The sequence below is a fragment of the Canis lupus genome, chromosome 6 (genome assembly GCF_048164855.1).
Source record: "Canis lupus baileyi chromosome 6, mCanLup2.hap1, whole genome shotgun sequence".
NCBI classification, from domain to species: Eukaryota; Metazoa; Chordata; class Mammalia; order Carnivora; family Canidae; genus Canis; species Canis lupus.
In genome coordinates, this window is record NC_132843.1 from 25,124,129 (window position 1) to 25,373,968 (window position 249,840).

Consider the following 249,840-nt stretch of genomic DNA (forward strand, 5'->3'; position numbering starts at 1 on the left):
AAAATATATGCAGAATTAACATCCATGACAATATTAAGACAAATGATGAGAGGTAGGTAAATAGATTTCAAGAGGCCTAGGATCTAGCATTATCAGGGAAATTATAAAATTAATAATGTTATTACCTTCATTACATCACATTTCTATTCTCTAAGAAAGAGATCGCTAAAAGAATAATAAAAGAATGCATAACCAGTTATGGATAGAAAAATAAAGTAAAAAAAAGAAAAATAAAGTAATTTAAAATATTTTATTAATTCAGAGAAAGATAAGTAAGAATAGAAAAGTGCACACAAAGAGATGGGTCACATGTAAAGCAAGTTGCAAGATGGTAGGTATTGTTCCATGTATACCAATAATTATATTTAAATGAAACAAGTATTTCAATGAAAGAGTAAGAATATTAGATTCCACTTTTAAAAATAACATGGTAATTATAAGGGATACATCATAGATCCTGTGACACAGAATATTTGAAAGTAAAGGAATGAGAATAACCAAAGTTACTTGGGGACATTTAATAATGATAAGAAGACAATCCAACAGACAGACATAAAAATCCTAAGTCCATATGTACACAATTGTGTATTTGAAAGTATATCAAACAAAACCTGACAAAACTAAATGGTGATGCAAACACATTCCAGTGCACGTTCTTTAATAAATAATAGAACAACATAAGGAGTCATTCCTCTCAATTTGACTTCTACCCAAAAGACAAAGCTTGAAAGTCTAATAAGAAAAATTTTCACAAATAAAAAGTGATTATTTGTGATTTTCTGGTGTTTGGAACTCTGTAATCACAGACCATATCCATTTTACTCCCTTGGAGCTTACAAAGTTTTATAACCCGGGATCTGACCTTTTTTACTCATTATCAGACAGGATAACTGATACCTCCCAGAGGAAATGTCCATACAAAATGAAACAAGATATTTGATGAGAACAACTAATGGCAAGACAAAAGAATGCACTGCACGAAAGTCTTTCAGAAATAAAAGCTTAGAACGAACAAAGCAAAAATTTAGAATAAAATAAAGTATATTAAAAGATATTTCAATGAGATACCACTCACACCACTCAGAATGGCTAAAATTAACAAGTCAGGAAATGACAGATGTTGGCAAGGATTCAGAAAAAGGGGAACCCTCTTACATAGTTGGTGGCGGGAATGCAAGCTGGTGTGGCCACTCTGGAAAAACAGTATGGAGGCTCCTCAAGAAGTTGAAAATACAATTGTACTACTGGGCATTTGTCCCAAATAAACAAATGTAGTGATCCAAATGGGGACCTGCACCCCAATGTTTATAGCAATAATGTCCACAATAGCCAAACTATGGGAAGAACCTAGATGTCCATTGACAGATGAAAGGATAAAGATGTGGTGGACTATTACTACTCAACCGAAAAAAAAAAAAAAGAAGAAAGAAAGAAGAAAGAAAGAAAGAGAAAGAAAGAAAGAAAGAAAGAAAGAAAGAAAGAAAGAAAGAAAGAAAGAAAGAAAGAAAAGAAATCTTGCCATTTGCGAACTCCATGAAGGGAACTAGAGGATATTAGTCTAAGTGATATAAGTCAATCAGAGAAAGACAATTATCATATGATCTCACTCGTATGTGGAATTTAAGAAACAGGATCATAGGGGAAGAGGAAAAAATAAAACAAGATGAAATCAGAGAGAGATGAACCATAATCATAGGAACTTGATAAGACAAACTTAATCATAGGAAACAAACTGAGGGTTGCTGGAGGGGAGAAGGGTTGGAGGGATGGGGTAACTGGGAAATGGACATTCAGGAGAGCACATGATGTCACGAGCACTGGATATTATATAAGACTGATGAATCACTGACCTCTACCTCTGAAACCAATAATACAGTATATGTTAATTAATTGAATTTAAATTAAATTTAAAAATAAGATAAAATAAAATAGACCTAGAAAACATGGAATAAGGTAATGAACCAAAATATTAGATAAAATATCTTAAGAATGAAAGTACAGTACATTTCCTAATCTCACTATTAAAGACATTTTCATATTGGATTATGAAGAAAACAAAATCAAATATATGGTGTTTATAAGAGAAAGATCTAAAGAATAAAAACATTTAGAGACAAACTTTTTAAAAAGGGAAAAGCATTCCATTGAATAACAAAACTACATCTGAAACTAATGATGTAACATATGTTGCAAATTGAATTTACATAGAAAAAAATAAATCTGGTTTAGGTAAACCTACTACTAGAAAACTGTACATAAAACCAGTATTGCGGCACCTGGGTGGCTCAGTGGTTGCGCATCTGCCTTTGGCTCAGGTCATGGTCCTGGGGTCTTGGGATTGAGTCCCGCATCAGGCTACCAACAGGGAGCCAGCTTTTCCCTCTGCCTATGTCTCTGCCTCTCTGTGTCTCTCATGAATGAATAAATAAAATCTCAAAAAAAAAATCAGTACTGTTTATACACACAAGGTATAACCTATTTTGGTAGGTAATACTATCTTTATGCCTGGAGGCATTTCCGATCTGTGAATGGACAAGGGGAATCAAAACAGTGGCAGGCAGTATTACTGAATGGAGGAGAGACAGATCAGAGTTCTAGGAGGCAAAGGCCTGTGGAAATTGCCAAGGCATAGTAACGAAGAGGAGGGAACCATGCAGAACATGGGCAACAAATATCCAGTCTGTCCACAGAATGACCCAGGTGTAGGCTGAATATTTCACAGAGCTCACCCAGAGCTAGACACATACATGTTTGAGTCAGTCAGAAAACAGAATCTGTGAACACACAAGGCATTCAGAAAGAGACTCTTGAAGGGGTATGTCTTAGTAGAGGGCTAAATTTTAGTGAAAAGGCACTATAAATGCATCATAAAACTCTTTAAAACAAGCTTCCAGTAAAAAATAAATAAAATAAAAAAGAAAAGAAAAAAAAGAAAAAATCTAAATAGCCCTATGTCTCTTTTAAAAAATTATTTTTTTAAAAGATTTTATTTATTTATTTATGAGAGACACAGAGAGAGAGGCAGAGACACAGGCAGAAGAAGCAGGCTCCATGCAAGGAGCCCAATGTGGGACTCGATCCCAGGACTCAGGGATCACACTCTGAGCCAAAGGCAGATGCTCAACTGCTAAGCCACCCAGGCATCCCGAAAAATTGAATTTATAAGTAAAAAGAAGAAAGTCACAGATGGCTTCAATAGTAAATTCTGTGAAACATTTCATAAGAACCAATACCATTCCTATACAAAAATCCTCAGACCATAGAGGAAAAGAGAAATGTGCCTACTCACTTCATGAGAAAGCCTTGCCCTGATATCAAAACCAGAAAACTATATTACAAAAAAGGAAGGAATGAAAGAAAAGAAGAAAGAAAGAAAGAAAGAAAGAAAGAAAGAAAGAAAGAAAGAAAGAAAGAAAGAAAGAAAGAAAGAAGGAAAGAAAGAAAAGAAAGGAAAGAAGAAAGAAAGAAAGAAAGAAAGAAAGAAAGAAAGAAAGAAAGAAAGAAAGAAAGAAAGAAGAAAGAAAGAAGAAAGAAAGAAAGAAAGAAAGAAAGAAAGAAAGAAAGAAAGAAAGAAAAAGAAAGAAAGTTACAGGCCAATTGCCTTGATTGATATTAAAAGGACACTTTCTAAAACGATATTATATACTGTCCTTCTGCTAAATATTCAAATTTGATGTTCTCAGGGCAATGTACCAAAGTAAGATTCTGGATGGATAAAGAGCAAGTAAGAAGGAAGAATCAATATGATATTTGGAAAGGGTTTATATGGAAGTTCATGATTAGGAAACTGATATATTTAAAATTCTTGTTACCTCTGATATATTAATTTTGTAATCAAACTGAATTGCTGGCAATATTGTACAAATATCTGCCCTGTTGCCTCAGCATGTTTTAAAGATTTCTTCAGAAAGGAGATCCAGTCTCCTACGACTCTGTCCTACTCTGCCTTTTACTTGGCTTACAATTGTGTTTTATTTACATTTCTTTCAACTATATTTTTGCTCCCCAACATAATAAGCACAGAGATCATTTTATTTAAAAATCTCTATTATAATGTTATCTTGAAATATTTATTATAGTTGTTATTGCTAGTTCATTTAGGCATGAGAATACTGTACCCAACTGACTAGATGATTATCTGCTCGTGGTGTTAGAATATTGTAGCATCTGCCTCCAATAAAAGTTTCATGCAAAGTTCTTATCATAATTCCTTAAGGAGAGAGAGGTGTACAATTTACCAAGTCGAAAAGAAGGGTTGTTGAGTATTTTTATACTTGTCTGCTAATAAATATTTAATTGTGGCAGAATTTGAGAATTGCTTTTATTATAACATACAACCTAGTAGAAAATTGTTGAGGATGCCTCTAAAGCTCTCACCTATCTAAGATTGTTGAGGAATGTCACAGTTCTAGATGGACAAACTGGTTTGGGTCAGATCAAATGACAACAATACCTCTTTTAAATCAGGAATAAAAAAATCTGATTTCTTCTTATTCCCTTTCTTTCTTCACCCTTATATTCCTTCTCCTCTCTTCCCATAGGACAAGATTCCACCATATGCATATAGATATTTCAATGTATTTAATCCTCATTGAATAGGTTCTTAATGATTTTTCCAATTCTAAACAATCTTCTAAAAAATACACTATTTTGATAATTCATAGCTAGCGCACCTCTTACTAAAATGCTACAGTGGCCTAAAAATGTACTGATAATTTTAAATAATGTAATTTAAATGTTAAAATATTTAAGGACTAGTAAAATCAATTTTTAAATGTTGATTAATTGCATTGACTTATCAGTACCTGCTGCATAGGTGATTCTACTTCAAATAGAGATCCAGAACATTTTTCTATGTAAAAACACATACCTCATCTATTTCATCTTTGAAACTGCAACCTTAGCTGCCAGCACAAGTTCCTTGGGGGTTTCAAAAACATCAATCAGTTTCACAGCTAGAGAAAAAGTACTTTTTCTCTGAGAACAACCTTAGCTAAAAAAAGAATAGGCTTCATCATTTTCAAAGACATACAATGGGTTAACTTTAAGAAATTGCAAGACACAGTTTTTTTACTGACAGCTGACTTTATTTGAGAGAAAATAAATAGAGTAGGCAAATTGACTAAATACTTTATATCCTAGTTACATCTTACAACTACAGTGAACTGTGGTGATGATCACTGGGCAGGCTGGGCATGGACCCATTGTCACTTCAATCCTACAGAAAAGCCTTGATGTAACAGTGCAAAAGACAACACCACTTCTTTGTATTTATAATTCTGTTTCTGCTTTTGTTTGTTTATTCATTTGTTTTGCTCTATAGATTCCACAGTTATAGAATGAATAAGTCATGAGAATAAAAGATACAGTATAGGGAAATATAGTCAGTGTATTATCATAAAGTGACAGATGGTAGCTATACTTGTGGTGAGCACAGCACAGCATAAGAGTTGTTGAATCACTGTGTTGAACACCTGAAACTAATGTAACATTCTGTGCTAACTATACTCAGAAAGAAAGAGAAAGAAAGAAAGAAAGAAAGAAAGAAAGAAAGAAAGAAAGAAAGAAAGAAAGAAAGAGGAAAGGCAAGAGTACTTTATGATTCCTACTTCTCCCTGAGATGAGATTTGAATCTTGACAGAAAAAGAAATCTAAAATACCAAATGAAAACATTGCCCTTTACTTAGTTTACAACTTGTGTTTTATTTACCTTTCACTTGAACTACTTTGTTTTTACTCACAAATAAACACATAAAAATAATTTCACAGAAATCTCCATTATAATTTAATCTTCCCATATTTATCATAGTACTATTAGTTCATTTAGGCAGAATGTGGTAGTGAATTCATTGTACCTTCTTGGCATTTTAAAGGAAAATATAGTTTTTTTTTTTAAAAAAAAAGGATAATTATTTGACATATCCAATAAAGCTTGGTTCAGAGTAACTATGTTTTTACCAGTATTTTAAATAGGATAATTTCCTTCTCTGTGTCATTGTCACAATATTTTGATCAATATGCAGAAGAATCAATGGGATACTTTTAGTCAATTAAGATAAATGTAAAAAGGTACTATTGAATAAAGCTTGTTCATTTTTTATTGATTCATACATATGAAAGACAACTATCATGTTATATAACAATTGAGCTATTACTCTGTTAAAAGTTTATAAATCTGTGTCAAAAATGTATTCATCTATGTGGCTAAAATATGAACTAGTCATTTGGTGATTAACATTTAATTTCACCCAAAGAATTGTTTTAAATAAACTGCAGAGATTTCCCTTAGAAAATCTATCAAACTTAGAAGCAAAGAAGAATGCTTTATTTCTTTTGTAATTTAACTAGCTTTTATGTCTGAAAGTGGAAAAAATAGCTTCAATTGTGAAGATGGATTAATGTTAATAAAATCATTTGAAATTCTCATTTTTATATTTATTATGTAAATATAAATTTATGACTAATAAGAACTCGAGTGTACTTTGAAAGAACAACTTGAGACTTTCAATTCTTTATTACAGATTTTTGCTCATATTATTTGTCTTCTGTTATTTGTTCTGACTGGCTCCGCTCTTTGAAATTATACATTTTATCTGGCACTTATTTATCAGAATTCTCTTTAAAATTCAAATATGCTATTATTGCTATCATTTATTTAAACAGTTAGCTTTTTCCATTAACAAAGAAAATATGGTCGGAGTTGGAAATGAAATAGCCTGAGGAGGAGCGGGGAATCAGTGGGGAACAGCAGGAGGAACAGTGAGCATTGTAAGGAAGGAAAAAACAGTAGTTGAGCATTTATATGGAATGATTCTGGGCACTTCATTTTTAACCCTCACAGATATGTTGTCAGGTAATTATCATTTTCCATTTTTTTACAAAGAAAGGAGGTAGGGATCAAGAAAATGAAGTAATTTGCCCCAGATCAGTTAATAAAAGTGGAGCTATGGCATGCAAAGCCAGGTCTGGCTGACTCCAAGGCCTATTAAGATGTCTAAATACAGTGTTTTGATCCTTCTGCAAAGTTCTGTAGAAGTGAGCATGGACCATGTCCAATAAAAACTATGAAGTGGACAAGACTTTGGTTTATTATTTCAAGGTTCCTTAATGCTTCATTTCCTATAACCTGCCCCAAATAAAAACAATTTTGCATTCACCCCAAGAGCCATCAGTGATGCCTTCCCAGTCCCTCCTGTTTCTTCCTGCCCTGCCTTTCACTAGTCAATCTTCTAAATGTCTGTTCATTCATGCATGGCATTCACTCATTAAATATTGTTTATCATTTGCTAGGCACTTTTTGGCACCAAGGCTACGTACATGAAAGAAATGGACCCTATCCCTGACTTCGTGGAATTACCGTATAATAGTATTTGAGAATAACCTAATGGAGGTATTCTAATTACACAAATAATAAACATTTAAATTACAATCACTTCATTCTACCTATCTCTGCCATCAACCCCAGCCAGTGTTATTCCTCAGGAACCAATCTGAAAACTCAAGTATAATGCAAATCTGTGCATTTTATCCTGCCACATTCTTTTTTTTTTTTAAGATTTTAGTTATTTATCTATGAGAGACACAGAGAGATGCAGAGTGAGAGGCAGAGACACTGTATCCTGCCACATTCTTATAAGAGTCCCAACTACTAACTGAAAAGTGCCAAGGGGAAGGGGACACATACAAAAGGAGCCTCTAGGGTAGGACAATAAAGGCAGTACTAATCAAAAAAGTAAAAAGAGATGGAAAAGGCATAAATGATTGGTCAGGGCTCAATGAAAAAGGCAGAAATAGAGATAGCCTAGAGAAAATGATTAAGGAGAGTCCTGATTGGCAAAATGAGCTGTGTACCATCTCTCTTTCTGCAAGACTCTAAGCACCTTGAGAGAGGGACTGGGCCTTACTGTTTACTTATGCATCCTTGCCATGTCACCTAGCATTCTATCTTGTACATTATATGTCTACTATAATATCCGTTGAATGAAAGAAGAAAGGAGAGGAGAAATTTAATGTATTAGCCTAATCTCACTTGTTAATATTAAATGCTAGTGATAATTGATAGGCAAGTTGTTAAATGCATACGCCATGCCTTCTGACTCCCAGAGCAATGATGACTTGAGGGATCTGCTTTTGGCTTCCAACTCTTTGGTCTGTTTTCTGTGATAATCACAAAATCTATGAATTAGCCAGTACTAAAGATTTTTTTAGCTGTGGATTTAGCAGAGGAACATGAATATCTATAGTGTGTAAATTTCCTAAAGACTGTGACTGACATGATAGTCTCTCAGCTCTTTATCCTGATACTTCAAACCTTTTGAATGTCCAGCTGGATACTGTACATTTAAATTAGGCTCACCCACCCAAACGCTCACTAGCCTTGTTGGAAGTGATGCTATGGGTATGCTGTTCTTTGTAACAGTCTCTACTTCTCTACACCAATCTGATTTCTGACCTTTTGTTTTGGTCTCTTGGATTTAGCCCCATGCTCAAGAGAGAATTCAGTTCTCATCCTTATATCTCAATACTCTCTAGGTCAGAGCTTGAGCTCACACTTTAGCTCATCCTGCTGTTTCTTAGTTACTTTAGATAATTGTAACATGTAACCTAACTCCTGTTACTCGAACGGCATTTCAGCCAGTGTGACCTGATATCTTGCTCAGGCCTTCTCCTCAGAAAGAGGAATTAAACTCTCATATGCCTAGGTCTCTTTTTGAATTTCCTGCTTATGAGGATGAACAATTTGAATCTTGAGTTTAGCTTGATATCACTCTTGGATTCTTTCACCATAGATTACATTCATCCCTGCCTGTGTACTCCTATGCGGACTTTCTTATCTTGCCTCCTTTGTCTTTTCAGGTTTTGGCTTAACTATAGGTCAGCTTGGGCACAGGCGTCCAGCTTTTCTTAGCCAGTTTTTTTATGACTGTGGCGTCCTTCTGTTTCTTAAACTCTAGGTCTTAACTTCCTATGAAAATATCTGGAAAACATGGGGGATGCCTGGGTAGCTCAGTGGTTTAGCGCCTGCCTTCAGCCCAGGGAGTGATCCTGGAGACTCGGGATTGAGTCCCACCTCAGGCTCCCTGCATAGAGCCTGCTTCTCCCTCTGCCTGTGTCTCTGCCTCTCTCTCTCTCTCTCTCTCTCTGTGTCTTTCATGAATAAATCAATAGAATCTTTAAAAAAAATAAAAAAGATAAAATATTTGGAAAACCAATTGGCTCTCAAATCGGGTAGACTATAGTTGGCCAAAAAAGATTTCCTATACCCAAGAATTTCAGATTGCCCTCATGTTTCCAGAACTTTCCAAGAAAACTCCAAACCATCCAGAGCAGTACCATCTTTAGAATATCTCTTACATCTTGACTACTCAACCTAATCCTCCCAAGAAAAATCTAGCAAAAGATATGGAGTAGGTTCTACAGTTTTAGAAGAATATGATGTGAGACTTTAGCCCTAGAAAAGTACCTGACTACTAGAGGGAATAATAGAAGCCCTATGGTGTCTCTTCTCTCAGATGGTATCCTATCATTCTCAAATTTAAAAAAGGATATAGAAGAAATACATGAAAAAATCTCTTTCATGCCTCTCAGTATTAGTGAATCAAATGTTGGCCTGAATGTCTCTATGCATCTTTGTTATCATTTTTTCTCTCTCCAGAGGTACAGGAAATAAGAAAGAATTGACTCAAAAAAAAAAAAAAAGAAAAAGAAAGAATTGACTCAGTTCAACTGCTACTTATTTCAATGAGGCTAGTAAAGATTTATCAAGTTACGAAAAGGTTTTCTAGTTCCACCTGGCACCCAAATTAAAATTTCTGAATATTTACCTAAAAGACTTTATCAATTAACACATATTTGCTTAAAAGAAAAAAAAATCATCTAAATTTACCCATGGGAATCTTCCATTTAGAATTCCAGAATATTGTGCCAAGTGCACAAATTACCATTTCTTCGATAAATTTATAAATATATGTTTCTCTTTATTGCCTAAGGGGAATGTTATGTCTCTTTTTCCATTGAATAAATGCATATTTAGTTGTGTTTATAGAAGAAGAGAAGAACATTTGGGTAGAAAAAAGGAAAGCACTCAAGGGCAAATGTGACTTTCTGACCTGAGATTTATGGTCTCTCCTTGATGTGGAGACAGTTATGCACGTAAATCTTTGTGCACTAAGAAGTGAATCTATTCCCTATGCTCTGTGTTAGGTGGGGGAAAAGAGAACTCAGCAAGAACAGATGTGGCCATTCGCTCAGTTACCCAATGAAAACAAGTAATTGCCATGGAAACTAGAGAATAATATCATGTGAGACACAAACTGACCTCTAAGACTCAGAGTGCTTTATGGCATAGAGATTGCATATGCATACTTGATTGTGATGTAGATTTCCTTCCTAAACAAGAGTACTACAATGTTGACAATTATTATTTTTTCTTTCTCTTCCCAATACCCTTCAGTTTTATTTTGATCCAAAACTGAAACAAACTGGAAAGGATGTATAATCCTTGATGTCAGAACTATGAAACATACTATTAAAAGATGTAAATAAATGGTGAACTAGCATAAAAAGATGAAAGGACTCTTACTTACAAACAGCTTGGGAAATAAAAAGCTCAGGTTATGTTTGAAAACATTTCAACTGTCCTTCAAAATGGCTTCACACCAACCCAGAGCTGCATTCTTAGTCATATTTTAATCCCTATACCAACTACAGGTTCTTTCACCTGGAGGGTAACAACAAAACTGAATGGATAAATTGATTCCTGTAATAAATGGGTGTGTGTGCATAATGTGGATACTCTAAAGGTAACGGTAAGTAGTTAAAACAGCACAGTTACATTGTAATTCTCCCTATTATGAACAATATCCCAAACTTAACTTTTGCATGTGGAAACCTGAATTGATTCAGCCTTTACTAGAGAATTTCTCTAAATGTGAAAACGGTTTTCTAGGGGCTGAATTTGGTAAAACTTTTTCAAGTTAAATTCATTTCTGTTCCTTGCCACCTGCTGAGTGGAGTAGCTGGGAAGAGCAGTGTGTATGGTAATTGTGCATACTCGCCCTTCTCTTTAAAGGGCCTAATATTAATCATGCTCTTATCTTCCCTCATTACAAAGAAAATTGGTGTTATCTAAAATCAGAATACCAAAAAATAAAAAATAAAATAAAATAAAATAATACATTAAATTAAATTAAAATAAAATCAGAGTACCAACTGTCCAATGTCACTCATTTCTCAAAGGAAAGGAAACATACTAGTTAGAAATACCATGTACTTTAATTCTGAAAAGCAAACTATATCTTTTGGCTGTTGGGGCTACTTTGGTTGTGATTTAATGAGACCTGAACTGAACTGGGAATAAATAGACATTGATTCTGCCTATACACCTCCTATGGATACTGGCTCTTTGGCCACAACATTCTCTGGACTTTAGCTCTATTATGTGCAAAGGGAGAAAGATTATCTTTAAGGGTCCTTTCAGTGCCAAAATGCAAGTTTGTGAAACTAATCTTTAAAGTTCCATATCTTTTTTTTTTTTTTTAGATTTTATTTGTTTATTTGAAAGAGAGAGAGGGCACGAGGAAGGGGGTGACAACAGGAGAGGGAGAGGGAGAAGCAGATTCTCTCTGAGCAGGGACCCCCAACAAGAGGCTCAGTCTGAGGACCCTGAGATCATGACCTAAGTCAAGGGCATATGTTTACCAAACTGAGCCACCTAGGCACCCCTAATTTCCGTATCTTTTAAGAATTCAAAGCTCACTGATGTCATTAATTATAGAAGCATAATAATTATAGTATATTCCCAATAAGGTCATTCTTTCAAATACATTTTTCTGGAAGGAAAATGTATTTGAATATTAAGTTGGAATTATGAGTTAAGAAGAAGTGGAACAAGAGTTATTGATAATTATACTTCCATGATGAATCAGAAGAGACATTATAGTCTACAGTTTTAATAATTATAAACAAGTCATGTATATTACTCAGCCCATAAAAAAGAAAGAAATCTTGCCATTTGCAACAACATGGATGGATCTAGAGAGTATAATGCTAAGTGAAATAAGTCAGAGAAAAACAAATGCCATATGATTTCACTCATATGTGCAATTTAAGAAACAAAACAAAGAAGAGACAAACTGAAAAAAAAAAAACATACTCTTAACTGAAGAGAATAATCTGACAATCACCAGAAAGGGCGGGGGTGGGGGTGGATGGGTGAAATAGTTTAAGGATTAAGAGTACTCTCATTGAGGGATGCCTGGGTGGCTCAGCAGTTAAGCATCTTCCTTTGGCTCTGGGTGTGATCCTGGAGTCCCGGAATCAAGTCCCACATTGGGCTCCCTGCGTGGAGCCTGCTTCTCCCTCTGCCTGTGTCTCTGCCTCTGTGTGTGTGTCTCTCATGAATAAATAAATAAAGTTTTTTTTTAAAGAGTACTCTTATCAAGATGAGCACTGAGTAATGTACAGAATTGTTGTATCACTATATTGTACACTTAAAACTAATATAACACTATATGTTATACTAGAATTAAACTTTTCAAAAGTCCTGTATATACAACACCATAATCAAATTTAAAAAATAAGCAACATACTAGAAGATATCTGCAACATAGTAAACAAAGATACTATATCTAGGATATATAAAGACTTCCAGTAGATAATTAAAAATATTAAAAATACAATGAAACATAAAGTATTTGAATAGAAATTCAGAAAAGAGAAAGTCTAAGTATCAGAAAAAGTGACTAATATCATAATGAAATTTCTTACTCAGTTTTGACATGTGTTAAATTTCTGACACCATTATGTATTGGCCAATAAGTAAGGAAACTGGAACTATTCACACCTGGAACAAGTATACATTGGTACTTCATTCAACACACCTTGTTAAGCTTTGTATTCTGTCTCTATATTACCATGTGGGAAGTATTTTTCCATTAGGATAGGTATCCTGAAAATTGCTCAGTCATAGAGTAATACAGATATAGAATTGTTCACTGCAAAATTGTGTATAACAGCAAAAACTTGTCTGTCAATAAGGAAATAGGTTCAAAAATGTAGATGAGTAGATGATCAGCAAAATGGAATTGTATGTAGGAATAAATTAAATGAGGTAGTTCTTTTTTTAATAGCTTTTTTTTTTTTTTTTTTTGCAAAATACCTTTATGGAAGGAGAATGTGTATAGCTATCTTCCTATTTCTAAATGAATCTATACATCACTTATAATGATGGGGTTTGATTAGAACTGAAGAAATGAGGGATTTACCTATAGCCAATAGGCTAATCTTTACCAGGTTAGGAAATAAATTTGACCACTTATAACAAATTGCAAGTTTAGTGAACAAACATAGTTTTATACCACAAACCTTTTTTGGAGTAATATTTAGTTATTGTTTGTTTGTTTGTATTTTTTCTACATTAAGCCTGCAGTTCTATTTTTTTTTTTTCCAAATTTTTACTTAAATTCTAGTTAGCTCATAGGTCAATATGGTTGCAGGAGTAGAATTCAGTGATTCATTACTTACGTACAGCATCCAGTGCTCATCATAACAAGTGCCCTCTTTAATACTCATCTAGCCCATCCCCACCCATCTCTCTCCATTAACCCTCAGTTGGCTCTCTACTGTTAAGAGTCTCTTATGGTTTGTTTCCCTCTCTTTCTCTCTTTTTTTTCTCCTTTCCATATGTTTGCATGTTTTGGTTCTTAAATTCCACATATGAATGAAATCACATGGTATTTGTCTTTCTCTATCTGAATTATTTTGCTTAGCATAAAACATTCTGGCTCCATCTATGTCATTGCAAATGGCAGGATTTCATATCACTTGTTTCTCCATTCATCAGTTGTTGGATATTTGGGTTTTCTCCATAAATTGCTGATAATGCTGCTATAAACACTGGGGTGCATGTATCCCTTTGAATCTATATTTTTGTATCTTTTGGGTAAATACCTAGTAGTGCTATTGCTGGGTAGTAGAGTACTTCTATATTTGACTTTTTGAGGGACTCCATAGTGTTCTCCAGAATGGCTGCACCAGTTTGCATTTCTACCAACAGTGTAAGAAGTGGGAATCTTTTCTCCACATCTTTACCAACACCTGTCGTTTCTTGTATTGTAAATTTTATGCATTCTGGCAGGGGTGAGGGGGGTGACTCATTGTAGTTTTGATTTATATTTCCTTGATTATGAGTGATATGGAGCATCTTTTCATATGTCTATAATCCATCTGGATGTCTTCTTTGGAAAAGTGTCTATTCATGTCTTCTGCCCATTTCTTAATATGAGGATTTTTTTGGGGGGGGGTGTTGAGTTTGATAAGTTCTTTATATATTTTGGATACTAACCCTTTATCAGACATGTCATTGCAAATATCTTCTCCCATTCTGTAGGCTGACTTTTAGTTTTGTTGATTGTTTCCTTCAAGTTTCTTTCAAAGCTGTACAGAAGCTTTCTTTCTTGATGAAGGCCCCATAATTCATTTTTGCTTTTGTTGCCTCTGGTGATGTGTCTAGTAAGAAGTTGCTATTGCCAAGGCCAAAGAGGTTGCTGCCTCTGTTCTCTAGAATTTTGATAGTTCCCTGTTTTACATTTAGGTCTTTCGTCCACTTTGAGCTTATTTTTGTCTGTGGTGGGAGAAAGTGGTCTAGTTTCCTTTTTCTGCATGTTGCTGTCCAGTTTCCCAACACCATTTGATGAAGAAACTATGTCTTTTGCATTGGATATTCTTTCCTGTTTTGTTGAAGATTAGTTGATCATAAAGTTGTGGGTCCATTTCTAGGTTTTCTATTCTGTTACATTGATCTACGTACCTGTTTTCTTGCCAGTACCTTACTGTCATTAATGACATTCAGCTTTTGTAATATAGCTTGAAGTCCGGAACTGTGGTCCCTCCAGTGTGTGTGTGTGTGTGTGTGTGTGTGTGTGTGTGCGTGTGTGTGTGTTTCTTTTCAGGATTGCTTTGGCTATTCGGGGTCTTTTGTATTTCCATACAAATTTTAGAATTCTAGCTCTGTGGAAAATTCTGGTTGTATTTTGATAGGGATTGCATTTAATGTGTAGATTACTTTGGGTAGTATAGACATTTTAACAGTATTTTTTCTTCCAATCCATGAGCATAGAATACTTTTCCATTTCTTTTTGTCTTCTTCAATTTCTTTCATAAGTGTTCTATCGGTTTCAGAATATAGATCTTTGAGGTTTATTTCTAGGTATCTTATTGGTTTTGGTTCTGTTGCAAATGGGATCAACTCCTTGATTTCTTTTTCTGCTGCATAATTATTGGTGTATAGAAATGCAACAGATTTCTGTACATTGATTTTATATCCTGCAACTTTGCTGAATTCAAGTATTAGTTTTCCCAATTTTTTGGTGGAGTCTTTCAGGTTTTCTACATAGAGTATCATGTTGTCTGCAAATAATGAAAGTTTTGATGTTTTCCTTGCTGATTTAGATGCCTTTTATTTCTTTTTGTTTGATTGCTGTGGCTAGAATTTCCAGTGCTATATTAAATATTAATGGTCAAAGTGAATATCTTTGTCTTGTTCTTGACCTAGAGGAATGTTTTTCCCAATTGAGGATATTACCTGTGAGTCTTTCATATATGGCATTTATGATGTTAAAGTATTGTTCCATCTATCCCTACTTTGGTGAGGATTTTTATCAAGATGGATGCTGAACTTTGTCAAACACGCTTTTTCTGCATCTGTTGAGAGGATCATATGGTTCTTATTCTTTCTTTTGTTAGTGTGGTGTATCACATTGATTGATTTGCAAATACTGAACAGCTTACTGTTTCCTTGTTGATTTTCTACATAGGTGATCTGTTCATCACTCTAAATGGGGTCTCCTACTATTATTATATTGTTATCAATGAATTTCTTTATGTTTGTTATTAATTGGTTTACATATTTTGATGCTCCCAAGTTGGGGGCATAAATATTTACAATTGTTAGATATTCCTGATGGATAGACTCCTTAATTATGATATAATGCCCATCTTCATCTCTTGTTACATACTTTAAAATCTAGATTGTCTAATAAATGTATGGCTACTCTGGCTTTCTTTTGATGTCCTTTAGCACAATAGATGGTTCTCCATCCCCTCAGTTTCTATCTGCAGGTGTCCTTAGGTCTAAAATGAGTGTCTTATAGGCAGCATATAGATAGATCTTGTGGAGTTTTTTTTTTCCTATTTTGATACCCTATATCTTGATTAGAACATTTAGTCCATTTACATTCAGAGTGATTATTGAAAGGCATGAATTTAGTGTCATTATGTTACCTGAAAAGTTGTTTCTGGTGATACTCTCTGTTCCTTTATAGTCTCTGTTGCTTTTGGTCTTCTTCTCCCATTCAAAGAGACCCCCTTAATAGTTATTGCAGGTCTGGTTTAGTGGTTATGAACTCCTTTAGTTTTTGTTTGCCTAGGAAACTCTTTATTTCTTCTTCTATTCTAAATGACAGCCTTACTGGATAAAGTATTCTTGGCTGCATATTTTTTCATTCAACATGTCGGATATATCCTGCCACTTTCTTCTGACCTGTCAAGTTTCTGTGGATAAGTCTATGCAAACCTGATCTGTCTTCCCTTGTAGGGTAAGATTTTTTTCCCTGTTGCTTTCAAGATTCTTTCCTTGTCTGTGTATTTTGTGAACTTGACTATGAAGTACCTTGGCAATGGCTGGCTTGTGTTGAATTTATGGGAATTCTCTGTGCTTCGTTGATTTGGATGTCTTTATCTTTCCCCAGGTTAGGGATGTTTTCAGCTATAGTTTCCTCCTATAAAGCTTCTGCCCCTTTTTCTCTCTCTTCATCTTCTGAGACTCCTATGGTATGAATGTTTTCCTGTTTTATTAAGTCACTGAGTTCCCTAATCCACCTTCATGATCCATTACCTTTGTTTCCCTCTTCTTTTAGCTTCATTATTTTCTATAATTTTATCTTCCATATCATGGATTCATTCCTCTGCTTCATTCATCCACATTGTTATCACATCCATTCAGGATTGAATTTCAGTTATAGCATTTTTAATTTCAGCCTGACCAGATTTTAGTTCATTTATCTCTGCAGCAACGGATTGTCTAGTGTCTTCTGTGCTTTTTCATGCCCAACTAGTATCCCTATTATTGTTTTAACTTCTAGTTCAGACATCTTATTTATATCTGTATTGATTAAATCCCTGGCTGTGAGTTCTACTTCCTGTTCTTTGTTTTTACTGAATTATTTCATCTTGTCATTTTGGAGGAAAGGGGGAAAAAAGGTAAATAAAATAAATATTAATTTTAAAAAGTAAATGAAGGTAGATCCTACATGTATTTTGGTCTGTTTATTAGAAGAAGCTTGATAGAAGAAAAAAGATAATTTTTAAAAGAAATTAATAATAAAATATAAAGTCAATGCTCTTTCTGTATCAAAAAAGAAAGAAAGAAAGAAAGAAAGAAAGAAAGAAAGAAAGAAAGAAAGAAAGAAAGAAAGAGGAAAGGAAAAAGGAAAGGAAAAAAAGAAAGGAAAAAGGAAAGGAAAAAGGAAAGGAAAGGAAAGGAAAGGAAAGGAAAGGAAAGGAAAGGAAAAAAAAATAAAATGAAAGGAAGCTAGATCCTGTTTGCCCAAGAGCTGAAGCTTTGCAGCACTCTATGATCAGTAGTCTTAGTGTAGGGGAGAGGTTTGTGCTGGTCTTCTAGGGGAGAGGCCTGCTGCTTTGATTCTCAGGTGGACTTACCCTAGTGGATATGTGCCTTCAGGGCTCAGGGGAGCTGGGCTTGATGTAGCGGTTTCTTCTCCACTTGGTGGTGCTGTTCAACTCACTGGGGTCCATCAATCAATGCTGGTAGGTGAGGAATGAAGATGACTGCACCCTGTTCCTGTCTCTTAGGAGCTGGAGGTTCACTCCCACCATTCTTCAGGTTGTTCTGACATACATGCAATGACCCCTCCTGTGTTACCAGTGTCTATCAGATCCCTGCCTTCACCCTGTGTCGGAAATGTCCACCCACCAAATGGCGCAGCTCTCAAATGCCTTATCTCAGGCACAGCTGTGTTTCAAAGCCGCACACTTCAGAGCACACCCCCCTCATGCCAACTGATCCTCTGGGAGAGGTTCTAGCCTGTACCAGCTTATCCCAGAAAATTATGGGACCCTGCAGCAGTTCAGAGTTTATGGTAAATTGTAACATACAGCAGGTGCCAGCTTCCCTTATCTAGTGTCTTTGTTCCTATACTGATGAGTGGGGTAGCTCAATGGTACCTGAGGGATTTCAGACCTCTGGAATTTCAGACTCTGTGCTCCGCTATTTATAAAAACAAAAATTAAAAACACAAACAAAATCTGATGGTATTCAGACCCTCTCCTTTTTTATTCCCAATCAGTGGGTTTGGGGAACAGTTTTCTTGTGCAGTATCCTGTGTGTGTTTTTACTCTTTTGTTTCCCCACACTTTCTCCATCTTGTTCTCTCTTGCTACTGTCTCACCAATAGGACTACTTCTGGCTCCACCATACCCAGGGCTCTTTTCTCCCACAAGTCAATTCTTCATAGTTCCTATATTCCATGAGTTGTTTTTTTCTGTTTGTAGACATATAGCTTTGTTTTCTTGGATGTTCAGAATGATTTCATATTTATCTGACTGTATTTGAGGGAGGAGGCAAGCTTAGGGTTGCTTCACTCCTCTTCCATCTGAACCTCTCTTCTATGCCACAAATATTCTTAATAAATGTGTTTCCCATAACAAATATTCAGAGACTTACATTTAAAAATGTATCTGCCTTAGATTTTTAAACAGATTATTTCAATATAGAGTATATTTTGGCTTATAGACCTTCACAGAAACTCAACTTCATGATGACCTCATAGAGAATAAATATACATTTTACTTCATACTTGGAGCTTTCGTGTAATTCTTTCCTGTTAGAGACCCATACAGAGTAAGTATCCTGTGAACATTAGGTGAATTTCTTTTTTTACATTTCCTATTGATTCTAAAGTTATGTTACTTTTAAGATGTTGAGGAATGCTCCCTCTATCCCTACATTCTGAAGAGTTTTGATCAGAAATGGATGCTGTATTTTGTCAAATGCTTTCTCTGCATCTATTGAGAGGATCATATGGTTCTTGTTTTTTCTCTTGCTGATATGATGAATCACATTGATTGTTTTACAAGTGTTGAACCAGCCTTGCATCCCAGGGATAAATCCCACTTGGTCATGGTGAATAATCTTCTTAATGTATTGTTGTATCCTATTGGTAGTATCTTGTTGAGAATTTTTGAATCCATGTTCATCAGGGATATTGGTCTATAATTCTCTTTTTTGGTGGAGTCTTTGTCTGGTTTTGGAATTAAGGTGATGCTGGCCTCATAGAACGAGTTTGGAAGTACTCCATCTCTTTCTATCTTTCCAAACAGCTTTAGTAGAATAGGTATGATTTCTTTTTAAACGCTTGATAGAATTCCCCAGGGAAGCCATCTGGCCCTGGACTTTTGTGTCTTGGGAGGTTTTGGATGACTGCTTCAATTTCCTCCCTGGTTATTGGCCTGTTCAGGTTTTCTATTTCTTCCTGTTCCAGTTTTGGTAGTTTGTGGTTTTCCAGAAATACGTCCATTTCTTCTAGATTTCCTAATTTATTGGCGTATAGCTGCTTATAATATGTTTTTAAAATCGTTTTTATTTCCTTGGTGTTGGTAGTGATCTCTCCTTTCTCATTCATGATTTTATTAATTTGAGTCTTTTCTCTCTTCTTTTTAATAAGGCTGGCTAATGGCTTATCTATCTTATTAATTCCATCTACGAAAAGCCCACAGCAAATATCATTCTCAATGGGGAAACACTGGGATCCTTTCCCCTAAGATCAGAAACAAGACAGGGATGTCCACTCTCACCACTGCTATTCAACATAGTACTACAAGTCCTAGCCTCAGCAATCAGACAACAAAAAGAAATAAAAGGCATTCAAATTGGCAAAGAAGAAGTCAAACTCTCCCTCTTTGCCGATGACATGATACTCTACATAGAAAACCCAAAAGCCTCCACCCCAAGATTGCTAGAACTCATACAGCAATTTGGCAGTGTGGCAGGATACAAAATCAATGCCCAGAAGTCAGTGGCATTTCTATACACTAACAATGAGACTGAAGAAAGAGAAATTAAGGAGTCAATCCCATTTACAATTTCACCCAAAAGCATAAGATACCTAGGAATAAACCTAACCAAAGGGGTAAAGGATCTATACCCTAAAAACTACAGAACACTTCTGAAAGAAATTGAGGAAGACACAAAGAGATGGAAAAATATTCCATGCTCATGGATTGGCAGAATTAATATTGTGAAAATGTCAATGTTACCCAGGGCAATTTACACGTTTAATGCAATCCCAATCAAAATACAATGGACTTTCTTCAGAGAGTTGGAACAAATTATTTTAAGATCTGTGTGGAATCAGAAAAGACCCCGAATAGCCAGGGGAATTTTAAAAAAGAAACCATAGCCGGGGGCATCACAATGCCAGATTTTAGGTTGTATTACAAAGCTGTTGTCATCAAGACAGTGTGGTACTGACACAAAAACAGACACGTAGATCAATGGAACAGAATAGAGAATCCAGAAGTGGACCCTCAAATTTATGGTCAACTAATATTCGACAAAGGAGGAAAGACTATCCACTGGAAAAAAGACAGTCTCTTCAATAAATGGTGCTGGGAAAATTGGACATCCACATGCAGAAGAATGAAACCACTCTCTTGCACCATACGCAAAGATAAACTCAAATGGATGAAAGATCTAAATGTGAGACAAGATTCCATCAAAATCCTAGAGAAGAACACAGGCAACACCCTTTTTGAACTCGGCCATAGTAACTTCTTGCAAGATACATCCACGAAGGCAAAAGAAACAAAAGCAAAAATGAACTATTTGGACTTCATCAAGATAAGAAGCTTTTGCACAGCAAAGGATGCAGTCAACAAAACTCAAAGACAACCTACAGAATGGGAGAAGATATTTGCAAATGACATATCAGATAAAGGGCTAGTTTCCAAGATCTATAAAGAACTTCTTAAACTCAACAGCAAAGAAACAAACAATCCAATCATGAAATGGGCAAAAGACATGAAGAGAAATCTCACAGAGGAAGATATAGACATGGCCAACATGCATATGAGAAAATGCTCTGCATCACTTGCCATCAGGGAAATACAAATCAAAACCACAATGAGATACCACCTCACACCAATGAGAATGGGGAAAATTAACAAGGCAGGAAACAACAAATGTTGGAGAAGATGCGGAGAAAAGGAAACCCTCATACACTGTTGGTGGGAATGTGAACTGGTGCAGCCACTCTGGAAAACTGTGTGGAGGTTCCTCAAACAGTTAAAAATATACCTGCCCTACGACCCAGCAATTGCACTGTTGGGGATTTACCCCAAAGATACAAATGCAATGAAACGCCGGGACACCTGCACCCCGATGTTTATAGCAGCAATGGCCACGATAGCCAAACTGTGGAAGGAGCCTCGGTGTCCAACGAAAGATGAATGGATAAAGAAGATGTGGTTTATGTATACAATGGAATATTACTCAGCCATTAGAAATGACAAATACCCACCATTTGCTTCAACGTGGATGGAACTGGAGGGTATTATGCGGAGTGAAGTAAGTCAGTCAGAGAAGGACAAACATTATATGTTCTCATTCATTTGGGGAATATAAATAATAGTGAAAGGGAATATAAGGGAAGGGAGAAGAAATGTGTGGGAAATATCAGAAAGGGAGACAGAACGTAAAGACTGCTAACTCTGGGAAACGAACTAGGGGTGGTAGAAGGGGAGGAGGGCGGGGGGTGGGAGTGAATGGGTGACGGGCACTGGGGGTTATTCTGTATGTTAGTAAATTGAACACCAATAAAAAATAAATTAAGAAAAAAAAATCCTAGAGGAGAACACAGGCGACACCCTTTTTGAACTCGGCCACAGTAACTTCTTGCAAGATACATCCATGAAGGCAAGTGAAAAAAAAGCAAAAATGAACTATTTGGACTTCATCAAGATAAGAAGGTTTTGCACAGCAAAAGAAACAGTCAACAAAACTAAAAGACAACCTACAGAATGGGAGAAGATATTTGCAAATGACGTATCAGATAAAGGGCTAGTTTCCAAGATCTATAAAGAACTTCTTAAACTCAACAGCAAAGAAACAAACAATCCAATCATGAAATGGGCAAAAGACATGAAGAGAAATCTCACAGAGGAAGACATAGACATGGCCAACATGCACATGAGAAAATGCTCTGCATCACTGGCCATCAGGGAAATACAAATCAAAACCACAATGAGATACCACCTCACACCAGTGAGAATGGGGCAAATTAACAAGGCAGGAAACAACAAATGTTGGAGAGGATGTGGAGAAAGGGGAACCGTCTTACACTGTTGGTGGGAATGTGAACTGGTGCAGCCACTCTGGAAAACTGTGTGGAGGTTCCTCAAAGAGTTAAAAATAGATCTGCCCTACGACCCAGCAATTACACTGCTGGGGATTTACTCCAAAGATACAGATGCAGTGAAACGCCAGGACACCTGCACCTTGATGTTTATAGCAGCAATGGCCACGATAGCCAAACTGTGGAAGGAGCTTCGGTGTCCAACGAAAGATGAATGGATAAAGAAGATGTGGTTTATGTATACAATGGAATATTACTCAGCCATTAGAAACGACAAATACCCACCATTTGCTTCGACAAGGATGAAACTGGTGGGTATTATGCTGAGTGAAATAAGTCAATCGGAGAAGGACAAACATTATATGGTCTCATTCATTTGGGGAATATAAAAAATAGTGAAAAGGAATAAAGGGGAAAGGAGAAAAAATGAGTGGGAAATATCAGAAAGGGAGACAGAACATGAGACTCCTAACTCTGGGAAACGAACTAGGGGGTAGAAAGGGAGGTGGGTAGGGGGGTGGGGGTGACTGGGTGATGGGCACTGAGGGGGGCACTTGATGGGATGAGCACTGGGTGTTATTCTATATGTTGGCAAATTGAACACCAATAAAAAATAAATTTATAAAAATAAAAACATAAAAACATAAAAAATAAAGTTATGTTACTTATAAGGAAGTTTCAGATTTTATTATCCAGGTCCTGCTTCCTGTGGGGCTGTCTGCCTAATTAGGAAAGGGAAATAAAGTAGTTCTATACATTGGCAAAGATGAAGTTTTTAAAAGCCAATTGCAGAATGACTGAATAATATGGTATATATATTTAAAAAGTTAATACCTACAAATGATACCATATTCATAGATGCACATGAACATGTGAAAATATAAAATAACTGATAGAACTTAGGTCAAATTCATAATAATGAAGAATGGAAGGGATGGGAATGGTGGACAATAGAGACTTTTTTGTTCTTGTTTTGTTTTTTGACAATAGAAATTTTAACTATATGTAAAATTTTGTTTTGTTAAAATTTGTGAAGCAAATAACACTGAATGATGTGTTTACTAATTTCAGTATATGCTCATGGTTTAGATATTTTTGTGTACTTTCCTCTATTTTTAACTTTTTCCAAAATAATTGTAGAAATATGTGATTTATGAGTATACTTTACATATGTTCTTGAAAATGACTTAAATATTTAGAAGGCTGAAACTCTTTAATTGGATCAGTCATAGAATCTATAACTAAATTCATATGTATTTGACACCATTATTTTCTGATCCCTACATATGATATTAACTAAAATTGACACACTGCTTCTTTCCTTAATGTAGGATAAAAATGACTTTATTCAACAAAATTGATAAAAATTAAGCATAATCAGGAGTTACAAAATCTGAAAGTGACAATAAAGTGTCTTAGAATTCTCAACTCCACTGATAAAGGAGGGAAGCTGTAGGAATCTTCCACATATTTGCATATTAGAAAAGCACTTGCAAACTAAAGGACTAAGGAATTAGTGGTCTGATAAATGAGTATTTCATATTTTTATAGTATCTCAAGCTTAAAGAACTAATACCTGAGGATACTGGCTTCCTTAACATAACTGAAAGACTAAATTAAGCACATCTGAAAGCATTATATATGTCACAAATGAATAAGATTGCAGATTTTATTGGTAAAGTGGAATATATATCAGTCCCGTCCTTGATTGTAGTAACTCAGCTAAATGAAGAATAAAGCTAGTTTCTATGAACTTCAGGTATAGTGCAAAAGAATCTTCAGGGATATGTAACATTTACATTGTCTAAGAAAATGCAGAGCAAAATATTATGATCTTATGTAGGATATTCAGATATTAAAACAGCAAGTTAAAATGTTTTAATTCATATATTAAAACACTGCAAATTACAGCATTTCCTGGATGCTGTGCTCCAACTAGAGGATAGTATTAAAGCTTTCCACCTTTGAGAAAACTTACCCTCAAAATGTTATAAACAAGGTTGCTTGGGTGGCTCCGTCCGTTAAGTGTCTGCCTTCAGCTCAGGTCCTGATTCCAGGACCCTGGGATCTGTAGCCCTGCATCAGGCTTCCTACTCAGCAGGAGTCTGCTTCTCCCTCTTCTCTTTACCCTGCTTGTGCTCTCTCTCTCTCTCTCTCTCTCTCAAATGAATAAATAAAATATTTTTTAAAAAGTTATAAACCATTTAAGCACACAAAGAGGAAAAAAGTTCAGCAAATCTAGTTCCCAGTAGGGCAACATTTTCCTGTCCTGTTTATCTTAAACCAGAACCAATAGTCTCATTACTTTTAAAGTCAGCATTTCTCTGAATAAGATGAGTTTAGTTACAAAAAGTGTACTTATCTGTGAAAGAGCCTGTCTTTATGGATCTCAAAAGAGTAAATATAAGGTTTCCATAATTGGAGCCAGTCAGCACATGCCAAAGAAACCAGAATAAAACCTAGACAGTGAAAAGTAGAGTCAGAACAAGAGAAAAGGAATAAATAAAAATTGAGTTGGGATTAACTAGAGAGAAGTGGTTTGGGAAAGAATCCAAGCAGGGAAGAGAGAAGCAAAAAATATCTGGGAAAAGTGGAGAAAAAGGCTTAGTATCTCTGGATTTTGTTGACTTTTTTTTTTTTTAAGATTTTATTTACTTATTCATGAGAGACAGAGAGAGAGAGGCACAGACACAGGCAGAGGGAGAAGCAGGCTCCATGCAGGGAGCCTGATGTGGGACTTGATCCCAGGTCTCCAGGATCAGGCCCTGGGTTGAAGGTGGCGCTAAACCACTGAGCCACCTGGCTGCTCCTAGATTTGGTGACTTTTTAAGTAATTTTGGAAACCGACTTCTCTCAAATACGTGCAGCTAACAATATTAGGAAGGAGCCAGATCTTCAAGTAAACACACATGGAGCAAAGCATGTTCTTCTAAAATAATTTCCAAATACCTGGAGCCAGCAAGTTAAACCACATTCTGAAGATTAGAGAAGAATTCACTGTACATTTTAGGACTCTTAAACTTAGCCTAAAGAGACCCCTCATATAAAAGTGTTAAACCAGAGACTTACGTAGAAATTTCTGGAAGGATTCCCCTCACCCCTTATTAGCTGCAAAATAAACCCGTCCCTAAAACTTGTATAATTGAAATCCACTTGTGCTTGTTTAAAGTGGTAGTAAATCTAGTTGAAGTGGTTCAGAAGTTTTAGAGGATTCAGGTAACTTTCTCTCAATAATATGAGTTTATCCTGGAAGTACTCATAGAAGTTAATAGCTAATAGGTAGATAGTGTTTGAAGATTTTCATTAATATAGGAGGGGAAAAAAAAAACAAAGAAAAAATGCATCCAGATAAGGAAAGACCATCATGAAAAAAATTACCTATATCTTTTTCTAAAATTGGACTCAATAAACCAATGGAGAAGAAAACTTATAGGCAGAAAAAGAAGACCTTCCATGTTAAAGATCATTATTCTAAGACAGTGATTTTTCAAGCCTGAGCCTACATCAGCAACACCTGGAGAATTTTTTTTAACATTTTATTTATTTATTCATGAGAGACACAGAGAAAGAGGCAGAGACATAGGCTAAGGGAGAAGCAGGCTCCCTGAAGGGAGCCCGACGTGGGACTTGATTTCAGATCCTGGGATCACGCCCTGGGCCAAAGGAAGAGCCTCAACCGCTGAGCCACCCAGGCATCCCAGTGGAGAATTTCTTATAACAGATTTCTGGATCCCACCTCTAGAATTTCTAATTCAGTAGATTTAAGATGAGGCTGAGAATCTGTTCCCCTGTGCTGTTGCTTCTGTACTGAGGCCTCCACTTTGAAAATCATATGATGCGCATAGTTAGGAATTTACAATATTATGATGGAAATCCTGAGTTTCACCTATTATAACAGAATTTTGCTTGTCTGTTTTCAGCCTCCCACTTTTTTTTGAGAATCAGGATGCCACCCAGACAAAAGAGAAGGATAATTTCTTCTTGCTGAAGGATTATTTCCCACTATTTTGACAAAGCCCTCAAAGGTCAAGACACATTTTCTTAGAGCAATTTATTCACTGGACCTTCCAAGAAGATCTTGAAAAAACCACTCAGAAAACAGCAAGATTAGTTTTTTAGGAGAATTCATTGGGTTTAAGGAAGATACTTCCAGTTCACACAGATAGAGTTATAATTTAGAAACAATGTGCCAAATTGCTCCAATGTTAATGTTAGTGTAACTTGTTGAACATATCTATCCATAGGAAAATCTAAATTAATCTGTATTCTAACCACCACAATTTATTGATCTGTATGAAGAGAAAGGACAAGAAACATGAGATCTCAAAAACTGATGTCAAGTGGGTAAGCACTTAGACATTTATTACATCAAAGATTAACTTCGAATGCCTCCTCTTAAGATATGCATTATTGTTACCTTGTGTTTGAGTCCTTCTTTCAGCTATATTGTGGACCCCGGTAGAACAGAGCATACCCAACTTGCCTAATATTTTATGACCATAACTAAGCTATGAATTTTTGAGAGGGAAATCCCATTTGTGTAATGCAAGGAAGATCTCTTTTACTCAAGCTCAGAAAGTATACATTACCTTGGAGCTCTGTGGGCTGTCATATTTTATGTGGCACAGGGCAGACTAAATTCTTAGTGGATTCGTTACTCCAGAGCTCTACCTCTGAAAGTTTTCTGGTGAAATGGGGGTAGGAAGTATTCATCTTTGTATTTTTACCTTTCTCTAGTCTTAAATTGGTTGTGGATCAAGTAAAAATATCAAGTGACCCAGGCAAGATACAAAAGCTAATCTAAATCCAAAAGGATATCCTCTACTACTTCTTCTCTAAATACTACATTCAGACCCTTTGACATTGATGGCAATTTCCAACCAGTGATGTGCCCAGATTGGATTACACTGGCCCACCAAGAGCCAATAGTTCACAACTCTTCTCAACTCTACATCCAGTAACAACCATGCTAGAAACTTGAAATTGGACAACGGTGAGAATAGTTACAGAAGGGAACTGTGAAACCCCACAAATCAGGACTTCTGATTTTCTGGAGAACCAGTGGTTAAACACACTGCTTCCAACTCAACGCAGTAGTATAGCATGTGTTTGTGACAAGTCAGCAAGCTTCTGGACTGATTGTACAGAGTATGTCACTATTTCTTGTTTATTTTAAAAAGAGTTTATAGTACTTGGTGAAAGTATATACGCACTCCAGTTAATGTATTGCTGAGGTCTACCCATGCAGACTACTTTAAGAAATATCAGGAAAATTTTCCTGTGAAGCATTTACCAATTCCAAAAACGGATAGTGGACTATCTATATTAAACAGACATGTCAGCTGTTTGTTTTTTACATGTAGAAACAATTTATCCCCAGGCCATTTAATGAATAAACTTTATTTGACACAGAAGTGCTTTATTTTATAGGAAAAGTTCACCAATACCAGCAATATGATTTTATGTCCTTTAATCTCTTAGATCCTTTGTTTTCTTATTTTTAAAACAAAACAAAACAAAAAAACCCTCTGTCTCAAGAGTTTGTTGTAAGAATAAAAAAAAAGTCATGAATGTTAAAGTGCTATGTAAACTTCAAATCAGCATGCAAATATTTAGTGTGAAAGGCATTTCTTAGAAGTAAGAAAGATAGCCATGCAATTTCTCTTATCTCTAACTCACATTTTGAAAATAACACATGTATTCCTGCAGGTAAAATAAGTTTAAGATGCAACCTTTTCTACTTTAGAATACTATTTGGAAAAAAAGAAAAAAAAAGAATACTATTTGGATGCATCTATTAAGGTTACATAGCAATATCATATACTACTCATATATGATTTAAATCATACTAGATCAAAATAGCAATAGATAAAATAAATTTGTCAGCTTAATATTTAGGGAGATAAGACATAGAAAGGAGTGATTAATGTCAGCAGTTTACATTTTCACTTGAAGGATTTCAAAATAGTTTGTAGGCAATAAAAATACTCACACCTTACAGTATTTATTGTGTTTATTCTCTTCCAATTTGCTTCATTTAATGAAAAAAGCCACTTACTTAACTTCCTAGTGCACTTCATTAAATTAACTCTAAAATGTCTTGTTAGAGGTAATTTAGCCAAGAAAAAGCTCAATATTGTTTTCATTAACATCCATTTAGTCAAAGAGACTGTGGTGGATTTACCCACAGACTAGTCCAGAATGTGTAGTAGAACTTCAAAGACAGAGCAGTAAATTGATTAGGGGATGAGGCGAAGGAATTTACTTTTAAAACCCGAGTCACCTGGCCAATTAACATAGAATCAGGCTGTGGTTATGGCTTTTGCGATCAAATGATTCTCAGTTCAATTTTCCAAAAGACAATTTTGCCTAAGGCAAGGTATTCAGAATTTACAGCTATGCCCAACTGTAATTCAAATAATGGAAGTGTATATTTTCTTTAAAATTACCACATGGATGATTCTGTATGAAAAACATAATTAATACAAGGAGGCTTCAGAAATGCAGTGATAATTACTCTAACACTTCTTGATTAATACAGTCACTATGAAGCCATTCACAGTTCCTCATATATTAGGAATACTAGCCCTTTGGCAGTGCTGGAAGTTATAAATTTTTCTCCAGTTTGTCACTTGTCTTTAAAGTTGCCTTATTGTGTTTTCATCATGCAAAGATTTTCTTTAAAACAGAAAAATTTACCAATTTTTCAACATTACATCTGGATTTTGAGTCATATTTAGAATGCCTTTTCAACACCAAGGTTAATGAGGAACTTACACACATTTCCTTTAACTACTCAGATGTATGTGTGTTCTGTATTTAGGCTCCCCAATCCATTAGGAGTTTTTTTTTCTTATATATGGTCTGTGACATGTATCTTCATCTTTTTCAAAATGGCTACCCAGTTGTCTCAGAACCATTTATTGAAAATCCTATCTATGCCCAGTGATTTGTGATCCCATCTTTATTATGTGCTTAATTTCCATATGTACTCTGGTCTGTTTCTGAAATTTCTATTATCCACTAGTCTATTTATTGACCAATACTCTACTACTTTCATTATAGAAGCTATCTCGTATGTTTTAATATCTTGTGAGGCGAGTTCCTTATAGTTTCTCTCTTTCATTGTTTTTCTAGCTATTCGGCCATGATTATTTTTCCACATGAAATTTAGTATCAAGTTTTCTAGCCATATAAAACTAGTTTAGTGGTACTTTATTGAACAGTATAAAATTTATAAATTACTTTTGGGAGAACTGACATCTTTATGATGTTGACTGGTTTGGTTGTGTTTCCTTTGTACAAACCTATATTTGTGAATTTGCTCATTTCCTATTAAATTTATTTTTAAGTATTTAATTTTCTTTGATGACTAAAAATGGGGTTTTCACTAATATTTTATCTTCTGGCTGATTATTTATATATATATGAAGATTATTGATCTTTGCATATTATTTATGCATCCTGCTACCTTACTCATTTCTCTTGTTTGACAATATGATAACTGATCTCAGGTTTTCTAGGTATACTATTGTATCTTTTGCTACCAGAGAATTTTTCACTTCTTTTCTAATTTGTAGTTCTTTATTTGATTGCTCCCTTGGGCAATACCTCCAGTGCAGTGATAAATAATAGAAGGGAGAATGGGAGTATTCCCTTTTCCTGATCATGAATGCAGATTACATGAGATATGTATAACCATCCTTGCATTCTCTTTTTTTAAGATTTTATTCATTTATTCATGAGAGAGAGAGAATGGCAGAGGCACAGGCAGAGGGAGAAGCCGGCTCCATGCAGGGAGCCTGATGTGGGACTCAATCCCGGGTCTCCAGGATCACACCCCGGGCTGAAGGCGGCGCTAAATCGCTGAGCCACCCGGGCTGCCCCCAACCTTGAATTCTTGAAATAAATGCCACTCAATTGTCATTACATAGTGAGTTTATCTTCATGAATTTGTTATTCATTTGTTTATAATTTTCTTTTCTGTGCTAATTTTATTTGGTTTAATTATCAATTTTAAACTAGCTTTAAAAAAATGGAGGGCATTCTTCTTTGTTTATTCTACCTAATATGTTATGTGTAGCATTTCAATGATCTGTTCTTTAGATGCTTGGGACATTTCTCCTGGGATGCTAACTGGACCTGGTGCTTTTGTAGAGTAATTCCTTAAGAATTTTTTTTTAATTTCTATAGAAATTCTTGTTTTTTAACATTCTATCTCTAGCAACGTTGATTGTCATGTTATTTTCCTATATTTAACATTCTATCTCTAGCAACACCAATTGTCATGCTATTTTCCTATATTTATTAATTTAAACTAGGTTTTCAAATTTGTTTGCACAGACGTTTTCCTAAAACCACCTCCAATATTTTTTAAAACAGTTCTTCTGTTTCAATCATTTATCTTTGTGTCATTTCTCACTTTGTATGTCAATACTCTTCACTTACTAAATTAGCTGGAAATTTGAATGTTTTGTCTTTTTTCAAAGAATAACAGTATATTTATTTGTTAGAGCTATCACTTTTACCGCTTTACTTCTTTAATTTCTTCTTTTAAAACTGTTTTATTGAATTATGATTGACATGCTACTTTATGAATTTGGGGATATAAATGAACCATAAAACGATCATAATCTGAGCCATAAGCATATCTGTCTTTTGTGAAAGTTTCTTCCCATCATCTTTATTATTGTTATTATTTTGTGATAAGACATTTAACATAAGATTTATCTTCTTAGCAAATTTTTAAGTATAACAATATAGTATTATTAACTATGGGCACTATGCTGTACATGGATCTCTAGGACTTTTCATCTTGCATAACTGAAACTTTATATACTTTGACTAATCCATCACTGCTCCCCATTCACCTAGTCTCTGGCAAACACTATATTTATATTGCATGATGACAGGGTTATTTATAACATTTCTCTATGAAAATCAATGATACTTTTTTGTGACCTAACATGATTGATTTTTATAAAATTTTATGTTGAAGATGTTTTAACACAGAAAAACTGAGGAGCTATTACAGACTGGAAAAGACTAATGAGATGCAGCAACTAAATGCAATGTGGGATCCTTAATTGGATACTGGTACAGAAATTATATGATTTATTTTCAAAGTTAAGGATTTTATGATGCATGCCATTCTGTGTCTCTGATGTATAAAATATATTCTTAGCTTTAGTCTTTGTTTGCAGTGCTACAACTGTATCACATTCTAAATCAACTATATATATATGTATATATATAGTTGTTGAAACTAATTCTATTTTATTTCATTATATTTCTAATTTTCTTTTCTCAAGTCTTTATAGTGTGATACTAGAAACAGTGAGACCTTTAAGGTTCGATCTAAATAAATGGATAGATATCTAGAAATTTTTTAAATTTTTTAAAATCCATTTACGTAATCTCTACACTCAACATGGGCCTCAAACTCACAACTCTTGAGATCAAGAGTTGCATACTCTTCTGGGTGAGCCAGCTACACACCCCTAGATATCTTGAATATTTGAAAAAGACATGTAAACACACTGTAAACATCATTACTCCATATCATGATAATTATTTTTATCTTCTTTTGTTTAATCAAACATCCTCTCAGAACTGATCCAAAAAAAGTTTTCATCTCTATTCTCACGGTGTAAAATTTGATGTTTAGATCTCTGTACACTGAGTTATATTTTGTTCTTCTATCAAAAATAGTGTTAAATATCTTTTATTATTAGCATTTGTATCTATTCCTCTTTCCATCTTCAGCTCTTTAAAGGTGGATACTGTGTTATTTGAAGCATAAATATTCATAAAAGCTATATCTATATTGTAAAATGTGGCTTTCAGACTTATAATGTGTCCTTCCTTATCATGGTGTAATGCTTTTTTACTTGAAGTCTACTCTGTTTTATATCAGAATTACAAACCGTTTTTATTTTTATTGTTTCACTCCTGTTCCTGCCTTTGTATTAGTGTTAGATCTAGAACTGTCTACATTAAATGCTCACCACTAGTGTTTTCCTGTCTTACCAGTCAATTCTTAGAAAACTTCAAAAAAGGGCACCTAAGTGGCTCTGTCAGTTGAGTCTGACTCTTGATCTCAGGTCAGATCTTGATCTCAGGATTGTGAGTTCAAGCCCTGCACTGGGCTCCACACCTAAATATTCTACTTAAAAAAAATCATAAAAGATATGAGTTTTAAGTTGAGGATCATTTATCTGCCTATGAATTTCCAATTGCTCCAGCACCATCTGTTGAAAGGTCTATTCTCCTTTCATTAAGTTATATCTTTTATCAATATTTGGAATATTTTCTGGCCCTCTATTCTATTCCATCTATCTATCTATCTATCTATCTATCTATCTATCTATCTATCCCTTTGCCAATACCACCCAGACTTAATTAGGGTAGCTATATAATTTGCAAGATAGAGTAAACTGATTCCTCATAGCTTATTCTCTTTTTATATAGAATTTATTACATTAATGATTCTAATTCCTTTGCCTTTGCATTATAAATGTTTTCCTTTTTAAAATTAATTAATTAATTAATTAATAATTATTTTCTTCATAACAAACACAAAGAGAGAAACAGAGACATAGGCAGAGGGAGAAGTAGGCTACCTGTGAGGTGCCTGATGAGGGACTCAATCCCAGGACCCCCAGGATCACGACCTGAGCCGAAGGCAGATGCTCAACCAGTGAGCCACCAAGGTGCCCCTCCATTATAAATTTTAGAATAATCTTGTATATGACTACAAAAAGACTTATGTTTTTCCTGCCTTCCTGGGGATATTTGAACATTTTTTAGAGTTCCATTTTCATTTATCCATAGTGTTTTTAGTGTCTCTGTATGGTTTTTTTTCAGTGGCTGCCCTGAGTATCACATTACTGTTTTCATCTATATTTTTGCTTACTGTGTTCTTTCTTCCTTCCTAATATTCCAGGATTCCATCTTTTATACTCCTTTCTCTTTAGAGAGCTCCCTTTAGCCAATCATTTTTCTTAGGTCTGTTGGCAACAAATTATTTTAGTTTTTCTTTATCTGAAAATTTCTCCCTTTCTCTTCTTTCTTTCTTTCTTTCTTTCTTTCTTTCTTTCTTTCTTTCTTTCTTTCTTTCAAGCAGAAGGACAGTCAGAGAGAGAGGAAGAGAGAGGATCTTAAGCAGGCTCCACACTGAACCCCCCCCCCCAATGAGGGGCTCAATTTGATGACCTTGAGATCATGACCTGAGCCAAAATCAATAGTCAGATGCTTAACTGACTGAGCCACCCAGGCACTCCTGAGAATGTATTCCTATGTAGTTTTGCAAGATACTGGATTCTGGATTAAGTATTCTTTTCTTTTAGCACTTTGAAAGTATGTCACTTCCCTTTGGCCTCCATGGTTCTTGATGAGAAATGTGTTGTTCGTTCAAAGTGGTGTTCCCTTATAAGTAAAGCATCAGTTCTCTAGCTGCTGTCAAGATTTGTTTTTCTTTTTGTCTTTAATTTTCAGAAGTTTGATTATGATGTACTTTAGCATGCATTTCTTTGGGTGTGGTGTTCATAGAGGTTGAATCTATAGATTTTTTTTTCTTTTGACAAGTTTGAGAAGTTTTCAGCCATTATTTCTTTGACCTTTCCTTTCCTTTCCTTCCCTTTCTCTTTCCTTTTCTTCTTTCTTTCTTTTCTTTCTTTCTTTCTTTCTTTCTTTCTTTCTTTCTTTCTTTCTTTCTTTCTTTTTCTTTCTTTCTCCTTTTCCCAGCTCTACCCTATTTCTTCCCTCCTGAAATACCAAATACTAAATGTTAGATGTTTTGTTAAAGTTTCATATGGCTAGTCTCTGTTCATCTCATTTTAGTTGATTTTCTCTCTGTTGTTTTGATTGTGTAATTTCTTTTTTTTTTTGATTGTGTAATTTCTATTGTTCTATCTTCACCTTCACTGTTTCTTTCTTCTGTCCTTTCCATTCTGTTGTTGAATCCACCCCCTAATTTTTAAATTACAGTTATTATATATTTTTGATTTAACTTTTTCATTTTATTCTTATTTATATTTCCTATTTCTTGCTGAGACTATTTTTCCATTTGTTCCAAGGGTGTATTGTTCATTGAAGCATTTTTATGATTACTGATTTAAATTCTTTGCAAGATAATCCTGACATCTGTCATCTCAGCATTGGTATATATTAATGTTTTCTTATTCAAGTTGAGATGTCTTATGTCTTGATATGAGTGACTTTTGATGGATATCTGAACATTTTGATTATTATAAGACTGAAAAATTATTTGAATCTTGTGTTTTATCAGTTCTCTTGTGACACTGGTCCCATCATGTAAGGGAAGACTAGCCTCTAACTGCCAAATGTTAGTGGAAGGTCTAGATTATTTACCCAGCCTCCTTTAACACCTGGGTGAAGAGAAGGGGTTCCTTGTTACTCTTGGACACAGTGGAAGTTCAGGCTCTCCATATTGCCTCCCAATGAGGGTGTTGCTATTAACTCTGAGCCCTGGTGAAAGTCCTGTCTGTCCCTTATGCCTCTCAGACAATACCCCAGCAGGGAAAGGAAAGAGTAACTTGTTACCACCAGGTTGAGGTGAAGGTCCAGGCTCACTATATGGTTTTTACTAATACTGCAGAAGTAGAGAAACTCCTTAATACCTGGAATGGATAAAAATCCCAGACCCCACTCAGCTTTCTGTCTTGAGGCAGGGGAGATAGGTGAGGGGTTTGGAGCACTTCATTATAATTAGGTCTAGACTCTCTATGTGGCCTTTGCTAGCATCGGTGGAAATGCAGCCACAGTTTTTACCTTGGGGTAGTTGGTTGGAATAGCACAATGATTCTCTTGAAGATTTCTGTTTTACCAGACTGTCCCTTCCTGACCTAGATTGGCCCTCTCTGGGCCTTGGTGGTTTTGTTTTATTTTTATTTGTTTTATTTTTTGTTTCTCTTTTCCTTGTACCCTTTGGTACTACTGGGTAGTTTACTTCTCCAATACCCTGTTTGGGATACATGAGGCAAAAACAAAACTGAAGGAATTAATTGCTTTGGGATTTGGATACCCAAATTTCTAGCCAGTCTTGCTGCTTTTCTCTACCTTTCAGAGTCTTCTTATGTATGTTTATATGTAATACACAGGATTTTTAGCTATACTTGGCAGGAGGAATGGGGGAAAGTATATATATATCTTACCTATTCAAACTTCCCTGAATCTGCAGGCTCCAGAACTACCCTCTTTATTTTGTAAATCAGTTCAGTGTAAGCCTAGATAATTTTACAAATATGAACATTTGTAATTAGACATACTTCCTCTTTTGTTTATCAAACATTGAGATAATAAAAGTAATAATAATGAGAACTCCCAGTTATTAAGCACTTAGTGTACGTCAAAAACTGTATTAGAACTTCAAAAATAATGTATTTAATCTTTAGAAGAAACCGATGAGGTAGGGATTAAGGTAACTAATACTCACCATTGCTATTTAAATTCCTTAGTTCATACAGGTATATATGGTGGGATTTGATTTCAAACCCAGGTCAGAATCTGAAATACTTTTTATTCAGTAGACCCCATGACTACCTTTAGGAAATCGTAGTCCAATAGATCAAGATAAGCATAAAAAGTAACTTGACAATTACACTGAATATGAAGCTTGGCCGAATTTTACCATACTGCCTGTTGGTGGCTTCAAAAATATTTTAAATAATATCTTTGAAATATTAGTGCATTTATCTTCCATATAGTAATCAATATCTTTCTTGGCTTTCTCTCAAGTGCTACAGGCACATCTTCAAATTTAGAGCCAGTCCTGACTGATGATAAAAGTATATAGCCTTTATTACAACACCCAATCAGTCTTGGAACAGTCAAACCACATGTGGGATCTAATGGCCCACCATGGCTACTACATTCCTTCATTTCTTCCCACTCCTTTCCCATCAGACTTCCATTATGAGCTAAAGCTCAGTTAGGTATGCCATGGCAAGACCCACAGGTACACTTGGCTCTGGTTTCTGTATGCTCTGATTGCTATCATCTTGATTTTTAATCTGTGAGCTGCATGTTGCAATATTGTGTAATAGCATAAATGACAGTTTATTTGAATGATTATCTTGCTCTTTCTTGCCACCTCTCTTTCCAAAGGACTGGATCTACTGGGTTAACCCTGGAAGATCTCCTGGAAAGATGCCTTCCTAAACCCTGATCCAAGGTAAGACTTCATAAAATAGATGTTCCCTAAGCCATATTATACCTCCTGCGACTAAAGATTGCCTGAATCAAACCCAAGTTTGAAATATCATTTATACTTGTGTTCTGTACAAAAGGATGCACAGGCTCCAGGGAACCTGTAGATCATGTATTAAGGAGCTGGAAACAAATATTAGGTTGTCCTTATTTATAACTTTTTTTCTGAAAAAAGAAAGGAAATTGGAAAAAATACATACTTTCCTACTTTTTAATACATAGAATGATGCTGGGGTATGTCATGAAGATAATGAAGGAAAAGAAGAATAATAGTTATATGACAAAAAGGGTCTAAGAGGGGCCTTCTAAATTATTGATTTAGTTTAAAGTTGTTTAGTGTCTTGTGAAGTAATGGACCAATGGAATATATGATCTTAAATAGTAGAACCGTTAGAATGCTTTATAAAGATAACAGGACTGACCTTCAGAACTTTTTGCGTGATTCAGGAGTTTGAAAATTATCCAATAGCAAACTAGTTAAAAGAGTCACTGAGCTTAAAGATGAGTTACGTATTTCTTTCTTCAACAAAAATATATTTGTTCCAGTTTTGCAGATCTTTCATATGATAATACATGGCTGTCAACAACATGTATCTACAGAAATTTAAAAAATAAAAAAAAATATGTATACTTAGTTATTGCTTTAAATAAGGGATACTATTTTTTTGAGATTTTATTTATTTGAGAAAGAAAGCATAAAGGGAGAGGAAGAGGAAGAAGCAGACTCTCTGTTGAGCAGAGAGCCCAATGCAGGGTTCAATCCCAGGACCCTGGGATCATGACCTGAGCTGAAGGCGGACCCATAACCAACTGAGCTCACCAGGTGCCCCAAGAGATACTATTTTAATAATAATTGAGAAAATAGCTGTGTTTTAAGAGAATCTTATAGAATAAAATAGAATGTTGGAAATAGATGTTTGAAAATGTTACTATCATTAAGTGAAATTTGTTGCTAAAATAGTATTAAATATTTCAATTCTAAAGAAAATATGCTCATATCTGGTCAAATTAAAAACAAAACAAAACTTGAAAACAGAATTTTCTAACTTGTTAATCTTCCAAATGAAGAATTTTAGGAATTTATTTTTAACCAATTTGTTAAAATGATTAAAATCCAACATCTTCCAACTAGTTTGCTAAAACAACTAATTGGCATGGAGAAAATGGAAATATATTTGGTGAACTTCAGGAAAGCCCTTTCATTATTGGTAAATGTAGTTGAAAAATGTATATCATAATTTAGTAATTGCAGCCAATGAAATCTTTCTTCCCTTACTTTTATGCATTTTTGTAAAGTACATTTCTCATTCTATAGTCATTATAAACAGGACTTGAAATTAACCCAATTTAGAACTAAACTAGCTTTATTTCTATTTAAATTAGTTAATTAATGTGTTAGTTTAGGATTAAACTATCTTGTTAAAAATAATAAAATGTTTTTAAAAAAATAATAATAATAATAATAAAATGTTTTTAATTATGGTGCTCTTATTAAAAACCAATGTTGATTTATTTGAATTTCAATGACAGCAAAAGTATTTAGTATCATTAATGAATTAAATGAAAAATAAAAGTATTATTTAATCTTTAGAATTTTCTTTTAATTTAATAATTTATGTATGTTTAGTAATATATAAATTTGCTATTGTGTTAACATTGCATATAGTAGTATAATGGATTTTGAGATTTTTTTAACTCTTTAGGGTGTATGCGTAGCAAAATATATTGTAAGACTACTGCATTTGACCCTATTAAGTGCCCAGTGGGTCTTCCCTGAGGCTAATTGTACCCTCGGACTCAAAACGGATGTGAATAAGAGACAAAAAAGGAGCTCCTCATCACAAACTCACAGACTCATAGCTAAAGTTATTTACACATAAAGACACAAATACATATGCACAAAGGAGGTACAAAAGTAACAATATATTTAATATATTACCTTTAATTGTTGACTCTAAGTGGATAGTATACATGTATTCATTCTTTTAGCTTTTAGTTATGTTTACACATTTTTAAGGTAAAAAAATGTGAAGACTAAAGCTCTTTATGCATACATCCAGTATGAAAAATTAATTTTTAATATCAATTAATCTCCTAAATATCACTTTTATTGCATAAATACTTACTGGACTCCTACTATATGAAGACATGTATTTGAAAGGAAATTTCTCTAATATTTTCCTTAATTTCCCACTTTAATCTGTATTTCTCTGTATATAAAGACAATCCTATATTGGAACTACAGCTAGAATGGAATGTCATAAGAAATATTTTTTTCCCTATAAAACAGTTCTAATACATTAGCAATTCTAACACAGGATTTATTCTTGGCAGAATACATTCTACAGCTGCTATTTATATTCATTTCATTTTAATATTTTCTTTATCAATTTGTAAACAGGAGGCCAGATAAAAAAGATGAAAAACTCAAGAGGCTTGACATTGCCTGAAAAAGGTGCTGAATACCCTTCGCCATGGGAACCATCCAGAAGACAGAAATGTACACAGATTTCCAGAACAGCCTTCCAAACCTTCAATTGCATTAAAGTTGAGTTTTATAGGTTTTCTCACTCTGCATATGTATAAACTGAGAATAGAAACTATTCCCTATAAGGAGGCTTCTATACATATATCAAAGGATTTTGATGACATTATAATAACCAATAGAGTGGAGCTGGGGCAATTTGTGATGATTCTGGAATCTCAAGACATTTACTTTCTGTTATAAAATATTAATGAAACAGCTGACAAGCCAACAAAATTCTAAAGGAGCACATCTCACAGGAGAGAAATTTGTTGACATTGACTTGGACTCCGAAGTGGGTTTTATGAACTCACGGTTATAGATGTACCTATTACCTTTGTGTTAATTGTGTATTCAAGGAAGAGATGCAGCACTTTCAGAGATAGACATCATCATAACCTCTTTTATTATTCGATGTATTTCAAAGCTGTGGGGCAGGACAGAATTTGGACTGGTGCTATTTTTATTTGCTTTTAGATAGAAGTGACTTATCTTGCAAAATGAATGTGGATAGGCTTTTTTTGTTGTTCTGTGTAGACATTTGTGGTTTAAATTTTTTTATTGCTGCAAGAATTCCAAGGCATGGTGTTTTTTATTAGGAGGAAAAAAATACCTGATGATGATCAGAAACATTTTCATCCACTGGTGGAGTGCAGAGGTATAAGTTGCTATAGCCATAAAGTTTAGGGCAAGACACTGACTCCTAACTGCTGGGAGCTGAAAACCACTGGGATAATAATACATATATATACTATACTTTCCTTCCGTTCTTCATGGCACCCTTCTCCCGTAGCTCCAGGAGCCAGGATGATGAGCTTTAGTATCACAGTAGCCTGCAATTCTACCGCATACTGGGAAAGAACGACAGACTTCCAGAGTATTCAACACTTATTTGGCTACTAATCCAACATATGCTTGCCTATCCCCTGGGTATTTTTGTTTTGTTTTGTTTTGATTCATCCCAGCAAGGCAATAAAAATCTACCACTTTCACTATATATATATATAGTGGTGCTGGGTTTTACCTGAGTAAACTATTTATATTTTCTCTCTTTATAAACAAGAATGTGCATCAGCAAGCAGAGTTAGAAGACTAGAAAACACCCAGCATACAGAGGCACATGTATTCAAAACAGTTTGTTTATTTGAATCCAAATTGCTAATCTAAGACTTAACTTCAACATTGACCTCGCTAGTGCCATCTTTTAAACAACCAAGTTAACTACAAACACATATTAAATAATTGTGTTTCATATGATCTTCCACAAAGTTTCAAGATATTTTAATGGAAAATAGTCTTCAACAAATGATGCTAGAACAACTGGACATCCATGTGCAAAAAAAAAAAAAAAATTTGAACCTAGCCATAAACTACATCTTTTGAACTGGATCATACCTCTAAATGTAAAATGTAACTGTAAAACTTTAGAATAGAAGAAAGAGAAAATGTATGTAACCTTAGGTTTGGTGGTGAATTTTTAGCTACAACACACGCAAAAGAAACCAATGTTTGAAAGAAAAAAATTGATAAATTAGACTTAGTTGAAAATGTAAAACTTCTTCCCTGAGAAAGACTCTATTAAGAGAATGGAGAAACAAGCCACAGACTAGGAGAACCTATCTGTATAATCATATCTGATAAAGGATTTGTGTTCAAAATATGCAATGAACCCTTAAAACTCAACAGTAAAAAAATTGACAAAAATTGGGCAAAAGATATGTATAGACAGTTCACCAAAGAAGGTACATAAAAGGCAAATAAACATATGAAAAGAAGTTCAATATTATTTGTCATTAGATGAATGCAAATTTAAAACAACTGTGAGATACCACTACACACCTATTAGAATGCCTAAAACCCATAAACAAAACTGCTGAGGATTCAGAACAAGGAACTTTTACTCATTGCTGAAGAGAATGTAAAATCTTACAGCCACTTTGGAAGACAAGTTTGGCAGTTTCTTGCAAAGTGAAATATAGCCTCGCTTATGATTTATCAATAGCATTCCTGGTATTTTACCCAAATGTGTTGAAAACTTACATCTACACAAAAATCAAGTATTTATAGCGGCAGTATTCATAATTGCCCAAAACTAGAAGGAAACAAGTTGCCCTTTGCTGGATGACTGGACAAACAAACGGTAGTACATCCATATAATGGAATATTATTCAGCAATAAAAAGGAATCGGTAATAAGCCAATTAAAGATATGGATGAAGGGTAGCCCCAGTGGCTCAGGGTTTAGCGCTGCCTTCAGTCCAGGGTGTGATCCTGGAGACCCGTGATCAAGTCCCATGTCTGGCTCCCTGCATGGAGCCTGCTTCTCCCTCTGCCTGTGTCTCTGCCTCTCTCTCTCTCTCTCTCTCTCTTTCTCTCTGTGTCTCTCATAAATAAATAAATAAAATCTTAAAAAATATGGATGAACCATAAATCATATTGTTATATAAAATAAACCAGTCTAAATAGGCCATATGCTATATGATTCCCATTGTATGACATTCTAGAAAGGGCAAAACTATAGAGAAAGTAAACTGATTAGTTTTTGCCAGGGATTTGGGGAATGGGTGGGTGGTTTGAATACCTGAAGCGCAGAGAATTCTTTTAAGGATTTTACAATATGATGCTGTAATGGTGGACACATGACATAATAGAATGACAAAGTGGAATACAGAATATGACAAAGGAATCTAGCTTTATTACAAATATATTAAACAATGTCATTGAAGAGGTGGAGGAAAACATAATTAAGTTTTGTTGAAGTTTCTTTTCCCCCATGACAGTGCTGGGTAATTGTTCTAATATAGTTATGCATGTATACTGGAATTGAACAATTAAATAGATGGTAGATGGTGGGAGCCAGGTTTCTCACTGTTGTAGTGGAAGGTTATAACTAGCCAAGGCTATAATGATCCATGTGGTAATTAATTTGTTGAAGAGTAATCATATGAACTCATGTTTAACTTAATATACATACAGATGGTTACATTTAGAAATATAGATACATGTATGTACATAGGTTAGTTTTCACACATATTTCCTTGCTCTATCAGCTGAGAAGTGCTAGAAAAAACACCTCAGGAGCAACAAGCACACTTAGCATTCAGATCTTGGTTTCTAATACCATTCTCCAATAAAAGAATAAGGGCTTCTTGGAGAAATGGCTGATTCTGTAACTGGAGTAGGAGATACACAAGAGGAGCCAGAAGCATCTTGTAGTGCCAGAAGGTAGGGATATGATTTAAAACAGCAACAACAATAAAAAAGCAAAAAATACAGTAATGGAGGTGTATCAAAAGGACATAAGGGCCATCTCAGAGAACTCCCAGTGTCCAAACTAGAACAATTTGAGTACAAAAATAAATAATGTTGTATTCGCTTATAACCCATAGTGATATTAATAATGATCAAATAAATAAAATGTGGAAAATATAAAAATTTGTCATGCAGAAAAATCCAATAATGTACCCCACCTGTCCCTAGGGTTGCATATACTAACAACCTTCCAAAAAAGTATAGTAAGGAAAGAAGGGAAAAGGAAACTTCATGGTGCAGAAATTTGACAAACACTATCTAAGCCAGATGATCAAAGCCAACATCAACTGTGATATATCATGTTGATAGTACGTACTCTTGTTAAGGATTTGATGAAAATGGCAGTTTACCACTGCAATCTTCCTCACAAAAACCTGTAACTCCAGTCTAATCATAAGAAAAATATCAAACAAATTCCAATAAGGGGGCATCCTGCAAAGTACCTGAAAATATATCTGACTATAAGTCCACAAAACTATCCAGCTTATCAAAAACAAGTCTGAGAAACTCACAGCCAAAGGGGCCAAAAGAATCTTGATGGCTATATGTAAGATGACATCGTTGTTGAAATCCCAGAACAGAAAAAAGGATGTTAGGTAAAAACTATGGAAATATGAAAAGTATGGACTTTAGTTAGTAACAATATATAGATATTAATTCATCAATTGTGACACAAATGCACATAATAATAATACTATGGGAAACTGGATATGGTTTGTGGGGAAACTCTTTTTCTGTATATCTATTTTTCTATAAATCTAAAACTAAACTAAAATACAATGTTATTTAAAAAGTAATTGTCTCAAAGTTCCTAAGTTAAATACATGTTGGGTATTTTTTTATGTAGTTTTACTTATTTAATTTTTTTCCTTGAATACATTTTTATCGTGTGTGATTATTATTCATAATAATTATTACACATCTAAGGAAAATATTGTTCTTTCAAGTTTTCAAAGCTCTTTCACATATCACCTAATCGGATCCTTTATTACAAGTAACAAATTATTAGTCTCATTTTATATCCAGGGAAATTGGGACTCAGAAAGGGGAAGAGAATTGCCTGAGATCACACAGCTAGTAGTGGCAAAGCTGTCAATTATCTATGCCAATGCAGCAAAGCCCACATATATTAAAGGATTTTTATGTGTGCAAACACTTATATAATACAATCTTATTAAGAATTGTATTTAAAAAAAAAAGAATTGTATTTTTTCAGCAATTAACCTAATTTTACTTATTAGTATCTATTTATATCTTGCTGCGATGCTGGAAAGTAATACTACTATAATTTCCTTGCATTATGGAATGCATGCTTTTCATTAAGTTACACATATGTTTTTTTAAATAAACGTACATACACACAGGCATGGAGAAAACAGGAAAGCGCATGCTTCTTTTACAAATATATGTGGATAAATTATGTAAATAATTTAACTGACTCAATATCTTTCTTTGTGGTGTATATATAGCAGCAGAATCCTTAGTATAATAAAAATGTGTAGCCTTATTTTCACTTGTTAACAAAAGAGTAAAACATTTTTTTAAAGATTTTATTTTTATTTATTCATAAGCAACAGAGGAAGGGGAGAAATAGAGAGGCAGAGGGAGAAGCAAACTCTGTGGGACAGGGAGCCCAATGTAGGAATTGATCCTAGGACCCTGGGATCATGACTTGAGCCGAAGGTAGATGCTTAACTGACTGACCCACCCAGGTGACCAAGAGCAAAATATTTTATAGCAGGAAAATGCACACTGTTGTGTTGTGGTGTGCTTAATTGGAGTAGGTGAAAGTAAATTTTGACTTATTCCATAAAGTTTCATCTCTACTCTGTCACTTGCAAGTAGTATGAACTTTTGCAGGACTTACTTAATCTCCCTACAACCTAACTCCCTCATTTTTAAAAGAGATATAATAATTGTAAATAGCTCATAATGTTATTGCAAATAACAAGGCCTTATAATAAGCTGTCACAACATAAGTGCTCTAAAAATGATGGCTATAGTTACAATTGGCATAACCCTAAGAACCAGACATTTCCACATTTATAATGTCTTTAACATAGACGTTGTTTGACTATACTGATCCCTAAAAATAAGTCAATTAAAGTCCTCTAACTGTAGCTTTGTAGATGTGAAGATCAGAAAATTCCTTATTGATCATTAAGATATTGAAAAGGGGAGTCCAAGTTCATTTCCTTTCTTCTCTTCCGTCTCCACTCCTTTCTCTTTCACTTTTCCTTTTTCTTTTTCTTGCTCCTCTCAAGTTGAGAATGACAGCTTTTACCAAAGGAAAAAAAAAATTACCAGAGAAAATGGAGAGATCATATTAGAGTGTCTTGGTCTGATGGTTGGACTTAACCCTAGATCCAACTGATATTATATAATCCATCCACCACTAATGTGGTGATGTTCAAAAACATACTACTTCATCAAAATAAATGAGTAGAATGAATGCTATCTTTGTTGCTTAGCAGTTCATGCATTAGTTCATTCAGATATTGCTTAACAAGTGATACATACTAAACCCTGGGATAATCACAGTGCTACAATGCTGGCAATAAAGACATAATTTCTTTCTTTAGAAAGCATCCAGTTAGTGGGAAGGGGGTGTGGGTTTAACACTAAATAGAAAAACCATTTGAAGATATAATGGCTGAAACATTTCCAAATTTAGTGAAAACAATGAATTCAAATGCAAGAAGCTCAATGAATTTCATGCCAAGAAATATGAAGAGAACTGCACCAAAAACTCTGTAATAAAATTGTTCAAAAGCACTAATAGTTTTTTTAAAATTCTTGAAGCAGCCGGGGGTAGGAGGAAGATTTAGTAAGAGCAGAGGAACAAAGATGAGGAGTATTAAAGATTTATCATAAAAAATAACACAAGGGAGGGTGCCAGAGTGGCTCAGTTGGTTAAGCGTCTGCTCCGGCTCAGGTCATGATCCCAGGCTCCTGGGATTGAGTCCTGTGTCAGGCTCCCTGCTTATTGAGGAGTCTGCTTCTCCCTCTCCCGTCCCTTTTCCTTGCTCATGTTCTCTCTCTCCCTCTCAAATACGCAAATAAATAAAAATCTATTTTAAAAAATAATGCAAGGGAGAAAACAGTGGAAGGTTTTGATAGGGACTACATATCAGCAGCCTCCTTCCATCCCTATTTTGTCAGAAATTGATGAGCTGATTCTAACATTTAGGTGGAATTTGAGGAATTTTGAATAGGTTAAGCAACTTCAAAAAAAAAAGGAACCAAAGTTGAAGATTTTACACAGCCTGATTTTAAAATTTTTAACACGACAATAACCAAAACAGTATGATATTGGTATAAGAATACATAGATCGAACACATATAGAATATCTAGATCTAGATCTATCTATATATAAAGAATATATGTATAGATAAATATATATGTATACATAGATAAAGTACATATATGTATACACATGTGTGTACATACATTATACATACAGATAAGTGCGACCTAATATCCCAGAAAATTGTATATAATTATGGTCAATTGATTTCCAACAAATATGCCAAGACACTTCAATGGAGGAAAGGTAATTCTTTCCAACAAATGGTACTGAAATAATTGGATATCTATATGCCACAACCAATAAACTGATACCACAAAATCCATGCCCTTACTCATAATCAATCATATACAAATATTTACAAACTGAAATAGAAAATTTCTAGATAAAAACATAAGAAAAATATTTATGATCTTAGGTTAGGCAAAGATTTCTTAGATATGATATCATAAGGCTATCATATATAAGAAAAACTTGATTATTTGGGTTTCAACCAGAATCAAAATCTTTTGCTCTTCAAAAGATACCATGAAGAAAAAAAGAAAAGTCATAGACTGGGAGAAAATATCTGTAAATCACATAATTGATAAAGAACTCATGAAGAATATATGAAGAACTCTTAAAACTCAATAATAATGTGACAATAAAAAATGGGGAAATATTTGAATATGCATTTCATCAAAGAAAATAGTCCCACTTTGGAAACCAGTTTGTCAGTTTCTTAAAAAGGTAAACATATTTAAAATAAGATGCCCCAATTTAAAAGCTTATATACTCATGATAAGGTACAGTAATTCCAATTGTTGGTGTTTATAAAGAAAAATGAAAAAAATATATCCACATAAAGATGTGTACACAAATATAGGAGTATTATTTATAATAGTCAAAAATGGAAACATCCCAGATGTCCTTTAACTGGTGAATTCATAAACAAAATGTTGTATATTCATACAGTGAAATACCATGTAGGTATAAAAAGAAACAAAGTATTGATACATGCAACAAAGTGGACACTTGTAAAATAGATCATGCTAGGTGAAAGGAGCCAGACATAAAAGACTACACATTGTGTGATTATATGCCCTGGAGGTAGGAGCAGGGTTTGAGTTCATTAGGGCATGAGGGCACATTCTGGTGTGACCAGAAGTTTCTAAAATTAGATTAAGGTTATGGATGCACAGCCATATAAATTCAAAAATAAAAACATCAATCTATGAATTACATTGAGTAAATTTGTGGTATATAAATTATACCTCAATAAAATTGATAAAACTCTAGCAAAATAAAATTCAGAAAAACTGAATTAAAAGTGTTGCATAATTACAGAAAGCAAGAAAAAGAAAATGCATTAAATCAGAAAAACACTGTAACTTCTGTTACGTGTAAGCAACATAATTATAAACATAGAAACTGTCCTTGAATCTGTAACACCGATAAGTGAATTTAGCAAAGTGACAGTATATGAGATCAATATTCAAAAGCCAATTTTATTTCTATGTATCATCAGCAAAAAACTCTAAAATAAAATTGAAATACTATTTCTAAAAGTATGGAAAATATAAAAACTTGGAAATAAAAATATAAGAATATCTTCTTGAAGCCAGGGTAAACGAAGATTTCTTGGGCAATATTCAAAGTACGAATCATAAAAAAAAAAAAATCAGGAATTGGATCTCATTAAATGCCTGACACTATTACAAAAATGAATAGACAAACTGCAGGCAGGGGAAAATATTAAAAGTCCATTAACAGGCCAAACTCATCTATGGTGATTGAAATCTGAGAGTGATTATTTCTCTGAGGTGTGGGGAATGATTGGGAATAGCATAAGGAAACATTCTGGAGGTGATGGAAATGTTCTGCATTTGCTGTGAATGATAGTTACTGAGGTGTATACAATTATCAAAAGTCATTGAACAAAACACTTGAGAGCCATGCATTTTATTACATGTTTATTATACTTCAAGTAAAAAAAAAAAAAAGAAATAAAAAGACTTTTAAAAAATTTTTACCAGAGCCCAAACATTCCTTGCCCGGTTAAAGAATTCAGCAATAAGCCCACAAACAGAAGGGAAGAAGGAATTAGTTTTATGAAATGGAAATTAAATGATTATGCGTTAGGCAGAAGAGTTGTGATCTAGACATTTTGGATCTTTACTACAGAGTTAATCGCCTCTTGGTCTAAAAAGAAAGAGAGTCTCCAGAGTAAAGAATTTTCTGCTAAAAAATGCGCATTGATCAAAGTTCTTACCAGCAACTCAATCCAGATATTGTTCAAATGCATGATTCATTATTTTGACATCTACATGTCATAACTATCTTTGATCCTTTTCCTCGGGGACACCTTGCCTAAATGTGATAGAGTGGTAGAAAGTCAGGGGGAGAGGGTGAACAAGAATCTCTTTTTCTGGATTTCTCTATTCTCACACAAAAGGCAAATATGTTTAGCTCCACCCCCACCCCAAGCCTCACTCGGGCAATGAAAATCCTGGACTGATTTCAGACACGGCAGGGTTATTGTTCTTTCTTCTGAAATAACGTCCTGCTGCCTTTCCTCACTGCTAGGTGAGACTCTGAGTGAGACTCTGAGTGAAGGTGGCAATTTCAGCGTTCATGTCCCCCCACCCAACTTCTTTTCTCTACCACATAAACCAGTAGACAATTGGATGGCATTTCTTTGGCTACAATGGGTTCCTAAGAGATCTTCTAGTTATTCCCGCTATTTAACCAATCAATCATGTCACCCCATGGTTACTGGAAGTGTGCTGGCTAAGATGATCAGCCATGTCCTCTGCAATAAAACTCAACGGGAAAGCAATAAGAATTCTTCAGTTACAAAAGGAGCCCTATCTCCCCACCACTTCAATTCATCCTTGTAAAAGTTGTAGAATGGCCTTATATCTTCCTTTGGGTTTGGTGCTAGCACGAAATGAAGAGGAAGTTCCACTCCTAGATTAATATCTACAGTGCATACTTTTTATATCTTACTGTATAACCTACAATAGCAGGTAGGTGAAAATTACTGCAATCAATTGCTTGTTAGTGATTCCCCCAAAGTTTTGGGGGGTCTCAATCATAAACATTACCCTTTGGTAAACATAGAAACCAGGGCAAGCCAGACTATCAGTAACATGGCCAAGATTCCTTTGAATTACAGAGCCTGAGACAGTAGTTGTAATCAAAATTCTAGTCTTTTCCTTTGTGAACTAAGAACATTCTTTCCACACAAAGATGAATTTAGCAGCATGTAATTTTCCTTCTTATCCACTAAATGTGGGATTGAATTAGAGTTTACCTAGAGAGATCTAATTTGTAGTTTTGAAAATAAGCAAAAAGCTGTTAGACCGTAATGTTGATATTCTGATCACGTTACATATGCATAAGAAGATAGTATCAAGCAAAGCTTTATTTACATTTCCTAAGTGTTTTTTCATTTTGTATAAACTAATGAGTGGTGCTGTTAGGGAATATGTGTATCCCTCTTTGTGTAATGGATTAAGCATGAGTCCTGTTAAACACCAGGCCATAAATCAGACTGTGTTCTCTATGCCTAATTAAGGGTTTAAAGGGGGAAAAGGTAAATTCTTGAATGAAGGGCTCTACTCAGAAGCAGTGTGTTATTTCACAAAGGAAGTAGATAAAACAGAAAAAAAAAAAGAATAATTTAAGAAAATGTAAAAGAGGAAAACTGTGAAAATATTTTTGCCACTTTATTGTATTTTTCTTCAGATTTAAGAATGCCTAAGTGTCCAGATATATGTGAAAATAAAGCACTGAAATGTAGTAATAATACAGATTGGAGAATTTAAAATGAGTGTCAAGGTAGCTCTACTCAACTAAAAAAGAAAATTATATGAATTGACAGTGCAAATAAAATCAGCTACAAAAAAGTTTTGAAGAAAATTCAAAAGCATTTTTTTTTAGCTGAATGTATCTCTATAATTAGAGCACACTAAAATCTCACCATATTAAACTGTTGTAGATTTTGAGTCAAAACCAAAATAATCACAGTTAATCCCCTCATTTCCTAGTAGAAGAATTGTCATGAGTTTTAATAAAATTAGTCTCAGATAATAATATTAAAACATTTCTGTATGTTTCTGGAGTGAGGCTAATGTTTATATTCATAGTATAAACTGACTTTAAATGAATATATTGAAAGACTTGAAAAGTGCATTACATAGCATATATAGGATTAGAGCAAGAGAGACAAGGTCATAATTCATTAGCCCTTAGGAGCTCTACTCAGTAATATTTGACTATACATAATTAATAATGCTGATATTTGGCTTTATTTCACCTCGCTTTGTATTACTCCTGAACTGTACAGTGAAATATAGGAGAGGAATAGGAAAAAAGAAAACATTTTGCTCTTATGAGAAAAAGAAACAGACCCTGGACTTGTATTTACAGTAAAAGGGATCAATTTACTAAATTTCCAATTATTTATTTTTTATTCAGTAAATATTTATTGGGGCCTAGTTATGACAAGTAATTTGCTTCATGCCGGACATTCAGTGAATTGGGTAGGGGATAAGCAGACAAGGTGACCACATTCGTGAAATTCCCAGAGAAGTGAGATCCTAATTGGTCACAGACAAAAGATATTTAGGAAAAATAAGATTATTAAACGTTCCTATCTGTAGAATTCAGAGATTCTCAGCTTATAAAGAATAAATATTTTTCAGAAATAAAACTCATGTTATATGGTCATCAAGACCCCCCCCCCCCCGAAGACCTCTTCCATCCCCCTGGCAACTTTTGCCTCTTTTTCTCCTCCCAACTTTTATTATTCCTTCCCCACCCCACCTTCTGCTCTGTGTTTTGCCTGCTGGCAGGCATGTGTGGGGGAAGGGGGGAAGGGATTTCCATTAATTCTAGACTTCCACATGCCATGGGTATGTGGGATGGCAATGAAAGCATTCCCTGTCCCTTATTCCTGACGGCAGGCAACACTCAAACTTGCCCATACTGGGTCAACACTTTGATGAGGCTTCATGGTGAAACCTTGTATTTCCTGAGACACCAGTCATGACACTTCTGTCCTCACATTCTTAAGTCTCTCTTCTCTTAGTATCTTCTCTTAGCGTTCATATGAACGCTAATCCTTGGCCAACACACCATCACCTCTATTTTGTCTTATAAAATTGATATTTATTACTGTTTGGATTTGTTTTGTATTGAGTGTTTATCAATTGTTAAACACCTTGTAAAATAAAATAACATTGCTGGAAATGAAAAGTTCTGCTGGAATTGATGAAGGTAGACACATACAACAGGAGTTTGAATTGTCGAATTTTGAACTTAAAAGCAGGAATGGAAAGAAAGAAGGCAGGGTAATGCAGAGAAGGTGCTGTCACGTGCCAAATGAGCTTTGGAGTCATCCCTATTCTGTCTAATTGAATGGGGATCTCAGAAAAGGAAGAATTTATAGGGCACTTCTAACTGGAACCTCTGCTCTTTGAGTTGTTCTCATTTAAAGGAAAGATTCTTGAAATACATGTGGTCATATATGAAATTTAAATGAATGCCAGCAGCACTTGGTAGATGTCATCTATCCATTTGAGTATTTTTCCAGTTCTAAATTGTCCTTTTACGGCACTTTGCTCTCCATTCTCACAAATTTGAATGTTCAGATCCTTCCCATCCTTCAACTCCCATTGAAAGGACATCTCTTTCTTAAAGCCTTCTTTAACCTCCACAGGAGAAAGTTATTTTTCTTACTAATTTTCACATAATTTTACTTGTACATTTATGCCATTCATTACTATCTGCCTCTGCTTAAAAGATGCTCGTATAGTTTACCAAACTATGAAAGAACTACAATTGATTCATACATATACTCCTTCCTTCCACCACATTTATTGGGAGACTGAGTCGTAAGGGAAAGTATGGCTGAATGTACATAGGCAAATGCGGAGGAAACGAATATAATGGCAGCCACAGCTTCTCTGCAGGGGTGGCCCACCTCTCTTCTGGTGCCTGTGAAATCTGTTATGTTGGCATAAAGCACCTTTAACTAGACTCACCTACTACAGAATATTTATCCTCAAATATCCAAAAGTAGAGATAGAATCTAAGAGTCTTCATACTATTGATTATTTATACTTGGCTCACTCTCAAAGAACGAGTGCACAAATAACTGCATTTAGTTTTAGGTGTTCTTTTGTTTTTAATGTACAATCAATTTACATCTGCTTAAGAGGGATGATATATTTTCTCTTCTGTAATAACCAGAATTGTTTATTAAAGAATAATAAGTTACTGCAAAGCAACCACATAAGTATGTTTTCCTTTAGCTGACTCCAAAACTTCTTATTAAGCACTATTTCACAGAAAATAACAAATTATATGTTGTGGTCTGATTACTTGCAATAGGTACTTCTGAATAGAAGAGAACACATTAGAATGAGAATGCTTTGAAATATATCAATTGCTTTAGTTATAAAGAGAATTGCTGAAAATAAAAGCAGATGTGAATGTGATTCAAATTTAATATATTTGAAATGTAAAGTAAAAATATAATACACCTGGATAGAGTTATGCAAATTGCATGGATAAATTTTCCCCCTAGGGATAACTTCAGCATGTTCTCTAAATCCATTTAAAAAAAGAAAAGTAGGAAGCTGGAGATAATTTTTAGATATTTCCTTAAACCGATGCATAGCTCTTTTCTTATTTTATTGAATTAATAAAGTAAATATTTTTAAAGAATTAATGTAATCAGCTCTTTATGATTGTGAACTGCCTCTACTTAATTTTAGGTAATCAAGCATTTTTATTACTTCAGTCATTTGACACTATTCTCAAAGGAATCCCCTTACTAGTATTGTTCTCATTCTTAGGCGTATATGTATTTTCATTAGATGTAGATGTTCATTTCTATGTAGGAGTGTTTTTATTATTTGTTTGTTTTTAGTATTGCAGTTTAGAATAATAGAAACAACATGGGGGTAGGGCCAAAAGACTCGGGTTCGGTTCCCGAAACTGATTTAGCAAGAGATCTTGAATGCAGTGTAATGTTTTTAAGTTTCATTTCCTCATTTGTGCAGCAGACATAAAAATCTATGTTTGAGTGCCTTGTTTTGAAAGGGTCAAATGAGATAATGTATATGAAAAAACTCCAAGTACTATTTACATACCATTATTATTACATTTAGGAAATAACCTTACATAAATAATCCAGTATGAGTGCCCCTTTTTGTTTTTTTAGATAGTCAAATACACACATAATTAATGTGTGGGTCACAAAGCCACTTCTTTCTTTGCTTAACCGTAACTTTCTTGACCTAAACAATTTACCAGCGATCTAAGAAGTTGGAAGGGCTACAATAAACTTTCAAGCCTTCACATATCACTTTGTAGCTCGCTAACAAGGTTAACAATCCAACTTTTCATGTATCCCCAACCCGGCAATTATAAATAATTTTTTAAGACACCCAAGTGTTCGCTGGGCAGTCGTTCGCAGACGCATCACGTTTCTACGCTATGGAAATGATGACCCTACGATGTTTAAAAATAATGAGTCACTGCTCCACGGCCACAGCTCTCTGGACTTGCATTGTTTAAGATGATGTAGGTGGCTCAGTGTTGTTGTCACGTTGCACGTTCAGTAGTAGTTGTGTTGAGGGGCTGGGTTTGTACCCTTCCAGCAGGGCTCTGGGAATCCACCCAGCCGAGCAGAAAAGGGTTAAAGGAGTCCAGCAGAGGGAAGTAGTGCGGAGTGAGTGTGTGTGTGTGTGTGTGAGAGAGAGCGAGAGAGCGAGCGAGCGAGAGAGCGAGCGAGCGCACAGGACAGAGCCTCGAGTTGCGGAGCGGACCCGTGCACAAGTTGCAAAGGCCACCGCGTCCGCGGCTCACGGCCCTCGCGGGCCCCGGGGGCACGGCCTGCGCCCGCGAGCAGCGCCCGGCGGGGGAGGGGGCTGGGCTGCGGAGAGGGGTCTCGCGAGGGTTTCAGGGCGTGGCCGGAGTGGGGGGCGCGCGGCGAGTGTGCGCGGGTGTGCGCGCGCGAGAGGGCGAGTGTGAGCGCGGCGAGTGTGAGCGCGGCGAGCGTGCGGCCGCGTCGCCATTCCCCGTGACGTCAGAGTGTATTGTTGTGAGCGGGGCCGAGCGGAGCATCCCCGGAGCTGTCACCGCGGCGGCCGCGGCGGCGGCGGCGCAGCGCGAGCCCCGCACGAGCGAGCGAGCCCGGCCGGCGCCGCCCCGCCCCCGCCCCCGCCCCCGCCCCCGGCCCCGGCCCCGGCCCCGCCGCCGCCGCCGCCGCCGCCGCCGCCGCCGCCCCAGCCCCAGCCCCAGCCCCAGCCCCAGCCCCCGCCCCCGGCCCGCCCGCCGCGCGCCGCCGCCGCCCGCGCGCCCCCACCCACCCCACCCCACCCCCTCGCTCCATCCCTCCCACCCGCCGCCGCCGCCGCCGCCGCCGCCGCCGCCCGCGCGCCTCCCCCCGCGGAGCGAGTGCGGGTCACCGGGTCACTGGGTCATTGTCTCCGCGCCCGAACCCCGAGCACCCCGTGGAATCCCCCACGTCATCATCAGAACCATCAATGAGATGCAAACATGAAAGACAAGAGGAAGAAGAAGGACCGCACCTGGGCCGAGGCTGCCCGCCTGGTACGTACCGCCCCCCGCCCGCCGCCCGCCGCCCGCCGCCCGCCCGCGCGTCCCGCCGGCCCCGCCGCTCGCCCCGCCGCTCGCCCCGCCGCTCGCCCCGCCGCTCGCCCCGCGCCGGCGGAGACGGCCACTTCCAGCCGAGCCGCCGCCCGCTCGCCGGGCTCCTGCTCTTTGTTATTCTGCGGGAGTGGGCTCGCCCGGGGGCCCCTGTGTGTGTGCGTGCGCGCGCGGAGGGGCGCAGCCAGCATCCCGGGGAGCCCCGCGCCCGCCGCGCCCGGGACCGCCCGGGACCGCCCGGGACACTCCTCCCGGTACTTCGCGCTCGGGGCTCGGCTGTGCCTTCGCCACCGGCGAATTTCCGAGCGCTCGGCCCCGCTCGACTTCCCTCTCTGCCGCTCCGGAGACCTTTGTGTGGCAATTACCACTCCCTCCCGGGCCCTCCACCTCCCGGAATTTCATCAATAACTCTGTGCACGGTCTGTGTGTGTACGTTCGGCGTTCGTGAGTTCATACATTTCACACGTGCATGCACGGCGTGTGTCCGACACGGACTTGCGGGGCGTGTGCATGTGGGCTAGGGCGTGCGTGTCTGTGTGCCGTGTCGTGTGCATTATGTATGCACACTGGTACGTGCATGTTTTGTGCGGATCAAGTTCGTTCGTGTTTTGTAGGTATTGTGTGCTGCTCGATGTTTGTGTGTACATTCTGTGCACGTGTGTGCAATTTTTTTGAGTGTGTGTCGGGGCGTGTGTCTGTTTGGTGAAGTTGGGTCAGTGTCATTTGTAGTGGGAGGTTATTAAGAGTGTACAGCTAGGTGTGTTTTAACGCTGGCTTCCTGGGCGGTGTTACTTGGCTGCTTTTCTTTAACCTTTCGGAGCTTACGTTTTAATCATCGAAAGAATGTCTCTATAGAAATGCTGGTTGGCAGAGGGGCGTCGGCGTCTTTGGTTTGATGCATGTGTATGTGTGGGTTTTTTTTTTTTCTTCTTCTTCTTCTTCTTTTTCTTCTTTTAAAGGAGAGCTGTAAACGGATTTTTTTAAAAAAGGATATTTCTGTACAGTGTGCCTCACGGGAATGCAAGGCATTACATTTGAAGCTCAGCCTTTCAGGATTTCGGCTGCATAAATTAAATATTTATTTAGCAACTTACTGTCTTTTATAATTGGCCAAAAGAAAGCAGACTGCATGCCATAGAGGGTGGGGTGGGGGGTGGGGGTGGAGGAAGACCACAGAACATGTTATTGGGTTGACTTTGTAAAGATTGTTCTACCATAACTGTGGGATTCCTTTTTTTTTTTTTTTTTTTTTTAAGCTTTTGAGTAACTACATCATGCTCAAGGAGAACATTTGTCAAAAGTAATTATCTGAGTTTGGTTGAAGGGCCTTGCTGGTATGTTTCTGGATTGGAGCAAAGGGTTTTAAATAATTGACCCTATTGCCCTGTCGAAGAAGTGACAAAAGTCCCTTTTAATTGTGATCTAGTTATTGGATGTTGAAGTGGCTAGGCCCCTTTACTTCATCTCTTATTTTGTAGTAGTGTATATTACGATTTCTCCTCTTATCTGTGATTGTGTTAATTGCTAAATCACTCACTGTCTGGATGAATGGGCAGGTGATAGTCATTCTCTAATGAACTGCATCTGGGGGAGGAAACTTATCTGTGAGGAATATGCGAAAAGTAAGCAGTAAGTGTTAAGTAGATGCCAGATTGATGTTATCACTGAATTTTTCTAGAGCATAGTACATTACTTATTGTTTGCTCAGCCATTAATTCAGAATTGTGTGGGGGTGTGCAAGGCTTCTGAAAATGCATTATTCAGGTTCCTTGGAGTGGCAATCAAGTATTGTAGAGCTTCAGTGTGTTTTCTAAACAAGCGAATGAGTTGACTTATAAATATTTTAAAATAATGATTCATGAATTACCTCTATCTGCCTGCAGAGAATTACTTAATAAACAACCTTTTTTTTTTCTGATGGAATTTAAAGCTTGCCATTTGTCTTCAACCAGTATTTGTTACTATTCTTAAAATACTGTGCTCTATTTGATCTAAGCATGATAGATTTGTATTGATAAATCCTGAAATAGATTTCTGAGTCATAGCTTTTTGTTAAAAGTTGCCTTTTCCTCTTACAAAGTTCATTGATGGGAAAAGACACACTAGGAGTCATCAACACAAAAGAATTAATGATAGACCAGATGTCTCTATTTTAACCAGACATATTGAACTAGTAGTTATGGTAATTTTTCAATTTGGTTCAAGTTATTTTTCCCCTGGTAGTTGTACAAATGTGTATGTATTCAAAATGTGACAGTTGAAATAAAATACTGAACAAAATAGCAAGTAATTGCACTGGAAATATCTTTCTTAGAAATTTGTGTTTGTAATTGTGACTTATGATCCTTCTTAACTTTGTGAATAAAAGAAAAGGATCCATTTGGGTAAGAGGGTTTTTTTTTTTTTCCATGTTTCTTTATGATTACATGAATACATATAGACAAACTGTCTTACAAACTTGCATGAAAAGTTTTTATTCTTATAATTGTATTTACACGCCATTAAAAAGCAATGCTGTTTTAGGGGCATTTCTGTGCTAGAAATACTATCATTACATATTTTATTTTACACTACCCCTGCTGATTTTGCTATGGTTGTTGTTGTTAAGGACTTTTAGCCTTTTCTCCATCAAATGTTAAGCTAGGTGTCTGATTTTAAAAGTAAAGACTATGGGTAGACAGAAAATATGCACGTAGTTCTTGCAACATATGAACTAAAGAGAGTATCCAAATCAACATTAAGAATAACTTTCCAATTATACAGCATATAATATATATCTTCTACTGGAGAGAGTGGGTAAGTGAGATTATCTTGGAGGAGGGGAATCAGGGGAGAGGAAATGCAAAATATGTTTTTTGAACTGTGACCAAAAGCTTAGGTTTAAATGTAGCCTTTCCATTCATTTTTAAGAAAAATATATATGGAAGAAGAACAGTTCTTTGTAGAGTAAGAACTTCCAGTCAACAACATAATTTTTGCTTTCTTTCTTTGTGAGAAAAGTATATGGTCTGTAAATCTGCAAACTCTGAGTGGGAACTCCAGGGATTTTGCTTTAGATAGAGATGCAGCTATCAAGCCCTACCAATTTTCTCTTAGAAGTATATCATGTTTGTATATGGTGAGCTTGCTTAGCTTAGGAAACAGGGAATGGTAGTATAATTTTTTTTTTGTATTTTCAAGAATATCATGATTATTAACAGGCTGCCATTTTAAAACAGCAATACCATATATTTTTCTTTTCTCTTCTCTCTCTCTCTCTCTCTTTCTCCTTTCTGCCCTGCATCAGTTGGAGAAATTTCAGCCTTCAGCCTCCTTTACTCCCCCTCAGCCTTCTGCAGTTGTGGTTGTTACTTTGCGCATTGCCATTTAATATGGAGGCTGCTCCTAAACCAGATGCATTTTCATCTGTTTTATCTGCTCTTCTAAGGTTATAGAGTCTCAGAGGATCCCACAATCACATGGAAGTATCTTCTGTCTTAATATTTGTAGACCACAATAAGAATAAAAATCAAAACCATAACTCATGTCGAGCTAGGGCTTTGACTTTAATCCTTTTGACTTTTATCTCAAGTCTTCACTCTGTTACTATAAATACAGTTTAAACCATTGTGAAAGGATCTTCATGCTTCTTTGTAGAAAAAAAAAATGGGGATTTGACAGGACTTTGTTTTACTGCACTAAGGGGTTTCTTTGTTACTGGCTTAACACAGAACATACTGTTATTTATAAAATTATTCTAGGTTAATTCTTTTTTTTTTCACATGCAAAAATGTTGTTGCTTTGAGAAGTGCCTTTTGATAGTTTCATCATTTTGTTCTATAGGGAATGCTGCTGGTAAGATAATGATTCAGTGTATTAATTTGTTTCCCGAGTTTGTTCTGTTTGTTTCATTCCCTACAATCTTTGTTTAGTCTCACTGGCACCTGAAAATAAATCTTAACAATCTTCAATAGCTTTGTGCTTGGTAACATGGCTGATTTATTTGCTTGTAGTTTAGGTACATTCACATAGATGACTATTAGTAGGGGTTTTTGTATTTTTTTTATTTGTTTTGTTTTTTGGTAGTTCAAGGTGACCTTTGGGGGAAAAATTAATGGTAAATTTGCCTCGTTGGGAGAAAACAGACATCAATCTCTTCATGCCATAGCAGAGAATTACTGAAGGTTTTAAGTAAATTGAAATTTTGTAAATCACATTCTATTAAAAATTAAGTGGGGGTATAGGAATTAAAGGAAATCTCTGCAAATCTTTTGCACTGAGAAGATTCTTTTGCATAATGCATTATATGCTAAATAAACTCTTAGAGTTCTCATGAAATAAAGCCAAATGGTGTTGGTGGCTGTTAAAATAGAAAGCAATTCATAATTGTCAGTTTACTGGTTGCCTTGTCTTTTGTCTTTGTATTTTAGAAATACATCTAGTTTTTCTAGAATGATGATATGTAGATGGAGAGGAGAGCATTGGTACTGCTTTTGTCATTCTTTCACTGTGCTAGTGGTGCTTAGATTTCAGGTTATGACCAGGCCTTGACAGTTTGACAACATTTCGACTTGTGATTTGGGGTGAGCCCCCGAGGTGCGTATGGGCATAATTGTGACCGTGCTTATTGGCTTACGAGCCTGGTTAACGTATATGGCAAATGGAGTTTTATTTTCAATCACTTACATTTCAGTTGGTTTGATTCAGCTGTTTTCTGTGATCTACACGTAACATAATCTCTTTATGTTTGTATCTCATCATCTCTTCTTTCAGATGGGGAACCTAAATTTTCATTGCAATTTGAAAGATGGAAAAGAGTTTAGCAATTTCTCTGCCTCTTTGAATTTAAAGTTGGGAAAAACGTGTTTGAAATAAATGAGAAGTGTGAACTTAGGCCTAGTGTTTAGGTTGTTAATTTTTTATTTCCTGCTGACATGAAAGGGAATTTTAAGAGTTGATTCTTCCTTAAGGTTTTCTCTTCTTGGAGCAAGCCTTTGGTAGCAGATGATTCCTTGGATGTCAGGGACTCTTGGTGTGCTTTGGCTTTTAGACTTGTAGAGTTGTACCTGTAAAGGAATTTCACCACAGAGAAGTGAACTAATAGAGTAAAGAAATTTAATATTTAATAATGTAATAGTTTCAGCCTTTGCTGAAGTGCACTGAAAATGTGAAGTATGGTCCCTAACCATTTTAAGGGTTCCTACTTATACAGCTCAAACCCTGGGGAGGATACAAAGATACATCCTCAAGGAGTGTTGAGTTCAGTAGAGGAGAAAAAAGAAAACTGGGGGAAGACCGAGCAGACACCATCTGCAGGTGTCACATGAATGATCAAGCGGGTGCTATTTTATAGGTTTACAGAAGGGAGAAGCTGCATGGTATGTGGAGATTGCAGAAGGCTTAATGGATTAGGTGGAACTTGGTTTGTCCTTGAAATATGAGTAAGATTGAACAGGTGATGAGAGGAGAACATTCTAAGAAGAGATCCCTGCATGAGCAAAGGTGTCGTGTCAGGCAAGAAGATGGGGCCATGAGCAGACAAGTCTAGAAATATCCAAAGACTTGAGGGGATTGGCACCGCAATAAAGTTGAAAATTACATTGTGACCAGATTGAAGAGGGATTTGCAAGTTATTTCAAGACAGTTGGACCTTGTAAATTGTGGCGTGGGGCTAGTGGGGTAACTGGTAACAGAAATAGGATTTTTAAAACACACACACAAAACAAAATGACTCTCTCTCATAAAGAGAGGGAACACCAGTGGTCTGGGGATGTCTCTGAATGCTTCCGTTATTTGGTAATAGAGCCTGAAAACAAAATTGATTTTAGAAATATTTTAAATAACACAGCTTTCTTCTGACCTATAGCCTTTGCCAAATGAGGCAAAGTAAACATCAGTGAGTAATATACATTACATTTGTAGAAAATGTACACAGGGCACTTTGTTGCCTGAAATAGTCTCTTGAGATCAGTAGGTAGCTAGTGTTATTTCAGTACCTCAGTCTTCAAATGTGTGGTTTAATGATATGCCCAGTATCATCACCCTGTCTGTAAAGAGCAAAGCTGGCACAGGAATTTTTTTTTTTTTTTCTAAATCTGCGTCATGTCTTTCTGATTTTTAAAAACCAACACAGGCATTTTAACTGATGTGAAATTAACTCATTTGTTGCACGGAGGCATAGGCAGGATCCAAGCCTACAGCAGACTTATTTCCAGCTTTTCAGATTCCCTGCTTGCTTTTCATTCCTCTTTCCCTTTTTCATCAAAAGTCTGCATAAAATTATTATTATCATTAATTTATCATTTAAAAGCTTCCCCACACCCCTGCTGCAAAGGTTGTCACTAGCAGATCCCAGCTCCTTCCTGACCCGGCTGGGAGGAGGGGCGTCTGTATAGAACCACTTTCAGCTATTTGCCAGCACTGAGTGCCTTGATTGTTCTGCTTTTGTCCGTGCACAGTTGGTAGCTGTGGAAATCTAGCCGGGATTGAAACTTTCCCTGAAGAGCCCTTGGGGAACAAATGGAAACATTATATGATTAGCCACATTGTTTTCATTATTAAACAAATCTACATAAAAGGGTAGCAATTAACAGCTTTATCAGCCTGAACTTAGACATCTACCTCTCCTCACCCCTCAAAATTCCCACTTGAAGTGAGAACAATTAACTGTTGCTGGTTTTAATGTCAGCAACTGACAACATTAAATTGGGAAAAGGCACTTCTGGTTGATTGACATGTAGCCCTCTGACACATTCTTATGTGTTTTAAGGCAAATTCATGCCCTGGGGTTAGAGCCAAAGGGCTTGTCAGAACATTGGCTTTAATAGCCGAAATGTATAACTTAAATGACATCCAAGACCTTAAAGGCCTTTGGTGGAACTTTGAGAACCTGAGGAATCCTCTATGGCAGTGCAAAACTATACTTAGTGGCCACACTTAGAAATTGTGTGAGTTTCCCCCCTAAATATATAGGTGTATAATTTATTTTACAATAGTTATTTACCATGGATTTATTTTGCATATATTTAGCATAAATTAGCCCATGAAAAACCTCATAGTGGTGTTTAAAATTCCAAAATTGCTATTTTTTTTTTTTTTTTGGTGAGCTGTTCTTCAGTTACGCAGTTGTTGATTTCTGAATATATTATTTATGACTTAGAGGAGGAATAGTATGGACCCTCTTCACCTTATCAGAAGACAGATGGCATTTCTGAGATTTTGTTAACTATAAGGTATTAGAACCTATTTGAATAATTTCAAGGAGTTAGAAATTGAGATAGTATATCTGGACTTATTTTCTAGATCAGTAGATAGAGAACACATGATACAATGAAGCTGTTGGTTATTCTTGGTTTTATTTTTTACTGTCAAAAATAAATGACTGTATATATAATTTGTGTATATCAAAACCTTGTTGACAAGACAAAAGAACTGAGTTGCTGTCTGGACCATCAGGATTCTGTATAATGGTCTTTTAGTGTTCTGAGACTCCATTTCCATGTGGGGGAAGGGGTTCTCGCATACACAACAAGCAATTCTCTGACAACAGCAGGGTATCCAAGTATTCAACTCTGTTCTGGCACTATCTACCCAGAGACAGCATCAGATTCAACAGATTAAAGCTTTAGTCCTACAAGAGTTGTCCCCCATTCCCTTCAGAAGCCAATAGCAAGTCCAAGTGGTTGTTACTCGTGCTTGTGACTGACCTACCAGCTCTAGATTGGAAGTTCCAATGGCCTTTCATGAACTTCAGAAGCTAGTTGCAAGTCTAAGAAGTTACCTGTATTTCTGACTGGCTATAAATCAGAGCATCCCAAGATCTCTTCCTCAGATTCAATTAATTTGCTACACAGTTCATGAGACTCTGAGAAATATATCACTTACTAGATTATTACTAGTATGCATTACTTACTAGATCACTAGCTTATTATAAAGGATATAACTTAAGAACAGCCCCATGAAAGAAATGCATAGGGAAAGATGGGGGGATAGGGCATGGAGCTTCCATGTTTCTCCAGGTGAGCCACTCTCCCAAAGCCTCCATGTGTTCACCAACCCAGATGTGATCTGAATTCTGTCCCTTTGGGTTTTCATGGAGACTTCATTATATAGTCATGATTAATCAAATCATTGACCATTAGCACTTGATTCACCTCCAGCTCCTCTTCCTCCCCCAAGGTGAGGGAATGGGACTAAAAGGTCAAACCTAATCACATGGTTGGCTCTATTGTCAAGAAGCCCCCATCCCTAGGTGCTTTCCAGAAGTCATCTTATTAACATAATGAAAGACAGTTTTATCATTCTCAACACCTAGGAAATTCCCAGGTTTGGGGAGGTTTATGCAAGAAAAAGGACAAAGATGGAATATATATCATTATAAATCACCGTATCACCCCCTCTAACTGCCCTTCCCCCCACCATGCACGCACAACCTATACTCTCTTATTTTAAAAAGTATTTATAAGAAAATCCTTGAAAATATGTCATAATGTCTTCAGATTCTTGCAAGCAGAAGTTGTCTTTCCTAAATCCTTTAAAGCAATCCAAGAAATTAAGTATGATATTCTCCTTGATCCCTTTCCATCACTATTTTTGCTCTTTCTTGCTTGTTGGAGGGTACTCTTCTCTGTTTCTTTAGTATCAGTGTATCTCAGAATGCTGCATACTCCCTCCATTTTATTCTCCTTTTCCTCCTGTCCTTTGACCATGTCTCATGCCTCAGTGGCCATTCTAACATAATTAGGACTCCAGCCTTGATCCTTTCCCTAAATTTCAGACTGCTATCAGTAATTCCTTTGTGTATCTCTACATACTCTGGTATTTCAAATGAAATTTATCCAGTTCAGTTAAATATTTATTGGGTACCTTCCACAAAAGTATATTGTACATTGAGTACAAAAAGAGAAATGTGATAGCATTCTTGTCTGGGTAGGGTACTAATCAATGTGTACCTAAACACCTAATATCTGTGAACCGTAGTAAATTCCATCTTAAATATAGTTCACATCTAGCTCCTCCTCTTTTCATTCACTATATTTTACGAAGTTCTGACCTTCCAACTAATTTTGACTCTAATCTCTCTTTTAAAATCTTACAAAAGCTGTATATCTCTTTCTAGAGTAGATCTGATCTTACTGAATCTTTTCTCTGCTTAAAAACTCTTGTGATTATCTTCAAGTTAAAACCCAAGAGGTCATGGGAAGCCCTTTTCAATATTGACAACACTTTTTAAAGTGGTATGTGATGATTGTTTTACCTATAATGTGCAGAATTTTACATTTTCATATCAGTGATATGTCATATCAGTGTTCCAATTTCTACAGCTCCTGCAGGTTTATTTTATATTCTTTTAAAACACAATGAAGATAGTTAATTAAATTTACCAGTAAGTAGTTAAACTTATCAACATTTTTATCACCTGTGTTCAACTCTGTTTCTTGTATCATACTCCACCTTCTTTGTAAATTACCTCCTTTAATAGTTTTTTTGTTTTTTCTTTTTCGTTTTTAATGAGAGGCTCTGGGTCCATTAATAGTCTTCATATATCTAAAATGTATTTGTTTTGCCTACCCTTAAAAAAAATCTTTTTCTTTAAACTTTAATAGTTTGAAATACTTTTAGACTCATGAAGTTCTAAGAATCAAAAAAGAGACTGTGAGCAAACAGCCACATCCTCAAACTATTATCCATACTCTCTCCCTAAATCCTTCCTATCTTCATAAATTTCATCTGAACATAATCCAGGTTGTATGTACAAAAGTGTCCAAGAGAAGCCTTTATGAAGATTATCTCCCAAATATGTAGATTATAATTCAAAAAGCGATATCTTCACAAAGCTTAGCACATCTTTCAGTGGAAAAAAAAAAAAAAGGTGGAGAAACTTGATGGGGAAAAACTAAAAGATACAATGTTGTTCTCACCTGTGAGTGATAATTTAGCTAGTAATAAAAGTTTAATTGACATTTTTTTACTCTTAATATTTTGGAAACGTTTCTTCATTATATTCTTGTATCAGTGGTTGTGACACTGTGTCTGAGTTGAGTTTATTACTTTTTAAGAAGTATCTGAGAGTTGTTACTTCTTCTTTTTACCCTTGAAATTCTGCAGTTTTAATACTCTTTTATATGTTTATAGGTCGATTTGTCTTTATTCTGCTTGGTATTTGGAGTGTATGTGTGTGTGTGTTTGTATGTATGTGTATGTATTTTAGAGTATACAAAATTCTTGCCTTTGTTATGCTTTTAATCATGTTTTAATATAGAACTTACTTTTGGTATTGTATCCCCACCAGATGATGAATTCTTTGAAATCTTCTAAGAGTTCCCTCAATATCTAGTAGTTTAGCATAATCAGTTTAGGGTTTGGAAATGATTTAAGAATAATGCAGAAAGGGCGCCCCCCCCCCCCCCAATACTGAACAAAATACAGCAATGAATGTGTTAGCTTCATTGGTCAGGATTCTGGATTGCAAGCAACAGAAAGCAAGTCTTGATAACTTAAATAGAAAAGGATTTTTTGGAGTCCATGAGGTAGTTCATATAATCCTCAGGAAGGATCCAAAAAACCAGGCTGGAAAAATAGACAAGGATCAATAGAAGCTGAGCAGCACACACACACTGGAAGTCATGCTGCAAAAATAATTGGGATATTGCTGTGGGCACCACTAATGGTCACCACTGTGACTTAGTGTTGGCATAGGTCACTGCCATTGCTGCCAATGTATCACATGAATGTATCACGATCTGCTCGATCTTTGCATCCCAGGTTCAAATTTCAAATTCACAGGCAGATGCATTTAATTGTCAGACTCCAATGCTTGTATCTATACCTTAATTGTTAGGCACTAATGAAAAGGTGTGTGTGGTCTCTTCAGTACCATAGTGGAAACCTCTCCATCTGCATTTTCATAGCACTGATAAAGTCAGCAGATTAAAACTGAAGGTCTCGGGATCCCTGGGTGGCGCAGTGGTTTGGCGCCTGCCTTTGGCCCAGGGCGCGATCCTGGAGACCCGGGATCGAATCCCACGTTGGGCTCCCGGTGCATGGAGCCTGCTTCTCCCTCTGCCTGTGTCTCTGCCCCTCTCTCTCTCTCTGTGTGACTATCATAAATAAATGAAAAAAAAATTAAAAAAAAAAATAAATAAAACTGAAGGTCTCATTTCTTCCCCACCTCCTGCTCCTAGCAAGTCCGCTCTCCCTCTCTTTCATCTCTCAGTGAAAGCCACCACTGCTTTCACAGTTGTTCAAGCCAGTAACCTTCTTGTCATCATTAATGTCTTTTTGTATTTTTCCCTTTTATCCAGTAATCACTGAGTTCCACTAGTTTTATATCCTTTTCTTCAAATCATTATCCTTACATCCTACACTTATTTCCATTTCCACTGTAATTTACTTTGACACATGCAGTATATAGGTTAGGAAAAGAATATAGAGTAAAGACAAGCAGTCTTTAAAAGTCAGGCAGATAATGTTTGAGTCTCAATTCTTCCACTTACTATGTATTTGACCTTGGGCAAATTATATAACATTCCTCAATTATAGTTCCATTGTGTATTAACAGGGAATAACATAAAAGAGTGGCTGGAATATTTAAATAAGGTAATGTGTATAATGTACTTAGTACAACATCTGACATGAGAAGATGCTGGTTAATGTTCATGTCTGCTACTTTTCCTTTTCTCCTTAAGTTGCTGCAGCAACCTTGTAACTGATTTCACTGACTATAGACTTAACTCCACTCAGAATGATTCTTCTTATTACATCCATAACTGCATCTTTAAAGGTAAAACTGGTTTATGGTACCCCTTGAGGCTGACTTAGTTTCTGTAGGAAGCAGATGGCAATATCTTAAAGGACACCACAAAAGAAAAGAACAAGTGTTAGTGAGGCAAATCAGGGGTGTAACCATCATGAAACTGTCACTCCCCTTAGACTGGAGAGGGGGCCAAGAGGAGTAGGGAGTTGTTACCACAATCATGTGGGCTGTGCCTACAGGAGAAGGGTGACTGACATAGACTGTGACCATATGCAGTGGAATATAGCCACTGCCAGTCCTCAGCCCTGCTGGGGGGGGGGGGCTCATCACATCAATACACTGACCCCCTCCTCCACTTCAATTTACTCATCTTCCCTTTGCTTCCTGTTGGCTGATCCATCCAGAAGCTAGAGGACAGGAGGTCTCTGTTGAGAAAATTCATAGATGTCAGCCTACCGGGTCACAGAGCTGTGTGGGAGAGGGCAGAGAGTGAATCTCAAGTTGCTAACAGAGAATATACAAAATGCTACTTTTTCAAAAACCCTTTATTAAAGCTTTGCATTTTTCTAAAAGTACAGTTTATTTGTTTCAAAATCTTTTAGGTTTATCTTATTCATACTTCTCCAGTTTCATCACTTGATTCTCTTCTCCAGTTATATAAAATTTGTGTTAGATCTCTGAATTTATCATACTTTCCCATAGTTTGCTTTAATTTTATACATGTTATTTCTTCTCCTTGTAACATCCTCCTTGTCCCTTTTCTTTTTATCTGGCAATTTCCTATGCTTTCTTCAGATTTTAGTCTCCCTTGAGCAGCTTTTATATGTTCTCAAAGCACTATGTCATTGTGACAATATATTATAATTAGTTGTTTAATTTCTTATTTATAATTGTTCCCTAAGTACCTAATGCACTACCTCATCTTTGGTTGTTGCTGATTGCAGTTAAATAAAATGAAGGAGTCAAAGAGGATTTTTCAGGGGAGCTATTAGCTAAGTCTAAAAGTTTTCAACATTTTTATAGAACTATAAAAGTTAGGTCTCCTTGATTCATTTCTGTGCCATGCTGAATTGTCACTGTACAATCTAGAGAAAGGATCAGATTTCTCAAGAATCAACTGGACAACTGATGGATTTTGAAAGCCTGTGTCTACTTTCTGCTCACTAGCACCTTTTATTACTTTGGGATAATAATTTGATAGTCATCATGCTTAATGGCACTGGAAAATATTCAGTTCCTGCCATTAATATGTTAGCTGCCTTGGGAATGTAATAAGATATGGACCTTGACCTTTAGGAAATTAACTTAAAAAAAAAAAAAACTTCTTAGGGCATAAGAGATATTTTGCTGTAAATTTAAGCTTGTGTAGCATACTAGGAATTCAATAGCCTAAAACTAATCTTCTTCTGTATTTGATTTTAATAAGGCACAGTGATGATCTATAAAGGCTTGCTAGAACTTCCAAACCAAGTGAATTACCTAGTACATTGACTACAATGCAGACTGGAAATGTTTGCAGAGTAAATAATCTCCTTTCTACATATAAGTAAAAATATTTATAAGCTTGGTGTCCTAGCCATAGAATATAAGAATCTTATATAACAATGGAATAGTCTTCACATGTATATTATCATAAAATACTACTTTTACTACGGAACACTAATTAATAATAATGGCTAATAAGAGCTAACACTTATTGGGTACTTTTATGCCTGATACTGCATTAACTTGTTATGTGTATTATATTGTTTAATCCTGAGAGCAAACCCAGAAGACACATTGTAATATTATCCACATTTTTTAAGTGAAGAAATTTAGATTTAGAATATCTCCCAGTTGAATTTCTCCCAGTTCAAAGTGAAATAAATTTAACTTAAACTAGTTGAAGCAAAAGGGGTAACTGAGAACACCAAGGGTAGACTTTAGTTCTAAGTAGATGTTGAGATTCAGAGAACGCTTTCAAGGTATTTGCTTTCTCTACACTTTTGTCTTTGTTTTTGCTTGCCTTCACACTGTAGGGAGGGTTCAAATGGAGTTTTGGGCAAGAAGAAGTAGTCACTGGCATCCCAGACCTGTGTCTTTTAAACTTAACACACCAGTATAAAAAGAATCAATCTTTCTCTATTTATTATTATTTATTATTATTATATTATTATTATTATTATACTATTATTATTATTTTATTATTTTAAAGCTAATTCCAAGGAAGTCTTCACTCTCCTCTACTTGGCTGATACACTTATTCCTCACAGCAATGGCCAGGATCAGATAACATGATTGATTGCCACACAAGGATTGCATAGAGCAGAGGGAAATTACACAAAAGCACCAATAAAGAGCAGATGGAAAGTATGTTGGAAAAACAAATTATGAATGCCCTTGCCTTTACTACAGAGAGGGTGATTTAACTTGCTGTGCTAGTAAGTAGTAGAATGATGATTGAAATCCATGTCTGTCCAACTTTTGGGCTCTAGTCTTTGAGCATGTTAATATAGATATTTCCTCATTCATTTTTTTCTGGTATTATTCTTATGATCTTCATTTTATATTTAAAAAATGTTAAAGCCAAGGCAGCTATTGCAAAGGTTCTAAAGATTTCTTTGGTCTGTTTCCTCTGAAATTAACTTCCCTGATTTAGAGGCTAAAAGTTACAATGGATGGCTTCTGTTCTCTATCTTCCCTCACAGAGCAGTTTTAGAGTTCTAGGTGAATAGTCTACATATCACATTTACAACATAGTTTAACACAATTTAGGGTATAAATTCACAAAATACATAATCCTAGATAAAATTTCCAGCTACTTTCAGGATACAGGTAAATATTTTTATTCACCAACTAGATGCCAAGTTTTCTTTACAGTGTTGACCATGACCCTTAGAGAATCTGAGCTTAGCAAAAAAGATCAAACTTTCCTGTAGTGTAAATCTTCATTTATTCCTCTGAATATTGAGATAAGATCCACATAATGACTCCTTCCTTCATTATAGAATTGTATGGGCAATCTTATTGCTGTCAGTTCTTGTTTATTCATCTAACAAGATTTCTCTTCTTTTAGTGCTTAAATGAAATAATGCTTTGGGGGGCATTTCTTCTCCTTTGCCTCCATCCTGCCCTGCACCCCAGTTTTAGGAAAATTTGACCACACTTTCTCAGTTTGGATGAAGGTACATGGTACTGAGAGGTCATGTTCATGTGTGGTCTGCTCTAGGCAGAGATGCTACTGTGTATAAAGAGAAGAATGCTTTTAATCCACTGGGATCTTTGATGAGGGAATGAGAAAAAGAAAGACACTCAAACATACACAAAAATGTTCTCTTATTCTTATCCTTTTTCCAATTTTTATATGTCCGTCTTGTCACTCTTTGACTAATGCTATCTTTGCAAGCCAACTTCCAGTAACTAAATAAGAAAGACTGTCAGTAGGGGGAAAAACAGTCAACAAATACAGATAATTGCATTTTTAAAAATTTTCTGATGACTTGTCTCCCCTCCTTTTTATCTCAGAATTCACTATGTACTGAGCTCAGCTTCATATTAGGAAATGCAAGATGCATTAAAGTTAACCATTTTCCCCCATTGTTAAAAGCTATAGTATAGAATGAGTTTTTTTCTTAATTAGTCCAGTTTTCCCCCTCCATCTTTTCATGATATTTTGTCTCATTCTCTTGACACTAGATGATAGTGGGAGGTAGCTTTAGGGAGAAAAAGCAATTCTAAGCACGTGAAAGGTGTCATCCAGAAAAATGGATGATGAAGAAACAAACAGTAGGACTTTAATAAACTTTAGTGTTTTGTTACAATTTTTTCCATGTGTTTGTTCATATATCTTTAATTGTCTTAGATAGAGTCTACAGGGAGAAAAATATTGTCTTCTGAGTTATTTAAGAAAATTCTTTCTCTGTCTTTAACGAATGGTTGACTGGATATTTTGTTAGTCAGTAGGCTGGTGCACAGTTCTTTCATTTTCCCTCCTTAGGGACAAATGGTGGGGCTGGACTTCTTTGCTCCCTTGAAGTTAGGCATTAACCATGTGAGTTGTTTTGTTCCCTGTAGCCAGTGTTTGATGCCCCTTATTTCTTTCTCAGTTGTGTTGATCACAGAAGCTGGTGACAAGATGGAATTTCAGTCATCCTGCTTCTAGAGATGTGGACATAGCGATGTGAGTGAGAAAAAGCATTTGTTTTAATCCACTGAGATTTCAAGTGGTGGGTTTATTTTTTTGTTCTGTTTTGGTTTTTTGTTTTACTATTTTGTATCTCCACCTTTATAGCAAAACAGGTGTTTTTGTTCTATGGCGCCTTCTATCTTTGTTTATGAGACACTAAATGCATAATTACATGCTTGAGAGGTAAGGGAGGCAGACAAGGTTAGGTCCCTTTTTTCTTCTCCATTACATTAAACTGCTTTGTAAAATCAGCCTCTCATATTTATTCTTTGTTTTTTTTTTTTAAGATTTTATTTATTCATCACACACACACACACACACACACACACACACGGAGGGGGGTGTGTGCAGAGACACAGTCAGAGGGAGAAGCAGGCTCCATGCAGGGAGCCCGACATGGGACTCGATCCTGGGTCCTCAGGATCAGGCCCTGGGCTGAAGGCGGTGCTAAACCACTGAGCCACCTGGGCTGACCAGTAAACAGGGAATTTTCATCACAAGGAATATTCTTTTATATTCCATCTTACGATAATTCTGTTTGTATTTTTGCTTTGTAAAATGCTTGTTTTTCATTCTGTCAACTGGGGAGGAAAGCTCTCTCACCAGGAGTAGAACAATTATGGTTAATAGGGAATTGAATTCCAAGATAGTTGAAGAGATAGAAAGGGGCACCTGGACATTTTAAATGAGTTCAAGTTCCCAAGTCCAGACAAATTGTGCTTCATTGAAAAGGTATGGCCAGATTTCCACACCATTGAGAAGAGGAAAGCAGACACTGTAATAACACCTCTTTCTTTCTCTTTTTCTCTCTCTTTTGGCCTAGGGGAATGTGGGTAGAGGGAGCACTCCCACTAAGGGATTAGATTTCCCAGTCTGTCTCAGAGATTCCTGTCTACATTTCCCTTTCATTGAGGGCTCAGTCACCCTCCGGCTGTTTCCCACCAGTGTCCACTCTCCTCTAGATATAGCATAGAGAAACTCTTGACAGCCGACAGACTCCCCATTGAGTCTTACCCCTTCATGTAGTAAAAGGGGGGGGGGTGGGAAGGAAGAAAACTTGTCTTGAAAGCTTGCAGACTTTCACACCACAAGGAATGTGTTGACCATATGCATCTTAAAACCAGATGAACAATGTTTGTCCAGCCCTTCACCTCACCAGTGTGTAGCCATATCTGTTCTATGCTCTAAAGCAAAACCTCTAAACCAGATTTCCCATCAACTTTCTACCAATCTTTTGCTCAAATAAAGATGGAGTTGTAATACACAGTCTGATACATGTTAAATTATATTGTTCATTATGACATAATTTATCAGTAGGGGACATTGATTTTCACAGAGAATCCCTTCAAAATTTTTGGCCTTTATATGGGGACATATTAATTATAATTACCATAGGCAAGGCCACCTCTGAATTGCTAGGGTCACAAAGCAGACTTTCATTTTCCTGTTTTAATTTCCAGTAATATGGAGATAATGTGTTTTATATTTATTTCCCCTTGCGCTAGGATACCTACAGAATATTCCGATGTTTGTTCTCCTATATGTCCTTTATACCTGATGGCAGATGCAATTATCTCTTAAACCCTGAATGTCAGGGTAGTTAGCAGAACTCTCAGAGCTTTTCCTATAGATAGCCTCTATAGGGAGGATTTGATTCCTTGTCGGCCCGCTGCCTACTGCCTGTAGTTGAGTGGATCTAAGAGAAAAACATCTGGCCTAATTTATCTTCAGGCATAATTTAATAATGCTGAATAGCAACCTCTGGGAAAAATCTAAGTAAGACTTTATGTAACCACTAATTTAGAGTTGGTTAATAGGTAATTCTTATTTGTATTTCTTTTGAAGGAATAGATATTTTGATCACATCAGAGCTAATCATTTTTCTTCATCCTGACATCTAAATGTGGTATTATAGTATAATGAGCTCCCAGCCTGGTTGTATGCAGAACTCAACTGGCAAAATCAGAACTGAGGAAGGCTACAAAGCAATAGGGACTATCTGATTTCATAAAGAATCTTTTGTTGGCAAAGGTAAGTTTTAATGCTCCATTGCCTCCTTAAAGAGACTCAGTCCATATTTCATATCAACAAATATTGGCTGATTGAAACCAGTTCTGTTTGCTTTGTGCCCTGGTAAATATGGCCTTTATTCTTCTATTACGTAGTTTAAGAAACAAGACAGAAAGGGGTGTAGGATGGAGAGGGTTGGAAAACTTGGCTAATATTAAGGTCAGTGGTACATTAAGTAGAATATAAAAGTAATTGCCCCAAGAATGTATGTAGCATAAATCTAGATGCAGAAACTTAAATTAGATCTTAGTTACTTGAGTATAGTAAATCTGGGGAGAGATCTTTGACTTGGTTTTTAGTATAAACAGTTATGCTAGATTTTTACTTTATGGGTCCAATTAGAAACAGGGATGGACATATCACATAAGCCTTTTGGCCCTCAGAAGGATATATCACAAAAATATTAGGATACCTGCTTCATATTTTAAAAATTTTGGCCCTTTTCTGAAGCCTGGGATTCAGAAATTCTTTTAGCTATTGCTCATCAAAGTTGTGTTCTAGGTAAAGACCTCTTACTGCTAGAATTATTTATAGCTTTACCTGCTGAGTTCTCAATTTTATACAGTTGTTTAATTTTTTAACTATGTGTCTGGATGAATCAAAGTGCATATTTGACAAAGGGCTAATATTCTGCATTCCCAAGTTTTATCTTATTAAGAATTTGGGTTGCCAGTGATGAAGAAGTGTTAGCAATAGCTACTCTTTTATTTATCTTCTGAAGGAATAAAACATTAACATCAGGCTTAGAAACATGTCTTTTGTACTTTTAAAAAATATCCTGTGAAAAGAACCAACTAAGAGCTTAGTAATTAGTATAATGCACACATTGGTCATGAACATATGGTCATGGACAGTGACTAAAATCCAACTCTAATCGAGTTAGTAAGAAGTTGAATTTATTGGATGACTTGTATAAACCTGAACCAGCATAGGAGAAAAAAGGTCCTTAGCAACACCTGGGAAGAAGGAGTGAATATGTCCAGGACTCCCTCATCTATGTTTCTCTCAATACAGAAGCCTTTTTTTCTGAGCCTGGCTTCTTCCACATGGCTAGAAACTTGGCTTCCAGCAAACCTCAGGCTCTCTTCACATGGGGTTATTATCAGAAAGCACCTGAGATTTACTTTCTTCAGATTTAGGCTAATGTGTCCTGAGGAAGATTGATAATTGGCCCTCCTTGTGTACCCAACCCCTACCATCCCACCACCCACCCCATCATTAGTAGATAAGTCTTAAGTATCTACAGGAATATGATAGCTCCTATTTAAATCAAAGTAAGAAAGGGCATTTTTCAGAAGAGAATAAGGAGTGTGTACACAGCACAATAAATTCAGTACATCAGTTCTTCCTTGTCATTTGTTCATCTTGTTTTCATTCATTAGGCAAGTTTTTATTAAGTGCCCACCATGTGCCAGGTACTAGAAATGAACCAGTGACCAAAAAGAAAAAAAAATACCGTGATGATTTTATCACTGTGTCCATAGAATCTGAATTATAATACCACCCTTGGAAATGGGGTATGCAAGGATCATTTCTGTGTAGACTAAATTAGCATTTTAAATAAATATGAAAGAAAGCATAGGGTCTGGTCTCCTTCCTTTTAATTTAAATCCATTTCTAAGTAAAGTAGCGGTTTGCCACCCTCCCCTCCCTAACTATAGTAAACCAGAGGATAAGTGTCTCCAGAGATGGTGATGACATGTTTTATTGTATTTCATTTTGGTGTATGTGTGTGCTTGGTAAATATTTGTTAAATCAATGAATTATTGAGGAAGTGATGTTGTTGTCTAACTATAGTCAGGAGAAAAGGATGACTATTAACTGTGACAAAGTAAGCATCATTGTCTTTGTCATTCTTCAACATTTAAGTGGTCAGAATCAAATAATTCTATATAACAAAGTCATTTTCTACAATTATCTCAAGATATATTTTGCAACTAATTCCTTCTGGCAGCTACATCTGGATGCTGTGTCATTTCAGACGAGTCTGTGAGAATAACACTGAAGAATTTTCCTGACTCAGATTGAATGATGAGTAATATTTGCTTTGGAAAAAATTCAATATACTTGTATTTTATTTTCTCCACTGTGCTTTACAGTATAAGGTATATAACTGCTTTTGTTGCTGTTTGAGTATTCAGTTTTATTTTGTTCAAAACTGATTTTAAAATTATTTAAGTATTATATAATTTATATAAGCATAAATTATATAAATGACATAATATAGAGATTAATAAACAATTTAAAGATTATGAAAGTCATTTGTGCTTATAAATATACAGATATAAAATAAGTATGACATTTCATCCTTTAACTTTTGGCTTTTTATCACTCTCCAGGGTAACAATTGTTAACTGCTAGAATAGTTTTATATGGTGTGAATGTGTGTTGGTTTGTGTGTATGGACAACACATACACTTGAATACATGCTTTCTTTACATACTGTTCTTCAGCCTGATTATTTTTACTCATCACCTTCTCATGGATATCTTTCTATGTCAGTGCATACTTTCTTTGCAATGATAGTGTATTATTTTATGGTATGTATGTGCCTTTCTTTATCCTTTATTTAACTATCGCCCTCTTAGATTATGTCTTTAAAAAAATTTTTTTTTGAATAATCCTTCATTGAACCTACAGAATGGGCTGTAGATTTCTGTAAGGAAAATTCCTAAAGGTGAACAAATAAGTTGGCACTATTTACTACAAGATAGTATATTGTGATGGTGAATCACCTGAGTCTGAGGGCATGGATTTGAATCCCCATTGGCTTCTTACTTGGGAATAGCCTGACATAAGTGAATTAATATATCTGTGTCTCAGTTCTCCTATCTACAGCATTAATACCTACCTTGATGAGTGGTTGTAAAAATTAAATATGTTAACATAATTAAAGTTCTTGCAAAATTACCCGGTGCATTTCTATTACAGAATGCTTTCTAGCATTCTTTTGTACTACCTTCTATTATTAACACAAGCACCTTGTAACAATTCCCAAGATATGGAAATTTAGGGTCTCAACTGATTGCTGCTTCAGAATGTTATTTTGAGGAGAATGCTGGCTTTGTCCATAGGTTTCCATGTAGACAGCTATTTAGTTTCCCATGTGTGGACAAAAAATGCACATTAAGATCCTTAATTTTCATAATAATGTATTTTGCCACCTGCAAGCCTGGTTTTTAGAGTTATTATATCCATAGTAATAAAATATAAATAAACTCCAGGTTATTGGTAGAGTATATAATCCTAATTTAATTATATTGGACCTTGGGAAGACTATCTACTTGGATTATTTTATTATTCTCAATTTTTATGAGAAGTTCTGTGACAAAATTTATAACTCTCATGCTTGCTTTGGTGAAACTCTCATTGAAGATCTTGTTCATAACCACCCAGTGCCACTTATATGAATTTCTATTGAAGACAATTCTCTTAGTTTAGAAATAAGAAAACCTTTATCATTTCTGACAAGCTAATATTTCCTTTGTTCAGCTAATAGGAGTTAACTGTTTCCTTCAGCATTTTAGCTGCCATGAAATTAGTATGATATTCCAGATCAGAGTGGTAGCATGATTTCTCAGTTTTGAAATATTTGATTACATATTTTTTCCTTTAAAATAGTGCAGAAAAAAATAAGTACTGCATATTTTTTAAAAAGATGTCATAAAGTAACATAGAAGTTATATTCACTGTATTTTAGATGGGACATGAAATGATGAAATGTGAGCTCAATGACAAGACATTGAAAGAATCTGCAGATATGATGAAAAGTGCTGCTGATAATCATGGAGAAAATCACAGAGACAGGAGAATAATTGTCTAAGAATTGAACCACTGGGGTTCAAATTTTGGCTTTACTACCTTGTAGCTGTGGGACTTTGGGAAAGTTAAATAAGCTCTTTGCACTTTAGTTACCTCATCCTGTCAAAATGAGGATGATAAGTGTCCCTACATGATAAGGGGGTTGCTATGAGGATTAAGCAAGTTTATATATATGTTAGAATAATACCTGATGCAGAGTCACTGCTGAGTGTTTGCTATTATTATTATAAAAAGAGATATAAGAAGTGTTTGAAATCAGATTATTGAGCTTTATTTCAACTCTCAGTGAAATTCTAGAGTGTATTATTAAACAGATGACTGTAAGGATTTAGAAATGGAAGTAGTGATCCCTGGAAGGCATTATGGATTCTCTAAGTTAATTCATGTCAAACTAAATTAATTTATTTTGATAGGATTATTAGACTTACATATCAGGAGGATGTTCCTGTTGGAGCTAAATTTCAGCCAGTCATTTGAAGTATAATTAAATGAATTTTTAGAAGATTGAACATTTATAACCAAGTATATTGATTGACTAATTAGGATCAGTCTAAAAGAAGATTCCAGCAGCAGCCACATGGTTGTGGCTTTGTTTTCCATTGCTTTGTTCAGCCCTATCACAAGTAACTTGAAGAATTCATCACAGTCATACTCGTCAGATGTGAGGGTATCACAAAATAGAAAGGGAAACTGGACAGTTGAACAAGAGAATGATGATTCCAAAAGAACCTTATAAGGTAGGAAAAACAACCTTCACCTAAAAAGATGAAGTTTGGGTGCCTGAGTCAGGCACCCAAAGGTAGTCAGTTAAGAGCCTGCCTTTAGCTCAGATCATGATCCTGGAGTACTTGGGATCCAGTCCTGCATTGGATTCCCTACTTGGCAGGGAGTCTGCTTCTCCTTTTCCCCCTCCCCTCTGCTTATGCACTCTCTCTCTCTCAAATAAATAAAATCTTAAAAAAAAAATAAATAAAAAGATGAAATTTGACTGAAATAACTATTTTTTCAAATTTGTAGATACCACAAGTTTAGTTGATACCTGGAGTAAAAGGATATTTGGGAATGATAAGATTTCAGAGCCCATAAAAATGGTTTGAAGCAAATACTAGTGCATCAAACAAACATGCATTAACATCCAGTAGGTTGGGAAATATACCACAGAATTATGCATGTGATTTCAGAAACAAATGTTGAAAGATCTGGAAATTTTTGTTGGTTGATGGTATGAGGACTACGAGAAAGAGCAAGTATCATACTAGGTTGTATTAATATATTTATATGTTAGAGAAATGGAACTAATAGTTTCACTATATTGTATTATGTTTATATATTTTTGTATTATGTTTATATGTTATATAAGCTACATTTAGAGTATTAATGGTATTTAGCTAATTTATTTCAATTAGTATAATTTTTAAAGCATTATTTTACAAGTGACATTGGCAAACTCAATGTTCAAAGGGTGTTTTTCAAGACAATGTCTGCAAACTATTTTATGTGAGAAAAAACAGAATTCATTAGCCTAGAGATAAAAGAAGACTGGGCCCTTAATAGTGTATTCAAACAGGTGGCAGTATATCATATGAATAAATGAGTGGGATCTATTTTGTAAATTTATATAACATAGTCACTTTAAGCTTTCATGTCAGCAAAGTGCTTGTAATTTAATATTAAATAATTGTCACATTGAAAGGCGAAAACTAGGACTACATAGAAGTTATAGGAAAGCAGAATTTTTACTTGATGCACAGAAAAAGCTTTTCAGTAATTAGTGGGTTTGGAATAAAGCGCACTGCCTGCAGATTTCTGTGGGAGAAGCATTTCTTTCATTAAAGAGATGTTTTACTACTTAAAACAGGTCTCATATGTATCATAATTTAAGTAGTTATTAATATTTCTCTTTTACCTTTTTTAGAACATTGTAGAAATTCTAGGTGTCTCTTACTCTGTTTTCTTTTTGTGTTATAAGTAATGGCAACTGTTACAAAAGATTAGAAACTTAATGAGGGAACAGAGTTGCCGAAATCCCACAGGAAATTAGAATTCACCTCTCAGTTGTATAGAACTTTATCTACAGACTCAGGTAATGATCACTCTTTGAACTGTTCTAGGCCTCACAAAGCCATTTTTCTACTCTCAGCTGTGATTAGTTTTATGAGGCTGAGCAACTGAAGTAATCTTACAGATAGAATTTTTTTTTCTGATGGATATTCAATGATACTCTATTATAGTTGCTTGAAAGTTTGTCTTTAAGTGTATATAGTTGGAAATAAGTTTTTATTGTAGTTCTGTATTTTTACTTGAATTGTAATACAAGTATAACAGGATAATTTGTCCCTGTAGTGTGCTTTTCTTTCTGGGTGACACAGCAGTGTCTAAAAGAGTGCCATATTGTATAGCCCATCTTGTTAAACACGGATAAGACTGTTGGATGATGAAACTAGGCACAGCGTGTGCACATTTACCTGCGAACCTGTATTAGAATAAGTATGGCAGTCGTAAGGCATGAGGGATGGCAGTACATGGCTAGCCTTATTTGTAGAAGCTCGAGTGCAGTTTACACAGGAAATCTCAAAAAGAGACAACATCTAATGTCCTTTTAAAAAAATATTGTTGTCCTCATGTTTCTAGGATGTGCTCAGAGGGGTTCCCCCCGCCCCAAGTCAGCAGTATTAACTAATGTTTATTAGCACATGTTGCTGTAGGCAGTCATTTGGCGTATTGGAATAGTAAGTGCTTTACATTCATTATTTTGTCCTCACAGCATTTTTACAAATGAGGGAATGAAGAAACTTAGATTCAGGGAAGTTAAATGTCTAAGACAGCTAGTGAATAGGGGCTCTTGCTCCAACTGACTCCAGATGCCATAGCCTTCTTGATTATGCCATAAACATCTCTAAGATAGAGTGACCGAAAGCATCTCCCCATATTAACTTGGTCTCTTTATAAGTGGACTTGGTCCTCCTGCCATCTGGGGATGTGGACAATAATGGAGACGAAAACTTGCAGTGTAGCAAGAATAGCGTTAAACAGTTACTATGAATTAATGACTGTTTGACAAGTGTACCTACCAATGGAAGGTACAGTTTAAACCATTATCTGCGAGTTCAAAGAAATATTCGATTGTTCTTAAGTGATAGACTGCTGAGGTGGGGATTATGAGGTAGGTACTGTGTATAATATCTGAATTATAAAGCATCAGTTTCTTCACAACCCCCATGCCCTTAAGGAGAAGCAATTTAACTCAGTAGGAGAAGCAGACTTCAGTGTCAGGAGCCCTGGACTCATCACCTAGTAGCTGCCCGATGTTGGGGCACTTGATCTTCCGGGAGGTTGCTTTATTCTGGGTGAAGTAGGCCTGATTCTTAAGGATATTACAACAAAATTTCCACATCTTTTAAGTCACATTCATAAATACTACTCCCACATATAACTTCCCCCATAAAAGTCATGCAAGTAGAAAAATTGCATCGTCTTTAAACCCTTAACTAGCAGCTGCATGTGTTAGGATTAGAGCACAACCTAACTGAGCTGCAGATATTGGGCAGTTGGCAAGTGCTGTCACTTCTTGCGTGATTGATTTCCTCATCTGAATACTGTCAGTGATCCAAATTCATGTTTCATCAGAATGACATGGACTTTTGGGGCTTCTTAAGAATAGCAGAAGTAGGGAATATTAAAAATAGGAATCCCGGAGTCTATTATAATATAAGGAAAGCTCCTACACACTTAGGACAGAATTGTCTAAAAAATATTAATTATTATTCTTATTACATTTAAACATGGTTGCCAGCAGTATTATCACATATACAAGTCCTGTCTTCCACTTTTACCAGCTTATGATCTTGAACCAATTACTTCAACTTTGTGCATCTCTGAGAAAGCTAATCCTGCCTCCTCTATGCATCTCACCAAGTTGTTATAAGGGTCAAATAAAATAATATATGTTGTATGAAAGCAAATAAACTGTATTATGTGAAAGCACTCTTTAACCATAGAGAGCTATATAATGGTTTATTGTTATGACCTTAAATCGTTTACCTATGACATGAGACTTCAAACAGTGAAACATTTGAATGAACTGCCAGCCTGAATTAAGGGGAGGACATATTGTGTTAGAAAAGGGAAGCGAGCTAGATGCTGGATGCTCACTGAGGATTCCACAAATCTAATCGTGTATCATTGACATGCTTTCAAATTATGGAAATCATCTTATTTTGCCATCTAATAAGTAGGCTCAGAAAATTTTATATAGGGCCTGAAGGACCAAGATTTTAACCACTAGATGAACATTGGTCTGGAGTGTTTATCTTAGGAATGCTTGAGAGGAATTTTGTGTTCGAGAGACACCAAGGAAATCTTGAGCAAACTTTAAGATGTTTAAAACCTTTTACTTATTAGAGTAAAATGTTTAAACCTAAAATATAGAAAAATACATTCTTAGGTTGGCCTGTAGCCTTAATCATATGGCAAACTCTCTCTCTCCTTCTCTTAACTAGATTACTATCCTTTCTTTGCAGGTTTTTTTTTTTTTTTTTTTTTTTTTTCTCCTACTGGGACATGTAGAAGTCTGGAGGAGGAGTTTTCTGGGATGAGTCTGTCTGGTCTCAAAGTAGTAGGAGTCTAGACATTTTTTGAGATAGGCTCTGAGATGGTTACATCAATAGAGAAGGTGAAATCCAGTGGTGTATTTGGCAATTCTATATGTCTATTCAGGGCCTTGAAAAATACTAGGGGATTCATTGGTAGTAAGGTAGCAGATTGTATACAAACTTTGTATCCTTCACCATGGAAATCCCCCTTTATAGAGAGTGATGCTAAATTTGAAACCTACTGTGGAGTATTGCTGCAGAAGAAAGGAGGACTGAAAGGACTTTAGTGCATCAGGCGGAAGCATGAGACGTATAAGACACAGCTCCTAGAGAGTAAGAGTAAAGTGGACTCACAAATATGGCTTGAACACAGGAGGGCAATTTGTTTTTACAAAGAAAGGAAAGGCATTTTATGTAAAGATTAAGCACTGTGACAGACCAATTTGTATAGAAGAGACTTGATATCTGGCCAGTAGTTTCTAATTACAGTCTTCCCTTGGCAGGGCAGCTGATAGTTGTAGCTATGGATATTCTTTGGGAAACTCAGCAGTTTGGGGGGGCCTGTATTTGAGGAAATAAATGACAAAGCAGCTCAATTTTCAGCAGAATTTTTTGAAAGGGACTAGAAAAGATCAGTTTTTATCCAAAGTAAATAATGTAGGAAAGAGAAAACATGAAAGTGTTGGAAAGGAGACCCAATTCACATTATTTGTAGAAAATATGATTCTGTACTTCTATACAGTTAGGACTATTAAGAATTCAATTAGATGTTCGTATAGATAGTAATTATCACAATTCAATGGCTTTTGTGTGTCTTCCCAATAAAACGTGAGAATATTATATGAAAAAGTGTATTCATAGTTGCAACTGAAAATATAAACAATAAAATGCTTATTGCAGTTTATAAAACAAAACTTAAACACATGGAACACTGTGTAAATTGCTTAAAAATTTAATTAGATGTCTCATTTAATTCCAATCTAAATTTCATCTGGAAATATAAAGAAGTGAACAATTAAAAATTTAAGAAGGAATAATGAGAGCAGTGGCTGAACCAGATAGTGAAATGTATTATAATATTAGAGCAATTCAGAATGGTGTAGTGCTGGCACTGCAGTTGACTGAAAGTTCAGGGGATCTCTGGATCCTGGATGAGCCCCAGGGACAATGAATGGTTTGCAGTCTATTTTTTAGACACCCTGAAGATTACCAGAAGTGCCTTTGGCCATTAGAGGGAATAATATGGGGGCTCTGAGCACTTTCATCTCCACCTTAACAAGAATAGCTTGCTTTTGTGCATTTTATATATCGGGTTCCCACATTTATTTGGTTTCCCATCCAAAAGAGTTTTCACTTCTGTAGTATTAATATATGGTAGAGGATGACTCAGGAACCATGACTAGCTTAGGAAACAAATTGTAGTGGGGGGATCTTGACTTACTTATAGGTGGTGGGCTTACGTTGGTGTTTCACCTTGCTACAAAATGATAAATTCCAGATGAATTAAAAAGTAAAACTATAAATATACCTTAAAAATATTTGTAGATATTTGCATGTTCTCTGGTTATAAGGAATTTCTAGACATAAGACAGAAGTCACAATGGAATAAACTGATGGAGTTGTTGATGTGAAAATAGAAAACTTTGCAAATCTCCCTAAAATATCCAAAAAAGAAGTAACAAAAAGAATAAATATTATTAATATGCAAAGTAATAAATACTATTTTACTATATGAAGAGCTTTTTATACATCAATAAGGAAAACAAATATCCTGTCGTATTGCATTTGATATTAATTTGGGGGAAAAAAAAACTTTGTCCTCATTAGTATTTGCAGAAGTATGATTAGAATAACAATGAGCCATTGCATTTTGACCTAGTAAGTTGACAAATACTACTAAAAGATTATACTGAATATTGGCAAAGTTGTGGTAAGAGAGGCAGTTTTAGTTCTGCTTGGTGGTAGTATAAATTGTTAAAATCTTTTTGGAAGCAGTTGGCTGTGTATTGAGACATGACCAAGCTCACATCATTTGATTCAATAATACTCTAAGAAAGTTATATTCAATATATTATGTATTAATTTAATTTTTAAAACGATACAAATGCCTGTCTTCAGTGAAGTGTTAATTATGATGCCATTTTGAAGAATTCATATTACACGGAGAAAATTAAATAGCTAACAATATGTGCACATGCTGTATATAAGTATATTAGATTGATATATGTGGATGGGGAAAAACTAAAAGGAAGACACAAATATTAGCAGTGGTTAATATTCTTGCCTGTAGGCTTATGGGTACATTTTGTTTTCTATAATACAGGTATGAGTTTGCTTTTTTTTTTTTTTTTTCCAATTTTGACTACCCCAAAATAAGGTCATTTTAAAGGATTATCACTGGTGGAAAATGGGAATTGTATTTTCTATTTTGCTGTGTTTGAGTATGGCTGCCTGTGAGTCTGATTCATGTCTCCACCATGTGTCTCATTATTTTGACAGTCTCAATGTTCTTTTCTGTGAAGGTGATTTCTCTTTCTCTCTCTCTCTCTCTCATCCTGTTCATGTCCACATGGCTAGTTCAGTGACACTTGTTCACGACCAGGAACCTCTCCTTCTCTGTCTCCTTTCTCTGTCTTGCAGGAACTCAGGGTGGCTTCTGGTGTTCTGTGTGGCTTCATCATTTCCTTCCCGCCTCTCATCCACTCCACAATGTAATTCTTGGCACTTTTACTTCCTTTGTAGAGTAGGATGTGATGTCATAGAGAAGGGGACAGGGCTATCCAAATTCTCTCAATTGCGGGGAGGAGCTGCCCAGGTGTGCTGAGGGGCCTGTACTCAGGAAGAGAAACAGGGAGTCCTCCACAGTGAGTAACCCCACTTTTGAGTGCACCCAAATTTCCCTCAAAATGTTGCCCGGTACACTGGAGTTTCCTCTTTGGCCCTTTCTGGATTTAATCAGTTTGCTTTTTGGCCATTCCCAGTTCAGCTCAATTTTCCTCCTTTCTCTACCTAGTTCCCTCTTCTCCTCTTTCTGCAACCTGCGCCTCTTCCTGATGGTTTCCCTCTTCCTTGCTTGCCAACGTGTGTGTCTGTTAACCTTCTGCCCATCTCTCTCAGGAGAGACCATGTGTGTCCCCAGCATTGCTTGTCATTTGGGGTGATACCCGCCGTATATATAGTCCATGTGCCCATAGCATCCCCTTTCAACTATTCATAAGTATGCACCGTTCTGTGTATGGTTCTCGTTTTACAAATTCTGTCAGCCTTTTTGTTTCCATGTCTCTTTCTTTCCCACCTTTCCCCATGATCTAATCTTCACCCCTTTGCAGCTCTATGATGCAGTTTCCTTCTTGCCTTTTTTTTAAACCAGTATTTTTACACATTAGTCCTCTTCCCTATACAGCTATGCCTATGTTTCTTTGTCCCCCTTCCCAGGCTTCAGTTTGGCTCTCCAGTGGCCTCCTGTGAAGACAGGTTTCCTTCTTTCCTGTTGATGTACTTGTTGTCATACCCTCTTTCTAGCGTAGATCATGTTGCTGTGTTCTTTAAAGGACTTACCCACCACTATGGCTAAGGGATGGATCTGGGCTGGGAAAAATGGGGACGTTTCCTGGGAACCAGAGAAGGGAGTACAGGAGAGAGGCACTACTGGTGAGGCAGGGCAGGCTGGATGTGAGGCCTTGATGAATAGAACCTTTGCTAGTGCTAGTTGAAATTTGGCCATGATAGTAGGAGAGATCACAGAACTATTTGGAGCAGATTCAGAGCCTTTTCAATTGTTAGTTTTCAAAGTAACCCTGTTGATAATTATGATCGTCCTAGTAAATAATCATAAATTAGAATTCTGGAATGTGCAGACCCTTCTGTACAGCATCTTTAAGTAGGTGTTGTCTACCCTTGGAGGAAGTCATTGTGAGGATATGTGTAGACTTGTTTCTTATTCCCAGAGGTGGCCCCTGAGTCCGTGCTGGTGAACAGTGTTTATTGCTTTCTTTACAGGTAGTTAAATCCCTGGATAAATACAGGAATTTGATTTCCAGGTCTGATGGTCTAATGCCTATGGAAACAGTGAGCTATGTCCCATGTATTCCCCACACTTTAAAAGAACTCCCTTCCACTAAAAAATAAGGAGGCCAGAAGGGGAGAGAAAGAAAAATGGGACTCAGTTCATAAAACTGAGATGGGCTGAATGGGAAGAGGAAGGGGTTTACTTGAAATTAATCGAAAAAGGCAGAAGAAAGGAAACTGAGCTGAACTGGAACACACAGTGTAATGACTTACTTGGGTTTCTGTATGTATGCTTTTTTTCCATTTTGGCCATGAAGGATTTTTTTTTCCTCATTTTTTTTTTTAATACAAAAGAAGTTGATCAAACTAATCCAGTGAGGTTATTTCTAACCAGCACTTTGTTTTCTGCTATTGGTAGTGTCCAGGCTCCATGTTTCCAAAGTCCTGGAAATTTAGAAAACATTTTAGTAGCCTGAAAGTCTGTCTTTAACCATAAAATATTAGCAATTTCAAATAAAATTATATACATTTATTAACTTGTTTTTTTCAGGTTTCATATTTCTTTCTTTCTTTCTTTTTTTTTTTTTTTTTTTTTTTTTTGGTGTGTATGCCTTTGTGACATTTTTTTTTAAATAATGATCCCCAACCCCTATTGAAGAAATTTCCATTAATTACCAGAAAAGAATTACATTCTCACTTTGGATACCTGAACTGTGTGATGGGATCTTATTTTGACATATCAGCCCCTCCCCCTTTAAAATGTTAAGGAACGATTGCATGATTCACACATATTTTTTTTGTATGCTTCCATACAATAATCTAGGAATTTTATGTTTATTTTTATTTTTTAGGCATTAGAAAAACACCCCAACTCACCAATGACAGCGAAGCAGATATTGGAAGTTATTCAGAAGGAAGGGTTAAAAGAAACAAGGTCAGTATTCATATTTACATTTTCTGTTTTCATTGCCACTACTTGCAAAGCAATAGATGTATCTAGATTTGATACTGTAGTTGATTGTGAAGTAATTACCTGAAAATTCTTTTGTGATTGCCAAATATTTGGATGACCCAATATTTCCTTAGGGCTGCCTGTTGGCTTAATAAATTACATTAGACAGGTTAATATAGAAGGTACTTTGTTAACAAAGAGCTCTGCTATATGAATAAGTCCTTCACTGAAGTTACTACTCTTTCTCTGTGTCTTGTAAAAGGAGATTTTGTTTCTGAAAGTAAAGAGGAACACTTTTATAGGCTTAATAGATAGATCCCAGGATATAAAGATTAGGTCACTGTGATAAAACTCGACAGTGCTGTCGTTGAAAATTTAGTCCTCTTATATTTAGAATTCCTCTACTTGGAGGGGCATTAATCAGTCTTTAAAAAAAAATAACAATTTTATTGAGATATTCACATACCATAAAATTCACCCTTTTAAAATGTTTAATTCAGCAGTTTTTAATATATTCACAAAGTTGTGCAGTCAACACCACTATCTCATTTTAGGACATTTTCATCATCCTACATGAAACTCCATCCCCATTCCCTACTCCCTTCTGCCCCTGGTAACCACGATTCGACTTTTTCTGTCTATGGATTTGAGTATTCTGGACATTTCAAATAAATGGAATTATACAGTATGTAGCCTTTTGTATCTGGCTTCTTTCACTTAGCAAAATGTTTTCAAGGTCCATCCATATTGTAGCATGAATCAGTATTTCATTCCTTTTTGTTGCCAAATAATATTCCATTGTACACACACGCACTGCGTTTTGTTTATCTATGATGATCCTTTATTTAGTAATTAATTTTAGTTTTGGCTTTTGCAGTCAGTTTAGGGCCAAATTGATGGTACTACTCAAGGAGAAAAAATAAGTTTGTTACAAAAGAATCATAGAGTTGTCAAATGACCGTGTAATCATCCATGTTACATAGAGTCAATTATTTTTGCATGAAGTTGTCTACCTACAAGCCATTGAGCATACAATAGTTGCAACTTAGTGAAAATTAAAGCTGATATCCTCCTGGGGTCAACTTTACAAAAAAAAAAATCAGTATTACCTGTAAAGTCTTTTACTATAAAGGGTGGGTAACATCAGCTTCTAGTTCTTTAAAATACATACTTTGCAAGTTTGATCCGTGAACATCACAATTTAGAGGAGTGTAGGACATCTGGCCTCAAATTTTCATCTCTCTGTTGAGGCTTTTTCTGTCCATTCTGAAGACACAGCCTAAGATAACATTAACTCCACCATTTGGAAGAGTTGCATCTTTAACAAACTGAAGGCTACAGTGGGGAGAGAAGTTGCTGACAGAGCCTAGCAGCTCTGGTAGGGGTGATCCTGTTCTTTGAAGCCAGATGTCAGTGGATGGCGTTAGGGAACAAAATGGAGACACTTGGAAATTAATTTTCTCTTTGCTGCCTGTCAAAAACCCTGAAAATATTTATGCCATTTAGAAAGCACTGAAAATGTTTGTGCAGCAGCCAAAAAAAAGGAGGTAAAAATCTAAGGATATGAACTCCTGTTGAATGTGGGCCATGTGCCAGTGGAATCTGCCAACGCAGACATAAAAAGCATCTCCTAGAAGCAGACATTGGAAATTTGTTCATTACAATACTCTCCTCAACAGGAGTGACTATGCTGCCATCAGTTGCTATGTACCTTGAGATATAGAAGTCCTGTACCATGCCTCTGAACAGCATTTTAATTACACTTATTGCCAGAGCATTATTTCATATTTTTCAAAATGCTGGTCTTCCCAGAATGGTATATTATAAAGGGCTTTATGCACATGAAGTTAACAAAACAAAACAAAACACAAAACAGCTTCTTTAGACTAAAGAATTCTGAAATGGGGGAAAAAAAAAAGTAACCTGCTATTTCCCTGAATATAACCCTCCTTCTCTACCCCCTCCACCCAATTGTGTCCTTCCATAAAGAAAAAAAAAAATGTTGTTACAAATACTGATGAACCAGTATGGTAATGTTGAATGTGCCTGCAAGAATTTACAAGTTGAATAGGAAAGGGAACGGGCAAAGAAAGAGACCATAGTTATATTTAAGTTCTATTCTGTAAAATCTGCTCTGCACTGAAGGTCTTCAAGCTACACATTTTACGTTATTTCTTTCTGCTTTCTTTGAATCTTCTCTCTCTTGCCAGCTGAGACCTGTTATTTTATGGCCAGTGTGTCTGTGACCACTCTTAAGACCCTTGTTTCCTGGTTTGCTTATTAGAATCGTCTCTAAAATAAAAGTACATGTTTTGAGTGAGTTTTGGGCTTTGGTTCCTGTTATGTAATGTCGTTTTAGGGAGCAGATTCTGACATTTATTTTGCCTACTTAATGTACTCTTTTGCTACCTTCCAAGTTCTTAAATGTTCTCCAAATATTTATGGTAGCTCAGTAAACGAAGTGTAACTGCATCTATTTTTCTCAAGTTACATTTAGAAATTCCGTCATCATAAGGCCATACATAGCTGTTTAATTTCTAGGTATGTATTTATGATGTGTTTTCCAAGAAATGCGAGTTTAGTATACGCCTGATTAAATGGAAGGGAGTGTTTGTGACAGTTACTTAAGGTGACTGTGACCTACTAGTGGTTTCTGAGGATGAGAGGTCATGATAGTGGACCTCCCCCAGACAGTCCATCACTGTACCTTTTCTAGAAAACAGAACATTGGTCTTTATCCATCGTCATTCTGAACCTGGATTTAAAGTAATGCCATTTGTTTCAAGTTCCATGGGGCTCCTTCATTCCATGTGCCAGACAGCTCTCCTGTAGTGTTGACCTCATTTTCCTGTAATTTTATCCTTATTTGTCTACCTGTGCCCACCTGTGGGCTCCTTAAGGGCATCTAACACTCCTGACACTCAGCAGATAGTCAATCAATATTTGTTGAGTAAATAATCTTCTTTTTCAAGATGTTAATTTTCCCATGCTTAGTGATGACTTTAGCTTCCATTTAGGGTTAGAAGCTTCTTTTTAATGTTATATGTTATATTTTTCATCCTATTTAATACTTTGTGTGTTTTAATAAAAAAGAACCTAACAGTTTTGTGGGAGCCCTGTTAAATTCATGCATGCTGATAATCTCTGGCAGATTATACGTGAGCAAGTAAGGTTATTGTGCTGTTGCCTGTTTTAAGACACTGTAAGTGCCTCTGGTTTGAGCTTATAATTTGTAATAAAAAACACACCAATAATTTTGGCAAAGCTGATATGAGTATTTGAATGAGTTCAGTATATGTGATATTGTTAATTTATTTGTGATGAAATTCTTGACATATTATGTTATCTTTTCTTCTTTTCAAGTGACATTTTAAATTGCATACTTTTCATGTAGACATGATAAAAAGAGGACAGCTTTTCTATATCATGTTCTATGTATCTTTTTCATGTTATTGATGAAATGTGTAGTGTGTGATTAAATTCTGTTTGGAAAAGACAGACTGAAATAAATACTTTCCATGTGGTTTACAAAAAGGTCAGAAGGACATATGATTTTTGTTGAAAAAAATAGCATGGCATGGTTTTCTAGAATTCTTAATGAAAATATATTTCGGAGGTCTTAGTTCCTTCTGTATAACATAGAACATTTTTATCAGTATAATTTTATTCTGGTCCACCTATATATTTGCTTTACTGAGTATTTCCAAGCTTTTGTTACTTTGTGTTTATGAGTTGTGAACAATTAATAACACATAGATGTTTGGAATGCTTTTCAGATGATCAGAACCTTACTATCAATGAAATAGCCATATTGCTTGTATAGAGGGGGAAAATGTGCATATTCCTGTCTGCTGCTTTTGTGGATGGATATTTGATATGCCTGATTGGACTGCTTGACTAAACATTCCCACTTCCTCAGGGAGTTAGGGTGCTACTGTAGAATATGATCTTGTCTGCAGTAATTTTAGTATATGTACTGCCAAAGAGAGCACTTGTCTCCAGTAATTGGAAATATGTTCATAGAAAAAGAGGAGTAACTCAGGTTACCATGTTGGTTTGGATGGCATTTGGGGTTGTCCTAATTCTGCTTTTCTGTTTTTGGTTTGCTTATTCAGAGGTTCTAATTCCTTTACAAAGAGGACTGAGGGATTTTTGATGCCTTAGGATATGTTTTTCTCTGCTCACGTAATTTTTAAAGTGATGCTTCCAAAGAAGTATGTGCTCCCATATAGCGACGCGTCCAGGGGCAGCAAGGTTAAGGAGTGAGGCTCGCAGCACTTACCTAGTGAGAACAGAACAGCTATTCGTCAGAGAGGGATAATTTCTTATGTGCTGGGCATTATCATTACAAGATACCTGTCATTAATGTAGCATGAACCTTGATTTAGTTTTCATATTATTTACGCATAGGCAAATAGTTTGCGAATGGAGGTAAAGCAGTCATAAAATAAAGGCAAAATAAAAATCCAACACACCACACACGAAACAATAAAAAAAAAAAACCTCTGTTTTGGGGGTAGGGCAATATTTATGAGGTACATTTTACAAGATTATAGATGCCTTACTTAAAAAAAATCTGTTAGATTTCATCAACCATTTGCAGAGCAACAGCCTATAATTACATACCACAGTAGGGATATTTGAAAAACTTTATAAACAGTCTCTGTTGTGTTTAGTGTTACTTGAAATATGGACATATTTTTGATTTTGCAATGTGGAACATGCAATTGACAACCCAAGATTTTGCAATTATTCTGGTATCAATGAGAAGTTTTTATTCACACTCATAATTCTTGGAATAAATTTGTTTTTAGCTACTTGCCTTAGGTTTTGCATGTCTTCTGTTTTGCAGTCTGTGTTGTAATGTGCTGAAATTAGGATCTCTACTTCGTACTGTGGTTTATTAAAGATGTTGCATTTTTCTAGGGGGATAAATGTCAGAAAATTCTATTACCATGTATAGTGACAAACAATAAAATTTCTTGGCATTTCTCTTGGTGAGATTTACGTTTCTAATTAGTACTATAGGAGATGATTCTTTCTAGCTGCTGAAATGTTTTGTCTAGAGATAAGAAAGAAACACAAATAATTTCTACTGCAAAATCAATTCTTATCTCTAGACTCCATGTTGGCATCCGTCCTTTCACACTGAAATGGTGGTCTGGTTTGTGCTGAGGCATTTTAGAATTACAGTGTTAACTCACAGTGTCACCCCTGCCATTTGCTAACATCTAATCCTCTCATTGTGTAAATGGTGTGCACAGTCAGCTACTTAGAAGGGGCAAATCGGACAATGGTGTTATTAAACAGAAACATAGGACAATCTACATTTATTTTTGCATGCGTATAGTTGTGTGAATGTAAGTGTGTCAGTGAGCCTTGAGAATAACTTACCTCTTCTCTGATATGAAATTTTACTTGTCATCATTACTCAGATTAGAGTTCCCAAACATTCATTCTCAGCTCCTTTCTTCGATGCTCCCTTGGCCAGTCTGTTCTTGGGTAGTGTTAGTTCTACTTCCTAAATACGTCTTTCTTTCTTTGTATCCCTACTCCTTGCCATTCAGTCTTTGCACTTATAATATTTTAATGAGATTAATACAGTATCTTCTTATCTTGTCTCTTTAAACCCAGTCTCCCCCATTTTAAATAATTTTTTTCTCAAACACTACCATTTACAGTAGAATTTCTTAACTGATCATCCACAATATTCCAGAGAATATACTGCACCTAGCAAACTGTGAATCAAAAGATGCTGTCCGTTGTATGATTGGTGATAATTAGATGAAATTGGGTACGGTACGATTTTCCTAGTCACATGATACCTAAATAAATATGCATGATATTCTGATAATGTAGGGTTTATGATATAAATAATGAAAACAGACATTATATCTTATAAGGTATTTTGAATTGGCAATCTGATCATTTATATATATTTAGTCCTTCTGAAGAAAACATCACTTAAAATGTCATTCATTGGGACACAGAGGTGGCTCAGCGGTTCAGTGTCTGCCTTTGGCTCAGGGCATGATCCCAGGGTCCAGGATCCAGTCCCACATCGGGGTCCTTGCATGGAGCCTGCTTCTCCCTCTGCCTAGGTCTCTGCCTCTCTCTCTTTCTGTGTTTCTCATGAATAAATAAATAAAATCTTTAAAATAAAATGTCATTCATTGGCATTGTGTGTAATTAACTTGCTTTAGATTAAATGGTATAAAACTGGTTAAATAAGAATTCAAAATGTATACATGGATATCACTAATTGTTTAAAAATTACTTCACAGTCTGTCACAAATTAAATTTATTTATTTATTTAGTTAGTTAGTTAGTTTCAGGTGTACAACATAGCGGTTTGACAGTCTTCTACATTACTCAATGCTCACCATAAATGCAATCACCATCTGTCACCAAACGTTATTACAATATTATTGACTGTATTCCCTATGCTATACTTGTAATTGATCTCCATGACTTCATTATTTTAAAATAAGAAACTTGTACCTCTTAATCCCATTCTCCTAGTTCATCTAAAAAAATTTTTTTTTTAACTTTAAGTTACTTTTCTTATTGTGAAAAAGTGATTCAGGGGAATAAGATTATATATTCCCTTGGAAGCATTTCCTGAGTTAAAAAGTAATTATGTGAAACATTACCTTACAAGGTAGAGTTCCAACTCCTAGCTCTACCTAAATCAGATGGGACATCTGCAGCTTTAAAGCTTAAGTAGCCAAGCATCTGTTATTGTAGCCACAGGTAATTACTTGTCTTCCAATGCCACATTTCCCATATTATCTCTTTGTGATTTGGGAAGGTAGAAGTAGAGCCCCATGAGGAGTTCCTGAACCATGTCACCCTGTCATGTGCTTGCATGTGCATAGTCACATGCGCTTCCAGCAGTCATCACACTGTTCCATAAAAGACTGTAAGATGGGGCTTCCGAAAGGAGAGGTAGCACTTTTCAGAGAGAAAACGCCTCACGCCAAGATAGTACATTTGGAACAGACCTCTTCTTTGTTCCCTGACTGAAGTCATATTAATAGTGATTGGCTTAGTCTGCTCAGGCTGCCACAACAAAACGCTACAGACTGGGTGGCTTAAACAAGAGAAATGTATTTTTCACAGTTCTATAGGCTTAAAGTCTCAAGTCAAGGTCCAGCAGGGTAGGTTTCTGGTGTTTCTTGGTTTGCAGATGGTCCCCTTTCCACTATGTGCTCACTTGTCCTCTCTGGGTGTGTGTGTGTGTGTGTGTGCGTGTGTGTGTGTGCAGGGAGAGGGAGGGAGCTCTTCTCCATTTTTTCTTATAAGGACACTACTACTATCGCATCAAGGCCCCATCCTTACTAGACTTCATTCAACATTCATCATTTCCTCAGAGGCCTCATCTCCAACTATAGCCACATTGGGGGCTAGGGCTACACCATATGAATTTTGGGAGCGCAAAAATTCAGTTCATCATAGTGATTGAATATGAAACTTTAGAGTGCCAGAACTCACACACAACATAAGATTTCTAGAATTTTGAATATCTGATTAATCTTGGAGTGTATTCATAACATTATGCTTAACACTGTATTGTGCTTCTGTTTTTATATACTCCTAATATGTGTTTTCATATGTTATTTTTCACATAAACCAGTAGAATACTTGGCTTAAGTTTTGTGTTCAAATATAATGTGTATATTCATACAATATAAATTGATTTGGCTTTTATTTGAAGCCTTTGGTAAAAGTAGCTGTGCTGACTGCATATAGCCCTCAAGGCATCAATATTCACTAAGGAATGCAATTATAGCTATGAAATGGCCATTTCTTAATACATCTTTTTATTCTGTCAAGCTTTCTTTCTCCATTCTTCCAAATAATTGTACAAAAAAAGGTAATTTAGGTGATTTCAGCTTTATCAAGATCTAGGTATAATTTACTCCAGAAATACTGAGCACTCTATAAATATTTCAGTGCAGAAATAGAAGCAGAAATGGATATAAAATTACATTGTATGTGATTCTAAGTATCCTATGCAGATGAAAACCTTTGGGAAGGAATAGGCATTAAACTGGGATGATTTTATTTAATTTTTTTCTAACTGGTATTTTTCTCTTTATCTTTTAATTTCGTTGCTTGTGCTCTTAATTGCCATATGCCTATGATTTTAGTTTTGCCTCGTTGTTTTGAACTTGACAACATAATTCAAATGCAAAACAGTTAATATGCTGACATGGGGACTTCTTTTTATAGTTGATTTGTTTTCAGGAGAATAAAAATTACGATGCTTTGTTAAGCCAGGTTTTCCAAAAGCTACCTTGTGTAATTCCTAAGAACAAGTCTTAGTTCTTTCAGGACAATTAAGGATTATTTATCCTGCAACTCCTGAGATGCCTAAATGCAGAATCAAATTGATAATCATGGACTGGGATTCTGCCTCAAGTTCAGGTGATGTCTATCAATATTAAAAAAAAAATTAAAATCTGTTCTAGATGCTGTGCAAGGCTTGTACTCAGGCTCTGCCCAGTTCTCAGTCTGACCACGTGAGTAGGTGCAGAGCTTTGTCTCGTGATTGGTGGTCAAATTAGAGGACATCAGAGAAAAGAAAAAGTTGTGGAGATGAAGGTTTCAGAACATAATGGTAATCAATTAAATACCTACTAAGTTCCTACTCACTGTGCTCACAGTGTTAGATCCTGAGGTTCTGTGAAAGCTTTAAGGCATGTATTCATTCCATTATTAAGCACATGCTATGTTATTGAGAGGATAGAGGTTGCTAGATTAATGAATGAATAAAATGTAGTCCCGGTTTCTGAGGATTTAACAACACAGTTCTGGACCATTTTTCTGTGTCATTTAATTAGGTCTTTTCATCTCTTCTCTGTGAAGCATGTCTTCAGCCTAGTGCATAATTTTATTTATTTATATACATATAAATATATATATTATATATATTATATATTATATATATATTAGTTTTTAAATTTAGGAATTTCTAATTCTCCCTTGAATTCTTGATAAGATATTTGATATTCCAACATATCAAGAAATATTGTCTTTCCATCACAAATATAAGGCCATTACTGTAAAGAATTTACATATCTATTCATTAATTTGTTTGGCAGAGAGCTGAGATACTATGCTTTATGGACTATGTCAAGCAAGTTAATGAGTAAGGGCTTGATGGTTAAAAGGATTCCTAATTTTTAAGTCATTTGCTTATATTATATTGCTAAGGACTGTACATGAATTATATTTTTAGAAACATTAAGGTGGGTCGATGATATTTTATTTTCCATTTTACTGATAGGGAAATTGAAGCAGGTGGGGTTAAGTAAGTTGAGACAGCTAACAAGTGGCAAATCATGGATTTGATGTCTGATACGGAACCACTTGCACTGAACCTTTTTAAATATTTGTAGCCTAATAAAATTTTGATTAAGGAAGGTATGGGTTATGTGATTCTATTAAGTAAATCACCCCCACCCTCCACCTCAAACATATCCCCTTTAGCAGCTTTTTAGGCTATGTCCAAAGTGAGTATGACTTTGAAGATTTGGGCTTACAGACAACAGCAAGGCATATTTGAATGTACCTTCTTACTGTTTGCTTTAGAAGGTCTCCTACCTGAGGTTAGGAAACATGCCTCAGGTAATGGGAGGACCAAAGACTCCATAGGATTCTCCCCATTTTATTGTTGATATTGGACCTACAGATTGAAGCTTGTTTCTGGGGAGCTTGCAAATTGTGACTAGCCAAAACATAGTTGCTGACAAGTTGTAGATAATCTGAAAGGGAATTTTAGAGGGTGGCATTGACTCCATTGGTGCAACAACCGAATGAAAATAGATTGGGTTGACTAAACCATCCTTAGATGGGGGTAGGCTAAGTTATTAACATTGTTCTCCTTTTAAGAAGTACATCTAGGGGATGGAAAAGAGGCCCAAGTGAATAAGTGAGTCTGGTTTCAGAAGCAGCATTAGGCCTTTTTTGGAGAAATTATCTTACGCAAAGAGTGACAGATGAATTTTACTATCCTTAGTAATCTATATCATGACCATTTATCCATCCTTCCTCATCTCATCCATCCATTGTGTTTCTAGTGGAAGATATAAAAATAATATTCTTTCCTTTTTACTTTTATTTTTCATTTTTCAGAATAAAATGAATGTACAGGAATGTAAAATTTCAAAGCAGAGAACATTCTCCTTCAGGCCACTACAGCTAACCTGAATTCATTATTTAGTTCTTTTCTAGCATGTCTGCATGAAATACAGCAATTTGTACAATGATTATTTTTCAATTTCTTGCTTAATTTGTGTTTATTGAAGGTGACCTGCTGGTACTAGATACAGAAAGCTGTCATTCATGAAGATGTGTTGGAAGAAGCTATTGCTAGTGGGAAAGTCTAAATGGCTCCAATCTTAAATTCTGAAGTGTTAACGATAAACAGGGATCACTTTGGAATCCCCTTACACCTCCACACCAAGAAGGAAAGTACTGAATCAGGAATACAGAAAGTACTATTTGGAATTACTTAGAACAGTTTTCACTGCTCAATTATTTTATCCAGCCTTAATATTAGAAATGTTAACTTGATTTTTTAAATTAGGATTTATGTAATATACTATTTTTAGATACTACCTTTTGAGCAGCCACCCATAACTTAGTTTTCAAAGTTTTATAAATTAGTTTGGATATTAGATACAATGGTATATTCTTACTTGTTTTCTCATAAAAAAGAGTGATGAGGAATTGTGAACTAGTATCTGTAGAAACTTGAATAGGAGTAGATAATTATTTTAAATCTAGTCCTTTCCTTACCCAATTTTCGACCACCTGGTCACCCAAGTAATTTCCAGTCTGTCTTAGAAGATTTTTTTGGGATAGAAGAATAATGGGCTGAACAATTCCTAACAGCTGAAGAATTAGACCCTTTGTTAACATCAGGACTGTTTTACAGAAGAGGCTGTTTGCTGTTGTCATTACTACCCCAACTTTAAGCAATGCTTTTGAGAATTTATTTGAAAGCACATTTCCTTAAAAACAGTGCATTTAGAGCAGCCTCTATTATATCAGGTTGCACTCTGAGGTGAAGTTTAACTCAGTGCTATAATATTCTGTTTCTGGGGTAAGGACTTTGCAGATCATATAGTCTTAAACCTTTATTTTACAGATCAATAAACTAAGGTGTAGAGGTGAGTGGTCCACTATAATAGAACTGGTAAATATTTGACTTATCTTAAAACTTAGATGAGGCTGATCAGTTTTGAATTTAAGAATGTTCAAAAGCCTAGTAGTAAGTGAAGGCAAGACTGTATAAAGAAAAGAAGATAAATCTTCTATTCTAAGGTACTATTAGAAGGAACATGTCTTTCATTCAATTTTCCTGAAGTGATGGGTTTTCATTGATCCAGTCACCCCTCTGTTACCTGATTTTATTTGCTTCCAGTAGTACATATTTGTAACACTGTTGGCAGAAGTTAGGGGTGTGAGAGAGATTGTACTGTAATTTATACTTCAACCAGAAATTTAATACTCTCAGATTTGGCCTCAGCAGCTCCTTGTTGCCATCAAGACCTTGCCCAAAGAACTTTGGGAAGAACAGGGGGAGCAGTTGACATCACCTTATGTCCCTTCCTTCGTGGGCTGATGTAGATAGCCAGTAAGCTCAGTAAAGTATGATGCCTTAGATCATTTTATTAAATATTCTTATTCCAGTTATTCTTTGAAATGCCTGTAATATGAAGTAATATGTGAAGAAAGGGTGAATAGATTTGCCCAGAGACAGGTTGATGCAAACAGGTCATCTGGCAGCCATTCTCCTCTGTTCATCTCTCCCCTCTGGGCTCTTACAGCTTGCTCTGTTTCTTCATTCACACTGTGATGATGTATTTTTGTTTAGTTATTAAATTTTCCTCTGTTCTCTGTAAAAAATGGATAGCAATTAAATATTTAGATGTAATCACAATAACATTGAATGGACCAAGAAGTCCAATGGGTAAATTGTCAACTAATGTGCACTTAGAGCAAAAATCTACTTTTCACCTATTGATTATTTTTTCTGGCATTGATAATTTGTTTGACTTATAAATGAATCTCTAGTATATCAGTGTAGTATGGAATATATATAATAATTATTTTATGGATTAAGTGAGGTTAAGCTCAGTATAACTTGGAGGTATCAAATTCTTATGAATTCATGATATGTTGTTTTATTCCTCACTTACAATATGATAATATTGATTTCTGACTATAATTTTGCTACATCAGGATATTCAGGGAATTGGGTCCTTCTGTTTTATTGCTTCATTATCCTTAGGATTTTGTCCTCCTCCTGATGGTCTAACATGGCTTGCCACTGAAACAATGTTCTAAGAAGCAGCGGAAGGGACACATGCAGTCCCTTTATTGAAACCTTCTGAAAGTTAAGTGTATCAGTTTTCCTCTTGTCATTGGCCAGATACCGAGCTGCACTTAGCTGATTGAGAAGCTGGAGAACATATTCTGCTGCAGGAAATGTATTCCCAGCTAAAATGAAAGAGTCTTAAGTGTAGGGAAAGGTAGTTATTGAGAGAAAACTACCAGCCTCTGCTATGTTTGTTTTTAAATTAAATCTCATTCTTGGACTTGAATAGGTTAAATATGTATTATCATTTTTGACATTTGAAAACATAATTACCTATATACTTGACTTTGTGTAAACATTCTGTGTATGTTCAAGTCTTTCTGACTCTGCTCAGCCTGTAATGACCTTCACCGTTTCTTGTCCTCCAGAGTTCAATTCCAATGTCTAATACCACTTCCTCAGTAAAGAATTCTTTAATTCTAGCTCTAATTAATTATTTTATCCTTCCTATTCCATTATAACATAATATGTGTGTTCCTTTGTTGTAGCATCTCATAAACTCTCTCAGATTTTCTCTTGTTATAATAGGACTGCAATTTCCTTAATGGTAGAGTTCATGTCTCATTGATTCGTCTCTTCCCCATGGTGCCCTTCATGTAATAGGCTCATGATATTTTCTGATTGAGTGGATGGGAATTTTAATTCTCTCTTTCTGCTTCTAAAATAATGTGTTATCCTGGATAAGTCACTCAGTCTTTTTTTATCTTTCCAGTAAAATGGGGGGAAATTGCATCTCTTTATCTGCATCATAAGACTGCTATGGAAATAATATAATTTGGGAAATGTGCTGTCAATTGGAAGATACTTGACTAATGAGATTTCACTGCTTTCTGCCTTATTAGGAATTTGGGGAAATTAATCAAGATTAAATGGGTTTCAAGTCAAATTTGTATTCTAAGGTATTTTTCAGTGGTGTTTGGAACACTGGTGCCAAAAGATGATTTCAATAAGTATGTAATGTTATTTAATACCTAAACTTTTATCTAAAATTTCATAAGGGATTTGAATTTGTTTTTTTTTTTTTTTTAAGATTTTATTTATTTGAGAAAGAGAGCATGAGCGGGGGGAGGGAGAGCAGTGGGAGAAGCAGACTCCCCACTGAGCAGGGAACCTGACATGGGCTTGATCCCAGGATGCTGGGATCATGATCTGAAGGCAGACACTTAACTGACTGAGCCACCCAGGAGCCCTAGTTTATGTTATTAATTCAGATGCAGTGATAAGATTGAAAGCCATTGTAACCTAATTAAGCAGATTCTGAGTTTTAGGGATTTTTAAAAGATTTTATTTGTTTATTTGACAGAGAAAGAGCACAAACAGGGGGAGTGTCACGTAGAGGGAGAGTGAGAAGCAGGCTCCTCACTGAGCAGGGAGCCCAGTGAGGGGCTCATGACCTGATACCCTGGGATTGTGACCTGAGCTGAAGGCAGACACTTAACTGACTGAGCCACCCAGGTGCCCCTGAGTTGTTTTTGTTTAAGGTTTATTTATTTAGTTTTAGAGAGTGTGTAGGCATGCAAGTGGGGGGGAGGGGCAGAAGGAGAGAATCTCAAGCAGATTCCCTGCTGAGTGCAGAGCCAGACTGATCTAAAGACTCTGAGATCATGATCTGAGCAAAAATCAAGAGTTGGATGTTTAACTGACCCGTCCTGGAGCTCTGATCCTGAGTTGTTTTTTATGTCTGCCAATGACCAGTGTTGGAACTCTGGTATCAGGGATTTTCCTAATTTACAATATACCAACAAGTTAATAATTTTTCATTAAATGAGATGCCTTTTTGGGGGTCCTATTTGTAACTGAGAAACTATTTCCCTAGCTAGCTTTCACATTTGGGCCACTTCAGCCTTTTAAAAAAAAGATTGTTAAGATTTATTAGAGAGAGCACATGTGAGTGTGTGCCGGGGGGGGAAGGGCAGAGGTGAGGAGAGAGAGAGACTCAAGCTAACTTCTGGGCTGAGCTTGACAGGAGACTCAATCTCAAGACCCCGAGATCACTACCTGAGCTGAAATCAATAGTTGATGCTTAACTGACTGAGCCACCCAGGCACCCCTGGTTCACTTTAGCCTTTTGAATGAATGATATCAATATGATATTTCCTGCTTTTGCACCCTCCAGACTTCTATGTGTTAACATGTAGTGCCCTAACAGTACCTCCTGCTAATTATATAATTAGTATTTTAGGGGGGGCGGGGAAATGTGTCTCAGAGTCCTGTGTATTTGTATTATCATCCAAATTCTGTTTGATACTTGATTATGAAGCTTCAAGGACAAAATGAAATTTTGAAGAATAGACTTTAATGAAAAAAACACTTTACTATTTCTGAGGAGGTCTTCATTTAGACATGTAGGAAATGATTAATTATTTGGAAAATCTATGTCATTATTTGTGTGCTTCTGTCATTAAGGTTCTCACAGTTTTGGCTTGTTTAATATGTATTAAATGTTCGTAGTATACTGAGAGTTTTCCATTATACTAAAATGGAAATGCTGTCTATTACACTAAATATAGGACAGAATGTATTTTACTTTTGAGTAGTGATCTGATTTCCAAGATTCTACTAAATTACATATATGCTAATGCTTAGCTTCTGTTGATTATTACCATTACTGCTATCCTGCTACCTGTTTATCATTTAAGATGCAAATTGTCATCTCCCCTGGGCAACTTTCCCTGTGATTCCCAGGCAGAAATATGGTTCCTTTTTTTGTATTTCAAGGGAGGTTTTAAATGAATCTTTATCACAGTTCTTTTTGTTTATATGTCTTTTTTCCATCTAAACTATGAATTGCAAGATAGCTAGCGGCCCATCTGACTCATGTTTGTATATCCTGTATAGTCCCTAGATCATAGTAGGTATCTCAGCAAATGTTTATTTCATTGAACATATATCACTTACAGACATCTTTAGCCGACATCTATATAAGGGATGGTTTGAGAAGACTCTTACACTTACTGTAATTGACCCTCAGGTTGTGCAACAGAGGGTCAATATGTCAAACAAGAGGACTTAACATTTTAGGAGAAAAAGCATTATATATTGCTAAGCACCAAATGGACAGTAAGTTTTAGCTATCAACCATGTGGTCTGTCTCTTTTGGTATAGTGTTTTTTAAGTCCTTTGCCTAGGTGACCCATTTAGTTTTTGCATTTTCCTTATGAGAGCAATGTCACTTTTTATGAGATGCAGTGAAGTTAGTGGAAAGTGTCCAGAAAAAAACCGTAATGAGTATTATGTTTGATACAAATCTCAGGTCCTAACCTGATAGATTTCTGCGTATTTAATATCAGAATAGTTGACTTGGGAACCAAAGTATATATTCAGTAGGTAGAGGAGGCAGTATACTGGATGGACATTGCTGAGATTTTTCATTTTAATACAGACTGTAGCTAACAAGGATGAGATGAATCTGGCCAGTAGAGCAACTGAAATGGAGATTAAAAGACAGAATTTTATTAATTTTAAATGGAAGTATATATGACAAGCAGTCAGACAGCCATTTGCTTAATGCAAATAATAATTTAGGGTAAGTACATAGAAAATAATGCTCCAATGCTTTAACCCATTTACTTTTATTTTAGGCATTCTGGAAATAGAGAAACAGTTAAATTTTGTGCGGGGATTGGAAGTTTTAGTTTTCAATATTAGTTTCCGAGAAGGGGCAGCAAAAAAGGAAATATGTAGTCTTTAACATTATAATAAAGGTTTCAAGAAGATAAAAATAGTACATTTGCTGGTTTAGCTTTGAAAACTACATAATGTCTGTCTCTTTGTTTCTTAAAAGCCTATCCATTAAGCAGTGAGAGGGAAAAATTAACATTTTAAATAAGTTGGTTTGTTCTTGTTCTTTAACATATAATAGCTCTTGGGGCTCCATTGATCTCCGCCCCCCCCCCCCCCATTTGAAGTTGATATCCATTCAAAGGTTTCTGGTCCTGTCTGTATGATGAGCAAGTAGAGGGTTCCTTGATCTGTAGAGATTCTGATAATGCAGTCAAGGCAATGGTAGCCAGGATTATCAAAGTGGCATCCACATAGTGGGATTCAGGAGGAAGAAGGCACATGTTTGGTAATATGAAACAGAGCTTCAAGAGTTAATCTGGCATTGCTTCCTCATCTCCTGAAAAAGCCAAGGTGTTGTGTTGTGTTTTGTTGTTTTTTAAACACCAGAATAGTTTGATCCTGTGTATCAAGTTTAGAAGATTAGCCTTGGAAACCAATATTGTGTTTTCTCTCTTCCCTTCAGGACAGAGTATATTCCATTTGGGACCACCTCAACTACCTTACCAGGCAGCACCAGGTCTTCATATGCTTTCAGTTTACCTTCTACTATGAAAAGCATCTTTCCTTGAATGTTCATATTTCACCTTGAGAAGGCAATATATCTATATCTATATCTATATATCTATATCTATAGGATGGATTAAGCAGCTGTAAATAAATATAACATAGTAGAAGAGTGGTTTGTGGGAGTTTTACTATATATACACATATATAATATTTTCCAGTCTGGTTTCAGACCCCGGCATGGCTTGGAGACAGCGTTGGTGTGTATGAAGGATCTTCCTCGAATGAAGGATTTGGGACAACTTTCCATGATGATTATATTAGAGCCTCAGCTGCTTTCGTGTTGGTCATGAGGTGATGCTGAACCGAATGCTTGAACTAGCAGGAGTGGCTGGGATTGCATTGGAGTGGTTCCGTTCATTCCTTCCGGGTAGGTACCAGCTAGGGACGGGTGAAAATGGACATTGAGGGTCTTCCTGTGTGGAACCGTGTAGTTGTCACTCATTCCCCTGTTCACGTTTGGTGGGTTTGAGAAGACAACTGGACACCTGGAGGCCAGGCAGTGTGATTTGAATGACTGTGTAGAAGGATATGAGGGTGATTCCCAGATGGATGTCGCTCACATACGTTATTTCTGTTTTGTCAGTGTGACAGTGCAGACTAGAATTGAAACTGAGAAGTGTGACTTGTTGGAAAGGGAAAATTCGGGAGGCCCTGGTGTGCTTTCTAATTCCTCTGAGTTACAGTTTGTGTAAACTGTGGCCATATTTTGACTACCAATTTATCTATACATGCAAATCCTACTGCAATGTTAGAAATGTTTTATTTTCCTTTTTGTTATATATCTGAGCCTTCTTCCCTGTGAACATTGACTGCATCTCAATGATCTTTCTTGTTAAAGCTGTAGTCTGCTTGTTCACCCTTTTGCTTGGGGCTCTTTTAAGTGAAGTACCCTGACCACGTTAATAAATATTCTTGAGGATGATGGCTGATTTTTCCCAGTAAATGTTTTGCTTTATCTTCACTGAGAGCACTTCATTTTTCTAACCCTGTTTTACTAAGAATCAAATTGGGTTGTACTTTGAAGGAGTTTTGCAGCATAAATACTGTCTCTCTCTCTCTCTCCTTAAACTCCTTAGGCATTTTAAGTTTTTACAGAGAATATGCTAGTTTCTTTAATTTTGAACATGTTCTTTAGAAAGTTGGTGCCTTTTCTTGCCTATTATTTATTTATGAAATGTTATTTCAGTTATTTTCCTTCAGAGTAATGAAAAGCTTGCTGAGTGTTGAACATGGAGGAAGTTTATTAGGCCTAATATTAGAATACAGGTAAAGAACTGCAAAGAAGAAACACAGATGTATGTATCTGTAAATATCATTAGAACTGTCTGTTGAATGTCATTTTGGCAAAAGGGCAGGAAACTAACATTTATGCAGTAACTGATCAGTGTCAGGCACTGAGCCAAGCAGTTTCTATTTTTTAGTTCATTTAATCCACACAGTAACATTGAGAAATAGGTGCTGTTTCTTCATTTTACAGATGAGGAATTGATTCTGAGAGAAGTTCGGTATTTTGCCTTACTTCAGTTATAGGTGGAAGATCTGGCATTTGAGTGTGAGTTTGCTGATTCCAAAGCTCAGTCTTTCCATCACAGTCAAATGTTAAGCCACAGGCAAATGTTAGACTTGAAGTGGGGGTCGCAAAGAGGAGAAAAAAAAAAAGAAGAAAAAGAATGCCTATCAGAAGGCATGAGCAAACCAAGGAGGAAATGAAAGACAGGAATGTACTAGCATAGTGATTGTTTTGAAAATTTCTAGAATTTTCTTAAAACTCAGTTTAATAAGCCAGGTGACAAGATGAGCAATATTATGATTATCAAATGTTTGTCACTTATGGGATAAATAGGTTTAGAGTTTTGCATTTTATCTTTTCAGACATTTGTCCAGAATTCTCTCTTGTGAAAATGAAGTAGCAATACCCACATTGGATCCTAGAAAACCATAAGAATCAAGTGCATGGAGGTCAATCAGATAGTGATTATCTGAGAAAAGACAGCATTTGAAGACCAATTCTAGGTGTTTTCTGTTTATAAATGCTTTTTGTTTGTTTTTTTTTAATGTATCTACAAAACTTTATACGAAACCTCAGCTTACCATTGCCTTTCATGTATAATATGGTGCTTATGACTGAAGATGTGAATTTTTGTTTCCTGCTTAAATAGTAATATATCTGGATTTCAGTAAATACTTGTTTTCATCTTTAAATGAAGTTTGAATCAATATTATCAGTGTTTCTTTTCATATTGATGGGCAGCTTACTCCTATCACACAATAGATTTATTTTAGGCATAGCCAGAGAGAACATTGTTTTTGTGTTTATAAACTGACATTTGGCAATAGAAAAATACAGTCATATATTAAAGTTGTTATTCTTACTCTAACATGATAAACTGTTATTAATTATGTTAATGGTACCTTATGAAACACCCCCCCCAAAGGAGGTAAAGCTCTTTAAATGTGATGATTTTCAATTTCAGTGATATGTTTTATCTACTAACAGCTCATGAAGTAACAGTCATAATTGAATTCACCACCTTAAGATTTCCTGACTTAGCTTAAGTGAAATATTGATTTCATGGAATTAGGTGGCAGGTGCATCGAGGAACTATTTCCTGAAAGCTTTACGTGGCTATATAAAACCTCAAGAATATTAATTCAGGTTAAATGAGTGGGTTGGAGTCGTGCTTACTTCATATGTTTGCCAAATGGCCAGAAGCCATATCTCGAGTTTTGTTTTTTGAAACATAGAAAAATGAAGGAAGGCACAAGGATATTTCCCTTATTGTTACATAAACATAGATAGTTCTCTATAATTCTAGCAATTGCTTAATCAGTTACCCTTTAGTTAGTTGATTAAGTAGAGGTCCAGGTTGAAAATAATTGTACTTGAATTATTATCGTGGCTCATCAATTCTCTTCCTTTCCACTCCGATTACATTTACATATTTTTCTCCCTTTTTGTTACTGGAGTTGTTGTCTGGAGGGTCTCTGTGTGCCTGGCTGGAACATTGATATAGCTGTAAAATAATGTACAGGAAATCTTTTGTCTAAAGATACATTTCTCCCCATGGGTCATCAAAATGCGCATTTTTTTCCTAAGGAAGATGTTTATTTCTATAAAACAGAAGTAACACATATATAACATATTAGTAACATTACTTTTGGAATTTATTAATATGTATGTGTGTATAATTTTGTAGTTTTCCAAAACCATTAGCCTAAAACAGTATTGTTTTTTCTCTTTTTACATTTGCATTGATCCTGGGCATTCTTATCTTTATCTTACTGGATTTTTTTCTGTATGGAAGAGTATTAATATGGCTTACTGTAGGAGACATAGCATTTCTGTAATCCCTTCTCCTAACTTATGCCTCTCATGAATTATATTTTCCTGAGGGTGAAATTAAAACAAGAACTAGATGTATTAAATTTCTTTTAGGCCTACTGCCAGATTCTTAGATGTATTTTTAAGTGTCAAATACTAAGTTTGGGGAAGAGAAGGATTCTTTAATTCACTAGTCTTTGTATTTACTCTTCCTTTCTCAAAGCATATTGTTTCCATAATAGATCTTGCTTAGAAGTTAGGCCCTTTGTAAAGTTTGTTTTTACTCTGTAATTCAATCTGAATTTTGTAGATGTATTTCATGCCGTCCCAAAAAACAATGACGTTTGTGTTTCATAAAACTTCTGATTTAAAGCAGAAAGCTATGTTTACTAAATATATTTCTACTGTAATACTTCTAATTAAGTAGATGACTACCACTGAACAAATTACCTTAAAAATATAAGTGGATAAAGAAAGAGGAAGAGGAGGAGGAAGGAGGAGAAAACACAACTAAGTTAAATTGACATTTGTTCTTTTTGTGTGAATGCCAATCTTAACAGGAGTGGTTGGTGCAGTTAAATTTAGACATTTCCTTTATCAAACATTTAAAGGTAAAAATTTCCCTGTCGCCAGCAAAACTCTGAATTCTTTTGACATTCTGCTGATCAAGGAATTTCTGATGAGCAGTACCAGATTCTTCTGCAGAGAAGTAGGGGCATGAATCAGAAATGGACAAGGAAACTATTCTTTCTGAACCATAGAAAACCATTGAAAAGGATAAATGTTTATTGAACATGTAATGTGTTAGTTGTGTTTTATATTGAGAAAGATATGTACATGATTGAAAATTTATATTTGAAAAGTCATACCATTGGGAAAAAATGAGAAAAATTCAAACCCAACATTTGAATCTACCCTTGATAGGGAAGTAACTTTTAACTGTTAAAAGCTATAAAACAAAGTTCAGAGGAAATAATTGACATAATTAACTACTGAAATTTTTATGTGTCTCCATATCAAAATATATTAAGTAAGTAAACATTTTTAGTTAATATGCTGGAGGTATTATATAAAAAGATTATAAAAACAAATAATAAGGGGATCCCTGGGTGGCGCAGCGGTTTGGCGCCTGCCTTTGGCCCAGGGCGCAATCCTGAAGACCCGGGATCGAATCCCACATCGGGCTCCCGGTGCATGGAGCCTGCTTCTCCCTCTGCCTGTATCTCTGCCTCTCTCTCTCTCTCTCTCTCTCTCTCTCTATCATAAATAAAATAAAATAAAATAAAAATAAAATAAAACAATTAATAAAATAAGTAATGACCTTAGAGCATCATGGTCAAAGGACATGAACAGAAGAGCTCCAATGTATAAAACTAAGGAATAAGTAAGTACGTGGGTAAGCATTTGATCTTATTAATAATCATAGAAATGCAAGGTAAAGTAACCATTGGAGATAGTTTCTTAGTTTTCCTAACAAATTAAATCAATCCATGCACTTCACTCTGACTCCAAATGACACTTCCTGCTATATAATTATCAGTGAGAATATAAACCAAAATAACTTATTTGAAAAGCCAATTGGCATTATTTGTGAAAAGTCATTACATAATTTATATATCCTGAGTTAATAATGCCACTTTTCAAGTTTATCTTAAAATATTCCTAAATATAAGAAAAATACTGTATGTGCTAAGGTATTCATATTAATGCTATTTCAATTATAAAGGACATAATTTAAATGCTTACCAGTGAGTGGTATGGTGCTTCTCAAAGTTGGCTGCAAATTAGAATTATTTGGAAAGATGCAAGAAAATGCATGCTCTTCAGGCCCCATCTGGAGATTTGGAGTTGCCTAAAGATTTACATTTTAAAAATTCTCCTGAAAATTCTAATATATAGACAGATTGAAAACCATGGACTTGAAATAAGTTGATAGAATATTTTTAACCATTTGATATCTTTCTCATGGCTTTATAATATGGAGAGGGTATAACATAAAATGAAATATTGTAATTCAACATTTAGGTAAATTATAACTTTAGAAACACACCAAAAAAATAGGCTAGAAGAAAATTTATAAAATACTTAGAGTTGTTTTAAGGGGTTCAGATTTTGAGTGATTTTTCTCATCTTTTCATCCATTGACAGATACTTAGTAATGGTTCTTATATTACTTCTTAAAAGAAAACTATATTTAAAAGAAAGATTCCTGCTGGCAAGATACTCTAGGTAATTTCCCATTTATAGGTTATTTCTTCCTATAAATACAGAGATTTATTCTGACTTCTAAAATAATCGTATCCTGAGGTTAGAGTTACACTTCATTATTGTAATGAAATCCTTTGCAGGATTCTTTTTTCCTTTTTTTGTGATCTCAGAAATATTTTCTAGTGTAGTTTTCTGACTATTGGAATATAATAAGCCCAAGTCAGTCATTTTTCTCTTCTTTTATTACTCTACATCTGTGCCTTATCAGTTTTCACCTTTCTAAATACCATCTATATGCCGATGGTTCCCCAGTGTTTTTCTCTAACTCCAGCATTAATTTTGTGATGCATGTATGCATCAGAATTCTGGATGTATACCTTTAAATTAGTAAGTCCAGAACTAAATTTATATTTTGTTTTTCCAGATTGACCTCTTCTCTATTAACTGTCTTACCTAATTATACCACCATTTACCCCCAGACCCTAAAGTAATCCTAAATTCTTTCTCCTCCCATCTGACACATCTAGTTGGTTTTTATGTCTTACTGATCCTCCCCCCACACTATTTCTTCTCATGCATTTCTTTTTAAGATTTTATTTATTTATTCATGAGGGACACGCAGAGGAGAGAGAGAGAGAAAGGCAGAGACACAGGCAGAGGGAGAAGCAGGCTCCACGCAGGGAGCCTGACGTGGGACTCGATCCCGGGTCTCCAGGATCATGCCCTGGGCTGATGAAGGCAGGCACTAAACCACTGAACCACCCAGGCGTCCCTTCACATGTGTTTTTTGACTCTTCCTCCATATCTCTGACCTACCATCATTGCTCTGTTGAGGTTCTTGTCATCTTCCCTACAGTCCAGTACTGCAGGCTCCTAATCTGTCTTCTAGGAATGTCTTGTTCTAGATCTATCCTCATGCTAACAGAGGGACAAGGGCATTTTCTTCTTTAAAATCCTCTGGTGCTCTTTATTATCTCTTTCATGAAGTCTAAGCTCCTGGCCATGGGATTTAGACATTTGCATGGCAGGGTACATATCTTCCCTCTGGAAACTGATCCCAACCACCCTTCCCTCCCCTGGAAATGCCAAATAAATAATCATGTTTCTGTCTACCACATTCAGTTTTGTCCATTTGTGCCTTGTTCTTTCTGTTCCCTCTACTTGTAATGACCTCTTTCCATTTTGGACAGATTAACAAAAATTTAAAGATTAATACTATGTTGACTAGGGTAGGGAAAATAGTTACTCTCAAGAAAGCGTAATTTGGAAGTAACTATCAAAATTTTAAAATAACCCTTTTATTTTTTATTTTTTTAAAGAATTTTATTTATTCATGAGGAACACAGAGAGGCAGAGATCTAGGCAAAGGGAGAAGTAGGATCTCTGAGAGAAGCTGGAAGTGGGACTCGATCCCAGGACCCCAGGATCATGACCTTAGCTGAAAGCAAATATTCAACCACTGAACCACCCAGGCATCCCTTAAAATAACTCTTTTACGCTAATAATTTCTTTCAGAAATCTATTCTCAAGAAGTAGCCATACATATTTTCCTAGTCTGTTTGAGCTGCTATAACAGAATACCACAGATTATGTGGTTTATAAACAAGAGAATTTGATTCTCACAGTTCAGGAGGCTGCAAAGTCTAAGATCATGGTGCCTGCAGGTTTAGAGTCAGGTGAGGGCCGACTTTCTGGGTTATAAATGTTCCACCTTGCATTGAGTCCTTATGTAGGAAGGGGACAAAGCTCTCCAGGGTCTCTTTTATAAGAATGCAAATCCCATTCATGAAGGCTCCATCCACGGGACCTAATCACCTCCAAGAGGCCCTCACCTCTATATACCATCACACTGAAGACTAGGTTTCAACATGAATTTGGGGATTAGGGACACAAGCATTAAATCTATAGCTCCTATATAGAGAGAAGTACATACCAGATTATTTATTACAGCACTATTTTAGTGGATAAAATTAGATACAAACTAAATGTTAAATAAGGAAATGCTTTAAAAATTATATTTCTACTCTATAGGATGTGGAAAATATTATGAATATTAATATCCAGTCTGTACAATATTAAGAACAAACACTAATTCTGTGGGAAAATCTGGTTGTGTAATTAAGCAAAGAAGCATGTACCTACCAGTGTGCGCTAACTGCTGTCTTCTATTTGAAAATAAATTTAAAATACCAAACTGTAGAGTTGAATACAGGCATCTATGCATACAAACAGAGGAAAAGCTCTGGAAAAAAACATGGTAGATCCTTAGTAGTCATTACTTCTAAAGTAATAGGTAGAGTTAGGGGAAATTGAGAAGGACTCATTACTTTTAATTTTGTGTAATGATATAACTTTATACTTTCCATATAAGTTCCATGTATTGATTTGCTTGCACAAGAATCTTTAAACAATGACACCATGGACACAAGGGAAGCATCTGATAGAATTGGAGAGAAGCCAAATTGTGGGTAAAAGAACAAAAATGAGTGATTTTCTGTTTTGAAAATTTTGGAAAATACAGTAAAATACCGTAGACCACAACCAGTGGCTGAAATTCACAGTTGTGGATATGTCATAGTTGCTATGGATTTTTTAAAAATTAAGTCTAGCAGGTAAAACGAACTTCTTTGATTTCCTCTTTTTCTCAGAGGCAATCTGGGTCATAAATTTGCTGTGTTTTATACAACAGAATTTATATATGCAGAATTTCAGTCTTGTTATGAATATATAGGTAAAAGTATGTTTTTGTCTATAGCTATCATCTACTGGTGAATATTTAGTTTATTGACAGTTCTTTTTTCTTAAAACAAATAATGTCTCTTTGTGAATGTGCATGAGGTTTTCTGGGGTCTATACCAAAAAGTGGAATGCTGATCTGCAGAGCATGCATACTTCTGTTTTGTTTTGTTTTGTTTTTCCCTAGATATTGCCAGATGTCTTTCCAAATTGGTTGTGTCAATTTATATTCTCACTAGAGTATTTCTTAGTTTCTATTTCTGGACATTCTCAGCCAGTACTTGGTATTGCCAACCTTCAAATTTCGTTCTACTCTGTAAATTGTAAAATGTTACTTTATCAACAGCCCTTGAATGTTTCATGAGTGTCCAAGTCTGTCAGGCCCCTGAGGGGACCACCAGGAACTCTAAGGAAGCTGCAGTCCTAATTTGCTAGATGCCATCAAGCAATGTGGTGTTAGATGCACAGAATTAAATGCTACACTTGTGGTAATGACTATAAAGCTTCTGGAATTTCAGAGATGATCATGGACTGGAGAGGTCATTGGAAGTTTTTAGGAAGTGAAGGTAAGGGGATCTTGACACATGAATAGGAAGAGAGGAAAACAGAAGACATTGAAGGTGAAGGGAGTAGGAAGACAGGTAGCATGGCTGGAGTGAAGAGTAAGCCAATAGTCAAACCATTATTAATTGTATTTAAAATCTTAGCCAGAAAGGGATTAGCAGAGCTTTAAAGCACACCTATTTTAAACTCATCATTTTACAGATGAGAAGAATGAGGCCTGGAAAAAGGAGGCCAGCCTTTATAAATCATTTAGCCTATTTGATAAGTGTCAAAAAAAAAAAAGTGCAGAGGATTTATTGGCTTATTTAATTGGGACATCCGATGGATTGACCTTCAACATGACTAGATAATGCAGGAGTTCAAGTGATATCATCTTCCCCACACCCCCTCTTTTCTTTCCATGTTGTGCTCTCCTTTACTCTGGTTAACTTTATTCTTGGCAGGCTCTCTTTGTGGAGGCAGCGGTAGGCACCAGCTAATTGTTTTTGTACCTTTACAGCTTATGTTTCCACTGAAAATAATGTGTGCTCTTTCTCTTTATTTTTATATCAGTTCCCCAAACTCCCACCATTTGACCATTTTGTTTAATCTAGCTAGCCTTCCTGGTGGGGAAATAGGGACCATTTCACTGGTAACTAACCTGGAATCACATTACTGAGGACGGAAAAGTCTATAAGAGACAGGAATGCACAGCATGCATATATAAGATGGCCAGTGTGGCCTGAGTGGTATGTATGGTGTTTGACACACAGGATTATAATCATAAATTGCAACAGAATATAGATAGTAGTCATTGCAGGTGCTTTATGTATAGAAATGCATGATTGTAACAGCTTTCATGGCAGTGATCAAGTTCATCTCAACAGACATGTTTTGAGTGGATTGAGATTGCTTGTCAGATAATACAAAAATGAATATGTGACAATCCTCTATGGAGTCCCCAAACTTGTACTTGGTAGGGACAGGAAAGTTAGAAGTATAAAAATTTTGATGAAACCATGAGGGATGTGCAAAGTGTCAAGATTGTAATCCAGGAATGCCCTGCGATCACAAAAGGTGTCACCATACAGGCCGTAGTTAAAAGTTTTATTTTTAGTGGTAAATGGAGCAAGGAGTGGGATGCATTTTCAGGCAGAGGGTTTAATATGAACCAAAACAGAGAGATTGGAAACCATGGAAGCATATGATTTACTGAGTTGGATCAGATTATAGGAGAGTAGTCTGAGGGTGAAGAGTAATCTGAGCATTGGAGATGAGGTAGGCGCCAACTATCCTGTAGGAGACTGTCATTTCCACTTAAAAATTTGTGCTTCTGAAACCACTGATTTTAATAAATGAATGAATGAATGAAATCAAGTGTATGGCATGGCCTGAGGAGTCTAAGCAGTGTTTTTGTTAGTTTTTTTTAAATAGGAACATTGCTTTGGCACCAGTGGGTAGGCTGCATTGGAGCAGGGAGATACTGAAGGTAGGGTTGGGGGCTATCGAACTATCCTCCTGTGATGCAAATACTGTTTGAATTAGGAAGTGAAGAAGCCAAAAGGCAAACCGAAAAATGAACTTTGTTGAGGTACAATGGCTTGAAGAGTGTGAGAAATGCTTCAGTCGTGGGTGATGAGGAGGAGGATAGTACCCAACACTGAGAGAGATTTAGAGGAACTAGAGGGAGGTCTCCATTGGGAGGATGAGTAAGATGACTTTTATGTTGGGTAATATTGCAAATATGTAGTGTTTTCAACTACATGTGAATGTTACATATACATTTGTCAATGCTATTCAGAGTTCCTGGATCTATTTTTCAGTTTTACAGATTTGCACAGAGAAAAATACTCATCACAGTGCATTATTTTTTTCCACAGAGGAACAGATGTTTTGTATACCTTTAAAATAATATTTTAAGCATTTGGCTAATAAAATTAAATATTCCTGGAAGTATAACTGCTAGGTACTTTTTCCTAATGTTCTGAGTCATAAATATAGTACAGCATTTTCTCAAGTATATTTCTTGGCATACTATAATAGGGGATGTTGCTAAATATTGCAGGGGGGAGGATTTGGGTTTTTTTGTTTGCTGTTTTTTGTTTGTTTTTGCTTATTCTTAGGAAATAGTGAGTTAAAGAGGTTTCTTCAGTTAAGCAGGATTTTTTTTTCAGAGACTTTAGTATATATCCTTAATGTGTTTAGTGAGTTTGCAAAGAATGCAGCATGCTCTTTTCTAACTCATTTGATAGTTCTTTTGGAGTATCACTTGGGACTAATATTTCATAGAACACATTCAGAAATGCTATAGTATTAGCCATTGGTAACACATTGGGATAGGAGGAGTACAAGTAGAATATAGAAATTCACATTTTTATATGAAACTAATTTATCATACCAAATATAATTAGTCTTTTTCTTAATATATGAAATTCACTATTTTATTTTGGAAGATACATTTTTTTTGGCCTAATTGAAAATATTCTCTTTGTGATTGCAGTAACAGGGAAATAGTATAAAGTCCTGAAGTGCCATCAGTGGCCATGGGTTGGTTGCCTTTGCATTAGAGTTGGTGACATAAGAAATTGGCACTTGATTCCATGTCAGTCATCTCCTTGGAATAAACTAAGGATAACATTTAAATTTGAAATGATTTTACTCCTGTTGTGCCACATGCCTCAAGGCTCCCTTCTCCTAGATCCCTTGTCATTTTGTATATATTCAGATAATTCACTTGAGTTCAGCCTGCATTTCTATTATGTGCAAAGCACTGTCAGAGTGTAAATTTATTTCAAGATTAACTTGACATATATAATGTGCTCAATAAATGTTTATTCAGTTAATGGATTATGTTATTCTTTAATGATCCACTTCTACAAAGAGGCATCTTGATTGTGGACCTGGATTCTCTACCACATTCTCTCAAAGTTCTTTCTTCTCTAGTTTTAATAGGTAGCATCACTTGAAGAAGATGAACAATGTCATCTTCTGCAGCCTAGTTCTTAGAATAATGAAATCTACCTAGAGGGCATCATTGCTATAGGTGGCATTGAGTGAAGACGGAGCCAAACACATTTACTGTTTGCCAGCATCTGGCTTTTCCTTGTGTGTTTCCTTCAAGTGCTAAATATTCTTTTTTAGTATCCAAGGTTAATTAAGTGGAGGAGGCAATTGGGGGGAGAAGAATGTGGGAGATTGGAAAAAGCATAGGCTTTGGAATCAGAATAGAATTTGGATTTCAGCTCCATCGCTTAGTTGTTATTTGACTGCAGTAAGATTCTTAATCTCTCAGCCTCAGTTGCATCTGCTAAACTGGACAGCATGCTTACATTTCATGGTCGCTACGAGGAGTATAGATAATAGGCGTGAAAACGCAATCACGTTAGAAATGCTCAGTAAATGTAACCATAATAATAGATCTTATTATCATTCTTTTCCTTCTACCTTTACTGAATAAGTTATTTTCAATGTTATTCACATGTTGAAGGCTATGGGGTTGGAATATAAGCTCACTCATGTCTTCTCTTATTTTTGCTCATGAAGTGAAAGTGAAATTAGAAAAAAAAAACCTGAGCCATTTTTTAGACAAGTTATGAAATATTTAAATTCTTTCCATTTGCCATCCTTTGTACCTCTTCGAGGAGGAGTAGTATTCATAATAATGAGAGTTTACAATATTTGAACACTTCAGGTATGCCAGATGTATTTCTAAATGTTTTACATGTTTGAACTCATTAATTCTTCAGAATAATCCTTTAAGAAATAGTGACTTTTATTATCCACATTCTGTAGTCAAGGAACCTGAGACCTAGAGAGGTTAAGTCTCAAGTAACACAGCTAGTAAATGGTCTAGCCACTATTGAACCAAGCTGACGGGCTCCAGAAGCCACAGCCTTATTCGTTGTGCTCTATTGCCTTTCCTGGTATAGCAGTGATCACATGACATGTAGAGAAACAGTTGCCAATATCCAGCTAAACCTGTGGTGTGTTGTTCATGTGATGTCTATAAACCAAGGATTTTTAGACATCTCACTTCAGACTTTAGATGGGGTCTTTAAAAACTATAATTTGGATTATAGGCTTTAGTTTATACTTTTATAGGCTCACTTCTTAGTTTCCTTATAGATATTATTTAGAAATAATACTGATCAACTCTTGTCCCTATTTTAATGTTTTGAGAATCTTGTCTCCTAAAACAAAAAGTCAATTTAATGAATATGATTGTATGAACCACTGTCTGGTGGCAGCTTGGTAATGTCTCCAAAGTGAATAAAAGGTCTAAGTTCAAATCTCTGTTTATATTCTAAGAAGAATATCTTTTTATATTTTTCAAGCCAATCAGAGACAAATGTTTAGGTTTGGAGTCTGAAACTGTTTCTCTACATTTAAGAATTAACTTGCATAGCATATGTCACTTGGTAATTATTTCATGCCTCATATATCCACTTCATAAGTGTACTGGGGCTACATTTCTATATTACCTGAGAGATGTGTTGAAAATTGAAAATCATGTGGATTTTCTTCACATGGAAATATGCAGAATATCTTTCTGTCATGACCCATCTCTTGAGCTAATTGGTTCTCCCTATTTATTCTTACATTTTTAAAACTCTAATATTAGTTATTTCTCATATGTCTGTGCTCACTAAAAATGTTAATTAGTGATCTTCTTTGAGGCACTACAAAGTTTGGGACACCATTTGTGTCTTCAAAAATCAAAATTCAGGGCTGCTATAGATAATTTTTTGGTTAACATTGTATGTGCTGGGATTAGGTAGGTAACATGTATAGTTTTAGATTGTTATTTTCTATCATTTTCAAAAATTCCAGACTAGTGGTAATTTTTCTCAAAGAGTAAGAAGTTAATTTGGCCTTGCCTTTCTATAATATTTTTTAAGCATCTAAGTTACAGATTTTCAGCGAATGTACACTGTGCCTATGTATGCTAAGGAGTCATCCACACACACTGATAGAAATAGTTTATTCTTTTCCACTAGTAATGACCTACCCATTAAAGATGTAAATAAATAGACAAATCCAAGAATGCATTGTTCATTTTTTAACATTTTAAAAACATTTTGGTGAAGTGTAACATATACAAGACTTAGATGCGCAAGTCCTAAGTAATCAATTTAATTTTCACATAGTGAACACAAAGATCTTCCATCAAGAACTAAAATATTACCTGTCACACCAGAGGCCCACGTAATTTCCTCTTAAAAATATAGTCTTTATAGTTAAGATATTTTCTTAGGCCATCAACACTGGAGATACTTGAAAGGAGCTATTATGAATTGTTTTGAAAGACAGTGAACATGTAATTGTTTCTATTAATTTATATTAATAATAGCACAATAACATTAATAACAAATATTGCTTAACAATTGCTTCTTGAATTTATTGAGTTTTTTGACTGACATTGTTTGGGATTAATTTTTTGATATTCCCAGATTTGAAAAATGAGATTAAAAATATTTTTAGGAAACGGCTTTCATCTGACAATTTTAAGAGATGCTTAGTGAAATAATGTGGTTTAAAATTTGGGTTACTTAAATATTGAACAGCCTTGCTATTTTATACATAAGGGAATGGAGGACCACAATTATGATATTTTCTTTGTCATGTCTATAAATATTCTTCCATTTGCATTCCCTGGGTACTTTTTGTGGTTTTTAAAATTATTAAAATAGATAAGCCATCCAGCTCATTCACTAAGTGTGCACTATTAGTAAAATTTTATGTGTTCTGTCAGCAATTTGATGTGATAAAGCAATGGTTTTTCTGTAGTTCGCACAGCACCAGGGCTCTGCAAAGCATCTCTGGGGGTTCTTTGATGTCTAGACAGTTTAAATTATGCCTGCTCCCCTGCCTCCAAATTCCACCCCTGTTCTGCTTCAGGGGTTGTGGGAAATGAAAACAAACCAGAAGGGTTCCACAACCCTACAGTCTAGGGAGAAAAACAAACAAGTAGAATAAGCTGTATATCTACCCTGGCAGGTGTATAGGAAGGCCCAATTACAGGGAATAGAAAGAAAAGAATTAGGAACAAATATTGTCCTTTGTATTTATTTCTAATTATATTCCTGATGTAGAAATACATGTGCATTACGGATAAAATGTTGTAGAGGCATTAAGGGAAGAAAGTACGAGGTACCTATTACCTCAGCTCCCCACTTTTTCCTCCCCATTGGCAGCCAAATCTACAAGTTTGGTGTGTTTTTTTTTTGTATATTGTCCTGTTTATTGAAATGGTAAGATGCAGAATTGCATTTTAAGTTGGAAAGCTAACTTTATTTTCTTTCTTTTTTCTTCGTTTTCCTTTTATAATTTGGGACATCATGATTCTTCCAATTCGTCTTTTTAGAAAGTAAGTAACTTTTGAAAGTTCAGAGGTTTTTTTTTGTTCTTGTTAAAATGTTAACACTTTATTATTTCATACATACATATACACATATACATATTTTTATTACAGAATTTTTAACTTTTAAATGCCAACTGAAGTAATTAACCCTTGCCTTAACTGTGAATGAAGTGTGTTTAATTCATTAAAAATATGAATTGCCTTATAGAAGGTGTTTATGCTAAGAATACACTTTTAACATTTATTTGCCTCATCTTTTATACACACAGTAAATCATTATACTATATATTCATACATAAATGTATTTAAATATGTATGCATATAAATATATTTTCCTTAATTTAAATATGTATGCATATATTTTCCTTAATATTTTCCATACTTTCTAGGTTTTTTGAATATGAAAATAATAAAAATAAATAAGACTTTTATTACTGTTCAATAGAAGTACATTAAGACATTCATTTCTTCAGGAAAAGCAATCCAAATTTTCTAGACTGTATGAGGCTGTTAAGAATAATAGCAATAAGTAAATGGTATGAAAGATTAAAAAAAATAATTTTCCTATGTGTATTCTGCATTGATGAAACAGTTACCTTTTATTAAGCATTTACTTCTTTTGATTCTAATGTTTTATTGTTTTTAGATAAAATGGGCCATATAATTAGTTTTTTTTCTGTAAAGAAATGCAGGTGATATGCTTACAACTAAGTAATCAGCCAATGATTTGAATTGTAGAATTTGCATTTCATTGCAAAATATTTTCCAATTCTTCTAAAATGCAAATGTTGTTTAGTTTTGAAATAAAACAAATTTCATATGTTTGTTTTGGGAAAGATTTTGGAGAATTATAGTGATCATTGAGACTTGGAGATACACTGTCATGTGATTCTGAAGTACATATTTTTAAATATTTCCATAGTAAGTCTTGAGTTTATGGAATTAATAAACAGTATAATTTAATAATATATTCATGCTCAACAGAGCTTATTATTTATATGAAACTGGGTGCTTATCACTTATACTTGCAGCATGCATAGCATTAAACTGCTACTTAATAGGCAATTTATCTTCTACAATTATCTTTCACTTACTGTACCTTAGAAAGAAAATGTAAATTATAGCAATGTTAAATTATATTTGTTCAACATTTTTTAGTGGCCTTTAAATCTGTATTATTCTTTCATATTCTAAATCTGTGTCAGGACTTCAGGAAAGAAGCAGGAAGTATGTGAGGTTCGATGTTAGGTGGACAATTGTTATATTTTTAAAAGTCTACATTCTTTCATTTTTATGTATTGGATTCTATTTTACTTGTAGTGTTCACATTTTCTTGCCAAGTCTCTACAGAAAGTCTGTGTTTCTGACAGTTTCACTAAATTAAAACTCCACAAATCTGGCATAATAATTTCCTAGCTTCAAATTGTCTGTGCTTTTATCTAGAGAGAAAATGACAAAAATAGGTATTTTGGAGTGCTCAGCATAACATGTACAGCATGATTTATCTGGAATTTGTTCATGGACAGAGATATTTCTAGGAGAGATGAATATATTTTACAGTATCAGGTATGCCTGGCCCACTTGAAATATGAGCAAAAAATCTTTTGTGAGGAAAAATAATGAAATGAGGTCTGTAAACTTGGAAAAGCTTCATGAGGAAAGATATTAAAGTAAACGCACACAATGCAATTAACATGTATACGTTAGTGTCATTACTACATTGTTTATATTAGGGCTCTTACTTCCTGTCAGATCCACTGGGATCATACTGACATGTTGGCACAGAGGAGCTGCTTCCTAAAATAACAGTGTTATTATTATAATACTCATAAACCTTTATGACCATAATGGGTATATATGCTATGTATATATACACACACATACACACATATGTGTGTATGTCTGTGTAAGTATATGCTGTGGCAACTCAGCAAATTTGGCTTTTTCATTTTATTGGTGAGTTTTCATAGTAGGTAAGAAATTTCCTAATTTTTGTTTTTAGAAACTTCTAATTAAATAACATGAAATTATGTTTCTATCATAGAAATTCAAAGCTTAATATCCTAGAGGTACTCTTATCTGAGAATATTTTGGATTAAATACCTAGAACCCCTAAGGCACAATGTGGTGGAGTAAAGCCTCTAATCCATATTGGTTCAACCAAATACTGATGTTTTAGCATATTAGGAAGTAAAATATACATGGAAACATAAGTAATGAAAGTAATAATTATAGCTCCAAATTCCAGCTTGCAAAAATATTAGTTTGCAAACAAAACCCAAAAAAGGTTCTAAAGTCTACCCCAGAAAATACATACATATACATTTCAAAAACATCTTTCTAGGTATAATGAATACATTTCAATACTATTTGTTCATATGTGCTTTGATATTCTTAATCGTTAGTTTAATGCTGTTTGATTCCTTTTAAAAATCTATTTTCATAATTCAATCACTTGCATCTTTATTATAGAACATAAAGCTGGGAAGAATTCCCAAACACTTATTTTTTTATTGACAAATCTGAGAAAAGGATGTCATTGTAGAAGCTGTATCAGGTATAAACACAGATATAGATTTTTATTTGGCTGTGTGAGAAATGCAGTCCTGTGAGTAACTTAAACACTTGTAATTTCAAATCAGTTCTTCCCTGGTTTCTTATTATTCTTTTGTTGCTTTTCAACCTATAGGATGGAGCTGTCCTTGAACTTGGTTTATTTGATCATTCAAGTGCAACCATCAAGTTGTCTGTAATATTTAAAAACTGAGGCTTCATGGTATTATTTGTAAAGTAACAGCACATAAACATTTGGGCTTTGGTTTCTTTGAAATAGAGTGTTGGTTGCTTTATGAATAAAAGCATAATTTCAATTCAGGAGACTTTTTGCCTGGAGCCTATAAGACAGATGCATCTGATTAACTTTGGCAAAACTGGACTGGCCTGTTATTGTAATGTAGATGTTTTCGGGGTTGGGAGGATATTTTAAAAAGGCATGTGAGAAGGTCCTTTTTTTTTTTTTTTTCTTTTTTCTTTTCTTTTTTTTTTTTTTGAGAGAGAGAGAGACTGAGGGAACAGTTTTGCCACAGAAACTACATCTCAGATTGCTTCATTTTTGTACACTTTTATTTTCTAGTGGAACTTCTCCATTAGCCTGTCTGAATGCAATGCTTCACACTAACACTCGAATAGGGGATGGAACATTCTTCAAAATCCCTGGAAAGTCAGGCCTCTATGCTCTCAAAGTAAGTTGGATTGTTCTGCATATTATGTCTGTTATTACTGTGTATCATGCATTTTTTCAGACATTTGAAGGTAAACAAAATTAGATTTGGGTGAAGGGTAGAAAAATGACCCCTATGCCTTTTAAATGTTTTCAGATGTCTTAAAAATGATTTCATATTAAGAATAAACAATGACATTTTTCTTCAAGGAAAGCATATCTGTGGTTTCACTCTAACATATGGTAATGGAAAATAGTTGTGGCTTCCTTAAAATTCTTGATTCTTAAAAATTTACATGGAGGAGTGCCATGAATCATCAGCCAAGAGCTTTAGATGATCATGGTTGCAGTAAACTATTTGGCCTCAACTTTATGGCCTCAGTTGATATACAGGCTTCACACCTGTACACATTGTTGTCTTTTATAAAATAAATTTATCCAGTATTCCTGAAAAGTTGCTGATTTAAATTATTCAATTTTGAAACAGCAGTGTATCAAGGGAATTTTAAATAATGCATAATTGTTGTGTGAGAAGAATAGAGAAATGAAATAAAAAGCTTCAGATAATGGAGTCTTAATTATTTTAGTGTAATCCCGTTCCCTACTAGAATGGGAAATGCTATCTAAGATGCAAAATTCCAGAAGACAAAAGCTGATGATCTACAAATGGTTGCGTAACTTGGAACAAATAAATCAATGTATTATTTCTTATAAAGTTAAAAATAAGTCACTGCTCTAATAAATGATGGATTACATTTAAAGTTCATTCATTTCTTTTGAGAAGATGGTTTTTAATGTTAAAAGTTATACCTGGCGAAGAACCAGGGGTTCCTTCTCTGCTACTAAAAGTATGGGACCCTTCTTACTGTGTGTTTCAGAAAATAACAGGTTAATCAAAAAGACTTGTACTATTTCAGTTGCTTTTTGTAGCTACTTGGGTATTTAATTTACTGGTAAAATTCTGAGTTGTGAAGCCATTTTCTAATATAAAAGTGTAGAATTGGGGAAAAAAAGGAAACAATGAATATCAAAAGGAAACTTTGTTTTGTACAGATTTTAAGAGGTTTAAGAAAGTCATCTGTGGCAATGTGCTTTTCCCAGTTTTTTTTTTAATTCATATTTTTTAGAGATTTTACATTAAGAAAAAAATCTGTTGAAATTCCAAATCACAAGTAACAGTGGTAATACTTTAGGACTCTGAAAGTATTTTAAATATTTTCAGTTGTCAGTATATCTCCATAAATATCATTTTTTAAAAATAATACAGAAAGAGGAGTCATCATGCCCAGCTGACGGAACATTGGATTTAGGCTGTGAATCTGAACTGGATGGCGCAGAAATGGCAGAGGCCAATGCTAGTGGAGAAGGAGATGGAGGTACGTATGACAAAGGTCAAGATATAAACATTATTCTCTTCGAGTTATATAGAATTCCAGTAATTCCACTAATTGATCCCAACCATTAGAGATACAATTCCTTCTCTAAGTTTTTACCATCTGCATTGATTCATCATCAAATATTTGGATTCAAAAGGTTGGCAACAAAGAAAAGTATGCATTTCTTTGCTTTTTGTTTTATTTTATTTTAATTTTTGACACTGTGGACTTTTCTGGATAATATTCTCAAATGTTATCAGTATATTTTTCCTGTAAGGTGACAGTGTTACTGGAGGTATCTGGTGGTTGTATTCTATTGTGAGGCATTTTCTGCATTGTGTTTCTTTTTCCTGTGATCACAAGTAGTTTTATGTTTAGCTTTGTTCCTGGGTTTGTCCTTAGTAAATTAAACCTAGGACTAATATTCCTCACAATTGAACAAGAGCCAAATAAGTTATATTCTTGTGATACACATTTGAAAAGTGACTGACTCTTCCAGAATTCTAAGGGGGTGTTTTCTGCCTCTGAATTCTGTCCATGTTAATTCATTTTTTATCTTTGTCAAGACATTTGCATTATGATCCCATTGGTGTATGTAATTTCCATACAGCAGTTTTAACAAATTTTCAGTCCACAGACACTGTTGTACTTTTTCCTACCCTACCCACTGGTCCCACAAAGTGGACCCAGATCATGATTTGGGAGGAAGACTGTGTCATTAAAGCCTCTGTTGGTGGACTCATAGAAATCAGTAAATTATCTTTAAACAAACAAACTTTAAAGGATCCTTGAGAAATATCATATTTCAGTAATAGCCCAAAGCCATTCGTTTTATTAACAGCTACAGGAGTCTCTTTGTATTCAGACTGGACACTCCTGCCCTTTAAGCTGGTATGCTCTCTGATAGCCCCCATGAGACTGATTTTACTTCGGTGCCTATCTAATCTGCAATAGACATTGTGAATTAAGGTAAGAAACACAGATTCTTTGTAAAAGGGCTGAAGTTGGCTCTGTAGGCTTTTTTTTTTTTTTTTAGACCAATTTTCACTGTATTTGATGTTCCTATTCTTTTTTTTAATAATAAATTTATTTTTTATTGGCGTTCAATTTACCAACATACAGAATAACACCCAGTGCTCATCCCGTCAAGTGCCTCCCTCAGTGCCCGTCACCCAGTCACCCCCACCCCCTGCCCTCCTCCCCTTCCACCACCCCTAGTTCGTTTCCCAGAGTTAGGAGTCTTTATGTTCTGTCTCCCTTTCTGATATTTCTTACCCATTTATATTCCTACCCATATATATTTCCTCCCTTTCCTTCTATTCCCTTTCACTATTATTTATATTCCCCAAATGAATGAGAACATTTAATGATGTCCCTATTCTTATACCTTTTAAAAACTCAGCTCAACCCCACACTTGTGGTAGTACTGTGAACTTCGACAGGTCCTTGCGGTTACAGAGGGAACAAGGCAGAGGTGCATAGCAATTTCTGCCTTTCTGGAAGTGCTGGTAAAATGGGGGCAAACTATTCCTCTTCAGGAGGATGAAGGGGAATCGCATTGGGTCATTCTCCTTGTTGTACTGCCTGCTTTAGCATACAAATATGCTCTCTCTCAACCTATATATTGAGTTTCTACAATGTGCTATGTACCATTTTCAACACTGCAGTTACAGCAGTAAAAAATAAGACCAAAAAGAGACTTCTCATGGATCTTAGGTTGGTAGAGAGAGAATAAGCAAAATAAATGTGTAAAATGTGTAGCTTATTCATTGCCAGAAAGTGAGTGAGATTAGGGTGAGAGAGAAGAGTACATTTGAGAAAAGATCTGAAGACAGGGAGAAGGTATTTAAGGGGAAAGAGTTCTAGATGAAGAAGCAGCAATTACAAGGGCCTTAAAACAGAAGCGTGCCTGGAATGTGTCAGAAACATCAAGATGCCAGTGTGGTTGGAGGCCAGAGTGAGCAAAGGAGAGGATGATAAGATATGAAGTTAGGAAGTTATGGGGCTGGATGCTATCATGCCTTAATTAATTTTGTCTTTTGCTTTTAGTGAGATGTTCAACTCTTGTAGGGTTTTGAGCTAGAGAGACAGTGATCTCACTTAGATTTAGCAAGAGCTAAAGTATAGCAGGAGCACTAATTACAAAAATACATACATACATACACACACATATATATGAAGGAGGATATATATATATATATACATATGTGTATATATGTGTATATATATATATATACACACATATAGACAAAAAGGACAAAAACAGAGACCATTCAGAAAGCTATTGCCACAGATAAGAGGTGATGGTGGTTTGAATAAAAGTAGCAGTGGATATACTGAAAAGTGATTGGATTCTGGATATATATGAATAGGAGCTGCTAAAATTACTATGGTTATGAAATTAAAAAAGGAATTGGAGATAACCCCAAAATATCAGTGTTAGCATATAGAAAAGTTAGCACTGTCTTTAATTTAGATGGAAAATCCACAAGGAATTAGTTTGAGGGGCAGGGAGTTGTTGATCAGGAGCTCAGTTTTGGACATATTAAGTATGACATTCATTTTCAACACCCTGGTGGATGTGTTAAATAATTGGACTTATGTGTCTTGAATTCATGGGAAAGACCTTGCTGGAAATACACATTTGGAAGTGGTCAGTCTATAAACAATATTTAAACACAAGAAACTGGATGAGATCACCAAAGAACTGAAGGGAAATTGAAAAGAGAAGATGCCCAAAGGCTGAGATCAGGGGTATTTGACTTTTTTTTTTTTTTAAGGTTTATTTATTCATGAGAAACAGAGAGAGAGAGAAAGAGAGAGAGAGAGAGAGAGAGAGGCAGAGACACAGGCAGAGGGAGAGGCAGGCTCCATGCAGGGAGCCTGATGTGGGACTCGATCCCAGGACTCCAGGATCACGCCCTGGGCTCAAGGCAGGCGCTAAATCACTGAGGCACCCAGGGATCCCCTGGTGTTTAACTTTTAAGAGCTTGGGGGAAGTGATGGGAAATAATTACAGAAAAATGAAACTGAGGATAAATGGTTAGGAGAACATGTTCTCTGTCCTGGTAAACAAGTGAAGAAAGTATTTCTGGGAAGGAAGCACCTCAGATGTGTTAAATGCTTTGGATATTTCAACTTATAGTGAAGACTGAGAATAACCATTGGATTTAGCTTTGTGATATTGTTGATGAACTGGGCAATGACAATTTCTATCCAGTGGCGGGACCACAAGCCTGAATGAAGTAGATTCATGAGAATGGGAGAACAAAATGGAGACCCCAAAAGTAGCTGATACTTTCAAGGATTTTTGAGGTAAAGGGAAGAAAAATGGGAAAATGGCTAGAAGGGAAAGTGTAACCAAAAGAAAGTTATTTTTTAATATGAGAGATAAATATTAGAATAATTCTATACTGATGAGGAAAATCCAGTTGAGAAGGAGAATTTGATAATGATGAAGTTCTTCTGTGGCCATGTGCTTGATTAGATGAGAGGAAAGGGATCTATTAAATGGATGCAGAGACTGGCCTTATTAGGAGTATAGACAGGTGCTCTAAGAAAGTAGAGAGGATAAGTCAGGGTATTTGGATAGAAATGAAGGGAGGTGAGAACACCTGGGAGAGGCTTATGGAAATATGCTTATTGCTTTATTTTTCTCCGAGAAATAGGAAATAATTTCATCAGTGCAGCATGAGGACCAGGGAGGTAGTTTTTCAGATTTAGAGAGAATATATAAAATGTTTGTCTAGAGTCAGGCAGGATCAAGGATCCTTTTAAGGTTGTTAATTCTGAATTTAGTATGAGACCAATCAACAAGGTGGTACTTTTTCTCCAGTCATGTTCATGACCTCTGTTACAAGTGCAGAGTAGGTACAGAGTTGGATTTGGCCAGTGTTGGGATTTTGCCAGGTGTGAATGAAGAAGTAAGAGAGGGACAGAGGAGTTAAGGGTGCATGAAATGGAATAGTCAAGATCAGGTTCCATGGTATTTAAGGTGGTTGCAGATATGAGTAAGGGACACAATCCTGTGAGGGATGGTGCAGAGGGGGAGGTCTTACTGGGGTGGAAGGATTGCTTGATTTGGTGTTCTAGAGAAAATGAGTTGAAGGATGAAGGATATGTGATGTGAGAGTGGAATACACAAAATTGAGGTCAGGGTGATATTATGGAATATATGTCAGAGATGAGAGGAAAGAAAGGAGGAGCCTAGGTTTAAGGCTGTCAGGAATGGTTATGCGTTGTGCATCCTCTTCAGAGTGGCCCGAATGAAGAGACCATCCAAGGCAGCTGAAACACAGTAACCCTCTGTTTGCCCAGCCTAGTGTTTTGGGATGAAATTGGGTCTCCTTGATGGAAACATTGCTTTTTTAAATTTGCACAAAGATGCAAAGGCTGGTCGTGGCTCAAGTATAAAATACCAGAGAATTATCTGTGTGGATATTGAAACCGACAATTGTGTTAGAACTAGCATCAAAAGAGCATGACCTTTAGGAGCTAAAGCCTTCAAAACATGAAGGGGAGTAATGCAGGAGTTAGTAGGTAAGTGCAGGAAGGAGCATAGTTGCTGCTATGGTTTGATGGAATGAGATAGGCTGGAGGCAACTAAGGAGCAGCAGGGGAAAATAGAGGTCATCTCTCCCATTTCCAGGCTCAGTAGCACAAAGGGTGTGGAAAAGAAAGGGTCTTCTATCTGAAGGGTCCTAGGGGAAGTAGTGTTCATTGGAGAGAGCCAGGTTTTTGTAGATCAAGATGTGAAGGGAGTTTGCAGAGAAAAGATGGAGGCTAATAGGAGATCTTGCTAATTGGCTAACCCCGAATTTCAGAGAAACAGTGGGAGGGTTTTAGTGGCTAGAAAGGGGTGGAGGACCAGGTGGTGGGAGCACTTTGCCAACAGCTAAAACAAAGTAGGGAAAGCAACCTCCCCTAATTTGAAATGTGAAGAGGAACTTCACAAAGTAATGTATTACCAGCACCCCTCCAAGCTAATGTGACCAAGTCACATTTCCTGGTCTCTCCTTTGAAGTTGCATTAGAGAAATTGCTTTGGGGAATCACTGAACAGATAGTAAATAGCTTGTTTCCTTGAGTATTTCTTGACTCACCCACTTTTGCATCTTCTGGCAAACCACAATTGCTTCTTTTAGGACAAGTGTATTTCCTATCCACGTTCCACATAAGTACCATATACTTCTTGTATAGCCCATCAACCTTGCCAAACTTATATATTGAAAAGGACTGCTTCCACTGCCCAGTCTTTGTAAGCTGTTTGCTTGTATATGGTTTAATCCTCATAATATTCCTGTGAGATACAGACTCTTTCTAGGCTCTGTTTTTTTTTTTTTTTTTTTTTTTAAGGTTCATTTATTTATTTATGATAGAGAGGCAGAGACACAGGCAGAGAGAGAAGCAGGGCCTATGCCGGGAGCCCGATGCGGGACTCGATCCCAGGACTCCAGGATTGCGCCCTGGGCCAAAGGCAGGCACCAAACAGCCGAGCCACCCAGGGATCCCTCAGGGTTTTTTTTAAAAATCTATTTTAATTAAATTTTTTTTTTTTTGCCTTTGAGAAAATAAAATTAGATAAATATCTCATCTAAGTGGCAAGCCCAGGTAGGTGTACATGACATCAAAAGCCACGCTCTAACCACTGGGATACTTCCTTGGAATCACAGGGCACTCTTTTAGCCAGGAGTCATTGATACAATTTGCTTTCCCAACATTTGTGCAAATCTATTCTGATTATAGACTTGAGAATTTGACAAAGAGGAACCCCTGGCTTATCCAGATTAAGGAGTGGAATACCACATGATTTCTTGCAAATTGATAATAAAGTCCATGAAACTGAACCAGTTCAGGTGATTTCCTTGCCATTCTGTTTCTAATACATACTTGAACCAGAAGTTAGAATGGATAGAATTTCTGCACTTCTAACAGCTGTACAAATATACTTTGAAAATATAATCAGAGAGAGAGAAGGTGGGGGATGTGTGGGGATGTGTGGACCTGGGAGCCAGGGTGGGGGAGGGGGGAAAGGAAAGAAAAGAGGAGGGTCCCACCATCTGTTTTTTTCCTTCTCCTCTCCCATTCCTCCTTTGGGATGAAAGAGTGGGAAGTGCGGAGGTGAATAATAACTGCCACTTGGTAACATAACCTTGTGGCAATCCAGAAAATAAGCCTCTGCTACCATAGAGTTATTTCAAATTAATAAGGATCAACTGAGATTCGCTGTACCATTAAAGAGGGTAAGCAAAGAAATATTTTTTAAAGCACTTTATAGAACTGGTAATACAAAATCTTAGCAGCTTGATTCCAGTCAGTAATATTTGAATCTTCAGGTTTGAGGTAATAACAATAATGCTTCAGTCCGCTTCTTGCAATCAATTGGCCAGAGAAACATTCTTATTAAATGGGTGATCTTTGGCCAAGAAATTTTGTTTTAAAGTTTTGTTGAAAATTTTTACAATGCGGGAAAGTGGTATATTTATTGATTATAGGATTTACAAGACACAGAACTACAGTTATGTGTATGTTCCTTTGACTCCTACCAGTCTCTCAAGTTAATAAGAATTAGGCATATAGACTCAAGAAAATAAACTCTTCAGATTTTACAGGCTTTAGCTCTAGAGATTGAAGAGTGATTTAGGTGAATCACTTGATATATCTTTGTTGACATCCCATGACCATTTATGCCAATATAAGTGTAGATCTATGTCACCCAAAGAAAATATTTTGGATTTTATGGGGTATTTTAGTCAGAGATATATGGGTATATTTGTGTCTGAGTTGTTTTCTGAGCATAATACATTGGTATATCATGAGTTTTCTCACACATATTAAGTTGACTTACAGTGCATTCCTGGCTGCAGAACCCATACATATTTTATATGAAATGAGAGCATCACTACATAGTCTTCACCCTCTTCACCTTCTATTTATAAATTGTTATTAACAAGAAAAAATGAGTTTCTCTTTTCATGGCCCTGATTTATATTACATGTTTAAAATCAAAAGCAACCATCCTATTTTTTAAAATGAAGAAACTGGAGAATGTACAATTTTCATCCACAGAGATCAAAAAAGGTTCTGCTTGTTATTAACCCTAATGGCTTTCAGGGAGGAAGCAGTATTCTAGCGGGGGAATTAGTATTTTAAAAGTCTCTATTTAGGGGGAAAAATTATAGAGAACATATATCCTATGTTTTAGTCCTTAGATCCCAGGGTAAATAATGATTCCAACATTTGAAGAATTTTATATGGTCCTTTTTCATTATTCTTTACGGCCAGCTTTATAAGTGGGTTTCTGATTGTATGATTCTTGGCAGAGTTGTGTTAACTTAATGAAACATTATTCAGCTCACTCTTTGTTTTCATTGGCTCAGAGGCCACAGTTTAAGGGGTCTTTTTTCAGAAGTGAAAAGTGCTTTAAGATGGCCTGAAGTGTGTGGCTAGGATCTCTGTTGAGACATCAATTACATACAGATGAGGAGCGTCCTGGAGGCCCTGAGAAGTGTACTAGTGAAGGTTTAGATGCCCTCAGGGAGTAGTCACACAGACAGTTTATCAGTGACAATTTTATATAGGGGAGCAGGGAAAAGAAAATGGGGCTGTGGAGCTGTGAAGACAGTGTTTTGAGTAATTTTGAAGGATATTGCTAACCTACTTCGTGTCTCTTTCCTCATGGTGAGATTGGTCTTGTTTGGCTGGAGGTTTTTCAGTAGCTAGTCCGGGGTTGCTCCAGCATGATTTCACATAGGATGGCACCCTCAATTTTTACCTGACAACCATTCCTCAGAATCCTGCAGATGACGGTTGGGAATTCTTTCATTGACTGGGTCCCCTGATTTTCTTAGGTTAATCGACTTAGTCTTTTCTTTAACGTTTCATTTTCCCTAACAGCTTGGTTAGCTCACGGAGACACCTGTTCTACATTGGTGGCCCCGAGGAACTTAAGTATGTGAAAATTATATTGTTTTAGTTACAAATGGAAGAAAATACGGAGGAAAGAGAATACTCTTCACAGTCAGAAAAGACCATTGGCAGGATATCAGACCTCCTCTGCCCACTCCTTTCTTATTCTCCCTTCTTTGATCCCAGCCCACAGCATTCATGAGAAATATGAGGGACTTCAAGTTGATGCAGGCTGGACCTCAAGCCAGCATTTAACTTAAGCCAGTCGATTCAGTTAGATATTATTCTAATAGTAAATGTCCAGAGGGATAGGAATCTCAGGCTCCTTTATATTTGCCTCTGTGTTTTGATAACCTTTATAGTCAAGAATTTTTTCCTTATGCTGAAATCTTTTTGTGCTTTTAATTAAACTAATTTTCTCCCCCCTCTTGTCTGATGATGAAGAACAGCTGGGCATCATCTCGATACCACCCCCTTCATCTTAACTTCTCCAAGTGACTTACCCCAGCTTTTTGAAACATTTTTGGTTTACTCTTTTCTTCTACCCATTAGGGACCTCTTTTTCTTGCATACTTGCCCTTGAACTATGAACTTTGATCTTGTAAAATGGGTTGGTCAGTTTTAATAGCTTAGAGTCATGGAGGAGAAGAAAGTTTTCTAAGCGCAGATAAAGTGACCCATTTAAATGTACTTTTCCCTTCTCTTGTGCTATGAGAGAAATATTTTATAATATAGAGATAGAGATTGTATAGAGAGTATGATCTCATAATAAAAGCAAACTCCCTCTCAAATAAAACCAGAATTAAAGGTATTCCCTCAGTTACTCATCTTAACTAGCCAGATTTCTGTTTGATTTATTAGTTTACAATTAGTATATAAGAACAAAGCACCTATTCTTTAAAAAGTAAAATACTTTCTTTCATTAATGTCAGATAATCCATTCTCTCTTTACTCGACAGTGTAGAGCCATTTCTCAAACAGTTAACCACCTCAGTACTTTATTTAGTTCCCTTTTATTGTATACTAGAGTTCTCTTTTATGTGTCAAAGTATAAAGCACTCAGTAGTGATGCCCATTGGTGAAGAAAACACTTACCCTTGACCTGTACCAACCTTTTAATGATATTCTTTCTACCTGCTTTTTGCTAGTTTTCATTTTCCAAGTGGATTGCTGTATTTCTGGGTAGATGTTTCGGGAACCTAATGCAGTGTAGAAGATCACAGGTGTTGTGCAGTATAAAAGAAATAGCTTCTACTGTTTTGCCCCCACACAGTTTATTGTGTTACTACTCTACATAATTTTGAGAGAGGAATCTGCAGGAAGGGGTTAGGTGGTGAAAAGCTAGTACTTATAGGATATGCTTTTTCTATTAACTATTCTTATTTCTGGTTTGAGTTTCTCTTTTCTGAGTTGAGAGGGATATTTTGTTGGATATCCAGAGATATTAGTATAACTGAATGGCTCTGGTGATAAATTGAGTACCTGTAGGAGAGATTCCTATAGAGGTACCTTTAGTGTGCACATGTTCTTCCTCGTTGCCTGGGGAGTTTCAGTGTCCTGTCCGCAGCAAACCGAGGTGTCTGTGAATCATCTGTGGACATTGCAATGAAATTGCAGTCTGTCCAGTTCCATGATACCTGATGAGCATCACTGGTAGCCTATGATATCAGCCTGATTACATCTTGTTAGGAGGATGTTCTTATTGATAGATGTTGCTGGTATAATTATCATCTGATTAACCATTCCTCTTGTTTTATTTTGTTCCCTTTTCTGCAAACCTCTTCTGACTAGGAAGAGGGCCTTCTTGGGCAAATGAAGCAGGATATAAAATACATTAAAAACTTCAGTTATATTAGCTGTATTTTATTCATAGATGATACTCTAAATAATATCGAGTATCAGTACTTAACAATATTTAGACAATTTGTCCCTTGAAAGTTTCTTAGAGGAAAAGAGCTTTTTTCATAATTTTATTGCCCCTATTTCTCTATGTAATTTTTGGCCTTTCTTGGCATATTATATGCTTTGGATGTTGTCTTTTATTGCAGTGAGGGAAGTTTTTAAAATCCAGATATCTATGCCTATCTTGGAATAAGGAATGCTTTTAAAGAAGGTAGTTCTCTCCTTAGTCTGGATCCAAAAAGGATTAAGGAATTACTTTTTCTCTGAAAGAAATGGATTCCAGGAAAGATTTTGGGGTCAAATCGGTTTGCCTGGTCCTCATTAAGTCATTTTTAACAGTTTCTGGCATGTATTTTGTTACTATATATATGTATCTAGAACATCTGATATGTATGAATAATTTCAACATAAGTATGATACATAAAGCGTACTCAATCCCAACAAGCTTTTTTAATTATTTGCCATCTGGGGATACTTTTGAATTGTTTGCTTACCTATTTTTCAGAACAAATTTTAGTTATTACTGGTAGGTTTTGTATGCTTGGCTTTCCTCAGGTAGAATTAATAGTTCTATACCATTGTTCTTAGAAAAAATACATTTAAAAAAAAGCTTTATCGTCTCAGTCAGGTCCTAGGTTTTATTTTATGTTGTCCCCGTGTATACAGTGCTTAGCACAAAAGTGCTCAGCAAAAGTTTATGAATAAATGATTCATAAATAAATAAGCTTCCTCTAAGATTCCATTTTCTTTTAACATGTGATTGAATTATAACTGGGCACAGTGTTATCCCTAAGATACCTTGTGCTCTTCAATTTATATCTTCTATTTATAAAAACTAAATTAAATCTATGGTGTATATCAGGATTATTTCTGCAGAGAATTACTTGGATAGCATCTAGTTCGATCAGAAAAATGAAAGGGAGTCATTGGAGGGAGAACTGATAGCAATGAAGTGGATCAAAAGCTGTTCTTCTTCCTGCCTGGATTAGACCTGCAAATACTAGTTACCTCTGATAGCCTGTTACTTATTGTGTTGTTTGGTGGGACATACAGCAATTACTATCTTTGTTGCAGTGACTATATTGTGTCCAGATCCTGGTCCCTGTTGTGGTTCTGCCTTCACGTATCTCCTGCCATTTCAAATAAGCATTGTGATTTCTGATTTTGACTTTTACATTATTTTTATTTTTATTTCATTATGCAAAGCCTCCAAACTGTCACTTTCTTCCTAAAATAAGGCAACAAGTCAGGATGGCAGAAGGAAGTTTATTGACATTGAGTGGCAGGTCATGTGACTTTCCACAGACATACATAGGATGTTTTGTGGTTGGTTTTCATATTTTTCCTACTTGATTTTAGGATGATTTTAAATTTTTTTGTAAGATAAAAAAATTCACTAATAATAAACTGCTTTGCTAGGGTCCCTTTCCATGAATTCCTATTTAAAGCAACAATTGAAAATTCACATTAAAAAATAGACACTTTAGATAAATTTAGTGAAAATCAAATTTAGCAATTTAGTAAACATTTATAGATTAACTACTCTGTGCCCATCTTTGCACTTAAGTCCCGAGTTGCCGAACCTGTGGATGATTGAGGCAGAGAGAAGCACCAGTTGCAGAGAGTGCCATGAATTCATATACTAAGTTCCAAGAAAACATGGGAAGAAGAGGAATAAGTTGACCTCATAGACTGGCATAGTCAGGAAGGCTTTGGGGAAGCTGTTTCAGTTTGGTCTGCCAAGATGAATTCGCCAGGCAAAGAAATGGAGAAGGGTATTTGGATGAAGGATAATCGGAGCAAATTATGGTAAATACAGCAAGTCACTGTGTTCAGGAAATACAGCAGGGTCTCGGCTGGTTGGGTCAGAGAGGATAGGAGTTGGGGAGGCAGACAAAATGTAAGACTAGAGAGAGAGACAAAGTCAAGGTTGCGTTCTAATCTCTCCCTTCTTTGTGGCTTGGTTTAAAGGTCAAAGCCTTCTTGTACACTTGTCAGTGGATTAGTAATTACAATGAGGGGAGCATTGTCCATAGCCTCTGTTACTTGGCTTTAAAAATATGAGTTCTAACCCATGTTTTCTAGTTTGATCTCATTTTCAAGTTGAATGGTAAATGAAAGAGAGGAGAGCAACATGGAGACTCCGAGTCAGAAATCCAGTCTTGCTGGACAGTCACCAGTGTCTCCAGCCTTCAAGACTGTTTCACGATGATGTGTAAGCCTCCATCTCTCTTATCTCCTAAGCCTCCTAAATAGACTATTTTGGATGGAGGACTTGGGTGAGAATGTGAGAGTGGGAGTAGTTAAGCAACAAATACTGAGAATCTCATTACCTGTTTGAATTTAAAACAAGCAGATTAGCTTTTAACTATATTGTTGGCTCTGCCTAGTTTTGGCAGCCATGCAAAATGTAGACAGAAATAGCATTTCTGTACATTTAAAAAAATATTTCCTTGTCTTCATTTTGTCCACCTACGGAAAGGGCAGGCAGTCTTGTGGGGTTTTGAGGTATAAATCCTGGCATTCGTTTTGTGATCACGCCAGTGAAGTTAGAAAAAAAAAAAAAAAAAAAAAAAAGCCCCATTCTTGTTTGAATGCCAAAAAGATATCACTTTCTAAGCTGCCTGTCAGTGTTTGATATTTATTGGATAAAACATCTGTCCTAATTCTTCAGTTTCCTGGTTTCTGTTGTAATTTCACATACAGGGAATTTCCCTTGGCCCTTTCTTTAACATTAATTTTTCTTTGGCTTGTATTTCAGAGGCCAGACTCAGTCCCTTATATAAATATTCAGGCAACTGTTTAAAATGAGCTGTGTATTATTTATTTATCACATCTGTTATTAACAAAGCTGCAAGAATTAAGTAAAAGTGAAAACCATGTATTTTGTCAGAATATGAATCTGCATGAACCTCTACAGTCCAACTATTTGGTGTTTTTCGATTCAGCCACCCTCATCATATACATGGCAAAAGAGTGAATAAAATCACTCATGCGCCCATGTTAAGGGTCAATTTTTGTCAGTACACAGACACACACACACCCCACATGCACATACACGCCACATATGCAGGTGCATTGTCTGGAGTTTCTGGATAACACTGTGCATTTTATTATTTCTGGACTTTTTTCCATAAAAATAAGGTATTTTTTTTAACTCAAAGGAACACTCACTTATAGATTTAATTTTCTATTACATTTACTTTCTAAAGATTCCATAATTATTTGATCAGAAATAAATGATTAGAGAAAAATTATTTGATTCAGGGAAATAGGACCATGTTTCAAAAGAGGGAATCAAGGAGGAAATTGACTATGTAGGAAGGAGTTTTCATGATGCTTCATTTGAGTATAGGATAGAATGTAAGATAAAGCAAAATAGAGTTGAGTTAAAAAAAATGAATCATCTTGAGAAAAAAAACTTCATAGGATTGCTTGATGCTGTTTCATTTTATTGTCCTGCCCTCCATCTGAAGTTCTGGGCTCCAGATTGAACCAAATCTTCCCTTTGGAAACACTAAATATATGTGAGTCATTATTAACCTGGTGTAATAGTGAATTTAAATCAAACTATGCATTATATTCTCTGATACTGAAATTGGTATTATGATACTCTATGGCTTCCTTGGGCAGAGAGAAATAGAGCAAGTTAAAAGATATCTGTTAGCCTCAGGAAGGAGGGCTGATTGTAGCAGTCAGATTAATGCAAGCAGTACCTCTTACTGTAGCAGTCAGATGAATGCAAGGGGGACAAGGCTTTAATTACACTCACTAATTCAGCATTTGTTGTTGTTTGTCCCTGCTTCATTGGCATTTACCTTTGAAAGACTTACAAATAAAAGCACTTCCTAAGCAAGTTGGTAAATTTGTCCAGTATGCAGAAGTGTCTCATTTTTTCACAAATTTCCTAAAATCCAACAGCATTTGGTTCTCCTTTTTAACTCATCAGTAAGTTTCCATTTGTCCAGTTGGAAATACTACTCTGAGAATGTGAAGTAATAAAACATATTTGCTAATGCACACTTTGTTCCTGGCTGGGCTTCTATTGCAACATTTAGGTCCATTCAATTGGAATCATTTGTCCCATCTGCCACCTTCCTCTCAATTCCTCAGTTCTTCACACTTTGTAGAGACTTCAAACATTGACGAGCCCATGTGTGTAATCACTGTAAAAGCAAATTTATCTTTGGAATGTAAACTGATGATTAATTTCTAATATTTCTTGAGTTAAGATTTGGCAGAGTGATACAATTTACTCTAGTGATCATTTCAAGGAGAAAAGCCTTGGAGTCCTATAGTTCAGGGTAGCAGTGTTATAAAATGTTTCTACATTTTAATGTTAACTACAACCTTAGACTGTTTTAAGGAAAAGTATCATATGATACCAAATAGAAACAAGTCAGCTGATCTTTAATTCAGAGACTTCTCTTAACTCTATGGATGGGCAAATCCTTTTGGCTTCTTCAACCCTATTATTTCCTGGGCCAATCACTCTCACCCACAGTCCTACATTTTTTCATGTTGTGGTTAAATGACTTGATCTCCCTGCCTTTATTAACTTCCTGTTTCAGTACCTTCAGGATGCAGCTAAATTAAACTTCTATAGACATTGAATTTTCTACATCAGTTCTGGGCTTTTAGGCCAAATATGTAAGTGGGAAATTATGGCTCTGGCCCTGGCTCCCAGCTCTGCTATTTTGTTGACTTTGTTACTGTGGGCAAGTTGTTGAGCATTTCTGGGCTCTAGTTTTCTCTCTCCAAAACAGGGACAGTACCTTTCCATCTTGCAAGGAAGTAGCAATGAATTGTCAAGGATGAAATGAGATCACATATGTAAAGTGCTTGGCATTAAAAACTAACAATTATTGTCCAAAACTTGTTCATTTTGTTTAGTAATCAGCAATTTGATTACTTTCTGTATTAAAATAAAACCTGACTACCTCTTTTTTCCCCAGCATTCTTTCATGAGCATTTTTATTTCTAGGCAGCATGTGCTTGAGTCTATCTAAAGCAGCTTGAGTGTTCGCAACACTCTGCACGTGCATTTGCTTCCATTTTTGACTAGAATAATTTTTATTCCTCCACCTGCCTCTAAAGCTCAGGTCAGAATTCTCTACGTTTCTGTTCCTTGGAAAATTTTCTTGGATTAGTGTTAACCCTGGTGCCCTTAAGAAGTCATATTTTGAGCTTTTCCAATATGTTCTCAAGCTATTTTTTTCCATCCAACTTCTTGCCTCCTGCCTTTGACATATGCCTCCATTCTGCCACTAATCCTAGTGCTTCCTTACTTTGATTTTTTCCAAAAACCTCCTTCCCCTCTGGCGTACATAGAAAAGGTTGTGCATAGAAAAGGGTCCGCATCTGTGCTGCTGCCAGAGTCAGGCACAAAAAAAGGTACTGTCTCTGTTTTGTCTCTTAGGTGGTAGGTTTGGGGACTGAAGAAGAGTGGCCGTTCTAACCCAGGTTTCACAGAACAGAGAGTGAGTGTGGGCCCTTGTCACCCATGTTAGTGAGACATTGGTTCTTCTAAAAGCAGCCTTTATGAAGAAAATGTCCTCTGTTGAATAGACAACAGGTACGCTTGACTTGGGCAAAAATGGACAGATTATATGATTATCTGCAGAGGACTTGATTTCCTTGAAAATAATTTCCTTAAATTGACATCCAACATTTTGGATTTTATTTTCCTTCTCCATGATAGATGACTTGGTCCATAGGAGAAAATAAACATGTCCCAGAAGGCCACAGAATCTATTGAAAGAGGGCTGCTAAGTGGAAGAAGACAATGGTGGTTGGTAGATTTAAAACAATTTCATTAATTTACATGCTTTCTTCAAAATACTATACATTGCCCAATCTGCATATTCGGACTTGGAAAGTATCTACTGATTCCCAAGTCTTGAGTTAGAAATTACACTCTTTTTTTATGTCTGCACAATAGCCCTATGGCATAGAAATTATCATCAATTAGTGGGTAAGGAAACGGAGGTGTAGAGAGGTTACATGTAACTGTGACCACACAGTTATTAAGTGATCCTTCTCTCAAATCTAGATACTCGTCTTTTTACTGTGCTATTTGGCTTTATTTTAGGTATCCATTTTCAATTGGAGAGAAGCTCCAAGCGAGTTAATTACAGTGGATATAAAAAAAGGAATTCAAATTAGTAATATCATTATCTCTCTCTGTTTCTAGTTTGTGCAAAGCAGGTAACTGATGAAGCATCTTCCACTCGAGATTCAAGCCTTACTAACACAGCAGTGCAAAGCAAGTTAGCGTCTTCCTTTCAGCAACACACCAAAAAGGCTCTTAAACAGGTAAGAGAACTGGCATTTGTTCTTTGTTCGGCCTACTTAAAGTAATGGGCATTATGTGGAAAAAGTGAAAATCAATAAGAACCTAGCAGTCAGAGAGCAACAGGGATGTCCTGAATTCAACCACTTTCATAATAGTCATACACTAATTTTACTCTATGCTAAAAACTAGGAGAGGCTTGGCAGAGAACTTTGATGTAAAACAGAGGAAAAATGTGCTCAGAACCATAAAAACTTATATTAAGATTTTCTCATGTAAGGGTTGTAGTAAACATATTGGCTTCATAAACGCATATCTTGAAAATAATGTCTCTCTGGTCTCATGTTTGATAGTTGATGTAAGAAATAAACAGATAATTTCTTTCTTGTGACTGAGATATGGCACATTACAAATGAGGAAAATAGCAATTGTGGCTCCTTTTTATCAAGGATGTCCATCAGGGAGTGAGTGGTATTGAACGGAGGTTAGTTGTACAATATCATCTTGATATTACCTAAGCAGTCTTGATCTCTGTGCCTTGCACTGTGATGGTGATAGGAGGGAATGGTTGGAAGGTTGGGGTCTAGGCTCTGAAATAACCCAGTTTGAATTCCTGTGACTCTGGGCAAGACACTTTTTTTTCCCTCTGAATCTCAAATTTCTTCTCTAGAGAATGTGGAAAATAATGATACATTTCACATGGGAATGATCTGAGAAGTATGTGAGATGAGACATTGAAAGCAAGTGGCAGAATGAGTGAACCCTAATCACCACTCAGTATATGTTAGCTATTGCTGCCATGCTGGCAAATTCCAAATTGTGTGTGGAAGAGGAAGAGGAGATGCTATGGTTAAATGGGGACAGTGCATGATGGTAATGCTGTCAGGAAAGCTTTTACATGTGACCTTTCATGTGAAAACTCATGGCTTTCCCTTGTTTAACTGCTTTCCTCTTCCATATTTTATTTTGCTCTTTCTGTGACAGCCCCCTCCATCACACCTCCTGCAGACCTTACCAAGCGTAGAAATAGAAGTATTATTCTAGTGATATATTTGTAACAAGGAAAAAGAAACCATTTTTGTAAGTTAATTTTTTAAGTCTCATTAATCTATAACACTTCTTAATAGTCCTATCCAGTCTTCCAGAAGGTCTACCCCTACCTTCTCATCTACTTCAAACAAGGAGACTTAAGAAAGAAACTCAACATTTTTGTACTGAATTACATTACTTTTCTATTTTGTGTTAATTATTGAAATTGCAGTATTTCCTTTCATTGGTATTATATTTAAGATAATTAGTGTTGCATCAAATAGTCTTTGGTGAGCTTACCATTTATATCTTGTAAAATGTTTTAGGCCAAAGAACAAAATTGAATTCAATGTTGAGATCCCTTTTTAACTGATGAAATAAAAGATGGATAACAGTGAGAAGGTCCAGGAAAAGGCTTACTTAGGCAGCAAATAGGATGCAGACAATAAAACACTAGCCAGGAGAGAACAGAGGATACAGAGCTGGGTACTGGTATTTGTGGCATTTAGGAAACATAGATGCCGTCATAAATGAAAGTCATACTTCTGAAGGGCAGCGATTTATAAAATGTGTATACCATGAAGTATTCCTGTATGTGAATGTAAAGATAAAGATTCAGATCTGTGTATTGTCATATCTCGCTCTTTTTTACTTTCCTCATTTTGGTTTCATATCATTTGAACATTTTTTATATTACTAAATAATTTCACAACTTTGAGTTAGTGCTTTTGTGTTGCGGTAGAGCATGTGTTTGTGGGAAGTTCCACTTGCTTGCTTCAGGCCTAAGCCTTGGTTTAAGAAACCAGTCCTGTAAGCTTCTTAATGCCCTGAAAGAGCTACATGTTAATTTCTTAAAATTCTATTGTATAACCAAATACAAAATTAGCTACTATGAGAATGTGCCACAATATGTAGCAGATATGCTAATGTTTGATTAATAATCAAATTCATATTTGAAATACATTTAGAAAAAAGCTGTTCTTGCAGAATTTTGCCCAGATTCCCTGTAATTGCTGAATTTCTTAAGACAGCATTTCAAGAATTGACTGAACATGAGGCATTTTAAATTGTAGCAGCCTCAGCAAATCTGCAGCTTTCTTTTCTTTTAGATAGTTGAATGGCTATGACCATGTAGAATTCTTTGTAAGTGTATATATACATATGTGTACATATATATGGGTTCTGCATTCATGAACATATATTTTATGTGTATACATGCATATATAAATCCTCTTATGAATGTAGGGCCAACTGAATGACCCTAATAACAATTACATTCGCTGGTATTTACTTTTCTGAATTTTTGGCATTATGCTCTGTATTTTATATATACTATGTCACTTAATCCTCAGAGAAATCCTTTATTGTATGTACTAGCATTCCCATTTTTCAAATGAGGAAAATAAGGCTCAGAGAATATAGGTAACTTGCCCACAATTGTCCAATGAGTACATTTTGGAGATGACACTTGAACCCAAAATCATAGTTTTAGATTCTTCCCTCTTAACTGAGACTGCCTTTTAGCATATGATATGTAATATGATAGATAAATTTTTGACATCCAAGGAAATTTACATTCTTCAGTATTTGTATAGCATAAGGAATGCAATACAGCATGATTATTAAGAATATTATTTTTGAACACAGACTGTTTATGTTCAGTATCAGCACATATTACTGTTAGACACTCAAATATATCAAATATATAGCTCATAACATTTTACTAGAAGTATATTTTGGGTCAGTAGGGCTTTAGTAGTTTGTAAACTGGCCAGTGTAGATTCTTAGAAAGAAGTAGATGGAAAATAAGAAATAAACAAAACAAAACAAAATAAAACCTTATAAAAGCCAGTGGCTTTATAAGCATAAGTGTAGTAAAATAATAATCATAGTAATAATAATAATATTATTCAAAATAATCATTAATGCAAAATAAGCCAGACATAATTACTCAGGTCTGAGGCCCCATCCCCCCGAAGCATGTTGTATAGGGAGTGGGTCCTTTTACTTTGCAATACTACTCATTGTATTATAATTATAGTCTGGACAATATGGAGGCTATAACGTCCCTTGACTATTGACATAGAATATTTTCATTATGCTTCTAAATATTTGCATCCCTTTTACTTTCTGATCATCAAAATGTTAGTTAACATCACATGTTAGAGTATGAATAATAATATATCGTTATGTTGGTAGATTTTTTTTCTGAATAAGCATATTCCAAATAAATACATTCGGAAGCCTCTGGAGAGTAGCAGATTGCTGATTCTTACCTTGTTTCCTGTCTTCTTTCTGCCTTGTTATTTTAGTTGTAATGATCCTAAAAAATATGAAATGATTAGATTTTGAATTTTAAAGAAGGATAATTAAGAAAGATTAAATTTTGGAAGTTTTTAAACAGCAGAATCAAATGAAAGATTAAGGAAGGGTGAGTTCTGTTATGATGGGATGTAACATGGTGTAGAACAGAACCTTTCTATGTTGTTGCTGTTGTTTTATTTGACTTCCTTTATTATTTATTTAGGGTGGTAGAATTTATCCATAAAGTTGCAGATCTTTTGCCCTCTTTTCTTATCACAAAGCAGATACAGTGTTGGTATTTTGCTTTAGCTTTATATGTTTGACCAATACTGTGAAATTCCAAAGGTTATGTTGCATGATAGCAGTTTCTGAACATGGGCGTTGACATTTAGCATATGAGCAACAATGCAAGTTGGTGGTGCCTGACTCAGCCAGCTGTTTCATATGTGTGTATTTCTAATTATTTTAGCATTCACAGCATGTGATATTTTCAGATTTTTCAGTGAAGGGCTTTTTGCATTCAGTCAGTGCATTCTTAAGTTACATTGTTAGTGTTGTTTTTCTATTATAATAAAACAGGCATTACTTGTTTATGCAAATTCTAAGTTAACACAAAAGCCTGTGATTTTAGGTTTTATTTCATTTTTCATTAGAGTAGAAATGAGGACCATTTTATTTAGAGTTATCTGACAAGCTTTCTGTTTAAAAAATAAGATGCTTATTTAAAGGGTTTTTTTTTTTTTTTGGTTTCTTTTATAAAAGAACATCACAATACATCTCCAGAGAAAATCATGCTCAACCCATTTCTTTTGATTTCTTTCCTTTTGCTTTTGCTTAAAGCCAGAATTGTAATTGATGAATGATAGGATCTTTACTTTTCCCTGACTGGTTTAGATCTGTTATGTGTTTCCTTTAAAAAATAAGTTTATTTCCAAGTTTAAGCCTGTAAATTTCTTTCATACTGTATAATACCTGGAAGTATTAAACTTGGTTAGTACCATGTACTCTGTGGAGCTTGGTCGTGTTGGACATTATATATGTGGGCAGCTCAAAGGTATATTCCTTCACAGCTGACTGCATTTACACTTACCATCTTCTTATTTAATTTTTTTAAGGTTTTATTTGTTTATCTGAGTGGGGGCGGAGGGCAGAGGGACCAGCAGACGCCCTGCTGAGCAAGAAGCCCAATGGGACACTCAGTCCCAGGACCCTGAGATCATGACCTGAGCCAAAACCAGGGCTTTTAACCCACTGAGCCACCTGGACACCCTTATTGAAATTTTGATAGTGTTTCTGGATTTGAAATTACAGAATTTAAAGTTGTTCAGTAAGATATTCCATTAGCATTTTGAAGAGCTAAGGCCTGAGTAGTCAGAAAGTACTTCATTGAAATCATACCCCTCAGTGAAATCATACCCCTCTAGGCTAACATAGTAAGACTTACTATATAATGTCAATGTCAAAATAAAACAATGCTATTCAGATTGAGCAACAAGGCCACCTCTAGCTAGTTGAGACCTCTGGTGTGGAGTAGAAAAAGCTGCTTCTCATAATTTCACAACAGAATAAAATCTCCCCTTTCAGGGTACCCTTATGCAGAGCAAACCTCCCACGACCATCTAAAGTGACCCTCCTATTCTTATTTTCTTAATCTGTTACATGGCTTTTTATTTTCCAGGCTGTGGAATATCCAAATTTAAATAATGATTAGTTGCATTTAACTTCTGTTATATTTGTAATATATGATGTAAAACAGAAATTTTCTTTTTCTTCTGGAATTTTAGCTAAAGCTTAAAACTGAGGACAGTGGGATAGAAGTATACCTGCTGTAAAGGGAGGTGCTAGACACAGTCTCAGAGGACTTAGTGAGAGAGGCCAGATGGCCCTGGACCATCCCCCAGCAACCAGTATAAAAAAATAGCTTAAGATTCATTTCAAGGAGCATTAATTAAAGGGATTTTATAAAACTGGATAGAACTCTGCTACATCCTTCCTCTCTCTCTCTCTCTCTCTCTCTCTCTCTCTTTCTCGGTGAAAGGCACAGTCTACATGAGAGGAAGACTCAGAAACACTCATGAAAAGGGAGTTCCCAGGAAGGGAACGTGGTATCTCACACACTGTTAGGAAGCTTTATAAGATTATATATATATATATACTTTATATGATATATATATATACTTTATATATATAAACTCATATATATATATGAGTTTTATACACACACATATATATACACAGATATATATACTATATGTAGTTATAGTTATAACTAGGTAATAGATATGTAGGTAATATAATCTGTATAACTAGATAATGTACAATATACAAATCTAGCAGTTGGCCTCTGCCTCCCCAAAGATTGTGGTGCTGTGACTATTATAACACAAGGTAAAACGGCGTTGACCTATTTTTCTCCTCATTTTCAACTCCAGTCCTGGGGAACCCAGAAAAAGAGGAAGGAAATAGAGGAAGAGTAAAATCGAGAATCTATTCACTAATGAAGCTTTTTTGATCTGAGTCATAGGCGTGGCCTGGGGAGAGCAGAAAGAAGGCTTTATATTTGACCTCATGTATTTAAACCTGAAAATGAGACTATATAAAAACTTGAAGACAATCCAAGAAGCTGTGGGTTCTATGTAAAATATTGTTCAGAAATGAGCAAGGGAAATGGGTCAGAAATGTGTGAAGGCAATTTTAAGAGAATAAAATTATTTCTTGTTTCATGCTGATTTCTGCCTTATGAATAAACCAGTTATATATTTTAAAGAGAGACAGAAGAGGGATTTTTTTATTTTTATTAAAATTATTTTTAATTTTATTTATACTTAGTATAAATATTATATATTAAATTTATTTCATAATTTTATTTATACTTAGTAAATATTTATGAGCACCTAGTATAGCTCAGGTAATCTTCTAGGCACTTGGGGATATGTCAGTGAACAAAAAAGATGAAAATCCTTGTCTTCCGTAGAGTCTGTATTCTAGGTTGGGAAAGGCAAGAAAATGACATTGCACAGTTTATTTTTCCATGTGGGGAAAAATAAAGTAGAGTGGATGTTGGGGATCGAGAATATGGTGGGAAAAGCAGTATAAGAGTGTGTGATTTGAATGTTTGTGTCCCCCCACATTTGTATTTTGGGATTCTAAGGTTCAGTATGATGGTATTCGGGGATGAGGTCTTTAGGAGGTGGCTTAGGTTATGAGCATGGGGCTGTCATAAATGGGATTAATATTCTTACAAAAGAGACCCCACCAGAGTTCCCTAGCCACTGTCTGCCATATGAGGGTACAATGAGAAGCCCACAATCCAGAGGAGGGGCCCTATGATCTTGGGCCTTTGACCTCCAGACTCTGAAGAATGAATTTCTATGGTTTGCAGGTTACCCAGCCTGTGGTATTTTGTTATAGCAGCCCAAAATGGGCTTAGGCAGTAAGAAAGGTCTCAAGTATATGAGGAAATGAGCCATGCAGATGTTGAGGGAAGAGTGTACTGTGTACAGAAAAGAATTCATGCAGAGGCTCTGAGGCAGAAGAGTTCCTGGTGTGTTTAAGTATCCTTCCCTAAGTTGCTCAAAATGCTCAGAATTGTTAAGAACTTTGCCCAAGGTGTGAGATGTAATGTACTTCATGCCGTGGAGCCTTAAAATGTATGCTGAAAAAGTGCATAAAGGCAAACGGCATTTATTTGTTGAAAGACACACTTTGCTTTCTTTTTGCTGGGCCTCTTTCACGTCTTTGGTGCAGAGGTGCTGGAGTGGTCACTTTGGGCTGTGGGACAAGACTGAGGTTGTAGAGGTGCCTTTGCTTTGAACATACATCTCTTGTTCCTAATAAACACTGGGCAGTCATTTCAGGGAATTCTTTTCCATTTCCATAATCTTCCTGGTCCTCCTTTTGAGCTCCCCAAGTTATTTGTTCCTTGAACCACCAAAGACTTCCTGTGAGGTCTAATACTAATACTAGACTGGAGATCCTGACATCTTCATGTGGCTGGTTCTCCTTTCACTTGGGTTTTGTCTCAACTGTCACCTCTCAAGAGATTTTTCTTCCCACCCCAGTTACTCTACTTCCTCATCCTGGCATAATTATATTAGTGCTTGTATGTATATAAAATTATTATGTTTATTTTATGTAATTCCTTAGTAGTCTTTTGCTAAAATGTAAAATAAAACAAAGCTTTTGTCTTGTTCATTGCTAAGGATCAGCAGTGTGTACGCTGTACTACAACAGAATAAGTCCTCAAAAAATGCATTCATTGCAGAATGGGTAAATTATATAAGAAGTAACATTTATTGAATATTTACTATGTGCTACAAATAGCATTAAATACTGTTATGTGGATTTCCTATTTAAAACATCTTAAACATCTATTGTCTTCATTTTATGGGGACATATTACCCACGTAATTTAGCCAGCGTTTTCCAGCTGGTTAGTTTATTTTTTCTCTGACTCTGCAACCCTGCTCTTACCCATCACACCACACAGACACAGTCATTAGAATGGCTCTGCACTGTTCCCTAGTCCTCTGTAGGTCAGCATGTTCGAATAGGGGGAATTTAATACCTCTATTGGGCAGTGGTCAGACTCATTTATTTGAGGAAGTGAGGAGCATTGGAAATGTGTGTAGTAGATCTGAAAGATTGGTGCCCTCAGGCTGAATTTAACTCAGAGTCATCTTTGTTTTGTCTGGCAGTTTGTTTAAAACAGGAAAGCTCACCTAAAAATCCAGTTGTGTTGCATTTCTTGAGTACTTACTGCCTCCTCCAATGGGGCATGTGCTTTTCTCACTCACTTCAGCCCCCCCACCCCCATCACTATTTTACCCTAGCCCATATACTCCAAAAAAGCATTTCACATTTGTGAGGAGACATGCAGCATATGTTTGAGTAGTTGATGTACACCTAGTTGCAGAAATAGTTACATAATCCAAAAAAACCCATGAACAGCCAGCTACTCTACTTGTAGGATTAATACCATACAGCAAGAGAACAGAAATCACCATAATGCAGGAACCACTGTACAACCTGCCTCATGGACATGGCAGGTGCCAGAGTTCTCTTACGTGGAGCCCACACTATCCCAGACAACTCAATTACTGAGCATTGTTTTCTGTACCTCCATCCACATTCTGATCTACTTGGAAGTTGTCCCTAGTGTCTAGAGTCAAATAAATCCTGCTTTCTGGGAAGTGAACTGGAATCTGCAAGTCAGCCTAATGTGACTATAGATCTAGTAAATGTGATTAAGATGCCCCTTCTGATAACTGAACCATGATGCTCCTCAAGTTTGCCTGGTGTAGCCTACTTCACTGCCATGACTGGCCTCATAAGGAACAAAAACTTCCCAATTTTTGTTCTCTGCCCCCTAGAGATTGTTATTCAGGGTCAAATATAATACATGCTTTTCAGAAGTAAAACAGAAAAGTATACATATTTTAAATACACTTAAAACAATTTTCTTTATATTGTGGGCATTTAGTTTTGGTCACCTGTTGACACATTGTTTCATTTTAGCATTAAAAAATACTGTATTCAGAAATATTTCTTTAAATTTCTGAATAGTAAATGCATGTTTAGACAAAAATCATTGAAATGGTCTCAATATTGATTATTCCTTTATCCCTACTTGGCTCCACCTTGAAGCTGCAGGTTTTTCTTATTATATTATCTCTGTCATGGTTTCTTTCTGTCCAGCTACTAATTTGTCTGTAATAGAGTCCTCTCAGCTCTAAAAGTTGATGACAAAATTATTACTTTAATAATTATTTACCACAAATCCTATAAAAAGACATACCGTTTTTATGATTCCAGTTCCTAGGTGGGCCCTTTGTTATTTCACATTCTTACTTAACCAGTGTTTTCAAATATATACCTACCCTCCCTAATGTAAAATGAATGCTTTTAAAATACCCACTTGGATTGCCAAGGGAAGTAGTTGAAGTCTATGATGTATAGACCTCTAAAAATTAATCATTCTTTGTACACGTTTTATTGTTCTGTGAAGTCTTATGGAGTGGGCAAAAATGGACTTAATTGTAATTAAGGCACTGTGTTGCTTCCTTCTGTTTTATTATTGGTTTGATAGGTTAATGTCTATAAAGTGCTCTGAGCTCTTACACCAGGCTGTAAGAGATTTATGCAGTTGTATACACCTTGATGAAAGTAAGGGTAAATGTCTTAAATATTTTATAGCACACATGGTCTCATTAAATATATTATTGACAGCAAGCTGAAGATGAGGAGCAAGGCATTTTGTTCATTTTTCTTATCTCTTGCCCCCTACACAGGGCCTGGTACTTTGTAAAAGCTCAGTAGATATAAGAATTGGAGGGAAGTTGCTTGCTTTATCATTAGCCAACAGTATCATTTGTAATAGATTTCCCAAGCCATTCACTTTCCCATCTGCTTCTAAATCTCCTATGAAGAGGCCTTCTCTCATTTAAATGGTATTTAATTTTTTACTTCTGTAATTATTTGATTACTAAATCTTACTGTCTACAGGTTGGACATTCAACTAATACCCTTTGCAAATAAAATGACATTGTTTCTGACAGCAGGGGATATACAGCCAATGCAGTATTTTAGGAGGTTGTGACAACTCCTAGTCGAAGAATATAAATCAAGTAACTGAGTTGTTATAAAATGGGTAGAAATGACACAGAAACCAGGAATAAAAATGTTTGAGACTGTCTGTGGTCAGCCTTTTAACCTTTTGAGGAGTTTTAGCATCCCTGTAACTGTGAATTTAATGTCTCTTCAGTCTAGTGTGCTGAAGACCCTTTTTATTACAGGTAATTTTCTGTGTAAAGTGATCCGCTGGATAAGCTGTATTTCAAAACTTTTAAATGTCTTTTATTACATTATCATCACCGTGGTTGATTCATTTATGAAACACAAAGCACTCCCATTTGGAGAGATTTATTCTCGTATCATTTTTTTTTTCCCCTGGATTTGCCAGAACGCCGTCATGTTCGTGTTCTGAAGGTTAATGCCCAAAGTCAAGCAGACAGAAGCCAAGTGCTGCAAGGTTTCCAAGATTAGGACTGATTCCCTTCACAGAAATAAATGATTCCTGCCATGTTCAGTGATTTTGTGCAGCGCTCCCCACGGCTGAGTGAGTGCATCAATACTGTAGTCCTTACCTGCTGTACATACTGATGACACTCGGTGTTAACTTGATTGACCGAGCAGGCCACTGAAGAAGACGCACCTGCAAGAGAAGTGCAGACACATCTATTTTTATCCTGGTCTCGAAACATTTATTTTACATTTATTTTACTTGGGAGTCATGGTTGCAAGTTCCATGGGCTCCCAAGCCACACAGCTAAGGTAGAACTGTGCTATAAGTGCTGCTTTGTTTTCAGAATTAGACTCCAAATGGTCTCAGGTTGCTACCCTTTGCCAAAGCCTAATTTTAGGCTTTTGAGGGAAAATGACATGAAGAGGACTATTAAGAATCAGGACCAATTAGTGACTCTGTGGAATTTAAGTCTCTTAAGAGGTTGTATCTAACGATGGGCAAAATGGATCATTTATTTCAATTATGAGGCATCATTTTGGCTATATTTGTATGTTATATTTTGTTATGTTTTGTAGGCTTTGAGGCAGCAGCAGAAAAGAAGAAATGGAGTCTCAATGATGGTAAACAAGACTGTTCCTCGTGTTGTTTTGACACCATTAAAGGTGTCTGATGAGCAGTCGGATTCGCCTTCAGGTAAAGCGCTAAAAATATTGTATGCTTGGCCAGTTTCTTCCCGGAGGAGACTTCTTCACTGAGAGAGATGTCAGGAATTTTCTCTGCAACCGAATAATATTTCTACTAGAGGTTTCGTTTTAATTTTTTATTTTTTTTAGACTTTGGACTCTTTCAGTGATACAAAAATAATAAGACATTTCGCTCTTAAAAAAAGAAAAGGCAGCAGCTCGCTCATCATCAAAGGACTTCATTTTCTAATGTCAATAGGTGTAAGAAAATGTGTGGTACTGCTAGGTGGATTTTTTTGTTGTTGCTCTGGCTTTTGTTTGAATGTTGAACTTTAATGGTGGACCACATGCTGATGTGTAATGCCATCAAAAGCAGTTCTTCCGTGAGTGTGAATTTGTTTTTCAGTCTTCTGCTGCAAAATCAGGCATCCTTTATTAGTTTCTGTGTTCTGGGAACATTCTTCTCACCTCAGTACAGCCCTGACCTTTTCTTCTAATTTACCTTCTGTCACTTTATCAGTTATGTACCATTCTATTTATTATAGATTGATGCTTGCATTTTCTGTTCCTATTTCAACATAAAGTTGTTTATAAAGGTATGATCTCTCCTTCTCCTCAAGCTTCTCTTCTTTCATGTTTCTATCTCTGTCTTGCATCTTCTCTAAATGGTATAGAATTGTCGACGCTTATCCGTGTGTTTTTACAAAAGATCTGAGTGTTTCTTTTTAAAGCTATCAGATCAGTGAACGTGTTTTTGACTCCACTATTAGGCCATCTGTTCTTGCTTTTTGTTCTGTTTGATTGATTTATTGGGCTTTTCTCTTTATATCCAGCAGAGGAATCAGATTGTGGCCAAAGGTAGTGAATTAACTTATAGAAAAGGAGATTATATCTATGGTTTTTGAAATAATTTTAGATTTTTCTTTTCAAGGACAGCAAGAGGAAGATAATGACATAATAACTATTTCCTTTTTTAGGATCCGAATCTAAAAATGGTGAAGCAGACAGTTCAGATAAAGAAATGAAACATGGGCAAAAATCTCCCACTGGAAAACAAACAAGTCAGCACTTAAAACGATTAAAAAAGTCTGGTTTGGGTGAGTGTTCAATAGACTATGACATTTCACATTTTAGAGATTTATATCTTTTTTCAATGAAATTATGGAAAATTCTTAGAACATTTTTTGTAATGGTTAAACAAGGAAACTTAAAAATCTTTCCAGTTTATCTAAACCAGAAAGGGTACTAAATAAGAAAGTACAGTTCCAATAGATTGGTCTTAGCATATTGCTGAATTCATAAATGATATTATTGGGTAAAGATAGGAGATTTAATGTGATCTGTATATTTAAGAAATTATCTGCCAAGTCATGATTTTATCTATTGTGCCATGTTTTGTTTCTGCAACTGGGTTTCAGTTTATTGGAATATACTGTATTGGGGGAAAAAAGTGCAACTTTTTGTAAAGAGTTCATTCAACTATAGAGGACATTGTCATTGGGGTCTGCTGCAGTAAAACTGCTCTGCTTTGCTTGTCATGGATGCTGCTTGAAATATTCAGTAGTGCTTGTCAGAAAAACAGTGTAAAATTGCTGAGAAGTGTAGTGTAGGAGACACAGTCCCAGGGTCTTGCAAGTCAGCACCAGGTTTTCTTCGGCAGATTTCCTTCCTGATAACTTGCATCAGATACTCAGAAGCAGCATTCAGAGAAAACGTAACGTGAGAATTAAAAAAGATGAAAATAAACATATCCAGGGCTGAACATTGTAATTCTCCACTGAATCTCCTTTGTTGGAAATCTGGACCTAATGGCTTCATTTCTCTCTCTCCGTTATTTCACTTCTGAGTCAGGGTAATGATAATGACCTGGATCATTGTAATACTTTGTCAGATGGTTGGTAGAAATTACAGTTACTGATCTGAACTTTATTATCAGTTCTGCCACTTACTTTCTTGGCAACTTAGGTAATTCTTATTTGCAATTCATCTGTTTATAAAATTCAACCAAGAGTTTCTCTCTTTCTCTCTGTCTCTCTATATATGTATATATATATACACACACACACACACACACACATATACATATATAATATATATGAAACATTTTATATATATATAAAATAAGGGTTTACTATATGTGTGTGTGTGTATATATATATATGTATACACACACACACACACACACACACACACACACATATATATAAAGGTTTACTGATTGCTTATTTTATACCAGGAATTTTGCCAAATCCTGGGAGCATGCTTTCAATAAAAAGTCTTTGAATAAGATTTATATAATCCTTAGATAAGATCTCTTTAGTTAAACAGAGTTTATTTTTGGTTTACATTCTTGGCATATAGATAATTACCTCTTTTGCATTATTTCCAAAGCTAAATAATTTTATAATTTTTGTGTAGCCCAAAATGTGTGAATGTGTGTTTATATCCTCACTTAATATGTATTATTGTGTTTTTTTCCTAGTCTTTTGAGGGTTGTAAAGTATGTACTTTAATAGGAGTAGCTTCTAAAATAGAAAACTACCACGGGAGAGTGATATGTAAAGAATGTATTAAAAAATGTACTAAAAAAATGCCATGTTGTGATATCATAAATAATGTATTTATTGTTTAAAGATTTTATTTATCCACTTGAGAGAGAGAGAGAGCAAGCAGGAGAAGGGAGAGGAGAAGCAGACTCCCCACTGAGCGGGGAGCTCCATGCTGGGCTCTATCCCAGGACCTTGGGATCATGATCTGAGCTGAAGGCCGATGCTTAACCCACTGAGCCACCCAGGTCCTCTGATATCCTAAGTTATTTAAAAATTAGTGACATTCGGTTAAAAATGGCCTGCTACCAACTTCCGTAAAGTCAATGGCATATCATGCATCTAAAAAAATTCAAGGCATAGGGCCCTCCCTATTTAATTACTGAGCTAACTTCAGGATTGGAAGTCAAAAAAGGTGTGTAGTATGTTATCAGGATCTTGTCAGGTATTCAGGTTTTACTCAGGAGCTCTTGCTTTCTAACTATTGTTACCTAGAAGCCCTGCATGGCAATGAATGTCTTACATTTTAAAAATTGTATTGTCAGAGTATTTCAGCTGACTTGTTAGCAATTTAAAAAGTTGATAAAGGAGACCACTGTGTTCATTTTAAGCTGCTTTTTTTTTTAAAGACTGCAAAGTAATAGAATAGTGAAGCTACCTTAATGAAGAGATGTAGAAGTGAAATCATATTCAGTGCTTGTATTTAACGTAATAGTCTAGGTATCTCTTAATAAGTTATCTTGTTTAGTACTGCCTTCAATTATGTACAGTAGAATTATTTCCATTTTTCAGCTGAAGAAACTGAGGCCCATTTAAAGAGGTTCCCCCATAAATGACATGGCTAAGATACAAGCTGAGGAGTAGCTAGCTCCAAAGTCTACACCATTATCCTGGGCATTTGGATATTGAACCATCTAGCCCATACTATGGACCTGCAGGCACCATGGAAGAGCAACAGGGCCCTCTGACATGATGAATCTGCCAGTGTTAAAATCCAGGTTTACTAGTTACACATGGAAGGGGGGGCTAGCAACTCTAAGATTTCCTGGCTGATCCTATAAAATCAGGCAGATGGAGGAAGAAGGTGGGACTTAAAATAAGTCAGTTAATGTAAAAAACTGCCAAAGATAAGCTGAAGGTGATTACTGGGAAGGAAATGGGACTGATGACTAACCAGCAAGCAACTGCATTCTGTGCAAATGAAGTGAGCAGTGTTTAGGAAGCCTCCCATATACGCCCAGCACTGTAAAATAAAAAGTGAAAAAAAGATAAGGATGAAATGAAAGGAAGAGCCTTAAACATAACTATTTCTAGACAATACCCCATGTTTCTTCTAGAAAGTAATGTTTTTATGTTCTATGACCTTAGGGATCTTACAGAGTAAAAGAATCTCAATGCTGTGAAGCATTTTAGCTTTGGGATAGTATTTAATATTCCTTAAGGCATATTTATTTATATTTTGCTTTTCCTCTCTTTGCCATTAAGTTGTTATTCCCTTGGACATAGTGACCTTCCTGTCTATCTTTGAGGTCCTCACCACACCAATTATATCCTTCTCACTTAGTAGGTGCTGGATAATTTTGGTATGAATTATTTATAAGTAGCTGAAGGGGTAGTAAGTTTGGATGGTATCCTATAGGTTTCAGCAGGCTTACATACCCTTGCATAAAAATGATCCTATGCCCCTGGGGAAGGTCATTCTTTTATAGCTACAAATACAGTGCAAAGAAAGATGAACCAACCAACATCCAGTAGCCAGCCAGACAGGGAGAGCTGTTTCTTCCTTGTGCCTTCCCCATCAGGGTTAGACAGCTAATTCATACAGTTTCAGAAATGTGGTTTGAGCCATCTTTACTTTCTTCTAGGTAGAGGTAATTGTATATAACTCCTAACCTGTTGAAACCATTCTGAATTAAAACAAATGGTGTCAGTCTTTTCTAACTTAAATTGGTAACTCTCAAACTAAATCTAGTCAAAGTCAGAGGTTAGGGTGTAAGTCTAAATTGTCATCCTTGGGATCCCTGGGTGGCGCAGCGGTTTAGCGCCTGCCTTTGGCCCAGGGCGCGATCCTGGAGACCCGGGATCAAGTCCCACGTCGGGCTCCCGGTGCATGGAGCCTGCTTCTCCCTCTTTTTTTTTTTTTTTTTTTGCTTCTCCCTCTGCCTGTGTCTTTGCCCCCCCCCGACTATCATAAATAAATAAATAAAAAATAAATAAATAAACAAACAAATAAATAAATAAATAAAAATAAATTGTCATCCTTATTGTGAGATTCCCCTAACCAGATATAAAAATCCTCCTAATCCCTCGAGTGCTTCCTTTTGGTCTCTGGCAAATACTTAATCAAATTGCAGGATAATGACCCTATTCAGGTATAGATTTCACTTGGGTCTTGGAATCTCATGTTTATAGCCCAGGGCACAACGGAGCCTGGTGTGCTTCCCTGAGGACACTTGAGTAAGAAAGTGCCATAGACCTCCCTCAGGTCCCTTTATACGCCAGCTTCCCTGGAGAGGGTGAGGAACACACAATAAAAAAATTACTGAGGGGTGCCTGGGTGGCTCACTTGGTTGAGCATCTGTCTCTTGGTCTCAGTTCAGGTCACTATCTCAGGGTTGTGAGATCGAGCCCTGCATCAGGCTCCACACTCAGTGAGAAGTCTGCTTAAAGATTCTCTCCCTCTGCTCCTCTCCCCACTTTCTCTCTCTCTCAAATAAATAAATCTTTTATAAAAAATTATTGAACTTTAATATCCTCAGTCATTCCAGTTTTTCTGATGGTAATCTTAAACCTTTTTTGAGAAATGTGTAATTTAGCATGGGAGCCCATTACTTCTGACATAGGTTTCTTTTTTTGTTTTATTTTGTTCTGTTTGGTTGTTCTCGACCAAGGTTATGTATGAAAATTCTGAAAATATTTCTCGGAGTAGCCCTGTGATTGAATAGACATAGTAACATAGTGACTGAGTGTAATTAAATAAAATAATGAGTCTAAAGACCACTTCTCTAATGATGTTAAAATAAAAAACCAACAAAATCTTGGTCTCTCACCCATTTTTGCATCACACATAGTGGAAAACACTATTCTGATATACATACAAACAAATGCTAACAATATCTACTGGGTTCTTTTATTGTCAAAGGTCTTGCAAAATAGTATCACAGTAAATATTAATCAGACAGTTGAAACTGCAGCTGGTGGAGATGAAAGGTTGGTGATGGCTGAAAATAGGCTTTGAGCTACATGTTTTCTAGCCTCATCAGTTGTTTCATAGCCTTTCTCCTGGCCTTAGCAAAAGATGGAACTCATTTAAAACCTCCCCTATGGAGCTTTCTGAGCTAACCCTGGTATATTATCATCTCCTGGTCTTCAGGGAGCTTAGAGAAGGGGTTGTAAACATTTTTAAAAATGTTTAATGATACTCTCTTACCATTTGTTTTGTATTAATTTCTCACATTTTTCCCTAACATTCATTCCAGTGTATTTCATTTGATTTCATCTTTTTGTAGTGAAGAATTACAACTTTGCTGGTTTCATAAAATGTTGCATACTTTTAAAATAAATTAATGCAGGAAAATTAAAATAAAATTTGAATAGTATCCCTGAATCCTGTCACCTAAAATGATTTTCCCAGTGTTGTATAGACATGATTTGACATCTTTGTTTTTTATTTATTTATTATTTTTATTTTTTATTTTTTTAAATAAATTTATTTTTTATTGGTGTTCAATTTACCAACATATACAATAACATCCAGTGCTCATCGCATCAAGTTCCCCCCTCAGTGCCCGTCACCCAGTCACCCCCACCCCCCGCCCTCCTCCCCTTCCACCACCCCTGGTTCGTTTCCCAGAGTTAGGAGTCTTTATGTTCTGTCTCCCTTTCTGATATTTCCCACACATTTCTTCTCTTGTCCCTTCTATTCCCTTTCACTATTATTTATATTCCCCAAATGAATGAGACCATATAATGTCTGTCCTTCTCCGATTGACTTACTTCACTCAGCATAATACCCTCCAGTTCCATCCACGTTGAAGCAAATGGTGGGTATTTGTCGTTTCTAATGGCTGAGTAATATTCCATTGTATACGTAAACCACATCTTCTTTATCCATTCATCTTTCGATGGACACCGAGGCTCCTTCCACAGTTTGGCTATTGTGGACATTGCTGCTATAAACATCGGGGTGCAGGTGTCCCAGCGTTTCATTGCATCTGTATCTTTGTGGTAAATCCCCAGTAGTGCAATTGCTGGGTCGTAGGGCAGGTTTATTTTTAACTCTTTGAGGAACCTCCACACAATTTTCCAGAGTGGCTGCACCAGTTCACATTCCCACCAACAGTGTAAGAGGGTTCCCTTTTCTCCGCATCCTCTCCAACATTTGTGGTTTCCTGCCTTGTTAATGTTCCCCATTCTCACTGGTGTGAGGTGGTATCTCATTGTGGTTTTGATTTGTATTTCCCTGATGGCCAGTGATGCAGAGCATTTTCTCATATGCATGTTGGCCATGTCTATGTCTTCCTCTGTGAGATTTCTGTTCATGTCTTTTGCCCATTTCATGATTGGATTGTTTGTTTCTTTGGTGTTGAGTTTAAGAAGTTCTTTATAGATCTTGGAAACTAGCCCTTTATCTGATACGTCATTTGCAAATATCTTCTCCCATTCTGTAGGTTGTCTTTGAGTTTTGTTGACTGTATCCTTTGCTGTGCAAAAGCTTCTTATTTTGATGAAGTCCAAATAGTTCATTTTTGCTTTTGTTTCTTTTGCCTTCGTGGATGTATCTTGCAAGAAGTAGTTACTGTGGCTGAGTTCAAAAAGGGTGTTCCCTGTGTTCTCCTCTAGGACTTTGATGGAATCTTGTCTCACATTTAGATCTTTCATCCATTTTGAGTTTATCTTTGTGTCTGGTGAAAGAGAGTGGTCTAGTTTCATTCTTCTGCATGTGGATGTCCAATTTTCCCAGCACCATTTATTGAAGAGACTGTCTTTCTTCCAATGGATAGTCTTTCCTCCTTTATCGAATATTAGTTGCCCATAAAGTTCAGGGTCCACTTCTGGGTTCTCTATTCTGTTCCATTGATCTATGTGTCTGTTTTTGTGCCAGTACCACATTGTCTTGATGACCACAGCTTTGTAGTACAACCTGAAATCTGGCATTGTGATGCCCCCAGATGTGGTTTTCTTTTTTAAAATTCCCCTGGCTATTCGGGGTCTTTTCTGATTCCACACAAATCTTAAAATAATGTGTTCTAACTCTCTGAAGAAAGTCCATGGTATTTTGTTAGGGGACATCTTTGTTTTTTAAAATCACATATATGTAACACCCAGTGCTCACCACAAGTGCCTTTCTTAATGCATATCTCCCATTCTAGCTCATCACCCCATCCACCTCCCCTCCAGCAACCCTCAGTTTGTTCTCTATAAGTAAGAGTTTCTTTGGTGGTTTGCCTCCCCCTTTGTCTCTCTTTGTTTTTCTTTTCCCATGTTCATCTTTTTTGTTTAATAAATTTGACATATGAGTGAAATCATATGATATTTGTCTTCCACTGACTAAATTATTTTGCTTAACATAATACACTCTGCTTCATTCACATCATTGAAATGGCAAGATTTTTATTATTTTTGATGGCTGCGTTATAATCTGTTGTGTATATGTGTGTATACATATATATATGCAGACACACCACCTCTATATCCATTCATCAGTCAGTGGACATTTGGGCTCTCTCCATATTTTGGCTCTTGTTGATAATGCTGCTGTAAACATTGGGTGCATGTACCCCTTTGAATCAGTATTTTTTTATCCTTTGGGTAAATACTTACTAGTGCAATTGCTGGGTTATAGGGTAGTTCCATTTTTAACTTTTTGAGGAACCGCTATACTGTTTTCCAGAGTGCCTGCACCAATTTGCATCTCCACCAACAGTATAAGAGGGTTCCCCATCAGCTACAGCCAATGTCAAAAGGGTTGCTGCCCTGTGTTCTCCTCTAGGATGTGAGATGGTATACTGTATCACATTTAGATCATCCATTTCAAAGTTATTTTCGTGTGTGGTATAGAAAGTGGTCCAGTTTCATTCTTCTGCATGTTGCTGTCCAGCTTTCCCAAGCCCATTTGTTGAAGAAACTGTCTTTTTTTCCTTTGGATATTCTCTCCTGCTTTGAGAACATTAGTTGACCATATAGTTATGGGTCTGTTTCTGGGTTTTCTATTCTGTTCCATTGATCTGCATGTCAGTTTTTGTGCTGGTATCTTACTGATTTGATCAACTATAGCTATGTAATATAGCTTGAAGTCTGGAATTTTGATGCCCTCCAGCTTCACTTTTCTTTTTCAAAATTGCTTTGGCTATATTCAGGGTCTTTTGTGGCTTCATACAAATTTTAGGATTGTTTATTCTAACTCTGAAAAATGCTGGTGGTATTTTGATGGGAATTGCACTAAATTTGTAGATTGCTTTGTATAGTATAGACATTTTAACAATATTTTTTCTTCTAATCCATCAGCAATGGAATGTTTTTCCTTGTATTTGTGTTGTGCTCAATTTCTTTCATACGTGTTATAGAATACTTAGTTTCTATGGAACACTTAACAGATCTTTTACCTTTTTGTTTAGGTTTATTCCTAGATATCTTATTGTTTTGGGTGCAGTTGTAAATGGGATTGATTCCTTAATTTCTTTTTTTGCTTCATTATTGGTGTATAGAAATTCCACAGATCTCTATATGTTGATTTTGTATCCTGTGACTTTACTGAATTCATGTATCAGTTCTAGCAATTTTGGTAGAGTCTTTTTTTTTTTTTTAAGATTTTATTTAAATCTTAAATTTATTTATTTATTTGAGAGAGAGCATGAACAGAGGGAAGGGCAGTGGGACAGGCAGACTTCCTGCTGAGCAGGGGTCCTAACTCATGTCTCAATCCCAGGACCCTGAGATCATGATGTGAGCTAAAGGCAGATGCTTAACCAACCAGCTGAGCCACCCAGGGACTCCACGGTGGAGTCTTTAAGGTTTTCTACATAGATCATGTGTTGTGTGTGAGTAGTGAAAGTGTGGCTTTTTCCTTGACAATTTGGATGCCTTTTATTTCTTTGTGTTGTCTGATTGCTGAGGCTAGGACTTCCAGTACTATGTTGTGGGTTTTTTTTTTTTTTTTAAGACTTTATTTATTCATGAGCGACACAGAGAGAAAGGCAGAGACACAGGCAGAGGGAGAAGCAGGCTCCATGCAGGGAGCCTGATGTGAGACTCCATCCTGGGACTCAGCCCGAGACCATGGGATCACACCCTGAGCCAAAGGCAGATATTCAACCGCCAAGCCACCCAGGCATCCCCTTCCAGTACTACGTTAAATAACAATGGTGAGAGCAGACATCCATATCTTTTTCCTGACCAAAGAGGAAAAACTGTTTTTCCCCATTGAAGATGATATTAGCTGTGGGTCTTTCATATATGGCCTTTATGATGATGAGGTTTATCGTTCCTACTTTGGTGAGGGTTTATATCAAGAATGGGTGCTGCACTTTGTCAAATGCTTCATCTGCATCTACTGAGAGGATCATATGGTTCATATCCTTTGTTTTATTAATGTGGTGTATCGTGTGGATTGATTTGCAAATATTGAACCACCCCAGCAGCCCAGGAATAAATCCCACTTGATCTTGGTGAATAATTGTTTTAATATACTGTTGAATTCAATTTGCTAGTATATTGTTGAGAATTTTTGCATCCATGTTCATCAGGGAATTGGGCTGTAATTCTCCTTTTTAATGGGATCTTTGTCTGTTTGGGAATCAAGGTAATGGTAGCTCATGTATTAAGTTTGGAAGTTTTCTTTCAGTTTCTTTTTTATTTTTTTAGAATAGTTTGAGAAGAATAGGTATTAACTCTTCTGGCTCTGGACTTTTATTTGTTGGGAGATTTTTGATTATTGATTCAATTCCTTTGCTGGTATGGATCTGATCAAATTTTCTATTTCTTTTTGTTTCATTTTTGGTAGTTATGTTTCTAGGAATTTATTTCTTCCAGATTGCCCAATATCTTAGCATATAAATTTTCATAATACCCTATTATAACTGTTTTTGTGGTATTGGTTGTGATCTCTCTCTTCAGTTTGTGATTTTATTTATTTGGGTCCTTTCTCTTTTCTTTTTGATAAGTCTGGCTAGGAGTTTATTTTATTAATTCTTCCAAAAACCAGCTACTAGTTTCATTGATCTGTTCTACTTTTGTTGTTGTTGTTGTTGTTGATGTTTCTATATCATTTATTTCTGCTCTAATCTTTATTCTTCTTCTGCTGGCTTTCAGCTTCATTGGCTGTTCTTTTTCTAACTCCCTTAGGTGTAAGGTTAGTTTGTGTATTTGAGACTTTTCTTCCTTCTTGAGGTAGTCCTGCATTTCTTATAGTTCCCTCTTAGGACCACTTTTCCTGCATCCCAAAGGTTTTAGATCATTGTGCTTTCATTTTCAGTTGTTTCCGTGTATTTTTTTCATTTCTTCTTTAATATCCTGAAAACCCATTCATTCTTTAGTAGGATGTTCTTTAGCTTCCATGTATTTGTGGTATTTCCAATTTTTTTTCTTGTATTTGACTTCAAGTTTCCTAGCATTTGGTCAGGAAACATGCATGGTATGATCTCAGTCTTTTTTGTATGTGATTTGTGACTCAGTGTGTGATCTGTTCTGAAGAATGTCCCATGTGAACTCGAAAAGAATGTATAGTTTGCTTTTTTAGGATGAAATGTTCTAAATATATATGTGAAGTCCATCTGGTCTGGTATGTCATTCAAAACCATTGTTTTCTTCTTGATTTTCTACTTAGATTATCTGTCCAGTACTATTAAGTAGGCTGTTAAAGTCCCTTGCTATTATTGTATTAATATCAATGAGTTTCTTTATGTTTGTTATTAATTGATTTATATATTTAGGTGCTCTCAAGTTGGGGCATAAATATTCATAATTTTTAGATATTCTTGTTAGATTGATCCCTTTATTATGATTTAGTGCCCTTCTCACCTCTTATTTCAGTCTTTGATTTAAAATCTAGTTTGTCTGATATAAGTATGGCTACTCTGATTTTCTTTGATGGCCCTTAGCATGATAAATGGTTCTCTGTCCTTTCACTCTCCATCTGCAGGTATCTGTAAGTCTAAAATGAGTCTCTTGTAGGCAGCATATGGAAGGTTCTTTTTTTTTTTTTAATCTGTTCTGATACCCTATGTCTCTGATTGAAGCATTCAGTCCACTGACATTCTGAATGATTATTGATAGATATGAGCTTAGTCCCATTGTATTACCTGTTAAGTCATTGTTTCTGGAGATTCTTAGGGTACTTTAGTGACTCCATAAAGCATAAGCTTCATATCATAGGAGCCCCAGAAGAGAGAGAGAGGAAAAGGGGCAGAAAGTTTATTTGAGCAAATTATAGCTGAAAACTTCCCTATATTGGGGAAGGAAACAGAGATCCAATTCCAAGCGGCAAGACAAAGAGGGCATGATTGGAGAGAAGGAGAAACAGACTCCTTGCTACACAGGGAGCCCGTTGTGGGGCTGGATCCCAAGTCCCTGAGATCATAATCTGAGCTGAAGGCAGGTGTTTAACTGACTGAGCCAGCCCCCCTTCCTAGTCTTTGTTACTTTTGATCTTTCTTTCCCTCTCAGAGTTCCCTTTAATAGTTCTTGCAGAACTGGTTTAGTGGTCATGAACTCCTTGAGGTTTTTTTTTTTTTCTTTAATGTCTGGGAAATTCTTTATCTTTCATTCTATTCTAATGACAGCCCTGCCAGATAAAGTATTCTTGGCTGCATATTTTTCCTCATTCAACTTATTGATTAAATTATGCCATTCTCTTCTGGCCTGCGATATTTCTGAGGAGTGGTCTGCTGGAAACCTTATCTGTCCTCCTTTTTAAGTTAGGGATTTATTTCCCTTGTTGCTTTTAGGATGTTTTCTTTATATATTTTGCAAATTTTACTATGATATATCTTGGGTGTTACCCTCTTTTTGTTAATTTTGATGGGAGTTCTCTGTGCCTCTTGGAATTGGATGTCTGTTTCCTTCCCCAGTATAGGGAAGTTTTCAGTTATAATTTGCTCAAAAAACTTTCTGCCCCTTCTCCCCTCTCTTCTTCTTCTCAAACTCCTATGATGCTAATGTTATGCTTTATGGAGTCACTAAGTGCCTAGCCTACATTCATGATCTAGTATTTTTCTTTCCCTCTTCTTTTCAGCTTATTTTCCATAATTTTTTCTTCTGTGTCACTTATTTGTTCCTCTGTTTCTTCTATTGTTGTAGTCATTATGTCCAGTCAATTTCACATCTCAGTTATAGTTTGTTGTTGTTGTTGTTTTTTTTTTCTTTTGCCTGACTAGTTTTTTGGTGTTTTAGCTCTGTGGTAAGGGACTCCCTGGTGTCTTCTGTGTTTTTCTCAAACCCAACTAGCATCTTTAGGATTTTTGTTTTAAACTCTGGTTCAGGCATATTACTTATATCTGTTTCAATTAGATCTCTGGCTGTGACCTTTTCTTGTTCTTTTGTTTGAGATGAATTCCTCCATCTTAACATTTTGTCCAGGTCTCTGTCTTTTTCTCTGTGTAAGGAAAACTGTTGTTTCCTGCTCCTGAGAGCAATGGCTTTATTAAGAAGAGGTCATATAATGTCCAGGGTCTAGCACCTGAGCAAGTATTTCTGGTGGATATTGTATACATTCTGCTGCTGTGTTTTGGCTGCTCTTTCTCTCAGGTCAGTCCTCTGCAGAATTTCTATTTGCTTGCAGTGAGAAGTGTTTGGACCTTGGCCAGAGTGTGGCAAATTTTATACCTAGGTATGCTCTGGGTCTGCTTGTTAAAAGAGGCCTGATCCTATTTCCACTAGAGCTGCAGCTCTCCTGTGGTTGGTATACTTGGTGCTTTGGGAGGGATAGGGATTGTGTTGGTCTTCTGGGGGAGAAGCCTTCCTAAGCCTTCCTAAGAAGCCAGACAGCCTGCTGTCTGGCTCTTAGACTTGCCCTAGTAAAGAAGGACCTGCAGAGTGCAATGTGAGGGGGCTTGCTGTAGGTGGCTAAGCCTCAACTATCAGTGCTGTGTGCTCACTAAAGTCCATCTATGCTGACAGGCATGAGTAGAATGGCATCAGCCCTCTCCCTTGTTCTGAGAGAGGGACACTTGCTGCTGTCCAGGAAGCCTTCACAGAAGAGCACATAGTCTCCACTCATGCCCCAGGCATCCCTCAGATTTCTGCCTTTGCCCCATCTATGTCTGGGCTGTCTGCTCCCCTGGCAGCACAGTGCATGCATGTTTATCTCAGGCACACCGGCTATTACAAAACTCCAAACTTTGGGGACCCAATGCAGCATGGACCCTGACTGGTCCTCTGGGGGAAGGTCTAGGTGTACTGGGACTGGGGCCATTTTGTCCCAGAAGTGCAGTTGCACTAATACACAGAAGCTTGAAATTCAGAGTAAAGTGCAGCAGAAAGAGTAAGTTCAGATTAAGTGCTCCCAGGAGATGTCTCTGGGCCTTTGCTAATGAATAGGACAGTGCAGTGGCACCTGCTGACTCTTGTTCCCTGAGAAACAGAGCCACCTCTTCCAGATGCACCACATCTGGGAAAAGTCTCTCCCAGTGTATCCCAGAGGATTTCTCGGATTGCGCCATCTACTCCCTGGCCTCTGCCCTCCTTCTCCACAGGAGCACCGGGCTGCATCCACCCAGACTCCACATCAGCTATACTGTGGAACTCTAAAACTCCAGTCTTTGAGCTCCACTGGTTGTCACCACTCAATATAATCAGTCCCCCTTTTTTTTCCCAGTCAGTGGCTTTGGGGACAAGTTTTCCTTGTGCGACCCCCTGTGCACTGCTCACTGACTCGGACTCTCTCCCTCTCCTCTCTCTGCAGTGAGGACTTTCTCCCATGATCCCTTTCTCTCCCAAATCCCATCTCCACAGTATGGCCTCTTCTCTCCCTCCAACTGTGCAACTTGTTCTGTAGGTCCTCAGATGGATTTCTTAGGTGTTCAAAATGATCCAGCATTTATCTAGCCATGTTGGAGGTATGAGGCAAGCATAGAGTCCTCCTGAGATCAGGGTGCCAGCAGGGTCAGGGGAAGAAGGCCTTCTTCTGAATCAGACTTCTCTTATCCTCACCTGGTGGAAGAAAGTGATTTGATATCTCTTATTGTATGTCTACAGCCAGAGATCATTTTAGGAAAAAAACTGTATTAACCATTTTAATTAAGAGTACTAAGTTTAATTTTAACTGAATAATAAAAAAGAACAGAAGTAAAACAAAAAAAAAAAAACAGAATTGCTGAACACTGCCATGAGATATATTCATATCTAAAAGTTCTGTCCAAAGGTATTAAAATGTGAAAAACTGAAATAGTGATTTTTTTTGATTACTCATTACAACTTTAGACAGAATATTGTAAAGGATGGATGAATAATTAGACTTACAGTCCCTCCGAACTCCATGTTTTTGTTAATTTTATTATTTTTAAACATCAAGGTTGCTAACATTTATGTTGTTTTGTAACCATAATCTCATAGTTCTTTAACCTCAGTACTATATTTTAAAGGATTCGGTGCTACCCAATAGATTCATTATACAGTTACTTCATTTGTGAAGGCTATGTTGAATCACGTTGTGAATGATTTGCTTTTGTCCTATGATAAATTTTTTCCCCTTAGATGGAATCTTTGAAAGCCTGTTTTTCTCTGAGCTCTTTTAGAATCATTCCTCTCTAATTGAGACAATGAAGAATTTTTTCATTTTGAAGTCTTTCTGTATTTCTTTGGATAGTTCCTCTTGTAACAAAAGACCGTAGTCTTGCCTCTTGCTTGGGCTCCTTCCCTTTGGGTGAGTGTTATGTCTGTGTCTCTGTGTTTGTGCATTTTATGCATAAATCCTCCGTGTTCCTTTCTGGGAAATAGGAGTGTTTAAGCCTACAGACTACCCATTGACCAAGAGGCTGCAGCCTTTACTCAGATTGGTGGTCTCTGAACTCCCTTTGGTCAAAGTAATAGAGAATTTCCCTGACCCTGATTGGATATATTCCCCATGGTTTTTATCATGGGGTCAGCTTAGTGTCTTCTTGTATGGCATAGACCCTTATTGTGGCAATTTGACAACTGATGCTTCCCTTCCTTCCTTCTCTGGAATTCAGCTACTTTATTCTCCTGCTGTCCAGGAATTAGACACTAAAATGACATATTTTTCTTCCTCTGAATGCTGTAGGGAGATGAGGTACCAGTTCTAATGAGATAAGACAATCAGATATAATTGGATTGTTCTTAAGCCAATTAAGAATAAGTGTGTAAAGATAATTAAAATGGGATTAAACATCCTGTGTGGCTACACATTTAGCAATAAGTTCATCTGCTCTTTGTTCCAAAATTATGGAACATGTTCTTGCTTATTTAGACATGTTTGAAATAGATCTTCCTTTAGATATGTCATTAAAGCTTATGTACCTCTCTGAATCTTCTTTTATCAATGTTATTCTTAAAGATTTTGAACCATTCTAAATAGTAACCAATAGCATAAGTCCTGCTTTTTGCTTTGCTTATAACATGTTTCAAAGTCTTAGAATTTTCTCATTTCCCCAACACTCCTCCCCAGTCAGAATCACTCTCAGTAAATGACCTCAACTTCTTCATATGAGATTATTTAGGTCATAAATGACAATTAAGCGGACTCCTTTCCTATGTGCCTAAACATTTCTGTCTCTAGGTTTCGCCTATGCCTCCACTGCTAAGAAAAAAAGCTTCTCCCTAATTCTTCTCTCCTTGTGGTCTTTTGTTTTTAGTTGTGAAATACTTTAAAAATATTGAAAAATACAGATGCTAATAAAGCAGACACCTATATACCTAGCTCCTTGACTAAACAAATGTTAGAATTTGTTAAATTTGCTTTAGATTTTTTTCTAAATGATACAACTTTTGTACTTTTTTTTTTTTTGTCATATTGGTTGATCTTTTTTTCCTCTTATACTGTTCTTATTTTGGAATAAAGATTATATTAACTTCATAAAGTGAATTGAAAATCTTTCTTTATAAACCTTTTCTCTGGAATATTTACAAAATGAAATGGTGGGAGAGTTCCTTAATGGATTGGTGAAACTCATCTTTATATTATATTTATAATATGTATATTTATAATATATATTTCTGTATGTGGGGTAGAGGAGGTTGCCTATTTTCAAAAGTTTTGCAAATCTATTCAGGTTTTCTATTTTAAATTAATTTTAAATTAAATTTAATAATATTTATAACTTAAAAATTGTTGGTCTTCAGAGATATTCAGTAGTCATAGGATCATATTACACAGCTCAAAATCAATTTTCAATTGATTCAATCAATTATATGTGTCTTGTATACTATATCTAGAATTATGTTCCTACCTTTCATTCCTCTTTTTACCGTGTCTTACCAGAGGTATATCTATTTTATTAGTCTAATATAAAAACAAAACCCCTTTTCCTGGTGTTGATGGTCTTCATTGTCCTTCTTTTCTGTTTTAGGACTATATACTTTTATTTTTGTAATCCTTCCTTCTCAAATTTTTCTAGTTCATTTATTAACTTCTTGATTCATACACTTAACCTTGAATTTTCAATATTTTTTCTAATCTGTAATAGATACAATTTGCCTTTTAAACTGAGTTACATTTCACAAATTTTGGCATTGTCATTTAGAATCCAAGTATTTTCTAATTTTCATTAATTTTTTTAATGTATGAAATACTTAGAAGAATGCTTCTGAGTGTCCAAATATATAATGAGTATGGGAGAATTGGAGAGTTGCTGTGTTTGTGTTATAACTACCTAATTAAATGCATTTGTAGTGACTCACTGGTCAGGTTTTTGTTTTACTGTTCCCTGAGTAATGATGAAACACTGGTTTCTCTAATGGCTTAGTGCAGTGCCCTATGTTAAATTCATTGGTCAACATTGATTATTGAATTGTTAAACTTCTCTTATTAAGACAGATGTTTTTTTTTTTGGTCTGATGTCTCAGTTTCTGGCATAAGATGTTAAGACTTCCCACTAGCATTGTATAATGTCACATTCTCTTTTTAGTTAAGAGAGTGCTTAAGTGCTTGCAGATTTAAGGTCATTATATCTTCTCAGTGAATTATTCCTTTTACACTTAATGATCCTTCTAACCCCCAATAAGATTTTCTACCTTTACTTATGTTGTCTGATGTTAATATTGTTGTACTATTTTGTTGCTTGAGTCTCAACCTGGTATGTCTTTCATTTTCATGTATTCGTTATGATTTTTAAGTTTTTTTTTTCTTATAAGCAGCATATAGCTGGATTGTATTGCTTTTTAAATCTAGAATGATGGGATGAGCCCTGGGTGTTATACTATAATATATGTTGGCAAATCAAACTTCAATAAAAAATTTAAAAATCTAGAATGAAAATCTGTATTTTGATTTTCTTGAACTTAATTTTGAGTTTTTTCCTCCTGCTTTTATTTTTTTTATTTTTATTTTTATTTTTTTATTTATGATAGTCACACACAGAGAGAGAGAGAGAGAGGCAGAGACACAGGCAGAGGGAGAAGCAGGCTCCATGCACTGGGAGCCCGATGTGGGATTCGATCCCGGGTCTCCAGGATCACGCCCTAGGCCAAAGGCAGGCGCCAAACCGCTGCGCCACCCAGGGATCCCTCCTCCTGCTTTTATACTTTCCATTTGATTCATTGAGATTTTTTCCCCAGGTATTCTTTTAGGAGTTATTACTCTTTCTCATTGCCTCTAGTGGTCACCTCTAGAGCTTTCACCAAGTAAAGAACTAGTCTACATCTCTTTCCTTCCCAAATCAGGCCAGGGTTTGTTAGTGCTGGCATTTCGGTCATGCTGTCTTATCATACATGCAGTTATTTTCCATTTTATTTTCTTTTTATTTAACTTTTTTATTTCCTTTATATAACTCTCACTAGTTCTTGGTATTATTTTTCACATTTAATATATACTTGGAGCTCCTCTGATCTATTAGTCTTTCAGTTGACCATAGCTTCTGCAACCCATTCATTTCTTCTTTCATTTAATTTCTCCATTTGATGAGAATATCTACTAGTGATTATTTTAGGAGCATTCTTTAAAGGATAGAGCTCCCATTTTAGATCCTGAAAATATTTGTTTTGGTTTTTTAAAAAGATTTTATTTATTTATTTATTTGACAGAGAAAGAAAGTGAGCAGGAGTAGGGGAGAGGCAAAGAAGGGCGGAGAGAGAGAATCTCAAATATATTCCCTTTTGATTTTGTAGCCAGACTAGGGGTTCAATCCTAGGACCCTGAGATCATGATCTGAGGTGAAATTGAGTCAGATGTGTACTTGACTGAGCCATCCTAGTGGCCTGATCCTAAAAATGTTCTTATATCTTGCCATCATCTAGATTGATGCTTATATTCTCTTGATCCTTTGAAGATATTTTAGTGCAACTTGTTATTCATTGATAAAATATCTGTGTCTTATTATCACCCCTTTGGATATAATCTATTTTTCTTAAAGATTGTTATAAGATACTCTTCTTATTTTTGATGTTTTTAATTTCAGCACATCAGACAAAAACTTGTCCTTCTTGAGATTTGGTGTATTGCTTTATCTGAGAACTCATAATTTTTTTTTCAGAAAAGTTCTAAAAATGTGAGCCCTTAGCTCCGCAAATATTGCCTGTCCTCCATCTACTGTTTTTGAGTCTTCTATAGATGTTCATTCTGATTGCTTATACCCTTCTCTGTATTTCTTCACTATCCTGTTTTTTGTCTCATTTTTTATGCTGCATTGTAGATATTTTTATCAGCTCTGTATTTTGTTTGGAATTCTTTCCTCTGCTGTGTCCATTACTTTTTTAGTTTAAAAACTAAATTTTCATTTCTAAGTGTTCTGTCTAGTTCTGTTTCAAAGTTGCCTATTCTTTCATCACGGTTCCCTGTTTGTTAATAAATGGCTTTCATTCTGTATTTTGACTCTCTTTATTTAAAATTTTTTTTTAAAATTTTTATTTATTTATGATAGTCACAGAGAGAGAGAGAGAGAGAGAGAGAGAGGCAGAGACACAGGCAGAGGGAGAAGCAGGCTCCATGCACCGGGAGCCCGATGTGGGATTCGATCCCGGGTCTCCAGGATCGCGCCCTGGGCCAAAGGCAGGCGCCAAACCGCTGCGCCACCCAGGGATCCCTGACTCTCTTTATTTAAAACAAGAGTTGGCAATTTTTTCTGCCAAGGGCTGGGGAGTGAATATAGGTCATTTGATTTCTGGCACAACTATTCAACTCTGCATTGTGGTGCAAAGGCAGACCTAGGCAGTAGCTAAAAATCGGACATTTACTGTGTTCCAGTAAAACTTTATTTACCAGAACAAAAATTGGACTGAATATAGTTCATGGGCCACAATTTGCTGACCCTTGATTTAAAACATACTCTATTAAAACAACTCACATTCAGGATGTTCTCTTAACTCAGGTAACTGAAAGTGGCAATTCTTCTGTATGATGCTCAGTTGTCTGTTTGTTAGAGTGGATTATTTTCTTATGTCATAATTTTGAGTTGTACACTCTACACATAACCTTCTGTTGGAGGTCAGTGTACCTTGACTCGTAGAATTATCCTTCAAAGTGTATTGGTATTTTAGACCTTGAAACTAATGTTTTTTTATAAAGGATTGCTTTTTAAATTATATTCTCAAAATACTCCGAATAGGAATCTTTTGAAATAATCCAGTGCTCAGTGCTCTGCCTAAAATATAGAGAATCACACAGCTCTCAGCTAGCTGTCAATATCGCTTTTAAAATTAACAGCACTGTTATTATTGTTATTATTGATCTAAGGTCTTATAGAATCTATAATTATAGTTGCTGTCATTATGCTCCCAAAGCTTTTTACAATTCTGATTAATTGGAAAACCGAAATTAAAATACTTCTTCATCTAGACCTGGTCTACTTTGACTAAAATACACAGACAATATTGAGTAAAGTATACATTATGAAAATAAAAGACGAGTAAGACAAGACAAAAACATAAACTTTGGAGAGTTCCTTCTGAAATGTCACTTTCAAAAGCAACAGAATTAAACACATTATTGAATATGTTTGATGTGTACATATATGTGTATGTATATTTGCGTGTTTTCCCAAGCCTACAGTGAATTAATCTCTTGCTTGTTTATCACAGGACACTTGAAATGGACCAAAGCTGAGGACATTGACATAGAAACCCCAGGATCTATTCTTGTCAACACTAACTTGAGGGCATTAATAAATAAACATACATTTGCTTCCTTACCTCAGCATTTTCAACAATACCTCCTGCTTTTGCTCCCAGAAGTGGATAGGCAGGTAAGTGGGAGTTTTAGACATTTGATATTAGTCACTAGTTACATTATTTGTGAAGTAGCAGTTCTGTTATCAAAGATCACTGAAACATGTATGGACCATTTTTGTAACAATATAGTATATTTATAATATATATACTCATTGCTAGCATTGGTGTGTTTAATTTGCCAAAAGAGAACCATTTTTATTATCAGTAGAGAGCCAATTCAAATGTTAAAATATAGCATGTTGCTATAGAGTGAAAACAATAGACCTTTCCACATTGGAAAGGAAAACAAAGAAATCAAACATTCCATTATCAAATAAATCTTTGAAGTAGCTGCTCCTTTGCCTGAAGGGAATATTGAAGTGCAGCAATAAAAAGCCAGGGTTTCTAAGAAATTATGTAAATGTTTTTATTCTCAACTCCTTCCAAAAAGCATTTAAAATTTATGTTTGCAGTTGCCTTCTGAGACTCTATCATCATGAATATTATTGCCTATAAATAATCTACCTTTTATCTTTTTTTTCTTAGTATAACTGGAAATGCTTTAAGTTTATTTTTGTATTTCAAAAAGCCTCTAAAATAAGGAAATACAAATATAGACCCATAATAGCAGGCATCAATCATCTTCTAAAGCTGTTTCCTTACAAAAGAAAAGGAAAAAAATATTTCATCACATAAACTTTTATTAAATTTCACAAAAGTTATTAAATGGCAACTAGGAAAAATTTCCTTGTGATTCTTATTTCAATAAATTTTGACACTGAATATAGTTTCCAGTTGATGGACATAATGTGTATGTGTTTATCTATTTGCATCTCAAAATGAGAGGTACATCCATATACTGAAATGAGTGAGATTGATTCAACATTTCCATATTACTTTGAATAAATTTTCTTAGCTTTTTATTTGATTCTGTTTTCTATGAACTTAGCTGCCTCCTTTCATATATATTTAAAATGTGATAAGCTACAGTTTTCTACCACTTGTATGTATCTCTTTGGTGGAGATTATTGTCCATATTTAGAAAAAGATTATTTTGATTTTGCTTACACTTCTGTTTTGAGGTTTGCCTTCATTCCTTGAAAATTTGTTTGATGTTTACTATGAATATGGTATGTTTTAGATACTTTGGAGCAATGGAAAGACAGTAAGTGCCCATTAAGTATTTATTGATGATTAAGTATGCTTTAGTTGGATACATAAGCTATATTTATGAATAATCAAAATGTGAGGTAGAAACAGGTAAGCCTAGAGGGGAAAGAACAAAGTATATTGAGCTTTCATATGCAGAAGGGGAAAATCAGAGACAAACTTAAGGTCCTTGAATTGGACCTTGAGATGTAGGCAAGAGTTAAATAAAATAGAAGGAAATCTACCAAGTGAAAAGTTCAAAGATATAAAATAAAAAGCTAATTTTGTGGGAGTCTAGATTGTAGGAAGAACAGTGCTAAAGAATCTGGACAGACAAATTGGAAGTCAATTTTGGAAGATTCCTTGAGTATGACGTTCAGGAGTCTGAATAGTATTCTCCCTGTGTTTGCAAAGCCATTGAAGGCTTTTGAGCACAGCTGTAATATAGTAAGATTGTTGCTTTTTAAGAAAATTATTCTCACAGTATTGAAAGGGAATGCAGAGATGGGAAGCATAAAAATGGGAAGAGTTGTTAGGAAGCAATTTTAGTTGTTCCAAAAAGGCAAAATGAGGGCTTGAATTTGGAGAATAGTGTTGAAATTAAAGAGGAAGAAGATAATGTGATATCACCATCATCACCATCATCATCCAGTGGTAGCAATTTTACATTTTGTCAAATAACACTTGAACAAGGTATGGGGGAAGCCATAATGACTCTCAGGTTTCAGATTTGTGTGGGTAAGAACTGAAATTTGGGAGTTAAAGAAAAACTTTTTTGGGGAGGTTGGTGAGACTGATATATTAGCTGTAGAACTGTTTCCTCCACCTCAGCATATGTGTGGTTTATCTTGTTTATAATTCTATCTCCAGCTCCTGGAATAAGATTTGGCACTACAAGATCTTTTGGAATGAACAAATGACAGATTGCCCTAGGTTTAGCCAAATATTTTGGTTACCCAGAAGACCAGTTTAAGCCTAGTATTTTATTCAATCTGTAGCAGCTTCTGTTCCTCAATTTTCCAGTCACTGTGAGAAGTGTAAATGAATAAGGCATAATACCTGTCCTCATAGAACATTTAGTCCACTGGTAAATTACTCAAGCTGTATTTACCAGGTATGTACTGTGTACTATATATACTTTGTTAAATACAGAGGATGTAAGAATGAATCTTGTGGAGAAATCACAGATAGGAGAAAGACAGCCTCATGCTGATATATAATATACTTCGCTCATTGCTAGGTAAGAAGTCTAATAACTGGGTAAACCTATGCCAAATTTAGTATAACCAGGAAGTGCAATATAAATATCAAAATATACATTTAAAGAAAATCTTCTGCAGGCACAGAGGATGAAGAACTTTAATTAGAAACTAATATTGTAGAAGATTTTTTGGTGGAAAGGGTACTTCATTTGAGCCTTGAAGAACTTATAGGTGTTTTGTAAGTAGAGCCAAGGGAAAGTGAAATCGACAGAGGGAGAGCATGTCATTTATAACGATTTACTGCTTGTGTGTTCCACAAGATTTACTAGTTCAGTATGACTGGATCATCCTATGGGGGGAAAGTGGTGAGCTACTCTGATGATGGGGAGTATGGTTTACAACCTTAATGACCTGGTTGCAGATTAAGCCCTTCAAACTTTTTCTGAAACCAGTGGATACCATCAGAGAGTTTTTCAAATGAGAAATGGCATGGATAGAATAATTTAAACAGATATTTTCATGCCTAGACATAGGGGAGGGACAAAGGATAAATAAAATGCATTCCTTATTTTCTCCTAGGAGCTAGTAGCCCTCTGAATGATGGATTGGACAGGCAGAAAGATAAGACACAGAGACACTGGGTAAGAGACAATTGGAATAGTTGAGATATGAGATAAGGCTGTGACCTTGGGCATTGGCCTTGGAAATGAGAAGAAAGGACTGAATTCCAGGCATAGTTTCAACCACTTGAGTAGGAATAAATGACAGATTGCCTGTGGGATGGGGTTGTAAAAGGTCTAGAAGGCAACTGGAGATTTTATCTAGGGTGACTTGGGAGGACAGAAAGGCTCTGTGGGCCTATCAACATTTGATACCAAGAAATTTAGAGCTCTGTTTCTGTGTGCCTTGCTTGAGATGAGCTGAAACCTCTCTCGTGTCAGAAAGTAGTAGCCGACTTACAACAAGCTCCCCAAACTGCTGCTGTTTTAGTACAGCTTAGAAATATCCAGATGGGATTGAACACCACCACTACTTTCTCAGCCAGAATGAGTAGAAAAGGTATGCAAATGTGAAGCTGATTACATAGATTTATTTGAGCCAGTGGAAAGCACTATAATTATTTGAAATACCTCAGAATTTCACTTATGTATGAAAGCTTGTCTTTATATATTTGTATAGAATTTGGAAGTTCCAAGTTTCCTGTTTCCTTCCTTTGGCTCTCCAGGTTTCTACCAGATTTCTCCCCTGGTGTAGCTCCTACCCGCCTCTGACTCTGGACCATAAAGTTGGGGATCTTTCAGTTATCACATCTTGAAAATATGGAAGCTAGGTTTCCCATTTATCTTGACAGTGCCAACTGTCATTATGCCAACCTGTCTGGTATTTTGTTTTTCTGTATTTTTACTTTTCTTTTATAGAGGCCTGCTTATCTTAGATTTCATGTATGTTAACTTCTTGTTGTTTTATAACATTTTCACATCTAGTTTTATATTTAACTTTACTCTCCTTTACATGTTCTACCACAAGTAACAGAAAATCAAACTCAAACTTAGATATAAAGGAATTGATTGGCTTAGGTAATTAGAAGACAAGTTAAAGAGGGCTTCCAGTTTTTTGGTCCTAGGATCCACTTATTGTCAAGAACCCATTTCATTATTATTTAATGAATTAATTTTAAAAATCATCTTTCTTGTTGTTGGCACTATTGTAATTTGGATTTTTGTTTTTTGTTTTTTTCTAATTCCCCTTTGTGATAGGATGCCTACCTGAATCAAAGAATGAGTATTTGCCCCTGGTTTACATTCATGGGAAAAATAATTCTGTCCCAGTATTTCAAAGAAAAGATCTAAGATTCACACTAATGGTACTACTTAGATCACATGACCTTCTTAAACAACACCTCTGGCCATGAAATGGAATATCCAAATTGTTTAGAGCAGCTAGACCTAGTCTTGAGCTTCAGTGTGCTCACCATCTCAAGTAAAATAGTGCACTGTGATAGAGGTTAGGGGTGCCTTAGAAATCTGGTTTTTAGGAAGTTATTTTAGAGGATATGCAATTGGGGGTGGGGGAGAATCTTGGTCGTCCACTAACAGTGCCCACTGTAGTGGGGTAGGTATTGAATTTGGTTTTAACATGTTGGATTGAGATGCTTCTACTACATGAAATGTTCTATGTTCAGGTTTTAAAGCGGAAGGAGATGAAGTTAGTTTACATCTGTTTATAAAATCTACGTAGATAATGACATCAACTGTGCGATTTGATGAGGCTACAAGATAAGAGTCATCCCAGAGAAATACATGTATTTGTGAGAGGGCGTGAATAAGAAAGTATGGGAAGAAGCCAGGGAATAGACAGAAAATAGCAAATATATCAGAGATCATCATGTGCAGGTTTTGTCCAGGTCCCATGGATTTTAATTTGGTTCAGGCAACAGGATCAAATGGATGTTAGGAGGTCACTGGGGAGTAAGTGGGATATCTTTCCTTTGTCCCTGTAGATCCACCCATCAGTCTTCTTCACTCTGCTTTGCTGCAGGAGGCTAAACCATGTATGGACTAAGGCACCAGGAGGACCTATGCCTTCTGTATTTTTTTTTTTAATTTTAAATAATCATAAACTTTTAGAAAATTTGAAGATATGTTAGAGAATTAGTTTCTAGCCTGTTTATCCGTCCAAGACCCCACCCCTCCCCCAGTAAATTATGTCTTTAAATATTTGTACCTTGCACCTATTAGTTGGCACATAATATTTATTTGTCCCAATACCACTGATGTTCACTTGATCATTTGATTAAAATGTATCTGCCAGTCTTCTGCAGTACAATTACTTCTTCTCTCTTTGTAATTAAATAGTATTTTGTGAGGAGGTTCTTTTAAACTGTGTAAATGTCCTTTCTCTTCAGACCTTCAGTTTATTCATTTATTTGTATCTGTATGGGTTCATTGTTTTCTATTTTTTCAATAGATGACTATGCTCAAATTGTCCCACATTTGGTTACTGACAGCCGTTCAAGCTGGCTCCTGTAACTTCTGATGTCTCCATTGCCCTCTGATCACTTCATTACTTTGAAGCACATCACATTGTTCCAGTCTCCTCTTAGACTTTTTTTTGCCCAGGCCCTGGAATGAACCTTTTCTTCAAGGAGCCGTAGTTCCTTGTAGTGGAGGATAGTACTTTGGAATCTGGATGTCACAGCAAGTGTAGTCTTTGTGCATGTGTGTATGAATGAATACCTCTTTACCTCTGTCTCTTGGAGACAAGGAACACCTTACAGAAGAAAGACCATGAATCTTTCAGAATCTATAAACATAACACAATTTATATCGACATTTACTTCTATATGTATCTTGTGTCTATATCTATATAATCTATATCTTGTAAACCAAGAATTTACATTTATACTTCCAGGCCTTACCTAATACCCCATGGTTTATTCTAATTTTCTTCCTTTCCATAGTTTACACTGACACTAAGAGACCCAGTTTTTATTACCTTAATTTACCTAAATATTTAATCAATCCCCTTATAGGCAGCCACTCTTCCATACTGTCCCATGTGGATGGTCTCCTTTACTACACCCAGGCTCACACTCTATGACAGGCTACTTATCCACCCATCCTGCTTGGGTACCTTCCCCTCCTGCATATCAGTGTAGGAGTAATTCCTCACTGTGCAATACCTCTGTAGCTCCTCTCAGGGCTTCCGTCCATGCAGATACTTTACCTCACCCCATAAGGCTCTATGATCACACTTTGGGCCATCATGGGTCCCTCTGCTCCTTTTTCAGGACAGGGGCCTATATTGTTTTAAGCTTCAGGCCTGAATCTTTTGGAAGCAGGAAGAGAAGGCCCCGTGGATTTAATTGGGTTCAGCTATTGGGGAGCCCCAAAAAGAGTTTGGTCAAAAGAAGAATAAGATTGAGCCCCTCACCTGCCCTGTGTGGTCAGCACATGATGCGTCCATCGACCAGCTCCTATCAAAAGGTCCTCTCCATATAGCCCTCTGTCTGTCCAAGTTCTGATAAACCCTTTCTCTTGGTACCCTTCAGGTCAAATACTACTTTTTACTATTAGCTTTAGTTTACTGAACTCTCCTTGGTGGTTTGCTGCACCCTAAGATACCTTTCTTTGTGAGTAGTTGCTTTAATTTACTCTCTTCAAATGATGCTAACTTGAATAAGCCATCTGTGCCTGCTGGGACTCCTGACTGACAGACTTTTTGAAAATTTAAGTAGAATAATATGAAGGTTAAGCAAATTCTAGTGGTTCAAGGAAGGAATGGAATATATAATTCATTCATTCATCCAACCAATGTTTATTTAACACCTATTATGTGCTTGATAAGCACTGATAATACAAATATCAATAAAGTCAGTTCCAACTCTGAGAGAAGTGATGGTTCTAGAGGGGAGAGAGAGATGTAAAAGCATATAGTTACAGAAGCATGCTATGGTGGTAGCATACACATTGTTCCAGAGGAAAAGTGAGGAGATAATTATACTTTGTATGTGGGAATTAGAGAACACCTCAAAGAGAATGTGTTGTCTAAACTGCATCTGGCAAGATGGAGGAAATTTACCTGGAAAAGAAGTGTGGTAAGCATTCCGAGTAGAGGAGACAGTGTGTGACAGTAGTAATATTGATGACATACGGTGCTAAGCCTTCTACATCAATTATCACTAATCCTTGCTATAACTCTCTAAAGAGTTTGTACTATTAACCCCTCTGTATCTATGTGAAAGTAAGGATCAGGAAAGGACTTACCCAACTTCTTCCAAGACAAGAGAACCAAAATTTGAACACCCCTTTGTCTGACTCCTAAGTTTATGCTCGCTCTTCTACATGGTGTTTCTTGCTCCCCAAACACAGGCAAAGAAGGATCTGCTGTCCATCAACATGTAATTTGAGATAGAGGGGGTACAGAATGAGTAAACTGAGTTTAGAAGGGGAGGTGAAGCAAATCTTTAAAAAAGGCCTTCTGTGTAAACAATGTAGTACATACCAAGATTTTATGTTTGGAGCATGACATTATTTCATTTCTATTTTAGAAAAGGACTCTGTTGAAGGAATAAAGCATGAAGTAGAGGAAAGAGATTCTCCTACTTTCCACCTGGCTAAGCTCTAGCCATTCTGTCTTTAAACCTATATCTAAACCTTCTGCTCCTAGCGCCTGTGCTTGCTAAGAGCACTGCTAGAGGCACTTTATGGCATCTTTTGGCAAGGCCAGCTTATTCTCATCCACCCTGTCAGTGTCATCTCCTCACAAAGGCTTTTCTTGTCCTTCCACCCATGTAGAGTAGCCTCTTCAGTTGTCCTCGGACTTATTTTTCTGTTTATTTTCCTCCCAGTACTTAATCATAGTTAATAGTTACTTGCTTACATATTTGTCTTCACTCATGAAAAAAGAAGCCCCAGGACAGTGGCTTTGTGGCTGTCTTCTAGTCACTGTGCCTAGCATGGAGTAAGTGTTCAGTAAACAGTTTTTGAATGAATGAATGAATGAATGAATATAGGCTGGGCATCCACTTAGAAGCTAGTATAATGTGTTTGATAAGCATAAGAACTTAGCCAAAAGCATTATAGAATGAAAAAGAAAGGCCTAATTCATGAGACATCAGTTTGCTGTTGTTGCTATAACAAAATACCACAGACTGAGTGACTTAAATTTATTCTCACAGTTCTGAAGGCTGTAAGTCCAAGATCAGGGTACTGGCCTGGTTGGATTTTCCTGAGATCTCTCTCCTTGGCTTGCAGAAAGACTCCTTTTTGCTGTGTCCTCACATGGCCCCTTTTCTCTATGTGCCCACATCCCTGCTGTCCCTTCCTCTTTTTATAAAGACATTCACCATATTGGGTTAGGGCCTTGCCCTATGGCCTCATTTATGCTTAATTTCCTCTTTAAAGGTATTGTTTCCAAGTATAGTCACACTGGAGGTGAGGACTTCAACACAGGAATTGAGGAGACATTTTAGGGATAAAACTAACAAGACTTGGTAATTGGATTTGGGTCAGAAGGAGGAATTAAATATATATCTTAGGCAGTAAATGTTTATTGCACAGTTGAAAGTAGCAGAAGATGGCTATGTCTTAAAAGCCAGGGTAGGCTTAAACATGTGTTTGTCCTAAAAATTGAGGTCGTTGATGGGAGAAATTGAAGATAGAAGAAAGAGGGTTTGATTTATTGACCAAGCTTTAGAATAATGAGACAGGATGGGCTATATTAGACAAGAAGCTGATTTAAAAATCAGAAAAAAAAAAATCAGGTTCTGATTTCTGACAACAGAAAGTACTGATTTCTGAGATCAGAGAGAAGAGAAGCAAGAGAGGAGGAGCAAAGAAATGAATGAGAAGAGTAGACTGGAAAAGGAGGGTTTTTTAACTGCGGGGTGTGTGATTGTTCACACACTAAAAGATTATGACTGTCGGGAGGCTGACAAGGCTTTGGAAAGAAGCCTGAAGGGTGATACTGTGGGTCCATCCTGGTGAAAAGCTGGTTGCTGAACAGCATTGAGGCCCCATTTAACATTTGATGGCAGTGGGTCCAGTTGGTCTGCTCACGTTTCACTTCAGTAATCCTAAATGTTTGTGCATTTAGCTTGGTAACAGAAGTGCCAGGAGTTGGATTTTGCCAAGATTAGAGATTTTCAAAGGCTCACATTGAAAAAACTGAGAGATTTTAGAGAACTTGTGAGATGCTTGTCGGAGTGATTGATTATGGGGTCCAGGCTTTAGGGAGAGAAGTTAGGGTCAAGGGGGCTTGACTGAGTGGAGGTCTCAGGGAGGGGAAAATATGGCTTTAAAGGAAGAAAGATATGTTGTTGAAAGAAGTAGTATAGGGCCTCAAGATAACACACTTCAAATATGATCAGGTTTTGGTAAACATATAGGTCAAAAGCTATCTTTTTGGTCATAGCATTTCAGTTCAGAGATTAAGTGCAAAGAAACCAAAGGGTGAAAGCAGCATTAGTCAGTGCTAATGAACAGGGTGGAATTGCAGCTAGTTCTTCATTCAGTTCCCAGGTAGGAATATTACCTGAATAAATTCAGTGCGTTTGTCTATAGCCAGACATGGCTTGTGCATAACTCTCTGCAAAATATGCTTGGGGAGTTTTTAGAACCTCCTTTATTTTACAAAGCAGATCTCTTCTTTCTATAAGAATTTGTACTTTATAAACAATATCTACATGGAACAATGCTATGACCTTTTAAAAATATATAGCAGCTGGTGGAATAAATGTCAGCTAAAGTGGGGTCATATTTAGGTTTTTATTACACTTTCCAATTGAACATCACTGATGAATAGGTTGTTGTCATTTCTGTCATCTGTATCATTTTTAAGTGATGTTCATCTCTGCCTCCATTTGGTGGTATTGGGACTATTAGGGCTGTCTCTCCAAATACTTAAAAGACCATCCCCCAACTGCTTCTAAATAAATTATGACTGTTATTTTTGTCCAAATGGTAATTGCAGCATTTCAATCCATTCTTACTAATCTTCCAATTTTGTTCTGCATTCATATCTGTGTCGCTATGGTCTGTTAAATGACTAGCCACTGAAGGATATGTACTGTGTAGGCTCTTTAAAATCCTATCTAGCTTTGTGCTCTTCAGGTTTTTGCACTCACTGGCAATAATGCACATAATTTTAACTGTGGAGAATGTCATTAAACTAAAATGGAACATTTACACAGTTCCTTTTGCAGAGGATTTTGGACTAGGAAAATGAATGTGTGTGTCAGACATTTTACAGCACATGAGAATGTGATTTATTGATTTCTGATGGCTCTGTTGGCATCAGTGTATATATTTAAAGAAGTCACGCAGCCTTTATAAATGCAAATGGGAAAGGGCTTTCCATCTTTTTCCTCATGGAAATAGCTCATACATTTGCAATAACTCAGGCTCCTCTTAGAGATTGCTCTATGTACTGTATATATTGATTTAAAAATTATACCGTTATTTTATTCTACAAATAGCGTTTATAATGAAATGTCAATTTACCTAACAGATTATAGAAATTCAAAAGTATTAAAGATATGAAAAAATACTAGTATCTTAAGCCTTTAGGTAAAAGTGTGTACTTGAGATGTAATTATTTTAATGGAACTGACACTGGCTTTTTCCTTGCTTCTGAAAGCATATCTTAAAGTACTTAAGAAATCCAATATTCCTTCTAGCCTAAGTCACTTACTGGTGATAGTAAATCATACATGGCCAAAGATATCCTTACAGACCACACCTGATATTTCCATGCTTGCCATTTGAGCTCTATGCTTATGGAGGGAAGTAATTCTCTCTGGATATTATCCATTTCTTAGCTAACTAGAGAATTAACATCAAATCCTGTTTATTGGTATCTGCTTTGAAGTATATCAAATAATGTATAGACTGGATTGAAGTACATCTGTGCAAGCAATTGCATGTCATAGACAATCTGACAAATGGAGTTTCAGTCCTGTGCATAAGAAAGTTAATTGGGGATCACACACTCATTTAACCTGGAGAACATCCCATTCTGTGCATTAAACCACTTTCTTCCTCCTTTACATGAGATACTAAGTGGGAACCTTATGGCTTGAGAGGCTGTCTTTGGCCATGTACAATCAATTACACATGATCAAGCATACTGGATGATTAAATATTTGGTACTATCATCTAATATTTACATAATTACCTTTATGGTATCTTACATAAATTTTAATATGTATATGTGTAATACTTAGTTTATATGAGAATAGAGAGAAGGAACTTTAACTTCATTTTATCATGCAAATGAGTAGAACTTAAGAAAGGGAGTCACGCAGATGGCAGATAACACATTTGTGCCTATGCCTGTCATTTTAATAAGGGACATTCTAATGTCTAGGTCACCATGGATCATTATGAACAGGTGTCATACAGTGACTCTCACCCCTAAATTAGGCTGAAGGGTAGAAGGAAGAAAATGAATTTTACTCATTAAATCACCTTTAGAACTACTAATAGTTATTAAACGCTATTCAAAAAATATAGTTGCCTAAGAAAACATTTGGTTCCATTTGTAAAATTTATTAAAGATCATTGTAAAGAAATAAAGAACCAATTATAAGCAGGGAGTGAGCAGTGTAGTAATGTTCGAACCTCTAGATTACAGTGACAGCATTATTTAATAACCTTCCCTGCTTCTAAATTCCATTAAAATGACACTGGCTTTTTCCGTTATATTTCTTTATCAATCCTAAAACCTAGGGGAAGAATACCATCCAGATGCCAAAAACTGTGTGGAATTTCAGCAGGAGATAATGAAGGTGAGACTAGATTGAGCTAAGAGATTTGTAAAATGAAAGGGGCTGCCTGGAAAGGAACACTCTTTGTGGGATCTAACTGAAGTGGACTATAAATTTCTCTTCGACACAATCAGCAATGAGTGATCCAGCCAAAGGAAAGGGGGGAGCATTCCAGAGAAGATCTCTCTACTAACTCTTACTTTCTGGGAATGTTTGCTAGCTTTTAGTCTCTGAACAGCAGGGTATCACTGCAGAAAATGTTTCCAGTCTGTGCTTGCTGAGGGTTTGCCTTGTGTTCTCTGTCCAAAAGCTAGCTGTTTTGCTAGATAAGGGGAGGCCTAGCCTCATTGATGTATCCTTAAATGTGTTCTTTATTAAGGAATCAATCCCTATTCTTCACAAGTGCCAAACCTCTACTTGGGCAAGTATCACTGGAGTAAACATATACTTTTTCCTGATCCCTTATCTGAGCCTGAAAGATTTATACCAAGTCCAGCAAAGTTTCTGACAGAAACTATCTCAGTAGCTAATACTGATCCAACACCTACTGACCTCTTGCTCAGGAGGAAAAGACAGAGTTCAGTAACGCGACATAGGAAAGATTTAGCAGTTCAAAATACAGCCCAAAATACAATTCTGTGACAATTCAGAAAACAAGAATATGTGTTACTAAAACAGGATAAAAATTATTTTGAGAACGTCTGTTAATAAACTGAAGGAGATTTATGAGAATCCAGTCATTTTTACAAGTATTAATTAAAATTTTACAGTGGGCTCTGCGTGTACTGGCCAGTAGGGATAGTACGTCACGCGAGACTACTGTGCATCTGCCTTCATGGAGCTTCCAGTCCAGCACTGGAAGTGGTGCATGTTCACGGAGGCCCCTGGGAATATAATTTTAAAGAAGTGAGAAAAAGCTTCTGAGGAGGCTTCTGAGAGAGCCCGATGCAGTTAGGTTACATGGATGCAGTTTGATGCTTTGAAATCTTAAGATGTCTTTGGCAGAACCAGAGCAGTGCTCAGTCTCTGGCACATTCCTCTCACTACCGAGGCATGTGTTTTTCTAGTCTGACAGGTGAGAACAGACACTGTGAGCCCTAGGCCCTGTTACCTCTGCTTGTTACAGGCAGTTCTTGCCTGGCCTCTGGTAGTTTTTCTCACATTTATGCACTGATAAGCACTAAGCAGAAGGACTCCAGAATTTCCTCTCCATGGTGCTGTGCTCTCCTTTGAGTGATAACTGTCTTGATTTCTTCTGCTCTCAGCTTCAGTGCCTTGTTAGACCAGTAGTTGGAGGGTGGTGCCATTTACTGAGGTAGGTGAGATTTGAGAAGCATGATTTTCATTTTGGACAGTTTGTGTCTGAGGTGCATTTGAGTAATCTATGTGGAAATTTTGAATAAGAATTTTACTTTATAAATATGAAGTTTATTTTATTTTTTTTAAAAGCAATAATATTCATTAATTAACATTTATTAAGCACCTACTTTGCCTTACTTTTCTTTTTTTTTTTTTTTTTTTATTGGTGTTCAATTTACTAACATACAGAATAACACCCAGTGCCCGTCACCCATTCACTCCCACCCCCCGCCCTCCTCCCCTTCTACCACCCCTAGTTCGTTTCCCAGAGTTAGCAGTCTTTACGTTCTGTCTCCCTTTCTGATATTTCCCACACATTTCTTCTCCCTTCCCTTATTTTCCCTTTCACTATTATTTATATTCCCCAAATGAATGAGAACATATAATATTTGTCCTTCTCCGACTGACTTACTTCACTCAGCATAATACCCTCCAGTTCCATCCACGTTGAAGCAAATGGTGGGTATTTGTCATTTCTAATAGCCGAGTAATATTCCATTGTATACATAAACCACATCTTCTTTATCCATTCATCTTTCGTTGGACACCGAGGCTCCTTCCACAGTTTGGCTATCGTGGCCATTGCTGCTATAAACATCGGGGTGCAGGTGTCCCGGCGTTTCATTGCATTTGTATCTTTGGGGTAAATCCCCAACAGTGCAATTGCTGGGTCGTAGGGCAGGTATATTTTTAACTGTTTGAGGAACCTCCACACAGTTTTCCAGAGTGGCTGCACCAGTTCACATTCCCACCAACAGTGTAAGAGGGTTCCCTTTTCTCCGCATCCTCTCCAACATTTGTTGTTTCCTGCCTTGTTAATTTTCCCCATTCTCACTGGTGTGAGGTGGTATCTCATTGTAGTTTTGATTTGTATTTCCCTGATGGCAAGTGATGCAGAGCATTTTCTCATATGCATGTTGGCCATGTCTATGTCTTCCTCTGTGAGATTTCTGTTCATGTCTTTTGCCCATTTCATGATTGGATTGTTTGTTTCTTTGGTGTTGAGTTTAATAAGTTCTTTATAGATCTTGGAAACTAGCCCTTTATCTGATATGTCATTTGCAAATATCTTCTCCCATTCTGTAGGTTGTCTTTGAGTTTTGTTGACTGTAAACTTTGCTGTGCAAAAGCTTCTTATCTTGATGAAGTCCCAATAGTTCATTTTTGCTTTTGTTTCTTTTGCCTTCGTGGATGTATCTTGCAAGAAGTTACTATGGCCGAGTTCAAAAAGGGTGTTGCCTGTGTTCTTCTCTAGGATTTTGATGGAATCTTGTCTCACATTTAGATCTTTCATCCATTTTGAGTTTATCTTTGTGTATGGTGAAAGAGAGTGGTCTAGTTTCATTCTTCTGCATGTGGATGTCCAATTTTCCCAGCACCATTTATTGAAGAGACTGTCTTTCTTCCAATGGATAGTCTTTCCTCCTTTATCGAATATTAGTTGCCCATAAAGTTCAGGGTCCACTTCTGGATTCTCTATTCTGTTCCACTGATCTATGTGTCTGTTTTTGTGCCAGTACCACGCTGTCTTGATGACCACAGCTTTGTAGTACAACCTGAAATCTGGCATTGTGATGCCCCCAGATATGGTTTTCTTTTTTAAAATTCCCCTGGCTATTCGGGGTCTTTTCTGATTCCACACAAATCTTAAAATAATTTGTTCTAACTCTCTGAAGAAAGTCCATGGTATTTTGATAGGGATTGCATTAAACGTGTATATTGCCCTGGGTAACATTGACATTTTCACAATATTAATTCTGCCAATCCATGAGCATGGAATATTTTTCCATCTCTTTGTGTCTTCCTCAATTTCTTTCAGAAGTGTTCCATAGTTTTGAGGGTATAGATCCTTTACATCTTTGGTGAGGTTTATTCCTAGGTATCTTATGCTTTTGGGTGCAATTGTAAATGGGATTGACTCCTTAATTTCTCTTTCTTCAGTCTCATTGTTTGTGTATAGAAATGCCACTGACTTCTGGGCATTGATGTTGTATCCTGCCACGCTACCGAATTGCTGTATGAGTTCTAGCAATCTTGGGGTGGAGACTTTTGGGTTTTCTATGTAGAGTATCATGTCATCGGCGAAGAGGGAGAGTTTGACTTCTTCTTTGCCAATTTGAATGCCTTTAATGTCTTTTTGTTGTCTGATTGCTGAGGCTAGGACTTCCAGTACTATGTTGAATAGCAGTGGTGAGAGTGGACATCCCTGTCTTGTTCCTGATCTTAGGGGAAAGGCTCCCAGTGCTTCCCCATTGAGAATGATATTTGCTGTGGGCTTTTCATAGATGGCTTTTAAGATGTCGAGGAATGTTCCCTCTATCCCTACACTCTGAAGAGTTTTGATCAGGAATGGATGCTGTATTTTGTGAAATGCTTTCTCTGCATCCAATGAGAGGATCATATGGTTCTTGGTTTTTCTCTTGCTGATATGATGAATCACATTGATTGTTTTACGGGTGTTGAACCAGCCTTGTGTCCCAGGGATAAATCCTACTTGGTCATGGTGAATAATTTTCTTAATGTACTGTTGGATCCTATTGGCCAGTATCTTGTTGAGAATTTTTGCATCCATGTTCATCAGGGATATTGGTCTGTAATTCTCCTTTTTGGCGGGGTCTTTGTCTGGCTTTGGAATTAAGGTGATGCTGGCTTCATAGAACGAATTTGGAAGTACTCCATCTCTTTCTATCTTTCCAAACAGCTTTAGGAGAATAGGTATGATTTCTTCTTTAAACGTTTGATAAAATTCTCCTGGGAAGCCATCTGGCCCTGGACTCTTGTGTCTTGGGAGGTTTTGGATGACTGCTTCAATTTCCTCCCTGGTTATTGGCCTGTTCAGGTTTTCTATTTCTTCCTGTTCCAGTTTTGGTAGTTTGTGGCTTTCCAGGAATGCGTCCATTTCTTCTAGATTGCCTAATTTATTGGCGTATAGCTGTTCATAATATGTTTTTAAAATCGTTTGTATTTCCTTGGTGTTGGTAGTGATCTCTCCTTTCTCATTCATGATTTTATTAATTTGAGTCTTCTCTCTCTTCTTTTTAATAAGGCTGGCTAATGGTTTATCTATCTTATTAATTCTTTCAAAGAACCAACTCCTGGTTCTGTTGATCTGTTCCACAGTTCTTCTGGTCTCGATTTCGTTGAGTTCTGCTCGAATCTTTATTAGCTCCCTTCTTCTCTTGGGTGTAGGATCTATTTGCTGTTTTTTCTCTAGCTCCTTTATGTGTAAGGTTAGCTTTTGTATTTGAGTTCTTTCCAGTTTTTGAATGGATGCTTGTATTGCGATGTATTTCCCCCTTAGGACTGCTTTTGCTGCATCCCAAAGATTTTGAACGGTTGTATCTTCATTCTCATTAGTTTCCATGAATCTTTTTAATTCTTCCTTAATTTCCTGGTTGACCCTTTTATCTTTTAGCAGGATGGTCCTTAACCTCCATGTGTTTGAGGTCCTTCCAAACTTCTTGTTGTGATTTAGTTCTAATTTCAAGGCATTATGGTCCGAGAATATGCAGGGGACGATCCCAATCTTTTGGTATCGGTTCAGACCCGATTTGTGACCCAATATGTGGTCTATTCTGGAGAAAGTTCCATGTGCGCTTGAGAAGAATGTGTATTCAGTTGAGTTTGGATGTAAAGTTCTGTAGATATCTGTGAAATCCATCTGGTCCAGTGTATCATTTAAAGCTCTCGTTTCTTTGGAGATGTTTTGCTTAGAAGACCTATCGAGTATAGAAAGAGCTAGATTGAAGTCACCAAGTATAAGTGTATTATTATCTAAGTATTTCTTCACTTTGGTTAATAATTGATTTATATATTTGGCAGCTCCCACATTCGGAGCATATATATTGAGGATTGTTAAGTCCTCTTGTTGAATAGATCCTTTAAGTATGATATAGTGTCCCTCTTCATCTCTCACTACAGTCTTTGGGGTAAATTTTAGTTTATCTGATATAAGGATGGCTACCCCTGCTTTCTTTTGAGGACCATTCGAATGGTAAATGGTTCTCCAACCTTTTATTTTCAGGCTGTAGGTGTCCTTCTGTCTAAAATGAGTCTCTTGTAGACAGCAAATAGATGGGTCCTGCTTTTTTATCGAGTCTGAAACCCTGCGCCTTTTGATGGGGTCATTAAGCCCGTTCACATTCAGAGTTACTATTGAGAGATATGAGTTTAGTGTCATCATGATATCTATTCAGTCTTTGTTTTTGTGGACTGTTCCACTGAACTTCTTCTTAAAGGGGAATTTTAAGAGGCCCCCTTAAAATTTCTTGCAGAGCTGGTTTGGAGGTCACATATTCTTTTAGTTGCTGCCTGTCTTGGAAGCTCTTTATCTCTCCTTCCATTTTGAATGAGAGCCTTGCTGGATAAAGTATTCTTGGTTGCATGTTCTTCTCATTTAGGGCCCTGAATATATCCTGCCAGCCCTTTCTGGCCTGCCAGGTCTCTGTGGAGAGGTCTGCTGTTACCCTAATACTCCTCCCCATAAAAGTCAGGGATTTCTTGTCTCTTGCTGCTTTAAGGATCTTCTCTTTATCTTTGGAATTTGCAAGCTTCACAATTAAATGTCGAGGTGTTGAACGGTTTTTATTGATTTTAGGGGGGGATCTCTCTATTTCCTGGATCTGAATGCCTGTTTCCCTTCCCAGATTAGGAAAGTTTTCAGCTAGAATTTGTTCAAATACATATTCTGGCCCTCTGTCCCTTTCGGCGCCCTCGGGAACACCAATTAAACGTAGGTTTTTCTTCCTCAGGCTGTCGTTTATTTCCCTTAATCTATCTTCATGGTCTTTTAATTGTTTGTCTCTTTTTTCCTCAGTTTCCCTCTTTGCTATCAACTTGTCTTCTATGTCACTCACTCGTTCTTCCACCTCGTTAACCCTCGTCGTTAGGACTTCTAGTTTGGATTGCATCTCATTCAATTGATTTTTAATTTCTGCCTGATTAGCTCTAAATTCTGCAGTCATGAAGTCTCTTGAGTCCTTTATACTTTTTTCTAGAGCCACCAGTAGCTGTATAATAGTGCTTCTGAATTGGCTTTCTGACATTGAATTGTAATCCAGATTTTGTAACTCTGTGGGAGAGAGGACTGTTTCTGATTCTTTCTTTTGAGGTGAGGTTTTCCTTCTAGTCATTTTGCTCAGTGCAGAGTGGCCAAAAGCAAGTTGTATTGGGAAAAAGAGAAAAAGAGGAGAGAAAGAAGGAAAGAAAAGAGAAAGAGAAAAAAAAAGGGAAGAAAAAGAAAAAAAAAACGAAAAAAAAAAAAGAAGAAGAAAAAGAGAAAGAAAAAGAAAGGAGAAAAAAAGGGGGTGGGGGAAGGAAACAAATCAAAAAGCAAAACAAAACAAAAACAAAAACAAAAACAAACAAACAAAAAAGAACCAATCTTCTGATTCTGTGTACTTTAAGTCCCTTGGCTTCTCCTGGAAGTTGTCAGTCTAGCTGGTCTTCTGGGGGAGGGGCCTGTTGTGCTGATTTTCAGGTGTTAGCAGTTGGGGGAGCTGCTGTGCCCCTGCCTGGTGCAGGGCTCAGTGGGGGTTGTTTACCCCGTGAGGCCGCAGGAGGAACAGCCCCAGTGGCGGGGCAGCTCTGGAAACCTGGATTCAGCTCCGGCAGGAACTCCGTCTACAGGGCCTGGAGGCTCCGGGGCGGGGCCGCTGCTCTGCTCAGCTGGGGCAGGAGCGTCCTCGCTGTCCTGGGCCCTCCCGGCCTCTGCCTGTCCCGGGGGAGGCGGGATCCTGGGCTGTGTCCCGGCGCCCTGTGCTCCGGAGCCTGCGCTGCTGGATTCGCGCTCCCGGGCCGCGCAGCCCCCTCCGCGGAGCCGCCGCCCGAGCCCCTCCGAGCTGCTCCTGGAACCGCGCAGCCCCCTCCGCACGGAGCCTCTTCCTCCGCCCGAGTCCCTCCGAGCTGCTCCCGGGGCCGCGCAGCCCCCTCCGCGGAGCCGCCGCCCGAGCCCCTCCAGCTGCTCCGGGTCCCGCCGGGTCCCGCCGTGCGCGCTGCAGCCCTTAGGGAGCTCGGCGCACTCTCCTGGGCGGGCAGTTGCTGTTACTGTCCCCGGGAGCCCGAGGGCATCCTCGCTCTCCTGGTTCCTGCTCCAACTCCCCGCGAGCCCCTTTCCGCCCGGGAAGGTCGGTGCAGCTCCTGCGTCTCCGGGACGGGGCTCTCCTGTCCTGGGGACACTCGCCCCGGCCCCAGCCCGGCTCCTCGCGGGGCCCCTCCCCCTTGGAGGCCTTTGTTCCTTTATTTCTTTTTCCCCGTCTTCCTACCTTGATAGATGCGCGAAGTCTTCTCACTGTAGCGTTCCAGCTGGTCTCTCTTTAAATCTCAGGCCGAATTCATAGATTTTCAGGATAATTTGAAGGTTTTCTAGGTAGTTTGGTGGAGACAGGTGATTTGGGGACCCTACTCTTCCGCCATCTTGCTCCTCCCCTTCTAAATATGAAGTTTAGAGTTTGAAGCTGAAGTTTAAAAAAAAATGGGAGCCACCAACATCTAGATGTTAATTAAAATCATGGCTATAAATGATATGTAGTATATGCCAGAATGAGAAGGGGGCCAAGACTAAGGCTTGAGATTTCCAAATCTTGATGGCTGAATAAAAGAGATTAAGCTGACAAAGAGTGAAAGTAATGGTCAGTGAAATGAGGGACAGGTAAACCAATGTGTATCACCAAGTCAAGGGAGTGAATATTTAAGAAGGAAGCTGTGATTTATTTAATACTTAAGTATCCCCCAAGGTGAGGATTGAGAGTTAACTATCATATTTCATATGTCATAGATGATCTTGACAGGAGCAATTTTGGAGACATGGTAGGGAGAAAATGCCAGTTTGGAGCAAGGACTTCAAAAGAGAATCAAAGGAGAAAAGTTGGGTGGAACACCATCTTCCTTCACCTTACATGTAAAGTGTATAGGGAAATGAAGCAGTAGATTTTAGAATTAGTTGTTGACTATATTGTGGCCAATGTGTTTCTAAAAGATTGCTGTCATAAATGAGGTCTTTTCTTCCATAATAGAGCTGTTGGATTTGGTGTATAAGAAAGCTATTTTTTTTCTTAGCCACCTTACTCAGTGTTTGATAATTTTGAATTGCTTATCATTTTATGCTCCTGAGTTTCCCAGATAACTAAGAATGAGTAATTTTATCTCCTTTCTGATTAGTATACTTTTTGGAACCACTTCATTTATTTGGTAGGTAAGAAGGCCAGATTAGGGTTTGATGAGTTAAAGAAGCAAAGAGAGAATATAGACAGATGTATCTTTTAAAAAATTTGGCTATGAAGTGGAATAGTCATACGGATAATGGAAATAGCATGATTTAAAAATAAAGGTGAATTTTGTGTATTTGATTTATTTGTTCAGTTGGGAGAGGAGTTAACATGTTTAGTGATCAAAGATATAGAGATTCCTTTGAGAGGGAGCAGTTAAATAAGATAAAAATGGAAATCGGTTGCTTATTTAAAAGGCAGGGGTGGGGAAATACAGATCAAAGTACTAATGGAGAAATTTTCCTTAGAAAGGAGGCAGTATCCATTTCTGGAATACTGGAAGAGAGGAAGAAAGTAGGTGAAGAAGATGGGTGTGAAGTTTGGTCGTGTAAAATCTAGGGATTTCCTATATGATTAGTACAGATTCTTTTTTTTCCCCTACAAAAGTAAGAGTCAAAAGCATGGACAGGAAGCAATGGGTAGGATGAGAAGAGGGAAGAAGGCAAAAAGCTTGAGGAGAATGGAGTTTGGAAAAATCATTGAAGAGTGAGACAGTGAATTCGCTGAAAAAGCACAATTAACTAGTTGGAGAAGTAAGTGATAAGTAACCCAGAGTTAAAGACTTAATTATCAAACCTGTTTGCTAAGAAGAGAAGATTTTTACCGAAAGTGCTGGGTGGAGAGTGGTGGGTCCACCACGGATTGGACCTTTGTTATATGTGTGTATTCAAATGATGAGAAGAGCAAGACCTTAAGAACATCATAGATCAGAATGGATAGGATAGAAGTGAAGGGATGAGTGGACAGCAGGTCTTGATGAGTCAAGAATGGTCAGAGTAGGGCTGTGTGAAGGAGCAAGCCAGAAGGAGTGAGGTGGGTCAGCATAATATGCATGTGACTAAATGTTATAAGGACAGAGCAGTTGGGAAAATTTTCCTCTATCCCCCCAAACATCTATAGTCTTTTGTCTTTTTTTAAGTTATTAGTAGCTCAAAAAATTAGCTTTCATTTATGATATGGTGTTTGGTGTCTAGCTTCAGAATATGTTCTCTACATCAATATACTACAAATACTCTCCAAAGTATTTTAATCTTTTTTTTTTTTTAACTTTTCCCTTTGGATTTTTAGAATTGTGAGTCCTGCAATTGTGTTTTTCTTTCAAGATTTTTTTTTCTATTCTGGGATCCTGAATTTCCATATGAGTTTTAGGATCAACTTGCCAATTTCTGTAAAGAAAGCAGCTAGAAATTTGATTGGAATTGTTTTAAATATGTAGATCACTTTGGAGAGTATTAGCATCTTAATATGAAGTCCTCTGATCCATCAACAAAGGATGTCTTTCCATTTATTTAGATCATTAATTTCTTTCAACTTTTTTGTTTTTATTTAAGAGTGTAACTTCTGGGGATCCCTGGGTGGCACAGCAGTTTGGCGCCTGCCTTTGGCCCAGGGCGCGATCCTGGAGACCCGGGATCGAATCCCACATCGGGGTCCCTCTGCCTGTGTCTCTGCCTCTGCCTCTCTCTCTCTCTCTGTGACTATCATAAATAAATAAAAATTTAAAAAAAAAGAGTGTAACTTCTGCATTTCTTTTGTTACATCTATCTCTTCCTATTTTGTTGTTTTTAATGTCATTGTAAATGAGGTTTTCTCCTCCTCATTTTTTGATTAATGAGAAGTCCGCTGATAATATTACTCTAGTCCTTTTGGACATGTCCTTTTTCTCTTGCTATTTTCAAAATTTTCGCTTTGGCTTTCAGCATTTTTACTATATGTGTCTGGGCATGAATGTCTCTGCATTTATCCTACTTAAAGTATGTCAGGTGTCTTCAATTTGTAGATTAATGTTTTTCATTAAATTTGGAAAGTTTTAACAATAATTCCTTTGAATATTTTTTCTGCTCCCTTCTCTCCCTTGCTCTCTTTGTTACTTCTATTACTTGTTAGTACATTTAATTGTGTCCCACATTTCTTTGAGGCTGTGGGTGTGGGATTTTTTTTAAATTATTTTTTCAGTCTGTTCCTTAGAATACATAATCTTTATTGCTCTGTCTTCAAGTTTGCGGATTCTTCTGCCACCAGGTTTACTGTCAAGTCCCCCTAGTGAAATTGTCATTTTAGTTATTTTACTTCTCAATCCAGAATTTCTAATTGGTTCTGTTTGATAGTCATTATCTCTTATTGATATTTTCTATCTGTAAAAACACTTTTATCATACCTTTCTCAATTTATTTAAGCAAGGCTTCATTTAGTTGTTTAAAGATATTTATGATGGCTGCTTTGAGACCTTTTTTCTTAAATCCGAAGTCGGGGCCTCTCACCAGGAATTTTGTTTTCTGATTGGGCCACAACCTGTTTTTTTGTGCCCCTCTCTCCCAGCTTCTTTCTCTATGGATATTTTAAGTTATGTTTGTACAATCTGTATAGTGATCACTCCACTCCCATTTCCCCCATTTCTGTTGTTCTATTATTACTTCGATTAGAGACTGAGCTGGATTATTTTATTTAAGTTGATTTTCCCTGTTACGTGAAGCCTCTACTATTGCTTCTCAACGAACACAGTGTTGGCCAAAATTAGTCATGCTGGAGTTCTCTTTTGTCCCTTTCCCTGATCTTTCTGTTAAACTGTTATAAATACCTATTTGAGATTCTTTTTTCCCATAAGGAAGGAGAGTATTTCTTTTGTTTATACCTTTATTTTATCATTACCATAATTTTGAAGAGTGAATTTGTATTTGCTTTGGGGAATGAGATAATTATTTTATATTAGGTTTACAGTGGTCAAAATGAAATTACATTTGCCATTCATAAACATTGTGAGCCTGTTTCTAGGTGTTCTGTTTCCTTGGTAAGCAAGGGGGATAAAATTAATGAGTAAATACAGACTGTGCTAAAAAATTTTACAATCCCATTTGGTATCACACCCAACCCTTGGGCTCCATTAATCGCTGCCTAATTGCTTTATTGTTTTCAACAATGCCCTGGGGCATAAATTTCTCCAGAAATTTCTGATCCAATTAAATTAGAGCCCCTTTGCAGGGATTGTTTTGAGGCCAGTGTTTGAGGTTTGTTTGCCCCCCACCCCCACCCCAGCAGGGCTCTTTATATCTATCTCTTTCCCTGGTTCTTTCTGGTAAGTTGGTTTAGTTTATTTAGCTTATTGCCCTTAGAGAGCTGTTAGTCTCCATTAATTGCTCACAAGCAAAATCTCCCTTGGTTTCAAGAGCACCCTTTGGCTTAAACTTCCCTACATTCTTTTTTTAAATAAAACTGGTTCCTTTTGAGACAACCTGGAAACTCTGTTCTTATGAAGTTCCTCTCTGCCTGGGCAAAATCTAGAGCCACTATTCCAGAAGTGGGAACAGATGTGACTCTTCTGCTTTCATAGCAGAGCATTGACGAGAGGTGATAGCTCTAGTCTTTCTCATCTTGCCTCTGCTGGGATAAAACCTCCACCCTATAAGTAACCTGAAATAAGGGCATTAAGGGCCCCACTAATACTGACCTGCCATACCAAGAGTAGAGCCACCACCCTAGAGTGGTCACTGGGTGGTGAAAAGACCCCATGACTTCTTGGCTATACTTGCTGGGAATTTAGCCTCTGCAACTCAGGGCTAGAGGGGATAAAAAAATAAAATCGGCCTGCCCCTTCCACTGAGTAACTATACTCCTTGACTGAGCTGAGAAATGAGGCAGTCTCTTTCTGGCCACAAACACCTGCAAAGGAGTTACCTAACAGAAACCTGTTGAGTAGAGGGAGTGGGCTAGGGCTTAAGTGGCATAGACTTTTGCTGTGGTTACAAAGATTTACTAGATTTTTTGAATAACTGTTTCTTCATTTGCTTTGTGCTCTTAGGACAAATTCCAGAAATTTCAATATTTTTAAAAATAGTTTTCACTATTATGATTGTTTCACTGGGAAGCAGGTTCACACAGCTAATCACAATACCATCATGGAAATGGAACCCCACTACCTATAGATTTTTAATGTAACACTTATAAACCATAATAAATACTGATTCAAATTGTTTTTCTCTGCTGGATTACCATGTATGCCAAAGTCATTTGTTAAATAAGCCACCCTTTTTCCAAAAGTGACATATTAATAATGGATTGATATTTTAATATATGCTGTAATGTAGTAGGTACTCAATAAATATTTTTCAATGAAATTCATATTAACATCTTATTTCTATGAGTAAAAATGCATCAAAAAACCTACTTTATATTCTTTCTATCATCTTGAATTACATTTCACATTTATACTTCACTGAGAAGTTGCAGTTTTGCTAAGCTTTTTTTATATTAGAGAAGATTATAAAAAGAGTTGTATTGAAGCATAGATTATCTCCAAACAATGCAGAGAGGTTGACAATTACCATTATTAATACCTAGGTTAATTACCTGTAGTAATTATTTAAAGTACTTTTTCTCCAAAGAAGGAGAATATTTCTTTTGATTGTACCTTTATCATTATTTTTCATGATTTTGAGGAATTTGTATTTGCTTTGGAGAATGGTATAACTAATTTATGTTAGATTTTCAGTGGTTACAATAAAATGGCATTTTGCAGTTCATAAACTTTGAGCCTATTTCTAAGTATCTTGTTTCTTTGGTAGACGGGATAGTTATTGAATAGAAGTTTGTACGGGATTTACAGTCTTTCAAAGTAATGTGATAAGTTGCAGAAGTATGCCATTGAAATGTGGGAACTTGGAGGTGATAAGGATACTTAGAATATATATTTCACTTATTTTTCTTCTTACAGTAATTTTGCATCAAGCCTTTATAGATCTGTTTTTATTAATTGGTGTTTTACTGCCAAAATTTTAGTTACTTAAATCTGGTGTTTTGTACATAGAGATATCATTAAATAAATGGTGAGTGAAAGGGAAGAAAGAATGCATTAATGGATGAGGAAATGCTTCAAGTGGTTCAATTTCCCCATTTTCTTTAATCTTCTCTTGGGATAGTTTCCAGAATGTTACTTTTTGTACTCTGTGTTCTCATTTAAATTATTCATCTAATGTTTTATCTATTCAGAGATTCCATTGAAAGGAAAGGAAGGAAGCTAGGGGAAAAAAAAAAAACACTTTGTAAAACAAGTTAATTAATTTATTTCAATGTATTATGTATTTCCATATATTAATATACATTTGATTCTTAATAAATAAGGAATATTTTTGCTTTTTGGATGTCTTAAAATACATATGCATAATTAAAAAAAGCAAAATAACTTTGTCACGATATGAAGCTACTATTTATTGTGTTTTTAAATATCCCTTAAGAGTATATTTCATTGGGGAAGAAAAGTATTGGGATACCATCCAACTACAGAGATTCACTTCCAAAACTTGAAGATAACACTGCAATTTTTTTTATATATAACTGAAAATGTTTTTCTTATTCCTTGTGTGACTGACAACTTTATTTAAATTAAAAAAATGTGGTCTGTTAATGACTACAAGCTTTTACTATTATATAAAAGGAACCATATTCAGCAGCAAAATTGTTTGAACTCTAGATTTTTTTTTAAACATAAGCCAAACTACAGATAATTGTAGAAAATTTTAAGCCTACATTATTCTAAGCAAACCTCCAATGTGCTTTGATCCTTTCTCATTTTATCAATCCCGGATCTTCATCATTTTCCTCTTTGTCTAATCCTGGCAGTTCTATGGGTCAACTATTTATAAAATTGAGGGAATAGTGAAAGGAAAACATTTATTCCTTTACTTTTATGTAAGCATTTTATTGAAGTGTAACATACAGACAGATAACTGCCCATCTGATAATTGTGTCATTTTATGAATTTTTTAAAAAATGAGCACAACCTTGAGTTGGCAATACATACAGTTTTTTTTAAAAAGAGCAAGCATATCCTACCATTTCAGAATTCTTTTTTTCCCCTCTTCAGTTAACACTCAGAGAATTCCACTACCTTGACTTTATCACCATCAGTTTTGTCTGTTTTTGTACTATGTATGTATGAAGTCATTCAATATGTACTCTGTTTTATTTAGCTAAGTACTGTGTTGGTAAGGTTCATGCCTTTTGTTATTTGTAACAGTAATTAATTTATTCTTGTTGCTGTGTAGTATGCTATTGGCTGATTATACCATAATTTCCTTGTTGATTCTGTTGACGGACATTTGGGTTGTTTTCAGTTTGAGACTTTGAGCAATACTGCTCTGAACACTTTTTTATCTATGTTTCTTGGTTTGCCTAAGTACAAAAGTCTTTGGGGGTATATGACTGTGGCCTAACTGCTGGATTACAGAGTTTGCATGTATTCAGCTTTTAAAAATAATAATAAATAACTTTGCAGAGTGGTTATCCTAATTCCAACATGAGTATGTGAACATTCAGGCTATTTGACATCTTTGCCATGATGGGATATTGTCAATCTTTATAATTTTATTTGTAGTTTTAATTTGCATTTCTCTGATGATTAATGAGATTGAGCAACATTTTGCGGAGTTTCGGATATTTACATATCCCCTTTCATGAATTACCGGTTCAGGTCTTTAGTCCCATCTTTTTTGTTAGGTCATTATTTTCTTACTGATTTGTGGCAGTTCTTGGTGGTATCTCACATTTTGGCTTATCTTTTGATTCTCTAAATGATGTCCTTTGATGGAGAGAAGTTCTTCATTTTAATGTATCCCAATTTGTTGATTTTTTTAAATAAGCTTTTTTGTGTCATGATGACAAATGTCCTTATGATACCTTTAGATTTAAATCTACAGACCACTTGCAGTTGAATATGAGTATGATGAGGCACAGATTGTTTGATTTGTTTTAGATGATATTCAGTTTGCCAAACATGTTTCATTAAAAAGGCTATCCTTTCTTCCACTGCAATGTGATGTCACCTTTGTTTAAAAAAACAAGTGACAAGATACATGTGCATCTATTGTGGACACTTTTCCTTTCTTTTACATTGGTCTTTTGTCTCTTCTTGAACCAAATCATTTTATTTTGATTATTGGCAGCTTAATATCTGGTAGAGACAGTCCACCAACTCTGGTTTTTTTTTTCCATTGGTTTTCAGTGGCCCTTTGTATTTTCATAGAAATTTTGAAAAATAGTATGAATTTCCATAAAACTACATAGCTTTTGATGAGGGAATGCATCTGATATATAGAATAGTTTGGAGAAGAATTGAAACTTTTACCACATTCTGTCTTATCACCCATGAATATAGTTTGTCCTTTTATTTATTTAGGTTTTCTTTAACTTCTTGGGCAAGGTCTTTTACGCTTTTCAAGAGGTTTGTTCCTACATGTCTGCTGTTTTTTGCTGGTATTATAAGTTGTTTCTATTTCTTGTTGATAATATAGAAATAAACTTTTGTGTATTGATTTTTCCCAGTGAATGTGCTAACTCATTAATTTTAAAGTGTATAGTTTCTTTTGGACTCTCTGAGTATACAATTATGTTGTCTATAATAATTACAGTTTTATTTATTCTTTTAAAATACTTAACGTCTTTATTACATTGTTGCACGGAATAATATCTTCAGTACAAGTGTTGAATAGAAGTGGTGATATCTGCCATCTGTTTCTTGCTTTCAATTTCAGGGAAAAATATTTTACTATTTCAACTTTATGCAGGAAGCTTAATGCGGATTTTTAAAATAAACTTTTTATCATATTAAGGAGGGTTCGTTCTAGTTTTCTATGTTTTAATCACAAAGGGTAAATTTTCTGCATCTATAGAGATGATTATTTTCTCCTTTATTATATTATTGTGGTAAATGACCAGTTGCTTTTCAGATATCAAACTTTGTATTCCTAGAATAAACAAAACACACACATATAAATCCAATTTGCTAATATTTTGTTTAGGATATTTACATTTATGATCAAGTCCTTGCAATATGTTTTCTGGTGATGTCTTTGTCAGGTTTTGCTAGTAAAGGTAATGCTGGCCTCTTAAAATCACTTAGTAAATGTTCTATTTGATTAACAGTTTGTGTAAGATTATCATTTCTTTTTAAAATGTTTCGAAAAATTCACTCAAAGTTATGTAGGTCTGGATATCTCTGTGGAGGACTTTAAATTACAGATTCAAATCCTTTAGCAGATGTTGTACAACTTCTCTCAAATTCACTTTTTGTAAATTATGACTTTTTGAGAATAAAAAAGAATTAAGTTCTATTGAAGTATAATTAACAAAACCTGCACATATTGACAGTTTCCAAGTTAATAATTTGACATATCCAAGATGGATAAGTAATATTCATTACTCCAGAGAATTTCCTCATACCCTTCTGACATTTGTAGAGTGGTAAGTCTTCCAATCCATAAACATTGTATACTCCATTCCTGCCGTTTACTTAAATCTTTATTTTTTTTTTAACATTTTATAGTTTTCAGTATACAACAGGGTTCTAAACCCTCAGCATTAAAGATATTTTGCACTGGATCACCTTTGGTTAGGTGGAGGGACTAGGGAATAGGCTTAGAGGGGCTGGTTTGTGCACTGTAAGATATTTGTCAGCATACCTGGGTTCGACCCTACTAGATGTCAGTAGGGTCCCCTACATCCAGTTCTAATAATTAAAAATTTTCTCTAGCTATTACCCAGTGTTCCCTAAGGGGCAAATTTCCCAAGGCTAAGAGGTTGAGAACCACTGGTATAGAGGTCTCACACATCTTCATTTGGGCTTATTTATTCCAAAGTATTTTTCATGCTATTGTATATACTAGTATCTTTCCAAATTTTTACTTTATCTTTGGACCTGTCATTTAATGGTGACATTGATTTCTATGATCGTGATCCAAAAGTCTCACTAAATTTACTTGTTAATACTAATAATTTTTATCGATTTAGGCAAAACACTTGAGCTGGCACTTCAAAAAAGTATGTTATTTCAAAAGGCCAATAAATATATAAAAGGTGCTCAGCTTCATTAGTCATCAAGAAAGCACAAATGAAGCCATGATTCAGTACAACCACACACCCAGGAAGATGGCTAGTATGACAAACAAAAATGAAAATCACACATAGACAATTAAAATATTGATGAAGAAGTGAAGCTCATGGAGCTATCACTTTAATGGGAGTATATAAGCATTTTGAAGAAATTGACAATATTTATTAAAGCTGATTGAGCATTTAAATTCCCACATTTATATCCAATGGAATCATCTATAGATTTACCAAAAAAATGAGCAAAATTTGTTATAGTCATACTGTTCACAAGATTAAAAAACTGGAAATTATTGAAATACCCATGAACAGCAGAATGGATGAATTTCTATATATTTCAGTGCTTGAATTTACAACAATGAGAATGAATGATCTACAGCTGAATGTAGTAGAATGGATGAACCTCAGCAACATGTGGAGCAAGAGTCTTTGACACAGAAGTAAATGTGTGTCTAATTCCATCACTATTAAGATCAAAGACAAGTGAAACTAATCTATGTTGTTATATTATCCTTGAGGATTAGTACTTGGGAAGTGGCACTTCTGAGTGTTGTTACTGTTCTGTTTCTTAATATGGACACTGGTAACAGGAGAGTGATGAGTTTGTGAAAATGAATCAAGCTATGTAGTTGTGATTTGTTCACTTTCTATATATGTTACACTTCAACAAAGAGTTGAAAAAATTAAAACAAAACAAAACAAAACAGAATGCTGTTCTTCTTCCCATAATATGACTCTGCAGTAAGCCCATCTGGTCTATCGCACAGAACTAGAGTTACCTTGCTTTTCCTTCTCACCACTACTTCCCAGGTATCTCCACTCCCACCACTACCCCTTACCAGTGTTGTCCTGAGATTGGTAGGTCTGACTTAAAAGCCAAGTCTGGCTTTCAATCTGGATAAAATGTATTATTTTTCTTCTTGCTGCTCCATGTTTCATTTGTGCCTCATTAAGGCCAGCTAGAAAACTGTAATTAGCAATAGTTTCAGTTTAAAAAAATTATGTCCACAATTGGAATGTCTTGACTAGAAAGAGTTTTCAAAATTAGTGTTTTATTTTTTTCATTTGTGTTTTCTCTTTCATCTGATCATAGTTCATTTCAAAAAGTATGTCTGTGAGCTTCTGAATATATGTTCAAAGATACAAAGTAGATCCTCCCTTTGTCTTACTAACGGTGTATATTTTTGAAGTTGTCTTTTGAAATAGTTTTGATTCCAACCAGTGTAAATTTTCTTGAATTTTTGTCCTTAATTTGATTACCTAATTTTAGAATTCTGTACTTATTTAAATATGGATCTAATGGTGAAAAAACTTAAATTTGACTTTTTTTTTCTTTTGACAATAAGATATTTGGGACCAAGTTATTGCCTTTAACCATATAATGAAATAAATGAATTTTCAGTTTATCATGACCATATTTAATTTTTTATTCTATTTCTTTTACTCAATAATTTTGAAATAGAAATTTTGATTTTTTTTGAAAAAATATTTTACCAACCCTTTATTCTGTAAAATTATTTTTAAATTTTATGATAAAGTAGTTATATATAAAACACTGCTCATTTTTTGTATCACTGTATTCTTTTCTCCAGTGTTGTTTTAAAATGTTACTTTTTTTCATTTGTTCAGATTTATTATTTCATTTAGATGTTCTATTTAGTTTCCTGTATTTTAGCCCAACACAGCAATTTTGTCATTTGAGAATGAATATGTAGATACCATGGTTTTCTTGAATTGATTTCTAAATTAACTAAATTACATCTTATTTTGTAAACAGATGTTTGAATTTACTTTATTGCCATAATTTCTCTATTCCTTTTGGCAAAATACATCATTTTTTTTTATTTCTAATCTCAGTGGCATTCACATTTGCTCTTTCTTTTTGTCTTTATATACAAATTGGATAAATATTCTTCCCATCTACTTTTTAATTTGATTTTGTACCATATGCCTTAAACAGGCTTTCAAAATATACACAATTTTCTTCTAAAATTTAGTTTGGCTCCCTTTCCCTAATTATATACAATATTTATATAACTACATTTTATTCCTGTTTCCGAGGTAGGAACTACATCATGGACTGTCTGAATTCCCAAATGACTAATTGTTAACTTGTCAGTGTATGGTTATTATTTAATTAGATGGAAACACTTCTCAGTTATTATGATAATGAATTGTGTCACTGGTAACTGATTTTTAAGCAGCTTGGAATTTTAAAAGCCATTCCTCCCCTTGATCATTTGAATAAAATTTGGTGGTTGACTTGATTGTTTGCATGTAGGTCATATGTGTCCTGTGGGTGAGAGCATATGGTGTGATCGGATCACTCTGTGTCGGGGGCGGGGGGCTGGGAATTCCTTGCAGAGACTGTGCTGCATTTTTACAGTACTGCTTCCTTAAGAATTCTTCTTCAGGCTCCCCCATTCTCACATTTGTGGTCTAGTCACTTGTATATCATTCAGCAATGCAAAACTTCTGTCAAAAAGATTAAGACTCTGTCCATTCCTGTAGTTACTAGAAAAACTGATGATACAGTCATAGAATGTGCAATCCTTATTTTCTTCTGTTTTCATATTATATGAAATTAATTCATTAGTTCCATATACTCTTGCAATTTCTAGTCTACGGACAATAGATTATTCTGTAGGTATTATTACTTGCTTTCTAAGATGAGATAGAGAAAAAGTTATAGAATAGGAAAACCATTGTTTTGGCAGATTTTTGAGAACTAATGTCAATCTTACAGTTGCTATTATTTTACTAAAATTCTTCTCATCTTTTTTTTTTTTAAAAGATTTATTCATGAGAGACACAGAGAGAGAGAGAGAGAGAGAGGCAGAGACACAGGAAGAGGGAGAACTAGGCTCCATGCAGGGAGCCCCATGTGGGACTCGATCCTGGATCCTGGGATCACGCCCTGAGCCGAACGCAGACTTTCAACCACTAAGCCACCCAGGCATCCCTCATATTCTTTTTATTTTTTAATTTTATTTTATGTATTTTTAAAATTTTTTTATTGGAATTCGATTTGCCAACATATAGTATAACACCCAGTGCTCATCCTGTCAAGTATTCTTTTAAAGCCTATTTGTTCATAGTGGTTAATCGTGAAGTTTGTTTTTGGCTCTTTGTTTTTTAGTTCATATATTTTTTGCACAATGTTTACGTTAGATATTCACCCTTTATAAATGAGCAAAAAAGAAATTTTAGTAATTTCTCTCATTCAAAGAATTGTATTATAGTTGTCAAGTCAAAATGGTTATTACTAAGTATGTACATTAACACAGCTAAATATGTTTTGGAGTTAAGATTTCTTGCCTGCAAACCTGAAAATAGAGATAAAGGAATTTGAAAGAATTTAGTATTGAGGAAGGAGTCAATCATTTAATCATACTTTTATATTTCAGAATGCTCTCTTGTTTCTCACTTGTAGATTGCAATACTGGCTGACAAGATGAGTTTCCTTGTGACTGCTCCAAAATGAAAGCTCCTCTGATATTGTTTAAGCTAGTTTTCCCAAGAGACTGTTAGCTATCCCCAACCGCTGTAAAATTTTTAGCTTAGAGCACCAAGAAAGGCTATAAGTTCTGACATTCTGAAGTTTTGTGTAGCATTTTGCCATGTGAGTGAGCATGTGTGTATGTGCATGCACAAGCATATGCATTTATCTGTGGTTTATTTCCAAGATGTATCCAGGTAGAAGCTGTGTTGCTGTAACAAAGAGTTCCAGAAAGGGGTGGCTTAGCCATGGTAGCAGTTTTTCTCTTACATAAGAGAAAATTTTTATTTTCTAAAAATAAAAAGAAATTTTTATTTTTAATTTATTTTTATTTTTTCAAAGATTTTATTTATTCATGAGAGTCACAGAGAGAGAGGCAGATACACAGGCAGAGGGAGAAGCAGGCTCCTTGCAGGGAGCCTGATGTGGGACTCGATCCCAGGATTCCAGGATCGCACCCTGGGCCAAAGGCAGACAGACATTCAACTGCTGAGCCACCCAGGGATCCCTGCATAACAGTTTATAAGTAGACAGTTGGCCCATGGTGATTAAGCAGTTCTGCCCCCGATGTGGCTCATTCCCAAGCCTGAACCTGACACATCCATGTTCTAGCTCAAGTATTGTGGAAGGCAAGCATACAGAAGTGACACACAAGGGACATATATGACGTGTGCGCACATTCCCATGTGGAGAACTTCATCCTTTGGTCACAACCAACTGCAAGAGAGTCTCAGAAATATTATCTCTAATGCTGCTGACACTCAAGGGAGGTGTCTGTCACCATATGAGAATGAAGGACAGAATAGGTCCTGGGAGATGGTTAGCAGTCTGCCACACAGTGTTTTCATTGGCAGTTTTCATCAAATAGAGAAAAGTCACTGTAGACCCAAAACATGTAAAACCACTGATATAGATCGAAAGTTCTGGAAGTAGTAACCCTATTCTAAAATAACATATTTTGGAAAGCCCTTTTACATTCTTTAAAGTCACAGAAAATATAGTTTTCCTACACTCACATTTTAAAAATATATAAATAATACACGGTAACAAACATAGTATATAAGAGAAATAAAAAAGGCATTATGATTACTAAAACCTTGCAAGTTCCAGGATGTCACTGGTCAGGCAGGAGCATCTGTAAAGGCAGGATGGAGAGTGGAATCACTGTGTACACACATGGGATGGCTGTGGTCACTATAGCTGCAGTTGGGAGACTGATAGGTTGTCTAGAAATTTGGAGTTAACATCAGTAATGCAATTTTCCACGAACAACTTTTATAAAAGTTTTAAATATAGCAATTTTAGTATTCTCTCAAAACACATGTTAAGTACATTCCTAGAAAGAAAATACAGTACATACTAAAACCCATGCAAAAAGATGCAGTGATATTGTAGTCTTGGATCATCCTGGCAATTTTGGGGGTTTTTTTGTTTGTTGGTTTGTTTTTAAGATTGATTTATTTTAGAGCATGTGAGTGAGAAAAGGGACCTAGAGAAAAGGGAGAGAATCTCAAGCAGACTCCCTGTTGACCTCGAAGTCTGATGCAAGGCTCAACTTCAAGACCCTGAGATCATGACCTGAGCCAAAAAAAAAAAGCCAGACACTCAACTGACAGAGGTACCTAGGGACCCCCATCCTAACAGTTTTCATAGCAAGTTTTCCTTGCATACATGGCTTCTAAGTCATTTGTAAGGCCTATGGGGTACATGGAAATTCTCTGTTGTGTGTATGACAGTGTGTACACTCCAGAGCCTCTGGGTCTTTCCTCTTTGATCATTAAAGACCAGAAATGGCCCCCCATAATTGTTAAAAATACCCCTTCCCCCACCAACACACACACTTCAAGTGGCAGGTCTTATTTTTATATAATTTCCCCCCTAGAACTCGTCCCTGTGTTTTGCTCTTTCAATTTTTCATACACATGCACACCCTAGAGCTTTTGTATCTCAGCAGGATCAGTTCAGTATTTTAGTACAGCCACCTTCAAGGAATCAGATTGCTTTCAGCACAGGTGGCCACCAGCTCAGGAAATTGCACCCTTGTTGTTCTTGTCTGCACCTGCTTTCTCCAACCCCTGTTTTACCCTGTTGTCATTGACTGACCTTTATTTGGACTTGATCTTTGGGATCACTGTCATTTTGCTTTCCCTTTGCTCTACCTGTGTCATCGAACACTAGGTCTGGAAAAAACATTAGTGATCTTTTATTTTAATCACTTCATTTTACAGACCTTCTATATAAGTTCCAAATGGTTATAGTAACTTGCCCAAGGACATATGGTTAGTTCTAACTCTCAAGTGGGCCAAGGGTATTTCTTATTGCTTGCATTGCATATTTCCCTTGAGAACCAAGCATCCTTTTTATTCTGTCCAGGTTTCTCCCAACTTGGCCCTAGACCACAGCTTGTTTCCCGAGTTAGTAGGTAGATACCAGAAGGACCTATGTCAGCTCTACTGTATTTCTTTTTGCTTCAATTTGCTCATTAATGTTGAATCCATTTCTTGGCAGGGACTTTTTCAAAACCCTTGTCTGTTTTTTGATGACTAGTTAAGATTTGTAATTGGCAAAGTTACTTAACTGGGAAGGAATAGAGTGCATCTTTTATTTTATTCCTGCTTCTCAGTGAAGCACTTCATGGTGTCCCTTCATTGATGCTGAGTACCATATTGCAGACTTGCAGGAGTCCACTGAACTACCTGGCTTGTGCACATGCACACATTCTGAAATTTAAATTTGCATAACTTCACCAAGACTCCTTAAGTTCCCCATTCTGTCCAGACTTTTGTCCTATTTCCTGTTTTTCTCTTCTTTAAATATTTTATTTATTTATTTGAGAGAGATATATATAGTAAGAGAGAGCATGAGCAGGGCGAAGAGGGAGAAGCAGGCTCCCCACTGAGCAGGGAGCCCAGTGTGAGCCTCAGTTCCAGACCCTGGGATCATGACCTGAGCTGAAGGCAAATGTTTAACCGACTGAGCCACCCCAGCACCCCTGTTTCCTGCTTTTGAACCAGAAAATTCTCTAGACGCTCAGCCATTTCATTCCTAACACTCTTAAGACCAGCCTGGCATATGTAGGTCTGCCATGTACATTCGTGTATTTAAAAAACTCACAGTAGGCTTATGCCTTCAGCTGGAATATTAGCTCCTTGCTTGTCACATTAGCCTTTTACATATCATTTAGACATTTTATCACATTCAGTTTAGCTTTCTGTTATCCCTCAAGCCATAGTAATTAGAGGAAGGGTTTTTTTTCTATAGAGAGCAGACCCAGTGTGGACTTGCAGTTATCAAAAATACATGTGATTAATGCCTGAAACTTTGTCTTTGTGTGAGTGATATCTTGATCATTAGCAGCGATGTTTCTATTTTTATGTGTAGTCTTAGGAAGAATATTTTTTCATACTTATGAAATACAGAAAAATCAAGAATGTTAAAACTGGCTTCCTCCCCCCCTTTTTTAAAGATTTTATTTATTTATTCATGAGAGACAGAGAATGAGAGGCAGAGACACAGGCAGAAGAAGAAGCAGGCTTCGTGCAGGGAGCCCGACGTGGGACTCGATCCTGGGTCTCCAGATTCAGGCCCTGGCCCGAAGGCAGGTGCCAAACCACTGAGCACTCAGGGATCCCCAACTGGCCTCATTTTTAATGATTGCTTTACATGTAAAAACTATTGGTATGCATGGGATTAAAACATGAAATATTTGAGATATAGGTAAAGAGATATACAGCAGCTAATGAAGAAGGGATACAGAGTGGCCATTATAGAGCACCTCTTGAGTGAAGTCCCTGCATTTGACCACACAACTTATTTCCAAAATTCCTAAGATCAAAGGCAAAAGACAAACACAAAAAGTCAATAGACCTCACTTTTTGAATGCATCATTGGTTTGCATGTCGAAAGTACCAGACTGCATTTGAATAATGTTTCACTGGTAATTGTGTGAGGATGGCAAGGACATAGTTCACAACGGCCATTTCCTATTCTGGCTGTTGACAACAGATTGAGAGTTAATTAAATTGGAATTTATAAAGATGTGTCAATTCCGAGATAGAGTGGTAAAGTAGTAGATTCTAGCTCTCTAATTCTCTAGTGGTCTAACTTGCTGTACTTGCTGCAATTGTTGCTTTGCTACTGAAGGCAACATTTCCCATAGTGAACATAATCAGTAGAACACTAGTTCCTCAGAATTATCCAATTGAGAGCTGTGCTCTGAATTTTCAGGAGCCTGAGAAATGCTTTACTCATTTGCACAGTAAAGGCTCCAAAGCTCTGGAATAGATAAAACTGTTGAACTTTGTGTCAAGCAGAGTCTCTTGAACTTAATTGGTGATGCAATCTTCTATTTCCCTAGGAACATCTCATGGATTGCTATCATAGAAAGTCTTTTGAGAAATGAAGAAGTAAAGAATGAAGGTTTGGCATGTATGTCACTGATCTGTGACATAAGTATTTCAGACATTAGGTGATGGACAGGCATTCTCTGTCAGTAACAAGAGGAGAGTTGTGTGTCAGGATTTTCATCTAGGTGCTTGGTGTGATTTAGATGGCATGTTTGGATTTTGATAGGAAAATCTAAAAAAAAAATTAAGATTTTATTGATTTATTTATGAGACACACACACACACACACAGAAAGAGAGAGAGGCAGAGATACAGGCAGAGGGAGAAGCAGGCTCCATGCAGGGAGCCCTATATGGGACTCGATCCCAGAACTCCAGGATCAAGCCCTGGGCCAAAGGCAGTCGCTAAACAACTGAGCCACCCAGGGATCCCCTTGATAGGAAAATCTAAGGTTGATTTCAAACCTTATCTTTATGAAACTCTACTCTTATAGTGTGCTATAAGTTGAACTGCTGGCTCATTATTAATTTACATTGTCATCCAACTTTGTTCATGGTCTTTGGCTTTTTTTTTTTTTTTTTTTTTTGCAAATGGAATTTCCTTCTCCAATGAACTGTACAATCTCCTCAAAGAGGAAAATGTTTAATAGATTACTCAGTGTAATACTTTCTAGTCCTCTTAGTTGGCCTTGCTCAGATTGCAAGAAATAGAGATGTGTTGGGGGCAAGGGAACTTTAAGTAATTGCAGGGGAGGAGGAGGGAATTAAACATGCATTTGACCTCTTTTCTTTTGCTATATGATTTTGGGGGACTCTTTGTTCTTCTCAGGGATCTCCTCTGGTATCCAAGAAGGCGATTGTCTTAAGTAATAGTATGTTGTCTCTCTGTGACAGCTTTGTCCCTCGCACTTGTCTCATGGCCAATAGCTGATTGGGTAATACAACTGATTTTGCTCCCAGCTAAGGAGCTGATGTCTCAGGGGAATAGTAGAGGTAAGATGACCATCCAAAAGCAGCAAAGCCTACCCTGGACACTGCACTTTCCAGCTGTGATGCCTCATTTCGAAGCAGATAGCCCACCCCAAATGTTACTTCTTAGATATGGTATCTGTATTCAGGTGATATAAACTTAAGAGGACATACTTGAGAATTCCACGATTTGAAAGATCACAAACTAAGCACTCAGTAAACAATGGTTGGTGTTACTATAATTTCAGAATCTTTCAGAATCTTTCTAAATCTCACTCTTCATATGTGGTATCTTAAAATTTCACTCCTTGCTAAGTAGTATATTGGGTTCTTTATACTTATTACTTGCAATTCATATAACAGCTTTGGAAGTAAGTTTGATTTTGCCATTTGAATAATGAGACAAAAACTCAAAGCTGTTACAAAGCTGGAGCATCTTCAGACAACTATGAAAAAAAGCAGAGCTGGGCTCAGCAACTTGATTTTCTAACTTTAAACCCAGTCTGCCTTCTTTCCACTGTGGCATGCTGGGTTACTTCAGATGGAGAATTCAAGGGAAATGTCTTGCATATATCAGAAGGGTTTGTGGGGTTTTTTTAAATTAGAAATTAAAGAAGATATCAGAGAAACCAGTATGTACATACAATTTAAAGTCTACTAGAGTATTTCTTCCACTTTCTGGTTTATGCACAACTGATTGATTTAATTTGAAGAGATAAATTGTTGACACCTTGGAATGTTATGTTACATTAACATAACTGTGGTGTTGATAACCTCTAGACAAAAACTGAAGTCCATTGTCTGCTTTATCCCCCTCTTTATTACTTTACATCAAAGACAGTAACTAAATGTATCTCCTGCTACCTGTGTGTTCCTAACAAAATCAGTTGTTTATACACTACCAAACTGTCTTTTGGGCACTGCCTCATCAGAAGACTGGATAAGGTTACATAGAAGCATCGTTATACAACTAAACTGCAACAAAATTAGTTCATTCCTTGATATTTATTAAGCACCTACTCTGTCATGGCATGCAAATTGCTGCCCTCATAGAGATGACAGTCTGATCTTTCTTCATAATCCATTGCCTGATAATCCTACTTGTATTCCTGTGTTCTCTCCTCCTATCCCCTAGACACACATGCACACACACACATGCGTATGCCTACTGATAGTTTTCTCAACTGATAAAGGAGAAGCAATCAAATAATCTTTTTCTCCTCCTCTGAATTAGTTCTCTGTGCTGTAAAACAAAATACCACAAATTTAGCAGCTTAAAACAGCACATATTTATTATCACAGTTTCCCTGGGTCAGGAGTCTGTGCACAACTTAGCTGATTTCTCTGTTCAGGCTGAAACCAGGTCTTGGCCAGCTGCATTCTCATTTACAGCTTGGAATCCTCTTCCCCACTCATTTAGGTTGCTGGAAGAATTCACTTCCTTACAGCTGTAGGGTTGAAGCCCTCAGCTCTTAGAGGTCACCTCTCTCCATAGGCAATTCACAACTTGGTTGTTTGCTTCTTCAAGGCCAGCCGGAGAGTGTTTCTGCCTCCGTTGGTTAACGTGGAGTTCTTTGTAACATAATCAAAAGGGTGACAGCCCATTTTCTTTCCCATTTTTGATTGGCTAAAAGCAAATTACAGTTTCTTCCTATACCCAAGGGGAGGAAATTATACAAAGGTGACTCACTGGGGTACCCTAGGGTGTGTCTGTCACACCATCTACCAAATAATAATAATAAAAATTATAGAGCATTTTTTGAGCTCTTTCCCTGAACCAGCACTATTCAAAGCATTATATATTTATTGATTTAATAATCACAAAAACTATATGAAGTGAAGAGTTTGTTATTCTAAGTTTACATATGATGAAACTAAAATGTAGAGAGGTGGACCTTCTCAGCTAGCCTTTATCCATCAAAAAAAAAAAATAGGCAAAAACGATAACAGCAAATCTTGGTGCTACATATTTCTTCAGCTACCACCACTCACTGCATTTTGCTTTATAACAAGGTTCTTTACCTCCCTCGTCAGAGTTTTGGTAGCTGTCTCTGTCTCTGTCTTTGTCTCTGTCTCTCTCTCTCTTTACTGAGGTAAAACTGGTGTTTAATATTATATAAACTCCAGGTACAACATTATAATTTGACATCTGTGTGTACTACAAAGTGATCACCACAAAACCTGGTTGCCATACTTCACCCACCCTCACTCCCTTCCCTATGGCACTGACCAATTCTCTTTGAGTTTGTTTTTGTTTTATTTGTTTTGTTAGATTCCACACATGAGGGAAATCATTTGGTATTTCTCTTTCGCCATATTATTTCTCTTAGTGTAATACCTTTAAGGTCCATCTAGTCTCTTGCAATTGACAAGATTTTTTTAATCACTGAGTAATATTTATACACATATTTTTATATATTATATATACCATATCTTTATCATGCACTGATGAACATTTATGTTGTTGCCATTTCTTGGCTATTGTAAAAATACCTTCAATATACATAGGTGTCTATATATCTTTTCAAATAGTGTTTTTGTGTTCCTCTGATAGATATATAGAAGTGGAACATCTGGATCCTGGTGTAGTTCTATTCTTAATTTTTTTAAATAAATTTATTTTTTATTGGTGTTCAATTTACCAACATACAGAATAACACCTTAATTTTTAAAAAAATGTATTTACTTGAGAGAGAGTGTGCAGTAGCAGGGTAAGGGGAAGAGAAAGAGGGAGAGAATCACTACTGAGCATGGAGCCCAACTTGGGGCTTGATCCCAGGACCCTGAAATCATGACCTGAGCTGAAACCAAGAGTCAGACACTTAACCGACTGCACTATCCAGGTACCCCCTATTCTTAATTATTTGAGGAACCTCCATCTTGTTTGACTTGGTAGGCTGTAACAATTTACATTTCTACCAACAGTGTGGATAATTGTTATTTCTTCTCTTTTTAATAATAGCCATTCTAAGAGGTGTGAGATGATATCTCATTGTGGTTTTGATTTGTATTTCCTTTATAATTAGTGATGTTTTACACCTTTTCATGTGCTTGTTGGCCATTTGTATGTCTTTCTTAGAAAAATATCTATTCAAGTCTTCTGCCTGTTTTTATCACTGCATTCCCAGTACCTAGCATATGAAGATTTTGAGTGTTAATTAAAGGAAGCCATATGGTATAAAGAGGTATCATTTTGGGGGATTATATTGTTTCACCACTTACCTATCTACAGGGTCGTTATAGGTACAAAATTAACTATAGTCATTATAGTTATTGATTTTAGTTATTATTGAACAGTAAGTGGATTGGAGCCATTGTTAAACTATATAGAGGAGAAAAAAGGTAAATTCAGGCATGGATATTTACAGATTCCAAAGGGAGAATTAGAAGCATTCCAGATAACCAGGCCTGGCAGTTCTCACAGTTACCTTTTACCTCTCTGGGCACTTATCATACTATCTGTCTTATTCTAGGTGCTAGGCTTTTGTGGTAGCAGAAGCTGTCCATTTCATAGTTCCTGGCACGTAGTAGATGCTTATGAAATGTTTGTTAAAGAAATGAATGACTAATAGATAGTCACTTAAACACAGCTGTTCAGTGTATTACAAGTAGAAACAGTGATTCACTGCTTCCCACTACATTATGACATAATCTTATTTTATCTACACAAGAGCATGAGCTTGATTTTCACTAAATAAAGCATTAGTATTCTGTCTCATGGTTGGATACATTGAAAGTTTTCTTTATTTCCCTCCCACAGTGGGAACATTGATAAAAATGCAATTATAAGAGAGATTTTTTAAGACATTTACATATTCTCCAATTTGCTAAAACTTGTTCAAACTTTATTTATCTGCATTTGTATTAAAAAATCACTTCATACCAAGATCCATCAAAATTCCCAAATGACCAGGGGTTGTCCACAAAATTGAATAAAAGAGATAGGCATAAAAACACACGTCTCTAGTTTTGAGAAGTTGATAAAAACTTGATATATCAATGACTTTACTTTTGCCTTTAGGCATCTTTATCTTATGCTTACCTGTTTCATTACAGGCTATATTTCTTCTGAGCAAACTGCTAAAACATCAAAGAGAATATAGCACTTTGAATAGAGACTCCTCCCTTTGAAATCTGCAAATGGGATGGTTCTTAGAAAAGGTGGCAGAGTGTAAAAACATAGAATAATGTCATTAGAAAATGATTATTGTTGCTCATAAGATTGTATAGAAGATTGAGAGAAATCTCATGTGTATAGTAATTGAAACTCAACAATTGAAAACTTTTAAGAATCAATATATGAAAATTCCTTTTTCATATATTTCTAATATGCACACCCTGCAAATGTGGTTTTCCTTATTGTATATGCTGAAATTCATGGCAGTAATTACGAGAAAACTTTTATTTTTCTCTTATTGCTAGGGAATTCTTTTTTCCCATTGCTTGGAGCCTGAGAAATTGCTTGCCAACATGTCTTGCTTTAGGGAATGGCCTCCCCAACCTTTGATTGAACATTTCCTCTGTGGACTTGGGGGCTTGGGGCTTGGTCAGGTCATGCGGTGGGAGAGAGAACAGTTATCTTAGAATGTGCAAGAGATCCCATTTTAAAGAAGACCATTATCTTAGCCAAGTGGTTGGTTTGCCTTACAAATTGCGTGTGTTTGGTGTATATGTGTGTGTACATGCATGGATATATATATATATACATACATATATATATATATACACGTATATGTATATATGTGTATATATGTGTGTAGGTATGAATGAATGTATAGAGAGATACAAGTAGATTCATACAGATATATGTTTCTATGCATTTTTTTTAATGAGAAGACAATAAGCAGTTCCCACAGGACTAGTTTTCATTATGCCGTTTTATAATATTTAGTTTCAAAGCCCTTTGCAATTCACATCCACAAAAGTCTCATCAAATAATGAACTGTTGTTGTATACTTCTTTTGTCCATCCCTCTGCTTGAAGAACTTCATTCCAATTAAGCATTATATCCAGCATCATCCAGAGTGTGGGAGAGCTTCCATCTCCCAAACCCTTCCATGCTGAACTTTATACCTTGTGATTTTCACCCTAGTGCTCAGCAGTGATTCCCCAAGGAGTAAGAAGTGATAGAACTAAGGCACCAGCTCAGTTCAGAAGAGGGACTTTTATGATAAAAGCCCTATTGTAACAGTGATAACACAAAAGCCTGCTACTTTTCCATCTAAATGTTGATTTGGGGGGGGGGTAGTATATCTATATCCTCTCTGAGATTTCCCTTTTGTTTACTTTAGCTTACTCTACATGCATATTTTAAAAAAAGGTGGAAGGAGGATGAACATGGTGTAACACTTCATTTTTTTTCTCGGACACTTAACTGACAGAGCCACCCAGGTGCCCTTGAAATTACAGTCTCTACTTTTTAAAAGAAAAGATGTTATGTTTGCTTATATTTTGATGTATTTTTTAGAAAGGAATGCCAGATAGTTGTTTCCTTTTTTTTAATAAAGATTTTTATTTACTTATTAGAGAGAGAAAGCATGAGCCAGGGGTGAGGGGTAGGAGAGGTTAGAAGGAGACTCCATGCTGACCAGGGAGCCCGATGCAGGACTCTGTCCCAGGACCCTGGGATCATGACCTGGGCTGGCAGCAAACACTTAACCGAGTCACCCCTGTACCCCAAAATAGTTGTTTCTTGAAGTGGGCTTTGAACTTGAAGTTGTTTAGGCTTGTAGACTAAAGCCTATTATGTCATTCTTTACAAGTTTTTACTACTTTTAAAAATCATTAACTTTATCTTTATTATTGAAGTATAGTTGACATACAATGCTATATTTGTTTCAGGTCTATAACATAGTGGTCTGACAATTCTATACATTACTCAATGCTCACCACAATAAGTGTAGTCACCATACAACGTTATTGCATTATTATTGACTATATTCCCTATGCTATACATTTCATCTCTGTGTTTTATTATTTTATAACTGGAAGTTTGTACCTCCTACTCCCCTTTACCTATTTCATCTATCTCCTACCCAACTGTCCTCTGGCAACCACCAGTTTATATTTAAGTATTTAAGAGTGTGGGAGGTTTTTTTGTTTTGTTTTGTTTTGTTTTTTTGTTCTGGTTCATTTTGTTTTTTAGATTCCACATATAAGTAAAATCATATGGTATTTGTCTTTGACTTATTTCACTTAGCATAATCTCTAGTTTTATTTTCACTATTTTACTTATTTTGAATATTTGATTTTTGTGTTGTAGTGAAAGTTATCCCATGTCCAGATCTGAGAGCATTTTTTGATCACTTGTTCAACAGGGATTTAGTATCTAACATGTGCATATTCATTGTGCTTAGGTTTATTTCATTTGACTGCTTCTGACTGATTTACAGCTCTTAACACATCATTTCCCAAAATATTCTGAAGAATACTTGTTCCATGAAATATTGATAATTGTTCTGTAAGGGGATTACAGGGTTAAAAAATTGGAGAAATATCACGTTATAGGTATATTCTTAGGTATTAAAAATAAACTATAGTACATTAGAAAGTACTTAGAAAGTAAAGAAAACTGTTTTAACCATATTTAATAAATACAAACTGATTCTATCAGCAGAATCAGTTTACTGGGGAGCTTGTATGGCTCAGTAGGTTAAGTGTCTGCCTTTGGCTCAAGTCATGATCTCAGGGTCCTGGTATCCAGCCCCATGTAGGGTTCCCTCTCCTTCTGTCCCTACCCCCTGCTTGTGCGTTCTCTCTCTCTCTCTCTCATAAATAAATACATAAACTCTGTTTAAAAAAGATTTAATTTCCTTTTAGATGTATTACCCATTAAAATTAAAATTACCTATTTAAATTACTGTTTTGCAAAGTACTGTTTGGGTAATGGCGTCTTTTTTTTTTTTTTTAATGATTTGCTTTATTTATTCATGGGAAAGAAAGAGAGGCAGAGACATAGGCAGAGGGAGAAGCAGACTCCCTTGCCTGATGCAAGACTTGATCCCAGGACCCTGGGATCGCAACCTGAGTCAAAGGCAGATGCTCAACCATTGAGCCATCCAAGCACCCCAGTAAATATTGTCTTAATGCAGCTTTAGAAATAGCATTCAAAAGTTAGTGGCCAGATTATCCTTAGTCTATTGTCAGTCCTGTCTCCCTTACTGATCCTTTCTTTATCAGCAGCCCTCTTTCATTTTTATGCCTAACTTTATGCTTAAAGAATTACATTTTTGCTTATGGATAAACCTTGAGCATACCTATGGAGTCTTATGAGCCACCTGAATTCTACTAAGTGATAAGGTAAAAAAATGAAAAATTTCCTATTAGAATGAATAATATCCTACCTTTGATTCTTACTGGGGTCCATAGTTCAAGAGTACTGGGTGCTTGATCGGAGTATGAATGTCAGTGATGGGATGCCTGGGTGGCTCAGTGGTTGAGCAGTTGCCTTCTGCTGAGGACATGATCCCGGGGTCCTAGGATCAAGTCCTACATCGGGCTCCCATAGGGAGCCTGCTTCTCCCTCTGCCTTTGTCTCTGCCTCTCTCTGTGTGTGTCTTTCGTGAATAAATAAATACTTTTAAAAAATTAAAAAAGAAGGTCAGTGATGACAGCTTATTGTTCATCTGCTTGTTACTCTTTTGCTGTTGCATTTGCCTTCTGGTTAGTCTCCACCGCCTGGCTTGTGTCTGCCATAAAGACTCTATGGATTTTTTTTTTTTTTTAATTGGGCACCACAACTTACATAGTATACTGCACATACTGTTGACCTAAAAAATTCTACATGGTTTGATAGATACTAGCACACACATACAATATAGCTCACTTCCCTTGCATCTTTCCTTGCATTTCTTCCTACCTCTGTCAGACAGCTTTTGTTTGGTCTTTCTAGCAGAATCTACATTTCCTGCCCATTCCTTCTAGATCAGTATTTCTCAGGGCTCTGCTTTAGAGCTGTCTTCTATTCCAGTAAATTCTTCTTCCATGTTCTCATCATATCCTTGTTTTCTTCTTTGCTGATAATTGCTAGTTTTCATTGATCCCTCCCATACTGTTGAGCTTCCTGCCCTGAGTCTTAGTTATTGATTAGACTTCTTTATTTGGATGCCTTTAAGATACCTTATATCAACACATCCAAAACAAATCCCATCACTTCTTTGTCCACATTCCTGCTCCTCCTTGTATTTTTCCCATCCTGATTTCTGCTACCAGTATTCACCAACTTACCCAAACTTTATGCCTGAGACTCATCATTTACACCTTTGTCTCATTCACCACTCATTACATGTGCACTCAGCCCTATCCAGTCTGCGGTTCCTGTACCTCTCTTGAATAGCTCTCTTCTCTTTACTTGCATTGCCTGAATTATCTTAAGACTTCATCATTTATACCTTGACCTTCTCTTGATGATTCTCGAACAGGAACCTCTGTCCCTAGTCTTGGCTATGTCCAGGGCATCCCCTACACTATATGTAGAATGATATATCTGAGACATCTGCTTAAAATTGTTATTAGCACCTCAACTGGTTTAAAACCAAACCTCCTCTTCTCACTGTTGTCTTCATTTTGGTAAATAGAAATTTTATAATTGTAGTTGCCAAAGCCAAAGCCAAAAAAAAAAAAAAAAAAAAGTCTTTGATGTCATCCTTGCCTGATCTCTTTCTCTCTTACCACACATCCAATCCATCATTAAGTTCTGTTGGTTCAACCCTCAGAAGGAAATCAGAACCCAAGCATTTCCACTGCTGTCACCATAGTCCAAGCTACTCTCATCCTTTTCCTGGATCACCACAGTAACTACATACTTGTGTCCTTGTAAGTCTTTATCATCTAAAACTATGCTGTCCTGTAGAGTAACTACGAGTCACCAGTGGCTGCTGAGCAATAGAAATATGATTGATCTGAATTGAGATGCTTAAAAATATACACTAAATATTGAAGAATTAATACATAAAACAATGAAAATATCTTAATATTCTGTTATATATCAAAACAATAACATTTTGCATAGATGGTATTAAAAAATATGTTATTAGAATTTCACCTTCTTTTTTATTGTTTCAATGTGACTACTAAGAAAACAAATCACGTATGTGGCTGACATTTATGTTGCCATTGGATGGCACCACTCTAAAGTCTTTTTTACACACAGCAGTCAGAGCTATCCTTTTGAAATGTCAGAATTTCCCATTCCTCAGACCAGAATCCCCTCAAAGGCTTTGTAGCTCACTTGAGGGGAAAAGCCAGTCTGTACAGTGGGTCTGCAGCCCAGCACAATTCTGTAGCCTTCAGTCCAATGTGCCTCCGGGTTTTCAGATCTCCTGGTGGGCCCCCCACAAGGATCAGTATCTGGATTGGCATCCCTTTACTTTACATACTCTTCCCCAGGCGATTTCAGGAATGCTTCCTTGCTTTTTTCAGGTTTCTACAGGAATATCCCTTATTAAGAGTGAGCATTCCAGAGGCCAATCCTGAACACCCCATCTAAACCAGCAGCCTGCCTACCTGCGTACAGGCAGTGTGAGGTGGCTTCACTTTGAATGGCTCCCCATTGTCTGAAGAATGAAATCCACATTGCTTAGTATATCTAGGTGTCCCGTTATTGTCTGGCTATTTTCAAACTCTCCAACACATCTCTCACTGTTCCATTTTGCAGCCCACATGCCATGCATTCTGAATCACTTACAGGAAATCTAAAATAAGAAAAAAGTGATAATATATTAGAGGTCTGAAGGATTATTATTAAGCATAGATATATTCGTGTATGGAATTAAAATTCATCGACCTTCAAAAACTGGCTACGGTGCAAGGAGAATTGGGATTTCCACCCTTTGAATTCCACAGACATCCATCCCACAAAATGGATGTTACTGTAATCAATACCAAAGGCAAGTTATAGACTCACGAACAAGGAGTTTGAACCTTTGTGAAAGGATCTCAACACAAATGAATTTCCCTTTACTCGTATTTATTTTCCTCTATAACAACTAAAACGTTCAGAGTTTTTTCCTCCTAATTAAAAAGGAAGCATAATTTATCAATAGCTTAGACACTTCATTAGAAGAGAGTTAAGGGAGTTTTTAGAATGAACATTTCTAGCGTGGGTAATCTGAAAAACAAGAATTTATAGCTCAGCAATAAATAAATAAATAAATCTTTCAGAAATGTTTATTGTTCCAGCTCATTAAAATGTTATGTCTTTTGGACAGTATTTCTTAAAGGCCATAAAATTAATAGTGTATTTTAAAAGTTTTATTGGCACGTATTTCCTAAGTCCAATTTAGCCCTAATGTTTAATTGTGCTGTCTCATACAGCCTGGAAGTCTGGCAGCTAATATTATTTTTCTGTTTTAAAAGAAAAACATTTTCCTTCAGGGCTAGCTTCCATATTTTTGAATATGTTTATTTCACACTGCCTTGCATTTTCATGTGCTGAAATCTTGAGACTCTGTCAGAGCTAATCTGGATCTGGTATTTCTTTGTGTCTTAAAATTATGCTGAAATTTCAATTAATAACTAATCATGCTCTTGGCCTGGGAGAATGCATGAGACAAAAATCCTGCCTATCAGCTACCGGAGTTTAATTTTAAATCTTTCATTACATAAAGCGAGGGCAGCAATAATTTATTGAGTACCTGCAATACACTAGGCATTGCATGGACTATAGAAGATTATAAGGTACCGTGCATGTCCTCAAATATAGAAGAATTCTAACCTATTCATCATGCCTGCTATAAATGCACTTCACAGCAAACAAATTTCTTTACCTCTTCAGGGAACTTGCCTTCCACCTACTAGTCCTATTTAAAATTTACACAATAAGAATACCTCTTCCCTTTTAGTCTTCCTAAGTGAAGTCGCTTTTTCTCAGGGTTCCGAAACCACAGACAGACGTTCAGAGTTAACATTCACAGAAAAATTTCAGACTTCTTAGAGGCATAACACTTAGATGGCCTGTCTTCTCTTCATCCTTTTGTCTTTGCTAGATCTCTTTCATAACACTGCTTGAAGACTTGTGCTCAAGCTCAGCTGCCTTTTTCATCCACCCCATTTCCTGGAGTCATCCTGAGCGTGTTTGGTGTCTGCTGAAATGTTCTTCCATTACCTTTACATCCTCAGTCCTAAAGCCCTCTACCCAGTCCTGAAGATTTTGCCTTTCTTTTCCTTTTTTGGAAGTATTCTGTTACCTGCTGGTGATGTCTTTCTGTTATGCATTCCTCTCCATTCCATCTTTTTCACAGGTAATAAAGTTATCTTGTTAAACATAAATCTTTTTGGACTCTTCCCAACTTTGACCTTTTTAATGGTAGTTTCCTTTTACCTAGAGCAGGGTTTCTCACCTTTACCCTATTGTGGCACATGTTGAAAAGGTGATTAATATGCAGAGGTAAATCAGGGGGCTAACTTGGACTTGGAGGTGACCAGCCAGAGGCGCCATGCTGATATATGCTCTGCCTCAAGCCTCCGGTTCACCTTAGGTACATTCACTGGGTCATCTCCATGTGGAGACTAAAGCCCAAACTCCTTAGATTCAGAGTCTTACTTAGTAGGATCCTCCCCTGCCCCTTCCCTCCAGAAATGGAGCCTGGAACAAGAACTTGAGTATAGTTAGTTTGGAAGCAGAAGCCAGAGATTAGATGATGTGAAGACAAGAGGAAATACCCTTGGAATGACTCAGTCACAGTTCTGCTGAGGGCCCTCTGAGAGTTGTCCCAGAGGACAACAGGGAAGCAAGACGTTTTACCACAGACCCTTGTCTCCCATGGATGGGGGCATTGCCCTCAGGGCCAGACTCTGCACTTCCAGGCTGCATCTGTAGCAAAGAAAACCCTAGAGTGTTATAGGTGTGGGTGGGACAAGTGCGCTGAAAAGCATTGCCCCATCTTCTCTATACTTATGCAGGCTAGATACAGATTCACCAATGTCCAGTCCAGTCTACCTCTCTACCACTCAGACCTTGTGCTTCATGTTAAGTTCCCTCTGTGACTAGTTCTGTAAAGAGTGGCTGGTCATGGTATTTTGGAAAGGAAAACAAACAAACAAACAAACAAACAAAAAAAAACAAAGAACCAGACTTCTGACCAGGGACTTAGTGGACTAGCTACACATACTGCTAGTCTCAAGCTGGTCTTAAGGCTATGATTGAAGTTCATTCCCCTTCCCTGTCACCCATTTCTGAATTTCCTCACACCCAGTGGAATTCTGCTAGTTTGCCTGGTGAAGTCATCCAGACTGTCATCCCTGAAGAGTCTGAGCCTTTGGCTCCCTTACCATTTCTGGCTGTCATTGTTGTAATCCATGTTCACTTGTTACCACCAGATACAGAAACACCAAGAGAGGTCCTAGTGAATCTCCAGTGTTCCCTACATCCTTCACTCTGCCTCTGTCCTATGGCAACAATCCTCTTTCCTCATGACACGTTGGTGCTGATTATCCCACCTGTCTGGTAACTCCTCTCTTTGCCTACTGACCCACCAGCATGAGAGACTCAGAGGAACCAGGCAGAGCTTTAGCTGCAGTGGTGCCCTCACCATGTCCAATAGTGCAGTGATTGTCACTTGGGGATGATTTTGCCTCAAAGGCACATCTGGTAATGTTTGAGGACATTTACAATTGTCACATTTGGGAAGGGGGGGTTGCTACTGCATCTAGTGCATAGAGGCCAGGGATGCTGGTCAACAACCTACAACATTCAGACAGCTGCCACAATAAAGAAGTATTTGGACTCAAATGACAATAGTGCCAAGTCTGTGAGACCTTGCCCTAGAAAAAATGATGCTCCCCTGGGGACATGTACTTTTTTAAAAAAAATTTTTCAATTTTTTTGGGGGAAGGGGGACATGGACTTTTAATATCACATGGTCTGGAACCGTGGGCACCAAAAGTACACAGTCTGCCAGTGGTTTCCTGTGAGAGATAGTATGAAGATTCACTCATCCCATCCGTTGGTTTCCAGGGCCATGTGTTCTACTGGGGACACAGGACCAAATGTCATCCATTTGTCATCCATTGGTTCAGTGTGTATACTGCATTCCAGATAGTCCTAGAATTGTCTAATCAGAAGATAAGAAGGGTGGGGCACTTAATCCATTCAGATCAAAGGGCTGTGGTAGACACTGCGGTGGGATACTGGCATGGTGATATAACTGCATTATAGTTGTGCTGAACCCAGGCAGGCGGAAGAGATATACAGGGACCACAAGCATCTGCTATATGTAGAATATATTCACTATAAGGGCAGGGGCTTTTTCTTCAGTGCAATTGTATACACGTGCCAGGTACATGGGTTCATATGAGTGGCTTAATAAGTGTCTTGAATAAAGATGAAATAGCTCTGAGTGAGTCAACAGTGATTCAATGAATGAACAAAGTCTTGCCTGACATTTTCCAAGTGTATTGAATATTTTAGCATGGTTATCCATATCTTCTTAGATGCAGGAAACCTAGAATGTCCACTCTGCGGCTTCCCTGTCCATGTCATGGCAGCATTCAGCATACCTTATGTTTTTTCACAGCATCTCTCTTCTGAATTTGATCTACCATTATCCAGTTTAGAGTGGTTGGTATAATACTGACTTTCAGTTTCAGTGTTCTCCTTTGCTCCTGAATGGTGGTTCAGCTGACATGTTCATGAAGGCGTTGAGTGACATTTTAAGAGAGGAGTAGTATTTCTGTGGTGAAGATGGAGTGTGGAAAAGACCATAGACAGAAACATGGGGATGAGAAATCTCAGGTAGCAGTGACAATTAAAGATTAGGACACATGAAGCGTATATATGGGAATAAGAGAAAGTCTTTGAAAATGTAATTGGAGCCAGGCCATTGACCAGCAGGTTAAAGCACCTCACACCTTGATACCTGGTCCAGTTCCTGGTTGTCTGTGATGTCCTGCCTCTGCAGTAAAGCTCCTAATCTCTGCAGTACACTACATGCTTTATCTCTAAAGCCATTCTGTCCAAATCCTATCTTGCAGGACCTGGCTTCGCCTCTGGTATCAAGTTCTTCCTCACCACTCATGTCCATCTAGATATCATCCTCCAGCTTTTATTTTTTGCACTTCTTAATTCCCATTCACCCAATGTTTGACACTGTGTTATCTTCATTCCTCAATGATATAAGCAACCAGTCAAGGACAAGGCCAATTCTTTTATCTCCAATGTCAGCAAGCAGACTACATGCACATAGAAGGTGCAATAAATAATTGGAAAGTTAAAAGCATCCAATTTGATGATGCTTATCTGAATCTCTTCTACATGTGAATTTTTAAAAAATTAGTATGTTTAAAGAAAGAAGTTAATAGCATGCGGTTTCACATATTTACACTTTACCATTTACCTGTTTGTGTGTGTGTGTGTGTGTATGTGTGCACCCAAATTGGAAAGAAGTATGAGGGGGTTTGTATGACAGTGTGGGTATATTTGCCTTAATATTTTAGAACTTTTTCTTGTCTAAACTTCAGCCAGAGAAAAAAATCCAAGTGATCAGACTGGATTTCTTTAGCTTTCACAAATTTTAGAAAATTTAATTTATAAAAGATAATAGAAAAAAAATAAAAATAATAAAAGATAATAGAAAGGTATAAACATGGTGATTAAGGTGGTACCACTTAGGACGTAGTAAAATGCTAAAGATATAAAACTGTTTTGATGAAATCCCATGCATTTGTTTTCCTCACTACCAATAATGGGAATGCCTAGTAAAGATTTCCTTTAAATTGTTATATTTGTGTCATTATAGTAGTCACTGTAAAGTGCATTTTTTCTACTAGGAAATTCACCTTCTGCTAGGCTCCTTTTCTTCCTTTCTCCTACCCCGCACTTTCTCTCTCATGCACACACCCTGTTTTCACTTCTTTCCTGCATACTTTTGCTTTGAATTATCCTTGATGGATCTTGTTTTTTTCCGTTTATTTCCTAGATGGGAAGCGATGGAATTTTACGCCTGAGTTCTTCAGCACTAAATAATGAATTCTTTGCATATGCAGCTCAAGGATGGAAACAGCGACTGGCAGAAGGTAAATTTCTCTTTTCCATTATTCTTTGGCATATCTGAATACACACATTGTACTGAGCCTTGCACCTTTCTCTGATTTCTGAGTCTTTTTCTCTCCCTGACGTATACTTTAATGTAGTAAAAACTCTCATTCTATTCCAAATGACTTCACTAAGTCTTTGTTATACTTGGCATTTTTGAAGGAAGCATAATATTATCTGGAATATAATAAAAAAAATTTTGATGTAGCTAGATTTTCTTTGGAATGGTAATTTTAATCACTTACTTGAGGCATTATGTATTCTCTTAATGTCCTAGAGCTTGAATAGTCTTCTTTTAATACTCTCTCCCCCTAAAGCCACCACTTTACCTTATTCTTCCTTTAGTCACCATGATTCCCGAAAGAACAAAAATAACCAATGGTACTATCATTTTACTGCCTTACTTGCTCAAATTGTAATGATCAGGTGTGACCCTACTTACTATACACAACTGAAATAATGCCTCCTTGAGAATATTAATGACTTTCTAATGGCAAAGCCCAGTTTCCTCTTCTTAGTCCTTAAATTTCAGGCTCCTTCTGCAATATCCTTTTTTTTTTTTTTTTTTTTTTTTTTTTTTACCTCGTCCAATTTGAAACGAAACGATCTACCTAAGACATTCACAGTATATTTTAAATTGTTTCCTGTGGCTGCATTGCTGATAGCCGTTCCTCAGTTTTCTTCTAGAGCTTCTGTTCTTCCATCTAATGATACATGATGATGTCTCCACCATTCTCTTGGGTACCTTCTCCTGTAGCTGTGCACATTCGCAAAGCAGACTCTTTCACCTTCTTGGTAGTCCATATGCCAAAAACTTCCATATTGGCTCTAACTCCTTTTTCCTAACTCCATGTTCTGTTCCAAATGCCTGTTGGATCTCCCTAGCTGATTTCAAGCACCTGAAAACTGTAATGTCAGTATTAACCTCACTTTCTTTTACTGTCTGCTGTCCCTTCTGCCCCCTATTTGTTAATATCACCGCTGTCCACAGAGCTCCTCACTTTGAAACTTGATGATCCCTCTGGTCCTCTTCCTTCTCCTGATCTGGTCATGAATTGTCAATTGTGCTGTGAATCTGATTCCCCTTGAACATTCCCACAGCTGCTGGCCTGACTTTACTCTTCCTTTCTCATCTGTGCCATTCAGTGGCCTCCTGGCTGGAGTCCCTCCACTTCGTTTTGTTTCTAAGCCAGTTGTTTGGCCACATTCCTCCCTGAGTGAATGCTGTCAGGACCTCCCTGAGTGAATGCTGTCAGGACCTTCCTCAGTCTCTTGTAGGAAAAATTTAAAACTCTCTTTAAACCATGTATTTGTTAATTGGCCTCAGCCTACCTTTCCCATTTCATTTCATCCTACTCCTGTGTTCCCACAATTGGCCACTCAAAAGAACATAAATATACATATTCATATCTCTGTGCCTTGTGAGTTAATTACTTTATAAAAGCTTAGTCATCCTTCAAAAGCTAACTCAAGAACCATTTCCTGTATGTGGCCTTCCTAATCGATTCAGGCAGAATTAAGTGCCTTTGCTTCTGTACTTTCACTGCTTTTATTCCTACAGCCCATACAGGGCTTTCAGCATTATATTATAGTCAATTGTGTGCCTTTTCTCCCACCAGACTGATTTCATTAAGGACACTGAATATATGCCATTTCATTCACAGCCCCTAGCACACAGTATATTTGCTGAGGGTTTTAAAGTTCACCTATGACTAAATGACTGTTTGAGCCATGTTCATAAAAAGAGAGGCTGTAGAAATGTTGTCAGTACTCTATGTTTTACTTTTCAACATCCATAAAAGCTTACTCAAATTAATTACATGTTTTCTTTATTATTCGGCAAAAGAGATGACCACTTTGACTCAATATATAAGCATTTGCTTTCTAGGAGAATTTACTCCAGAAATGCAGTTGCGGATAAGGCAAGAAATTGAGAAGGAAAAGAAAACAGAACCTTGGAAAGAAAAATTCTTTGAAAGGTTTTATGGAGAAAAGTAAGTACTAGAGCATTTTTTTCTCATTTCTCTCAGAAGGAAATGAAAATGTAATTCTCTGCTTCACATAGCACACTCATATGCTGTAAAACTTAATAAACCTGCGATAAAAGGCAATAGTCCCACGGTGTAAGAAATTGCAGGTAAAATTATAGTGGCATATCAGCACTTAAATTTTTAAAAAATGCGCTTTCAAGGGTTTATAACTTGTCCATGAAAATTCATTTTGGCCTGAAAATAGCACCTGAAATCCTATAGAAGTCAATTATGGCTTTCTTAACTAGATTCTAGTAAAAAATCTCCTGTTTTTAATCCAAGTATGTTCATTAACGAATACTTTAGAACTAAGTAGTTTTAGACACACTTAATTTTCACATTTTTCTGAAAATGTTGACTGTGCATATACATGTGTTTGGAGAAGATCCTGAAGTATTACTCTTTATCTATCTTCCTCTCCGAGTGTAACCGGTTTTTATTATTTCTCTTTTTATGTGTTTCTCTTTAAAATAATACTGGCCACACTTAAGCTTGGTAGCAACTGAATTAAATTGAAAGTAGTTTAGCTTTTGCCTCACATTTAGAAGGGACATATCATACTTGAGCAGAATTAGAGTCTCAGAGACTAGCAGATCCCTAAGGAAGAAGGAAGTCACTGACAATTGACAGTGACTTTAGATCCTCCTTAGAAAGGAATTTGTGCTTGAACTCCCAGGTACATAATTCATGCCTGAAAGTCGTTTTGTGTAGATGTCACTGACGTGGTTGCAGGTAACAAAATCTGTACCAATTGATCTCATTTCATAAAATTTCCCCCTGTAAACAGAGAAAACAATATCAGGAGTCTCATATGAGTGCTCTTGAAAAGGAACTACGTGATTAACAGCCTGCTTAGAGTAGGCTAGCATTTGGTGGAGTGTCCTAAATAGCAGTACTCTCAAGTAGGAAGGCTTGTTTTCATTGCTATCCTAGGACCGTGGATGCATATACATATTTAAGAAAACTTACAGGAGATAATTAATGTGTTTTCTCAAAAATTAAAATGCAGCAGGCTCCTTATATACCTTCAGATATTGTCACCAGCAGTATTACTCAAGCCTGTCTACATCAAAATCCTCACTGGAGCTTTTAAAAATAGATACAGATTTCCAGGACCCATGCCAGACATACTGATTGGGAATGTCCAGTAGTTGAGCCCAGAAATATGTATTTTTAGATGGTCTCTAGGTCATGCTGATGCCCAGCAGGATTAAGAACCTGGAAGATGATATTTCTGACAAAGGGAATGTTGGGAGCACTGTTTTCAGTGCTGGCAAAGGTACAACTGAGCTAGTTACCTCCAGTGCACTGGTCCTTAGTTGTGGTTGACTGTGGGCACTTTTTTTTTTTTTTAATTCAGCAAAATTGATTCAGTATCTCATCTAGATGCCAGAGGTGCAGATGTTCACAGGGCTTCTTAGGCTCTGCCCTCAGAGAGCCTGTACCCTAGAGACTACGCATGACAGAGGTCTTCCCCCCCATTCAGCATGTTGTGATTGAGCATATCTGGCTCTGATATGTGTCTAAGAGCTTTGCAAGTATTATTTCACTTACCTACCCAACTGTCCTGTAAGATGGACACCGTTATTACTTTTACATTAAAAAAGGGTTTAGGAAAAAAAAAAAGTGTTTAGGAAACTGAGATACAGTGAAACTGAGTAATTTTTCCAGGTTTTCACAGTGTGGTTAAATGATTTGCTCAGTCACCTAATGCCACAAATCCTTCTCAGAAAAATTCACACATACAATTTTTTTTACATAAAATTTGAGGGCTTCTAGACTTCCATGCCTCTCAGGTTAAGGGCCCCTGCCCTGGAAGTAACAGCTACAATCCTGTGAATAAGCATGATTCCCCATTACGTAACCTCCCTGAGGGCTGAATACAAACAGTTCTCTTTTTTTGACCCTTTTCTTGCTGTAGTTTATCTATAGAGTTTCTGTCCCCTTATGTCACTGGTCTTTGTCTCTTTCTGTCTTCGATTACATACTGGATGACAGAGATATTTTGGACATTTCATTGAGTGCTCTTCTAATGTTGTTACTTCTAGATTACTTGGCTCCAGTGTATGAAGGATTATGTTTCATAGCGTCAGATAATTTTCAGTTGACAAGTGTCTTTTTACTGCTCTAAGTTTTCCCAAGAATGTTGCCATCCAAACTCCCCTGTTTTTAAGAGTTGTCTACTTTAGTTTTTAGCTATTTGTTTGAGGTCTTTATTATGGTTCTTATTGACTTACTCTGCTTATAACCTAGTACTGTTCTATACTTGCTTTGGTTACTTAAGAGATCACCCATAGGGATGCTAACTCAGTTATAGGGGTTGGTCTGTTGGTTTACAGTCTAGATTTCTGAACTTAACTGTTTTCCTTTGTGGTGTTATGTGGTGTGCTGTGAAAATCAACCTATGCCTTATGCCATCTTAAATCTATTTTTTTAATGAAAATAATAAAATGTCAACATAAGCATATTTTATGCAGTGCTATTGTCCATATATACATATCTATTATATACATATACACACATGTATAATATATATTACATACATTTGTTATATTTAATGATATTAATATGAATTAGTAATAATAATAATAAATTTATTAGATCCTTATTAACCAACCAGCAGAAATTTGGCTGCCAGTGGATAGGTACTGTATATTCTACACTTAACCTAGTATCAGTGGCATCTCTGCTTGGCCGAGCCCCATATTTCTAGTTGATTATTTTGCTTTAAGTTTATCTGTAATGTAGTTATTCTGTTCCTCTCAGTGTAGATAGTTATAAATTGTAGCTTCGTTTGAACCCATCTTAGGGAAAGTTGAAAGAAAAGAGACTAAGAATGAGGGGGAGTATCTTCTATCTTCTTTTTAGAATCTTCTGAATGTTAGTAAAGAAGTCAATGAATACAATCCAAAAAATGTATCCAGTTTTATTTCCCTTTCATTTTGAGAATTTAAGCAAAAGGTTGAAGGTTTCACTGAGATATTTTCCTGCATCAATACTATCTTAGCTATATTTCTTCAGTCAAATACGTTTTCTCCTTAAGAAAGACATATCTCTTCTGCTTATCTTTGTAATTGTCTGAAGAATTTAACTTCTTTTAGAACAGCTTATTTATCTACCATGTGATGCTGACATTGTAACTTAGTATGATGGGAAAAATTGGTTTACAATATCTTTGTAATTCTGATGAACTTTTCCTTATGACATGAATATTAGTTTGGATTATTTATTTATATTCTTTGCTATCTTTTATGAAATATCTGTATAGTAAGATCACATCAAAGAATTTTAAGGTCTTGCCTCATATAAATGTAAACTAGTAGAATCAACTTTGTTGACACCAAATACATCCATTACTCTTTTGCAAAATTTCCATATTGTCTTAGATTAGACACTTAGAGATTAAAGTAAGGTGAGTAATGCCTTGTACATTGGTGTAAGAGAACTTAATCTTTGGAAGTCTTTTCAGTTTTAAGATTTTACAACCTACCCACCTTGTATCAATCTTATTTGCTTATATTGCATCCTTTGAAAACGGTACAGTTTTTTTTTTAAGATTTTATTTATTCATGTGAGAGAGAGAGAGAGAGAGAGAGAGAGGCAGAGACACAGGCAGAGGGAGAAGCAGGCTCCATGCAGGGAGCCCGATGTGGGACTCAATCCCAGGTCTCCAGGATCACGCCCTGGGCCGAAGGCAGCACTAAACCACTGAGCCACCCGGGCTGCCCTACAGTTTTTTTATGATAAAGACATAGTGCTGCTTTCTGACTTTAAAAGTTTTAGATCTTATACATTTGGCTTTTCTGACCATATTTTTCTAATCTTTTATAGTATGTAAATTTTAAATTCCTTTTACTAACATTTGGCAGAATTTATGTCTCCTTGCTTCCAGAATAAAAATCTATATCAAATAAATAAGTAAAAATGAAAATATATACCTTTTTAAACCAAATGTAGAGTTTAGTTTATTTATGATTATAAAGGCAGTAGAACTAAGTCATCATAAACATGTTTACATAAATTAAGCATGTTAGTGATTATAAAATTAATTTGATGCTCTTATTTCTGTTGAATAAATATATATATACTATATATTGAATATAGTATATATATACACTATATATATACTTTTATTTCTGTTGAATACTAATGCTTTTATTTCTGTTGAATACTATATATAGTATGCTATATATTGAATACTATATATTGAATATAGTGTATATATATACACTATATATAGTATACTATATATTGCATACTATATATAGTATTCAACAGAATGTGTATGTGTATATATGTATATATGTGTATGTACATATATACACATATGTATGCATATATGTATATACATGTATACATATACATATATATGTGTACGTGTGTATGTGTGTGTGTGTGTATATATATATCCATACCTCCAAGTTGTACCTTATTTGTGGTTGAATAATATTTAATACTTATAATTTCTCTTCAGGTTGGGCATGTCAAGGGAGGAATCGATAAAGCTCACTTCTGGACCAAACAATGACGGAGCTGAAAGTTCGTGTGGAACCTCTGGCCTTCCAGGTCTTTCTACACAGACTCCCTTGGAAGAGCAACAGTCAAAAAGCATGAAAAGTCCAACTTCTCCAGAGCCTGATTTCTGTGATACGCTTTGTCCTATGGTAGATGTAGGTAAGGATGTAATGGCGGAATCAGAATCAGAAGATATCTTGATCCCTGAAGAATCCGTGATTCAGGAGGAAGTTGCAGAAGAGGTAGAGACTAGTATCTGTGAATGTCAGGATGAAAATCATAAGACAATACCTGAATTTTCTGAAGAGTCTGAAAGTCCAGCCAACTCTCATGAAGAGCCCCAAGTTGCACCTCCTGAAGAGAACTTGGAATCCTGTGTTATGATGAATGATGTTTTAGAAATATTGCCTCATATTGAAGTTAAGGTGGAAGAAAAATCAGAATCTCCCCAGGAAGAAATGTCAGTTGTTATCGATCAGCTAGAAGTCTGTGACTCTCTCATTCCTTGCACTTCATCTGTGACTCATGTCAGTGACACAGAACATAAGGAGTCAGAAGCTGCATTAGAGACCAATACTCCAAAAATAAAAACAACGTCATCTTCTTTAGAAGGTCAGTTTCCCAGTGAAGGAATTGCTGTAGATATGGAGCTACAGAGTGACCCTGATGAACAGCTTTCTGAGAATGCTTGCATCTCTGAAACTTCGTTCTCTTCTGAGAGCCCAGAGGGAGCCTGTACCAGCCTGACATCCCCAGGAGGGGAAACCCAGTCCACCTCAGAGGAATCATGTACTCCAGCCTCCCTTGAGACAACGTTTTGTTCTGAGGTGTCCAGCACTGAAAATGCAGACAAATATAATCAGAGAAATCCCCCCGAAGAAAACCTTCATGCATCTTTGATGTCAGAAATATCTCCAATATCCACTTCACCTGAAATATCAGAAGCATCTCTGATGTCCAATTTACCTTTAACATCTGAAGCATCCCCAGTATCAAATTTACCTTTAACATCAGAAACATCACCCATGTCTGATTTACCTTTGACATCAGAAACATCTTCAGTGTCTTCCATGCTTCTCACATCTGAGACTACTTTTATATCCAGTTTGCCACTTCCTTCAGAAACATCTCCACTTTCTAATTCTTCGATGAATGAGAGAATGATGCATCAGCAAAGAAAGTCCCCTTCCCTATCTGAAGAACCGCTCTCCCCACAGAAAGAGGAAGGCTCTGCTCCTGCCAAGCCCCTGGGAGAGAGCCTTCTCTCTCAACCGAAGACTCTATCAAATACTCCTGAACCCCTCAAAATGGGGTCCTCCATTGTTCCTGAAGCATTTCCATCTGAAGACTTGCACAATAAGACTCTGAATCAGCAGCCTTGTAAATCACATGTTGAAACTGAAAAGCCCTACCCTGCTTCGATTCCAGAACTTCCTTCTATAGAAATAATAAAGGTAAAAAATCATAATATCCTGCAAAGAACAGAAAAGAAAGGGGCATCTTCACCATTGGAGCTATCTGTCTTTTCTGAAGAAACAGAGACTAAGGGAAATGAGCTTCCATCAGCTAAGTTACAGGACAAGCAATATGTCTCCTCAGTGGATAAGGCTTCATTTTCAGAAGGCTCTAGAAATAAAACACATAAGCAAGGGAGTTCACAGAATCGGTTGGAGACCTCACATTCTTCCAAGTTATCAGAGCCCTCCAAATCACCCGATGGGATAAGAAATGAAAGTAGAGAATCCGAGATATCAAAAAGGAAAACTGCAGAGCAGCACAGTTTTGGAATCTGTAAGGAAAAGAGGGCTAGGATAGAAGATGATCAGTCTACCCGGAACCTGTTATCCAGCAGCCCACCTGAGAAAGAACAGCCTCCAAGAGAAGAGCCCAGAGTGCCACCTCTGAAGGTATGGAGTAATAATAATAACAATAAAGACAATTCCAGAGAAATAGGCTTTTCTGTGTAGATGCTTAATTCTCAGAACTAAGTAAGGTTTTTGTCCCTCTAGGTTTTATGTAGTTTATGATCTAATACTCCCAGCACTAGTCTAATATTAAACAATCCTTTTTAAGGATCACTGAGCTCATATGATAATTTTAGATACATGTATATATTTAGACCTCAGCATTTAAGGAAAAAGAAATAGTGAGGGAGAACAGGGCCTGGAGGAACCTATAGGCCACAAGATAGTCTTTTGGGGACTCCAAGGTAGGACCAAGAGGTACATGTACTTGGGGGAAGTTGATAATTTAGCCTCCTATAAAAGTTTAGTAGGATGAGGGAAAGTAGTCAAAAGTCAAAGGCATTCACTAAGGAGGCAAAGGTACAGAATACCAGTTCATTTATTTTCCGGCAAATAATCACCACTACCATTGTCTAGCAGAAGGACCTGACTTATGGAAGAGCCTCATTAAATATTTCTTGAGTAAATCGATGAAATTACTTTGCATACCTTGAGGGAAAATGCAATAGGTATTTAGATATACAAATCCTATTTTTTGAGATAGTAAAGAGATATTTAACTTCACAAATAATAAAGCCTGTAGTCAAACATTCCCATTTATATATTCTCTTTTGATCCCAGGTAGGTTTTAACTCTCAGGAAACAAGCCTTTTATATAAATTGGCTGTGCCTAAGTAAACTGAAAATTAGGATTAATTCAAAAGAAACACTGTTTAACAACAACAACAAAAAATCCTACCCAATATAAGCTATATTTATTTGGTGCTTTCATCTCAGTCCATTTATATTGTTCTACAATAAAGTGGATTATTCCACCATAGGTTTGGTTTAGAATTAAAAACATATTCAAGCTTTGTTTATCTTAGTCTCTTTCTCTTTATTTTACTCTGCCCTGACATCTATTTTTTGTATGTGTCTCATGATATCCATAAGGCTGACTTTTAAAAGTGTAGCTGTAGTTATTTTACTTAATGAAGTAACCCCTATTAAATAAAATTCTAGAGATATGGAAGATGAACATTAAACTCCAATTAAAATCCCACTATGCATTTTAATTTCTGAAGCAGTAGAAAGAAAAATGTAAGTGCTTTTCATAGGAAATATTTTTGAACATGGCAGTCTGATTTTTCTTGTCAAAAGCTTGTTTTCAATGTAATACACACTTTACAATAGATGGATACCATAAGTACATTTGGTGTTTGGCCTTGCATTCTTGTTTAAGTATATCTAGGTATAATTTTTAAAATGTTTTTAGTTTTTTTTTTTAACTAAAGAAAATATTTAACAGGAAAAATTGATTCTCCTCTCTAAATTCATTTTTCCATTGGAACCTTTGGATTAGAAGAGAGACATTACAGGTTGGAAAATGAGAAATGCGATAGCAAAGACAGATAATTTCATCCACTATAGTTCCAAAGCATAATTTCAGATTGATATGATCCTACATCATGTGTTAAATGTCGTTTATAGTGTAAATATATGTATGTTAAGAAGAGAGATGTTTTCTAGGAAAAGCTTTTTTTAGAAGGAGAAAAACGAAGGAATCATAGTACCAGTCAACAGCCCTGAACAGGGAACCCAAAGATTCTCTCTGTCAATCCCTATTTCTGTGACCCCAGGGCAGCCTATTTTCCCTCCAAGAGTTTTTTCAGCTGTAAAATGAGGGGCTTTGATTAGTTCCCTTCCAGCTCTCCAAATCTATGACTCTAAGAACGTTTTAGTGACCAGCACATCACAGGCATTGCTATGGGATGTTGGTGTTGGGTCTTGTGCCTCATGAGTTTGGTGATGACTGTGAGTCTCCTAATTAGCATGAGTAGGTGAACAGTGTGACTTTATGAAAATCAGCAAATTGTAGATTACCAGTATCCGAAGGAACTGCCTAAGCTCCATAGTTGCTTTTAGAGGCAGAAAACCAGAGTTACCCTTGCTTTCATGAAAAGATAACGATATGGGATCCCTTTGGAAAGCAGAACACTCTTACAAATATAGTCTCATTCCATCTTTATAGCAGCCCTATGAAGGAAATAGACCAGAAATAACTAGTCTCATTTTACAGGTGAGTTTACAAACTCTTATTGTGCACTTATTGTGCATGTAGGAGCCAGCGTACTGGGTGGTATGAGAGTACACAAAAACTATAGAGTCTTTGGCTCGAGGAGGTCATTGGAGAAATCGAACTGCATGGTGATCCCTGAAATCACAGTTTCTTTGAGTGAAGGCAGGACGAGAATTCTAATTCCCTAACCTCTTGGCTAAGGTTTTTCTCTTTGTGTCAAATTAAGAGATAAACTCATGTAGAGTTAAGGTCCCAGTTTTCCCTGCCAGGAAGGAAGATAATTTAAAAGCTAAATATCTCTAAGCCTTTTTTAGCTAACCTCATTTTAAGAAGCATGGATTTTGTTTCCATTTATATGAGGCATTAAGAAGATGTTTCATTTCCATACCAAATGAAGTCACCGGTTGATGTTTCTGTAGATGAAAAACAGAGATTGAAAATTTTAATTTCACATTCATGCCACATTTATTGTCACTTTATCCCCTAAAGGCCCATTCGGGGATTTAGGTGTCATTCCTGCCACATTATGAGAGAATGCAGCACATCTTCTCTCTCACATTATCGCGTTCCACCTGCCTCCTCTGTGATCATGTACCATGAGCTTTCTCTTTCCATTCTCCCCTTCTTCCTGTAGATCCAGCTTTCCAAAATTGGGCCACCTTTCATTATCAAGAGCCAGCCAGTCTCCAAACCAGAGTCTCGCACATCCCCCAGCACGTCGGTCAGCAGTGGGAGGAATACAGGAGCCAGGACCCTTGCAGATATCAAGGCCCGGGCCCAGCAAGCGAGGGCCCAGCGAGAGGCGGCCGCAGCAGCTGCAGTAGCCGCCGCGGCGAGCATCGTCTCAGGAGCCATGGGGAGCCCAGGAGAGGGTGGAAAGGCAAGAACCCTGGCACACATCAAAGAGCAGACAAAGGCAAAGCTCTTTGCAAAGCATCAAGCCCGGGCCCACCTCTTCCAGAACACTAAAGAGTCCCGGTTGCCTCCGCTCAGCTCAAAGGAAGGGCCCCCAAGCTTAGAAGTCTCTTCTGCTCCTGAAACAAAAATTGAAGGGTCAACTGGTGTGATTATTGTCAATCCAAACTGCAGATCTCCTAGCAACAAGTCTGCACACCTCCGGGAGACCACCACTGTATTACAGCAGTCTCTTAACCCAGCTAAACTTCCAGAAACTGCCACTGACTTATCTGTGCATAGTTCTGATGAAAACATACCCGTGTCACACTTACCTGAGAAAATTGTTTCATCTACCTCTTCTGAAAATAGCAGTGTGCCCATGCTTTTTAATAAAAATTCTGTCCCTGTGTCTGTTTGCAGCACTGCTATGTCGGGAGCAATTAAAGAACATCCCTTTGTGAGTTCTGTTGATAAATCCTCTGTTCTAATGTCTGTTGACAGTGCAAACACTACAATTTCTGCCTGTAACATAAGCATGTTAAAAACCATCCAGGGAACTGACACTCCGTGCATAGCCATTATACCAAAATGTATCGAAAGCGCTCCTGTCCCCGTCACAGCAGAGGGCTGCAGTGTCTCGAGCCCCATGGATGACAAGCCCTTGCTCCTGCCCAGCAGCAGTGCTGGTCACTTAATCCCCAGTCAGTACAACTCTGCGCCAACTCCCTCCATTGGAAAGAACTTGCCAAACCATCTCTCCACGAGCTCTGTCTTGATCCCCCCAACGGGAATTAACAGCCGATTTCCCTCTGAGAAGATAGCCATGCCTGGGAGTGAAGAACAGGCCAGCGGGCCCGTGGGCACCACTGTGAGAGCCGCCCTCGGCTGTAGGGAGTCCGGGGCAGTCACAGAGCCTCTGGCTGCACGACCACCTGTCGCAATGTTTACTGGAAGCATGCTGACGATAAACTCTTACGAGAGTCCTCCCAAATTAAGTGCTGAAAGCTCGGACAAAAATTCAGGGCCTCGAAACAGGGCAGACAATTCTGGGAAACCTCAGCCACCTGCGGGGGGCTTTGCACCAGCAGCCATAAACAGATCGATTCCGTGTAAAGTCATCGTTGACCACAGCACCACGCTGACCTCCACGTTGTCTCTAACCGTCTCCATCGAGAGCGCAGAAGCCAGCTTGGACCTCCCGAGCAGGTCAGTGAGGACAGAAGCCTCCATACAGCCCATGGTGTGTCCCCAGGTATCTGTTATTAGCAGGCCGGAGCCCGTGGCCAGCGACGCCGTCGATCACAGTTCTAGTTTCATCGCTGCTTCTGCAGCAAAGCAAGAGTGTAATAATAAAGCGATGCAGGCAGCCGGTTCCAGTCTCCGAGAGGGACCCCTCGTCGTTCCAGATAAACTAAACGAGGTGACCACTCCCAGTAACTGCTTTGCCGAGCAGGCTCGTGGCCCGACTGCTTTCAAGAGTGAAGCGGACACAACCTGCAGCAATCCGTATAACCCGGGCAGCCGGATTTGCTGGAATGACGAGGGGATGAGGAGCACAGGGCAGCCTCTGGTCAGTCACTCCGCTCCCAGTAAGCAGAAAGAATTTCTGGAGCAGAGTGGCCCGAAGGCCATCAAAACCGAGCACGCCGGCTACTCCCACATGCCAGAACTTCACCCCAGGAACCTCCTAACGAACGTCACTCTCCCGGTGAAGTCCGAACCTCACGAGGTGGACAAGGGCTTTAGAATGGACACGGAAGACTTCCCTGGCCCCGAGCTGCCGCCTCCGGCCGCGGAGGTCGCCCCCGGCGTGCAGCAGGCCCAGAGCGTGAAGGCTCCCACCCCTGGCGCCGGGGACGAGCCCATTTCCTTGGCCCCAGACCCCCTGAAGCGAGTCCCCGGTGCGGGGAGCTCCGGCTGCCGGCTGTCGTCCGTGGAGGCTAACAACCCACTCGTGACGCAGCTACTCCAGGGCAACCTGCCTTTGGAAAAAGTGTTGCCTCAGCCCAGGTTGGGAGCCAAGCTCGAAATTAACAGGCTTCCTCTGCCTCTTCAAACTACCTCAGCGGGGAAGACAGCACCAGAGAGGAACGTTGTGGAGCTGCCGTCCAGCTCTCCCAATCCGGACGGGAAGGGCTACCTGGCCGGGACCCTCGCACCACTACAGATGAGGAAGCGAGAAAACCACCCCAAAAAGAGAGTAGCCAGGACTGTGGGGGAACACACTCAAGTTAAATGCGAGCCAGGGAAGTTGTTGGTGGAGCCAGATGTCAAAGGGGTGCCTTGTGTCATCAACTCGGGCATGAGTCAGCTAGGACACAGCCAGCCGTTTAAGCAGGAGTGGCTGAGCAAGCACTCCATGCAGAACCGAATTGTTCACAGCCCCGAGGTCAAACAGCAAAAGCGGCTGCTCCCCTCGTGTAGCTTCCAGCAGAACCTGTTTCACGTCGACAAGAATGGCAGCTTCCACCCCGATGCTGGTACCTCACACAGACAGCAGTTTTACCAAATGCCCGTGGCTGCCAGGGGCCCCGTCCCAAGTGCAGCTCTGTTACAGGCCTCTGCCAAGCCCCCGGTGGGCTGTGGTGCGTTTGCCTTCAATAGGCATCTGGAACAGAAGGGGCTGGGAGAGGTGGGCCTTTCCTCCGCACCTCACCAGCTAAGGTTAGCCAACATGTTATCTCCCAACATGGCCATGAAAGAAGGTGATGACGTGGGAGGGGCTGCACACGCCGTGCCAAACAAAGCACTGGTGCAGCCCCCGCCCCCGCCCCCTCCGCCCCCTCCGCCCTTGGCCTTGCCCCCGCCTCCCCCACCGCCACCTCCGCTACCTCCACCTATTCCTAATGCAGAAGTCCCATCCGATCAAAAGCAACCACCGGTTACCATGGAAACCACTAAGAGACTTAGTTGGCCACAGTCCACGGGCATATGTAGCAATATAAAATCGGAACCTCTTTCTTTTGAGGAAGGTTTAAGCAGCAGCTGTGAACTGGGCATGAAACAAGTTTCCTATGACCAGAATGAAATGAAAGAACAGTTAAAAGCATTTGCGTTAAAAAATGCAGATTTCTCTTCCTATTTGCTTTCTGAGCCACAAAAGCCTTTTACCCAATTAGCTGCTCAGAAAATGCAGGTGCAGCAACAACAGCAGCTCTGTGGAAATTATCCAACAATACACTTTGGTAGCACGAGCTTCAAAAGGGCAGCATCTGCAATTGAAAAGTCCATTGGGATTTTGGGAAGCGGCTCCAGCCCTGCCACGGGCCTGCCCGGTCAGAACGCTCAGATGCCCGTTCAGAACTTTGCCGACAGCAGCAATGCGGACCAGTTGGAACTGAAATGCTCTTGCCGGCTGAAAGCCATGATTGTGTGCAAAGGCTGCGGGGCCTTCTGCCATGACGACTGCATAGGTCCCTCCAAACTCTGTGTAGCTTGCCTGGTTGTGCGGTAAGAGCCGAGGAAAGATGCAGTATCCCTTTTCAACACGGAAAAGCCAAACGGCGTCAGCAGCAACAAATTGAATAACTCAGTGGTTTATATCGTGCTAATTTATTTTACTTTGGAACAGATTCTCTTCTCTCTCTGGGATTCTTTACTTGCATTTCCCAGAAAGGGGAGATGGCGTCCCAACCAAGTGGCTCAGCAGCATGTCTTTTACATATTAAGTTGCCATTCCCAGCTCTGGAAAATTTCTGTCCAAGTGTATACAGGTCACTGCCCCATTTGTTTTTTTTTTTTTTTTCTTTTTTAAATCCAGATGTAGATAGGAAAAGGACATTTTTAATTACTTAATGCTAACCAGAAATGCAGATGTAGAAGGAGGATGGTACAAGTGACTTAAAGTGGTTGGTTATTCATTCTTCTGTAGATTAACCATTACAACAAGGGTTTTCACAGTTGACTCTTCTGGACCTACCTTGACCACAGTGATTAAATCATATTTGGAAAGGGGAATCTGATTTAAGTGTATGATTCCTTGTATTTGCTCATATCACAAAAGATACATTAAAGGAGGTATGCCATTAATGAACTCCACTGTCCTTCTTCTCTTCCCTCCCTTTTTACTCTTTTCAGAGACTGGCAGCATTTCTGGATCTGCCTTGGACATTGTGCACACATTGTAGTGAAATGTGTCTTATACCTGAAATTGCAGCGTGGGCCCTATGCCCAGTAATCTGGTTTGAGCCCTTTGACACCTGATACTGTAGGATCAGTTGACCAACAGAGGCCCAGAGGCCCAGAGGATTTCAGAGCATCGTGTGTAGCTTTTAAGAGCAAGTATGAAAAAATGCCCTTAAGTTTAAAGAGTAAGCAAGTAAAATGCTGTGTATGCAAACACATAGAAGTGGGTTGATAATGTAAATATCAGTCCATTCTGTTCACTCCAGTACAACTACTAGATACTAAAACTGGGGGGAAAATAATCGTACCCTTTATTGATGACACCAGTACATTCTGGCTTCTGACTCTGCAGAGGTTGGCCACCTCTCAAAGTGTCAATGATGATGAAAGGAACTACAGAAGGCTGAAGTGACGATACGTTTCTGAACAATTTTTCTCTTATGATTCACAATCTACATAATTATACTTGACTCTGAAATAGCCTTTGTTTTAAAAGTTCTAGGTACTGCATGTTTTGTTTTCTTTCGCCCCCCCCCCCCTCAGGTGAATTCAGTACATTCTTCGTATTTGGGGGAGTGGAACTGCTTTTGAAAACGGGATACTGCATCTTACAAATACCGTCAGTGTTTATCCAGTAAAGTCTGAGTGTTGAGTATTTGAGCTACGTTCCTCATACTTTGACCACCCTCATGCCAGAGAACAGCTGTAGTTCAGGAGGCTCTGTTCCCTAAAGCAAGTTCAAAAGCACATGCACACTGTGGGAAAGATGAAAGACAACAAAGCCACGCCCATTTAACTTCAGATTGCAGAGCACAATATATGGAGTGCCAGTAATTCATTGCTTGACCATGGCTGTAGAATTTAAAAAATGAAACAAATCATGGGGTGAGGGGTATCCTCTGTATCCAGGGTAAGAGTGACAGACATTTTCACATCAATGTAAACTTTTGACATTCCCTTAAAACATGTCTTAAAACTTAACTGGAATAAGCAGAGATTACATTCCTGGAGGGAGAAAAAAACACACTTGTGATTTTTTAATAGGAATCAACCATGGTACATGTTTGTTTGTTTTCTTTCTCCTCCATATTTATTATTGTGATGTTGCCAAATTTTGTTAGGTGATACAGATGTCACTTTCATTAAGAAGTTGCTGATAGCGAAAGATATTTAGAAAAGCAAAGAACGGTCTGCCTCTGTGGCTGAGCTGCCATGCTTCCTTCCGGACCGACCGTCACTTCTGTTTTTCACATTGAAATTAACAAAGCGAACGACGGAGAAAGTGAGCAGTGCACTAACCAGCCCCTCCCGAGGAAGGCGGCGCAAGTTGCAGTGGACCCGTAGTTCCCCTGCGCCAGGCTGTGCTCGGGCGGCATCCTCTCGTGGTCGGCTTGGCTGCAATACCATCCTAGTTCAGAAGAGCACGCTCTAGTCCCACAGAAGGGAGCCCGTAAAATGTAGACCCTTGCATGCCAACTCCTTCCGAATGCAGTTGCCGCTCTACCAGTGTCAGGTACTGGCCACACCAGCAGATTCAAAGATCACTACATCAGTAACTGGCACCGTGTTGAAGAAACCCTGGTCTACGAAGCTTTGCACTCTGTATATGAGGTCCGGCTGAGGCGGAAGTGATACTGAGCTCACTGTCGGTTCCATCATTGTGGGACACTGCCTGCAAGGTACTGGGAATAAAGAAAAAAGTGTCCTTCTGTATGTTTTGATTTTTCACAAAATAGGTGATATTTCACATGATTTTGGTGAATCGATTGTTGATCGTGCATGGATTCTATCACCCAGGTCCAAAGAGGATAATTCTTCTGTGCCCTTTCTCTCTTTTGCCCCAGCTCAAATGCCTAATATTCGCATATGGTTTATATTAGTGAAAAAATTAGTATCTTTGGGCTAAAAAATAATGGAAAGAAAAATTCAGAAGTAAAATGTGGGTCAGATATTTTACAAGTGTCCACTTAATATACATATATGAAAACCAGTATATTCGGATTAGGTAAGTAGGTTCTTAGCTTCCTGATTTCCACAGGTGTCTGCCTATGTGCAAATGTAGTATGTTATTTACTACATGGTTATTGTGGTGTAATGTGCAAATGTTAGTGTGTGCATTATCCTGATCATTGGACACTCTGATATCCCTATCAGGAATAGAACTTGCACATGTAACATGTAATTTTTTTTTTTTTTATCACAAAGGATGTATTTCCCTAAGTAGCACTTTTGGAGCAGGGGAAAGCAGAGAACTGCTATTCCCTCATCCCCCTCCTCTATGATATGCATATGCCTGAAGTGTGTAAAGACATTTAGGTAGTTAATGGGCATGTTAATAAGAACGTTCTGATGCAAATTCATTTTCAAAATGAAAATAGTTTTCCTTCCCCAAAGTGAGAGTAGCAGAAATGTTGGTGAACTGAGCACCATAGTTATATATAATATTTCTCTACTAAGGTCTAGTTTGAAGAAAAAAACTTGAAAACAAACCTATGAGGTTGAGCCTGGTTGCTATAAAGACTTTATGGTGGTATGTGTTTCTGGGATGAGCTGTAGAGCAGGTTTAGGTGACTTCTAGACCTTGGATGTTCTAAGTCGTTCAGATTAAACCTACAAAACCCAACAAGCTGGTGCACATGGTGCTTCATAACGCAGCCAAGATTAAGAATACGTGGTGTTGCAGCCCCATTTTAAACACTCGCACAGTTTCGCGAGAGGAAGTTACTGTGGCCTTGGTTTCCCGGTTCCTGCTTGGTCTGGTGAGGTTCCAGGTCACAGAAGCTGAAGCCAAGCTTAGGGTTGCATCGTCTCTCTGGTGTGGAGGCCAGCACCGCACTAGCTGCCTGGTGGGAATGAGCCCGTGGAGCATGCAGAGCCCAGAGTCACTGTCTGTCTGTGTTTCTAGAGAACAATGTGAAGAGTCCTAGAAAAGGAACTCGTCAGACTGTCAGGGGCCTATGTAGCCAAAATGTCACTGAATATAAAAATCTTGTCTTCAGTCCTCATGCTTTGTCACTGTAAAGCGAACAAAAAGCATTTTTACTATAATTTAAAGGAGCTGCTTTTTTATAGCACATACTATTTCGCTTTGTACTATATTTGATAGTTGCAGAATAATTTAGACTGTAGAAAAACTTTGTTGTATTTGTACTGTTCATGAATGTTTCCAAAAAAGTGCTTTACTTGGTTGCCATAATTTTCTTGTACTGCTGTATTTTCCCCCCTGCTTCCTAGAAACCTAATCTGATTCATATTTTCAGTACAGTTTTGTTTTGTTTTTTTTAATGTGTGTGTGTGTACTATTTTTTGGGGTCAGTATTCTGAATGTTTACATCTGTTTGACATTAGCCATTTAATGCCTTTAAAAAAAAAAAAAAAGGCGGTATTACTCCTACAGTGTAACAGCAAAATGTGAAATCAACCCAAACATAACATGCATGACAAACACAGATTGGGGGCGAAGGCCCTGAACATACAGACATTTTATATCAGCATACAGAAAAGTAAAACCCTCCTTCAGTCCTCTACCAAAGAATATATTATTCCCACAGGAAAAACTCACGAAAGGTGTGTAAAATCCTCAGAAGGGGGAGCAGTTGATTCAGTAAGACTGCTACAATTTAATACTGTTATGCTTGCTTTGATACCTGACTAAATGTGACTCAGTGCAACGAGCATTTAAACAATTTTTAGACAGTGTTTTGTTTAGAATTCAGGGATCATGCATTCTTTAATGGTGCTGTTTGTTTTTTATTTCTTTTCTACAAAGAAGAAAAGTGTTGCCTACAAAAGTGACTGCTCACAATACCATAAGTTAAATGAAATGAAATGTTTGTCTCTTCATGTTTCTATGTTTTTTCCCTTTCTCAAAGTAACAATTTGGGTTTCAATATTAAAATATTCTGGAGAAAATAAAGAAATTAAACATTAAATAATTGTCATTTTTAATTTTTTATGAAATGAGGTAGTTACATAAAATGTGTTAAATACATCGAAAATTTTACTTAAAAAATTTTAGGGAGGAAAAAACCACATACTGTTGAATTATCGACCCCTTCCAGTTTGGTGAATTGTCAACACACAATTTAACTGTTAAAACTGAAACCTATTGGAAATTAACAATATCTACTGTGCTTATTATCATTTAAAAAGTATATTTGGAACTTGCTTTCATAAAGATCTTGTTTAATTTTTAAGTCAAAGACATTCGGGTCAAATTGTTAACTACCATAATTAATTTTAACTCTCCAAATGAATTCCAAAATTCTTTTTTAAAAGAATCGATTAGGTTAATTTTTTTTATCTTGCATTAAACATTACAGCTAGAGTTATTTGAAGAAAGCGCTGTGTGCCATCGGAACAAAATTGCCTCAGTTATGTTTACATTGGTTAAAAACGCATATTTTTACATTAAGATGAATCAGAAAGCATTAAACAATTGGTTAAATCGTAGCTCAGCTGTTTTCCTCTATAATGCTGACTTTGGCCACCAGATGGCGAAAGAGGATGTTTACATTTGGAGGGGCGAAAGAAAAGAACAAAATAAAAGGGCTTCCTCCAAAAACTGAATTAAATGCTTATAATAAAGTCCAACGTACCCAAATGAGTCCATGGAAAACTGATACTTATGTCATCAAGCTATTTTCACTACAATGATAGCATTCCTTTTTTGTCCTATTTTTTCTATTAAAGTATTATGAAATGCTTTCTTAATTTTATTTAACATGGAATTTTTTTGTTTTCATTGCATTATTTCACAGGCATCCTTTATTCTAAAATTCACTAGAGAGGGGCAGCCCAGCGGTTTAGCGCCGCCTTCAGCCCAGGACCTGATCCTGGAGACCCGGGATCGAGTCCCGCGTCAGGCTCCCTGCGTGGATCCTGCTTCTCCCTCTGCCTGTGTCTCTGCCTCTCTCTCTCTGTGTGTCTCTCGTGAATAAATAATAAAATCTTTTAAAAAATAAAAAAAATAACTTTCACTAGAGAAAGTTGAACAGTCCAGCATTTTTTAAGCCGATGTTTTTTGAAACCAATCTGAATGCTTTATGTTTTAATTCCTATATTCTCATGAAATAGGAACAATTATACAGTTTTTATACAAATATCCAATTGTTCTTAGTACATTATTGTGTACATTATTGTATGCAGTATTGTGTACATTATTCTGGCCTGATTTTTTTTAAATTTTTTTTATTTATTTATGATAGTCACAGAGAGAGAGAGAGAGAGAGAGGCAGAGACACAGGCAGAGGGAGAAGCAGGCTCCATGCACCAGGAGCCCGATGTGGGATTCGATCCCGGATCTCCAAGATCGCGCCCTGGGCCAAAGGCAGGCGCCAAACCGCTGCGCCACCCAGGGATCCCATTCTGGCCTGATTTGAGTAAAAATTGCACTCAGCATCGGAGGTATTTATTTGTATCCATCATAGGCTTTATCTGAGAAAAAGTAGTTTACCCAGTGATTCATTAAGTTTCACATAGACACTTCATTGTCATCAAAGATAAATATTTTATTTTGGAAGAACCTACCGAGGAAAGCAGTTGACACAACTGTTTGGGCTCCCCCCCCACCCCCCTGCAAAAGGCAACTGAACAGAAATCCTAGGAAGTGTCCCTTCATGAATTTATTTGAAGACTTTAATTGCAGGTTGCCTAGACTTCATGTTTCAATAAATTATTTCCAAGTCTTTAGCCTTCATGATCTGAATATAAAGGAGATTTTATAAACTCTCTTCATAGAAATAAACTTGGAGTTTTAGCTGTATACTAAGCAAATCAGCAATTTTCCAGAATTCCCAAAAGACAGACTACATTTTTAAAAATAGTAGAAAATATTTGCAAAAAGCTAGTGCGGAGTGAGGCAAAGCATTTCACAGCTATTAATGATCACATTTGTCCTTAGAAAAATCCCGTGAGGCAGGCACTATTATTGTAGCCATGTAATAAATGAGGAGCCCAAGGCTTAAACAAAAGAATACATGGGAAAAATCTGAGTATCAAAAAATGTTTTTCAGAGACCAGTGTCTATCCTTTTATTTACTACAAGATGCAGTCAATGGCTGCTTCGCTGACGTCTATGTATTCTGAGAAAAATAGGAGGGTCCCAAACCTTGAAAAAAAATTACAGGCTAGTGAGAGAGATGATAAAATAATTTTAATATAACAGGAGTATAATCAAGACGTGTACAAGGTGCACTGGCGAAGAAAGAGACATCAAGGGGGTGAAACTATTTAGAACTGCTACCAGATGAGAACAAAACCTCCAGAGGAACATCCATTGCCCATACCTGACCCAGTGACCGAGAGGGCATGCTCCTCCCCGTGAGCATCACAATCATTTCCCTTGAACAGGGCTCATCACTAAAGACACGGTCCTTCCTGATCATGATTTCTACAAAATGTATGATCCTTTACACATTTTAGAGCTCTGTCCCCAGGCCCTTCTTACATTAATCTAGGAATTTGTTTATATGTTGATAATGTTGATAATTGATTTTGTGAAAGTTAACAGCATATTAAAACAATGTTTGTGGTACCAGATGTCCTTGGTGGTTATTGACTTCCTAATACTTTTTTAGATTAATGTGATACATATTTCTGGACGTTGAAATGTTACAGAGTCATATTACAGAGACTACAGAAAAAAAAAAGCAGAGTCCTGATATAAATTGCAATGTGAGCTCTTCCTTTTTAAAGGGAGAAGACATTGCTTCTGACTTCTGTTATTCAGTAGAGCTCAGATAACACAAAGGTCTAGTCTTGCATGTGTAAGCTGAGGATTTGGACTGAAGTCAGGGAATTCACAGTGTCTCATGCAGTTCTTCTAAGAAATAAAAGCCTCCCACTTTGCTGGTAATCACAAGAGGGAAATGTTTTGGTCACTGAGGAAAATGAGAATGCATAGATGGACAGCCAATAGATAACACCAGAGATCAGCTTCACCTACATCAATATTTTTCCAAGCAAACCTTAACTGGATAAGTAAATCCTACTGCTTCATTTATTCCAGCCTGGTAACTGGGAACATAAGTGGTAGAAATACAGAAAAGCTTATTCAGTAGTGCCCAGTGGCCTCTGCCCTCCTGTCTCTTTTCATGCCACAAGGGTAAGAGCACGACTTTGGGCTATTCACATTCCTATTCACCGTCTGACACAACCTTCCTCAGAGGAGAAAATCATCTTTTATCAACTCATAACTATTTTTCTTAAAGCCATCTGGCAAGCTAATATTTTAAGTATTTTAATAAGTAATTATTTGATGATATATCAAAGTAATAATAAATTTATAAGGTTAGATCATGTCGGAAATTTGTTATTTCCCAAGAGATGCTTTAACTTTCTTTTCTACTTAAGGAGAATATTTCATTTCACTGAATACAAGCAGAGCATACTCCTTGACCCTCAATACTTGGAAGGGGATTCCAACAACGGGAGCATTTTGATGCCAAGATTCATCCAACCTTCAATGAGCAAACTTGTTTAGTTTGATCACCACATCTGTGCTAGGGACTGCATTACAGGGGACAAAAGATTTTACCAATGGCTTGATTCTTCAGGAAAAAATAGTTACCAAACATTTCTTTAGTGTGTTGTGTTTTAGAATTGTACCACAAAATATGTCATAAAATGAAAGGAATTTTCTCAGAAAATGACCTTTAAAGAATTAATTTCAGTGGAAAATGCCATTTAAATGTACCTTTCCAGGAAACATCCTATTTTCCAGAACAGCTTGAGTGTGGATGGAGAGAATAATTGAGAAAATGAACATTCTGGAGAGAAAAATCTCTTTTGAAGTCATAATTTAACTACTTTGTCTAAGTTCAGAGTGAAGATATTTAGGTAATATAATATGAGAAGCAAAATACTTTTCTGCATCTTTTACTGGAGAAATTATACTTTCTCAGTTAAAATAGAATAATTTAAAAAGAACAGCTCCTTTGTATGGAAAATGGTTTGTCACCAAATTTGGCTCATCTGGAGAAAACAGCACAGATGGTCTGGTTTGCTTCAGGATTGTGGTTTCGTGCCCTGCATGACTCACCAGACAAGGTAAATCAGCATCTCCTCATTTCAATATTGCAGTAGGACCAATATGCACTAACATTGTTTTTTCACTAGACCTTAGCAAGAAAATTAATGTTCTCTTGTAGCTAAACTAGAGATTATTTTTTCCTATAATTTTACATCCAAATTAATGAGGGGGTGCTTAAAAAATACCTTTGCAAGCTTAATAAAATTTTGGATGATGTAGAAAACTCTCTGGCCAGGACCTAGTTAATCATTTCTTTCCTTTTTTTTTTTTTTTTTTTTTTAAGTGAATTCAAACTAATTTATCAGAAAGGAAGATCTGGGCTTTACAATTGGCTATTCTTATACGTGGTCATTTATTAAACTATTGTCCTGGAATATTTCTGCGTGTGTAATTTGCCTGTGAGGATGGATACTTAAAATGTACTTCAGTACATAGATTTAACCTGTTCTTATGGTTTGAAGTTGGCTCATATAAATACTACCAAGAAAGAATGATAACTTTAATAATGGGAAATCTGATTTCCTGACCCATGGTTCAGCAAATAGATTTATGCAAATCTGAAGAGGTTAGCTACTGCAGAAGCAAATATCTCCCTTGACTGTGCACAATACAGATTTCTACATTCCTTTTGGATCATTTCCTGAGTTATAGTTTATAGTTATAGAGAGCTACCATTCACTTATAGCAAGCCTTGTCTATATAGCAGAACCAAGACCTACTGAAGAGCAGGTGTAGGATCTCATCTATTTTGGTGTCTCTAGCAGGTTCCATGATACATAACAGAGGATAGTCCCTTTATGTGCATAGCAGTATTTATTTTGTTGGCTTCCTCTGTGCCGGGCTCCATCATGCGTGCTATAATTGCTGAAACGAACAGTCAAAATTCCTAAGTTTTTCTTCTTGTGTCGGGAGACAGGTAGCTAAGAGATAAATACATGACATATGTAGTATATTTCGAAAATGGAAAGTGCTATAAAGGAAAAGAAATCATGGTAAGGCATAGACTGTATCGTGGTGTGGAGGTTGTAAACATATATAGATAGGCTTCCTAGGGAAAGCCTTACTGAGGAAATGCTATGCGTATCCCCCCAGATTCATCTGTTGAAGCCTCAAATGTGACTGTCATAGAGATAGGACCTATAAAGAGGCAATTATAGTTAAATGAGGTCATAAAAATGGGACCTGATACTTTAGGATTAATGTTCTCTTAAGAAAAGTACCAAGGTGTTTTTTCTCCACCTCCCCACCCCCCCACCATGTAAAGACTCAGCAAGAAGGTGACATCTGCAAGCCAGGAGAAGAGCTCTCACCAGAAACCAAACCAGCCAGCACCTTGATCTTGGACTTCCCAGCCTCCAGAACCATAAGAAAATTTAATTTCTGGGGGATCCCTGGGTGGCTCAGTGGTTAAGTGCTTGGCTTCAGCCCAGGACATGATCCTGGAGACCCGGGATCGAGTCCCACATCAGGCTCCCTGCATGGAACCTGCTTCTCCCTCTGCCTGTGTCTCTGCCTCTCTATCTCTCTCTGTGTTTCTCATGAATAAATAAATAAAATCTTAAGAAAAAAAGAAAATTTAATTTCTGTGTTGAAGCCACTCAGTTCATGGTCTTTTGTTGTGGTTGCACAAGGTGACTGACAAGATTACTTTTAAGTCGAGAATAGAAGATGTGAGAGGGTACAGGTGCATGCCAAGTGAATATCGGACAGAGAGGTCTTTAGGTTATTGGTAAAAGCAAATGTAGGGCACTGAATTTCAGTGCGCTGTAGCCGATAATTTACATAACATTATCTCTCATTCTTAAAACAACCCTCTATGTCTAGAAGGCAAAACTATCAACTTCCTAGGCTTTCCACTTACCAAGATTCTTGCATAACTGATGGGATCAGCTGTTTCCAAAGGCACAACCTGAGAAGTGTAACTTTCCTAGTAAATGACTAAAATCAGTTGTTTTTCTTTGCCCATGTTATTAGGCTTCTAATAAAAAATTGGATTATTTATTCACCAAGCAAGGCATTAAAAGGGCCTCACATATTATATCATCTGGTGCGTTGCTAGGACAAAAGCCACCTTGGAGAGCTAAGAAAGTAATATGATCCCTATTTTCAGTTTTTTTTTTTAAGATTTTATTTATTTATTCATGAGAGACAGAGAGAGAGAGAAGAAGAGACACAGACAGAGGGAGAAGCAGGCTTCATGCAGGGAGCCCGACATGGGACTCGATCCTGGGTCTCCAGAATCACACCCTGAGCCGAAGGCGGCGCTAAACCGCTGAGCCACCGGGGCTGCCCTGATCCCTATTTTCAGATAAGGAAAGAGTCAAACCTATTAAGTCACCCAGAAAAGACCTATCTCCAAAAACCATGCCCTTTCTAAACCATGTGGTTCTAGTTACGTGTCAATTTGCATGAACTACTTCAGAATTAGCTTATCCGCCACATTTCCCTTGTAGTTGTGAGTAGTTATACATTTTAAAGAAACTGTCAGCAGGGATATGTTTTTGTCTTCTATTTTATTACATTTTTCCCCAAACCTCTGAGCAACGTATAACACTTTCTGACCTGTAATTAATAATTGCACCATCTAAAATGACAGAGTTAAAAAAATAAAAAGAACAAATAAATCCAATTGCCTTTCAATTAACTCCATAATATGCAACAACAGCAGCTCTGAAGTATTCCCTTGCCACTTCCAGATAGCAGAGGAAAGCGACAAACCAGTAACCATACAATAACTCCTTGTCAACTTACTGAGCCAAGAAGGAACTTCATTGGCCTATCTACCTTTGTACCTTTCTGCACGTAGCCTGACAGGGTCCTGGAGTTGAATAAACATAGGTCATAGCACCAGAAAGACTGGTTTGAATTCCAATTTTGACTTTGAAAAATAGTCACCTGGGTTGATTTACTTAACCCATCTGAACCTCTGAGCTTATC

General features: G+C 36.7%; 1 protein-coding gene across 11 annotated transcripts; it reads left to right on the plus strand.

Annotated features, from left to right (window-relative positions):
* Nucleotides 1–54,212: 54,212 nt before the first annotated feature.
* ASXL3 (ASXL transcriptional regulator 3) lies at nucleotides 54,213–242,806 on the plus strand. 11 transcript variants are annotated; one of them, XM_072829176.1, is made up of 14 exons: nucleotides 54,342–54,409; nucleotides 70,286–70,359; nucleotides 72,211–72,396; nucleotides 85,709–85,791; nucleotides 120,854–120,962; nucleotides 122,208–122,316; nucleotides 138,319–138,440; nucleotides 149,349–149,466; nucleotides 150,434–150,553; nucleotides 170,189–170,352; nucleotides 223,166–223,262; nucleotides 225,170–225,275; nucleotides 229,786–231,733; nucleotides 234,484–242,806. In XM_072829176.1, exons 4-14 carry the CDS (start codon nucleotides 85,736–85,738, stop codon nucleotides 238,198–238,200), a joined length of 6,666 nt encoding a protein of 2,221 aa, XP_072685277.1. In that variant the 5' UTR covers nucleotides 54,342–54,409; nucleotides 70,286–70,359; nucleotides 72,211–72,396; nucleotides 85,709–85,735; the 3' UTR covers nucleotides 238,201–242,806. The 11 variants fall into 11 exon arrangements, with proteins under 11 accessions (XP_072685276.1, XP_072685282.1, XP_072685279.1 ...); XM_072829182.1 differs by lacking the exons at nucleotides 70,286–70,359; nucleotides 72,211–72,396 and adding exons at nucleotides 102,447–102,500; nucleotides 102,709–102,917 and having other exon boundaries at nucleotides 54,362–54,409; XM_072829183.1 differs by lacking the exons at nucleotides 54,342–54,409; nucleotides 70,286–70,359; nucleotides 72,211–72,396 and adding exons at nucleotides 83,695–83,713; nucleotides 102,447–102,500; nucleotides 102,709–102,917.
* Nucleotides 242,807–249,840: the final 7,034 nt, after the last annotated feature.

Excerpts from the sequence above, each read along its gene's own strand:
- ASXL3 (XM_072829175.1), top strand. The coding sequence starts at position 54,356 with ATGAAAGACAAGAGGAAGAAGAAGGACCGCACCTGGGCCGAGGCTGCC. Across the intron at positions 138,441-149,348 it reads CCAAAAAGGCTCTTAAACAG|GCTTTGAGGCAGCAGCAGAA; the intron begins GTAAGAGAACTG and ends TATGTTTTGTAG. Across the intron at positions 149,467-150,433 it reads GCAGTCGGATTCGCCTTCAG|GATCCGAATCTAAAAATGGT; the intron begins GTAAAGCGCTAA and ends TTCCTTTTTTAG.